Source organism: Lemur catta, chromosome 10, assembly GCF_020740605.2.
Source record: "Lemur catta isolate mLemCat1 chromosome 10, mLemCat1.pri, whole genome shotgun sequence".
Classification (NCBI taxonomy): domain Eukaryota; kingdom Metazoa; phylum Chordata; class Mammalia; order Primates; family Lemuridae; genus Lemur; species Lemur catta.
In genome coordinates, this window is record NC_059137.1 from 80,026,256 (window position 1) to 80,314,613 (window position 288,358).

The 288,358-nt window shown below is 43.1% G+C and overlaps 3 protein-coding genes and 2 pseudogenes across 5 annotated transcripts; 4 read left to right on the forward strand and 1 right to left on the reverse strand.

The window, feature by feature from the left end:
• The first annotated feature begins 14,390 nt into the window (after positions 1-14,390).
• On the forward strand, positions 14,391-31,207 carry ZNF367 (zinc finger protein 367). Its single transcript, XM_045562727.1, has 5 exons — positions 14,391-15,201; positions 23,645-23,795; positions 26,213-26,332; positions 27,464-27,602; positions 28,668-31,207. Exons 1-5 carry the CDS (start codon positions 14,791-14,793, stop codon positions 28,888-28,890), a joined length of 1,044 nt encoding a protein of 347 aa, XP_045418683.1. The 5' UTR covers positions 14,391-14,790; the 3' UTR covers positions 28,891-31,207.
• A 1,637-nt stretch (positions 31,208-32,844) lies between these two features.
• SLC35D2 (solute carrier family 35 member D2) lies at positions 32,845-78,084 on the forward strand. Of its 2 annotated transcripts, XM_045562728.1 has the most exons (12): positions 32,845-33,042; positions 42,782-42,815; positions 44,997-45,083; positions 48,837-48,904; positions 54,519-54,590; positions 55,489-55,557; positions 60,870-60,972; positions 62,262-62,354; positions 66,965-67,032; positions 75,582-75,660; positions 76,653-76,735; positions 77,433-78,084. In XM_045562728.1, exons 1-12 carry the CDS (start codon positions 32,897-32,899, stop codon positions 77,533-77,535), a joined length of 1,005 nt encoding a protein of 334 aa, XP_045418684.1. In that variant the 5' UTR covers positions 32,845-32,896; the 3' UTR covers positions 77,536-78,084. The 2 variants fall into 2 exon arrangements, with proteins under 2 accessions (XP_045418684.1, XP_045418685.1); XM_045562729.1 differs by lacking the exon at positions 66,965-67,032 and having other exon boundaries at positions 32,850-33,042.
• A 10,516-nt stretch (positions 78,085-88,600) lies between these two features.
• HSD17B3 (hydroxysteroid 17-beta dehydrogenase 3) lies at positions 88,601-138,348 on the forward strand. Of its 2 annotated transcripts, XM_045562730.1 has the most exons (11): positions 88,601-88,796; positions 91,610-91,656; positions 123,571-123,646; positions 125,427-125,534; positions 126,676-126,743; positions 128,060-128,095; positions 131,007-131,041; positions 132,129-132,210; positions 133,148-133,213; positions 136,350-136,499; positions 138,238-138,348. In XM_045562730.1, exons 1-11 carry the CDS (start codon positions 88,643-88,645, stop codon positions 138,346-138,348), a joined length of 933 nt encoding a protein of 310 aa, XP_045418686.1. In that variant the 5' UTR covers positions 88,601-88,642. The 2 variants fall into 2 exon arrangements, with proteins under 2 accessions (XP_045418686.1, XP_045418687.1); XM_045562731.1 differs by lacking the exon at positions 136,350-136,499 and having other exon boundaries at positions 88,643-88,796.
• Positions 138,349-139,665: 1,317 nt separating this feature from the next.
• LOC123646082 lies at positions 139,666-141,202 on the forward strand (annotated as a pseudogene).
• A 4,316-nt stretch (positions 141,203-145,518) lies between these two features.
• LOC123645709 lies at positions 145,519-148,840 on the reverse strand (annotated as a pseudogene).
• Between the last annotated feature and the right edge of the window lie 139,518 nt (positions 148,841-288,358).

The window sequence follows — 288,358 nt, forward strand, 5'->3', positions numbered from 1 at the left end:
TTAAATGGCAATAATCATGATGAAATGCCACAGCAGAAAGTTTCCAGGACTACATCTGGCACAAGCTTACAACTAGGGCACTCAAGATACCCACAGATTCTAAGTGTGATAAAAAGAGAAGCTGTCCCAAGAGTCAGTTTAATGACCTCTTACAAGATTTAAGTGCTTCTTGAAAGTATTATGAATCAGCTGCCCTAATTAAACTGCTTCATTTAAATCTATTTTGGATTTCATTCTAACAAGTCAAATTAGTGTAATTAGAGTGTAGTCCCATATATCATTTTAAACTTGATTCCAAATCCAGCTGATAATTATCATTGTGGGTCTAAAATAATGAAACTGATGTTTTTGTGGAACATAAGAGAATCAATATTAGTACTGCACAGTCACTCAAGTCACTTTCAAGACTCAGCGGAAGGGAAGGGTCAAACTGCCAAATCTCCGGATGCTTGATGACAGTGGGATATTGAGGAATGTTTGGGAGATGGGTTTTCTCCCCAGATCGCCACCTATGTCACCAAAAGCAATTCTGGAGATAATAACAGTAAAATTCATTTATAGGAATAATTGAAACTTTCTCATTTTGCGCAAATTATACAAAAGTGTTTGCTATTTTGTATTGATATGTAACATAAACTCTAAGTAAAAACATTGTGCTTGCTATAGAAAGACAGTTTCAAGGAAAGTCCCTTGGCACAGGACTGCTACTCCTAAGCTCTCTCATTCCGGAGCCCACTTGTCCCTATATTACTCTGAATGTGGCAATCTCAAGTTGAAGGAGGTTTGGCAGATTATCCCTAATGTTATTAGGCTGCTAACAATGATTTGTATATGGTTATTCAAGTTACACTGTTAGCCAAGAAGGATTTTGCTATGCTCCCATGTTTTCTTTCTTTCTTTTTTTTCTTTTTTTTTCCTCAGACAGTGTCTCACTCTGTTGCCCTGGGCTAGAGTGCAGTGGCATCATCATAGCTCACTGCATCCTCAAACTCCTGGGCTCAAGTGATCCTCCTGCCTCAGCCTCCCAAGTAGTTGGGACTGCAGGCATACACCACCATGCTTGACTAATTTTATTTATTTTTTGTAGAGATGGGGTCTCCCTCTTGCTCAGGCTGATCTTGTTCTTGGTCTTAGGGAGAAACTTTTCAGTCTTTTGCCATTAAGTATGGTGTTACCTGTGACGTTTTCATAGATGCCCTTTATCTGAGTGAAAAAGAAATCCTTCTTCTCAAAGAAACCCTATTCCTAGTTTGTTGAGGTTTTTAATGCGAATGGGAGTTGGATTTGTCAAATGCCTTTTCTGTATTGATTATCAGAAATCTGATCACGTGATTTAATTTTCTTTCCTTTATTCTGTCAACATGGTGTGTTACATTGATTGATTTTTGTATTCTGGACCAATCTTGTACTCCTGGATTAAATTCCCCTTGGTATAGGTGTATAATTCTTTTTATATGTTGCAATATTCAATCTGCTTTATAGTAAAGATTTCTTCATCTATATTCACAAGGGATATTGGTTTAGAATTTTCTATTTTTTGATATCTTTGTCTGGTTTTGGTATCAGGATAATACTGGCATCATAGATAAGTTGGTGTTTCCTGCTTTTCTACTTTTTGGAATAATTTGTGAGGTATTGGTGTTCTTTAAACATTTGGCACAGTTCACCAAGAAGTCATCTCGTCCTGGGTTTTCTTTGTAGGAATTCTGTTGATTACTAAATTAATCTCCCTATATTATAGGTCTATTCAGATTTTTTTTATTTCTAATATAGTGTTAGTAGTCTGTGTCTTTCTAGAATTTTTCCATTATTTTTTAAAGTCCTAAATAAGCATTAACTGAAATATCTTGGGAAAATAATATAATCACAATCTGTTACATTTCTATTTCTAAATACTTTTTAGAGAAGCTTTTAAAAAAATCATCTTTACTGAATGAACTATTAATGAACACAAATTATTCTCTACCTCCCACCATTTCATTTGGATGCTTCAAAAACAATTCTTATGTCTTTAGACATGATTTACTTACTTGCAAACTGCCTAAAATGATTTTGGTTTTTTCTCAGTGTATTTCTCCATTTATTCTCTTTAAAAACTCTTTATAAATTTTCAGTTTTTGAAAATGTTAATAAGTAATATCTTGTATTAATAGTTATCAGTGTCCAGGTTTTGCACAACTTTTGTCAAATTTAATCCTAAGTATTCAGTATGTTTGATGATATTTCTAAATGGTACGTTTTGTTAATAGACTTTCCTTTTTAGAACAGTTTTATATTTACAGAGAAATTGAGCAGATAATATAGAGTCTTCAAATACCCCCTGCACAGTCTCCTCTGTTAACACTTTACATTCTATGGTACATTTATTACAGTAAATGAAACAATATTTTAACATTAGTAACTAAAGTCCACAGTTTATTCAGATATCCTTATTTTTTACCAACTCTCCTTTTCTCTTTCAGGATTCCATGCAGGACACCACATTACATTTAATTCTCACGTCTCCTTGGATCTTCTTGGCTGTGGCAGTTTCAGACTTCCCTTGTTTTTAATGATGGTGACATTTTTGAGGCATTCTGGAAGGACATAGGATGCTCTTCGATTAGAATTTGTCTGACCTTTCCCCATGGTTAGAGGAGGGATATGGATTGGTGGGATGAAGATCACAGAGGTAAAGTGCCATTTTCATCACATGGTATCAGACAGAGTACATACTATCAACATGATTTATGACTGTTGACATTGCCCTTGCTCATCTGGCTGAAGTGGTGTTTGTCAGAGTTTTATCCAAGGTCAAGTTACTCTTTGTTCCCTCTTCCATAAGGTACTCTTTGGAAGGAAGTCACTATGTGCAGCCAGCACTTATGGAGTAGGGAGTTATGCTCCTCATCTACTAGGGTACAGAATCTACATTATGCAACTGGAATTCTTCTGAATGGGAGATTTGTCTCTTCTCTCCCAGTTATTAATTTATTTGATCGTTTATTTTTATAGTATGACTCATGTATAGACTCATGTATATTTATTTTATACTACAAGTCATAATCCTATACTATATTTTGTTCAAATCATTACAGCTTTGGCCACTGAGAGCTTGTTCCATTGGCTTTTGTGTCCTTTTGATACATCCGTATCAATGTATGGTGTTGTGGGTTTTTGGGTTTTGCTTTGCTTTGTTTTTTTTTGTTTTTTTGAGACAGAGTGTCACTTTGTTGCCCGGGCTAGAGTGAGTGCTGTGGCGTCAGCCTAGCTCACAGCAACCTCAAACTCCTGAGTTTAAGCGATCCTACTGCCTCAGCCTCCCGAGTAGCTGGGACTACAGGCATGCGCCACCATGCCCGGCTAATTTTTTCTGTATATATATTTTTAGTTCGCCAGATAATTTCAATCTTTCTATTTTTAGTAGAGATGGGGTCTCGCTCTTGCTCAGGCTGGTCTCGAACTCCTGACCTCGAGCGATCCACCCGCCTCGGCCTCCCAGAGTGCTAGGATTACAGGCATGAGCCACCGCGCCCGGCCTTAATAGTAAAAATTTTGACATAAAGTTTTTCAGTCCAGATACAGAATAGAGACAAGAATGTAAGGTCTAGTACGCATCAAACTCCCACCGAGTGACAGCCACGCAGGGATTGGCAACACGGGCAAAGGGATGTTAGTTTTAGGAAATCATTTTTCTTTCTTTGGCATATGCACATTTGATAATATGAATGGTTGAACTAACTTATCTGTAACGTTCATCCACTTTAGGCCTTCTAATTAGAGGATTTTGATTTTTAATGCCTAAGGGACTGTTGTGAGGGATGAAACATTTCCATAGAGGCTGTTCTGAATGTCAGAGGCATTTGGATACAGGTTAGCAAGGGAGCCACAAACCGACAGAGGGTCAATGATTGTTTTATGCATGTTGGACTTAAAAAATTAAATGTGGTCAGGTATGGTGGCTCAGCCTGTAATTGCAGCACTTTGGGAGGTGGAAGTGCGAGGATAGCTGGAGGCTAGGAGTTTCAGATCAGCCTGAGAAACATAGTCAGACTCTGTCTCTACAAAATATAAAAAAATTAGCTGGCCATGATGGTGCGTGCCTGTAATTCCAGCTACTCAGGAGGCTGAGGGAGGAAGATGGCTTGAGCCCAGGAGTTGGAGGCTGCAGTGAGCTATGATGATGCCACTGCACTCTAGCCTGGGTGACAGAGTGAGTCTCTGTCTCCCCGTCTCTTAAAAAAAAAAATTAAGTGTAATTTTATAGAATAGGCAACTCCATAGAGACAGAAAGCAGATTAGTGGTTGCCAGGGCCTATGGAGAGAAAGGGGAAGGGGACTGCTTAATGGGTACAGGGTTTTCTTTTGGAGTATAAAAATGTTCTGGAACTAGACAGTGGCGATGGTTGCACAATGTTGTGAATGTACTAAATGCCACCGAATTGTACACTTTCAAATGGTTAAAATGAAAAACAGTATGTGTATTTTACCACAATAAAAAATGTAATCTTATTAAAAAATAGTTTTTAATTATAGAAAATTTATGTGAGCACAAGAAGAAAATAAATATCACCAGCAATCCCACTCCCCAGATAGAACCAGTGTTGCCACTGGCTGTCTGTTCTCCCAGTTATGTTTCTACGTATGTAATTATATTTCTGTTTTAGTGAAGATTTTTGGGTGGCAAGTAACAGAAAACAGAAAACCTGGTGTCTCATGGAAACCACGGGCGGAAATGCAGCAGGTTTCAGAAAAGGCCTGACGCCCCGGAGCTGAAGGGTCACTGGGAGGTCGGGAAGTACTCCCTGCCCCGGTCTCCCCTTTGCCCGGCCCTGTTCCACCTTCTGTCCCTAGGTTGTCTTTCTCCACTTTTCCATCCATAAGGCAGACCATGGCTGCCCTGAGGCTCCTCACATGCTGCTAACGTTCCAGCTACCCAGCGGGAAACCAGCTTTCTTAGACCCAATTCCAGATGCTGCTCATGTTCAGTCAACTATAGGCAGGGGAGCAGGGGCTGGCAATATGAACAAGTGCCGATTCAGGTCACTTGCTTTGAAAAATTTTGGCACAGCCTCAAAGATACCACCATCTTTAGCTCTTTTCTCAAGGCATCAGAAAATCATAAGGGTAATCACAGCTTATTCCAGAGCAGCTTTAACAACATGTTGTACATATATAGTCAAGGACCATTTTCTGTCTGGGAGCGGTGGCTCACGCCTGTAATCCTAGCACTCTGGGAGGCCGAAGAGGGTGGATCGTTTGAGCTCAGGAGTTTGAGACCAGCCCAAGCAAAGCGAGACCCCGTCTCTAGTAAACACAGGAAGAAATTATACGGACAGCTAAAAATATATACAGACAAAATTAGCTGGGCATGGTGGTGCATGCCTGTAGTCCCAGCTACTCAGGAGGCTGAGGCAGGAGGATCGCTTAAGCCCAGGAGTTTGAGATTGCTGTGAGCTAGGCTGACACCACGGCACTCACTCTAGCCCGGGCAACAGAGTGAGACTCTGTCTCAGAAAAAAAAAAAAAAAAAAGGACCATTTTCTATATAAGTAGATATTTCACAACCAATTGCAAAAGTGGGTGTGATTTTATTTCTCTATTTACTTATTTTTTTTCAAAGTTGATGTATGATATTCTCAGTTATGTTATCCATTTGGCAGTAGGAAATGCTCTGCAATTATTTTTTTTCTCAGTGTCTTCTCTGAGTGAAACTCAGGCAGTACTTTGGATGCATGTCCATATGAGAGTTTCTTCAATAATGTACATTTAAAATAAGTCTTTTTACTATAAAGGGCAATTTGGAGTTTTGTGAAAAACTGCTTTACTAAGGTATGACTTATATGCCACAAAATTCTTCTGTTTTAAGTGCACAATTCAGTTTAATAAACTTACCAGGTTGTATATCCATTCAGTTTAATAAACTTACCAGGTTGTATATCCATCACTACAATCCAGTTTTTGAGCTTTTCCTTCATGCCCAGAAGACACCTCTGCCCAATCACCCTTTCCACCCCTAACCCAAGGCAACCGCTAATTTGTTCCCTGTCTCTGTAGATTTGCAAAGGGCAATTTTACACATTTTTGTAGACTTTGTGGAGCCCTTGTGTCCAATTTCATGTGAGAGAGAACAACTTTTTATTTGATCTTTAGCAAAAAAATGTAATTCATTCACCAACCTGCTTTTTCAGCTATACATGCAAAGTTGTACATGCAAATAATTAAAGTACATAAGTCTATGTTTACAGGTGGGCATCTTATGTTTAAGTGCTCCTGAGTTGGCCCTCATCAGGAGTTTCTCTCTAGCCCTGTCAGCTCTGCCCTTTTTCGTGCCAGTCGCCATCTGGAACTCCTAGGCTTCTGAACCGGATGCTGCTCTCTCTACACAGGCCCCAGGGAGGTGCGAATGAGGGGCCAGCCAGACTTCCCTTTCTACCTTGTCCCTTCTTGTCCATAGGACTGCCACATGTGCCTCTATGCATGCAGTAGACTTTACCCAATGGTTGGAATTATTGCACAGGAGAGGAAAAACTCAGATGTATACACTGAATTTTGCTTTTCCTAAAGTCCTAGGTAAAAGTTCTCAAGTTCAGCCTTCCGCAGGGACTCCTCATTCCTGCCCTAATCCGTTGCTTCCCTGTCATCAAGGACTTGCTTTCCTATGAAAGTGCCTCCTTCTAAACCCTGTCATGGAGATGTCCCCCACCCCTCCACTTTTCAAGAAATCCCAGGATCCACACTTCTCCCTTAGCAGTTTAAGTCTTCAAGTCTGAGTTATTGGTCTAGATTAGAATAACACCCCAGGGATTGGGGTCAGGGTGGTGGCTCTCCAAGTCCCATTGAACACTACAGGGTGGGAGTGAGGGCAGACTGGTGCTCCAAGTTTCAAGAGCAGTTTTTAGAGTCACTGAGCGTACTCCAAATCTGGTCTCTTGATATCACTCCAACAGTGAGAGTTGAACATATATTTTACTCTCTGGATTGTCCAGGTTTGCTACTGAATAAAATACAAAAATACACAATCATGTCCATCATACCATCTCCTAAGGACAAATGTTAATTCTTGAAAGCAATGCAATAAGTCCCTCAGGAAGAAGAGAAGAATTTTCCTGCTGACTCATAATTCACAAGTCACTTCTAGATCAATGGAATCTGTCCTGAACATTATTTACTGGATGTTATAACATGAGCAGTATTGGTTTTTACTTCACTCCCCCTACCTTCTTCACTCTATGCTTTCAAATTATGACCTCTCAGGTCTTCTAGGAAATGAAAGCAATCATATTGTTAGCCCATAAACTGTATCTTTTACTGGCTGCTCCTTTAGCTATATTAGATCAAGCTGAGGCTGTAAAATCAGTGTTAGCAAATTCTTGATTAAATTCTTGGCCAAGGTCATATTCTTGTCTAGGGAGGATGGGAGGTGGTGATTTCATTCTTCTAGTTAGAAGCATATACATTACTATGTGACCTCAATATACATGATTTCTATTTTCCCTATTTACTAATCAACTCACAGAGAGTGGTATTTCATTAGCTCTGTTGAATGATGGCTCTCAAATATCACCAATAGAAAGTGTTACTATGACACAGCAAGTTTATTGCTTACATTGGTAAGGGAGAACCACACCTCCTCAGAGCTTTGGTAATGTCTCAGAAGTGGAGAAGGCAAGGTCAGAATTCATAGTTTAACTTAAGGTAGGTCTTTCAAAGCAGAAACTTTATTAGAATTGGACAAGGATCAGATACAACAGTTTAGAACGGATAGGAAATAACAAGGGGAGGGTTTTGAGGATTGGAGTTGAAAGAATCTTAGGGCACAAACTATCTGTTGATGTCTTCCTTTAAAGAGTTAATAGTTCTTTTGAGAAGTTCCTGTAATGGACTGTCAAAGGTTTACTTGGGAAAAAAAATTCCCAGAAAAGTAATGAAAATAGTGGAATAGAAAAATCATGTTTATGTAGAGACTAAGGTAAGTAGGAGTGGGGTGAGTAAAGTAGATTCAGTTCTCCATGTGCAGGGTAAGTGTGGGTGCAGATGGTTTTGGTTCTTAGACTCTTTTCATTCTTTCCAGGTGAATTAGTTAAAGTAACCCTAGCTATTGTACAGTTAAATTCTCAAATGTATGGTGGCTCAAACATTAAAGAAGTTTATTTTTTCACTCAAAGTCTAAAAGAAGTGTTCCTGATTGATGGTTTTCCTGCTTGGGAGGGAAGGACCCAGGCTCCGTAGAGACTGAGCTCCATTATCTCTTAAGGCAATGGTCTTCAAACTGGACCAAGCAGCAGAAGCAGCTGCAGGGGCTTGCTCAACACAGATTGCTGGGGCCCGTCTGCAGTTTCTGATTCTGCAGGTCTGGGGCAGAGTCCAAGAATGTGCATTTCTATCAACCAGGTGACGTTCCTGATGCTGATCCCTGATATACTTTGAGAACCAAGCCCCTCATGCCTAAGTTTCAGCTCTTGAATCTGAGTGAGAGACAGGGAAGTGAGGGAGGAGATAGGTCAACTGCTTTTTAATCTCTTCAGCCTGAAAGTGAAACACATCACTTCTGATCACATTTCATTGACAATAATTTGTTACATGGCCCCATCTAGATACACAGAGGACTAGGAGATGTATCACTTGAACAGAAAAGGAAACTTTGCAAAAAATGAACCTTTAGTGGACAGCTAGCCACCTTTCCCAAGTCTGTGCCTCTAACCACTGAATCTCCAAGAGCACCTTCTTCCCACACAGAAAACACACTCAATTCCTCCAAGGACCTATGCAATTGACCACATCCAGGTGGTACACAGTCCTCTTTACAAGCCCAAAAGTGGCTCCTTATAATTTATCACCTGTAAACTAAAAAGTTATCTGCTCCAATATATAACGGTGGAGCAAGGACAGGAGAAAATACCTATTTTGACAAGAAAAAAATGGAGACACAGTAGTCACTGTTCTGTAGCAATGAAATTCCACAGCAGGACAAGCTTGGAAATGGGGGTGGGGATTTATTGAGTGAATTCTGATTATGCTGTCTGGGGGAACTCGCTTTGCCCATGTTCCCTGTGACCCTGGTAGTTATGAATTCTTTTTAACACTTAGTAGACTTCTGATCTATTTGCATCCAGGCAGTTCAATGTGTCTATAACACACCCTAGAGAGAATTCTGAAGCTGAATCTATTTCTTTGCTTCTTTGCCCCCTTATTGCTCTCTTAATGGGGAATATAATATACTAAGAATATTTGAAACAATAGGTGAGAATGCTACATTCTTGATCCTTTTTCAGTCTTGTCTTTTACTATTTGAGGCCTACAAACAGGAGGGTTTTACAACCCTCAGAGGCCCCAGATGTTTGAATTTTCTCTATTGCCTTTTATTTCTGCTTGTAAAGGGGCTAGTTCTTTCCTCAAGTCCATCATTCTTGTAAGAACTTGCTAAAAGCAGGAAGTAAAAGTCAACATACACTATCACACCACTCTTACCAACCACTTCCCCCAAAGCTATAGATTTGGTAGCTCTCTGCTCTTCCTTCCAACTTATCAGAGTTTTACCAAATATCTTGTGGTTGCATGAGATGGATCTTTATGACAGCCTTGATATCACATTCTTTACTGATCCCACCTGATCATTAACGTAGCTTTACATATTTTAGATCTTGTTACATTAACACCCCCCCCCCTTTTGGTAACAACTTCTACATTAGTTAGGGTAATTTTAGCTGTTGTAACAAATGAACCAAGATTATTCGTCACATATAAAATCTCATGGTGTTCTTAATGGCTGGCAGCTTCCCTCCTTGTGGTGATGGAGAGACACTACCTCCTTCCAGGTTGTGACTCTGCTATCTCCCAAGCCCTCAATGTCCTTGATTCGATTATCTGCATCCAGCTAGCAGACAGGAAAAGAGGCTAACCTCCTCTTCATGTTGTTGGTCTGGAAATAAAACTCATTATTTCTGCTCACATTTCATCACTGAGAACCAGTCATGTGGCCACATCTAGATGTGAGAAAGATCAAAACAGCAGTCTCTACCTGGGCAGCCCCTTACAGCAAAACTCCACACATGGAAGGCAAGCACAGATCTTTAGTGGCTGTCTGAGTTGTGCGCCACACCAGATCATCCAATCATTAGAGCCATGCAATTTAAACCTCACTGGAAGTACTCTACCAGTTGGAAATGGCTTTTGGCTATTAGGAATATATTACAGAAATAAGAGTGGCTTACATAAGTTTATTTCTCTTTCACATAAAAGATATCCAGAACTGGGTAGTCTAGGCAAGTACTGCTGTTCCATCAAGGCCTCAAGAACTCAGATGCCTTCTGTCTTTCAAAATGGCTGCTAGATCTCTAGCCATCACATTCGCATTTCAGGCTGGAAGGGAGAAGGGTGAAAAGACTAAAGGGCCTTTTAAAGAGGTTTCCTGAAATTCCACTTAAAAACGTCGGCTGATATCTCACTGATCATGACCACATCTAGCTTCAAGTAAGGATGGTAGATGCAGAATTTTATCTAGGCATAATGATGCACCCACAATACAGTGATTCTATTATGAAAAAAAAGGGGAGAATAGATATTTGGGTAGTCAACAAGGGGCGTAGGGTCACTTTAGATGTAGAAAGGAGGAATATGAAGCTTCCTACTATATTTCAGGTTGATAGTGGTTTAATATGGCACACCAGATACTTTATTCCTTGATTAAATGAATGAATCGGGTAAATGCAAAAACTACAAATATTGTAGGGTCTGTCCTTTTTCTAAGAGTCAAATTCCATTTTATAATCAGTCTAAACAATCACCATTTTTCATCCTGTTTGTGTGTTCAACAAGTTTCATATGCTTCAGTCTGATGTTTTCCCAACTACATTACACATATTTACTTATCAAGTTAGTCAGTCAATTAAGAAATGTTAATTTATCCTCTACCCTGTGTTCTGCAATTTGAAAGCTGCTAGAGAAGATGAAAAAGAGACATAAGTGCATTGAGTTCAGGGGCCATTAAATTAAATAAGGTCAAATAATATTCTGATACATATCAAAAGACTTAAAAGTTTTGCACACTTTTTGACCTATCAATTCTACTCAGAAAAATAGAATCTGAGAAAATGATCATAGATTCATGCAAAGATTAACTATATGGATGGTCATTAAAGCAAACTAAAAAACTATAATTTCAATAATAGGAGCTAGGTCAAGAAGTTATGGTGCTCCCATGCAACTGCATACAATGATGTCACTGAAATCACTGAGAAAAAATACTTATGACGTGAAATACACATTCATGATTTATTAAGTGGCAAATACATAGCTTACTAAGAAAGATGTGCCTTTTGTATTTTCAGTGCCGTCTACAAGCCTGCTCTCCCTTCTCTGAGAACTGTCCTTCAAATCATAAAGACCTCAGTCTACTACTTCCTTTTCACTACTGGATGTGTCTGTTGACTGGAGCACCTGAACCCAAGCCAGGCCAATCAAATTCTGTCTCTTAGTAATTTGAAACTGAGCTTTGCAAATGCCAGTCTGTTTCTCCTGGTAACTTGAACACATCATAAATATCTCAGGAGCTTAGCCTATGGTCATGTATAGCTTAGTCATGCACATGAAGAAGCAAAACCGTGTGTCTATAGAGAGAAAAGAATGAAGTGCATTTATATAAATAGGGGAACTAACACCAGAAACCATTCATATTTTCCCAGAGGGTTCTGATGACCAGTTCCAGGTTCTAATCCTGACTTGGCAGTCCATGAGACACCCCTGTTTCCTTATAATTCTGTCTTTGTTGTTAAAGCTGGTCTGACAGATTTGTTTTTACTTGCAACCCAAGTTAGATCTCCTATTTGGCATCCCAAAAGTTTTGTAGCAATTAAGCACCTTCAAATGCTTATTGATATTGTTTAAAGGGCAAATAAAATCTTTGTTTTACCTAGATTTTAATAACTGCTTTCATTCACTCAGATTTTAATTTATCTTGAAACTTTAAGACATGCTTTAAAAGGAGAGTTTGAAATATATGTCTTTATGAGAAGGGCCTGTATTTTTAACAGTCAAAATAGCTACTGTAATAATATGATAAGTATCCTGAGATGGGTTTTAGTCTTCTTCAGAGTTAATATATACAATGGGCTGTTAATTATTATCTGGGGCAGAACAAAGACATCAGGAATATGATCCACGCACTTCAGACAGCTTCCTCATTGCATGAAAATGGAGCCAAACAAGCACTGATTTTGTACGACCTCAGCTCTGCTCCTGGAATCACCCTCTGCCCAGGTCACACATTCCAGGCATGTCTTTCATTCTTTTGTGGCAGAGATCTAAAGGAGTTGCCAGGTTACTGTTGATGAAGGGTAATTTTTAGAAGCAGAAAGTTGGCATCCTGTGGTCTAGATGATTCATCTTGCACTCTGGGGCATTTTATGAATGTTAAACAGTAACTATTGGTTGGTGCTTAATCTGTTGGATCTTGCTCAATCCCTAATTTGAGTGTCCATGATGGATAGATCACCTTTTTTCTTTTCACTACCTTTCAGCTATAAAATATGGATTATCTTTTCCTTACAACTGATTCAGAAGAATATGGTATTAAATTGTAAAAACAAAATGAACGTTTACTAAATTAGGTGAGAGTAGAGCTGAACTTTCAGCTTTCCAGATCAACTATTTGGTAAAATATCAAATTGGTTTTGTCCTTAAACCCTAAAAGTTTTGGAATATGAGAATGCGACTCAGAAATGTGTGAGTCCCATTTTCAGCCTTTTCTTCCTTTTGCTCCACAGACTCTAAGAGATACAAGCCACAGGCAGTTTTCAGACCACAAAGGATTTATTTATTGAGTTATGTGATCTTGGGCAAACCTCAAGTTTTCTCATTTGTAAAATGGGATAATAATATCTACCTCACAACCGTTCAGAGTAGAATGTAAGTAAAGCATCCATATGTATTACTGCATATGAGTAACAATATGCTATTATCGTAGTAGGCCTCCAGGAAATGGAGACTAGATACTGTTTTATTTCTTGAAAAGATAATGTTACTTGGTTCAAAGTCCAAAGATACAGCTATATGTTGTATCTCTTAAAATCTTTTCACTTCTGTTCCCCAGCCACATAATTTCCCTCCATGAAGTCAACTGTATCAGTTTCTTATGTATCTTGCCAGAGATATTTTGTGTATCTAAAAGTAAAAATGTACATTTATGTTTTCTCCACTTTTAAAATTTTATATAAATGAAATCACACGATTGCCTGTTTTGCCTTTTTTTTTTAACTTAAAAATATATCTTGGAAATCGTTCATTCAGCAAGTATTTATTGAGCCCCTACCATGAGCCAGGCTGGGCCCTCGGAATACGGCAAGAACAAAACACTGTCTCTTCTTCCACATTCTAGTTAGTAGGAGGCTACCCACTGCATTCCATTTTGCCCCATCCTCCGTGGCGTGCTGCTTCCGAGCCCCTTGGTCCTCGGTCAGTGACTGTCAGACTCCGCTCGGATCGTCCAAGATCCCTCCGGGGTGGTGTAGGGTCCCCGGGGCGAGGGCGGGCTGGTAGAGGGCGCCCGTTGCTCCGCGCGCGTCCTGACGCGGGGACTAAGGCGCGGCCCCGGCACAAGCGAGGCCTGGGTGGGACAGGAGCCGCTCGGCGGACCGGAATCGCCGAGGTGGGGTTGGAGGGTCTTCGAGGTAACTTTGGGGCATTGATCCAGGGTGTGCCTTCCGCGCCGCAAGCGGCCACTGGGATTTCGAAGACCACTTCCTTAATAACCCCACTTTGCACAGATGGGGAAACAGAGGCCCAGGTGGGCGATGGCCGGCATTGAGTCCCACAGTCAGCACGGGAGGAGTCAGGGCAGCGCTGAAAGGGTTAATTCACATCGAGCCCAACAGCTGAGCAGACGGAACTCGGTTAAGAAACTGGGCATCTCCGGTGCCTACTAGAAACCCGTGCAGTAAAAAACTGGGTGGCGGGAGCGGAGGGCGGGGCGGGCGGCCGGGCCCCAGCCCTTTAAACTCTGCGCGCGGGAACCGCAGCCCAACAGCCTCGGGCGGGCGGGGCCGAGAGGGACGCGCGGCACCGCCGGCCAACGACCACCCCTCGGCCCCTCCTCCCCGAAGACTTTCCAGTCCCCAGCTCTCCGCCAGCCCTCCCTGCACTCCCCCTGCAGCCCCCGCCCTCGCAAACCCCGCGCACAGTGAGGGCGGGGCCCGGGCGGGTGCGTCTCGGCTAGTGGCGATGTCGCGCGCTCCGCTGGAGTTTCGAACCCAGTTGGCCCTCGAGGCTGAAAAAAATATAACAGCGGTGGCCAATGGCGTGGCAGAAAGGACCCGCGCGCAGACCCGGCCCCGCCCCGCTGGGCTAGAAAGAAGTCCAGGTCTGGCCATTGGCTCGCGCAACCTGTCACTCGCCGCTGCGGCCAGCGGGCAGGGGCCTTGCGGTGATTGGTTCCGCCCAGGCGCGAAATGTAACGCGGGAAAAGCCGGAGCGGGGACCGCGGCAGCAGGTTGTTATTTTCGGGGTCTCGGTCCCGCGCGTCCTGGTTTCCTGTCACCGCCAGGGCCAGGCTGCCCGCTGCTTCCCGCGTTGGGGAATACAAAGAGCGGAGGGCGGCTTGACCAGGGCTGGGGTCCGGCCCTGTCTGCCAGGTGCCGGCCGTGCCGCTCAACTATTTGGTGGCCGCTGCGCAGGATTCCGGGAAACGTCCGCCTGCCATGAGCCGGCGGGACTGAGCTAGTGACTTTGAGCAGCGCGGGAGAGCGAGCGAGGGACCGGACCGGTGCTCAGGGAGTGCGGCCGAGGACCGCCAGAGGTGCGGATCGGGGCCGGGCGATGATCCGGGGCGTGGAGGTGCCTATGGGGGACAACCCCCCGCAGCCACCACCCGTCATCTTCTGCCACGACTCCCCGAAGCGGGTGCTGGTGTCGGTCATCAGGACAACCCCGATCAAGCCCACGTGCGGCGGCGGAGGGGAGCCGGAGCCGCCGCCGCCACTCATCCCCACCAGCCCCGGCTTCAGCGACTTCATGGTGTACCCGTGGCGTTGGGGCGAGAACGCACACAACGTGACGCTCAGCCCCGGGGCCGCGGGGGGTGCCGCCTCGGCCGCCCTGCCCGCAGCCGTCGCCGAGCACTCGGGGCTCCGGGTCCGGGGCGCGCCCCCGCCCGCCGCCTCTGCCGCCGCCGCTTCGGGAGGTGAGGACGAGGAGGAAGCGAGCAGCCCAGATAGCGGCCACCTCAAGGTGAGCGGCGCGGGCGGGCGGGGCCCGGGGCAGCCGAGGGCCCGTTAACGGCGCGGCCCACCAGCCGGCAGCGTCTGGGGACGCGGCGGGCGGGGCGGGGCCGAATTTAAAACGCGAGGTCTCTCCGGCTGCGGCGGGGGTGGTGGCGGCGGCTGACAGGATGCTGACGTCACTGCCGCGCGCCAAAAACCGGCTCCCGCGGGGGGGGGGCGCGGTGACTGGGCGGTGATCACGTGACCGGCCGGTGGGGGCGGGAGACCCAAGGCATCCCTCCTGCAGGTGCAGTCGGCGGGAGCGCGGCCTAGGGCCGCAGGGGAGGCGCGGTCAACCGCTATTGCAATCGGCTCTGCAGACTGCAGAGTCCTCTGGCCGAGAGGGAGGGAGGGGACTGGGGGATTTGAGTGGTTCCACCGAGTGCGGGAAGGGAGCGCAATTCCTGCTCCATCACTGCAGATCGCCCGAGCCCTGCCAAAGATGCCCTGCAGAGACAGCCGAGAAGAGAGAAGACTTAAGGGCGTTTTCCTCAGTTGAAGTTGGGCCCTCGCTGCCTTTCATTTTTCCAGCATATTACTTGCAAGGTGCTGAGAGCACACAGTGGAATGGGACGCTAAAATTGCTTGCAGTCTCAGACTACTTAGAGCTGGGAAGAATGTGACCACCTATTAAAATCTACATTGTAGAGATCAGGCAACTGAGGCTTAGAGCGATTGACAAGTGACTTCCTCGAGATCGCACAACTAGGTAGTGGCAGACCTAGAACTGTGGTGGAATTTTAGGGTCTTATACTCTGTAAGTGCTCAATAAAGGTGCTCAATAAATATTTGTGTAATGGATGGTGCTAATATAAGGTTAATATCCAGGTTCCATTTGTTAAGTGGCTGCATAAGATAAGCAATTTGCTAAAAATAAAACAAGTAAATCGCCTAGTGGCTAAGTGTATCTGTATTGGCAAATAGTGTATGTACAAATTGAAACAAGTTTGGTCATGATTTTACATGCAGTAAGTAGCAAGGATGTTAAAATTCCACATTAGGCTTTGAAGAAATTGATAAACTTTGTTACTTATGGCACTGTTATTAAAGAACTCTAAAGTTACAAAACTATATTCTTTTGATACACTTCAACTCTTGAAACTGCACCTCAGTAAAAGTGTTAGACAATGAACAGAAGTGTTTATAGTATTGCTGAGTATTAGTGAAGGGGACAATCGCTGTTGGCTGACTCTTGGTAGCTGCTAGTAAGATGAATGGGTATTCTAGATATTTTTCTGTTAACATATTTACAAGTTTTAGTCTTTTTTTTTAAAAAAATACATTACATCATACAGTTGAATATAAAGGCATAAAGCATACATGCACAAATACTTGTGTAAGATTTTGCATTTGTGATTTTATTCTTAATTATAACTTAATCTAATTTTGGATAACCCAAGAAGATTAATGTTGTCATAGACAAATGAAATCTATAGGTATGTTCTTTTTGGCATAAAACAGAATTATCTTCATACAAACCTTTCATAAAAGTTGCTAACACAATTTATGGGTTTGAGATTTATTTCCATGTTGTCTATCTCTTTTGAGAAATAAAATATATCAAAAGTTGTGAAGAACATGTAAAAGTGAAAATGTTTTACATTTCTCCTTTTTTCCCTTCTTTCTCATGCAGTCTTTCTTACTATAACTGTTTCCTAAACTATTTGATAAACTGATTTTAACTTGTCCTTTTATTGATGAAGCAATCCCAATACAACTCCAAATATTCATTCACTTAGCTTCCCCACCTTAAGGGAGAAAGATCTGGAATACACCTTTATTTGAGGAATACCTAGTTTGATTTGTGGTCAATACACTGGCCTAGAGATAGGGAGTCCCAGCCCCTTTTTCTTTGTTTTGCTTCTCTGAAGAACTCGTGGTTCTTAATCTCCATGTAGTCAAGAGTAAATTATTCTGAATAAGTCTGCTCATTTTGGGGGAAGATGGGAGACAAGTTTGTAATACAGCCAGTGCCAATAACATGCTCCCTGCCTCCCATATGCTACTTAGAGGCACCAACAGCTGTGGGTTTGAGAACATCATTTGTGTTCACTTACTATCTATTTGTTGCCCCTGCTCCCAGGGGAGTTGTTAACATCTGAGTCCTGCACACCCTGTGTCAGCTTTCTTTTGCTCTTTTGTTTCTTCTTGCCCAACATTGCTTCCCCTGCCTGTGGGGAGAACATCAGTCATCTGCCAATTTATTTTGGCCCCTCATCCCAAGATTGCTTAACCTTATTGGTGTATAATTATACATTATCTTCTTCTGGGTTGTAGAATTCTGGGAGGGAAGAGAGCAGGTCTAACTTACCTTTGCCATTGGATATTCCAAGCCTCCCCACCTTGTGCCCTCTAGTTTGACTGCATTCATGAGCTTACTTCTCCACTATGGGACCCATGGGGTCTGGCTTCTCAGATACTGTTCACCCTTCAGGACCTGCCAGCTGCCTAACCTGCACCTCCTTTCTATCTCCTGAGCACTTCAAACATTTAGGATGCGCAGTCTTACACATAGCTTAGTGCACAGTAATTTTTTATCACCACCATGTTAAACCTAACATCATGTTAGCATAGTACCCACCATTTACCGCCTGGCACAGAGTAAGCACTTCATAATGTTAGCAGCAAATTACCAGATTCTGTTGAGCATTTTTAAATTATTTAATTCATTTAATCCTGTTTACCGGATGAGAAAGGAGAAATTAGAGCCCCCAAGATAAAGTTTAGTTAAGATCATATGTTAAGTGGCAGAACTGATTGGAACATTCCAGAGCCCTTGTTCTTAAACCCTACGCCTGTGGTCCCCAAGTCTCGGTACCGTTTAGGGACCTGGCCGCAGAGCTCCACCTAACCCCCTCCCTCTCACCCCCGTCCGTGGAGAAATTGCCTTCCATGAAATTTGGGGCGGTTGGGGGATGGGCAAGCGAAGCTTTATCTGTATTTACAGCCGCAATGGCTCCCCCATCCCCCTCGTCCCCCCCCCCACGCCCCTGTCCGTGGAAAAAAGGCTGGGGACCGCTGCCCTACACCATGTTTGTGTGTCACGTGTAAATTGACTTTAAGAGCTTATTTTATTTTTTAAATATTAAGCTGATTAAGTTGGCGTATGAAATATATACTGTTTATAGCCTATCTATATCTCAATTGAGATGCTTTATGAGAGTGCACACAATTCAGGCTCATCCAAGCACCCTGGGAGGCTGAGGGGGCAGGATTGCTTCAGCCTAGGAGTTTGAGGTTGCAGTGAGCTATAATGACGCCACTGCACTCTACCGGGGCAACAGAGTGAGACTCTGTCTCAAAAAAAAAAAAAAAAAAAATGCACACAATTCAATAGCTAAACTGTAATAAAGACTTGGGATGTTATGAAGCTAGGTCAAGGTGGGAGGTAGACTTAAGAAGCAGATATTCAAGTAGAAAGTTTGGGTCTAAATCTCAAAGCAAAAAGGGATATAGGATCGTTTATATTTTCTCATCAAGGTACATACACCTCCCTCTAAGACCTATTTTTATTTTCCTTCTAGGTTGTGTTTATGACCTTTATTTGAATTTTACTTGTATAAAAATGTGTCAAGGACTTTTAGGGGTTTTTTTAGTCATCACTTGACTGCACACTTTCAAAATCACTAATATACCTTTGGGGGTATGGAGATTCTGTTTTAAAAATAACATTTACTAAAGTATGCAAAAGTTTTTGGCAATTTAACCATATTGCCTCTTTAAATTTCATGCTAGCATTGCTTTTTCTTCTGAATCGGCAGTCTTGACAAGATTGGTAAGGTGCACTTGGTTGCTAATAAGTTAACATTCTGTAATTGTTAAAGGGTGGCTAGAAACATAGTTTTCTTAGTATTGTTAAGGCCAAAATGAAAATGATGGTCCTCTTTAAGTAACATTGCTTACTTTAATATGTATTGTTAAAAGATGCTCTTTATTCACTTATTTAGGGCATTGGGTGATTATTTGCCTTGTCCTATTTTCTCATCTAAAAGAGGCATTTAGTGAACTCTTCCTACATATGATCCCCATATTGTATTATATTCTATCTTTCAGCCCTCCATTTCTCATTTGGAGCATACAAATGTATTGCTTGTGGTGGAAACAAAGTCTTTCTTAGAGTTGCTGAGAGGCAAGCTATATGGTTAATTTTTTATGCCTCCCCCACTATTAGACATGCTTATTAATAATAGTGGTTAATATTAAAATTTTGATATTAGTTAACTAATGAGTTATTTCAAATTGTAATAGACTCAAAAATGCATTTTTACATATTTAAAAATATTAGTGAAAGAATTCTTTCATGGCAGAGGACTTGTATTACTAAAGTTGTTAATTAACCTGATTTTCCTGTCCCATTTCTTTTTTTTTTTTTTTTTTTTTTTTGAGACAGAGTCTCACTCTGTTGCCCTGGCTAGAGTGCTGTGGTGTCAGCCTAGCTCACAGCAACCTCAAACTCCTGGGCTCGAGCAATCCTCCTGCCTCAGCCTCCCAAGTAGCTGGGACTACAGGCATGTGCCACCATCCCCAGATAATTTTATATATATATATATTTTTAGCTGTACATATACTTTTTTTCTATTTTTAGTAGAGATGGGGTCTCGCTCTTGCTCAGGCTGGTCTCGAACTCCTGAGCTCAAACAATCCGCCCGCCTCGGCCTCCCAGAGTGCTAGGATTACAGGCGTGAGCCACCAGCTGCAGTGGCATCCTAATAGCTCACTGTAACCTTAAACTCCTGGGCTCAAGTGGTCCTCCTTCCTCAGTCTCCCAAGTAGCTGGGACTATGGGTGCACACCACTACGCCTGCCTAATTTTTTCTATTTTTAGTAGAGACAGGGTCTCACACTTAGGCAGGTCTTGAATTCCTGACCTCAAGCAATCCTCCCGATTCAGCCTCCCAGAGTGCTAGGATTACAGGCATGAGCCACTGTGCCTGGCCAGTGCTAAGTTTTTAAGTTGGGAAGGATGAGTCCTCCTGCTTTGTTCTTTTTTCAAGATTTTTTGGCTCTTTGGAGCCTCTTGCAATTCCATATAAATTTGAGGATCACTTTTTTCATTTCTGCAAAACAGGCCACTGATATTTAATAGAGATTGCATTGAATCTGTAAGATTGCTTTGGGTAGTATGGCTATCTTATTGGTGTTAAGTCTTCCAATCTCAGAACTATATCCCATAAGTTTTGGTATGTCACATTTTCATTTTCATTTATGTCAAAGTATTTTCTCTTTCTCTTGTGATTTCTTCTTTGACTCATTGGCTATTTAAGAGTGTGTTTAATTTCTACATATTTGTTCTTGTTTTCCTTCTATTGTTGACTTAGAGTTTCATTCCACGTGGTGAAAGAAGATAATGAGACTTGTCTTGTGGCTTAATGTATGGTCTGTGCTGGAGAATATCTTTGTGATTCTTCTGACTAGGTGTCCTATCCATTATTGAATGTGGGGTATGAAGTCTCCAGCTATTTTTGAACTATTTCTCCCTTTAATTCTGCCAATTTTTGCTCATGTATTTTGGGGCTCTGTTATGTGTATGCTTTTATAATTGTCTTATCTTTTTCTGTACTTTCACTTTTAACTTATTTTTGGATTTAAAGGGAGTGTCTTATAGATAGCATGTAGTTGGACCAGGTTTTTTTTGTTTGTTTTAAAGTCCATTCCATTAATTTCTGCTTTTTAATTGGAGAGTTTAACTTATTTACATTTAAATTACTGTTAAAGAAGGACTTCTGCCATTTTATTATTTTCTGTGCCTTATGTTTATTTTGTTTCTCAATTTTTCCATTGACTTTTTATATGTTTAAGTGATTTTTTATAGTGTGTCATTTTCATTCCTTTCTTGTTTCCTTTTTTAAAAAACTTCTTAGTGGTTACCCTGAAAATTTCAATAAACCTTTTAAATTTATAATAATCTACTTTGAACTAATACTACCTTAGTTTCAATCATATACAAAAACTCTACTCCTATACACCTCTGTCCATCCCCCTTTATGTTGTTGTCTTAAATTACATCTTTATATATCATGTCCCATCAACGTGGATTTATAACTATTGTTTTATGCATTTGACATTTGTCTTTTATGTAGGAAAGAAGAGGATTTAAAACCCAAAATATCTGGTGTTTGTATTTACCTATGTAGTTACCTTTACCAGTGTTCTTTATTTCTTCATATGGCTTTGAATTATTGTCTAGTATCCTTTAATTTTTACAAGAACTCCCTTTAGCATTTTTTGCAGGGCAGATCTACCAGCAATGGACTTTTGTTTATCTGGGAATGTCTTAATTTCTTCATTTTTGAAAGATAGTTTTGCTGGATATATAATAGAATTATATATTTTTTTCTTTTTTATTATTATTATTATTTTTGGAAACCAGGTCTCACTCTGTTGCCTAGGCTGGAGTGCAGTGGCACTGTATAGCTCACTGCTGTCTTGTACTCCTGGGCTTAAGTGATCACCCCAGCTCAGCCTCCCAAGTAGTTGGGGCTACAGGTGTGCACTACCACACCCAGCCTATATTTCTTTTTTCAGAACCTTAAACATGTCATCCCACTGCTTTCTGTAATTCCTCCTGAGAAATCAGGTGTTAATCTTATTGAGGACCCCCTTATACATCATGAGGCACTTCTTTCTTGTAGTTTTCAAAATTCTTTTGTCTTTTGACAATTTGATTACAATGTGTGTTGGTGTGGATCTCTCTTTGTATTTATTCTTAAAGATTTGTGTCTTATCAAATTTGGGAAATTTTCAGCCATTATTTCTTCAAATATTCTTTCTCGCCTTTTCTCTCTTGCCTCTGGGACTCCAGTTATGTGTTTGGTGGTATGCTTTATGTTGTTTCACAGGTGTCTTAGGCTCTGTTCATTTCTCTTCATTTTTTTTCGTTTCTGTTCTTCAGAGTGGGTAATTTCAACCGACCTCTCATCAAGTTTGCCCATTCTTCTAGTTCATAGCTGCCTTTGAAACCCTTTAGAGAATTTTTTTCATTTCAGTTATTGTACTTATCAGCCCTAGAATATCTATTTGGTGCCTTTTTATAATTTTTGTCTCTTTATTGGTATTCTGTTTGTTGAGACATTGTTCCTCTGGTTTTATTTGTATTCTTTGTGCATGGTTTCAATTAGCTCATTGAGCATATTTAAGATAGTAAAGTCTTTGTCTACTAAGTCCACCGTCTATTCTTCTTGGTCTCTTTCTCTTAATTTCTCCTACATATGTACTATACTTTTTTTTTATTTCTTTGCATGCTTTGTAATATTTTGTTGAAAACTGAATGTTTTAACTATTATAACATGATAACTCTGGAAATTAGATTCTTCTTGCTCCTCAGAGTTTGTTTTTTGTCGTCTGCTGGGTTGTAGTTGTTTAGTGACTTTTCTAAACTATTTTTCTAAACTGTATTCTTTGTTGTATTTGTTCTCTAAAGTCTGTTTCTTTAGCTTGTGTTCAGCTAGTGTTTCGAGAGAGGTTGTTTTTGAATGCCTGGAGCTCCCCTGCTGCCCCGCCCCTGCACTAAAAAAAAAAAAAAAAAAAAGGAAAGAGAGGGAAAAACCTTCTCCCAGAATTGCAGAATGGCTCTGTGTTGGGGCACACTTTCAATGCTTAGCCATGCTGTTTGCAACTCTACCTTAGCCTTCATTTCCTACTTGTGCTGAGCTTAAAGATCATCCAGAAGGTCTTTTCAGATCTTTTCTGAACATGCTTCCTGCCCTTTCTAAATTCCTATGTTTAGTAAGTTAGGGTACTTTTTGGTGCCCTAATTTCCCAAGGAAACTTCCTCCCAGCTTTCCTCTCAGGCTTTTGGAGCGTCTGTTTGCCTTCACTGAACTCTTTTGCCCCAAGTAGCAGCAGGTTGTTATTTGCCTTACAAGGGTTTTCAGCAGTGCCCTCTGCTGCCACTTTTCTGCCCTGAGAGAGTTCCAAGTTATTCCAAACAAAGACAAATGGCTTGCTTTGTGTCAGCCCTTTGGTAACCCCCAGGCTCTAAACAGACGAATGTAATTATTTCAGATTAAGGTCTACTCTTCTCTCTCTGGAAGCAGGGACTAGGGACTAGGTTCGCATACTGAGAATGCAGGCTGCTGTCTTCTGGACATCACTGGGAAAGGGAAAAATAAAGGGCAAGCAAGAATGCTGTAAAGCTTTCCTACTGTTTTAAGTTCTCTTTTTCTTGATTCAGTGTTTGCTGAGTTGCTGTAAATCTATATTTTCTGGCATTATGACAAAGCTGATTCTGACAGTTTTTGCAAGATTTTTCAGTCATCTGTGGCAGGGTGGGCTGTTGGAGCTACCTGTGCTGCCATTTGTGCTGATGTCACTAAAGAAAGATTTTCAAAAATTATCTTTTATGATATGTTACTTTAATGAGTAGAGTCCAGTACATTATATATATTAACGTTTATAAAAATTGTTAACAGGATGGAATCCGACGTGGTAGACCCAGAGCAGATACTGTCCGAGATTTAATAAATGAAGGGGAGCATTCATCCAGCAGAATCCGTTGTAACATCTGTAATAGAGTGTTTCCACGGGAGAAATCGCTCCAGGCTCACAAGAGGACTCATACAGGTAAGTTGAGCAAATCTTAGAGACTGCCAGAAGTAATACTTAACTGAAAGCTGATTTGATGTTTGGGGGCCTATAAATTAATTTTTCAGTTACCTTATATTTCCTATGTTACCACTATTTGTTGTGAAGTTTTCAAAAATAGGCACTGTGTTGTCATTTTCTCTTTGGTGGAGAGTGGTGGTTTTATGAACACTGGTTCTTTGTGACTTCTAAGGTTATCATGGTAATTAATACATATGTCATAGTCATGTTATTGCCAAATTTTGTTCTACCCTCTATCTACCTGAATTTTACTTGATATGCTCTTAAGTTATCTGTATAATTGTTAAATTATTCATTTGTAGGCCAAATACTAAAACAGCAATTGTCAAGTTTTTAGTAGAGTTTCTAGAGTCCTCAGGTGTCATCAGCATGTTTGACCCAACCATTAAACCCACAGTGAACCATGATCTTTCGGAATTAAATGTATTATAGATAGCTATCCCAAGATTATTATGCATTTTATGTATATGTAGACATTATATTTGCATTTTATATGCCATATAGAAAGCCAAAAAAATAACTTACAGAGGGCCCTTGTTCTCTCTATAAAGTTGGCATGTAATGATTTACAGATGAGGAAACTGAGATGGCAAAAAACCAATTACCACTGGCTCACAATCTCTCAGACTCCTAAGTCTAGAGCTGTGCTACCCACTGCAGTTCCACTAGCACGTGTGACTTTTGAGCACTAATTTCAGGTATTTCTTTTTGCTTTTTCTAATGTGGCTTCCATAAGTGGTTCACATTATATTTTTATGGGCAGTACTGGTTTAGAACTTGGGCTTTTAGCCCTCAATCCCCTGTTTTTTCCCCTGTGTTTAGGTGATCACCTGTTTTCCATTTTTTTCTTACTTTTGGTTTTTGAAAAGATACATTTTAATGATATGATATAGTTTTTTTAGTTAAATCCCTGAAAAGGGGTAATGTTTTAATTTTCAATTATTATAAACTAAGGTAGCTAGAGGTTTTGACTTTAGATACCATTAGTAAAATGATTATTTAATGAAATATTCTAATTTTGAGAATTTTTATGTTTTTTTCAATCTAAATATTCTGAAATCCACCCCCCCCCCAATAACTGGTTCACAGGCCACAGAGTGCTTGTTGCCAGTGTAGGCAAGAATCAAGACCATGTGGCATAATGAAGAGAGCCCCGAGTCCCTGTCCTGATCTCGACTGACCCACTGTGTGTCACCTGATACCCCACACCTCAGCCTATGACGCTGTATACAGGGAGCTGAACCCAAGATCCCTAAGGGGTGGTTAAACTCTAATAGTATATACCTTTTAAAAAGCTTTCCTCTTACTATTTTAAATAATCCCCCATATCCTTGTGTTCAACTATCAAAACCATTATTGTTCTTTGAGTCATATTGGAAAAACCAGTGTATAATTGTTGATTAAAGAATATTTTTCAAGAAATAATAAGTTGAATTATGATTGAACAACCTTTTTGAGTACTTTGAGCCTAGCACTGTATTGTCAATAGGAATTTAAATGAAATATAAGACATTATGAGTCTTTATAGAAGGAGACTATCATGATGCATAGAAAACACGGAGGCTAAGTTAATGAAGGTATACAAAGTCCAATTATTTGGAGGTAAGAAGAGTTTCGCTGAGAGCCTACAGGATTGGGAAGATATGAATGGGCAGAGAAGATAGGATTGTCAAGGATTAGAACAAGATGAGAAACTGCCTCCTGGCTGGAATGACTCTTGGGGAAGTAAGGATAAACCTGACCCTCCAACCCAGTAGCTAATAAAAGGTTGGTGAGATTTGCATATAGTGCAGATATTAGGGGACCATTTAAAAGTCAGCAGATAAGTTTTGCTGTCTAAGGAGTGTAATAGTGTTTGGGGTGGTTTAGGGGCTAGTTTTTTTGTTTTGTTTTTTTTTTGCAGGGGTGGGCTAGACAAAAGCAGAGTTCTCTGTCAGGTTCTCGGGAAGTGGTGTGTAGGGGGGAGACGAGAAGCCAGCTAGGAGGCTGCATTCTAGTGGGAGGGGCTGCCAGTCTGACCAGGAGGATCTGCGGTGGGAAAGCAGGAGTGGGAGACACTGTGAAGAAGCAGCAAGAGCTAGTGATTTGGAGTATGGGGGATAAAAAGTATGGGATAAGCTGAAGATGAGAACTTTAAGGACTGGAGCCTGAGTACCTGGAGGGTCAAGGCCTAAGAAAATATTGTGCTCCCCAGTGGATAGCTGCTGGACTTCATCCAAGTGCTGCTGTTAGCATTTCTACTTGCTGCTCTGAAGGGCCTGTGACATGTTTTACTGTTGTTTGGAGTCGTGACCTATATAGGGGTTGTTTCTCTCCCTACCCCCTTCCTCGTCTTGCCTTGTTTCAGACATAATATATAACATCTATCTACTTAGGTGAGAGACCCTATCTGTGTGACTATCCAGACTGTGGAAAAGCCTTTGTTCAAAGTGGGCAGCTCAAAACACATCAGCGTCTTCACACCGGAGAGAAACCATTTGTTTGTTCAGAAAATGGTACGGTGTTAGAAGTTAAATTTATGGGATAACTAGTTGTGAGTTAACAGTTAAAATATCTTTCACTTGAATTTTTGGGGGGGACAGACTTTTGTTATAAATTTTATAAAACATCATAAGCTTTCTTGCTTGTTAATTGTGATCCATGCTGAATTTCTTAGAAATAATTTAGTTTTAAATACAGTATTCTTTTTAGATGAAAACTTTTGAGGGTAATTAAAAACATTATATCCAGTTGTAGGCAGTAGAAAAATCTTTATAAAAGTAAATACAGCTTTTATAGTAAGTTTTTATGTAGGTTTTAAACTATTAAATTGAAATAAGCATATTGTCTTAAGTGATTTTCTTCCTCTCATCACAATTTCTAAAGATATTTTTGTTATGCACATTTTCACATACTTAATAGTATATTTGAAATCCATAAGCTGGGCATGGTGTCTTTAGCTACTCAAGAGGCTGAGGCGGAAGGTTTCTTGAGCCCAGGAATTTGAGGTTACGGTGAGCTGTGATGGGGCCAGTGCACTCCAGCCTGGGCAACACAGCAAGACCCTGTCTCTAAACAAAAAAGAAAACGAAAAAGAAAACAAAGAAACTCAATATAATTCTGTGCCATTGCTCTGTAGTTTTCTTGATTATTACAAATGTTACAAGTATCTACAGACTTCTTCATTTAGTGCATTTGCTTAAGCATGGTTACTTCAATGTTGGATATTGAATATTTAATTTGTTTTTAAAATTTTCTTGTTACCAACAAAGCTGAGGGGAACATTTTGCATTTATAGCTCTGTTCATCTTTTCTGATGTTTCCTTATGATAGATTCTAAGAATGGAATTCCCAGGTCAGAGGTTTTGAACAATTTTATGACTTGTGCTAATAAATCACGTCCCTGTGGGGTTGGACACACTTACATGGCCATGGCCAAGTTATGACAGAACCATCTCCTTGTTCCCCTCACTAGCATTGATAAGACTGTGCTTAGGCTCATTTGGTTGTTTCTCCTCCAAGTTATAGAAGGCTAAATCTCACCATCTTAATTTACTTTTCTTGGGTGCCAGTGAAACTGAACATTTTCCATATGCTCTTTGCTGGATGTCCAGATTCTGACAAGTGTTTCTCTTCATGTTTTGAAGGCTGCCTGAGCAGATTTACCCATGCAAACCGCCACTGTCCCAAGCACCCTTATGCCAGGCTGAAGAGGGAGGAGCCTACGGACACACTCAGCAAGCATCAGGCTGCGGACAACAAGGCTGCCGCCGAGTGGTTGGCAAAGTAAGGCACTCTGTCTTTAGTCCACTGTGAGGATACCTGTCGAGGGCTTGGGTTTGTGTTAGGGACTTTTGCAGTCCTCTCATCTTAAGTAGGTTGCATTTATACACATTTTATAAAATAATTCGAAGTGACCCCTTATTTCCTACAGAATTGTTATGAGTGGTATTAGCATCTGTGTGTGATAGAAAACTTCAATATGATAATTAGCCTGAGTGCTTGGACTGTTTATTTTAAAAAGAATTAAACATTTGCATTTTTTTCTTGTGAATTATCAGTTGGCTGCATAATAGAGTAAGGGTGGTATTCTTAAGTTTTTGAGTAAACTGTGTTACAGATGTTAGTGACTTTGACGTATTTTGTGAGTTTAATGTTTTACATAGTTAACTCTATCAGAAGTTACCATCTCTGGCCAGGTGCGGTGGCTCATGCCTGTAATCCTAGCACTTTGGGAGGCTGAGGCGGGAGGATTGTTTGAGGTCAGAGGTTTGAGACCAGCCTGAGCAAGAGTGAGACCCTGTCTCTACTAAAAATAGAAAAATTAGCGGGTCATGGTGGTATGGGCCTGTAGTCCCAGCTACTCAGGAGGCTGAGGCAGGAGGATCGCTTGAGCCCAGGAGTTTGAGGTTGCTGTGAGCTAGGCTGACACCACGGCAGTCTAGCCTGAGTATCAGAGTGAGACTCTGTCTCAAGAAAACAAAAAATTACCATCTCTCTGTGGATAGGATAAATAGGTTTCTAATGACTTTTTCCTTCTATTTTCATATTTTACTCTAGTCTATATGATCTTTAAGGTAGTGATAGTTTAATGGCAGAAACACATTTATTCAAAAGTTGAGTATGAGATCTGGAACTGCCAGGTTTTGATTATAGAAACCTTTTAACTTCTTTGAACTTGGGTTTTTTCCTATATAAGCAAGGAAAAAAAAATATATATGTGACATCACTTTATAACTTTATAAACTGAAACACATAAAAGTAATACTGTGGTACAGAACTTTTTAAAAGAAAAGTAAACGTTTGGGAATTTTATGTCTACTATATAACTAATGTGTATGCATTTCTTAGGTATTGGGAAATGAGAGAGCAGCGTACCCCCACCTTGAAAGGCAAGCTTGTACAGAAGGCTGACCAGGAGCAGCAAGACCCCCTGGAATACCTTCAGTCTGACGAAGAGGATGACGAGAAGAGCGGGGCCCAGCGCCGGCTGCAGGAGCAGCGGGAGCGCCTGCACGGAGCCCTCGCTCTCATAGAGCTCGCCAACCTGACAGGGGCGCCGCTCCGACAGTAGCCTGGACACTGACTCTTCCACTGTACAAAAGTACTGCCCAGCGTACTTAAAAAGTAGATCCTTGGGCATAAGCTAAGCACCTTATTTGCTTATCATAGGCTGCTATTCTGTAGAAACTAATGAAGAATGTTATTGCCCCAGAATATGGGGTGAGAAAGAAATGCACTTTTTTTATATAGGAATGGATTTAATGTTTGATGTAAAGTTTTAACTATTTGTAAATATGGACTGCAGAGTACAGGGTAGAAAACTACATATTGTGGGAAGCTAGATTTTGCAAGTTTAATGCATTCATTGGAAGTAGTTCTCACAGGAAGCACTTTCTGAATAAGACATTTGTGTGAAAAACAGAATGGTACAAATAGCCAAAGAAGGTTGAAATAGATTATTTATAAGATCATTTTTAACAATGTATATTAGTATGTTTAACAATACTGTAAACACTGAAGCAAGCAAGAAAGTATAAGATACGTGTGTAAGGTAGATATTTTTAAATTGCAAAATAGTGTGCCCACTAAGACTAGAGAAATGGGAAGCTGACTATTTTGGAAGATGTTCTAAGTTATGGATTTGGAAGAAAAAAGATATTTCAGGTTCTTGGTAAGATGCACAATAGTTCAGAATTTTCAAAATTGGAGTAAAATCAGTCTTATTCTATCTTTCTGGGGCTTAAAACTTACTATAATGTTTAAGTTTGAAAAGCACTTGTCACCCCTAGCATGTAAACTTGGGAACTTTTGCACATTTCATGTTTCTCATTTGCTGAAATTGAGTGATTAATCTTGCAAAGTCTAGGTAACATGGTAATTGGTGATTTTTTTTTAATATATTATGGGCCCTGTAATGAGATTTGGCACTTGGATTTTTGTTAATAAAAGGGACATCTACAGGGTTGTTTTGTAGGGAAATGTTTTAGATCTTTTGTTAGCAAACACTAAATTGTACTGCTTATTTAGAATTATTAGCAAATGGAAGCCTCCATATTTATATTTTCAGTGCATAAAGCCACCTTCTTGCTTTACTTCGAATAACATGCCAAGCTATTTTGTGTTCACTAAATTTAGCTATCAGTTAAACACTGCAGAAAATATTAGCTACTCAAATAAGTAGGTTTCTGAAATAGTTTTAACTGCAAGTGTGTTAACTTGTGTGGTGGTTTTAAGCCATTTTCCCAAATAGATGAAGTTATTAAACACCACTTTATGTAGTGAAGCAGGAACAGAAAAATCAAGAGCTGAGCAGACCACCTCCTTTATGTAGGCAAAAACTTCCATCATTTTGGCTTCTGTTTTAAGCAGCACTAAATGACATGCATAGTATGGTAATTTACAGATTGCTTAATTGGAGTAAAACTTGGACTACTAGAGGGAAATATGGACTCTTCATATTTTTGAGGAAGTGGGATCGTACAGATATAGTTTAAACATTATCTAGAATGTAGGCTTTATCCAAAAATCCTAATGTGTTGCAGTACACAGGTAGTATAAAATATGTAGCCATGGGGAACGGGAGATATGTAAATATCTTGAAGAGGAGCAAAAATATGAAAGAAGATATGATAGTTACAAATAATGTGTATGATGAGGACATACTTTAAAAATGTAATTCCTCTGTATAATAAATCACAAACCTTTAGGGGTTTTTTTAATAAGAGAATTTATATTTGTAATGGTCTAAGAATTTTGTTTGTAATCTGGTATATAGAATTTTAACTTGGAGCACTTATAAGCCTGTTAAGACAGAGTATAGCATCTGAATTTTCTTGGTTTAGGTTTCAACATTTCTTCTAGAATTTTTTCTCTCAAGTACGATTTAAATGATCTAAAAGGCAACACTCATCAGTCTTGGGAAATTTAAAATTTGATAAACTTATCTGAAGAAGGAAAGATAGTAAGAATTTTAAAAATGCAAATATTTACCAGTTTACAGATGATAAAATTTAAGGCCCTAAAGAGTAAGGGTTTGTTTTTGTTTGTTTCTCCAGTCAGCTTTTGTTAACTCTAATAGTTATATTCACAAACATTTTTTATTTGTTTAATTGGAATAGTTTAAGAAATTATTATAACTATTTACTATAAAAACATTTTAAATGTTCTTGTTTGATATAAGCTATATACTTCAACAAAATACATTGGTATCTAAAATTGGAGGTATGTTAGGACTGCTTTTTGTTTTAAAAAATGTGGTTTACATTCAGATTTTTGAAGTGTTTTATGCTTCATATGGCTAAGTTGTAGTTTGGCAAAGTTAACAGCATAAGAATAAACATGCTGTAATTTTTAAAGATGCTTTGAATAAAAATTTATTTTAATTTAAAGTACATGGTCATTCTTGAAGCCTTTATAATTTGGTTTCCCATCAGAAATATAATATACTAGCTATGTTATAATAACTTCTAAAAGAGACATCACTTATAGCCCTATATTCATCCATCAATATTATTTCAGTGCCGTTTCATCTCAGGCATCTCTTCTGCATAGTTGCAATCATAGTGTGGATTGTTTTTTCTTGCTTTAAAATATGGCCTTAGATTATAGATATTTTACTTTCTCATCTAGTTCCTTATTACAGTGCTAAAAATATACTGTTGTAGATAAGTGTTAGACTACTGCCAGCCCTATCACAGGCCTTAAATTAGGGTAATAAGGAACTAGGATTTCATTTCACTTATATTCAAGATGTGTTGAATCTTTCTAACTTTCTATAGTTTTGGAATAAATTTCACTTTCCCTTTATCTTGTTGGCTCGCTCCTGAATTCTTTCTTGCAGGAAGCCAAGGACCCACTTGGACTTCAAGTGGCTCCCAGCATTGGGAGTCACTTTCCTGTGTCATCCCCCATCTCCTCCATATCCCCCCCATCACCTCTTCAGTGAAGCTTCACTGATCACCCCATGTAAAACTGCAAACCCTCTTCCACTCCCACACTCCCCAATACCCTTTCCTGCCTTATTTTTTTTCTCCAGAACACTGGCCACATCTGACATAAATGTTACTAGTTTATGTATTGGTCCACTAGGTAAGCTCCATGAGGTTGGGGATTTTGATCTCTGGTTCATTTCCGTTTCCCAATTGAAAGAAACAAACAACATGGATGAGTCGCAAAAGTAACAAACGGAGCAAAAAATGCCTTAAAACAGGCGTGGTGGCTCACGCCTGTAATCCTAGCACTCTGGGAGGCCGAGGCGGGAGGATCGTTTTAGGTCAGGAGTTGGAGACCAGCCTGAGCAAGAGCCAGACTCGGTTTCTACCAAAAATAGAAGTCACGCGCCTGCAGTCCCAGCTACTCGGGAGGCTGAGGCGGGAGGAGGATCACTTGAGCCCCGGAGTTGGAGGTTGCAGTGAGCTATGATGACACCACTGCACCCCAGCCTGGGGCGACGGAGTGAGACTTTAAAGAAAAAAAAAATCCTTAAAAGTACATTAGAAATTCTAGAAAATACAAATCTAACCTAGAGTGATAGACATCAACGAGATGGGGGAGATTAACTTCAATGGGGCGCGAGGGGAACTTTTTGGGAGGGATGGAAATGTTCTATGTTGTGAGTGGCTACTCGGCTGAATGCATTTGTCGAACATCTCAAACTATGGACTCACAAAGTGTGTGTATTTTACTGTACGTAAGTGATACGTTAAACAAAAAACTATTGTAGGAGGGAAAAAAAAAGCAAAACAAACCCTAAGACGTACTGCAGTGTTTCTCCCCAAAAGAGCAGTCTGGGGGAAGGTGGGGCTTTTCAAGTGTCCCAAACGCGTTTCTGGTCCCCCCTTAGACTCAGCGGGACGGGGTACCTCCACGGTGAAGCCCAGGCGCGCAGGACCGTCCCGCGCCGGCTTTGGGGCGCCCGCAGGGGGGCGGGCCGGCATCTGAGGCTCGCGCCCCGGCCCTTCCTGTTCCTGCCGCGCCCTCTTCCCGGCCGGCTGGGGGCGGGGACGAGGCCGGGCTGGGGCCCGAGGGCCGGGCCGGTGCGCGGCCGGGGCGGGCGGGTGGCAGTGCGGCCGCGGGACATGACGGCCGGCGGCCAGGACGCGGGCGAGGAGCCCAGCGCGGCGCGGCTGCCCTCCCGGGTGGCCAAGCTGCTGTCGGCGCTCTTCTACGGGACCTGCTCCTTCCTCATCGTGCTGGTCAACAAGGCGCTGCTGACCACCTACGGGTGAGGCGGGGCCGCGGGGGCTGCCCGGGCCGGGGGAGGCGCCCGGGACGCGGGGAGCGCGGGGCTGCCTTTGCCCTCGGTGCGCTGCGGCCGCGCCCGGCCAGCCGGGCGGGTGGGGACAGTGGAAACAGGACTCTCAACTCTGCGCGTTGACCCAGGTTTCACAGGCACCCTCCCGGACCTTCGCAACTTTCTGCACTTGAAACCACAACCTGACAGAGTCAGTCTACTCTTGCTGCAGCCCGGCACGCTGCACTCCTGCTTCCTGCTGCGGGACGCCCTGCGGCAGCTGTGCTCCTAGAGCTACAGCCACATGCTTTCAAATACACCAATGAGCTGAAAAAAGTGATCCAAATGTGTATTACAAAGTGAACAATTCTTAAATCTAGATGTTCAACAATCAGATTAGTCCTGAGCTGTTAAGTCTGTTTGTATTGACTAACCATTCATTCTCAAATTACCAGCACGTTCAGGGAAAACAATTAGAAGTTCACATGAGGTACTTTTTGGGATTAGTGTGAAGTAAACCAGCAAATTTGTGCTTTCTTGAATTTATTTGTGAGAACTAGAAAATCCTGTTTCATTATGCTAGTGTTGTAGCAGTAGTGAAAGAATTGTGGATTTAGACCCAGCTCCACCAGTTCCATAGCTCTGTTTCTTGTGGCCAGTCCTATAGTCAGCCTTGTTTTTGAATGTAAATGGATAATTATAACCCAGTTAATTACATTCCAGGGCTTTGCAGGAGCTGTCATAAATGAGGTTTCTTTGTAAACTATACTTACTGTGCTACAAAAATGTAACATCAAAATTTTAGAACCCTAAGAGACCTAAGAGAGTATCTTCAGCTTTGTTATTTTCTGTTTGAGAAAACTGAGACTCACGTGAACTCAGTCGGTTACACCCTCAACAGACATTTACTAAGAGCCTACTATGTGCGGAGCCCACTGAGGCACCAGGGTAGCAGCTGTGAAAAGCACAAAACCCCTGCTCTGCTGTTTGAGTGTCAGTGGTAGAGACAGAAAATGAACAAATAGGTTTGTGAATAAACAAGGCAGTTTGAGATATGACCTGAGAGTGCCTGGGGTGGAGTAGTGTCACCAGAGCATTCCGGACAGAAGGGAGCAGCGAGTGTGACATGTGGAATGGACACGAGCTTGGTCTGCTGAAGGAACAGAGAGGTCACTGTTAGCCGGAGCTGAGTGAGCAAGTGCCACAGGGAAGTAGGCAGGGAAGGCAGGAATCAGATCCTTCTTTCATTCAATAATGTTTCCTAAGCACCTGTGATGTGCCAGGCACTGTTCTAGGCACTTGGGAAACAGAAATGAACAGAGCAGATGGAGCTTACATCTTAGTGGACCAATACATAAACTAGTAACATTTATGTCAGATGTGGGCAGCATTCTGCAGAAAAAAATAAGGCAGGAAAGGGTATTGGGGAGTGGGAGAGTGGGAGAGAGTTTGCGGTTTTAGGTGGCCGGGAGCCACTTGAAGTCCAAGTGGGTCCTTGGCTTTGTGCAAGAAAGAATTCAGGAGCGAGCCAACAAGATAAAGGGAAAGCGAGATTTATTCAGTAACTATAGAAAGTTAGAAAGTCTACTCCACAGACAGCAGAGGCAAGTTCTCCCTGTGGAAGAGAGCCAGCCCCCTGGTTCCTGTTGTCTGTCTATGTAAGCAAAGGGCTAAACCAAGGGAGGAATATTCATGGAAGGGGCAGTTTTCCTCTTGATTCTAACTGGTTGGAACTTGGCCTGCCTTTGTCTTGTTTTGATCAGGGCAATTAGAAACTTTGTTTGGAGACTTCCTGACTCAGTAATGCAATGCTGCAGCAATGCCATACCCAAAGCAGTACCTGCCAGTTCCCTGCTTCAGATAGACATTCCAGGCATGGAAGGGTGAAGAGTTTGGGTGGGAACAGTACTGAATGGGATCTGAGAGTAACTAGACTGTGTAGGGCCTTGGAGGCCACTGTCAGGGCTCTGGTGTCAGCACTGAGTGAGATGGGGGCCATGGGAGGTGTCAAGCAGGGAAGTAGTGACAGGATCTAAATCACTCTGGCTGCTGTGTTGAGAGCACATATTGGGGGACCAAGGTGGAAGCAGGGATACTGTGGATAAACAGTTTTAGTTTTAGTCTAAATGCAATTGGAAGTCCCTTGGAAGGTTTTAGTATGGGAGTGACCTGACAGAATTTGAGTGACTAAAAAGATTTCTTTGGTGAGTGGGTGGGGAACTGACAGTATTCGGAAGCCGTTGCAGTGCTGTAAGTTTAGGCTTGGGCTGGGTGGGGCATGGCAGAAGATGTGAAAGAAAGGGATGGATTTGGGATATTTTTTGGCGATCCTATGGCTGTTGATATTCTTTATAAGATCTCTACCAGTGTGTTGCAACATGTTGCTTGGTGTCTATGGGAAACACAACGCTTGCCTCAAAGAAAGGAACAAGTACATACTGTTCCTAAACCTGGATCATTTAACACATACAATGCAAGCTGATGAAAAAAGAAAAGCAAACAAACACCTACAATAAAAAACAAGAGACAGGTATTCATGAACTTGTCTGGGAGTGGCCAGTACCTATGTCACATGCAGGCTGAAGATAAGTCTCCACTTTGTGGTCTAGAGTGAGAGAGGTGCCAACTCTCAGTCAGTGCCTCTGAAAACACGTGTCCTCTTGTTGGAAGCAAATGCCAGTAAACACTGGCCGATGCTTTGGGGGGGAAGGGCAGTGTCCAACCAGAAAGAATTAATATATACTCTAACCTTTCCATCTTTAAAATTTTGGGTTCCATAATTGAAGGAGAAAATGGAGTTTTTGCCTTCCTAAGGCAAAACTTCGTTATAAACCTTGTAAGTAAACATTTCACATTTCTGCAACGTATTAATAATATATTACACAATTGGAGAACCCTGTTCAAATAATATGGTTCATTCTCTCCCTCAAAATGCTTTAGGCACAAATTTTTGACTGGAGGAGGGTTGGGGTGATGTGGTTACAACAATAAACCATAGAAATCTGATCTAAGCATTAGCTGTCCGAGGACAGAATGTTGTGTTGTAGGATAAAGAAAGGACCTTTGGTAATTACCTAAGTCACAGGGTCATGGGATTGTAGCTGGAGGATGTTTTTCTCTCTTCCATTTTGGGCAGATTGTTTCTGGCTGGAGTACAAACTGATGGGTGGTCTCAGTTATTTGTTAGTTTTAGTTCATTGTAATGCCAGATTCACCTCTAACAGAGAGGCCTTTGAAGAATGTGAACTGTGAGACCTGTTTGGTGTTAGAGGGGAAGGCAAGGTCATCTAGGAGTTTGTGGCCAGTTGGTCCCACTCTTGGTCTTTCAGGATCAGATTCATGAGGGCTGTGCAGGTGGTCAAGAGTTGGGTGATGTTTTTTTTTTTCCATTTTAATATTATACTCTATGACATGAAAGAATTTACTAATGATGTTTAATGACATCGACCTTAGCTGTACTCAGTTCAACAAATATTTGCTCAGTATTTGCTGTGTGCATTTGCTTCATTATGTATCCCTGGACTTTGAGATCTTTTAACCCACTGGTTTCCAAATGTGCCAGTAGCCTGGTAGTAATCACATGGAGAGTTTTTATAAAAGCTACTGAAATGGAGTCTTCATTGGTGGGAACTGAAAGTCTATATTCAAAAACAAAACCAACTCCTAATTTTCTCTTACCTTAATGAAACCCTGGCTCTCTCCTGGCTCTGCTCCCTCATTCCCCTGAGATGGGGCTGGGTCTTCTTCCCCCACCTCCTCCTCACCTTGGCCAGGAGGTGGGGTTGGGTCTCTTAGCTCCCTACTGCTCATGCTCTGTTGAGACTGGCTTTACCATCCTTTGTGTCCCCTCTGTAATGGCTCCTGGTGACTGATTTAGTGAAGTCAGTCTTCTCCACCTGGACCGGCTCAGCCTTCTAGTGACTTTAGGACCCGCACACTAAGCCATCACAGTCTGGTCTTGTCTCCAACCAACTCCTGCGCTCCACTCCCCACAGCTGCTCCTGGGACCCCATCCTCGTGAGTAAACACGCCTCTCTGTTAATGGAAAAAAAACCCAAACTCTGTAAAATAATTTAAAGAGGTTTATTCTGAGTGTGTGTGACCGCAGCCCAGAGCACATGGTTTCAAGAGGTTCTGAGAAAACGTGCCCACAGTAGCCAGGTTACAGTTTGGTTTTATACATTCATGGAAACAGGAATTACACGTAAGATCATAAGTTAATACATAGAAGGCATACATTGATTTGGCTCAGAAAGGCAAGATATCTCAAGGAGCAGTGAGACTTACACGTCATAGGTGGGTTTAAAGATTCTTTGATTTGTAATTGGATAAAGAAATGAAGCTTTGTCTAAGGCTTGGAATGTTTTAAGTCAAGGATGTCTATTAATCAGAGACAAGCCATGACACATAGACTCAAGTGATCTGTTAAGTGATGACCTTGCAGGTGTGGTTTAGGTTTTGTCTTGCATGGCCTTAGGCCCGTTAATGAATTAGTATCTTATTTTTAAAAGGAGTAACTCTACCAAAGGGAGGGGGCACAATGAGGGGTGTTTGACCTCTCTTCTCCTCATGGCCAGCAACTCAGCTTTAAGGTTTTTCTGGGCTCCCCTTGGCCAAGAGGGGGTCCATTTTTCAGTTAGCTGGGGGACTTAAGATTTTATTTTAGTTCACATCTCTAAGAATTCCACGGTAGGATATCCATTCCCTGACCTCTCAGGGCCTCCTCCTCATTTACTTCTTGCTGTATCTGTCCCTCCGGGCATCGCTTCTCTGCTCGGCCTGCTGAGAGCGCCTATTGGGGGACACGGGAGCCTCCTTTCCTTCTCTCGCTTGGGCTTGTGCTTGTCATCTGCTCGCTTCCTTCAGCAGTTGAGCAGCTCTGAGTGTCCTGGGTGGAAAAGCCACATCTGGGCTGGCTGGTGTGACTTCCAGTTGATGATGGGAACCTCTTGGGGCCCTCATTACTCCCTGCTGGTTGCTTTCTTTGTCTCATAAATGACTCTTTCACACTTTCTCCTTCATCGGAAGGCCCCATTCTCCCCCTTCCTCCTCTGATCCTTTATTGAGAAAATAGAAACCATCAAATGAGGGCCCCTCCACTCCTTCCGGCTCCAGTGGAGGGAGCGTTTTCTCCCAGTGGCAGGTCAAGCTTTCTGTGTGGCTCTGGAAGCCCACTCCTCTGCCGCCTTCCTTCCCTGCCTCTCTTCTGGCCTCAGTGGCCTCTCTTTCTGTCAGCACAAAAGCGTTCCCAAGCAAACAAAACCTCACTCTTGATCCCACATATATTCCATTTCTCTGCTTCTTTCAGAGGGTCTACCTAAAATAATGAAAAAGGTCGGAATCTAATTTAAAGAGAGTCTGTTCAAACACAAAGGTTGAGGACTACAGCCTGGGACACACTTCCAAGTTACCTTGGGGAGTGCTGTGGAGAACACAGGAGAGGCTCAAGTTTTTAAAGAAAAAAAGGACAAATCAGTGGGGGGAGTGATTACAAAAAATTGTCGTCAGGAATTCTCATTGGTTTACAGAGATAACATTGGCTAGTGATTGACTATACACTGCTGAACTATGAGGTGTGTGGCATTTTATGGCTACTTTGGCATTAGTTAGTCTAGAGCCCAAATAGCAAGTGGCTTCAAGAGGTAATTATTTAGCTCCGGGGGGGGGGGGGGGAGGGACCTGACTGCTGTTTCCTTCCACTGCCTCTCTGGGCCTGATAATTTGAAGGGGCTCACATTCCTCAGGTAGAAAATTCTTTTCTTCTTTTTTTTCCCCCATAATCTCAGTTGTCCCAAAGATGTTTTTATGGGTGTTTTTAACACTTGAATCAACCCCAGTCAAGGCTTATGCAGTGCATATTGTATGTCTTTTTAGTTTATTTTAATCTAGAAAAGTCCACCATCCCACCCACCCCACCATGATACTGACTTTTTGAAAAACCTGGGTCATTTGTTTTGTAAATGTCCCACATTGTGGATTGTCTGATTTATTTTCTGAAGTCTCAATTAACTTATTTTCCTCTGTCTTCTACCTGAAAGTTACACTGAAAGGCTTGATTTCATTCACTTTAAACCTTTCTGGCAAGGCTACTTAAGAGCTGACCCTGTGAACTTCGCTTTGCATCCTATGGGGGTCATTGCACCGCTAGTTACGCTGGCTGTATTGGATGGCTTAAGATGGGGATTGCAATAGCATCTATGTATGAAATTCAGTTTTAACTGAGGTGAATGGAGAAAAGAGAAATTGAAGTTCAACTCAAAGAATTGTTGACTTTCAAATACATATTTCTTCACTACAATGGTTACTTTTTCTTTCTTTCCTTCCTTCATTCCTTCTTTTCTTTTCTTTTCTTTTCTTTTTTTTTTGAGACAGAGTCTGGCTCTGTTGCCTGGGCGAGAGTGCCGTGGCATCAGCCTAGCTCACAGCAACCTCAAACTCCTGGGCTCAAGCAATCCTCCTGCCCCAGCCTCCCGAGTAGCTGGGACTACAGGCATGCGCCACCATGCCCGGCTAATTTTTTCTATATATATTTTTAGTTGTCCAAATAATTTCTTTCTATTTTTAGTAGAGACGGGATCTTGCTCTTGCTCAGGCTGGTCTCGAACTCCTGACCTTGAGTGATCCTCCCGCCTCGGCCTCCCAGAGTGCTAGGATTACAGGCGTGAGCCACCACGCCTGGCCTAAAATGGTTACTATTTCTTAAAAGATCCCTTTAAGATTAACAGGTGGTGAAAAATAAGAAGTTTAAGTCATTGTGTTTATTTTAAACCCATGTTTCAATTTTTGATAACAGGTATGACCTCCCTGTTATGGAAGATGAAACCGAGTGCAACTCCTTCTCGCTCTTCTGTCCTCCACATCTTGTTTTATAATGTAGCACACTAATTATAAATCCCATCCTTCTCTGAATCTGTTCTATATTTAAATGGATACAGTAGTCATCAATAGTTCTTTTACCACAATGTCTCAATTGCCAAGTTCATTATATTGATTTGACTTCCCGTTGGTGGCATTCCACTGTCAGGTTTTTTTTTTTTATGGAAAATTCCTTGCTGCTATTAATATATTAATTGTGTTGAGAATCCTTGAATAGAGTTTTCTATAGCACCTTGTGCTTTTAGATCTGAAGATTCAGTTTATTTTTTTCCCTCATGTCAAGGAAACTAATTTCTCCTTTATTTTTGAATCATCTTCTTTCTTTCTTTCTTTTTTAATTAAAATAAAAAATTTAAATTGTAGGGCGGTGGTTTGCTAAGTTGCCCAGGCTGGTTTTGAACTCTGAACTCATGGCCTCAAGCAATCCTCTGGCCTTGGCCTTCCAAAATGCTGGGATTACAGGTGTGAACCACTGCACTGGCCCGTCTTCTTTCTTAATCGAGCTGTTTAGTAACTCAGTACAGTTATGTAACTTTATTTATGGAATAAAGTTTGATTTAAAGTTATGGGATGTATTAATGATTTTCTGTATTCCAGGCACAGTGATTAGTCCTATATGGTGTTGTTTGTCTTCTATATCTATTTATCTTTTAGACTTTGTCTTTTTTCTGTGCCTGCACTGTGATTACCTCAGGTGTTGGTAATTCAGTTTTTAATAGTGTCCCTTGATTCCTTGATGTTTCTAAAGGTAATTTATTCGTGTGGCAGTCATGTTGTTTTGTCCTCAGTTGGTGTTTTCTTAGATTCGTATGCTCATCTCCATTGACTATTTTATCAACTCAATTTTGAATTCTTGTCTTATTGATGTCTTATTCTTCCTAAGGTGTTCTGTAGCCTCATAGAGTTCCTTCTCTTCCATGCATTATGTTTTCTTCTAGGCCAGGCTCTTTGTCTCATCTTCTGTAAGACTTTGTTGTTGTTGTTGTTGTTTTACTGTTTGTTTATATTGTTGTCTTGTTACTTTGCTTAGTGGTGTAGGTTTTATTCCCTGAGATGTGTGGGAAGTGCATTGGGGAGTTCTGTTCCCCAGTACACTTGGGGGAAGCAGGATTAGGCAGAGGGAGAAGTTGGGCTGTAATACAGTCACAATAAAGGCCTGGTCCCAGGGACTCGAACTGGCATGGCTCTGCAGAGTTCTGTCCTGCATTGGGGTGGGGCCCCTGGCCTTTATAGCCCTTCATGGACCAGCAGTTGGAATGCAGACTTCTGTGGGGAAGTGGATGTGCTACTGTCAGGCAGCTTTCTTCAGCACAGGACCCAGCTGGGGGATGAGTCCTTCCGTCTGGAAGTGGGTGTATAGGTGGCACAACCCAGAATCCACTAGAGTTAATTTTATTCTTATTATAGTACTGTCCACCCATTCATTCTATTTTCTCTGATGAGGTAGTTTTGCTCTTTATTCTCTTCTCTATACCCTGTCCGAGACAGGGGTGTTTCTGACGTACAGATTGAGGACTGAGTTTTTGATACTATTTAGCTTTTTTAGTAGCATGAGAGAATGGGAGCCAGCAAAGAGTTGAACCGTGGATGAGCAGGTGGAAGTGATGTGCTGCCTTGTTTAGTACGATGTGAGGCAGGGGTCAGAATTCCTTATCCAAATTACTCAGTGCCATTTTTTGAAAGACCATTTTCCCCACTGTTCTGCAGTGTCATCTTTGTCATAAATCAAGTGTCCATATATGCGTGTGTCTACCCTGATCTCTGTTCTGTTCCTGTTAGAACACTGTCCATTGCAGCTCATTGCACACTTTAGTCCTACTGGACTAGCACTGTGCAAATACCACACAGTCTCATTTATTGTGACTTTAAAATGAATCCTGACAGCCATTAGAGTCATTCGTCCAACTTTGTGCTTTTTCAAGATTGTCTTGGGTGATTTTTGCTCTTTACCTTTCTGTTCAGTTTTAGGACCAGCTTGTCAGTTTCCACAAATTACCTGCTGGTATTTCTGCTGAGATGGCATTTATTTTATAGATCACTTCGAGGATAATGGACCTCACTACACTATTGTATTTCCAACCCATGACCTTTATTTAGGTCTGCTTTAATGTTTTTAATATCAATTTATAATATTCTATATGGAGGTCTTTTTTATAAATCTTTGATTAGATTTGTTCCTGGGTATATTATTAAAAATAATAGTATAATGAATCACCATGTAGCAATTACCAATTTTGAACAACCTTTTTGCATTTATATTCCTCTCCTACTCACTGCCACCATCTCCCGCTTATTTTGAAGCAAGTTAAAAATATGTCATCATGTGCATTTCAATGTGGATTCCTAAAGGATAATGACTCTTTTATTTAAAAAGACAACCCAAAACTATTTCACAGCTAAAAAAGTAATAATGATTCCTTAGTATCATAAAATATCCATTTAGTGTTATTTGATGTATTTTTTTGGTGCTGTTGTAAATGATGTCTTTAAAATTTTCATTTTCTTTGTTTCTTGCTGGTATATAGATATGTAACTGATTTAAAAATATATATTTATCTTGTATTCAGTGACCTTTCTAAAGTTATTTATTAATTCTAATAATTTATCGAGAGATTATTTAGTTTTTTCTGCATATACAATCATGTTGTCTATTAATATAATGACAGTCTATCTCAAGGGACAATAGAAAATTACCAAGTTTAGCAAAAAACGAAAAAGAAATGAACAAATGAAAAGTGAACAAATCTGATAAGTTTTCATTGTCTAAAACTTTAATAACTCTGTCATATATTATATACTATCTTCAAATTTTTATATATTTCTAAAGCGATGTGTTATTCTATGTTCTTTATAGTTTCCCCTCACCAATTGTCCTTGGAATTGGACAGGTAAGTGAAAAAATTAAATTAACCTCTTTAATTAGTCATCAGTGGACATGAGACATTTTAAGTGCTTTTGTTTAAGACTGTGGTTTACAAATTTATTCAGCTGGCAGAGGACCAGCAGATCGTAGTACTGTTGGCGACACAACATAAAATATTGACACACATTTTATTTCATTCTATAATTTAGGAACAGTTGTATTTGAAAGTTTATTAATTGAATTAATTACTCTAAAGCCAGGGGCCACAAGACGCAAACCCTCCAAGGCCTGATGGGTAACAAATGAGTGGATCGAGGTCCAGGTTAGAAGAGGGAGAATACTTGTCCCACTGAAAGTGTGCACCAGATGCTTAGCTTAAGCCATTGTGCCTGTAGGAAAAGGTTTGGGGAGATGAGATGGGACCCTCCATGCCCTTATTATCAGAGTTTGGGAGGTTTTTCAAGGGAAAGAAGGAATTTGAATTTTTATGTCAAATTTTGAAATTCATGAATGCTGGCAGCTGATTCAGATTTTTACAAAACTCAGTATGGGCCAAACAAAGCATGTTTGCAGTTTGCTGCCTGCATGTTGTGATTTTTTGCTCTCAAGTACAAGGATGAACTTGGATAAGTTTCAAACTCAGTTCATTTGGCTGTTTCTGAAATCCCCCTTTAATATTAATTTGTGGTGCATTTATTTTTGTGGTGGTATGCTGCTGATTTCCAGATAGACAAACAGTAACAGGCATCAAGGAATTTTTTTTGTTTTGATTTTGCTTTAATTTATAGGGAGGAAGCTTAAAATTATCTGTTTTATTTGCTTTAATTTATAGGGAGGAAAGCTTAAAATTAACAGAAAATTGCATCTGTTAACTAGATTTTTAATTGTGAATCTGGAAAAGCCTGTCATTTATATGAATTAACATTATTCTGGCTAAATGATTTGCTAATAAGTAACTCTTTGGAACATCATTTTAGGAAGAAAAAATTACAACAAGAAACCAATATGTTTCCTTATAATAAAAAAAATTATGGTTCAATGTAAAAATATGCAGAAAAAAAGCACTTCTGAAAAAGATCAGTGAATATATGATAATGGACTCTTTGTAATCCCCAAGTCAAATAAATCCACTGTTCTTTAACTCATGGGCTTATACTCAATTAAGGTAAAAGCCTTTCTGATTTGCAATTCATTGAGGGAAGAGGCCAGTCAGATTTCATTTTAAAAGTCTGAATTACATTTATTTTAAATGTGTTAGTGTATTTCTTTAAGAATTATAAAGAGGCATAAATACAAAGTACAATTGTAATTCAGGATGGACTTGAGTTACATAAATCTACCATAAGGATTAAGTTTGTAAACTCATTTGGAGCAAGGTTTAAGGATTATAATCATGTTGAAGGAACTCTTAAGTTTTTGCATCCTAATATGGAGAAAATTGAGTAAGATCTAAAACTTGTCTAGGAAGATGGTATTCATTTTTTTTATTTTGGCCAAGGGTAGTACTGTAATCCCAGTACTTTGGGAGGGAGAGTTGGGAGGATCACTTGAGGCCAGGAGTTCAAGGCTGGCCTGGACAATACAGTGAGACACTATCTCTACAAAAAAATTAAAAAATTAGCCAGGTGTGGTCATAGCTACTCAGGAAGCTGAGTTGGGAGGATGGCTTGATGCCAGGAGTTTGAGGTTACGGTGAGGGTGAGCTGTGATCGTGCCACTGCACTCCAGCCTAGGTGACAGAGCAAGAGCCCATCTCTAAAAACAAACAAAAAGTGTTTGTGTGGAGTTTCTTCTTTTAAAATTGTTCTCCCACCTTTAGGGGGGGAGGTAACCATATGCTTAGGACGTGGAAAGTAAGGTCCAGGATCAATGTTTGGCCTCACTAACTGTCTTCACTCTAGTCATTGTCAGGGACACCATTCCCTTTCTCCCTCTGTCACTGTTCCTAGAGCCCCTTAAAAGAATGTGTATGTGTGTGACTCTATTTGATGTTATACTTTTTACCTGTAGTTCTGATGGAATCCATACAATGGCAAGAAAAACAATTTTAATATTCTAAGAGATAGTTATTTTTTTCTGGAAACTAGAAAATAGATTTTTTTTTGTATTTCTTTTTGATGAATCTATTTTCTTCTGATGATATCATTGAACCTGAAGCAATCTTTCCAGACATTTTCCTGAAGTTTCTCTCTCCCCTTTTCTCTAGATGGCAGCCACCGTAATGATACTGTATGTGTCCAAGCTAAGTAAAATAATTCACTTCCCTGATTTTGACAAGAAAATCCCTGTAAAGGTATGTGATGAAAAGTATATATAGCTGTGATAGAATGACAAATTGATTTTAGAGGTCCATTTCTATACACACTTTACTTCCTGTTTGCCCTAGGTAGAAACTTATTAATAAAGATTGTATATCATTCAGTTGTCCATTTATGTAATGCAGTAGTAGTAAAAGTACATGCTTAACAATTGATATTAAATAAATACCATTCAGAAGTGAAATGACAAAACCGTGAATTAGGGACTGGCAAATGATTTTGGTAAAGGGCCAGACCATCTCTGTGGCAGCTATTTAGCTCTGCCACCGTACCATGAAAGCTACCCTACATGATATATAAGTGAATTGCCATGGTTGTGTTCCAGTGAAACTTTGTTTACATAAACAAGAGCTAGGCTGGATTTGGCCCTTGGATCCTAGTTTGCTGGTCCTTGTTTTCAGTTTTCATTTTTAGTTTAGATTGATAAATGCTATAAGTGGAATGAAGAATGCAATTTTATGTACATGGAAAGTCAGTGTTTTCCATCATAGAACTAGAAACATAAACTCTGCCGTGCTTTCCTGGGAGTGTAGAATGGAATCAACTTTTATTGAAGAGTTGCTAGGTGCCAGATGTTAGGGTGGACACTTAATTCTTAAACCGATCCCATACAACAGGTAGTGTTAAGTGGATTATGATGGCATTTGGGTTTAAATCAGACTGTCAGTTCCTTGAGGGTGAGAACCCCACATGGTTTGTTCACTGCTGTTTCTTTAATGCCTGGAAAAATGCTGGTATCTAGCACTGGACTATTTATCAGACAGACCAAATAAGCACATGTTTACAGCATTAATAATAAGGGATATCCACAAAGAAAGAAAAATAAAATATTGACGTATATGAAAGATACCAACCTAATCATTATGGGAGACAATCTGAATATTGCTGGGCTTTATTACATTTATTTTATAATATAGTATAATTTTTAACCATTTTAATAAAAATTGTGAAATCTGATCTATACATAGAGAAAAAGGCATCATACCTGAATGTGTAGTTGAATGAATAATTACCCGTGTAAACCATTACTTAGGTCATGAAATGGGGTCACAAAGTCTTCCTTACCCACTCTCCTAACTTTTAAAACAATAGTTCTCTTTTTTTTCTTTGTAATTTTTCTAAATTTGGATGCACCCCTAAATTCTATAGTTTAATTTTACCTGACTTTGAACTTTATATAAAGGGAATCAAACTCTATATATTCTTTTGTATCATGCTTCTTTCACTTAATATTATTATGGTAAGATTCATCCACATTGTTGTGTGTAGTTGTATTCTTTTATTTTCTTTGTGTGTATATATTGCAGTTTACTTACTTGTTTTACTGTTCATGGTAATTTGGGTTGTTTCCAGTTTAGAGGCCAGAAAAATAAAAAGCACTATTCCTGTAGTTAACTTATAGCTTGGTCCTGGTGCACATGTGTTAGTTAGCCAGGGTGCCATAACCAAATACCACAGGCTAGGTGGCTTAAACAGCAGAAATGTATTTTCTCACAGTTCTGGAGGCTGGAAGTCTCAGATCAAGGTGCCAGCAAGATCGATTTCTGGTGAGGCTGCCTTCCTGCTATGTCCTCATATGGCTGTTCCTCTATGCGTGTACACTCCTGGTGTCTCTTTCTCTTCTTATGAAGACACCAGTCCTATTGGATGAGGGTTCCACCCCTATGACCCATTTAACCTCAGTTACCTCCTTTAAGGCCCTCTCTCCAAATGCAATCACATTGGGGGTTAGGGCTTCAGAATATGAATTTGGGGAAGGGACAAGATGCAGTCCATAACCGCACATATGCATGGGTCAAGGAGTCCATTGAGGAGTGGAACTGCTGGCTCCTAGGGTATGCATAGCTTCAACTTTGGTAAGTAATGCCAGACTGTTCTTCAAAGTGGTTGTACCACATCATTTTTCACAGATATAGAAAAAATAATTTTACGCTTTGTATGGAACCAAAGAAGACCTCATTTAGCAAAAGCAATTTTAGGCAATAAGAACAAAATGGGAGGTATGAATTTACCAGACTTCACACTATACTACAAGGCTGTGGTTATTAAAACAGCTTGGTATTGGCACAAGAATAGGGACACAGACCAGTGGAACAGAACTGAGAATCCAGATATAAAACCATCCTCATACAGCCATCTAATCTTTGACAAAGCAGACAAAAACATACTCTGGGGAAAAGAATCCTTATTCAATAAATGATGCTGGGAAAACTGGATAGCCACATGTAGAAGACTTGAAACAGGACCCACAACTTTCACCTCTCACAGAAATCAAATCACGGTGGAAAACAGACTTAAACTTTAGGTGTGAAACTATTAGAATTCTAGAAGGAAATGTGGGGAAAACTCTTACAGACATTGGCCTAGGCAAAGAATTTATGAAGAAGACCCCAAAGGCAATCACAGCAACAATAAAAATAAATAAATGGGACCTGATTAAATTAAAAAGCTTCTGCACAGACAAAGAAACTGTCACGAGAGCAAACAGACAACCTACAGAATGGGAAAAAATTTTCGCATGCTACCCAGCCGATAAAGGACTGATAACTAGAATCTGTTTAGAACTCAGGAAAATCAGCAAGAAAAAATCAAACAACCCTATCAAAAAGTAGGCAAAGGACATGAATAGAAATTTCTCAAAAGAAGACAAAAGAATGGCCAACAAACATATGAAAAAATGCTCAACATCTCTAATCATCAGGAAAATGCAAATCAAAACCACGATGAGATATAACTTAACTCCAGTGAGAATGGCCTTTATCACAAACTCCCAAAACAATAAATGTTGGCATGGATGCGGAGAGACAGGAGAGACATACACTGCTGGTGGGACTGCAAACTAGTGCAACCTCTGTGGAAAGCAATATGGAGATACCTTAAACAGATACAAGTAGACCTACAATTTGATCCAGCAATCCCATTATTGGGCATCTACCCAAAAGAACAAAAGACATTCTATAACAAAGACATCTGCACTCGAATGTTTGTAGCAGCACAATTCACAATTGCAAAGATGTGGAAACAACCCAAGTACCCATCAATACATGAGTGGATTAATAAAATGTGGTATATGTATACCATGGAGTACTACTCAGCTATAAGAAATAATGGTGATATAGCATTTCTTGTATTTTCCTGGATAGAGCTGGAACCCATTCTACTAAGTGAAGTATCCCAAGAATGGAAAAATAAGCACCACATGTACTCACTGTTAAATTGGTTTCACTGATCATCACCTAAGAGCACATTTAGGAATAACATTAATTGGGTGTCGAGCAGATGTGGGGGGATGGGATGGGTGTGTACATACATAATGAGTGCGATGCGCACCATCTAGGGATGGACACACTTGAAGCTCTGATTTGCGGGGGGGCAAGGGCAATATATGTAACCTAAATTTTTGTACCCCCATAATATGCTGAAATAAAAAAAAAGTGGTTGTCCCTAGTCACTCCTGACAAAAGTGCGTGAAAGTCCCTGTTGCTTCACATTCTTGCCAATCCTCGATGTGCCAGTCATTTTAAATGTTCCTAATCTGGTGGATGTGTAGTAACACCTTATAGGCTTTAATTTGCATTTCCCTGATTACTGATGAGGTTGAGCATCTTTTCATTTTTTAGTGCCTATTTGGATATCCTCTTTTGTGAAATACCTGTCACCATTTTTATATGTGAAGGAAAAAGCTTATTGGAGTTCTAACCAAATATTTTTTCTTTTTTTAATTGAAGCTGTTTCCTCTGCCTCTCCTCTACGTTGGAAACCACATAAGTGGATTATCAAGCACAAGTAAATTAAGGTAGAGTGCAGGATATTGGCTGATGGGAGGTTCCTTACCCATGTGCTGCTAATGGTACAAAGACCAAGTTTGATTTTTCAAATCAAAGTACATATAGATGGCTATAATAGTTAGTAATTTAACACATTGACTGCCACACTAGAAAAAAAAGATTTTCTTTGGGGCCACAGTGTTTTATTATGAAAATAGAATAAAATTTCAAAAACTAAGAGATCCTTTCTAATTTAATGAAAAATTTGTTATTTTTTATTGTTTTTTCTGTGCATGAGTTATATGCAACTTGAAAAATAGTTCTCACGGCTCCCAAGGTAAAGAGATGTGTGAGTTACATACTCAAAACTAGCGTGAGTTAAGTACAACTCACATAGCAGTTAATGTGTTAAGAAACTTAAGTTTAATTTGCCAGTGTTTTTAGGAATGTTATAAAGCATATGTGTTCCCTTATATTAAAGTCTGAATATAGAATATGAGATCTGTAGTCATCATGGTAGAGAAGGTATGATTTATCTAGAGGTAGATTCGTTTTTATGAATATGTTTCTGTGTAACTTGGCTTCATACCAGTTTTATAAAAGCAAGGACATTCTGTCAGATTTGGTGTAGGTCAAGTGTGGTGCTGGGAAAAATAAATGACAGAGATTTTCAAGTGTGTGCTGTCTACTTCTGAAACTTGCATCTGCATTTATTTCAGGGTCCTTTGATTATAGGGCATATAATGTCTTATCCATCTTTGAATGATATTAAATTGATCACTTCTACTTTTAATGATTTTAATGGTCAATCTGGTCCTTTCGTTACAAAGTTCTCCATCAATCTTTTCCCTAATGCTTTTAGCGGCCATTAGTGATCATTGTGAGAGCCACTATTTAATTACAAGTTGCAAAATGGTGACCTTCCACATTTATTCTCTAAACTTTCTCAATAAAGACAAATTTTCACCGTTTCATAGAGGAAAGGCAGGATAAAAGTTTTATTTATAAATGTTCAGACTAATAAATGAGTGTCCTGTCACCTCCAGTGGTGATCAGTGAGGGTTGTTTTTTATTTGTTTGTATTTTTTCCTATCATTATGAACTCATAGATTTTCATTTACTTGATACAAGTTCCTTTATCAAATATGCGTTTTGCAAATATTTTCTCTCACTCTGTGGCTCATTTTTTCATTGACTTAACCCAGTGTCTCACAGAGCAAAAGTTTTCCATTTTGGTGAAGTTCCACAATCAGTGTTGTTCTTACAGGGATCGTGCTTTTGGTGTCATATTTGAAACTCATCACCAAACCTTATTATCATTATTATTGTTTTTTTTAGAGAAGGGGTCTTGCTCTGTCACCCAGGCTGGAGTGCAGTGGCCTGATCATACATGGTTCACTGCAGCCTCCATCTCCCACCTCAGCCTCGTGAGTAGCTGGGGCTGCAGGCGCATGCCACCACACCTGGCCTTATAGTTTGTGTTGTACATTTAGGTCTGTGATCCAATTTGAGTTAATTTTTGTGAAAGGTATAAGGTCTGTGTCTAGATTCAGTCTTTTTACACATGGATGTCCAGTTTTGAGCACCATTTATTAAAAACACTATCCTTTTTTCACTGAATTGCCTTTGCTTTTTTGTCAAAGATCAGTCACCTGTATTTGTGTGGGTCTATTTCTGGGCTGTCTGTTCTGTTTCATTCTTCTGTCTATCTCATTTACTGGATAAGTTTCAATTCATTAAGGAAATAGCTCTTTTGATGCTCAAATCATCCCAGCTCAGGCCAGTTTTATACTGAAGGCTGTGTCTGCCTGCTAAAAAAGAAAAAGAAAACAAACTTTTTTAAAAAGACAGACAACAACAAATATGGCAAGGATATAAAGAATTTATAATCCTTATACATTGCTGGTAGGAATGTAAAGCGTGCAGCTTCGTTGGAAAACAGTTCAGCATTTGGAAAACAGTTCAGCAATTCCTCTTTATATACTGGATACGGTTCCCTCACTATATATCTGGATTGTAAACTTTTGTCCTATTCTGTGGGATGTCTTTTCACTCTCTTAATGGTGTGTTCTTTGAGGCACCGAAGTTTTAAACTTTAAAAATTTAAATAAGAATTAAGGTAAAGTATACATAACATAAAATTTACCATTTTAACCATTTTTAAGTATACAATTCAGTAGCATTACATATATTCACAACATTGTGCAGCCATCACCACGAAGCATTTCCAGAACTTTTTCTTCATCCCAGATGGAAACTCTAACCCATTAAACAATAACTCCTCATTCTCCTTAGCCTCTGGTGGAATCGCTATTCCACTTTCTGTCTCTATGAATTTGCCTGCTCTAGATATCTCATACAGGTAGAATCATACAATATTTGTCCTTTTTGTCTGGCTTATTCATTTACTGTGTGTGTTCAGAGTTTGTCCATGTTGTAACATGCATCAGAATTTCATTGATTTTTAAGGCTGAATAATGTTCCTTGTATGTATATATATCACATTTTGTTATCCATTTATAAAAGTTTTTAATTTTGATGAAGTCTAATTTATCTGTTTTTTCTTTTGTTGCTTGTGCTTCTGGGTGTTTTATCTAAGGCTTTGCCTAGCCTAAGGTCACAAAGATTTGCTCCTATGCTTTCTTCTAAGAGTTTTTATAGTTTTAGAACCTACATTTAGATCATTGATATATTTGTGTTAATCTTAAAAAATTTCTTTTTTAGAGATGAGGTCTTACCCCTGCTGGAGTACAGTGTCTATTCATAGGTGTAGTCATTGTACACTACATTATTGAACTCCTGGCCTCAAGTGATCCTCCTGCCTCAGCCTTTTGAGTAGCTGGGACTATAGGCATGCATCACTGTGCCTGACTCCTGGTTAATTTTTTATATATGGTGTGAGGCAGGAGTGAAAATTCATTCTTTTGCACATGGATGTTCAGTTGTCCCAGCACCATTTGTTGAAAAGGGTATTTTTTTCCCATTGTATTGTTTTGGCACCCTTGTTGAAAATCATTTCACCATAATTGTTAGGATTTATCTCTTGACTCTGTATTTTAGTCCATTGATTATAGATCTGTCCTTAAACCAATAATAGATAGTCTTGATTACCATAGCTTTGGAGTAAGTTTTGATAATGGGAAGTGTGAGTATACCACCTTTGTTCTTTTTCCAGATTGTTTTCTCTTTCTAGTTCCCTTACATTTCCTTATTTATTTTAAAATCAGCTTGTCAAGTTCTACACACACACACACACACACACACACACACACACACACACACACACACACACCCTCCAGCTGAGATTTTGATGGGGATCATGTTGAATCTGTGTCTTAGTCCTTTTGTGTTGTTATAAAGGAATATCTGATGCTGGGTAATTTATAAAGAAAAAAGGAAAAGAGGTTTATTTGGCTCACGGTTCTGCAGGCTGTCCAAGAAGCATGGCACGAGGATCTGCTTCTGGTGAGGGCTTTAGGCTGCTTCCACTCATGGCAGAAGGGGAATGGGAGCCTGTGTATACAGAAATCACATCACATGGTGAGAAGAGGTGAGAGAGAGAGAGAGAGAGAGAGAGAGAGAGAGAGAGGAGGTGTCAGGGTGCCAGGCTCTTTTTAACAACTAGCTCTTGTGGGAACTAACAGAGTGAGAACTCACTGCCCCAACACCCCCACCAAAGGAGGGCATTAATCTATTCATGAGGGATCTGCCCCCACGACCCAAACACCTCTCACTAGGCCCACCCTTAACACTGGGGATCAAATTTCAACATGAGGTTTGGAGGCTCAAATATCCAAACTATAGCAACCTGTGTGTCTATTTGGAGAATCTTTCCATTTTCACATGAAGTCTTCTGATCCATGAACAAACATGGATGTGTTTTTCCATTTATTTAGGATGAACAAACATGGATGTGTTTTTCCATTTATTTAGGTCCTCTTTAATTTCTTTTAACAATGTTTTGTCATTTTCAGCACACAAGTCTTACACTTCTTTTGTTAAATTTATTCCTAAGAACTTTATTCTTTTTGATGCTGTTGTAAGTGGAATTGCTTTGTCAATTTCATTTTTGGATTGCTCATTGCTAGGGTATAGAAGTACAGCTGATTTTTATGTATTCATTTTGTTTCCTGTACACTTGCTTGACTCATTTATCAGTTCTAATACTTTTTTAGTGTCTCCCTTAGGACTTTCTATATCTATCTATCTATCTATCTATCTATCTGTCTATCTATAGGATGTTGTCTGCAAGTAGAGATAGCTTTATTTATTCATTTCCAAATTGGATGTTTATTCATTGTTTTTTTTGCCTAATTGCCCTGTCTAGAGCCTCAGGTACAGTGTTGAATAGATGTAGTGATGAGAGTGAATATCCTGATGTTGTTCCTGATCTTTGGGAGAAAACATTCAGCTTTTAATGAATACCATTAAGTATACTTTGTTTTCAAAAGACATCATCTAAAAATCAGCTTTTTGAACTTAGTTGAAAATATAAGACTTTTTTGTTGTTGTTGCCTGCCTTGAGAAAGATAATTTAAGCCAGACTCATAAAACATCTTTAAGTGTGGATATAAAGTTTTTGAAAATTCTTTCTGCACCTGCTCTCTATACACAGTGTCCTTGATGCTATGAAGCCTATCCTCCGGTCTCGCAGGGTGGGCTTGCCCGCTCTCCCTCCTGGGCGGTCCCTCTGGCTCTGACCTCCTCCCCCAGCTCACTGTCTTCTCAGGGTCACATCAGGAGGCAGGTGCAGGTGGGCTGCTGCAGCCTTGGCAGTCTGTTGGCTGGGTATTGAGCTGTAGCCTGGAATCTCTGGGTGTTAAGAGTGGGTGAAAGGTTCTTAAGTATGTCTTTTTTAAGGCGATGTAGCCTCATTACATAAAGTTTGGAGGAAAAAAATCACCTATAATTTCATCTTTTAATATGCGATTTTACACTTGATTTTAGCCAAAAGGCTGAGAAGTGATTAACATGCAAGTTTAAATACTCATTTAAAGTCTTTTTCCATACACAGAATGTATCTTGTTAGAGTCCTAGGCTACATTGTTTTGTATCCTTTTTGTTTTATTTAATATTTATTTTCCAGTAGTCTTTGTATTGTAGAGTTATGTGTATCATGCTCCCTTAAGTAAATGTGTCATAATTTATTTGACAAGGCTTTGTTGTCTGACGTTTAGTTTGTTTCTGATGTTTTTCCCAAAGATGCTACAGTGAAAACATTTATGCACCTGTTTTTTTTCTTTCTTTTGGATTACTACCTTAGGAAAAGTTTCCCAACAAGAAATAATTAGGTTGAAATAATTAAGACCACTTAATGACTATTGATACATAGTCCCAACTTGATTTGTGAAAAGGTGTATTGGTTCACATTGTGAACTAGTTTTTTTAGCACAATCTTTGTAGCAGTTGGATGGTATGGTGTTTTAAACAGCTGATAAATGAAAGTGGTAAAATCATTTAATTTTCATTTGTTTTTATTATTTAATGTGTTTTGCTAATGGCAGCTGTGAGAATTGAGGTTCATTCCTTATATGTATTTAATTTTTAAAATTAATATGCTTAATTAAAAATGTAAAATGTGTTTTAAAAAAAACCCTACTCACACTTGGTATCTGACGTTATACTTGAACTTTTTCCTGACAGCTTGCCGATGTTCACCGTCCTCAGGAAATTTACCATTCCACTTACTTTGCTCCTGGAAACCATCATCCTCGGGTGATTTTTGTTTTTCCTCCAGTCCACGTGTCCCCAGCCTGTACATTATTTTTCTCCAGCAAATTCTCACCATCTAGTCATCTTTCCAAATAGTTAATTTGAATTGCTAGTTGCAATAACTTAAGGACAAATTCACTTAAAAGCCGCTGCCTGTTTCTGTGATTCCCTAAGAACTTAACGAGGGATTTTTTTAAATTGTAATTTTACCTTTGACAAGTAATGCATGTTCGTGGTAGAAAATTATAAAAAAGAAAAAAAAAACCCACTCCAAAACAGATGTAAATCTGTTTCCTGAGCCAGATGGAATATATGGTAATTTTGGAATACACAAGAAAAATTTCCCATGTGTGCGTATAGGAGTGCAGGATATCAGGGATGTCAATTCTGAGGCAGTGATTATGATAGAACATCAGGATAAATTAATCTTTATAGTGTTGGTATAAAAATTTCCCATAAGAATAGTGTGACATCCAGAACAGTGATTCTTGATTTTGCTATGAAGATCATTTAGCAATGAATTTTGGTTGATGGTCCAATGTTTTAAGCCCTAGTATTGAATTTTATCTTAAATCTTTGAATGCTCATTATAAGTCCATATAACCTAGACCTTCAAGCAAGAGCTCTTCTGTATTTTGTCCCAGCATCTCTCTAGTGAGAACACAGAAATCAGTTTATTATTAGATTAAGAAAACTGCTTAAGAAATAGTGTAAATTTAATCTGACTTAGACACACTTTCAGTGCTTTCTGTACATAAAGCATTGTCAATTAGGTTTTAGCTATAAAACTGTTAATGTCTATTTTACGTTTTAAATGTCTTTTATATGTTTTAAAAATATTACCTATATTTAAAATTTTTCCCTTACCCCTCCTTTCCCCTTTCTTATTTATTTATCACAGGAAGCAGTATTCAGTGAACATCATTGTCAGTGTCTTTGCCATCATTCTTGGGGCTTTCATAGCAGCTGGGTAAGACTTTGGACTGTTTCTGCTCAATAACTTCTTTGTGTCTTTGACAATAGGCCCAGCCCCGTCCTCAGTTTTTCATTTTCCATCTGGCTGCAGTTGAATTGGGCAGCCAAGAGACAAATCTGTTGAAGTTAGTGGAATCCCCATGTGTTCCTGTGAAAGTCAGACTGGGTCTCCTCTTGGCCAGAACATTTCTGAGAATGTCTAAAGAGAGCATTGCAAGATATTAATAGAACTTTGCTCTACAAAAATTAGCAATTACTGAATGTTTATCCTCAGTATAAAAATTTTACTTGAGAAGTTCTTAGGCATTTGATTAATAATAACAGATTTCTAAAGCCCTTGTATGCTGATTTGTTGTATTATCCCATGAGACCTTAGCAGTCGCTATTTCCAGCAGTAGAATGCTGTCACTAAATGCATTTGTATGTTTGGAATACGAGCAGCACTGGTGCCTGACTACTACCTTAATCATTAATACACAAGAGCAGGAATGAGAGGCTCCAGGTCTGCATTTGCAAGTGGGTCCCCAGATTGCTGTCTGTTAGAATGCGGTGGATGACGCAGATGTGCAGTTACGTTCCCTGGGTTCAGAACCAGCTCTGCCTTTCGTCAGCCGTTTCTCAGCCTCTCTGTGCCCCAGTTTCCTCATCTGTAAAGGCCATAATAGAAAATACACTTACTTGAATGAAGGAAAGAAAGAAAAGCTTGGAAGAATTTCGGTTAAACTTGTTTTGTTAACTCCTTTAGACCTGAGGATTCTGAATCATGAATTGCGTGTTAAGTAAGAGTGTCCTCTGCAGAGCTGGGATGCCTGGGACCTTATTCTAGGCTCTGCACTTACTAGATGTATAATCAGGGACAAGTTATTTAACCTCTCTGTGCCTCAGTTATTTCAACTTTAAAATGGAGATTAAAATAGCATCCACCTCACAGGGTCATTTGGGGTATGGCAGGATTCGTGCTAGGTGCGGGGGATCCAGCAATTATCGAAACAGACAAGAATCCTTCCCTTCATGGACCTTCCATTCTAGATGGTGGAGACAGACAGTAAGCAAAAGAAATAGGTGAAAAAAATATACACTAGATGGTGACAGGTATTATTAGCAAGAATAATGATGTTTATTATTATAAATGTATTCAGTCCCTTGTGTAGACCAAGCGTTATTATTATTAATAATGTTTCTGTTTCATCCGTATCTCCCTCTTCCTTGTGGGCTGAGTTTGTCCCCTTGACAGCTCCTGTCTCTGGTTTCAGCGCTGTTTCACACCTCTGGTATAGTGCCACCACGGCCATTGAACAGCAGCGCTCAGAGCCTGTTTCAGCCATGAAGACTTTTGTCGGAATGAGATCATATGAGTAAAGTGTCTAACAAGGGAGGGGCTCTGTGCAAGATGCCATAGGGGATAAGGGGGGAAGCTTCCTCTCTGCCCTCTGAAGTTTCATTAAAAGAGGAACTGAAAGGCCCATTGGGCCTTTTCATCTATCAGAGCGAGCAAACCAGAGCTTTTCAATGTTCATTTGGCCTCAGCAGAGATGACCAGCTGAAGATCCTGATCTTGAATGAGATTATCAATGGCTTTATTATTCTACCTTATCAGTGTCATGGCAAAGCCCATACCCTAAAGTCTGGCTACAGGAAAGATTTATATCAAGTCAAATGCAGCCGGGCATGGTGGCTTACACCTGTAATCCTAGCACTCTGGGAGGCCGAGGCGGGAGGTTTGAGGTTGCAGTGAGCTATGATGATGCCACTGCATTCTATTCCAGGTGACCAAGTGAGACTCTGTCTCAAAAAAAAAAAAAAAAAAAAAAGGAACTGAAAAGGCAAATTAATTGGAGAAAAAGACACACAAATTTATCTTAACATGCATTGTAACATAGTGACACCCTGTCTCTACAAAAAATAGAAAAATTAGCTGGGCATGATGGCGAATGCCTGTAGTTCCAGCTACTGTGGAGACTGAGGCAGGGGGTTCACTTGAGTCTGGGAGTTGGAGGTTGCAGTGAGCTATGATGACGCCACTGCACTTGAGCCTGGGCAACAGAGTGAGACCCTGTCTCAGAAAAAGAAAAGAGAGAGAACATCAGATAAGAGCCTCTTCCTGCATCTGCTTACCTTCAAGGACCTTTAATTTAAAGCAATCAACATACCAAGGTGTCATATTTTGGGGTGAAATACCCTCAGCTCCTTCAGTGCCCTCCACAGCACTCTGGAGTCTCCCCTGTGCAGCGACTCTCTCCCAGGTTCCTTAGGGCTCAGTTTGAAAACTACTGACTTAGAGCCAGTTGAAGAGTTTTACAAAAAATGGTTTATAAATCTGTTTGTCAGTCTCCGGTGAGAAATGGCACTTCAGATGCCGTGTGTATGTGGGCACGTTTCCAGAACCAGGGAGTGGAAATGCAGCTCATGTTCAGCATATGTCATGGCACTCTAATGATCTGAAAGTAAACCATGTTTCTGAAAGCATCTAACTTTTACCCAAGAGCCAGCCTTGAGTAGCAGTGCTCAGCTTTGCCCTTCCTCCAGCACTCACAGAATGGGTCACCTCAGGTGGGGGACATTCACAATGCTTAGCTGTGGGCCAGCTGGGACCCCTCTTTCTCTCATTCAAGCTAGCGCATCCAAATGCAAGGAATTCTAGATCACACTCTGTCAGGTGAGCCAGTTTATATTGCTGTAACTAACAACCGCCACAACACAATCTCAGTGGTTTAACACAGCAGATGTGTCCTGCCCGTGCCACACATGTAACACAGCATCAGTCAGTGCTTGTGGGAGGGCTCGGCCCGGCGTGGTTCCTCGGGGACCCAGCCTGATGGAATCCCTGCCACAAAGGGCGCTTTCTCGGGGGCCATACAGAGCGGTAAATACCATGGGCTCTGGAGACTCAGAAGGGGGGAGCGAGGGAGGGGAGTGAGGCAAGAAAAACCATCTACTGGGTGCAGTGTACACTATTCAGGTGGCGGGTACACTAAAAACCCAGACATCACCACTATACAATTCATGTAACCAAAACCACTTGTACCCCTAAATCTTTCAAGAAAAAAAAAAGGATGCCTTCTCAGTCAAACAGGCAGGGAAAGGGAATGTGGACAGTTGTGCACTGGCTCTTAAACTTTTGCCCGGAAATGACATGTGTCACTTTCTCTTACATTTTATTCACCAAAGCAAGTCACATGGCCAGAGAAAGTTGTAATAGAATGTCTGTGAATGGCCCTAAATGGTTGGGGCCATGGTTAACCACAAAGGTTAACCATGAATCTGCTCTAATTGATTAAATAAATAAATTCTTTGCAAACTTCAGTGCTTTACTGCTGGCCTAAAGGAGTGATGGGTGAGCCTCCTGACTGCAGCCAAGGCTTCTGGGAGTGGGGGCAGCACTGTTCCGAATGCTGGGTCTCCGGAATGGAGAAGAGCTCTGGGCATTTCCCTCGGACTCTGTATGGAAGTGGGCAGTACCTTCTCCCAAGCCTCAGGAAACCTGGCTTTTTCTACTCATTCAACTCTGACGTCTCTTCTTAACAGTGAATCAAACATGGGCAGACAAGAGATTTGGAAGACTGTTTTTTTTTTTGTTTTTTTTGTTTTTTTTTTGAGACAGAGTCCCACTGTGTGGCCATAGCTCACTGCAATCTCTAACTCCTGGGCTCAAGCAATCTTCCTGCCTCAGCCTCCTGAGCAGCTGGGACTACAGGCACACACACCTTGAAGCCTGGCTTCTTTTTCTTTTTTTTTTTTTTAATGAGGCTGGGGATGTCACTCTTGTACAGGCGGTTCTCCAACTCCTGAGCTCAAGCGATCCTCCCGCCTCGGCCTCCCAGAGTGCTAGGATTACAGGCGTGAGCCACCACACCTGGCTGGAAGACTCTTATTTTGAGAAAATAATTTTTTTTTTTTTGTAATTGAGCCAGAAAGTTCTGATGAATGAATTTACATTCTCACAAATATATTTGTAGGTAATAATACTGGTAGAAGCCTCAAGGAAAAATCTGATTTGATTTGCATTCAGATTTCTATGCAATTTTGTTTCTCTATTTCATTCTCTTTGGTTAGAGATAATCTTATCTTGATATTGAAGGTGATTCAGGATATGCCACCCACAATACACCACTTTGGGATGAGGGTTGTTTTGAGCTGAAGACAATTGAGAGTTAACAGATGCAGGAAGAGTTTGCCGCCTTCTCCTTTACTGCATAAAAGCAGGGCATAAATTTCCCCTGGTGAAGGTGGCCCCTTCTCCTGTACCAGGAAGAGGAGATCAACTCTTATTACTGGAGCGAGCCAAGAGTCAGCCAGTGATGAGTCTGCATAAACAAACTCTAAAATAACCCTTCTCTTCCATTATTTTCCCTCATGTGTTACTTTCCCACAATTTATTTGTCCCTCACAACGCAAACCCCCTTTCCTGTTAAAATGTTATGTAAGTCCCCCAGCCTAACTGCTTCTTTGAGTTTTACTTTTCTGTGATCTCCCGTGCACATAAAATATTAATTCGATTTGTATTCCTTTTCTCCTGTTAATCTGTCTTTTGTCAGTTAAATTCGCAGGCCCCCAGGTACTGAACCTAAGAGGATAGATTTTCCTCTCTGGCAATTTGTATTTATGAATTATGACATGGGTCTGGTGCTGTCTGCAAGGATCAAGTGCAGGTGGGCGAACCACATCATGGCTCAGCTGTTGTTCTCCTTCTTGTCCCCTATGTCATAGCCACCCAAACACTTTTATTCTGGTGTTTTTTAAAATGGAAATTGGAGAGAATAGATTTCAAAAAAAATGGGAAAAACACAGTTTTGGAGGAGTTGCATACCAGGATGGAGACCTGCCTTGCCTTTTGGATGGACAGGGCACTGTTAGGGCACCAGATGGAGGTGTCACTTCTCCCTTGACCCCTCTGGCCCCAGTCACAGCCCAGCTGTCCTGCTCTAGCTGCACCCTGGGGATGGCCCTGTTTACCACAATAGGCAAAGCCAGTGGGTGGGTTGGGCAAGTCACTCGCCTTACAGAAGTCAGGGCTCACCAATTATTATGCAATTTATCAGTTAGTAAAAGAAAGGGCTTTGCAGTTAAAGGAATATGGTTAATGTCTCTCTGGTTTGGAGCCATTCAAGATTGAGTTGAAACCACCTGATGGGCTGGTTTTGTTTTTGTGTGTAGGCAAAGCAGAGGAATTAAGCATTCCCTACCACAAAGGAGGGAAAATGTGCCACAGAAAAGTGGATTTGGTTAGGGAAAGGTGAAACAGGCGGGCTTGGAGACCATGCTGTGAGTTTCTGAATAATCATTCTCCTTTTGTGTTCTCTTCACTAGTTCTGACCTTGCATTTAACTTGGAAGGCTATATTTTTGTGTTCCTGAATGATGTCTTCACAGCAGCAAACGGAGTTTATACCAAACAGAAGATGGATCCTAAGGTACCAAATCTTCCTTCCTATGGCTTTTAGGCTTCACCCTCTGAGCCCTGAAATTACCTGGAAAACAAAAATGAGTTTGTATGGTTTGCATGTAACTTAATTTATGTAATAAGGTCTATGAATTACTACTTTCTTTTCATTTCTCTCTGTCTGTATAAATTCTTGTTATTCCTCGTCTTGCAAAATTTTGGACGAAAATTAGATAAGGGAAGAGATGCCATTATTTTAGATGCACACTCAGAATATATAAAAAGGGGATGATTTTGAAAGACGAATTAATTTTTTTTTTTTTTTTAACCAGCGTCATCAGTGATCAAGGCAAAATCAGAGGTCATGATGTTTGTTCTAAGAGCACTCATTTCGGAGTCTGGAGACATGGGTTACAGACTCAAGTTTTGCTAGTTACTAGTCATTGTGACTTTGAACCTTAACTTCTCCAAACCTCAGATTCCCCATCTGTGGAATGAGATGATTGGAATAGGTAATTTGTAAGGTCCTGTCAAGCAGTAACCGCCTCTTGTAGTCATAAGGGGCTGGGGGCAGATGAGCTTTTCTTCCATGTGGCTGCCTGTCAAACCAAGGCCCCCACTGGCACCCAGCCCCAGCTGTTACAGGAAGCTCGGGAGGATGAGCCAGGCATATGTTTCTTTGTTCCAAGTTCTTTGTGTTGAGTGAGGAAGTTCACTCTGATGACAGGCTTATTTCCATGAGCTATTTTTTTTTTTTATCTGTGCTCATTTTTTTCTGCATGGCCATTTTTTTTTTAACAGTGGCTGTTTTACAAAACCAGGTTTGTTGCCTTTTGAGAATCACAATATGTCATCCTTTTTTAAAAACGGTGGAGAAGTGGTGTAGCCACTTTAATGAAAGTAAATATATAATGCTGCTGTTCTTTAATGGGAAGAGCAGATGTTTTTAAGGAGTTCTGTTTACATTAACATTTTTATGTTCTTTATTTTCTTGCGGATTTCCCATTTTGAATAACATGCTTTTTAAAAAAAAGAAACCCACACAATTAGAATGTTAGAGATGGATAGAGCCTTGGAGGCTTTCCATCTTCATCTGTTTAATCTGTAATTTTGGTGTAAAACAGTGTTTATTCTGAAATCATAGATACTTGAAATGAAGCATTTTATATCAGAAATTTGTTGAATATATTCCAATACAGAGTTGATCAGAATGCATATTCTAACTCTGCATAAATATGCAGTTGTATAAATGGCTCCAGGAAATCTGACACTTCATGTTTCTAAAATTGCATGGGTTTTTTTTTTTTTTTTTTTTTGCAGGAGCTAGGGAAATATGGAGTGCTTTTCTACAATGCCTGCTTCATGATTATCCCAACTTTTATTATTAGCGTCTCCACTGGAGACCTGCAACAGGTGAGCTGATGACAATCATTAGTCTTACTCAGCCATCTTTTTAAATTTTAATATTGAACATTGGGTACTCACTGAGATTAAAAAGTGTAAATGTAGCGAGAATTACCAGGAGGCTACATGAAAGCAAGATGTTTGATTGCCCTGATAACACTTCTGGCACTGCCCTTGCATTGGCATTGATCGTTGGCTATGTGGGAGGCATCCAGGAGTCTGAGTTTGAGTCCCATTACCCCCCATTGCTGATGTGGGGACCCTGGGAAAGCTACTTACCCTAGAAGGGGATTTTCATAGTTAAAAAAAATGGGTTTATTTATTTATTTGTCACTTTCTATTATGGATGTTTTGAAACATTACACGAAGTGGAGAGAATAATTCGATGAATTGGCACATACCCACCACCCAGCTTCAATACTTAGGCATTTTGCCATTCTTGTTTTGTCTGTTCCCTCCTGGAATATTTTAAAACAAATCCTAGACATCATGCCATTTTACCTCTAAATATTCCAGGATCCACGTTTGAATTTTGGGAAGGTATTGTTCTTTTAGTATTTGCCCTGGTAACCATATCTAGAGACAAATAAATGGTAAGTTAGTAGTAGGATGCTAGGCCCAAGCTCTTGCATTAACATCCATGACAGGCACCGTGGAGGGTGCAAGCCCTGACTTCTGCAGAAAGTCACCACCCATACACCTTCTAAGAATTTTGCCTATAGTTTAAGGGAGATGTTTAAGTTCATGTGAGAAAAATTCCTGGTCCAGCAAGGCCTCCACCCACAGAGCCAATCCTGGACTGGCCAGGTGTTAACCCTCTCATTGCTAGATTGGGGCTGGGGGTTCGGAGGGGCCCTGTGTAGCGGCCATTTACCCACGGACATGATAGTATTTCTATATTTAGCAGTCAGCATAGGTGTGTAGTGCATGGCAGTTGAAAGTCAATCCCACTTGTAGCCCTTTTAGGGTCTGAACGACTTAGGAATGCTACAGGTGCCTGTGTACTCCTGGGGTGGATGTTCTTTCTCCAGCTATACTTTCTCATGTGTTCAATTCCTTTCCTAGAAGGAGGGAACAGCAGAAGGCTTAGCAGCCAAGTCCCCAGGGTAAACAGCCATTTTCACGTGTTTATATTGAAAACCACCAGAAAGCACCAATCGTGATAAATAGCTCTTTGTTTTGTGTTAATCAGAACCCTGTGTAAACCTGGGCTTCCCTCTTAATTCAGTGTTAGAAGGTAGAGCCGGCAACCTGCATCTCTCTAATAAGAATGAGCGGGGAAGAATATCTGGTCTGCACAATATTTATTTTTCAGCTACCATTGATTGATTTTAAATCGAGTCAGTGTCACCAACATTACACAAAACAAAATTATAAAATCTTCTTAATGAAGTGGTCCTAGTGGCTGTTCTCATTTCATTATTATAGAAATTAATTTTTCTTTTGAATCACTGGAGTTTATGTGTCCTGAAATTCTGGTGTTTTATAGCTTTTTCAGATACATATTTAATTCCAGAAATAGAAATCTAGAAACTGTTAGAATACCTGATTGGAACTAAAAACATACTTTCCCATAGGAGCAATGTTATGAATAGCATAGTGACCAGAAACTGAATTTTGGGTAACTTTTGAGTAAAATAGAATAGGTGTATTCTGTTAATAATTTATAACATTGTTTAAATAAAAATACGTGTTCCCACATCCAAGTCATTGACTTATAAATTTGCAGCATGGTGTTTTCAGAAGTTACTACCTGCCTGTAATGATTATCATGCAAAAATTATTAAATTGTGAACCAAATACAATAAAGAAGTAAATTTATGTAATTAGGTGTGTTAGCCTATAATATAAAATTGCATTTTATCTGCCAAGTTTGGTTTGACTGTACCAAAAGCTGATGATGAATTACAGCAAAGTGTTAACTCCTCTTGTTAATGGAAAGAGAAATTTGATGAGTCATTTTTCCTGGTTAACTGGGGCTAGAGACATGGAGAGGATCAGAGAGATGGTAAAACTTGTGTGTGTGACTCACTGCTCTGGGAATTTAATACCGAGACTTTGGACTTAGGCAGTCTATAGATCTATTAACAGTACCTTGATTCTATCTCTGGTTAACAACTTGAGACATGACAGCTGCTCTTGTTAACAAATTAGGCCCTTGGAAAATACTCAGTGGGTGAACTTTCTTTTAGTATGTGAATCACTGCAATAGGTTCAAAGTACATCTGGTGTGTTACAGTGTTACAGTTGGTGAATGGGGATAAATAGCAGGACTTTTTTTTTTTTTTTTGAAACAGAGTGTCGCTTTGTTGCCCTGGCTAGAGTGAGTGCCATGGTGTCAGCTTAGCTCACAGCAACCTCAAACTCCTGAGCTTAAGTGATCCTACTGCCTCAGCCTCCCGAGTAGCTGGGACTACAGGCATGAGCCACCATGCCCGGCTAATTTTTTCTATATATATTTTAGTTGGCCAGATAATTTCTTTCTATTTTTTTTTTTTTAGTAGAGACGGGGGTCTCGCTCTTGCTCAGGCTGGTCTCGAACTCCAGACCTCGAGCGATCCACCCGCCTCAGCCTCCCAGAGTGCTAGGATTACAGGCGTGAGCCACCGCGCCCGGCCATAGCAGGACTTTTCTGATTTAAAAAACCCAAAGTGCAAAATGAAGAAGATTCTCCTCCAACATACTTTTACTGCAACAGTAAGTCTAAAGGAGGAAGTGCCTTATTGTTATTCATCTTTAATTATTTCCTGTTTTAAAATAAATGTCATGCTGCATTATTTTTTAAAATGCCACCAGTGTAGCCTTATTATTAAAGAAACAAATAAAACTAAAATCCATAAAAATTTAGGTTGGCAAAGAATCTACATATTTTTGTGGAAATTACTAAATAGCCCTCAGTGGTTTATGTGGTATCAGGAGTACAGTATATAGTTTTGGGTGTTTTTTTTTTTTTACTGTTTGCATAAATACTGCAAGCGTTTTGAGAAAATAAACGTTTTTCTACTCTTGGTTTAAAATTTGGGACTTATGTATTTCTCTTATTCCCAATTTTATTTTAATTTCAGACACTAAATGTTTTCCATACTTTTAGTTATTTTACTTTGTTTTGATCTTTGACTACCTTAGCATTAACTTTTTGGCTTTAAGTCTCTTGGATGTTTTCTGCCCCCTTGATTAGCTTGGGACTTGCCAGTAAGACAGATTTATATATATTATGTTTTTTCTTTCACAAGTAAGCATTTAAAAAACAGCTTTGTGATGCATGGAAACTTTCAAACATACAAAAGCAGAGGGAATAGTATGACAGACCCCATGTACTCATCAACCAGTTTCAACAATTACCAATATTTAATGCATATCTTTTTGTTAAGAGAAGTGGGCAAGGCATTACTAACGAAACAAGACAGTACAAAGTGACAAGTTTGTTCTCATTGGAGAAGAGAATTGCATTTTAATTATTTAAAAAATTTGAATTAAAAAAGATTTAAATAGTTTTAAATATGTAGAGTTACTAACATTTGGCTAACAAAGTATTGCTTAATAGAAAGTGAGTAGAACTTATATTTCATCATGTTATTGAGCATATACTTATGTATAGTCTTGAGTCACCTTAAAATCATTTTTGGGCCTGGGTGCAGTGGCTCACGCCTGTGATCTCAGCACTTTGTGAGGCCGATACGGGAGGATCCCTTGAGCCCAGAAGTTCAAGACCAGCCTGAGCAACATAGCGAGACCCCATCTCTATAAAAAATTAAAAAATCAGCCAGGTGTGGTAGCATGCCCATAGTCCCAGCTATTCCGTAGGCTGAAGCAGGAGGATCCCTTCAGTCCAGGAGTTCAAGGCTATGATCCTGCTACTGCACTCCAGCCTGTGTAACAGAGCGACACCTTGTCTCAGAAAAAAAAATCCTTTTTGGATACAGGCAAGGGATAAATCATCTATAAAATACTCCCTTTTTATTGGTACCTATCATTTCAAGAGGGTTAATTTTATTTTCTCAAGTAGGGATTAAGTTCCTGGAGAATAGAAACTGAGTCTTAAACTTCTCTGTCTGCCATCTCCTCCACCCCAATTACTTGATTGCTTTGTAAGTAGAAAATAATAGTTTATTTGTTCATGATACTTCCTAAGCATGTGCAAGTGCTTAAAAACAGCTTATGAACTTAAATTTTCTTGCCAATATTATTAAGAATAAACTTTCTTCTAAGATTATTTATAAAAAGTAAACCCAACCTTGAATTTGGGTATAAATTAGTAAATATTTGTAAAATAAATGATAGCCTCAACAATAGCTGTCATTTTGTACTTGCCACCAGCAAGGTTCTAAACAATTTCATTGAATTCTCACAAACAACTTTTTGTTTATTTGTTTTTTTAATAATCCCCATTTTGTAAAATAAACCTGAGGTTCAGGGAGGAAAAGTAAGTTGCCCAATGTCACACAACTAGTATTACCTAGGATTTAAAAAATTATATATCCTATTTGGGAAGGATTTTTAAAATTATATTTTCTGTCTGGAAATTGGTTCCTGTATGAAAACACACAGTTTGGTAAAATCAATAGAGTTAAACTGCAGTATCATGAATCTAATCACTAGTTTTTTCTTTTTGATAATAGGCTACTGAATTCAGCCAGTGGAATAATGTTGTATTTATCATACAGTTTCTTCTTTCCTGTTTTTTGGGGTAAGAAACCATAGTAAGTAGAAGCATTGGTTGGTGGTATCGCTTGACAAGTCAAATCAAAATATACCTTCTGTCCCTTCTGCAAACTCTCTTTGTCTGCATTTCTCTGACTTTCTCTAGAAGCCCAACCTGAAAGACCAGGAGCAAGCACAAAACTGTTTTGTTTTTGACAGTCATGCTAATGTCCCCTTCTACTCCAAAATCTAATGTTGTCTATTGATTTCTGAAATTTTGTCTGAAATGAAGTCAGCTGACATCTCAAATGCAGTACTGAGGTTTTTTGCTTTTTTTTTTTAAAGAGACAAGGTTTCACTATGTTGTCCAGGCTGGACTGAAACTCTTGGGCTCAAGTGATCCTCCTGCCTCAGCCTCCCAAGTCACTGGGACTACAGGCTATGTCACCGTGCCAGGCAGTACTATGTTTTTGTCTTTGTCACTGTGTCCTGCGTTCTCCAAGATCCCTTCCTCACATTATTATGTAGCAATGACAACCTTTTCTTATAGCGCTGTACCTGCTATATTCAAGGATATTTCTGATGAGAAATGTCAGGGCTGCTGAGTTGTCCAACAATTAGGCTCTTGTCCTTGAAATTTTCTTTAGGTGTGTCTTCCTGTTGAAAGGCCATGTAGTTTGCATCTATTTTAATCTTGTAAAAACTTGAAAATTTCTTTGCATGAATAGATGATACATGTAACTAGTAAATAATTCAAAAGAATAATTCAAAAGAATAACGCAAAAGAATAAGCTGGGATTACTGGCTACCCTCCTTTCTTCCCTGCTTCCAGTGCCGTAGTTTCCCTGGTTAGAGGCAACCACTGTTGGAAGACTGGGGGTCTCTTTCCTGAGCTGGGCCGCACCCCCACGCAGGCACCACTCTCTTCTCCCATGCTGAGAGGGTCTCTGAGTTACTGTCTCAGGGAATTACTCATCCAATGATTTTTTCCTGTGAAGAAAGATAAATTCCCCCTGCTCCCTTTTTACCACAATTTTTATTATGTGTAAATAAACTAAGACAACTCAGGATCTCTTTAATCAACACTCTTCAATTCTCAAACTTGATTTTAATTGCAGTGATGTAACCACATGCAGTAAGAATATTGATGTATACCTCCCATTCGTTACTTCTCTCTTTAGCTTTGTCTGATTTAGTGTTTAACCTATTGATGGAGTTTTGGATTTTAACAATTTTATATTTTATTTGTGAAAGTTCCACAGCTTTTTTTTTTTTTCCAAACTTAATCTGTTCATTCCTAACACTCTTTCATTGGTGATCTTTGTGACCATACCTTTTATAATATTTCTTTAAGAGTCACATACATAGCTATTCTGTATTCTGCATCTGACAATCCCAATATCTGCAGTCCTTGAGAATCTAAGTATTAATATATAGCTTGTTGTTTCGAGTGACTGTCATTGTGGTCTGCTTTCTTCTATGTCTGGTGACCTGTGATTGTAAGCATATTACTTAATCTTGATTGGTCCTGTGGGCTGGAAAGGGGAATTTGAGAATCTTGTTTGTGCTTCCGCTAGTAACCAGGGGTTGCCTCAGACCTAGACCTTTTCAGGCTTTTTTGAGAATTTGAACTCAGTGTCCTCCTTCCCTCCCCCCACCTGGAGCTTGGCCCAAGGCTCAGTTTCTAGACGCTGCTGTTCTGCCACCCAAGGAGACCCCATGCTGTTCTCACTGTCTGCTGCTCTGCCTGCTGCCTGGCCCTAATGCCTTGTCACTCTGGACTCATGTACCCCCTTTTCCAAAGGAGGGATTTGGGGAGACTTCCTTTGCATCTTTCAAGACCAACAGTGTCTCAAATAATGTGTCCTTTCCAGGCACTGCTTGTTCTGCAATCCTTTAGGGTACTTTTGCCATGGTTGGAAGCATAAATTTAGTAAAATATCTGTAGTTTTCCCAGTTGTTGACTAAGAGCATTTAACCTTGAAAAAAAAATCTACTAAGCCATGTTTGTGAGTCACCCTTTGTCACACCATCTTTTATTTTTCTCTGTGATTGGAAAATAAAAAAATCAACTGTACCACACAAAGTCAGGCTAGCACCTTTCCTTGGCTAAGCCCATATTCACCTGTGAACTGTAGAGCAAGTTTCAAAGCCTTCTCATTTTGTTGTAAACTTGATGAGATACTGTTTTTTTTTTTTTTTAACTTGCACTTTACCTTTTAACCATTCAATGAAAGAATCAAGAAGTAAACACTCTAAGGTCAGCTGAACTCTGTGGGTGAAGGGGTGGGCAGCTCCTGCTGTGAGCTGTGAGCTGTCGTTCTCTGGGCCTGCCCATCCGAAGTATGGCTCCATCTGTATACAGTTCCATACATTTTTTTCCATTTAATAATGTGCTTCTTAGAAAACAAATACTCTTGATAAGAATTATCAATACATTATCAGTAGTCATTTTTCAATTGAAGATGTCATGAAAGTAATTATAAATAAATTGGTAAAAATGATGAAATCATTAACATTTCAGCTTTCTCCCAACTTTAAGGGTGAAAACTAGGTAGATGTCAGTTTTTAAGTGGGCCTTCTGAGAACACTAAAATCATGGCATCATTCCAGTGGTTAAGTGCCTGAATTCTGTAATCAGCTAGTCTGGGTTTGAATCCTAGCTTTGGCATTTATTAGCTCTGGGTATTTGGACAAGTTACTTAACCTCTCTGAGCCCCAATTTCCTTATCTTTAAAATGGAAACCTGATTCACAGGCTGGGGTTATGTAGATTGAATGAGTTAATAGTACAGAGGATATAGAACAGTGCTAAACACAGAGAAAATGCTCCATAAAAAATGCCAGTATTGTTAATATTTCTGTTTCTTGAGGACAGCCTGTTCAGTTTGACTGTCCTCTTTTCACCCCAGACAGATTTGACTGTATTTATTGCCTGTAGCTTCCACAGTTTTTCTTCTGTTACATATATTTTACCTTCAATGGTCAAGTTTTAATTCTGAAACTGTTCTGCAAGGAAGCTTCAATTTTGGCATGCTGAAGTTTTCAGAATCCTGCTTTCTTGCAGTTTTTCAGTCAAAGGACACTACAGTCAGATCCTTTGCATCTCCACAGTAAGCTTCTGAGCACGTCCTTGTTTTTCTGGATCACTGGCCCTGGGCTCGGGCTGTCCCCTGTCACCTGACCTGTGCTAAGGGGCATCCCAGGGTTAACGTGCACGTCTGAGCCAGGGACACCAGAGGAGCCTGACTCAGCCTCCTATTGATTTTCACTGCTTTCAAATTTGCATTTCCAACTTGCTTTTTTCCAACTACCAAGCCTCTATTCCAAGTTGAAAATAATAATTTAAAAAATTATTACACTTTAGAAAAGTATTTTAAGAAGCCAGTAGAATGGTAAATGGGTTGGTGCCGATCATAATCCCAAAAGACACTGTCCAGAACACCATAACCCCAAATGTTGAAATCTCAAAAGATCAAAACCCCTAAAGGCTAAAATCCCCAGAATCCCAATCCTGAAAGATTAAAAATCTCAGATGTTAAAATCCTGCAAGCTGAATTCTGGGAAAGGGATTAGTGCCTTTTTGGTTGTACGCAGGATAGTTGCATAATATTGGTTGCATCACGTTAGGCCAAACTATTACCTTGTTATTGTTTTTATTTGGAAATTAAGTATGGTTTAAAGAGATGCAGATGGGTGCCAAGTTGACAAGGGGTGGGTAGATGTGTGGATTTCATTTTAGGTGTCAACTTGACTGGATTAAGGAATACCTAGAAACTCGTAAAGCATTATGCTGGCTGTGTCTGTGAGGGCATTTCCAGAGGAGGTTGCCGTGTGAGTTTGAGTACATTAGGTGGGAAGATCTGCCCTGTATGTCAGTGGACATCAGTCAATTGGCTGTAGGCCCGGAGGGAACAAATACAGAAGGTGAACTGATCTCTCTCTGAGAGCTGGGACAGACTTTTCTTCTGTTGCCTCGGACCTCAGAACTCCAGTCTCGCCAGCTTTGGACTCCAGGACTTACATCAGCAGCCCCGTGGGTCCTGAGGCCTTTGGACGTGGAGGGAGCCACGCTACCAGCATCCCAGTGCCTCCAGCCTTCAGATGGCCTATCTGGGGACTTCTCAGTCTCCACAACTGCATGAGCCAATTCTCCTGATAAATCCTCTCTCATATATCTATCTATGTACGTATCCTATTGTTTCTGTCTCTCTGGAGAACCCTGACTAATGCAGGTTTGGTATTGAGGAAGTTGAATATCACTCCTTACGACACAGTGGAAGAGATCTGTGAAATTGTTCTCTCACAGAAGGGCTGTGATAAGTTAAGTGTACAAGGCTCCTTCATGGTGAAAGTGAAAAGTTTAAAAGCTAATTATTATTAGTGCTGTGAAAGCAGATTGCTTAACTGCAATGACTGAGCAATAACCAGGCTTTCAGTGGACAGCATATACTTATAAAATTGGTGGACCACAACTTCTGTCCAAATACAAGTGCAGGGAGTGTTTCGGAGATCATAGAAGTGTGAAAACATGGTCAAAAAACATAAGAAATCTCCCCTGCCAAATTATTCAATCCTTATGACTTCTGCCCCTTAAAAGATAGAAATAAATGTCTTTTAAAAAGTTTTTTAAAATTATTTTTTCCAGAAATAAATTTTTGGGATTTTGATCTTTTGGGATTATGATTTTTAGAATAAGACTTTAGGGATTTTGATCTTTCAGTATTTCAACATTATGGCCCAAACTTGACAGAGCAGACTTTTAATTTTCTGTTGAGCTATGGTGTTAGGAAACGGTACTATGCGTAATCAGGAGTTTGTAAATAGAACATATGATGGAGTGAAGTTGCTTCAGGAAGATAGAGAGCTAAAATAAATTAGTGCAGTCAAAGTAAATTATAGACTGGAATTTAAGTTGAAAACTAGATTTTTTAAAAGCTAGTGCTGCAGGTCTTTTTAATCTTGCTGAGAAATTACAGGTTCCAGTTCATTTGTATCAGAGGCTGGCACCAATCCCCCAGGTCCCGAGAGGATTATTCTGATCTGTGCCTGCCCCAGTAGCAGGCTCTTCGATCCCCCTGAAGCAGTAATATATTCCTTAAGTAAAACACGGAAGAATCAATTTTTTCCTACTTACAGCATAAAAGGTATTCTAATTTGGGGGTCTTCAACTCATACTGCTGAAGATGCAGCATACAAGAGAAAGAAAGCAGGGTTCTGCTCACTGTGTGGGCACAGGGGTGACAGAGCCTATAAAGATATGGGCGTATTCCCATCCTCTCCCAACAAGGCAGGCTTAGTGGAAAGTTGATGCACCATAGTTGCCCCATGACCTGGTGCATCTCGGGTACACCACTGAGTCCTCAGGTAAGTTTTCCCCAGAGATGGGCAAGATGAGGTTACTTGAAATTCTTTGAAATGTGGAATTATAAGAGAATAATGTGCTTGGGTAGCACTGTGGTTGCTAGAAGGAGTAGAAAAGTGGCCTTTCATTATTTGAGGCTTTGTGTTCAATTTCTCTACATGCCTGTGCAAGAAACTGTGATTAGTAACAAGTTGAAAATTTGGTCATTTGAGTTGTTTGTGACTGCCATGAGTGTACCATACAGCCTTGGGTAAATCAGTTGGTTTTGTTGTGCCATTTTTAGAAACATGAAGAAACCTTTGAGCAGAGGTTCTGGTCCAGGGGTTTCCGCCTGGGCACCCACACCCCAGGTGCACTGTGAGCCAGAACACGCAGCTGGCTTCTGCCGCTAAATAAATGCGCACCACATATATGTGCTATTATTCTTCAAATGTACGTAGATGATATAATGATTTAAAAATACAGAATGGAAAAAAAATTACTAAGATTTAAGCAATGCTTTTAAATATCTTTGCGTTTTATTAATCCGCAGATGCTAAAACCAAAACCAGTCATGTGGAGGCTGACATACTTGGTGTTAACAGTGGTGTGGTTTCCCTTGCACTGAGTTAACAGAGTTTCTTTTAGTTCAGAGTCTTTGTCTTAGCACCGTATGGTACTTATTTGCATACAGGAATAGATTCTTCCTTTTTTAAAAAATTAATATTCTACTACTTTGGGCCTACTGGTTTTATATGCGCTCTCTCTGGGGACATCTAGTGGGTGTGTTGGGAAGTGCAGCCTTTCTGCCTCGCTGCCGTCTGTTGCTTAGGAGGGAGGGAGTCTCCTCCCCTGGCTCCGCCCAGCTGCTGAGTGAATGTCCTAGTCGCCCACACTCGCGGTAGATGGATGCTGGGATCTTAGATCTATGGTATCGACCAGTTTTGAATGCAGGCCGAGGTGGTTTCATTAAGATGTAGGTGGAGCTGGAGGCGGTGGCGCGCGCCTGTGGTTCCAGCTACTCGGGAGACTGAGGCGGGAGGATCCCTTGAGCCAAGGAGTCCAGCCTGGGCAACACAGGGAGACACCCCCATCCCCGCCACCACCCCCCCTTTCTTAAAAAACAGTAATAAAGATGTAAGATGGAGAGAATGTTGCACGATTGGAACAACCCTGGAGTTGCAATTTTTAAGCAAAATAAAAGTAAATAACATCGTTGTCCTTGGTTTAAGGCTGCTCTCAAGTTTAGGAAGGCTACAGAAGCTTCTCTGTGCCCCCTGAGTTGGGCTGGGACCCCTGTGCCACGTATGTCTTTCATTTTATTAGACTCTGAGCTCCCCCAGGGCAGGTGCTGTGGATGATCTGCTCTGACTGCCAGGGCCTGGCGACTCAGTGACAACAGGTTAAGCGTTTACGTTTTTTTCATTTTATGCATGAATAGGAGCTCCCAAGGCTCTAAATTAACATTGAATTTATTAAAATTGTAACTGTTTTAAAAACTATTTAAAAAGCCTTAGAGTTCAACTTATGAATACTATTGCTTTATTTATAAAGTTAGTAATTTTTCTATGAAAGTAAGAACATTTACTTTTTTATTTGATTAATGGCTTATTAACTCAAGTTTAACTGATTAAAATCTCCTAAACAATTTACTGTTAATTAGTTCCACTTACAACTTAGTGAATTAAAACATTTTAAGCTGCATATACAAATGTAATATGCCTGATTTTTCTTCAGCAGTTCCAACCCCTGAGGGTTGGACTAGCAAAGCTAGTAGATTGTTTTATGTACTTAAGCAACTCTTTGAAATGGAATAAACCAAGCTTGGAAATGTGGTAAATCAGCCTTTTAAAAAGCATTCAATTACTGTGTACAGACTTCCTCAGACTCTCTTACTCCTTTCAAATTAAAATTGCAAGTCTAATGTCAATTACACATTTCAAATTAAAACCACAGTTTCTTTAACTTGTCAAATTGTTTTAATTACCTTAATAAGAAATGCACATATTATTCTGAAGATTACAAAATTTGAGTTTGTAGTTAAGTTCATTCCTTAACCTGATGTAAACCTTGATGTACTTTATCTCTATTTTTCCCCCCTCTACCATCCCTGGTCATAAGCCTGCTCATCCCAGCAGAGGTGGTGTTGAAGGTTTGTGACCCCGGTTCTGTTAGTAACAATCAGAGATTTGAGCCTAGATAGAACCTGAGACTGGGTGTTAAATTCTAGCAGGATGAGTTTACCTGAGCCCCAGGGGCACTGAACCCCTTCTTAGAGTTGAGTTTGCTTTGCAGTGTGAGGGATCCAAGCTCCTGCCCTCTCCCTGGGATTTAGCTTTAAAATCCCACACATCTTGTGCTCTCCATGTACCTTTCAAGTTTCATTGTCAGCCAGTTTCCACGGTAATCCCTTTCAAGACAATCATCTGATTTGGATGGATGGAATTTTGCACTCCACTGAGGCTGTAGCTAATTTCCTCTGCTACTTGATTGGAATGACTCACTTCTTTCCCTCTGACTGGATTCTACATTCTTTTCCTGTGTGTATGTTTTCTTGTCTGGTGTGTGTTCACAATTCTGTAGTCATTGTATTGACAAGTAAGTGTCAATGCTTAATGTTAAATGCCTGAATTAACTTTGGAAATACGGTACAGGAGTGTTATTGACACGTGGAATCCATTAATTTCCATCTCCTTTGTGCAACGCTAGCGATGGTCCAGCTGATTTTGCCCTGCTAACACCAGCCAGCAGCCCTCAGCGCTGGTGGCGCATTACAACCACGTTACAACCCGTGGAGCTTTTCTATCTCGTATGGCCAGGGCCACAGCTCCAACCAACTGAATGAGAACCTCTGCCGGGCAACATTGTGTGTTAAACGTGCAGCAGGTGATTCCAGTGCACAGAGAGGATTAAAAACCACTGTTGTAACATGGATGTAAAAGGAAAGATTTCAGGTCAATAAAGAAATCTCATTCTCCTCTCCCCCATTTTGTGGAAACACTAATGGGAAATGGACAGAGAAGCCGAGAAGGATACCTTGGGTAGGTTTAGCTAATGCACAGTCGGCCCACTGTTTGGTAATAAGACTGAGTAACAAGGTGTCTTGAGGTGGGGGTTATAGAAGCCTGATGATACGTGTTTCTTTTTATTTGCTTGAAGGGCTTTCTGTGGGTCACTTGCTGATATTCTTAACCTGTTACTCTCACCCAGCGCAGTCAGGCGCACACTCAGGCGTTTGCTCCCTCGCCTTAGGTTTCTCCTGATGTACTCCACGGTCCTGTGCAGCTATTACAACTCGGCCCTGACCACCGCGGTGGTCGGAGCTATCAAGGTAAGTGGACGGAGCCTTGGAAGGAACCACTGAGTCGGGAATTGACTGTGAAGCCAAACTTTCCGATAGACACTGAGTTTGATTTTGTTGTTGTCAGTTGTGTAATAAGTAAGAAGGAAGGCGGTGACATTTTCAGATGGGTCTGGGTGAACCCTCTCCTAGTCTCCTATTGCGCAGAACAGAGGGACAACTTGCTAATTTAAAGAGAAGAGACAAATGGTAACTTTTAAATTAGGGGTGGCTGGGAGGGGATGGTCTGAGAAAATGAAGTAAAAAGCTGAAAAAAAAAATCCAGATATCACCGATCACCAAGATGCCTTTTCATCTATGATTTGGTTTTCTGGGAGAACCTGCCCACTAAGAAATGGAAACCTTGTGAAGAACTGTTTTCCATCTAGGTATATGCTCAATTGTAACGAACATGTATGTTTGAACACACACACGCACACATATGGTTGAATAGGGGGTGGAGGTGTTCTGAATTCTGTTCTACACTTACTTTGTTTTTCTGTTCACATGGAGTCTTTGAGTGAGCAAAACTGCCTGCTCCAACAGTTCACCATCCTTTGGCTGCCCAGAGTGCTCCTAGAATGCGCTGGGCAGAGCACTGTGTGGAATTTATTAGATGTCACTGCTCTGTTCAAGTTTAGAGTCACTATGATTAAACTTCCCCACCCAATGATGGTTGAAGAGCTAGGATCTGGCGAGCTGATTACAACCCAACTCTTCCATCTTCTGCCTGTGTACTAATAGGAATGGTTTGTCAGGGGAGGGGATGAATAATGCAGTTTTCTGTTATTGACATACCATAACTTCACTTCTTTATAAAGCCATATGTAATTTTTTAATTCATTTATTCAACACTCTGAACATCTACTATGTACAGGTCTCTATGCAAAGTAACAAAAACGTCTAGTATCAGGTTTCCTTATGTATATGTATTTTCCCCAAATGCTTTACTTTTAAATTGACTAATCTCTCTTTTTCTGCAGAATGTATCCGTTGCCTACATCGGGATGTTAGTTGGTGGAGACTACGTTTTCTCCGTGTTAAACTTTGTAGGGTTAAATATTTGGTGAGTGGGATTTTTAAGTGAACTCATTTTAGCAAAATAAGGAGTTTAAATAGTCTGATTAATATGTAATAAGCAAAAGAGCAAAGAGAAATTTAACATTTTAAGCCAAGAGGTGTTTTGACATTGTGGCTTCTAAAGAATTTTACTTCAGTCACTTAGTTCATCTGTTTTTTGTGACATCTTTCCTCACATGGAGCCATGGGGACACAGGTAATGAAAACTCATGGGGCTGAGATCTGAATTTAATTCATCTGTCTTCCTCACAGAAAGGTCCCCTAAGTTATCTGTCTTCCTCTGGCCACGTGGGTCTCATTAAACTCGTGCTCTGTCAAAATGCCACATGCTAAGGATGCTGTGAGGATTGACTGAGACACTTTGGAGAGGCATTTTGGGGTCCCAGATACGGGATGCTATTTAAGAATAATGGTACATAGTTTATTCAGTAAAAACCAAGTGATTATTATTTCTCTCCAGGGTTCTGTATTGGATTTGATTACTTTTTTTGTGCCCCTCAAAGGTTTTGTAAATAAGAGGGGAAATTCTCACCAAGTAATCCACAAATCTGAGAAAAAGAACAGATCTGAATGATGCATTCCAGATGAAGCTGACTGTATTGATAAAAATGTCAGCAACTGCTGGTGGGAGCGCCTATAAAATTCCCAGTTATTTATTTTCACTTTTTTTTTTCTCCTTTCAGCATGGCTGGGGGATTGAGATATTCCTTTTTAACACTAAGCAGCCAGTTCAAACCTCAGCAACCTGTGGATAAAGAAGACATCCCTTCAGATTTGAAGAGCTAGAGTCTGGTGCAGAATTACAGACCGATTTGAGACTGGGGACACGTGGTGGGGGGATCCCCAGTAGGGATGTGAAGCCAGAGATTTCAAACTTGGTACTTGCACCCTTTGGGTGAAGCACAAATGGGAATGTCTGCAAAATGTCTACCTCACACGCACCGCACAGTGAGCCATCATTGGCCCTGAGAAATGTATTTGTGCAAAACCTTACCGGCAGAAAGTGAATCTTCTCAAAATAAGCCACTGGGACTTGGTAGGTAGCATGCTGAGCGCTCACCTACAGACCCATGTGGCCCCTTGTCGCAGTGCCACACGCTGAAGAGAAGGTCAATGTTTTAATGGTAACTATTTCCTTATCAGCACCTTGGCCTGTTCAAAGGCCCCAGCCAAAGCACAGCACCAGTGAGAACAGTTTGTTTCAGTTTAAACAGACATGTCTTTATTTTAATAAAGTTAGCCAGTTAACTGCCAGTAAAGTTATTTTTTAGCTTTAATGTAAGCTATGTTGATATCTTTTCCTAATCATCAAAGTAAAATAAAACATCATTTCTATGTGTGCCTCACACTGTGATGTTATTGTAAGCAGGCAGAAGACAGGAAGTCAGTTATTCACAATGGAGAGGAATAGTCCATCTTGAAGGGATAGTTGGACACTGCTTTTATGACTCATGCTGGGAAAAATTACAAAGGAACTCAACGGAAGAGAAATATTCAAGGTTTACCCTGTTAACATTTCAGTGGCTCATCTCTGTATTGCTCCTCATTTCCCTCCAGGTTCCTTCAGGGGGCTTTGACCAAAGGTGCATGATGTCCTCAAAGGCCAGCCCCCTTCACGGAGGGTGGTATATGGGAAGGTGCCCTGACTGGATAGGGGATCCTTTACCCTCCCCACCAGGAATTAGGCTGACCCCATAGGGGTTGGAGTGCAGGGCAGAGCCAGAGTCTGGGAGTCGGGAGCCAGACTGACTAGTCTATTGTACTGTTAATCTCTGGGAACCTTCACAAGTCACTTTGCCCATTGTGTGGCCTCCCGGTTGGCTCCTGTGAATAATGCTGTTATGAGTATGGGTGTGCAAATACCTCTTCAAGATCTTGCTTTTCATTTTTGTTGGATATATACCTAGAAATGGAATTGCTGGATCATATGGTAATTCTTTTTTAATTTTTTGAGGAACTGCTATACTGTTTTCCATAGTGGCTGTACCATTTTAAATATCCATCATCAAAGGTTCCAATTTCTCCATATCCTCAGTAAAACTTGTTTTTTTTTTTGTAGTGGCCATCATATTTATTTTTATTAAAAAAAAATTTTTTTTTTCCAGAGACAGGGTCTCTCCATGTTTTCCAGGCTGTATGTACTCTTAACTCTGAGCTCAAGTGATCCTCCCACCTCAGCCTCTCTAGTAGCTGGGAAGACACGTGCAAACCACCATGCTTGGCTGTGTTTTGGTTTTGATTTGCATTTTCTTAACTAATCAATTAGTGATATTGAGCATTTTTTCATGTATTTGTTGACCATTTGTTTACCATCTTTAGAGAAATATCTATTCAAGTCCTCTGCCCATTTCTTAATCAAATTTTTGTTTGTTGTTGAGTTGTAAGAATTCTTTACTGTTTCAGTATACTTTTAAAAGGATTCTGGAGTGTGACCTTGGCTATCCCAAAATATAATTATATAACTACCTCCTGTTGCATCATCCACATTCTTTCTGAAACCCAGAGACCAAAAACGCTAAGGAAAACAAACAAAAACTTTTTTTTTCCTTCCAGTTTTTTTTAACCTCTAATTTTGATTCTTGGAATTCTTAAAAAAAAAGATGTTTGTGTTTTAGGACTTTTCGTCCTCCTCCCATGTGTGGTCGGCAGAGGGCACCCTAAGAACAGCCCAGCAGCCCCTGTAGCTGGATTGAAAGTTGTGATTTTTGCTACACCAATGAAGAACGCAGTCGGGAAGGTGTGGTGTTGAAGGGAGCTCCAGGTGGGCTTTTGAATCGAAGTCAGTTGCGGGTGCTGGATATAGAAATGTACGGAAGGGATCTGTAAGCCTCAGAGAGGCTGAGGAAGAAATGTAGCCCAAAGACCCAGGTCTCCAGATTTTTTTCCCCCTACTAAAAACATTGTAAAAACCACTACTGGATGGGGCAAAGAAAATCAGTTTAATTTTATTTTGATATTATATTTTGCATACTTCTGGCTATCATACTGCAAATAACAGTCACACCACTTATTAACTGGAGCTTTTTTCTATTGTTTTAATATTTTTCCATATAATATATCTCAAGTTCAGGGGCACTGAAATTTTTTGACAACTTGAGTTTGCTTAAAGAATAGGACCTAGTTTAGAGAAGAGCTGTTTTAAATATGCTTTTTATGCCCAGAGGAAAGTAGTGAAGGTACATTTGTCAATAATTTCAAAGTCTTTATTTTTTCCTTTTGCACTATCACTTCCACTTTTAAGGCTTGGTTACTTGGACTTGTGAGTCATTGTTATTTTCTGTGAATGGACATGTGTACTTATGCATACATTTTGTGTGCTGGGACTTGCCAAAAGTGGTCAACTTACCTGACCAGTAGCTGCTGCTCCATGGTAGGTTTCAGGAAACAGGGTGCCCAGCAGCTGTGAATCTCCATCCAAGTTTCCTTTCTGTCATTGGATACTGAAGCTTATGGAAGAGGAAAGCGTGCCCCTTTAGGATGAAGCCAGAAAACTCCAAGCCATTCCTGGAGACTTTAGAGTCAGGAAATACCATCTGTGTGCCTTCCGACTCTTACCTCATTCCGTGTTAAAGTTGTCACCATGATAAGCCCCAGAACCTTCTGTCTGCAATGTGTGGTCTCTGTACCCCCAGCAGCATCACTAACTGAGGGCTTGTTAGAAATGCAGAATCTCAGGGTACATGCACTGAATCAGCATCTGAATTTTAACCCAGGTGATTTGAGAAGCACCACATAGCCCAAGCTACTGGTCCAGACCATATGTTGAGTAGCAGGGGTTCTTAACTTGAGGTTCACAGATAGAATCTAGTAGTCTGAACTTCGATGGGGAAAGAATACATTTGGGTTTTCTCTAATCTTTAACCAAAATTTAGCATTTCTTCATTTGAATGTAGGTGAACCCAGAGTAGTAGTAGCTGTACTTCTGACTTTGCTACCAATGAATTAAAGATATTTTCATAGCACATCATAATTTTTAAGTAAAAATTATTTATCTCCTGTTCATTATTCTGATTAGACTCTCCATTAATTGTTGTTATTTTAATATGTTTATAAAGAAGCATAGTTTCAGTACATTGCATTAGAAAATATTGGATAACTTTTTTGTAATTGGTTTCCTTTACAGTTCTATGTATTTTATTTTATGCATTTAAAAACTATTCAAAGAAGGAGGCCATCACTAGCCTTCAAGTGTGGTCTATGATACTGCCTTAGAGGGATAGAAACAATTCAAGATTAATATGTTCTCTCAGGAAATTGTTGCCTTTTTGGCCTTTGTGTCAGTGGAGGTTTGCTCCTTGAATAGGTGCAGATGAGCCCAGGGAGATTTTAGCATCTGCCCCCTGATGGGGGTCATCCTCCAACCCGTAGTGGCCGGTGTCTGCAGCTGGAGGGCCAGAGAGAGAGGAGAGAGAGAGAGAGAGAGAGTAGGATAGGGCAACTAGGCGTCACTGCCATCTCCTCCTTGTTCAAACGTCAGAAGGGAGATGTGGATCCCCAGTTCTGTCACAGCACAGAGCCCTGTTCTTCAGACACTGTGACTGCTTACCTGGAGTGTAATGTTAAAAGCCTATGAAAAGGTGGAACAGCAGCATGAGGAGCTCTGTGGATTTGTTCTCCAGTGAAACAAGCAAAGCTGATGAAAACTATAAAAAGACAACCATTTAAAGTCTCTGGAAATTGTAAGGGCATATAGCAAATGAAGAAATACTGATTCAAGTAAACCTGCTAAAACTTGCTAAGAACAGTAAGAGTCTGTGTCCTTTGAGATTTGACCCACTCTCTCTCTGTCCCCTCCCCCAGCTCAGCATGATGGAGGCTTCACCTCAGGAGGTGAGGCCAAGAAGGTGGGGCTAATTCTCTTCCCAGTTCCCAGTCAAGGGTTACCAATATTGACTGGGAAGGGCAGGCTACCAGAACTCATTCTTCTAAGTTGAAGATGTTCCATTCTTGGTGAATGTAGCTGAGGGGACAGGGGCTTCCTCTACCAAGCCCCTTTCCATAAAATGGGGGCTCTACCTCAGGTACAGTAGGCCAAGAATACTGGACTCCCAATCACCCTTGCTCCAGCTTGCTTGTATGGCAGAGGGCCCATGCCAGAAAGAGGCAAGATGACAAGACTAGAGGCTATCACCCTGCCCAGCACCCAGAGTGGTGGCTCAGAGGGTTTGCAGAGGGTTCTCAGAGGGTCTGCTGGCTCAGGGTGGTGGCTCAGAGGGAAAGAGGCAGTCTGTAGAATAAAGAATTTAATCTTGCCCCAAAAGATGTCTGGCCTTTGCCTTCAGTTTTTTGGAATATGTCTGATAGGAGTGTTTTTGTTTGCTTAGGGCCCTTGTTAGAATATTGTGATATAGTCTAACAGTGATTTTGGATGGGGGCTGGCCACATCAGAAAGACTAACAGTGTGGTTTAGGGTGGGGTCTTTGGGTGATGCCTGGGGGTTCTAGAGACGAGAGACTGAGATCATCTGGAGCTCCAATAAAAACTCTACACTGAGGCATGGGTAAGTGTCCTGGTGGGCAATACTCCATGCATATTGTCACACATTGTTGCTGGGAAGGTAATGTGTCCTGACTCCATGGAGAAAGGACAATGGAAGCTCCACATTTGGTACTTCCCCAGACCCTGTCCTATGCTTTCCTTTAGTTGGCTGATTTTAATCTGTATCCTTTCCTTGTGATAAACTATAACCACAAGTGTAACAGCTTTCTGTGAGGTCTGTGAGTCCTCCTACCAAATTATTGAAACTGAAGTTGGTTTTGTGAACTCCTCAAACTTGCAGCTGGCATCAGAAGTGAGGGTGGTCTCATATGGGCTGTGTGCCCTCAAATATTCCAGTTATACAAAGTCCAAACTCATACAAAGTCCATTAAAAAAAAAAAAAAGAACTCCAAACCACTGCCCAAGGGAACTGACGTTATTTGAAACACAACGTGGGGAAAATTCATGCATAAGAGCTCTCTTGAAAACAATGCTTCCCTTAATTAAGAGCAAAAAGCTAAATCATAGTTCAGCTGGTTCACCGGTGAGAACTAGGGAAACACACGGCTAAGAAGAGCTCTTAAGGGATCAGAACAAACCTCAAAGACTAGCCTCCATAACTACCCCAGCTAGAATGTAATTGGGTCAGACTGCTGAGCAATTTATGCCCCAGGCCACTATCAAAAACAATAGAGCAATCAACTGGTAATTGGGGCCTAATGGGCCGGGTGCAACACCAAATGAAGCAGATAGCTTAAAACAGAAATGGGGAAAGAGGCAAAGAGAGCCCTGTTAAAGCCCATATCATTGCCTGGTGACAGTGGCAACTCAAAGCCTCATCCTCCAACGAGTGACACCGAAGGGGGAAATAGACTTCATTAAAATATTCTAATGTCCAGATAAGTCACAAAATAAATAAGCAAACAACAAAAACAAGCCCCATGGTAGGGGGAAGGGAATCAGTATCCAGAGTTGCTACAATATATTACCTAAAATGTCCAGTTTTCAGCAAAAAATTACAAGACATTCAAAGAAACAGGAAAAGGCTGATCCATAAAAGCCAGTAACAGTCTGTGAGAAGGACCAGATGGCATATTCACAAAGACTTCGAAGTAGTCATTATAAATATGTTCGAAGAAGCAAAGGATACGTGATTAAAGAAGTAAAGTAAGGTATGAAGACAATGTTTCATCAAATAGAGAAATCAATAATGAGATAGTACTAACTTTTTTTTTTTTTTTTTGAGACAGAGTCTCGCTCTGTTGCCTGGGCTAGAGTGAGTGCCATGGCATCAGCCTAGCTCACAGCAACCTCAAACTCCTGGGCTTAAGTGATCCTCCTGCCTCAGCCTCCCGAGTAGCTGGGATTACAGGCATGGGCCACCATGCCTGGCTAATTTTTTCTATATATATTTTTAGTTGGCCAGATAATTTCTTTCTACTTTTAGTGGAGACAGGGTGTCACTCTTGCTCAGGCTGGTCTTGAACTCCTGAGCTCAAACGATCCACCCGCCTTGGCCTCCGAGAGTGCTAGGATTACAGGCATGAGCCACCACGCCAGGCCTGAGATAGTATTAATATTTTTAAAAAGAACCAAATGGATATTCTGGAATTGAAAAGTACAAAACCAAACCAAACATTTATTAGGTGGGCTTAATAGTAAATTCGAATTTTCAGAAGAAAGAATCAGTGAACTTAAGGAGAGATCAATAAAGATTATTCAATCCAAAGAACAGAAAGTAGAATGAAGAGAAAAATGAATAGAGAAAGTGCACCAATGTTTGCATAATGGGAATAGCAGAAGGAGAGAATAATGAGAAAGGAAAAAAAATCAAAGAAACAATGGGTTAAATTTCCTAAATCTAATTAAAAAAACATTAATCTGCACACCCACAAAACTCAACAAACTCCGTAGACAAACACAAAGAGATCCACATCCAGACACTGATATAAAACAGTAAGATTAAAAACTGACTCCTCATCTGAAACAATGAAGGTCAGAGCAGTGGAATAACAAAGTGCTGAAAAGGAAAGTCTATGAAAAGGAATAGTGTTTTGTAGGCATGATATTAACTGTAACTTACCTTATTATCCATACTTAGGAGTACTTCTATATCTCAATTATGAACTCATCTAGGAGAGTGGGCAAAAGAGTTACATAAGAAATGCAGTCATATTTTTCATCTCCTCCCTCCACTCCAGTATCTGAGAAAACCCTGTTCATTAACTCAGTGTATCAGTAAAGTCCTAGATGCCATGTTCTAAATATGAATATTCCTTTAGGATATTGTACTTTCAGTAATGAGGGACTCTTGGTCCATAAATTCTGATAATGTAAGCTCTTGAGGACAAAATGGCTTGCAGTGCTCTCAGCAGCACTGTTCAGTAGAACTTTCTGCACTGAGGGAAGTGTTTAAATCTGTGCCGTTCAATACATGTGACTATTGAGCACCTGGGATGGCTAATCCAAACGAGGAGCTGAATTTTAAATTAATTTAAATTAAATTTAAATTTAAATAACCCACATATGGCCAGTGGCTCCTGAATGGGATACCACAGCTCTGCTGTCTCCAAAACCACTTTAAGTCTTTTTCCTCTGGTTACTTTTTTGGATTCAAGTACACAGTTTATTCTTTGTGGTGAACCTTAGCTTAATAAACATTTTTCAACATAGATAAGAATGAATTGCCCTGAAAGAGGAGAGAGAAACATTAGCAGAACTTGCTACAAAAAACCTTGTTAACATTTGGCTTCTAAGTGGTTCTGGCACAGAAAGACACTGTGATTCCTAAAGTAGAATTTAGGCCATAAATCTGGCTCTAAAAAAATCTAAATTGAACAGAAGTGGGCCTGGTACATAGTGGGTACTCAAAAAACACTCACTGAATAAATAAATAATCCATATAATTAATCAGCAAGCTATGATATTATCATTTGTTTTTCTTCAATCTATTCCCATAATGTACTTACATAAAATGCAAATGAAAGTGAGATTCTCTCTTTTTAAGGAACCTAAACTTAGAACATTCACAAGTTTGTTTGGCAAGGTGTAGTTCTCTGTTCTCTTCTTCCTTATCCCTCCGCATTCTCACCACTGGCACAAGACACCATGGATATTAGCAAGATAGATAATGATTACCGCAATTTTCTGTTTGGCTTCTTCTGCTCAAGAAAAATGTGAGATTTACTCATGTTTTTGTGGGTAGAGGAGATATTCTTAAAAGTCTTATTAGAAGCATCAAAATCTATCAAGATAGCCAAAAATTCCAGAGTAAGAGAAAGTAGCAATGCAGAGAGGAGAATTGGGCACTGAAACCGTATCAGCTCTGCCTTGCTGGACGGGCTGAGTGTGAGTTTCAATGTTGGTGGTAGGGGGATAGAAACTGAAGGTCAGGAAGAGTCTAACAGAAGAATATCACTCCATAAAGCTGGGGTCTTTCCAAAGGCTTTTACATTCTCAGGGTAAGGGTGGTCCAGAAGAAACGTGCTCCCGGAAAGTAAGGAAATTAGCCTTGGCACTGAGTGGAAGAGTTGGTGGTGGGTGGAGATGGTGAGAGAACCATCCTGTGACTCCATTAGGACAGGCCAGCGTGCTGTGTCTTGGCAGACCAACTCACTTCCCCCGAGGGGTTTAAAAAAATCAAGCCATGAATTTAGTTTAATTTAGTTAGAATTGAAAGTTCCTCTGGGCACCTGGTAGAAGCAAATTCAAATCCTCTGTGGAGGAACATAGCTTCATCATAACACCCCACAGAGAAATTTCCAAGAACAATGAAATGTGTATAGGTGAGAACTACCAAGCACAGGGCACAGGGCACCATGAGTAAGAACTACCAGAAAGACTTGACAGCAACAAAAAGGCTGATTGGAATTGTTAAAGTCAGATTATAAAACAATTATGCTAAGATAAGGAAAGCCAAAATTAAAAATATCTGCATGGAACAGAAAACCATAAGAATAAAAAGCCTCAGTTTTGAAAAAGAAGAGAAAAAAAATGTAAGAAATGAAATTAAGATTACTAAAATAAAAATCACAGTGGACTGATTTAACAATGATTAGACACATCTGGAGAGACAATGAACAGGGACATGATGGATAGAGAGAGAAGGTCTAATGTCTGTCTAATCAGAGTTCCAAAAGAATCTCTAAATACCGAGAAGGGAAAGACCAAAACTACACAGAAAAATGGGCATGAGATAGAAAGAAGAAATTCACAGGAAAAGATGCAAATAGCCTTTAGACTTACAAAAATATCTTCAACCTCACTAATAAGATAATTTAAAATTAAAACAACATTGGATGCTATTTCTCTCCTATTGGATGGCAAAAATCCCAATGCTTGACAGCATATTCTATTGCTAGGGCAGGGGGAAAACAAACACCCGCACACATTGTTAGTAAGAATGCTACATGAAGGAAAATTTGACAATATCTAGCATAATGATATATGAATTTACTCTCTGACCCAGCAATTCTACTTCCAGGGTAAGCACACATGGCTATTCATTGCAGCATTATTTGTAATAGCAAAAGACTGGAAATAATCCAAATATTATGCACAGGAGTTTCAATGAAAATGGTACACCCATACAATAGAGTATCTTGTAGATGTAGACAAAACATTAATAAAAAGAGAAGAATAGCTCTATATGATACTATGGTATGAATACAGAATTTTTGTTAAGTAAAAAATAGCAAGGTGTAGGAAAGCATGTAATACTATTGTTCATCGAAAAAAACAGGCGGAGAGGTGGTAAAAATGTGTTGTATGTGTGGGTGTATGTATACATCTATTTGGATTATGTATAATGACACATGTATATATGTGTGTGCATGTATGTGAATATATTCATATGAATGTGTATATGAAAATATGGACGAATAACCAAATCTAAATAAAAGTATAAGGCTGCCTACACAGAGAGGAAGTGAATAGAGTGCAGATCACAAAGATAGGCACAAGACTTCTCTGAATGTACTTTTGTAAATTTGACTTTGGAGCCATCTAAATGTTTTACACATTTATAAAACAAAATTAACTCACAAAGAATAAAAAAGATGCAATCTCTAAACAAAAAAAAAAACTGAAAGCAAAAGAAACAAATATATACACATCCCAGAGGTAAAAACAAATAGATGTTAGGAATCAAGATTTTCAGTTTCAGAGAAAAACAATCCAAATATAAAACGAAAGCTATTAAGTAAAACTCATAGAATCCCACATTTGAATGACTTATGAAGTATACTCACTTAAAAAAAAATGTTTCCTAGTTTTGTCCTAGAAAGGCTTAGAAATAATGAGAAATTTATAGCAGCAATGAGGCATTCCGATGGAGGTACCAAGTAGACAGGTATACAAGTCTCGATAACCAGCCAGGGGGACCAGCCCAAGTTCTAAATTTGGGAGTCGTCAGCATACAGGGAGTCCTGCAAGTCAAAAGATTGGATAGTGTCACCAGAGGAGTAAGCACAGACTGAAAAGAGAGAGGGCTAAGGACTCCTGGGATTCCTTCTGGGTGACTTCAGAGTCTCCTCGTGCTCCTTGCTTTGGTTGGTGCACCCACCCTCCATCCCCACCCCCAAAAGGTCTCTCAGCATCCAGTGACCTCTTCAAAGTATAATTCAGATTATCCAACTCTATTTCCTAAGCCTCCTGAATGGTTTCCTGTTGCTCTTAGACAAAAGTTCAAACTCCTCACCAAGAGCATCTGGCTCCACCCTCCTCCTCTGGCCTTTTCTTCTCTTCAAATACATCGATCTTTCTCATTTCAGGGCCTTGGAAAAGCTGTTCCATCAGCCCAGAACCTCATCTTTGCAGGGTTGGCTCCTTCTTTTCATTCTGATTTCAACTCAAAATGCCACCTCTTCACAGAATTTGTTCCTGAACACCCTCTCTGAAGTATTCCCTGAGTAGTCACCCAAACACATTGCTCAATGGCGCTTTTTTTATAGCACTTATATCTGACATTATCTTATGTATCTGCTCATTGTCTGTCTCTCGAACCAGAATCTAAATTCCAAGACGGAGACACCCCATCTTAGTCACTATTATTTTCCCAATGCCCTGAATGGCAGATCCCACTTGGTAGGCAGGCAATAAATATTTGTTAAATACAAGAGTGACTGACTTGGATTTTGCATCCTTTTTTATTTCCAAATTCAGGGAGAGAAATTTGGGCTGCCATTTTTTATTTGTCTAGGTTTGTTTTTCCTTCTTCATATCCACCTTTTACTTCACCAGCTCCTCCATGGTAACAAAGCCTTATTCAAAAGGCTGTGAATCACAGGCTTGTGTAAAGAAGTTACTTTAATCTAAATGCCCCCAACCTAATGGAATGCACCCAGTGACTCCTGGGAGGAGATTGGGTGGAGTGGGCCAGGGACGAGTCTGAAACAGCATCTGCCGCAGTGCAGCCATGGAGGAAGTTCTAGGGCCGTTCTTCATTTTTGTAGGGTTGCTGGTGTGCCTGGTCTGCCTGGTGAAGTGCATGAGATTCTTCAGATGTGTTTTACTGAACTTCTGGAAAGTTTGGCCAACACCTTTCTTGCGGTCAATGGGCCAGTGGGCAGGTAAGGGGAGCATTCCATATCTTGTTCTGTTGTTATTCCTGCTTATTATTATTTACATCTCAAAAGAGATATTGCATCTTTTCTCTTTGAGAGCAAAGATGTAATTCTTTCAGGGGATTTTAATTTGGGGGATTAGAAAGCATGAGTGAAATTAGAATTTTCTGAAACACAAGATGTGGGGCTTCAGGAGAATAACTAGTGAAGGTTGCTGCTTAACTCTCATCTGTGTGATTGTCTTTGGCCCCACTAGCTGGGTTGTCTTCCTTTTGGGGTTTTCTGATAATACAAATAATAAATAATGCAAAAATTTTTGCGTCCTCATATCCAGATTTGCAAAAGCCCAGAGCACTTCCATTTTGTTAAGGAGTGTTTCAAAATTTTAAAATTCAAATACTTTTAATTCACTTTATCAAAAAATAATGGTCCAATCACTTTTATGAAGTAAGAGTGTTACAGAATCAAGGCAACAAAGATCTCTATATGAAATCTGGGTCTGGTTTGCGTCAATTAAATGCTGCCTCCCAAAGGGATTTATCTACTGGAACCACCATGCAGAATTTCAGCCCCATGATTAAGGTTAAGGTGAAGGGCATAAGGTCATGGTTTTGGCATCTCTTTGAATGAAATGCTAAGGTCTTTACAGGGGCTTATATTTTAAAGTTGGGCACACACACACACAAAAATCCACTGACTTAAAAAAATTTTCAGTGACTTTAAAAATACCACCCAGGCTAAACAGTAAAGATTATAACCCTTCGTATGTAAGCCTTATAGGGCTGCCAGATAAAATACAGGATACCAGCTAAATTTGAATTTCAAATAAACAAGGAATAATTCTTTAGTATGTTTAGCCCCAAAATTGTATGGGACATACTTACACTGAAAAATTCATAATTTACCTGAAATTTGAATTTAACTGGGCATTTTATATCCTTATTTGCTAAACCTAGCAAACTTACAAACTTAGCAATGGAAATTTAAAAAACATTACCCTATGAAAAATTGTTTGGAATAACAAATGGATTTTTAACTGTTGCTTCCTACATTTGCAGTGTGCGTGCGTGTGTGTGTGTGTGTGTGTGTGTGTGTGTGTGTGTGTGTATTTCTTGCCTCTTAGGGCAGTACGCTGTCTGCAGTGAACTTGCTCAGCAACATAAGCTTGAGTGTCCTGGATCCCAACTCCCCACTCCACACAGTTTCAAATGCCTATGTGCTGAGTGGACGCGGAGCTCTGAACAGCCGCTGGGCATCTGTGTGGGGCAAAGCCCATGTAAGAACACACATTACAAAAGAAGTTCAAATGGGGCCAGAGACTTGGAGCATTTGTTGACTCAAAGTAAAAAACCATAGTTTTAACCTCTTTTTATGAGTCAAGAATAATCATTAGCCAGAATAGAATGTCTTTGGGTATAGGCAGACATCAGGGAGATAATGTATTTCAAGCGTGGGGGCGAAAAGAAAGTCCAATTACTAGTGACTAAATCTTTAAACTCCTCAGATAGAGTACCTTGAGCTCTGTGCTTGATTTCTTAATAATTTCATTAGTATATTTTTGTAGACTTGGGGCCCCAAAGTCAGACAGCTTGGGTTCAAATCCCTCTGTCAGCAATTTTAGCAGTGTGACCTTGATCAAGTTAAGAACTTTCCCTCCCTTGGCTTCCTTATCTATAAACTTAGGATAATAATGGTTCCTGCAGTATAAGTTTGTTTTGAACATTAAATGAGATGATACATCTAAAACACTTGAAACAGTACGTGGTAGAAAGTAAGCACTTGACAGTTACCAGTAGTCATTATTGATGTTATTGTCTTAACCATAGTATAGTTCCTCTAGTGGGTGATCTTGAAGATTCCCCTAATGGAGAGGAAGGTGATGCGTGAGATAACCCTGAGTATAGTCCTTCTACCAACACGAACAGAGAGTATGCACGATCCCCTTAAAAGTTCCTAAATGAACAGATAAAATCCTTGGTAATTATTAAAATGAGGGTGCTTCTGTCAGTGTGCTGCTTGAAGCTTGTACAGCTTGGCTTGTACTCACTTTCAAGTAAGCTAAATGTATCTTTTGTTCACATTTTTTAAAACAATGTCCTTTAATTGTTGGTGTAAAAGTAAATTGCGGGTATGAACATATATACTGAATTGTGAATTTTGAAATTGTGATACACCTATGAGGTTTATCTTAGAGCTCAACCATTAAATATGTGTGTAATGTTGGATATAAAAGGACTAGAAGACCTGTTTGATTGTTGTATATTAAGAGATGGTACAAATTCTTCGGGTTCCTGGATTTCACAGCATTCCCTTTTTGCATTTCTCTATTTTCCTCATTGCTATGTTCCCTAACTTCCACAGGCTTTGACTGCTGCTGTCTGTCCTGTGGGGTGAGGGTGGGAAGAGGCAGAACTTGACTTTTAGAAAGAACCTTGAAATGTCCTTACAATGACAGATGAGCGGGTGGGTAGAGAGATAATAGGGAACAACACTTGCCCTTGTAGAGTTAAGGCTTAACTATATCTAAATCCTTATGGGGCCTGGATAAAATGTTTCCTGGCTGAGGCTCTTTGTTTCATTTTGGAATGTGCTTTCCACGGCCTCACCAATCCCTCCAAAAAAAAAAAAAAAAAGGCATCATTTTGAGAGTTTAGCGAAGGTTGTCATGAGCTGGTGAAGTGGGTTGGAGGGCAGGGCAGAGAATGCTCCTTTGGAATATTAAATGTGCTGGAGACTAGGCTTGCAAGAACACACAGCCAGTGGGAAAGAAAAATGTAAAGATGAATTCTGTCATTTAAACCCACTCCTGCTTTTCGCAGTGATCACCGGAGCAGGAGATGGGATTGGGAAAGCATACTCATTTGAGGTGAGTCGTCTTCTTGGAGACTTTCTCCACCCTTCGTATTGAATGCATTACAGTCATGTGACATCCACCCTAAACACTACTTTTCTGAGTATAAAAGCAATAGACATCCATTTAAGATGGTGGTATATCCCCTTAAAAATTGTTTTGGAAATTTATGGGACATTGGTATTTTCTAGTATAATTGTGCCATAAGTCTTTACACACTTAAATCTAATTTTAAAAACATTATTTACTACTTTCCTATTATATATCCTTTACATTAAGCTAGGGCATATATTGAATTTTTAAAATAACATTTGTGTAGGCAGGACATTATCAATGACTTTTACCTCAAGAAGACTATAGAATATTACAAAATATTCTATAAAAAGAGATCTGATAGAGCTGAGAGTCACTGTAACAGGATTAGCATTTTTGGGTATTTCCTTCCAGGCTTGTTTCTCTGCAGATAGATAAATAAATAGATAGTTATACTTTTCAAAAATGCTTTTGTAGCATATATAGTTTTATATGCTATTATTATTACAAATTTCACATTTTCATTAATGAAATATTGTTTCTTGGAGTTTCTATATATTTCATTTCTTCCTCATGCCTATTACACTGACCTCTAGAACCATATCAAATGTAACAGAAGAATACAAAGAATCCTAGAAATTCTAACAGGATGGCTGCTAAAAAATCAATAACACCTTGATCAGGTGCAGTGGCTCACACTTGTAATCTCAGCACTTTGGGAGGCTGAGTCAGGAGAGTCTCTTGAGCCCAGGAGTTCGAGACCAGCCTGGGTAATAGCAAGACCCTGTCACTACAAAAAATTAAAAAATTAGCCGGGTGTGGTGGTGTGTGCCTATAGTCCCAGCTACTCGGGAGGCTGAGGCAGGAGGATGGCTAGAGGTAAGGAGTTGGAGGCTGTAATGAGCTAAGATGACATCAGTGCACTCTAGCTGGGACAACAAAGCTGTCACGAAGAAAAAAATCAATAACACCTTTAATATAATGAAAGCATTTCTATTCACAACAGAAAAATAATCCCAGAAACACACGTAATATAAAATTTTCCAGTCTTTTTAAAGAAAACTATAAAACTCCATTGAGAAATATAAGAGACATTCTGAATAAGGGAGAAAAATACCATATTTCTGAAGAGAAAGATATTTGAAACCTAGCAATTTCTCCCAAATTTATCTCAAATCCCATATTAGTATACCATTATTTTTTAAATGTTACATTTGGTTGTGAGCATTTTCTTATGTCAAAAACATGATTTTTAAATGGCAACATAATATTCTATCAAATGGATGGCCCATAATTTAGCCATTTTCTGGTTGGAAATTTTAACTTTTTCTAATTTTTCCTCATTTTACATAAAATTGGCAATAAATATATGTACTTTTCTGCTTCTCTCCCGATTAGCAGAGCTATTTTCCTTGGACTTGCTGGGTCAGAGGTTGTGAACATATTTAAGGATTTTGTGCTTTCCATTAAAGTTACAGTAATTTACACCGCCTTCTGAGAGAGATGTTGTCTTAGTTTAGGTTGCTGTAACAAATTACCATAAGCTGGTGGCTTAAATAAACATGTAAGTCTCACAGTTCTGGATGCCAGGAAGTCCAAGATCAAGGTGCCGACAGATCTGGTGTCTGGTGAGGACTCCCTTCCTGGTTTACAGACAGCCGTCTTCTCCATGTACCCTCACATGGCAGAGGGCAGAGAGAGGGAAGCAAGCTCTCTGGTGTTTCTCCTTCTAAGGGCACAGATCCCAACCTGGGGGCCTGGCCCTCGTGATCTAATCACCTCCCAAAGGCCCCAGCTCCAAATATCATCAAATTGGGGGTTCGGATTTCACCATATAAAATTTGGTGAGGGGGGAAAAACATTCAGTTCATATGGAAACTGCATTCAACCACAGTATAGTGCTGAAGTGTTTCTTGTCCCTGAAGGCCTGCATCATAATAAAACCACTTCTGGGAAATGGCAGGGCAAGGCATCTTGGAGGCACTTGATAGAAACTTTGGGGATATTAACAAACCGAAACCATGACAGTTAAAAAAGCTCCTTGCACTAGTCCTTTGGGTCTGCCCCCCTCGTCCTTCATCCCTGATGATGACTTTTTGCTAACTGACCTTCTGCTTCAACCGTGTTTTTATTTTAAGGTAAAGAGTTCTTCTCTGTGGACATCCTAATCGCATACAGGAACTTACTGGTGGTCAGTGGGGGCCAGCATTTGAAAGATGAGTGGTCATATTTGAGGGTTGAGGTTGGAGACACCACCCAGCAACCACTTTTTACAGCAAGGTGTCTTCCATCCCAAAAAATCAGAAGGAAAACTTTCTAGCTGTTTGCATTAAAACTATATAACTTTTAATATAACAATTTCCCAGCTTAGACTAGGTTTCTGGAAAGCCCTAATATCGACCAAAATATTAATCACCTTACCTCTAAGTTCTCTGAATTGTTGAACAATTCATGTTCCTTCTTTCTGGTTTTCCAGATTCTTTCTTCAAATTCATGCTAACCTGACCTGCGTGTGGTCCCCTTGATAGCTCAAGATTCAGACACTCTTCTTTCTCCTTAGAGGGGACCCCATGTGGAAGCTCTTCTTAGCCACTCATTTCTCTACCGTGTCACAAAGCAATGGCCTGGAGGTCGGCAGCTGTGGGTTCCAGTCTTTGCTCTGACATTCACTGTCTGACGATTTTGGACAAGTTACATATCCTTTCTGGGCTTCTGTGTCTTTACTGGCACAAAAGATACCTCCCCAAAGTCCTCAAGTCCTAACTTTCTGTTCTGTCCTGGACTGATTCTTGCTGTGCTCTTCTCCTTGTGGGATCTTTTTCTTCTTTGCCCTTTGATCTTTTCTGAGGCTGTGTAAAACCATTTCTGGGCTTCCAACCTCTCCTTCATGCAGGCTTTTCTCCCTTCCAGAAAGCCCATTCTTTCCTCTCTAATAATTGCTGCTTCCAGGAAAGCAGTTCGGAGTCTGGGATGCTGTGGACTGTAATGGTTAAGAGACCAAGGTGGGAATGGATCAGACACGTGTGTGCAAACCCTGCCTCTGATGCTCGCTGGCTGAATTTCCACATCCGTGAGCTGGAGGTGACATCAGTCTCACCTGGGCTTTTGTCAGGGTAAAACAGGATGAGGTGGGCAAAATGCTTTACACAGAGTAAGCTTTCTAAGGTTACTCACTGTTTTTATTGAATAAATAGTGCTTCCTTTCATATATAGTGCCTTTTCTTTTTTGAGAATGTATTAGTCAGGGTTCTTCAGAGAAACCTGAAGGGTATGTATATGAGTGTGTGTCTCTCTCTATATATACATATATGTATACATAGAGAGAGTGCACACGTGTGAGAGATAGAGATATTTATTTTAAGGACTTGGCTCACATGATGGTGGAGGCTGGCATGTCCAAAATCTGCAGGGTGGGCTAGCAGGCTGGAGACCCAGGGAAGAGCCAATGCTAAGTTCAAATTCAAAGGCTGTCTGTTGGCAGAATTTCCTCTTCGTCCAGGAAGGTCAATCTTGTTTCATTAAGGCTTTCAGCTGATTAGGTGAGGCTTACCTACATTATAGAGGAAAATATGCTTTACGCAAAGTCTACTAATTTCAGTGTTTAATCTCATCTAAAAAAATACCTCCATGGAAACACATAGAACAATGTTTGACCAAATATCTGGGTACTAGGGGCTAGCCCAGTTGACACATAAAATGAACCATCACAGAGAATGAAAATGTAGTATATTTACCTGTATTTTTTCTCTTTCTGTTGTTCTTTCTTCCTTCCCAATGTTCCAAGATTCCTTCTTTTGTCACTTGATTTCTGTTTGGAGAACTTCCTTTAGCTATTCTTTTAGGGTAGGTTTGCTGGCTATAATTTCTCTTAGTTTTTCTTTATTCAAGAATGATTTCCCCTTCATTCCTGAAGGACAGTTTTGCTGGATATAGGATTTGCAGGTGAAAGTCCTTTTCTTTTAGCAATTGAAAAATGTTGTGCCACTTCCTTCTGGCCTCTATGGTTTCTGATGAGAAATCCAATGTTATTTGGATTGCTTTTCCCCAATAAATAAAGTATTATTTCTCTCGCTGCTTTCAAGATATTTTTCTTTGTCTTTAGTTTTCAAAAGTTTGGTTAAATGTTTCTTGGCATGGATTTCTTTGGCTTTATCCTGTTTGAGGTTCACTCAGCCTCTTGAATCTATAAGTTTATATCTTTTCACAAGTTTGGAAAACTTTGAATACTGTTTCAGCCCTGCACTTTCTCTCCTGACACCCCAATGACATGCATGTTAGGTTTTTTTTTTTCATAATCCAATGGATCCCTGAGATTCTGTTCCCTTTTTTGGTGTATTTTTTTCTCTGTTGCTCAGATTGGGTAACTTGTCTTCAAGTTCACAGATTCTTTTCTTCATCCCCTTCATTCTGCTATTAATCCCACCCATTGCACTTTTTACTTTGGTTATTATATTTTTCAGTTCTAAAATGTTCATTTGATTCTTCTTTCCATCTTCTGTTTATTTTATTTATTTATTTTTTGAGACAGAGTCTCACTTTGTTGCCTGGGCTAGAGTGAGTGCCGTGGCGTCAGCCTAGCTCACAGCAACCTCAAACTCCTGGGCTCAAGCGATCCTACTGCCTCAGCCTCCTGAGTAGCTGGGACTACAGGCATGTGCCACCGTGCCTGGCTAATTTTTTCTATATATACTTTTAGTTGTCCAGATAATTTATTTCCACCTTTAGTAGAGACAAGGTCTCACTCAGGCTGGTCTCAAACTCCTGACCTCGAGCGATCCACCCGCCTCGGCCTCCCAGAGGGCTAGGATTACAGGTGTGAGCCACCACGCCCGGCCCATCTTCTGCTTCTTTGCTGAAACTTTCTATATTTTCCATTTGTTTTTCATGTGTTCATAATGGCTTGTTGAAGCATTTTTATGCTTTAAAATCTTGTCAGATAATGCTGACATCTGTGTCATCTCAATGTTAGCATCTGTTGATTATCTTTTCTCATTCAGATCAACATCTTCCTGACTCTGTATGATGAGTGATTTTTGTGTGAATCCTAGACATTTTTGGTTTTATGTTATGAGACTTTGGATCTTATTGCAGTCTTCTGTTTCTTCTGGTCCATACTGACATTGCTTTGAGGAGTGGGGGCTAACTTGGGCCTCCAGGTGGGGTGGAGGCCCAGGTTCTCCACTGGGGGGGTACTGCTACCTCACTACTGCTGGGTGAGGGTGGGAATTCTGGCTCTCTCTGAGGCCTCTGCTGGCACCACTGTGGCAGGGAGGGGGCAGGAGTACCTCTTTACTGCTCTCTACGGGCCTCCAGTGACACTTAGGGAGGGAGGCCTCATGACCACTGGGTAGCGGTGAAAGTCCTAGCTCTCCACAAGGCCCCCTCTGTTATCGTCCCAGCGGGAGGGAGGAGAGAAGTTGGGGGGTGGTGGCAGCTGGGGTGAAAGACTCAGCTCCCTACTGGATCTTCTCTGATGTCAGCCTGGCAGGGGTGTGGGGGCTCCTTGCTACAGAGCCTCACTAGGGTGGAGATCTCAGCTGCCCCTCAGGCTTTGGTAACAGGAGTGGGGGTGGGGCCATAGTTTTTTTCTGGGTGTTTGCTTGGAGTAGAGCAGTTATTATCTAGAAGTTTTCTGTCTTGCTAGGCTTCCCCTTTTCTGGTCCCTTGGTTAGAGAGAGCAGGCTTTTGTTGGGACTTTTTATGTCTGCACCTGTTGGCATTTCTGAATGGCCAGCTTCTCCAGCGAGAAGTCTGGGGCACAGAAAGCAAAAAAGAAAGCCTGGGAAAGCTTGGCTGTGAGGCCCTGGCTGATCTTCTCTCCATGTTTTGGAGTCTTCTTATGTTTGTTCTATGTATTATGTTCAGGTTTTTAAATTGCGCCTAATTGTGGGAATAGGGAAGAGTAGTACTTCTCCGAGACCTTCCCCAAAGCCTATTCTATACTGCATTTTAATCTAATCAGTATTTGTATTTAGAGTGGCAGGAGAGGCTTTGCCTCGGGTTAAAGGAATCTCCAGCATTACTTGAAGCAGGTGGGAAAAAACTGCGGCGAGGGCTGGGCCAGGGGTGGGGGGAGGCCGGGCGAGCCTGCTCTTCCCACCTCGGAGGCCACCGCTCAGCCTCTTTTGCACACCACTTGCACTCCTCTAGCACCTGAATTCAAGCCCTGTCTTTTATTCTCCGCCACACAGAGGAGGCCCTGTCCTTCCCCGCGTTCCCACCACCCATTGTAGATTAGCAGCTACAAGCACCTTCCTTGACCCAGGCCCCAACATACAGTAGGAGGAAAACAAGGCCCATTCATCCCTGCCGCGGCCATTCTTCTTGGACGGGGCGGCCGGGAATTCGGGGAGAGCGGGAGCTCCTGCGGCTTAACTTTCTGAAAAGGGGGCGGCAGAGCCCGTGTATGGAGCCTGTCAGCCCGGACATTCTGGAATAAGATTGAGTCCTGCTCCAGCGGACAAAGGGAACAATGCCGGCCCAGACGACCCAGTGTTCTCCCGTGCCCCCCTCCTGGCCCAGACCACTTCACACGGAACCTTTAAAAGGTCTACGGCTCTTGAGAGAAATGGCACAATTAAGGAGAGCCTGGAAGCCCACCAGGCAGAGAGCATCCTTTGTGCTGCAAATGCAAATTGTTTTCCACTTAATGGACAATCTCCCCTTGAGAAGGCTGATGAAGCGAACGCTGAGACAAAGGTGCTTAATTCTTCAGCCACCCTTTTAATGGATTCCGAGACCCAAAAATGGGGGCTGGAGGTGGGGGCGGGAGATTTTCCATGGAGAGAAAGAGGGAGGAGACTTGGGGATGTCATTGGCAGGGGTCAGTCTTGAAATAGGACAGTCCTTGGTGGATGGTTTTAAAAAATTAAAAAAAAAATTTTTTTTGATAGCCTTTATTTCGTAGAGCAGTTTTAGGTTCACAGCCAAACTGAGCAGAAGGTCCAGAGATTTCCCAGGTCCCTCCTACCCCGGTATGCGCTTTCCCCACCAGAGTGGTGGGTTTGTCCTAATTGATGAACCTGCAGTGAGACATTGTTAGCACCCGGAGTCCATAGTTTACATTCAGTTTCACTCTTGGCCCAGTTTTTTGTCATGGTTGTTTTGCAGAGGAAAGCGTGACAAGCACAGCCGAAGGTGTTTCTTTCAGGGAAACTGCTGCCTCCTTCCCCTTTGCTCAGTCTGGCCAGAGCAGAGCATCACGTAGCATCAATAAATATTGACGGGAAAGTCTTTGAGAGGTTTTCTGCGGCTTAGTTTCCTTTAAATCATAGCTATGTTCCAGCCAAACTGTCATCAATAAACATTTTTGTATGTCATGTTTGAATATTTTAAGAAATCAACTATTAATATTTAAAAGGAACAACAGATGCATGGTTGCTTCTCTTTTATAAAGTGACACCTCACTGTGCAGATTCCAGATCAGGGGTGGAACTTGTGACAATACCTTGGTGGTGTCAGTACCTTCAGCTGTCCAAAGTCATGGTTGAAGATCACCTGTTTGAGTGAATATAATTTACTTTTAAAAACTTCAGCATAGATGGTGTTAAAACCATCTATATTAAAATAACACAGAGCCATAAGGTGTAAATAGTAATCAAAATCTGATCTTTATAAAAGTATAGATATAGCCAGAAGCTAACCAGGAATTTTTCCCTAACTTCCTTACTGCTGTAACTGGTGACTGCTTCATGGCGCTATCCTCCCTGATAGGCGCAAGATTTGTGACTCCCCCACTACTTCTGTAGATGCCATTGCCCTTGTAAAGCCCAACACTTGTGCTTCTCTAGATGACCTTACTATTGTAAAGCCTAAGACTGGTCTTTGAAGTATTTTTTGGAGTCTGCACTCCGAGGGGACACACTGATGCCAACTGGACTGGTGAACAGGCAAGAGAACGAATCCACAGCCTTGAGACCCCCTACCCAGGAAATCTCCCAACTGAGAAGATAACCTCTGCTTCCCAACTCTACGAGTTCATCCCCAGCCAATCAGCAGACCCTAGCCCTTTGCCTGCCAAACTATCTTTAAAAACCCTTTCTCCCAAATTCTCGAGAAGATGGATTTGAGAAATTCCTCCGTCTCCTTGGATGGTACCTGTGATATTAAACTCTTCCTCTGCTCTAACCCCTGCTGTCTCAGTGCATTGGCTTCCTCTTGAGTAGCGGGCAATGAACCTGGTTGGGCTGTAACCGTGTGATATGCACGTGGGTCAATTAGTTTTTTAATTTTAAACAGCTCTTTGAGATATAATTTATATACCATAAAATTCACCTGTTTTAAATTGTTTACCATCACCACCACCCAGTTTTAGAACATTTCCATCACCCTAATAAGATCCCTCACACCTGGTTATGATTAATCCCCTACCCCCATCCGTAGTCCTAGGCTGCCACTAATCTTTTCAGGACATTTCATATAAATGCCACCATGCAACATGTGGTCCTTTGTGACTGGCTTCTTCCACTTAGCAGGTGTTTTAGGCTTATTCATGTTACAGCATATGTCAGTAGTTCTTTAATTTTTCTTTCAGAATAATATTGTATTATATGGATATACTACATTTAGTTTATTCATTTACCAGTTGATGAATGTCTGGGTTGTTTCCATTTTTGGCTACTATGAATAATGCTGTTACGACTGTTGATACATGAGTTTTTGTGTGGACATGTGTTTCCATTTCCTTGAGTGGGTTACCTAGGAGTGGAGTCACTGGTAAATTTGTTTAAGGTTGGCTAGTTGTAGTCCACATTTATGCACATTTGTTTAAGGTTGGCTAGTTGTAGTCCATATTTATGCAGCAGTTGGACAACACCCTCATCCGGTACTGCTCAGTGGTGGTATATATTGGTTTCTCCTACTTGCCCCTCTGGATCCACTCCCTGTGACCCAGGAAGCTGACGTGCATGGGATGAGCCTTCATGCAAGGCATTTAGAGGACTGCCTAAGGGACAGAGAGCTGAGTATTCCACTGAGCTTATAAGAACAGATTCCTGACTATTTTGACGTGGCTTACTAATAAATGTTTTATGTATGGTAGAGTTCAGTCTGAGGCTTGCTTGCATTGTAACATATCATCTGCTGGCTAGGTTGTGAGAGAGGAGACCTACAGCCCTCATCTACCTCTAATTATTGGAGGCCACAAGAAAGGGCAATAATTATGAGCGAACAAATAGGCTAAGGTCAGATAAAGAGTTCAAATTTATGGCCTGCCTTGCCATCAGTTCTGCCCAGTCACAGACAGAGCTTGCTAAGGAAGCGTGTACAGTCACTCTGGCATGCAGAAAATCACTCAGCCCAACCAGCCACAAGCAGGAGGCCTCACTCAAGCCCCATGCAGCACCCACCCACTGCATACACATCCCCTGTGCCCTTTTCAAGAGCACTTCTATCTAATTTTTGTGTATTTCTTTTGTTCTCCTTTAACTTTTTAAAAAATTGAATCTCCCCATCCATCTTTATTGAGGTATAACTGACAAATACAAATTGTATATATTTAAGGTGTATGACAATATATTGACATATGTATATATTGTAAAATAATCACCACAATCAAATTAATGAACATATCTATTACCTTATATTGTTAACATTTTCTTTTGTTTTGTTTCGTTTTTGTGGTGAGAACACTTAAGAATCTATCCTCTTAGCAAATTTTAAGTATACAATACAGTATTGTTAGCTACATTCACATTGCTATCTGTTAGGTCTCCAGAAATTACTCATCTTGCATAATTCAAACTTTGTGTTTATAAGCTCCATTTGTCCCTCCCCCAGCCCCTGGCAACCACTATTCTACTCTACTTCTATGAGTTTGGTTATTGTAGATTCCACGTATAAGGGAGGTTGTGAAATACCTGTCTTTCTGTGTCTGGCTTATTTCACTTAGCATCATGTCCTCTAGGTTCATCATGTTGTCACAAATGTCAGGATTTCCTTCAATTTAAAGGCTGAATAATATTCCACAATGGGATGTTTGTGTGTGTGTGTGTGTGTGTGTGTGTGTGTATACTATGTTTTCTTTGCCCATTCATCTGTTAATGGAAGGTTCATGCCTTGGCCATTGTGAATAATGCTGCAATGAACATGGAAGTGAGAATATCTTGAGGAGAACCTGAGTTCCCTTGGATATATACCCAGAAGTAGAATTGCTGGATCATGAGGTAGTTCTATTTTTTATTTTTTGAGGAACTTCCATACCATTTTCCATAATGGCAATACCACTTTACATTCTAAACAACAGTGGACAAGTGTTCCCTTTTCTCCATATCTTGCCAATACTTGTTATAGTTTGTCTTTTTATAACAGCCATTCAAACAGGTGTGAGGTGATAGCTCATTGTGGTTTTGATTTGCATTTTTCCTGATGATTAATGATAGTGATGTTGAGCACCTTTTCAAATACCTGTTAGCCATTTGTATGTTTTCTTTTGAAAAATGTCTATTCAGATCCTTTGTCCATTTTTTAAGTCAGTTTATTATAATTACTTTTAGTATTCAGTTATATGAGTTCCTTATATATTTTGGATATTAATCCTTCATCAGATATATGGTTTGTACATATTTTCTCCCATTCCATAGGTTGCTTTTTAGCTCTGTTGGTTGCTTCCTTTGCTGTATAGGAGCTTTTTAGTTTGATGCAATTCCACTTGTCTATTTTTGCTTTTGTTGCCTGTGCTTTTGGTGTCATATCCAAAAAATCGTTGCCTAGACCAATGTCAAAAAGTTTCTTCCCCATGTTTTCTTCTAATAGTTTTATGGTTTCAGGTTTTACATTTAAGTCTTTAATCCATTTTGGGTTGATTTGTATATATGGTGTGAGATAGGTCCAATTTCATTCTTCTTTGTGTGGATATCTAATTTTCTCAGCACTACTTATTAAAGAGACTATCTTTTCCCCATTGTGGGTTCCTCCACCTTTGTTAAAAATCAGTTGATTGTAGATGCCTGGATTTATTTCAGGGTTGTCTATTCTGTTCCATTGGTTTATATATTTTTTTAATGTTAGTACAGCATTCTGTTTTGATTACTATAGGTTTGTAATATATTTTAAAGTCAGGAAGTGTGTGCTCTTATTCAAGATTTTTTTGGCTATTTGTTGTCTTTTGTAGTTCCATATGATTTTCAAGATTGCTTTTCTATTTCTAAGAAATGTTATTGAGATTTTGATAGGGATTACATTAAATCTGTAGATCACTTTGAATAGTATTATCATTTAAAGAATATTAGTTTTTACAACCCATGAGCATGGATGCCTTTCTATTTATCTGAAGGAGTTTAATTTCCTTCATCAATGTTTTATAATTTTCAGTGTACAAGTTTCTCACCAGTTTTGGTTAAGTTTATTTCTAAGTGTTTTTTCTTTTTGTTGCTATTGTGAATGAGATTGTTTTCTTATTTTCCTTTTTGGATAATTCATTGTTTGTGAATAGAAAAACCACTGGTTTTTGTATGTTTGTTTTTTATTCTGCAACTTTACTGAATTTGTTTTTAGCTCTTCTTTTTTTTTTCCAGAGTCTTTAGGGTTTTCTATAATACATATATGATCATGTAACCTGCAGACAGAAACAATTTTATTTCTTCCTTTTGAATTTTTATAGTTTTGTTTCTTTTTCTTGTCTAATTGCTCTGGCTAGGACTTCCAGGAAAAGAAGTAGAGAGATCAAACATCCTTGTCTTGTTTTTGATCTTAGAGGAAAAGCATTCAGCTTTTCACCACTGAGTATAATGTTAGCTGCGAGCTTTTCATATTAATATATGGCCTTTATTCTGTTAAGTTTCTTCTACACCTATTTTGTTGAAAATTTTAATCATGAACGGGTATCGAACTTCGTCAAATGCTTTTTCCTGTATCTAGGGTTTTTTTTTTCCTGATCATAGGGTTTTTTTCTTTCATTTTGTTAAGCTGATGTATCAGTATCAATTTGCATATATTGAACTATCCTTGCATCCCAGATATAAATCCTACTTAGTCATGGTATATGATACTTTTAATGTGTGGTTGAATTCAGTTTGCTAGTATTTTATTGTATCTATGTTCATCAAGGATATTGGCCTGTAGTTTTCTTTTTTTGTGGTATCTTTGTCTGGTTTTGATATGAGGGTGATGTTGGCCTGTTTTGAAGTATTCCCCCTTCTATTTTTTGGAAAAGTTTAAGAAAGATTGTATTAATTTGTTTTGAATGCTTGACATAATTCATCCATGAAGTCATCTGGTCCTGGGTTTTTGTTGGGAGATTTTTGATTACTAATTGAATCTCTTTGTTTATCAGTGGTCTGTCCGTTTAGGCTTTATATTTCTTGTTGGCTTGATTTTTGTAAGTTGTATATTTCTAGGAATTTTTCCATTTCTTTTAGGTTACACAATTGTTGGCATATAATTGTTCATAGTAATCCCTATGATCCTCTGTATTTATGTGGTATCAATTGTAATGTTGCCTCTTTTACTTCTGATTTTAGTTATTTAAGTTTTCTCTGTCTTTTTTTTCTGGTTAGAGTAGCTAAGGGTTTGTTGCTTTTGTTTATCTGTTTAAAAAAACAACTCTTAGTTTTGCTGATTTTTTTTCCTATTGTTTTTGTAGTCTCTGTTTGATTTGTTTCTGCTCTAATCTTTATTATTTCCTTCTGCTAGCTTTGGACTTAGTTTGTTCATCTTCATCTAATTACTTAAGGTGTAAAGTTAGGTTGATTATTTGAGATCTTTCTTCCTTTTTACTGTAGGTGTTTATTGCTATAAACTTCCCTCTGGGTACTGCTTTTGCTACATCCCATAAGTTTTGATATGTTGTGTTTTTGTTCTTTGTCTTGAGATACTTTTAAAATTACCTTTTGGTTTCCTCTTTGACTCAAAGGTTGTTCAAGATTGTGTTGTTTAGTTTCAATGTATTTGTGAAGTTTCACTTTTTCTTGCTGTTATTGATTTCTAGTTTCATTCATTGTGATCAGAAAAGATACTTGGAATAATTTCAATTTTAAGTTTTATAACCTAATATGTGATCTATCCTGGAAAATGTTCTATGTGCTCTTGAGAAAAATGTGTATTATTCTGCTGTTGGGTAGAAAATTCTATATATGTCTGTTAGGCCCATTTGGTTTATGGTGGTGTTTAAGTCAGCAATTTCTTTACTGATTTTCTGTCTGGATGTTCTAGCCATTGTTGTATGTGGGATATTGAAGTTCCCTACTATTATTATATTGCTGCCAATTTCCCTATTCAGATCTGTCAACATTTGCTTTATATATTCAGGTACTTTGATGTTGAGTGCATATATATTTATAATTATTGTATCTTCCTATAATTATTGTATCTTCCTATTACTCTTTTATCACTATATAATAACCTTCTTTGTCTCTAGAGACAATTTTGAGTTAAAGTCTATTTTTTCTCATGTAAATATAACCACTCCTGCCTTCTTTTGGCTACCATTTACATGGAATATCTTTTGCCATTCCTTCACTTTAAGCCTATGTGTGTCTTGAAAGTGAGTCTCTTATAGACAGCATATCACTGGATCTTGTTTTTTGTGTTTTTGTTTTTTAATCCATTCAGCCACCCCATGCCTTTTGACTGGGGAGTTTTATTCACTTACATTCAATGTAATTATTGTTAGGTGAGAACTTACTATTGCCATTTTGTTAATTGTTTTCTGTATGTTTTGTTTGTAGTTGTTTTGTCCCTCTTCCTCTTTTGCTGTCATCCTTTATTATTTGATGATTTTATTCTTTTTTCTTTACCTTTTATGTATCTATAACAGCTTGTATTTTTCATTGTGGTCTGCTCAAGGCTTGCATAAAATATCTTGTAGTTATAACTATATTTTAAGTTGATAACAACTTGACTTCGATCATATATAAAAACTCCACAATTTTATTCCTTTCTCTTTGTGTTTTTATAGTCAGATTTTGCTTTTTATATTGCATATCTATTTAAAAAATTTTTTGAGATAGACTCTTGCTCTGTTGCCTAGGCTGGAGTGCATTGGTGTCATCATAACACACTGCAACCTCCAACACCTGGGCTCAAATGATACTCCTTAGCCTCCTGAATAGCTGGAACTACAGGTACATGCCATCATACTTGGCTAGTTTTTTTCTTTTCTTTTCTTTTCTTTTTTTTTTTCAGAGACAGAGTCTGACTCCTGGCCTCAACTGATCCTCCCACCTCGGTCTCCCAAAGTGCTAGGATTACAGGTGTGAGCCACCACACCCAGTCTCTATTAACAAATTTTTATCTTTTAACTTTTATATTAAGATTAAAAATAACTTACATACCACCATTACAACATTACATTATTCTGTATGTCCATATATTTTCCCTTACCAGTGAGATTAATGTTTTCATATGCTTTTGCACTGCTGTTTAGTGTGTTTTCATTTCAATTTGAGGAACTGCCTTTAGTATTTCTTCTAAGTCTGTGATAATGAGCTTCCTCAGTTTTTGTTTGTCTGGAAAAGACTGTCTTCCCTTCCTTTTTAAAGGATAAGTTTGCTGAGTATAGTATTCTTGGTTGGCAGGGTTTTTTTTTTTTTTTTTTTTCTTTCTTTCAGCATTTTAAATATATCACTCCATTCTTTCCTCACCTGCAAGGTTTCTGCTGAGAAATCTGGTGGTAGCCTTAGGGGTCCTGTTTTCTCTTGCTGCTTTCTAAATTTTCTCTTTCTTCTTGACTTTTGACAATTTGATCATGTGTCTCAGAGTACTCTTCTTTTGGCTGATCCTATTTGAGGTCCTTTAAGAGTCATGAATCTAAATGTTCATTTCCCTCCCAACATTAAAGGAATTTTAAGGATTTATTTCTTTACTTTCATGCTGCCTTTTTTTTCTCTCTCTCTCATCTCCTTCAAATACTATACTGTGTATATTGGTTTGCTTGTTGGTGCCCCACAAATCTTTTGGCTTTCTTCATTCTTTTTTATTGTTTTTTTCTTTTTGTCCTCTGAATAACTTCAAATGACTTGTCTTTGACTTCACAGATTCTTTCTTCTGTTAGATTGAGTCTGCTGTTGAGGCTGTCTGTTGAATTTTGCATTTTATTTATGGTATAGCCTTCCCATGAAGGGCAGTCCCAGCCAAGGGCATCCCTTTTGGAGCCAAAGTGTGCCAGGCTGGGAGATGGGGGTGACACAGGTAAAATGCTTCTAATGCTTTTCTATGTGTCCGTCTTCAGTTTTTGTGCTCCCATGAGTTGCTGCAGCTTCTTCATTGTAATCAGGAGCTCTCTCAGTGCTGATTTTTTTGGTGGGTAGTCCAAATCCCCTCAAAATTTGAATCTTAACTTGTGGGGAGCAGGGGATGTGGCTGAGACCTCCTAGTTCACCATGTTGCTGGTGTTACTCCCCAAGTCAGACTTTTAATTTTGAGATAACTGTTGATTCATACAGTTATAAGAGATAATACAGAAAGATAACATGTATTCTTTGCCCTATTTCTCCCAATGGTAACATCCTGCAAAGTTATAGTACAGTATCACAATCAGGTTATAGGCATTGATACAGGTAGGATACAGAACAATTCCATCACCACAAGGCTACCTTGTACTGCCCTTTTATAGCCACACCCACTTCCCTCTTACTCTCATCTGCTCTTTAACCTCTGGCAACCACTAATCTCTTAGTGGAAATCTGTTCCTTTTCTATAATTTTGCTATTTCAAGAATGTTACACAAACGAAATCATATACTGTGTAACCTTTTTGGATTGGCTTTTTTCACTCAGCATAATTCTCTGGAGATTCCTCAAGGTCATTGTATCAATAGTTTTTTCCTTTTTAGTTGTGACTAGTATTCCATGATATGGCTGTACCACAGTTTGTCTAACCATTCATCCATTGAAGGACATCTAGGTTGTTTCCTGTTCTTGGTTACACAAATAAAGCTGCTGTAAACATTAATATATAGGGTATTTTTTGTGTGTGCATGTGAACATAGTCTTTATTTTGCTGGGTCAAATGCTCAAGAAAGCAATTGCTGGGTTGTATGGTAGTTGCATGGTGAGTTTTTTAGGAAACTGCTGAACTGTTTTCCAGAGTGGCTGTACCATTCATTCTCACCAGCAGCGTACAAGTGATTCATTTTCTCCACATCCTCACCAGCATTTGGTGTTGTCACTAGTTTTTACTTTAGCCATTCTGATAGTTGTGTATCACATCTTATTGTGATTTTAATTTGTATTTCCCTGATGGCTAATGATGTTTATGTATATATTTTTAATTCAAAGAGGTGTAAGAAGACAACAACAACAAGGCCACAGTCCCTTTTCCAAGACAAACCCTGTTAAAGATAAAAGTAATGCAGGCATAAAATTAGAACATTCAAGAAGTATTTAAATGTACAAAAAGAGAAGTAAAGGCCTCTTCCCAACCCTACTTTTACTTTACCCCTCTCTGTAAATGCAACCAGTGTTCAGAATGTCTCAAGATTCCTTTCACAAAAGATAAAAGACAACTATTCTTCTCAGGAAAAGTAAAGAAAATCCATGTTTATATGTTGATACAGATGTTGACAGTATGGTGAAGACTGGCTGTTGTAATAAAGAGATCCAGTAATATTCAGAAACTGCATTGAAAATGGGGGCTTTCCTGATCAGCAGGTGGCTCTGTGCAGGTTCCTTCTCTTATTTCTTGTCTATTCATACAAGCTTTTGCTCTCTTCAAGCTGAGTCCTAAGCATGTCTGTTCTGACTTGTGAGAAGGGAAGAAGGGGAAAGAAATCATGGCACACCCAGGGTTTTCCAACTCGGGTCCACCAACCTTTCCTTGGACAGAACTCAGTCCTATGGCCAAACCAAGTGCATAGAAGGCTGGGAAGTGTCGCCTAGTTACATACCCAGGAAGAGGAAGAGCATAGTTTTTAGTCCCACTAGCAGTCTCTTCAGAATTTATCTTGGATGTTTAGTTTTTGTCTTATAAGCACAAATGGGGTTCTACTTTATACAACCATAAATGCTTTTCTAAACTTTCCTTTGTTTATTTAATAATATAGCATGGAGATCTGGCCATAGCAAAGGCATGCAGATGGCTTTCATTCTACAATATTTAATGGTTTCAAGATATCTCATTCCATGGATGTATCATGTCTCTTTTGTCAGCCTTTAGGTATGGATACTAAGGTTGATTTTCATTTTCGCTTTTACAAATAATTTTGTAAGGCACCCCCTTGGACATATATTTGAACACATATCCAAGGATACATCCCTATCAATAAGATTGCTGGCTCAATGGGTATGTGAATTTAATTATTTGATACCATTGCCAAATTGTTCTCTATATGACTGAACCAATCTTAACCCCTCCAAAGAGGATTTGAGATATCTTATTTATTAAACACTTGTTACTATGAAATATTATAAATTTTACTTTTTGTCTCTCTGACATGTGTAAACATGTATTCTTGGCTGTTAATGCCCAGAGAAGGCTAGAACCAAAATACACGATGAAAGATGGTCTGGTTTTATTCCTGCACATCTGGGGAGTTCTAGTGCCATCCTCCAACATCTGGGAGGGCAACATCTGGCAGGCTCCCCACCTCTGGTGTGGCAGACAGGGCAGTCAGAGTTCTTCTGAAGATAGCACTCCTGACAGCTACAGGTAGTGGCATAGTGTTGGCCCTTGGATAGAATACCTTGGCCAACTCTATCTCAGACCAACCCAAGGAAAATAATTGCTTTGCCCTATTCTTCTATATCATAATATGCTTACTTTGCAATATAGAGCAGCATCTTATGCCAACAAGGAAATTCTTCTTCCTAATGTTTAGTCTAAATTACTCATGTGCATTCTCAGCGTATTCTCTTTCATCTGGTCTTAAATGAAAACAGCAGCTTTTAATTATTTTTATGTTCTTCTAGATTTATTGCTTTGTTAATGTGCTCCTTAACTTCAACCCTGTAATTTCTGATCCAGGCTTTGAATATCCTAGGTACATTGTAATATGCCATGGATGTGTGTGTGTGTGTGTGTGTGAGAGAGAGAGAGAGAGAAAGAGAGAGAGAGAGAGATCAACCAGGAGTGCATTATAATGCATAGATATGGTTATGAAAAATAATAAAATGAGAAAATGAATACTGTGTCCCTTATTACCCAGCTTGAGAAACAGAACATCACTAGTGTCCTTGGAGCTGCCTATATGCCATGCTTATGTTTTCCCTCCTTACCCCCACAAATATAAACACTATCATGAATATTGTGTTAATAATTTCCTTGCTTATTAACAAAATAGTTCTATTACATATGCATGTGTGCCTAAAGAATATGTTGGTTGTATTACTTGTTATGAATTTAAGGTAATTTGAGTCACACATATTCTGTAGTCTGCTTCTTTTATGTAGATCAGCATTACACTTTCAAAATTCATCCATGCTGATGTGTGTGGAACATAGTTCATTCATTTTCCGTACTGTATAATATTCCATCATACTCTAGTATTGCAATATATCCCAAGTCAGTTTTCCTTTTCTCTGTTGACAGACATTTTTGTTACCACTTTGCTGCTATGAATACTTTTGTCCTTGTCTCCTAGAAGACATGTCATGAATAGAGAACATACCCAGGAGCAGAATTGCTGGATCATAGCTTATGCACATAGTCAACATTACTAAGTACAGTCATGTGCTGCATAAGATTTTGGTCAACAATGGACTGCATATACCACAGTGGCAGTGGTCCCATAAAATTATAATACCATATTTTTACTGTACCTTTTCTGTTTAGATATGTTCAGATACACAAATACTTACTATTGTGTTACAATTGCCTACTGTATTCAGTGCAGTAGCATCCTGCACAGGTCTGTAGCCTGAGAGCAATAACTATACTATAACCTAGGTGTGTAGTGTAGTAGGCTATGCCATCTAGGATTGGTTAAGCACACCATGATGGTTGCACAATGACAAGATCACCTAACAAGGCATTTCTCAGGACATATGCCTGGTTAAGTGACACATGACTGGAAAGCCAACTTTTTTGAACTTTTTGTGTCAAATTTTTACCAGCCTCATAAATCGAATAGGGACATTTTTACCTCTTTTTATTCTTTGAAGATGACTGTGTAATTTTGGAATGATTGGTTTTTTTGAATGTTTGATGGAATTTATCTGTAAGACTATCTGTGGCTAGAGTTTTCTTTGTGGGGCAATTTATTATCATTATCAGCTTATTATTGTTATTTTTTAGTGGTTATAGAAATATTCAGGTTAATTTTTTTTCTTGAATCTGTTTTGGTAATTTATATTTTTCTAGAAATATATCCCTTTCACATTAGTTTTCAAACTGATTGGCATGAATTTTTTTGGTAACATTCTCTTACCATGTTTAAAAAAACTTAAGCAGGAAATGAGTTTATATAAGGCTATTATCTAATTCACAAAATCACTGGGAAGGCATGATAGCTATTTTAGAAAATGAGCAGAGATATTGAGAGGCTGGGCAGTGAGGGCACAGCCGGGTCATCCCACAGAGCAGGTTGGGCCAAGGTGTTTACATTCTTCCTCTCTACTTTGGCTCTGCTTTCTGGAATTCCTGTTACTCAGATGTTGGAAAATATTATCTCTGAAACTCCTATTATGCAGATCCTGAAATTATCCTCTATTTCTCTTTCTTCCCCCCATTTCTATTTCTTTGTTCTTTTGCTTTCTTTTCTGCAAAAGGATTTCATCAATTCTACCTTGCAACCCTTCAACTGCATTTTTTCATTTTTGCTATTTTCTTTTTTAATTTAAAAAAAATAAAAAAATTAAGTTTTTAAGAGAATTTAAAAGTTGTTTATATTTCGGAAATTTCTTTTGTGTTATCTCTATGTATCTTTTTTAGAGCAATCTGTTCTTTTCATGGATGTAGTAGCCTCTCTAATTCCTCTGAAGATATTTATTAATATTTTTTTCTTCTTTTAAAAAATTGTCACCTCCTACCTAGGCTGTGTTCTACCAAGTTGCTGATTCTTGTGTTTGTTTGGTACTCCGTCTTTCATGTTAGCTGCTTCTCATAGACAATTCTTACCTGTTCAGGTTTCAAAGCCTGATTAGGTGGGATTAAGAACCTGCCTGGACTTTCTTTGTGTAGGTGGATGTTGTAGGTACGAGTGTGATTGGCAGGTGCTATTTGATGGGGAGGGTCCCCTGCCAGTGTCTTTAGGTCTTTTCCTTGGGCTGGGTCAGATTCCCCAGAGAAGAGTCTTCTCACCTCCTGCCTGCAGAGAGAAGGTTGGCTGCCCTCCTTTGGGAGTCAGAACTCAGCGTGTGCTCGTAGGCTCATCTCCTTGTTCTCAGAGAGTGCCCTGTCCTCACCACATGGAATGGAGAAGGGCATCAGGGCTAATGGCTTCTCAAACAGCTCTCACCCAAGCCTCCTTAGTCTAGCTTCCCTCTCACCCACGTCCAGTGCCGGCAGTACCTGAGATTTTTGAGGATTGTAGTGGTATAAATTTTGTCAGTTCTCAGCTTACCTTATTGTTGGTTTAGGATTTGAGATCTCACCCATCTATTTTCTAGCAACAAAAAATTTGAGATTCCTTATCTGTTGTTGTCATCTTCCCTGTGGATTTATGTTTTCCTGGGGAAAGAAAAATCACTTCCCTATGGTTTGCAAGGGATTTCAAGAGGTAGCAAAATTAACTGTGTGCTCATTCTCCTCTCCTAACCCTTTCTCTTTCTTTTTTCATTTTTTGAAGACAGGGTCTCGCTCTGACACCCAGGCTGGAGTGCAGTGGCGTGATAATAGCTGACTACAATCTTGAACTCCTGTCTCTCAACCTTTTTTCTACATTTTAAATCTTGGCTATATCTCTGATTATTCCCATCTTTTCATTCCTAATGTTGTTTATTGCTTGTTTGTGCTCTCTTTTTTCTTGATCAGTTTTGCTGGAGATTCGTCAGTTTTATCAGTTTTTTCAAAGAGCCAATTTTCAAAGCAGCACAATGTGCAATTGTTCAGTGTTTATACATGTCCATTAGATCAAGTGTATTATTTATGTGGTTTAAATAATCTGTATCCTTACCAAATGTTTGTGTGTTTCATCCAACAATTACTGAAAAGGTAAGTTAAAATCTCCCATTGTAATGGGTGTATTTTTCAACTCTCTTTGTAGTTTTATGTAAAGCAACTTTATTAGGTAATCCAGGATTAGAATTGCTATAACTTCCTGAGGAATTTGACCTTTTACTAGTTTTTATTTCTAGTAATACTTATTTGCTTTAATGCCCATTTTGGTTGATGTTAATAAAGCTGTGCCTTTTTCTTTTGGTATATATATATATATATATATATATATATATATATATATATATATATATTAGTCTCCTTTTATCTTCAACTGTCTGTTTTGGGCATGTCTCTTGAAAATACCATAAAGCCAGATTTTAAAACTCCTTTCTGTTACTCTTTGCCTTTAATAAGCATGGTAGTATGTTTATTTCTGAAATCTTGTAGACATTAGGATTATAGTAGAACTGACCAATCAGTATTTTATCTGCAGTATTATAAAAGCACAATTCTCAAACACAGATATATGTTGGCGCTTGTTAAAGTTTTATGTCAACTTAGTAATGAAGGATCCAGCAAGAAGACAAAAAGCTGATGGAAGAGTATTTGAGCAACAGGGATTTATGTAGCTAGTCTGGAAAGGAACGCAAAATGATATCTCAGAGTTAAATACTCAACAGGCTGACTTTCTAAGATCAGCTTCTCGGTCAGGGTATGATGTCCCAACAATTCTTCAATTTCCAACCTTGCTGGCTGTGAGCTGTCTGAACCTTGATTAGCTGAGGATTGTTAAAAATTCAGTAACAGCAAAGCTACCTGCCCAAGGGTGTCAGATGAAGTCAAGCAGGTTTATTAGAAAATAGTCCAGGTTTGATATTAATGTTTTAAAAATCAAGTAATCATCAGCTTGCCTGTTTCTAAGGTTAGGATAAAATTTTCTTTAACAATTTAACATAAAAATATAAAAAATTCTTTGTCAGAATGTGTGTGATTCTGGCCATATTAATTGGTAAGGTTAAAGGTACCTTTAGCTTAAAAAACTAGAGTGGCTAAAGGCAGCTGTAAAAGAAGCCTTTATAGACAAGAAAGTTTGTAGTATGGCTACTATAAAATTTGGAATTGGTGTAAGTTAGGTAGTAAGTAGCAAATGACATATACGCTATACTCACTTCCATCAAAACACAGGTCTACTCAGGCAGGCATACTCTATTTTTTCCTATTTTCTTCCTTTTCCCTACTCTCTTTTTCTTCCTCTTTCTTCTACTTATTTGTCAATCAGTGACACAGAGGGTTGAGTTATCATCATTGGTGCAGAGAAGATCCTGCTCTCATTTTATTTTCTTTCATTCCCATTCCCCATTTCCATTCCCCTTCTTCCCATCTGTGACTTTTCTAACATGTTTGATGTGTATCTTTTTATTTGTATTTATTCTTACAAAATGTTTATAGCTTTGTGTGCATTTTTTATGTAAATGAGTTGCTAATCCAGGTATAGAACTAGTCTTTCTATAGTTTGTGGAAAAAATGGCTATTCTTTTATTTATTGAAATAAATTAGTGTTTTAATTGACAAATAAAAATTATATGTATGTTTCATGTACAACATGATGCTTTGAAATATATGTACATTACGGAAATGGCTCAGTCAAGCTAATTAACATATGCTTTAGCTCACATACTTACTGTTTTTGTGTTTGCATGCTAAGAACAACTAAAATCTACTTTCAGTGATTTTCAAGAATATAATACATTGTTATTAACTGTAGTTACCATGTTGTACATAGATTTCTTGAATTTTTCCTTGTATCTTATTGAAATTTTATATCCTTTGACCAATGTCTCTTCAACACTCTACCTCCCAGAAAAATGACTATTCTTGTTCTTGTTAATTTGTTTTTTAATAAAAGCTGTGAATCTGACTTTCCTACATTGTAATCACATTCACTGCTCTATTACCCAATACGAGGCAAAGCAGTGTTGAAGGGTGGAGCCACTAGATGGAAAAAAGTAGGGCCAGGACTAAGGGGAGGCATGCAGGGTAACCGTGAACCTGAGAATGAGTACCTCCTTAAATTCTGCACCCTGAATTCTTCACTTGTCTCATCCTAGTTCCAGCCCTGGGGAAAAAAATCTAGATCCCTGAGTCACTGCATGGAGGAGGCTGCCCTGGATGGTTGCATTACCTCCAGAAGACATTGCGTGAGGAAGAGTAAATCTTTCTCGTAGTAAGCCACTGAGATTTGGAGCTAGTTTGTTACTACAGTATTGCCTATCCTATCCTCCTTACTAGTCATAAAAGGGGAAAAAAATAACAAAGAAAACACAGTGATCGGAAAAACTAAAATAAGATAGCAGAAGTTGGTGTAACAAATCTGCAATCTCTAAGTGTGAGTTTGTTAAATTTTTTCTTTTTTTTGAGACAGAGTCTCACTCTGTTGCCTGGGCTAGAGTGCCGTGGCATCAGCCTAGCTCACAGCAACCTCCAACTCCTGGGCTCAAGCAATCCTTCTGCCTCAACCTCCTGAGTAGGTGGGACTACAGGCATGCGCCACCATGCCTGGCTAATTTTTTCTACATATATATTTTTAGCTCTCCATATAGTTTCTTTCTATTTTTTTTAGTAGAGATGGGGTCTTGCTCTTGCCTAGGCTGGTCTCAAACTCCTGAGCTCCAACAATCCACCCACCTCGGCCTCCCAAAGTGCTAGGATTACAGGCGTGAACCACCTCACCTGGCCTGTCAGTTTGTTAAATTTACTGATAAATATCAAATGCTCAGATAGAGCTAAAGAAAATCCAGTGTTGATCAAAGGTTGAAAATAAAGGAATGAAAAAACATATATCAGGAAAATGCAAACAAAAGGAAAGGAGTAGAAGCAATGTTAGTATCAGACACTAATATAATTCAAAATATGAAATAATAAAAGGGAAATAACTCATATTGATACATTTCAGAGTATTAATATTGAGCTTATTCTATTGCTGACAATATAACTTCAAAATATTGAAAGCAGAAACTGATTAAAATAGAAGTGATTGACAAATTTACAGCCACTGTGGGAGATTAGCATGTGTTTTCAGAGATAGAAATACAAAGTTTAACGACTGTTTCCAACAAGCAGGACTCACAGCACCCACGGGGCATAATCATGATCATTCTGTTTCCCACCAGGGGCCGGTCTCTTTAAACCTGCTCACGGTGGGTTCTTTCCCTGCCTCTGCCCCTGTTACTTCACCGATCCGTTTCCGGGGAAACAAAGTCCTTTGGTCACTTTCAGAGGCAAACACAGTTTCAATTCTATAGTTACATTGTCCAATCACCTGCAATAAACAAAATGCTGAACATGATGAAACTTACATTTTCTCCTCTCTCCCAGCTGGGACCTACTTTGGAGGCCACTGACACTGGGGATGGTCCCATGGTCTGTTCTCTCTCTCTCTGTCTCTTAGCATCTGTCATTTCTCTTTTCGTCGCTGCTAACTGACATGTCTGAACCAGCAAGTCTGGGGAGCAGGAGGATGGAGGAAGGCGTGAGAAGGCAGCAAGAATGGGGATCACACGGGTCTGTGTGTCTGGGACTATCCTAAGAGGATGTCTCACTCTTTGGCCTGGTGACTGTCTGACACTGACTCTTTCCCTGGGGACCCTTCCGTGGGTCTGGGACTATCCTAAGAGGATGTCTCACTCTTTGGCCTGGTGACTGTCTGACACTGACTCTTTCCCTGGGGACCCTTCTGTGGGTTCGGCAGCGTGGCGGGTGACCCTTGCTGCCCTGCAGGACCGGGGGCGCAGTGTTCACGCTCATCCCGCCTCGTGCCCTCCTCCCCCTCCAATCTCGTGCTCTGCCTCCAGCTTCGCCTCTGCTGAGGTCTCTTGCTAGAATCTAAAATGACCCCACCCCACTTCTCTGCTGCACCTGGTGCAGGAGAAACGCTCGCTCGCATTCCCACTGCCTGGACCGAGGCTGGGTGGCGGCCCCAGCCCCTGGCACAAGCAGGCTCCGATGGCAGAGCAGTTGAGAAGCCATCTCTTCCTCATTAGATTTCTGGGGCCCTGGGTCAAAGATTAGTCTGCAGTTTGAGCAATAATGAGTAAAAGATAAACTTTTGTTGTGTTAAGCCGCTGAGATTTCAGCGTAAACTTGTTACCGCAGCTAGAGTTAACTACTGAGGCAAGAAAGGGGAGCCCGGGTGAAGCGCGAGGCGGCGGACGCGCACAGAAGTGAGATGGCGGCTCGGCGGCAACGGCTTCCGCCCCGCTGAGAGGCGCCGCCGTGGGGTGGAACCGCAGGAGTCCTCTTCACAGATTCCTTCTAATTTGTATTGTCTTTGTCTTGTTATATTTTTCATATGAGTGAGCCGTCCCCTGGGGAAGGGCTCGAGAGCCACGTTATCAGTTCGTAGAGATTATTTGGAATGTTGAGCTATCGTTACTCCCACTTCTGACACCAAATATGTGGGGCCGTTTCCTCACACCAGCCCATTCTCCAACTCTTTCCACATCAGCTGGTGTCCTCTAGTGCCATTCAGTTCCGACGCTAAGTACCGGGAGTTGGTGCAGACCCCGCCTCAGGTTCCAGTTGGAGGTCCCAGACCGCCTGTACTCGGGACTGACTGACTGTAAATCAGGGGTTCCCAGATCTCCACCCCAGCGCCGATGCTGTATTAGAATGGCTCGGGGGTCTCAGGAGGGCGCTCTGCTTGCAGTTGCTGGCTCATTAGAAAGGCTACAGCTCAGGAGGTAGGGGGTGGGGCTGAAAGTTCCAACCCTCTAACCACACGTTGGTTCCTCTGGCACCCAGGCCCCTTCCTGAAGCCATCTAGGGGCCCCGGCTTCCAGTCATCTCATTATCATACAAAAAGACACTTTGATCACTGTCACTTGGAAGATTCCAAGGATCTTAGGAGCTCTTGTATCAGGAGCTGGGAACCAAGGCCAAATATTATAACAAAGGAAGCTCTCATCATTCCTATCACTCGGAAAATTACAGGGCTTTTAGCAGCTCTATGCCAAAAACCAGGTCCAGAGATCAAATATTAATATATATTTATCATTATATTACAATATCACAGTCTTTTTCGGGGTCTTCTTAAATCATTTTGTAATCTAATACCTATTCTGTCTTAGCATTTCTGTTGACAATTCTAATTTAACATCTTATTACATAAATAAGAAATAATCAAGACTATTAAGGGATTTGAATATCCCCTTCTGGAAGATATTCAAAGGAAGAAGCTGAGGTAAAATTAATATAGAGATTTTATTTGGGCCAATGTTGAGGATTGCAGCCTGGGACACACTTCCAAGTTGCCTTGGAGAGTGCTCCAGAGAACAAGAGAGGCCCAGGTTTCTAAGAAAAAAAAAAAAGACAAATCAGGAGAGGGGGCAATTGCAAAAGTTGTTCCTCAGGAATGCTCATTGGTTTACAGGAGTAACATTGGCTAGTGACTGAGTTTATGTACACTGTTGAACTACAGTGTGCATGGCATTTTATGGCTACTTTGGCATCAGTGAGTCCATTAGTTAGAGAGCTGGAATAGTAAGTGGCTTCAAGAGGTAATTATTAATATGTAGCTCAAGGGGGAGTAAGACATGACTGCTGTGACATTTTAAATGCCTCTTTGGGGCTGATAATTTAAAGGGGCTTGTATTCCTCAGATAAAAAGTTTCTCTTCTATCTCTCTCTTTTTTTCTCCATTTTCATACTGGTTTAATCAATATTTGGTAAGCCTCAAGTTTAGTTTAATAGACAACTATTTATAAAACTGGGGAACCAACAAAGATCAAATAGAATATGCATTCCTTAAGGATACATATGGAATGTTCAGAAAAGCTGCCTGCTTATTAGACTGCAAAGGAAGGTGTAATAGATTCCAAATAGCAAAAGACATACCATTATATTCATTGACCACTACACAATAAAATTAAAAAGAATGTTAGAAAGCTGTATCTACCTCCCTATCTACATTGAAAATTATTCTTCAGCATAGTCCTAAGATTAAAGAAAAAATGAAAATGGATACTCCTGTGAACTGTGGCCAAGGTGCTATGCAGATGACAGTTTTTGGCTTCAAATACATCTACTAGAAAATAAGAAAGACTGTAAATAGTCTTAGCTTCCAAGAAATTCTAGAAAAGGGAAGAAAATCCAGAAGTGATATAAGAGGAAATTAATTAATAGAGCAGAACAAAAATTGAAGATATAGAAAACACAGGAATAAACTGAATCGATCAGTTGAAACTAAACTGATCACCCAAAATTGATTCTTTAAAAAGTCCAAAAAAGTAGACAAATCTTTGAAAAATCTTAAATTAAGGGAAGGAACAACTTTAGGAACCTAGCTATAGATAAAGAAATTTTTTTAAAAAAGAAGAATAAAAAAAAAGAGAAAGAAAATACTGCTTAAATCTTTGTACCAAGAAATTGAAAATCTAGACAAAGTAAAGAATTTTCTGTGGAAATCAAATGATCAAAGTGGCCCAAGAAGTAGAAAAGCCTCAAGAGATTAGTCACAGAAGAAATAGAAAAGGCAGTTAGGAAGAGCTACCCCTAAATAAAATGCCCAGGTATTTTTATAAGTAAATATTACCAAATCTTCAAGGAATAAGAAAAAAACCCACATTTTTAGGATGATCAACCATCTTGATTTTCCTGGGCTTGGAGGGTTCCTGGGATGTGGGACTTTCAGTTTTAAAATTGGGATAATCCTGAGACAAGTTGATCACCCTACATATTTCATAAACTGTTTAGACAGATTAGCTTGGCTCTGATAGCAAAATAGGACAAAGTTAGCATCAGAGAATTATGATCCAAGTTAAATATTTGCAAACTGAATCCAGCAGTTTATTAAAAAAAAAAAAAAAGTAGGCCGGGTGTGGTGACTCACACATGTAATCCCACACTCTGGGAGGCTGAGGTGGGAGGATCACTTGAGGCCAGGAGTTCAAGACCAGCCTGGGCAGTATAGTGAGACCCCATCTCTACAAAAAAATTTAAAAATTAGCTGGGCAGGGTGGTGTGTACCTGTAGTCCCAGCTACTCTGGAGGTTGAGGCAGGAGGATCCCTTGAGCCCAGGAGTTTGAGGTTGAAATGAGCTGTGATCATGCCACTGCACTCCCACCTGAGCAACATGGCAAGACCCTGTCACAAAAGTAAATAAATAAATTAATTTTAAAAAAGTAAATTGGAAAAAAGGAATAGATGAAAATGTTCTTAAATTGACAAAAGATATCCATCAGAAATGACAGGAAACGTCATGCTTCATGATGGTAAGGAACAAGACAAATATGTTTGCTATTACCACAACTGCTTAACATTGTGTAGGAGGTATTAGCCAAGGTAATGAGGCCAAAAATACGCAAATATTGGAAAAATAGGAGCAAAGTGGTACTCTTTGTAGAAAATACTATTATCTATAGTGAAAAACCAAACATTGATGAACAAACTGTTAGAATAAATGGAAAGAACTCAGCTAGGTGGCTGGATCAAGAGCTCCTAAGCACAAATAATAACAAATTAGAATATACAGAAAAAAATAGTTGACACTATTGAGTGCTTCCTTTGTGACAGATTCTGTGCCATACACTTTTCAATGTATTTTTAAAATTTGATCATGAGAACAATTAACTTGTGCAGACAGGTAGAAGTGGTGGAAACAGGAACTAAGCCTAGTATTTAATTCTCGAGCTGCTTCTATCCAAATAAATCAGGTCATGATGGCAATGAAGAAATGTACTGTTAGTGGGAATGACTAAGTGCCCACCCAAATGCCTACCTTTCTTCCATGGTGTAGAGTTGAGGCTGGTAAGTGGCTGCCCAGCCAGGGCACCTCCCACATTCCCTGACATCTACGTGGGGCCTTGTGACTCATTTTGCAGATGCAATCAAGCAGAAAGGATGTGTGTCATTTTTTGGTTGAGGTGATTAAGGGAGGGGATGTATCTTTTCCACCTGCTCTTAATCCAAGCCCAGGGCAATCTTAGAAACCTAGTGTTAAAGATGACAAAGTCTCTGTCCGCCTTGGGGCCTGAATAGCTATGTAGAATAGAGTCTGTCATATAAGACAAAAACAAACTTCCTTTGTTTTAAGCCACTGAAATTATAGAGTTATTTGTTACAGCAGCTAAATGTTATCCTCATACAAACCTAACAAGAAATGCCTAAGATTTGCATGAAGAAACTTCTGAACGTTTTTACATGGACATCTGAGATCTGAAGAAATGGATACCATATTTATGGATGAGACAACTGATTACTGCAAAGATATAAGCTTTTCCTTAAATATCTCTAACTTCAATATAATACTTGACTAGGCAACTTCATTTATTTAGAAGATTAAGCAAAGAAAATAAAGACATTTTGTAATGGAATAATAAATGGTGAGGACTTTCTCTATCAGACATCAGATACCAAAGGCTACCATAGATTATGATTGAACCAGAAGTGGCACTGGCACAAAGATGGACAAATAGGTCAGTGGAACAGAACACATAAATCAGCAACAGCCCCATGTATACATGAGAATTTAGCAAATGACTAAGTTCACATTTCAAATTAAGAAAAAATGGACAGATTGAAAAATGTTGTTGAGACAATTAGACACTCATTTTGAAAAAAAGCACTAGATGATTTCAACCTCATACTATTCCCAAAAATGAACAAAAAATAAATTATAAAAGGTTATATAAAAATGTATTTATGTCCTTGGAGTTAGGGAAAATCATAAAGGAAATATAAGACCACAAGGAAAATATTCACAAATTTGATGACATTAAAATTAACATATAGGGTATGGCAGGACATCATAAACAAAGGACAAGATACTTGCTACATATATAGTTGGCAATAATGAATACCCAGAATATATAAACAACTCCTACTATTTTATAAGAAAATGATATTAATAAATAACCCAGTAGAAGAATGGGCAAAGAGTATGTACTGGTAATTCACACATAAACACTGGAAAAAATGCTCAGCTCCACTGATAATTGAAGAAATGCAAATTAAAACAGAAAAGGGATACTGTCAGGCTAGAAAAATCATCAGGTGGAAAATGGTTGCTAATATCAAATACTGGCAAGAGTGTGGAGAAATGGCAATAATTGTATAATATTTTTAGTTTTAAAGGCGGGCTATTTGGCAATACTATTAAAATGTAAAAAGCATGCACCCTTTGACACAGCAATTCCACTTCTTGTCTATCTATTCTAGGAATTAATTTACTCACATGTACAAAGAACTATATAGAAGGGTTTTCACTGTAGCAATATTGGCAGTAGGGAAACTTGGAAACAACCTAAATGCTCACCCAAAGGTGAACTGTAGAACACTATGAAGTAATAAAAGAGAATCAAGTGGTTCTTCATGGACTGATGTGGAAATAGGTATGATTCTTAGAGATAAGATACTTCAAATTTAGAAGAATATTGCAGGACACTGCTTAGAATGTCATTTATGTAGGATAAAAAGAAATAAGCCCCACAAAAACAAACATTTATTTCTCTCTATACCCATCTATGCCTGTAAGTGCAGGAGAAAGCTAGGGAAGGAGCCAGAACAAAGCAGAGGCAGAGGGAGCCCCGGTGGGTGGGGAAATGGGCCTTGGTGGGGGCATGGGGACATTTTTTCCCTTGGTATTCGTTGACTCTTTTACAATGTGAATGTGTTTGTGCATTTTCTAATATAATTTAATAAATTAAAACAGAAAAAGATGTAAGTGCTGAGGCTTCAATCTCAAGAGATTTTTACTTGGATGATTTTCCTGGGAATTCGTGTTTTTTGACATCTCCTTGGGTGATTCTGAGCCCAGGGGCCTGAAGAGTGAATTATTGGCTATTGGAGACTATATATTATAGCCCACAATGCAGCATGTTCTGTGTTTCCCACCATATATAATTCCTTCTTAAAATAACAGCATTCTGCTTGCTTCTGCAGCACATATACTAAGCTTGGAAAAATACAGAGGTTAGCATGGGCTCCCAAGATGACACACGATTTGTAAAGCATTCCATATTTTGGTTGAGATGGTAAATTTTATGTTATGTGTATTTTACCACAATTAAAAAAATAGCAGTATAAATCATTTAACACCACAGAGAAAGATTTCAATAAACTGGGGCCTGTGTCACTAACTCAAACGTCATCAGTCTCTATTTAAATTAATGTGGGTTTTTTCCTTTTTGTCTTTCAGAAAAAGCTCTAACTTTTCTCCTCAATGGCATTTTTAGGTGTAGAAAAGTCTCTGGCTGCCTGTGGACACTACCCCACCCGCCCCCAGCACACCAAGTTTATGTGTCCCCCATGGAATCTCTCCCATGTCGCCACTCATCCCTTGCGAGTCTATGCTTTGTCCGCTCTGCAGAGAGCCACCCTGTTGGTCTCAGGGCGCATCCAACTCTTTCCCCTGTGCTCCCGATTCCATTTCCTTTGCTGCTGAGAGTCAGAACACAAGGAGAACGGTGTCAGGTCAGGTGAACCACAAGAATGTCCTTATGAATAGCAAGTGACTCAAAAGCTGCTGCAGAAATGCTGTTTTTATTACGGGGTGCTGCCCTGGACCCTGTTACATAATGTATAGTATAAAATCTCCAACGTTTTGAATTCTGACACACAGCTGACCCCACGAATCTCAGACAAGCAGCTTTCAGACCGTGGGCCTGTACGAGCAAAGCATGTAGGCTGGTTCCTGGCACATAACAAACACGAGTGTAAACTACTGTTACGATGGCACATTTCGCTCGGCCCATTGTGGCTGTTTTGTTCATAGCCAGAAACCTTTGTTGCATTTAAACATTCTGCACATTTAAACCCAGGTGAAGCAAGCACATCACCCTGCACCTAAGCGCATCAACCTTGAGACCAAGTCACCTCCCCTGTCTGCTCATTATCTTTGTCATTTTTGGTTTTCCTACTCCCATCCCCAGCTAGCTAAACACGGTTTCAACATTGTGCTTATCAGCCGGACACTGGAAAAACTACAGGACATTGCCACAGAGATTGGTGAGTGACACCCCAAATAACGGAGGTGTTTGTAGAGCCCACCAGCCGAGCCTGCCCTGGCCCTGCCTGTTGGCGGCATTCTTGCATCTGCTCTCAGAGCCTGGGGTGCCCCCCTTCCTGTGGGGAGCCCAGTTCACAAAGTGAAGGGGGAATTTAAAGTGTTGGCTTTAGCTCCCCTCTGGTCCCGTGGGGTGGGTGGAGCAGGGACACACTCAGGCACAAATAGGTTCACTTTCTCCTTTGGTCTGGTGCCTTCGTCCCTAGAATCAGCCCTGCTCATGCGGAGGCTCCAGCTGTCTGGTTGCTTCTGCCACTCCCTTCAAAAGCAGGATCTGTGTCTGGGACTTCACGTCCTCTGCTCTGCTCCTTGCAGGAGGATGAAAGACGATGCTTACTGGTGGTTGTCAGATTTTAAAAAACGATTTCATCCAGGGTTGCCATGTGTGGTTGTGAAGGTTGTATACTGTACAACCGTAAGAGGCAGGTTTTATATCATAATGTTTTATTATTATGATTTGTTCTGAAATGTTCTTAGTTAATAATGATTATAATATTTCTTTTGGGGCATTTGAATTTTAATAGTTATTAATTTAATAATTAGTAAACTCCTTAACTCAAAGGGATGAGTCTCCAATTATGAAGACTCATGAAGACCATGGTGGGCTGTCTGGGGTCTGCCTTGTTTCCCTGGGAGAGATTTGGGACAGGAGACAGATGTGGGAGGTGTGGGGCCATGCAGAGACACCGTAGAGGTCACCGCCCTCGCACCAGTGAATTCTGCTTTTGTTCTGTCTGGATAGTAGAAGTAACTTTGAGTAGGACCCAGACATTCTTTAGTGTTTTCCTTACAGTACTAAAATGTGCTTATCCTTCTGAAAGCAAGTAGTGTCTTTGGACTGAGAGCATCCCCCAGCCTCAAACTATGCTTTAAGATTGCTTGACCCAGAACTGTTGGGTCTAACTCCAAAGCTAAAGCAGTTCACTGAGCAGTTTGTGAACTGCTTGTGGCTTTCATATCTACCTGAAAACTCCTGCACAAGGCAAGTTAACACAGAATAGTGGAAAGAACGTTGAACTTGGAGTAAACAGAGTGTGGATGCCCTTGAGCAAGTTACTTAGCTTTTCTGAACCTCAGTTTTCTTGTCTGGAATATGGGAATAATAATATCTACTTCACAAGGTTGCAGGGAGGATTAACACAAGATATTATGTATGTAAATGCTTTATGAATGCTACAATGTTGGACAAATACAAAGGGTTGCTGTGTCTTTTTACAGGGGACCTGACAGTGAGCAGAGGCAGCATCAGACTTTGCTTTCACAGCCATTAGTCCAGGGGTCTTAAACTTGAGCATATACCAGAGTCACCAGGAAGCATGTTAAAACAGATCACTAGCTGGGCCCTACCTCCAGCATTTCTATTAATAATTCAGTAGGTCTGGGTGGGGGGAGGCTGAGAATGTGTATTTCTAACAAGTGTCCCAGTGACGCTGATGCTGTGGCTGTGGAGCCCACTTTGAGAACCACTGCACTGAATCTATTTTAATGCATATACTTGTCACTGCGGTAACTCTTAGAAACACATAGAAACCATCATTCACAAATCTCTTAGCACCTCCCAGCATTTGCTCAGGGCTGTTTCTTATTAATATTTCTAACTGAGGTAATGTGCTGTCCTCTTAAGTGTCTGTTTGGGTAGTACAAGAGCACTGGGAAAACTTCATGGATAGGGCGGGATTTGGACCCCTGTTCATTAAAAAAAACCTGTTGTTTCCACTGCAGAGTGGACTACAGGGAATAGCGTGAAGATCATACAAGCAGATTTTACCAAAGATGACATCTATGAACATATTAAAGAAAAACTTAAAGGCTTAGAAATTGGAATTTTAGGTAAGTAAATTGCAAAATGCAAAGCTTATTGTAATACATCACTGAAATAATTGTCTTAGTGGCACTTGGTAATGTCATGGCAGCTTAAACTTAACCCGTGACTGTATTTTAAGCTGCAGCATTAAACTAAGTATTAAAGTTCAATTCTTCAAGAGTTATTACTAGATTAAAAAGTTTATATATGGTTTTGAAATGTATCAAACTTACATATTCCAACCTTCCCAACTATATTTTCTGATATTAAAATGAATTTTCCTTCATGGAACTGATGTTGACATTTGGCAGAAGAGGAATCCCAAAAACATTGGCCTAAAGGAATTAGTTTAGTAAACAAACATTGCTGTGATTGATCCATGACATAATGAGTCAGTGTAGTTATTTGAGAACTGACTTTCTTTCTTATTCATAAAACATGATATTATTTATTATTTTTTTTATAGAGATGAGGGTCTCAATATGTTGCCCAAGCTGGACTGGAATCCCTGGGTTCAAGCGATCCTCCCACTACAGCCTCCCTAGAGCCGGGCTATGCCACAGTGCCTGGCCTAAAATAATATTTTTCCTGTAATGATTTATAGTCAAGGCATTTTATAGTCACATACACAGTGTAGTGTTTGTATTGTATATAGAAGAAAGTAAGATTTGATTTCTAAACTTTCTGCTGAATTTTAAAAGTAATTACATTTTTACAAATAAAAATGTAAAGCATATCGTTGCAGAAAAATTGGAAAGAATAGAGAGACTTACAAAAGAAAAATGAATTTCTTAAAATCCCAATAGTCTGAGATAGTATTTTGGTGCACATCTTTCCAAGTACAAACACACATAATTTAAAAACTGGGATTATATGTATGTGCTGTTTTGTAATATATGTTTTTAAAAAACTTATATCACAAAGTTTTCCCATGTCTTTAAAATTCTAAGCAGCCATGGTTTTTAATGATTGCATTCCATTCCAACATATGACTACACTATGATTCTTTTAAGTGTCTCCTATAAGCAGACAACATTTTCCCTCTCCAGTTTCCTTACTGTTATCAAATCATGCTGCGATGAACAATCTTATATATAAATCTTTTTGCACCCCCTTTTGGGAAAATTTGTTCCTCTGACACATTTTTGTTTTGCCTCTTTCTGCCAGTCAACAATGTCGGAATGCTTCCAAACCTTTTCCCAAGCTATTTCCTTAATGCACCGGATGAAATCCAGGTAAACCTGTGCCCTTCTGTGTACGGATTCCTCTCTCTGGGTACTGGGCCCTCTGGCTGCATGATCACCAGGGCCTGGGAAGGAGTGGTGGGAAGCCTGTCTGGCCAAAACTCTGTATTGCACGGTGTGTGTCTTGAGCTTCCTCTGTCTTTTCACCTTAGTACATAGTCAAGTGTACCACCACTTTGCATGACCATCTCCAGGATACAAACATCTTCCCCCTGCTCTGCACATCAAAACTTACCTGCCCACTGCCCCATCCATTAGGGGCTCTATGCTTTTCTTTACAAAGGGGTAATTTTACATAACCAATTTATAGCTGTGGTTGCACTTGAGAGAAGGCCAGTTTGGCTATCTCTGTCGTCCCAGGTAATCAGATCTGTCCAGCTTTCAATGTGAGGGCAGTACATGACACAATCTCTATGGTTGGGGGTGTTGCAAATTCAACGAGTTGGGCACAGACCCATGGCTGCCATTGTGGGTCGTGAGTAAATTTTTTATGCATTTTACAGTCCTTGCAGACACTATTGGTTGATCCTTCCCCAGGCCCCGACCCATGAAGTCAGGGGTTATACCAATCTGACCAGGCCATCGTGCTTCCATTCCCCAGCTCTGCAGGTGTTCCTGTGGGCCTGTCCAAGCCCTGAGTCTACTGCATTGGCATAAAATGCCATGTTGCTGGGAGGCTGCTGCACATCCTCTCCAAACTCCTCTCTGGGACAACATATCTAACCCTGCAGTCTCTGTCTTCCACACTCCCTGTTTCTGGCACAAGTCTGTATCTCTCCATTAAGCAAGTTCCACGGTCGCTCCTCCTTCTCTGTTTATGTTTGCATTTGTGCTTTTGTGTGTGTCTGTCCCTCTTTCCTCGCATGCTGGGTGATTCTAGTAGTTTATTTACCTGGCCTCCATAGCCCAGAGCCTCTATCTTGTGTTATGCAACCATTCATCTTTCTATTCTCTACGCTACTTTGTCCTAGACCCACATGGGCTAACCTCTCTTCCTCCAGCTAGAAATTGAATATCTTCCTTTGAAATACTGTATCTATATTTCCCCCTTAATTTTCAAGGAAACTCTTAACTGACTTCTATTCAAGATCACATACACATAGAATCATAGAATGGATGTCAGATGTTTCCCAATTCTAGTACGTACTTGCTGAACATCAGTTAGGAGCCTAATTTGCAGGCTGACTGAGTGATGGAACCCTTCGATGTGTACTTTTGCCCACTTCATGGTTATTTAGCACTGATTAATTCTCAGGATAATTTCTCCAATGATCGGGCTGACTTGTGGTTGTGATTACTTATTACAGAGCCTCATCCACTGTAACATCACCTCAGTAGTCAAGGTATGTGATCCATATATGTGCTGAAAGCATTAAGATGTAGTAGTGGTTGGAATTTGGGAACTCAGGAGAATTGCCCCCTCTCACTATAGAAGCAGGATTCTTTGAAATTGAACCTCACTTGAGAAGCCATGTAGTGGTCTTTTAGTTGTCTTATTCTGTTTTCATCAAGAAAATACAGTGATGGATTCACTCTCTCTCATATCTGAATCCTATTTCTGCATTCAGTTTTGTCACGTGTCAGGACATATTAGGCTTGATGATGCTGAAACTTATTCAGGATTCCAAGGCAACTTTTTTAAAAAAATTAATATCTTCCTTTAGTTTTAGTTTTTGTAAACAGAAGAAAGCTCACTCTGGAAAAATGACAGAGGGCATGGCTTGGATTTTCTGGACTTTTGCTGTTCAGTAAGTGTTTGTTGAATTGAAGCTCAAGTTCTTCTGTATTCTGATCCCAGCTCAACTACTAATGGTTGGCACTGGGAAAGTTATCTGACTCCCTTGAGCTTCAGATTCTGTGTCTGTTATCAAAAGAGTTTTGGACCATGATGTCTTAGGTGCCATTCAGAATTCAGGATCAGCTGCACAAGCATTTGTATCATGACTCCCTCAAAGCTATCCTACACTGTGCCTTTGTGTGAATAAGAAAAAGGCCACCTCCTCCGGCAGACAATTTAGAAAAAGGTGTCATTTAAGAATGAACACAACCTGAGACTGCGTGATTTGGTGAGTAGATGACACTTTCATGGGAACAAAATGTTTTCCCTTCCTCGGAGGGGATAGAGCCCCCTACCTCTGCTTGGTACATGGCTTGTGAGTGAGCCCTGAGCTTTCAGCCTGTACTCACCCCAGACCTGGGCACCTTGCGCAGTACACAAAATGTACAATTGTACATGGCAGCCCCAGTGACCACTCTGGGAGGTCAGTGGAACTGCAGCCATGAGTAAGGCCTGATCCTGATTTCAAGGAGCTGGGACGCTGGTTGGAGAGTAGGGGGAGGCTCAGTCTCACTCATCCAAACAACGTGGACTGGCAGTGGAGGAGGACTGATTTCCCAAAGGAAATCAGGTTACTACCAACATAAGGCAGGGAAATAGATGCTGCATAGACCCCCCAAAACCCGATTTTTTTTTCAAGTGTATAAGTTGGGCTGACAACAATTATTTTCACAATGGGTTGTTTTTCTGTAAGCATGCTGGTATTTTATAGTTTCCTGCTCAGTTATTATTGGGCACACAAACACACATTCTTTTTATGCTGAGCAATCCATGGCTTTTTAAAGGCCCCAGCTGATGTAATTTTAAGTTTTATATGTCCAACTGTTGTCTGCAGCCTTACCACTAAAATCTTTCAGTTATTTTACATGTTGATCTTTCAGTCTTGGGCTGTTTGATCATGGGAGTTTCCCAAATGTATTTGACAACCCTCTGACTCCTTTAGCGGAGAAATGCTTTGATTTGTTAAAAAAAAAAAAATTATATATCAGTAGACACTAAGTTCCCTAAGTAACAAAGAAAATAAACTGAAGGTTAGCTTCTAAGTATGCCAAGCCCCAATTAGCCACGCTGGTTGGAAGCATGATTAACGTCACTTAATTATTACAAAGGAGCCATCTGGAAGCAGTAGAGCCCTCTATCAAGGGCAGAGATGGGAGAGTATGAGTTTGAGGGCCAAGAGAAGGTGGGATAAGAAACTAAATATTGGGAGCTTTGAGACAGGGACCCACAAAATTCAGTGTTGTCTCTCTAATTGGGATCGTTCACTCAACAAGGCAAGTGAATTCAGTCGGGAGACTCTGAGGACAGGGCTCAAATACTACCCTGAGTGAAGTTAGGTCAGGAAAGGGCACTGACACAATGTAGTCCCTCGTGCTTCCCTCACCTCCTCAAAATCCAGTGTTTCAGAGGCAGTCCAGTGGGTTCTAGAGAATTCCATGCCCCAGGGCCCCCGGACGCCCCCATCAGTAAAAACATTACCTGGAGGCTCTCTGAGATGGGCCCAGGGCCCGGCTTGTGAGACGGAGCAGGGGCAGGGATACCGCCTGCTGGGAAGCCACTGCAGAGCCCCTAGACCACACGGAGAAATGGGCAACATTTGTCTTCTCGTCCTGAGTCTCCTCTGTCCCTCTGCTCCTCTCCTTCCATTTGGGTCCCCTGTCTCAAACCTGCGCCTAGGACAGGGCCTGGTCCCAGTCAGCCATGCTTCAGAGAACAGTGCAGTCCATGGGATTGCCTGGCAACCCCAGAGTGATTCATTCCAGTAATTCTGGAATGAAAAGCTCTTTTAGAGGGATATTTAGGCCCAGAAGTGTTAGGGAAGACCTTCTGAAGGTGTGGTAGGCTGGGAGGGAAGGGGCTTCTCAACCCTCTTGTAATTCCAACGGACAGGCTTGGCCATGTGCTCTGGCTATGAGCTGTTTCGCAGCCCTCCTGCTGGCTGCATGTGCCGCTGCAGTTGAACTGGAGAGATGTCCTTCGCCTCATACCTTGTCCACGAGATGCTCGTAGATTCTTGTTAGGCTTCCAGAGAGTCCCTCAGTTCCGACTCATGGCCAGACTCCTTTTGCCTGTCACACAGAATAAAGACTATCTTGGGAACCTCAGTGTGGATCCCATGGCCAAAAGCCAATTCCCACAAATTTTCACTGCCCCCATTTTCCAAGATGACTTTAGCTTCAAGGGGAAGACTCCAGAGGCCTCTGAACAGTTTGCCATCTGTCTAGGCTGCCTCCTATGGGTTCCAGCCAGACTCTGGGGTTGCCAGAACGACCTCCAATGAATATTGGTTATTTTTGAGGCCATCTGAGAAGATTAAGGTCTCTCCCCCCAGCTCCCTCCAGCATTTCCTTCTGTAAGTCCCCGCCCATTGCCACTTAGTTCCTTTATCAGGGCTTAACTTTGGCCTTCTCTTGTAGATGACACAGCTAATTCTGAAACACATGGAATCAAGGTAAGGTCTTTCTTCGGAAAAGCGTGGAGCAGCACGGCCTCCCTGCCTGGCAGTCAGCTAACGCAGGGACTGGGGAGAGGGGGTTCTTTTGGCTGCTGCTTTGACAAAGGATACAAACTATGATGAAAGGACATGGAGATTATGGGGAAAAAAGTAACATTCTGGGCCAGGCCAGCTCAGCAAACAGACTAGCATATTTGAAGGTCAAATGTAACAGATATTGGAAGGAGGAAGAGAACAGCAGTTTCAGCACACACTGGATTAAAAAAAAATTAACTCGTGTTGAGCATAAAAGAAAACTTCAGAAGCTGGCCTGAGACCAAGACCATCTCATTGTTATTATGAATTTCAGCTTTTGTCAGAATGAATAGTCCAATTTAGTGGTAAAAATCTCCACCCTATCAGTTTCTCCATTTAGTCCATGTTTATATCACCCTATTATAAGGGCCATTTGGGAGCTCAGGTGGTATTCATTAAAAGCAAACGGTTGATAGTTTTATCTTCCCTAGAGGAAGAAGGGGCTTGGCCTTGTATTCTAATTTGCAGACCCCATCCCTCCACATTGAAACCATCTAATTGGGAAGGATTAAGGCTATTGAATTTCAAAAGGAAAAGTAAGGCCCCTGGAAACGGGTGTAGGGGGGTGTCTGTGTGAGCAGATGCTGGACTGTCAAATTCCACCCACGACAGGATTCCACCATATGACATCTGTCCTGCTGTGGGTCATCTTTGTGAGTGTGAAGGGACCTGCAGCTCATGTGGTCACATTTAAGGGCGGAGGATCTCTTCCCCCTTAAATCCCGTCTGAGCTGAGCTGGTTATCCGGTATTCTGCCTGGGAGACCTCTGTTGTAGCAAAGCCTCTGTTTCCAGGAACATGCCCTTGATGTCACATGACTGCCAAGAGACAGCCCTGTGTGGTGTCCTGGAGAACCCATCAGAAGTTCGTTCCACTCAGTTCTTGGAAGCAGAGCACTAGCACGCGTGGAGGCCTAGAGGGTGGAGTTTGACAGCATTCACATGTTTTCTTTCTACTCAAAGTGGGATTGGCGGCAAAGCAATGGAAACTTTGCTTCTTTGCCTTTTAGGCAGAAAGGTCTCATCCTGAACATTTCTTCTGGGGTAGCCCTCTTTCCTTGGCCACTGTACACCATGTACTCGGCTTCCAAGGTGAGTGATACCATGTGGCCCAAGTCTCTTCCTTCTTCCTCTTATTATTTCCAGTTGGCATTTTTCTTTGGATCACCTGGCAAGTGGATGGGGAGGTTTGTCTGCAGCACCCTTCTATGTGCAGGGAGTCTGGGTGCGGATTAGGGACAGGTGCCACCTCTGGGCGCATTAAGTCCGGCAGCCTCACAGCCTGACAGGGCGGGATTCCGGCCCCACTCACCTGCTGGGCTGGGGGCCCATCCCTCTTCCTGCTGACAAGTAACATTGAAGCTTCCTCCCTGACCTGGAGGCCTTGAGGGCTGTCCTTTGCCCTAGTTATAAAAACAACCCGAGGAGGAGGGAGTGCTAGACAAGGGAGTCCTTCTCCAGCAGGCTACACTGTATGCAGTGGCCCTAGGGATATACTTATCCCAAAATGTGTCTTCCCATTGAGGGAAGGCGCTCTTCCCAGATAGAGAAATGAAGTGCGGATTCCCACCAAGACAAGCTGTCCCCCCTACTTTCTTTCCTCCCCCTACCCTGCTTTATTAGGGCATCTTTGACAAATAAAAATCGTATAGATTGACAGTGTACAATGTGATATTTTTACATATTGTGTACATTGTGAATTGATTGAATCAAGCTAATTAACATAGCCATGACTTCACATACTTATTTTTTAGTGTGCAGTGAAAACATTTAAGATCTGCTCTCTCAGTCATTTTCAAGTATATGATACATTATTGTTAACTATGTCGCATGCTGCGCAGTAGTGCTCCAGAACTTATTCATCCTACAAAGGGTAACTTTGTACCCTTCGATTCACAGCTCCCCACTGTATTTTAAGGTAAAGCAGGAAGCAGGTAGTGCCTGCAAGGTACCCCCTGAAATCTGAAAGCGTTTGTTCTGACAAGGAAGCAAACTCTGGGGCCTTAGGTGTTTCTTCTTCTTGCTCCAGGCTTTTGTGTGCACGTTTTCCAAGGCACTGCAAGTGGAATATAAAGCAAAAGGGATCATCATCCAGGTGAGGTGGACAGTTGTGTGTCCTCGGGAACGGGCACTCTGGACCCCCTGGAGCTGGGGCCACTGCCTCCCGCAGGACTGGCTGTGCATGTGTGGCCAGCAGGGAGATGGGCTGGGTGACCGTATGTGGGTTCCTGTGACAGTTGCCAGGGCAGCCACAGCCACCTTGGTGCTGCCTGCTGCTGTGGCTTCTGCTGCCCTCCCCCCGTGCCCAGGGCTCAGAAAATACCGTGGACCCTCTTGCTACCTGATGCTGCATCAAAATGGAAACTGGGGTCTTGCCTTTTCCTCTCTGCCCTAGGTACAGCACACAGGCTTATGTGAGTGGAATTGTGGAGAAGAAACAAAATAAAACAAAACTGAGCATGTGGTCCATGCTGGAAAGAGGGGAAGGGCTCGTAGCTGGGGAGGGGATTTTCCCCTGGGGGATGTTGATCCGTGATGGGCCACAGAGATCCCCACACCCTGGTTCCTGGGCAGTCGGGGAAGGGATGCCGTTTCCCCTTCCAGCTACAATGGCAGAGCCACCATGGAGATCACCTGTCCTCACCTAAATAGAGCTGGCTTGTCTATAGGCTGAGCAACATGATGTTCTGAAGTGTCAGTGATTTACTTGTGCTTGGTTCAGCCACAGAGTTAGAGTTAAGCAGAGTCTGGAACCTAGAATAAACAGAGGTTTTTTGGTTTTGTTATTGTTGTTTGGGGAAAAGTGTTATGATATACTATTAGAAATGAAAAAGGCACAAAGTTATATCTTTGAAATTACTGCTACACACATTGCGATTAAAATGTCCAGGTGGAAAAGTATTTTACGCGGCTTTTACTATAAACTAACCAACTATAGGATGAAGCTTATTAAATAGGTAGAGATGAGTTAATGGTAGGAATTTGGCCAATAACAGCATTTTCCCAGCCTAGTGGGTGACTGTAAACAGCCATGTCATCGTGCCACAGTCCCTTTCTCTGCCCTGCTGAAACAGTCTCACCCATCAGAAATTTCTTCCCCCTTCCACGTTGTGTTTTCCATTCTGCAACTTCAGCTGAAGTTGGAACTTCCCTTTTGCAACAGTGCTACTGTGCACAGGTTAAGTTTGCTGCAGTAAAAAGTAACCCCTAAAATTTCAGTAGCTTAAAACAACAAAGTCTTATTTTGCATTCATGCTACATGTTCACTGTGAACTGGCAGGAGATATTAGCTTGTTGCAGTGATGCACGGACCCAGGGTGATGGAGCACCCAGGGTGATCCTGCTTATTATCAGTTGACACCAAAAAGGAGGAGTTCTAAAGGATGTTGCTTTGACAGTTGAGTACTCTGGCCCTGAAATGACATGTCACTTCTGCTCATAACTCATTGGCCAGATATGGTTACATGGTCCCACCCAGCCATAGGGATCAAGGAAGTACAATTCTATCATGTGCCTGGAAGAAAAAAAACAGAAATCCGTGGTGGTTTCTGAACATGAATGATTACCACAGCCACCTGCTTCCTAGCCATGGGGCACCCTTAGCATTATCTTGCTCTTGATCATCGTGGGCCACCCAGCAAGTAAGAGAAAGTGAAAAAGACTGTGACCTTTCAAAAACCTGGTGGCCTCTCCAAATGCACACACAATGGGTGCACAATAAATATTTATTAAATGAATGAGGAAGTATGTACTATAGACTTGGGTTTGAATTTTATCTGAGTGGTCCCAGACAGCCTGCTTAAACTCTGTGTGCCTCAGTTTTCCCTTCTGTAAAAGAAATTTATGATACTTGCATCCCTCTCTGGGTTGTAGTAAAGATCTAGTGAATAAGTATACAAGTTTAAACAATATTTATTGAGCCTCTGTTTTGTACTTAAAAGTGTTTTGTCAACCATGACTTACGTAGGAATGAAAATACTTGTTATTTCCCTATCCTGAAACCATAGTTGAGAATGCATACTCCTTATGTTTCTCAAAGAGTAACTCTCTGACAGCACGAAAGAAAAGTGTTATGCAAATGAACCACAGCATTAATTTCCATAACAATCAATTCAACTGGATTAATTGGCTCATAATTGAATTCAATTATGAAACAATGTAACTTCAAATGTGATGTGAAGAAAAATAAAACCAAGAAAACTATTAATAGCATGAATATTTTTTCTTTCTAAAGATGCCCAGGTCTCTGTATCTGGGAATGAGGTAATAAATCTCTGTTATGAATCCTCATGCAGGCCACAATGTGGTTAGACCAAAGGTAGAAACACGGTGTTGGATTTTTAGGGCACAATGTGTGGTTACTTATTTTTATTACCACACAGAAAAAGGTTATGAGGTATGTACCACTCTTGGTTCCTAACTGAAGTGTGAAAGTGAGAATCCAACATACTTTAAGTTGCTCCAACTTTAGTTACATGTATTAGAAATAAACTGAGATAGAGTTGCCAGATTAAATACAGGACATCAGTTAAGTTGGAATTTCAGATGAGTACGAGTAGTTTTTAGTAAAAGTCGAAAGATTTGTTTGTTCTGAAGAGAAACCAGAGCATACGAATAGTTTTTAGTATAAGTCCGCCCCATGCAATACTTAGTACATAATGATACTTTCTCATTCATTTAATAAATATTTATTGTGCACCCATTGTGTGTGCATTTGGAGAGGCCACTAGGTTTTTGAAAGGTCACAGTCTTTTTCACTTTCTCTTACTTGCTGGGTGGCCCACGATGATCAAGAGCAAGATAATGCTAAGGGTGCCCCATGGCTAGGAAGCAGGTGGCTGTGGCAATCATTCATGTTTAGAAATCACCACGGATTTCTGTTTTTTCTCTTTTTTTCATTGTTTAAACTACAAATTTATCTGGGTGTTCTTTTTCCTGCATTTTTATTTGCTAAGTCTTGAAACCCTGTTCTGAGAGACAACTCATGTTCTGTCAGTTGCCCTGTGGGCTGGGGAGGGCATTTGGGCCATCCGGTGTTGGGTGGTTGAAGTCTCGTCTTGAAAAACCAAACTTTTGGACTTCCAGCTCTGAGCCAGTTCTGTGTCTTTTACCATTTAGGATCTCAAAAACTTTTTACAGAAAGGGAAGAGTCAGGAAATGGTGAGACAGTAAAATGAGTGTTGATCTCTCAGGTTTGTTTCCTGTGCTGTGGTCTTTATTTCCTATTGTAGGTGCTGACTCCATATGCAATTTCGACCGCAATGACGAAGCATCTAAACACCAATGTGATAACCAAGACTGCTGAGGAGTTTGTTAAAGAATCACTGAACTACGTCACGATTGGAGATGAGACCTGTGGCTGCCTTGCCCATGAAATCTTGGTAATTGAGAACAACTTCTGTTCTTGAAGCAATGGAGGGAGGGAGTGCAGGCAGCCCTAGCAGGGCTTGGCTAGTTCTTCCTTGCTCTTGGGGTGCTCAGCGATTCTCTCATGCAGGATGGGTTGACACCAAGCAGTAACATAGCATTGGCAAGGAGTATGTGGCGAGGGGGGAGAAGCTGGAGACCTGGGTGTCAGCCCACGAGTAATGCGAAGCTGTCAAGTCTCATCCTTGGTTGCCTCACTCCTCCACTCAGAAAGGAAGGTGGGTCTCAGGAGCTTTTGGGCAGGGAAGACAGACACTTGAAGCTTCCTTTTGGGAGCTGCTGTCTTCCTTGGCCCTCTGTTCTAGTAAATGTTTAATGACCAGCCCTCCAGGGAAAAAAACCAAACCAAACCAAACCTCTTTAATTTACAAACTAGCATTTCCTGATTTCCATGGTGTAAATCCTCCCACAGTGGCTGATTTTAAGCTACCAACATGTCAGTGCACGTGAATCGAGGAGGTAGGAGTGTGCACGACGGGCTCTGTGAGCATGTTCCAGCCAGCTTTGTTACCATGGACTCCACCAAAGGTGGAAATAAGGTTCAGTGGCATATGGCACAAGACATTTTCACCTTTCCTAGGCTGCTTTTAAAGCAAACACCAACATGAAACAAAGGTAGACTTGAGGATTTCCACGCTCATACTGAAACAAACACAATGTCAACGTAGTCCTGTTCTCAGCTCCCACAAAAAATTTTAGATGGATTTTCCTTACTTACCCATCGTCTGTCAGCTTTCTCCTCTACCTTATAGGCTTTTCTACTGTGGGAATTAGATCTCTTACATCCCGCCCCCTCTCCTTCCTCTCTCCTTTCTCTTCTCTCTCCTGTCTCTCTCTCCTCCTCTCGCTTTCTCTCTCATCTCTCTTCCTCTCTCCACTTTCCTCTCTCCTTCTCTCTCTTTCACGGATGCTAGAAGGATTCGTGATCAATGCACTACAGTCTCCCAAAGCATTCCTTTACCTCCTGGGTCTCACAAAGACTCTACCAGGAGATATTAGACTTTCTTGCATTATTACTTGCTATTTTTACCGTAGAACCTCAACAACATGGAGAATTGCCTTAGCAATGTGCAGAATCACCAACTTAACTCACACCACAAGGTGGACATGCACAAAGAATATAAGATCTTTATTTTCTTGGCCAGGCACAGTGACTCATGCCTGTAATCCTAGCACTCTGGGAGGCTGAGGTGGGAGGATCACTTGAGCTTGAGTTTGAGACCAGCCTGAGCAAGAGTGAGAACCGGTCTCTACTAAAAAACCAGAAAAAAGTTAGCCGGGCATGGTGGTGCCTGCCCAGCTACTCCAGAGGCTGAGGCAGGAGGATCGCATGAGCCCAGAAATTGGAGGTTGCAGTGAGGTATGAGGACGCCACTGCACTCTACCTGGGGCAACAGAGCAAGACTCTGTCTCAAAAAAAAAAAAAAAAAAAGAATTTCCTTAGGGCTGATGCTACTGAGGGTGTCAAAGGAGTTTAAAGGGACTGCTTTGGTGTCTGAGAAAAACCTCGTGTGTTGAGAAAGTATCATAAGACCCTTAAACTTCAGCAGGTACTTAAAAGATTTTGGGACTTCATTTCAGTAGTCAGAAAAACTATTTTCAAAGACCATGAATATGAACTGACGTGCTTGAGTTGCAGGCCTTCCATGCTCTTCTTTCCTCCCAGACACTCTCATTTTTTGTCTGTTGAAGGCGGGCTTTCTCAGCCTGATCCCCGCCTGGGTCTTCTACAGCGGCGCCTTCCAGAGGTTGCTGCTGACGCGGTACGCGGATTACCTGAAGCGGAACGCCCGGGCCAGGTAGCCGCGGCCACAGGTGGAATCCAGCGTGGTTCTTCCTCCCCAGGTCCGCGTGGCTGGAGAGGACCGGAGGAGCAGACCAGCACCCTTCACCCCCTGCCCTGCGCCGGAGGGGGATGGTGCCACAAAGACTTAGAATATACATTTTTTTGCCGCTTTACTTGAACCTGTAGATCTTTGGGAAAGCTGTTTTGTAAAAGCATGTGTTGTGCCATGGGGTTTTAGGGTTTGGTGTGTGAGGAGATGAAGGTGTCTACGGGGAAAATTGGAGGAATTTCTATAGTGAGCTTATTATATAAATGTGATGAGATGAAACTTCCGATGCTTGGAATATTGAGAACAATTATACCTACTAAGCTAGTTTTGTTGTTGTGGTGGTGGTGGTGTTTTGAAACAGGGTCTCGCTCTGTCGCCCAGGCTGGAATGCAGTGGCATCATCATGGCTCACTGCAACCCCAACTACTGGGCTCAAACTATCTTCGGCCTCCGCCTTCGCCTCCCAGTAGCTGGGATTATAGGCGCACCACCACGCTTGGCTAATTTTTTAATTTTTTGTAGAGATGGAGGTTTTACTTATTGCCCAGGCTGGTCTCAAACTCCTGGCCTGAAGCAGTCCTCCCACCTTGGCCTCCCAAAGTGCTGGGATTACAAGCTTGAGCCACCCCCCCCAGCCTAGTAAGCTACTTTTATAACTAAGTTTGTAAAAGTCGAAACTTGAAAGAATATCTGAAGTTGCTAGATTTTTTTCAAGATTTCTGTAGTCCCGGAGAGTTCACTGGTTCTCAAACTGGGTTCCTCAGAGGCCCAGGAAGCTGGGCAAGGGAAGCATCGGGCAGTAGCTATAGCAGGCTGGTTCCTGGTCTCCCTCCTCCCCCATTTTCAATGAATGCAGCACTAGCTTTATCTATGTCATTTATGTTCGGGGTTCTGTTAAGGCTGTAAAAACAACAACATGCAACGATATGTTATTAAAAATAGTTTAAAAACCGAGTAGCTCTCTGCACCACTGAACGTTTCCCCTGAGCGCCAGCCCCGAACCCCTCGCCACTAGGGCGGCGTTCAGCCCCGGAGATCCAAGGGCGTGGTGGGGGGACGGGGAGGCGGCGGCGGGTGGGGGCGGCCGCGGGGCGGAGTCTGGGCGGGGGCGGAGTCTGGGCGCGGAGGCTGGGCTGTGGCCTAGGGCCGGTGGCGCCACACCGCGTTCTATGGAGACTTGGCGGCACGGCCCGGGCTGAGCAGCCGCGGACTTTCAGGAACTGCCGAGAGGGCGGTGGCTGACTGCGCCCAGCTGTCGGGGGCCAGCTGTAGCCGCCGCCCTTGTCCTCGCCCTCCCGGCTCCGGGGACCCGCCCGCTATGGCCACCAAGGTTCGGTTTATGTATGATTTTGCTGCCGAACCTGGAAATAATGAATTGACGGTCAGTGAAGAAGTCATCACGATTACAAATGCGGATGCTGGTGGAGGGTGGCTGGAAGGAAGGGACAGCAAAGGAGGAGGGCTTGTTCCCACAGACTACGTGGAAATTTACCCAGTGATGGAAAAGATCCGTTTTCTTGAGGAAACTCACTCAGTGGCTGATCAAGCCTTCCTTAATTTCCTGTCACTAAATGCAGCTCAAGCCAATTGTCAGCTGCCAAGAGCAATAACCAGGTCGGCGGTGGCGATGACCCCTGCTCAGCCTGGAGTGACTCTAAATCCGGGAACTGGGAGAGCTCGGATGGTTGGGGGGCCACGGCCAGAGGGGGCTGGCACCCAAAGAAACACTCCTAACAACTGAGACACTGCCTTTGGCCACCCACAGACCTACCAAGGTCCAGCAACTGGTGGCGATGATGACTGGGATGACCCTGAGCCGTCCTCTCCTTACTTCAAGGATTCAGAATCAGCTGAAGCAGGAGACAGTCAGCAGGGAACAGTCACGTTGGTGCATCTTCCGTGAAGCTACCACTTAACAAATTTCCTGGATTTGCAAAACCAGGAACATTCCAATCCCTTCTCTTCCGGACAAACAAGTCACAGGCTACTTTAAAGGGGAATTTATCAAAATGCACGTGGAGAGACTTCAGGCCTGGGTGACCAGAAAGTGTCAGCATCCCGTCATCTCATAAAGGGAGGTTTTTCAGCAGTTCCTGAATTTCTGAGATGAGAAGGAATGGAAAAGTGGAAAGAGAAAGGCCGAGACAGATGAGCTGGCAGGACTTCTGATATTTTCCACCATGGAACCGGAGGCACCTGACTTGGACTTAATAGAAATAGAGCAGAAGTGCGATGGTGTTGGGAAGTTCCCCAAGGCCATGGATGCTGGCCTGAAGGTGCTGCTGACTGTCACGCAGGAGCACTGGAAGTGGTGCCCAGGGCCATTTCCCAACGAATATCAGAAGATAGGAAAGGCCTTGCAGAGTTTAGCAAAAGTGTTTAGTTCTAGTGGCAATCAAGGTGAAACCAATCTCAGTGATGCAGTAACAGAAGCAGGAAAGACTTAGGAAGAAATTGCCAGCCTCTTGGCAGAATAGCCAAAGAAAGATCTCCATTTCCTGATGGAATGTAATCGTGAGTATAAAGGTTTTCTTGGTTGCTTCCCTGATATCATTGGCACCCACAAGGGAGCAATAGGAAAAGTGAAAGAAAGTGATAAACTAGTTGCAACTAGCAAAATCACCCCACAAGACAAACAGAACTTGGTGAAACTAGTCTACACCATGTCTTATACATTGCAAGGTGAGCTGAATCACTTTCACAGTAATCGGATCTATGATTACAACAGCATCATTTGCCTGTACCTGGAGCAGCAAGTGCACTTTTACCAAACAATTGCAGAAAAGTTGAGGCAGCCCCTCAGCCAATTTCTGGTTATGTAGAACAGAATAAAACAGAATATGAAGAAAATTCCAAAGTGCTTCTTTCTGACTTGGGGCAATGCAATTCAAAATGGATTTTTTTTCTCTATTATCACAAAGAAAAAAAAAAAGGAAAGAAAGAAAACCAAAAAGAAATAGAATTGCAAAAAACTGCATTTATTTTATTAACCAGCCTAAAGGCATCAGTTATTAGAGATGGTCTTATTTTGTTTTTTTCCATAACTATGATTTAAACCATGATTTCCATTATTTAAATAGAAATTGTCTCTATTTTTGGAAAGTACTTAAAGTTAGCAGAATTTTGAATGGAAAATTAGGGGTTTCCTCCTATTGAGACATAGAACCATAATTTACAAGTCACCTACAATCTTCAAGTTCTTCCCCAATGTCAGATAATTAATTACTGATTGCTTTCTCAAAAATATGACATATGCCAGAATAAAAAGAATATATATGTTTGTATATTTTTATAACTCTTTTCAGTCCTCTGGGGTTCCTGTCCATTTAGGGAGATCTGCATCCCTTCCATTAACACAGTTATAACTCAAGTGCTTACATTTCAGGAGGCAGGAAGCAGGGGGCTCTTGGGGCTGCTGGTGCCATCGTGGTGTGTGGCAGGTAGGCTGTCACATGTCCCGTCAGGGAGCGTAGCTTGGCAGACATGCAGGTCAACCTGCCCACCTACTGCCCTTGGGGTTGTTTCCGATGTGTTGCTCTTACGTGAGGACCAGTGCTCTCTCTTCACACTTCCTTCCTAATCGTGGTTAAAGCATGCTTTATGCCAGAAGGAATAAGTAAGAAAAATGTGGGGGCTTTAAAAAGAATTCCATGGCCTTGCTTCCAGGGATGAGTAGCTGTGCCGATATCTGTGTGCAGGAGTACTCTAGGGCTGCGGTCCCCAACCCCTGGGTATGTGGCCTGTTAGGGACTGGGCAGCAGAGCTCTGCCCTCCCCCGCTTCCATGGAAAAATTGTCTTCCATGAAACTTAGGAACTGGGGCTGCACAGCAGAAGGTGAGCAGGGGGTGATCCAGGGAAGCTTCATCTGTATTTACAGTGGCTCCCTGTTGCTCCCATCACCACCTGAGCTCTGCCCCCCTGCCCATGGAAAAATGGTCTTTCATGAAACCGGTCCCTGATGGCGAAAAGGTTGGGGATCGCTGCCATAGGGGAAGGTGCAAAGGCGGCACCCCCTGTGGCTCAGGATGCCTCCCCTCTGCATTCCTCAGCTGTTCATCAGACTTAAGGAGAAGGGTGGTGCTAGTATGGCACCTGCGTGACTGGGATTGTGGGCGAGCGGGCCAGTGGTGGTGTCAGAGAAGATAAAAAGCACAGTTTGGCACCTCTGCTCCCATCCCCCAGTGGAAAGTTCCAGAACTGAGAAGGGTGACAGCCTGAACAGTGTGCAGAATCCCTGGGCTCTTAGGTTGAAGAGAAAGTACAGACTGAGGGTCTTCCTATGTCCTAAACTTCAGACAGAATTTTTCTAAGCACAGTACTTCAGTTAATGTCATAAAGCACAACAGGATCTTGACACACTGTCAGCTCTAAATCTGGACACTCAGACACACCGTCTCACTCCTGTGGACGAGGATTTCCGTCTTCCACAGTTGCCTAAGCACATTACCGCCTGCGCTTTCATTTTCTGACCTAATAATTATATTACAGAAAATGGAAAGTCTGGGCAGCATAAATAAAATGAAATCAAAAAATGAGTAGATGAGGAAATCAAATGAACATGAACATGGGAACGTCTTATTCTTCAATATCACGGGTTTTTGTTAACGTTTTTTTAAGTTGTTTTCCCTACTTGATTTTTATTTTATAAAATCCCATAGAACAGTGTTTATGATACAGCCATTTAACATATGTGCACATTGTAAAGAATATGTATAAATGTTTTACACAAATGTAAGAGCATGTAGAAGTCAACATGTAAATAGTTTAAAAAAACTGTACGGGAAATTATCAAAGCACTTTTTCAAAACAAAACAAAAACCCATTGCTTTAATGCAGGAGTTGATAACTGTAGAAATGAGGTTTTTGTAGGTCTTCAACTCTTGGGGTGCTGCGGACACACGGGGTGGTGTGTGTGCTAGAATCATTTGAAGAATTGCTTACTTACATGTCTGGAGATTGAGGGGGTTCTTGGCTCAGACTCCAGCTGGGGCTGCCACATGGAACACCTATTCATGGCTTCTCTAAGTGGCTGCTTGATCTTCCTCGAAGCAGAGTGGCTGGGTTCCAAGAATGAGCATCCCAAAGAGAACTAAGTAGAAGCTGTACTGTCTTGTATGACTTAACCCTGGAAGTCACAGAGCATCATGCCATTCAGTAGGAGGGGTGCCAAACCTACTACCTCTTGTATGAAATGAAATGGTCGATATTGTCATGCTTGTCTTTGGAAAATACAATGTGCCCCACTCATTAATCTTAGTATGAGTGTTTGTCCTAGCATCTATCAATTGTGAATTACTTGGCCTTTCAGCTAGTGCTGGAGCAACTTATAAAAGTATAGGTATTTTGTTTCTAGAAACCTGTACATCAAACCCTGGTAAGTTTGCCTTTGAGGAAGAACTTCCACAATCAGCAGCTTAGGGGAAAAAGGAATGCACTTCAGTTTATGCAGCCTGGGATGGATTTTTAGAGATAATTTTTAGTTGACAATGATACTGGGGTTTTTCTAATATATTAATGCTCAGTTGATTTGAATGGTTATCCAATAAGCTTCTTGAAGTTCTTTAAAGTAAGTGAGAATTTCTTCACAGTAAAGGCTCCCAGATGTTGGTTGGACTGGCTTATGCAATGAGGGCAGAAAATCTCTGTATTTGAAGATCTTTGTCCCCATCCCCACTAGTATTAGATAATAGCTAGCATTTGTTGAACAGTAATCATAGGGACTATGTAAAGCCTCATAATGACTTGCGAAGTAGGTACTATTATTATTGCCTTCGTTTTGCAGATGAGGAAACTGAGGCACAGAGGAGTTAACTAACGTGTGCAGGTTCACCTGACCAGTGAGTGGCAGTGCTGGGGTTTGAATCTGGGTCATCTCTTGCCCACATCCCTAGGCTAAAACACAACAGTAGAGCCCTACAGTCTGGGCTAAGTTTGTTTAGTGGAAATTAATGTCCAAGGGTGAGCACTATAGCACCAACTCTGTATTTTTCACTTTCACATACCATAGAGACAAGGGGAAGAATCAGGCTTCTGCGGCCAGGCCCACATGTCTGGATTTCAACGCTGACCACTTTCCAATGCACCATCCTCTGGGAGTCATTCAGGAACAGGGAGGCCTGCCAACTCTCACTGACCTTTTGTTTCTGCTGAGGCGCACTGGGCTCTTGTTTCTCGCCTGATTCTCTTATCTTTGGAGGGCTTGGGAGCCCCGGGGCGGAGCAGCATCAGAAGCCAGCAGTTTGGATAGATGCATTCCCTGTGCGTTCTTCCAGCCTCCCATCTGTGCTGCTTTGCAGGATGCCAAAGGCCAAAGAGGCCCTTGGACAACACTGGGAGCAGGGAAATGAGGTGATTATGGGCTGCTGCTCAGAGAAGCATCGGCAGCTGTTGCTGGGGAGGTTCCCTGGGGTTTCATCCTTGCCTTGCTCTTGTGGATGGGAACCAGAGTGTCCCACTTCAAAGGCTCCTTAAGCCAGTCCTTGCCAGAGCAAGCTGAGGATGCTCCTCTCAGGGCCAGCATGATTTCAATCAGATTCGTCCCCTTCTGATGCCAAAAAAAGATGATTGTCGTCACTGTGGCTTATCCACTGTGCTCAGGCCTCAGCTGGGCCTGACTCATCTGAGAGAGGTGTTGAGTCTTTCCTACCTAATCCCATAGAAGTTTTAGAACAGAAGCCAATTTAGGAAAGAAATGCCTCAAATTTTTTGAGCTGCCTGTGTGTGTGTGTGTGTGTGTGTGTGTGTGTGTGTGTGTGTGTGTGTAAGGGTAAGGTTGTTAAGAAAGAAAAGAAGGCCACAGAAGGAGAGGTGCTGTTTCAGGCCAAGCCACTTGGCCTCTTTGGGCTCTGGTTACCTCATCAGTCAAATTAGGTCTTACTACATGATCTATCCTTTTTTATGCAGCTCTTATAGTCTGTAAGTCTCAAGTAAGTTGTGGAAATAAACTGTCTTTTTTTAATCTTTAAAAAATAATTTTCCTGATTAGATACACAGTGTAGGAAATATAAAAACTATAGAAAAAAGAGAAGATAAATCACCAGTTATCCTATCACCTGGAATTAACCATTCTTCATTGACTGTGAATTTCCTTTGATGATTTTTTCCCTCAGTTATTTAATTATGTTCTTTGTAAGAAATTTAGAATAACAATTTGTGAGGATAATCTCCACTCATCGGGGTAAACACAGACTGCAGGTAGCCCTGGAGCTGAGAAGTGGTTTTGATTTTTGGCAAAATTTGAGAGTCCACAGCTCTCTGATCAAACTTGCACTGCTCTGTCATCTCGTATTTCTCTTTTTCTGTGTCGACGATCTCACCTTCCTGGTGTCTGGGCTTCCACAGCTGCTTCTTGAAGTAAGCATTGGTACAATGTTTTAGAAAGCTTCACATTGCTGATAGCAATTTTTGTGGAGTTAGAAATGACAAATTTCTGGTGTGTTCTTCACAGAGGAACTCGATTGAGGACCAGATGTTCAGTCTCCAGTAACAAGCCACTGTTCAGCTGCTTCACAAGCCATCCTCTTGCCTTTGTGGTGCCCAGAGAGGATGGTCAGGATGGGCCCAGGAAGGATGCCAGGTCGCAGTTATCTCGCGTGCTGACAGAAGGGTTTCTTGCCGTGGCTCAACAGCTCTTGAGGCACACCTTCAGTAGGGTAATAGCTAGGCATTTTGCAAAGTTTAACCACCTGAATATCATCATTCTTGTCACTACCAACTGGTTTTGTAACAGTGGCAAGAACCTTTTCCTGGTTTTCTTTTCAATCTTGGATTTAGCGGCTGACTGGTTCCTCTTGTACATGGCCTTTTTGGATACGTAGCAGATCGGGAATATTTGCTGATTCCTCTGAGGAGGACAGGATTTCATTCTGGGGCTTTTTAGCCTTGAGTTTACCCTTCTTAACCTTGCCACTGAAGGCACTGCCTTCTTGGTTTCAGGTTTCTTGTCTGTGGCATCTGGCTTCTTAACTTTTCCACCCACCGTCTTGCAAGATGGGCAAGAGACTCCTTTTGTAATTTTTTTATGTGTGTGTGTGTTTGCATGTGAGTCTAAGTACAGGTTTTATATTCTACCTTTTCTCTTAAGATTTTAATAACTATTCAAAAGGTGATTTCTAATCGCTGCTTAATACTTGTCCATATGACTGAACATAATTTATGTACCATCCCTTTTTGCTTTGCATTTAGGTGTTTTCTGATTTTTAAAATCTTATAAATGACTTATAACAATATACATTTCTGTATGTGTATGTTTTTGTCATTGATGTTTCAACTGTTTTTTATAATGGCTTTATTAATTCACATACTGTACAATTCATCCATTTGAAGTATACAATCCAATTGTTTTTAGTATATTCAGAGTTGTGTAACCATCATCACAATCAACTTTAGAGCACTTTTAGAACATTTTCACCACCCCATATAGAAACAACATACCCATTAGCAATCATTCCCCATGCCACACCCTCCCTCACCCCCAGACCTAAGTAACCACCAATGTGCTCTGTCTCTCTAGTGACTTGCTTATTCTGCACTTTTTTTTTTTTTTTTTTTGAGACAGAGTCTCACTTTGTTGCCCGGGCTAGAGTGAGTGCTGTGGTGTCAGCCTAGCTCACAGCAACGTCAAACTCCTGGGCTTAAGCGATCCTCCTGCCTCAGCCTCCCGAGTAGCTGGGACTACAGGCATGCACCACCATGCCCGGCTAATTTTTTCTATATATATTTTTAGTTGTCCAGATAATTTCTTTCTATTTTTAGTAGAGATGGGGTCTCGCTCAGGCTGGTCTCGAACTCCTGACCTCGAGCGATCCACCCGCCTCGGCCTCCCAGAGTGCTAGGATTACAGGCGTGAGCCACCACGCCTGGCCCTGTTCTGCACTTTTAACATAGCTGGAATAATATACCATGTGGCTTCCTGTTATTGACTTCTTAACATTATGCTTTCAAATTTCATTATTATTACTATTTATTTTTAAATAATAGTCTATTGTATGAATATTTCAAATTTATTTATTAGTTCAACAGTTGATGGGCATTTAGGTTGTTTCCACTTTTGGGCTATTATGAGTAATGCTGCTCTGAACTCTTGTGTACAAGTTTTTGTTAGATATATGTTTTTTTTTCTCTTGAGTGTATACCTAGCAGTGGAATTGCTGGGTGATATGGTTAACTCTATGTTTAACCTTTTGAGGAACTGTCAGACTGTTTTCCAAAGTGGCTGAACCATTTTATGTTACCATCAGCAGAATATGAGGGTTCCAATTTCTCTACATCCTTACTGGTACTTGTTATTTGTGTCTTTTTGTTTATAGCTATACTTGTGGGTGTGAAGTGGTATCTGATTGTGGTTTTGATTTTCATTTCTCTGATGGCTAATGATTTTGAGCATCTTTCATAGGTCTATTGGCTTTTTGTATATATTCTTTGGAGAAATGTATACTTAGATGCTTCATCCATTTTTTTTTTGTTTTGCTTTGAGATGTGGTCTCACTCTGTTCCCTAGACTGATCTTGAACTCCTGGGCTCAAGAATCCTCCCACCTCAGCCTCCTGAGTAGTTGGGACTGCAGGCTTCTTCACCTATTTTTAAAATGAGGTTGTCTTTTAATTTTTGATGTGTGTGCATCTTTACATTACTGATTATTTTCTTGGAGTAGAATTTCTGGATGAAAATGTCTGAACATTTTTAAAGCTCCTTATTTTTATTACCAACTTGTTTCTAAAAGAATTGTATAAATTTATACCTCTGTCTTTTGCAGTGGTCCTCAACTGAGGAGCAATTGTGTCCCCCAGGAGACATTTTGCAATGTCTGGAGACATTTTTTTGGTTGTCACAACTCAAGGAAGGCAAATACTACTGGCATCTCTCATTGGTAGAGGCCAGAGTTGCTTCCAAACATCCTACAATGCACAGCACAGCCCCTTCCCCCAACCAACACAGAATTATCTGGCTCAAAATGTCAACAGTGCTAATGTTGAGAAACTTTGATCTATAGTTTATGAGGGTGTCCATTTCAAGATTCCTTTATTTCTATTCCTCCATTCTTGGTTTTAGAATTATTGTTAGATCCTGTCTGGTCAAATGATTAACGTTTTTGGATTATTCCCCTTTGAACCAGTATGTCTTCCATCATTAAAAACTGCAGTGTGATATATGCAATTCACTCCCACAAGCATTTTTTTTTAAAAATATGTATATAAACAGTTTATTTACTCTAAACAGCAACACAGACAAAATGCCACATAAACACAAAGGAAGTGAGGCGGAATGAGCTGGCTGGCTTTGGAGCTGAGGCTCAAAAGCAACACAACCACATTCTGAAGAGAACAAAGGCGGGAGGGGGGATTTTCTTTCCCATACCGCCCACCAGAGGCCAAGTGAGCTCTACCAGGTGTGAAGCATGCCTGCATCAGAGCAAAGGATACTAGCTCTAGGAACTTACCCAAGTATAAAAGTTTACCATTTTACAGCAGTTGAAATACTGACATCAATATTAAAATAAAAGCAAGTTTTACATAACAATCAAAAATACAAAAGACTGACGGAAGAGACCCTGCATGAAAAACTGGGCAATTCAGGGACTCGACAACCGCGATCTGGTGGCAGCAACGGAAAATGGCGCCGACCCAACCCTCCCCTAGATGGCTAGTAAGTGTACGAGCAACTTTAGATTTGCAAAAATGTTAACAAGTTCTTGCCAAACCAATCCCTTCCTTTTTGCGATGCCACAGGTAGCTGCTTATGGGGGTGCAAACTTCTTAGCTTGTGCTTGAACCCTTTTCTCATAGTCCACTCTTTTTGGCACTAAATCGTGTAGGCCTCTGCTTGTGCTGGGTCTTGGGTATTTGGTTCATTTAGAAGTTCCTGTATTCCAGGTAAGATCTGTTTGATCCTGATGGCTGGCCGCCAGTCCACGTCCTCCTCCAGGATGGACAGGCACACAGTGCCCGAAGGGTACACGTTGGGGTGAAACAACGGCGGTTCAAATGTACACTTTGGAGGTGAGGATGGGTAATCATCCTTGAAGAGCATCCGCAGCTTGAACAAACCTCCTTCCCACGGAATCGCCTTCTTTCCTGGAATGGCGCCCTCCCAGTTCATGAGGTTCATTGTGCCTTTGGGACTTTTTGTCGGGACAGCCGCAAAACCAAAAGAGTGGTCTTTGCTCTGAGCTTTTCTGTCCGGGCAGTCTGCTGAGGGCCATCCCTGACGTATTCCAAGTTGCTCTGGCGCCCCCCAGCGAGCGTAGGGGACAGGTGGAGGTCCGAGCCAGGCGGTGGGCACTTCCCTTTGTCTCTCCCACAAGTATTTGTAAAAGCCTACTACATGTTACTTGTAAGTAGACCCAGAGCAGGATACAGAAAATCAACAGGACAATAACTCTAGGGGTGTAATGAGAACAATTACTTACCTTCTTTAGGTACCTTCTGTACTTAAAATGGGTTACAGACATGTACATTTTCACACACCGCTGCACACAATGAAGTAGGTGTTGCATTGTCAGGTTTAAGTTCAGTTGCAAACTTATAATTGTGTAATACAGACTCCCAGAGTGGCTTAGAACAGGAAGACATTAACTTCTTTTTTATATAAAAGTCCATAGGTAGGCAGTCCAGGGCAGGAATGCCAGCTCTGTTCCAGGAAGTATTTACATACCCAGGTCCCTCCTGCTTACCACTACCCTATTCCTACAGTGTCCAAGATGGTGGCTCATCTCCAGCCATCACATCCATATTTAGGCAGCAAGATGGAAAAAGGAGGTGATAAAAGAGGAGCAAATAGTGTATGCCTGCTTTGTTTTAAGAAAGATTCCTGGGCCGGGCGTGGTGGCTCACGCCTGTAATCCTAGCACTCTGGAGGCCGAGGCGGGCAGATCGCTGGAGCTCAGGAGTTCGAGACCAGCCTGAGCAAGAGCGAGACCCTGTCTCTACTAATAATAGAAAGAAATTATCTGGCAAACTAAAAATATATATAGAAAAAAAAAAATTAGCCGGGCATGGTGGCGCATGCCTGTAGTCCCAGCTACTCGGGAGGCTGAGGCAGTAGCATCGCTTAAGCCCAGGAGTTTGAGGTTGCTGTGAACTAGGCTGACGCCACGGCACTCACTCTAGCCCGGGCAACAGAGCGAGACTCTGTCTCAAAAAAAAAAAAAAAAAGAAAGAAAGATTTCTAGAAGCTGTCACCTGATGCATTCTTTTTTTTATTTCTCATAGGTAGTGCTTAGTTATACACCCACACCTAGCTCCAAGGGAGGCTGGCATTTTGTGACACCATACACACATCTCAAGACTTCTGTGACTGGGGAAAGGGGTAACATATACGGGGAGATAATTTTTGCCCACCTTACATTGATAAGGACATGGAAGTTCAGGGACATTAAATTGTCTTGTTACAGAGATTCAAGATGCCAGACGTGAGAGTTGACCCAGCTCTCTCTGATAACAAAATTCATGTTTGTTTGTTTTTCTGCTGTCATCTCATCTTTCCCCTAATGTTTTAATGAACTACCAAGACATAAATCACTTATGAAACAGGGCAGGTGTTTCTTAAGTGTTAGAATATGTGGCACAGAGGAGTAGTCCCCTGTCATAGCTGTGGTTTTAAAAGATTGCCTGCACTGACCCCACACCAGAGCTCAGGAGACAGCACGTGGGAATCTGTGCCGCAGATTGGGGCAGGGAGTTGGTCCATTCATCAAAGAGGCTGGCTAAAGCTGGGAATCATAGGCAATAACACATTCCTTAAACATTTTAACTTTAAAAATTGTTGTGGAAAATTCCAAACATACACAAAGTCATCAGTAATCAGAATAGTATAATGTATACCATGTACTCAACACTCAATTTCAACAATTATTGACAGTCTGCCATTCTTGTTTTATCTATAACTCCATCTTCTCCCCATCCCCCACTGGAGCTTGTAAATTCTGTTTTCTTCAGGTAAGATTTACATACATTAAAATACAGAATCTTAACTGTACAGTTTTGACAAATGGACACAGAAGTGTGATCCACAACCTTGTCAAGATAGCCAACATTTCCATTACCCCAGAAAGTTTCCGGAGTTCTCCCACTGTAGATTAGTTTTGCGTATCCTAGAATTTCTTATAAATGAAACCATACAGTTTGGGCTCTTTTGCATCTGGCTTCTTTTACTCAGCCTCGTGTCTGTGAGATTCATCCATGTTGTTGGATTTGTTCCTTTTTATTGTAGAGTGTTATTTTGTGTAGGAATATATCACAATTTGTTTATCCATTCTCCTCCACATTTGGTGTTCCAGTTTGGGTTTTCCTGAATAGTGTTGCTATGAACATTTTTTCCTAAGTATTTTTGTGGACATATGTTTTCATTTCTCTTAGGTTTATGCCCGGGAGTAGATTTACTGGGTCAAAGGGTTGGTGTATTAAACACTTTATTTTAACTTAAAACATATAAAAGTATATTCCTTTGCCAATCTTTTGATGTAGGGCCAAGTCCTTTCCTTTAAATATGGGTCCACTGATTGGAATTGCAGCTCATCTTTCTTACATAAATCATACTCATCTAAGGCATCAACTGTAATATGTAGTTTTGATTTCTTTAAAGTGGAATGAGAACTTAACAACATTTGAAAGCAATTTGAATGTAGAATCCTTTTGGATTTTCAAAATCCTTCAACAATCTTTTATAGATATCTTGTTCACACCTACTTCTACAATAGTAACGTTTTTTTGACTTTTTATAAATGTTTTTAATATGATCTTATCACCATACTATTTGAACCTTCAGTGAGGCAAGGTAACTTTTTATGGTGTGCATATATTTTAAAAAATTCAAGAAGTCAGCAGTCAGCATAGCAAAATGTAATTCTTATCTTTTTTTTTTTACGATAGTAACTTTTATTGATTTGTCCTTGTTGAGTCTTTCTAAAGCACTCACCCTAGTTTTCATAATAATAATAACTTTCTTTTCATGCCAAGACTTCATTGGTTTATATATTTTTAATTCAATTATGTAATTATAATAATAAATAAAATGACATTGCAAGGTTTGGGAATAACACAATGCCTCTTCATAAGCACAGAACTCAACTGGCAGGAAGAAATGAAAGGGTACATAACAGAGTATCTTTATGCATGGTAAATGTTAGTAAGCATCTCACTGATTTCCAGTCAATATATTTTGCAGAGGGAACAAAGAGTGCCAGTTTGTTTGGTTACTATTACTGGGTAGTAAATTACTCCCAAATTTAGCAGTTTAAAGCAAATATTTGTTTAATATTATGCTCATGGATTCTCCAGGTTATGAATTTGGGCAGGGTATGGTGGAAAAGACTTGTATCTGCTTCAAAATGTGTGGAGCATCTGCTGGGATGGCTGGGTGACTGGGAGTGACAGTGGCTGGGGACTGGAATCATCATCTGGAGGTCTATTTCTTCACACATCTGGCAATTGATGCAAGCCATTGGCTGGGGCCTCAGCTGGGGCTGTCAGCTGAAGCCTCTCCATGTGGCTTGGGCTTTCTCACAGCACAGATATCTTCTTACATGGCAACTCAGGGCTTCCACAGTGAGTGACCTGCTGAATTTGTAGAAATCTCATTGTCTTTTTTGACCTAGTATAGAGCTACTTCTGTTGCTTACGAATAGATGATACTGAATATCTTCTCATGAGTTTTTTCCATCCATATATCTTCTTTGATGAAATGTCTGTTCAAGCATTTGTCCATTTTTAAACTGGATTTTTTGTTTTCTTAGTGTAGAGTTTAGAGAGATCTCTGTGTCTTCTGGATACAAAGCCTTTGTCAGACACAATTTTGAAAAATATTTTCCAACCTGTGCCTTGTCTTTTTATCTTCGTAACAGAGTTGTTCTTTTCCTTTTACTCCTCCTCCTCCTCCTCTTCTTCTTTTTTGCAGAGCAGACATTTTAATTTTGATGAAGTCTAATTGATCAATATTTTCTTTTATGGATTATGTCTTTGGTATCATATCTATAAATTCCCTGCCTAACCCTAGGTCACAAACATGTTCTTCTATGTTTTCCTCTAAAAGTTTTATAGTTTTACATTTTATATTTAGGTCAATGATCCATTTTTAGTTGCTTTTTGTATAATGTGTGAAGTTTAGGATGAAGTTCATGTCCAGTTGTTCAAACACTGTTGAAAAGACTATGTATTTTCCATTGAGTTGCTATTGCATCTTTGTTAAAAAATCAGTTGGCCATCCTTGTGAGGGTTTGTTTCAGAAACTTCTATTTGTTTCATTGATTTTTGTGTCTACGATTCTGTCAACACCACATTATTTTTATTATTGTAGCTACAGTAAGTCTTAAAATAAGGCAATACAATTCCTCCAACTTTATTCTTTTTTCAACATTGTTTTAGTGATTTAGTTACTTTGCCTTTCCATCTAAATTTTAGATTTAACTTGTCTATATCTACAAAGAATCTTGCTAGGATTTTGATAGGAATTATGTTAAACCTGTGGATCAAATTGAGAATTAAATCTTTACTATGTTGAATTTTAACAATCCAAGAACGTGGTATGCCTCTCCTTTTATACTGATCTTTGATTTCTTTTTTGAGTTTTGTAGTTTTTAGCATACAGATCCTATACATGTTTTCTTAGATATAAACCTAAGTACCTTTCTTTCCTTCCTCCCTCCCTTCCTTCCTTCTCCTTCTTTCCTTCCTTCTTCTTCCTAGCAATTATAAACAATATTGTGTTTTTAATTTCAGTTTCCATTTTCATTGGTAGTTTATAGAAATACAATCGATTTCTGCATGCTGACCTTGTATCCTGTGACTTTGCTAAATCCACTTAGTAGTTCTAACAGGTTTTTTTTGTAGATTCCTTGGAATTTTTTACATAGACAATCATGTCATTTGGAAATAAGGACAGTTTAGTTTCTCCTTTTCCAATCTACATGCCTTTTATTTCTTTTTCTTGCATTATTTCACTGGCTAGGAATTCCAGTACTATGTTGAATAGGAGTGGTGAGAGCAGAAATCCTTGCCTTGTTCCCAATCTTAGGGAAAAACCATTCAGTCTTTACCATTAAGTATAATGGTAGCTGTAGGTATATAATATCACTTTTAATGGCTGCATAATATTCTGGAATGTTTAGCCAAATGCCCCATTAGGCATTTAATTTGTTCCTTATTTTTGCTATTATAAACCATGTTTCAATAAATGTCCTTACAGAAAAACATTTATGCATGTCATAATTGCACACCCTTCCAAATGTCCACACTCTCTGCTTTCTTCTTTTTACCATGGATGAAGTGTCTCTGTTCTTATCCAAGGCCCATGGTCCTCTGGTTTCTATCCTATCTCACCTGTAATTATCTCTTTGCCTTTCTTCACCATCAGTTTCTCTCTCACCTTGGATCATTCTTGTCAGCATCCAAACAAGCTCTAGTATGTACCATTAACAAAAATCCCTTCCTCGTCTCCACATCATCTTGAAGCTCTGCTTCCTCTTTTTTCCCCCTTCATGAAACTTGAGTTTTTCTTTGTTACTGTTTCTACTTCCTTACCTCACATTCTTTCCTCAACTCACTCCAGTTAGCTTTTGCTCTCATCTCTCCACAGAGACTATGCTTGTCCAGGTCAGCAATGATCCTTATGTTGCCAGTCCAGTGGTCACTTTTTTGCTTTTATTTTAGTGGTCACTCATTGAGTTTTCTTGGAATACTTTCCTCATGTGGCTTCATGACACCACACCCTAGTTTCCTTGTACCGCACTGGTTGCTCCAGAACACATCTGCTAATTTATCCTCCCACCAGCCATGACATCAGGATTGTGTTAGCTTAGTAATATTAACTTGGAAGTTTTTCATTTGTTTTTATCCTACAGAACAGTTTAAATAGCAGAGATATTTTTGATTCCTTGAGGGTTTGAAAGAACTTTCCTCTAAAACTGCTTGAGCCAGCCTATTTTTTATAGATGATTCTTAGTTAATGCGATCAGCTTATTCCACAGCTATTGACTTTTGACATTTTTCTTTTACCCAATTTCTCCTTGATTTTTAGATAGTGACTTAAAACGTGGACTACTGGCTTAGAAGGTTTTTTTGGTTTTGTTTTGTTTTGTTTTTTACATTTAATGGGGCCTATTCTTTTCATTCCAATGTATTGTATTTTAGTTAGGCCTGGAGAGTGATGTTATATGAGGACAATGAGGATGTTTGCAATGTTCAGCAGTGACTCTGCCCCACACAGACTGTGGGGTTAAAGAAAATAGAAGAAAGTTTGAAGCAACTTAGTCTTTTAGTGACAAAACCTTTCCCAGTCACCAGGCATTGTCAGTCCTCAGTCTAAGGCCTAGTTTTAAAAATATTGAAGCTGCAAACCTGTTTGGACAAGTAATGCAAAACTGAACATCTCTTCTTCTTTTAAAAATATACAAATGTACAGACACAAACACTCATTTGAGCCTAAATCATGATTCATACCACGGATGTTGAACTTGTAAAGTTCTGGGAAAAATGGAATAATTGTGTGTGATCTATTCAAGAGGAAGAATTTGCCAGGACAGCTTTGAAGAGTCATTGTTGGGAGTGTTTCCTAGTGTGGTCCATTGAGGGGAACCTCCATAGACTGCTGACACTCGCCCTCCTGGAGGAGCTAGGGAAGAACTGGCCACTTATACTCATGACCAGTGCACTGGCTGCTGTCTGCCACGGACTTCCTCACCTACTCTCACTCCCATTTGTCCACATTTGCTGCAGGCTACTGCCTGCCAGGGAAGCCATACTCTGTCCGTGAGCTAACCCAGGGTGCTTCCAGGGCTTCCAGGGAGCCCAAGCATCACTGGCCTGTGAGCAGAGGCAGGAGGACATGGACCACCTTTGTCTCCAAGGTTCTATGTGAGTTAATGCACCTAAAGAGCTTAGGGAAATATCTGGAATTTAGTTAGTAGTTGATAACAGTTGGCAGTTATTATTACTATTTAAATACTGACACCCAATTTCATGAAATCTTCAATGGAAAACAACACAAAGTAAAGTTCCACAGGTCTCTGGCCCTCCCTTTTAACCACAGGGGTTCTGCTCAGGCTTAGAGACAGGCCATTATGAACCCCATGGCCTTCCACACTCCTTTTTTCACCTGGTACACGTTACAGACTTGTTCAAAAGGACCTGGGGACTCTGCTCTGCTTTGCCCTGACAATGAGTTCTCTGGAATCCTGCCTCTCCCAGCAGGAGGTGCTGCAGGGAGCTCAAGCTCAGTTTCCCAGGGGATTGTTGGCCTCTTCCCTCCACTGGCTGAAAGAGCTATGACTTCCCAAGGTCTCCAGGTGTTGGGCAGTTGGCTTTCCCAGATAACTCCTATGAACTGCTGGTACCCAATCCAGACTGGTGCCCAAGTGGTTTGTACATCCCTTCCCTGACCTGGTTACTCTTGAGCTTTCCCTATAACAGAGGGCAGTAGGGGTTGGAGACCTTCCCCTGAAATGCAAGTCTACACTAAGTCTCCCGTAGAGAGCCTGGGCCCCGGAGCCCCCCTCTTGGGGAAAATGTGCACTTTCTTCTCTTGCTGATCTTTCCTATTGAGTTTCCTCAGTGGTATGGGCTGAATTGTGTCACCCCCAAATTTCATATGTTGAAGTCCTAACCTCCAGGACTTCAGAATGTGACTATATTTGGTGATAAGGTCTTTAAAGAGGTGATTATGTTAAAATGAGGCTGTTAGGGTGGGCCCTAATCTGATCTGGCTGGTGTTCTCATAAGAAGAGGAAATTTGGGTACATAGAGGAAGACCAGGGACACAGACATACACAGATAAAAGACCATGTGAGGACACAGCGAGAAGGTGGCCATCTGCAAGCGAAAGAGAGAGGCCTCAAAGGAAACCAAACCTGCCTATACCTTGATCTTGGACTTCCAGGCTCTAGAGCTGTGAGAGAATAAATCTCTGCTGTTTAAGTCACCTAGTCTGGTATTTTGTATGGCAGCCTGAGCTGGCAGACACACCCAGTCACGTCTATCCCTTGGCCTATGATATGGGACGTGGAATTCGTCCCAAGCCTAGTGTCTAACTGGTAGGTGGCGTCCGGAATAGGCCTGATTTGCATGACCTGGACCCAAACTCTTGCCTCCTCCCACAGTAATAAAACAAAACCACTAAGGCATATCAAGCGACATTAATGGGTGATGTCAATAGGGTGAAGGAAGGAGGAGGAGCTGAGGGAGAGGGAGCTGCCACACCAAGGGCGTCGGTGCTTTAGGGCAGACAGCCACAAAGGTCTCATCATGTTAAATTTATAGATGAGAAAGCTGAAGCTCAGAGAAGTTAAGCAGACTGCTTGGGTTCTACCCTAAGAGTTAGAACAAAGTCCAGAACCATCACAACACGGGGCTTGGATATAAAGATGTTTCACTGACCACCCCCAAAAGAGAATATCTGCATACTGGGTAGTTTTCAGTAGCTGGGGACATCTGTAGGATCCAGCCACTACTCCCCCTGGTGGCCAACGGGTGTATTTTCAGCAAGACTAAATATGGCCGGTTTCCAACATAAGGGAGGTGAGGAAGGATGTTTTATTTCCTCGAAGACTTATGGTCACTAGCCAATGTGTAGTGCGTGGTGGGAGGTGTGTTGGTCACTGGCTAAGGCATGAGTTGATTCCTAAAGAGGGAAAATGACTTTATAGATTAGAATTTCTATTTAAGAGTGTGTTAGGAACAGTCATCTGGGTGGGAGTAGAGGCTGGATGTGCCATTTTACTTGGAGTTGGGGGAGATGGCATTTCCAAACTGCCTCATGGTGTCTCGATTGCTTCGTGTTTGTTGTTGGGGTGCAGAGCAGTCAATTGTCCCTACACATCTTTGAGAATGGCTGGATGTGGAGGATGGTGCTGGGTGTGGAGTTGGGGCTGCTACACTCTCCTCTTTGGTCCACCCAAGCCATTGATTTCCAAACCCAACTGTGCCCTAGGATCATTAGGACAAGTTGAAAAGCATAGATTTGGAGGCTCTGCTCCTGACCACCTGCACCTCTCTCTCCAAGGGGTACAGCTCATGGATCTGAGTTTTATTTTTTTGTTTTGTTTCGCTTTGAGACAGAGTTTCACTCTGTCGCCCTGGCTAGAGTGCAGTGGTGTCATCATAGCTCACTGCAATCTCAGATGTGCCACCATGCCCAGCTAATTTTTCTGTTTTTTGTAGAGACAGGATCTTGCTCTTGCTCAGGCCAGTCTCAAACTCCTGACCTCAAGTGACCCTCCTGCTTCGGCCTCCCAGAGTGCTAGGATTATAGGCATGAGCCACCACACCTGGCCTGTTGGGATTTTTTTTAAAAGAGCTTTATTAAGCTAACATTGACATACTGACACACAATAAGCTTGTACATATTAAAACTGTATACTTTGATAAGTTTTGAAACTATCAGCACAGTCAATCATGTGCTGATATTGATCACCCCGTTGCCCTCCCAAATTTCCTTGTGCACTTTGTAATCTGTCCCTCCTGCCCCATCCCAAACTCAGGTAACCACTGATTTGCTTCTGTCACTATAGATTTATTTATATTTCCTAGAAATTTGTATTACAGACTCACACGGTAGGTACTCTTCTTGGTCTAGTTTCTTTTACTCAACATAATCATTTTGAGATTCACCCATGTTGTTGTGTGCACCAACAGTTCATTTCTTTTTACTCCTGAGTAGTAGTCCACGGAATGGCTGTATCACAATTTATTTATCCATCCACCTATTGGTGGACATTTGGGTTGTTTCCAGTTTGGGGCTATCACAAGTGAAGCTGCTATCAGCATTCATGTTCAAGTCTTTGTAGGGACAGATGTTTTCATTTCTCTTCAGTTAAATACCTAGGAGAATAGCTGGGACACATGATAGGTGTATGTTTAACTTTTTAGGAAACTGCCAAACTGTTTTCCAAAGCGGTCATACCATTTATATTCCTACCAACAGTGTATGAGGACCTGCCTCCTGAGCCCCACCCAGTCTGACAATGCTGACCCTACTCCAGAGGCTTTATAATCTTGCTGATTTCTTCCTGTGCGAAAAAAAGTTATGGAAAGAATGGGATCTGGGAAAAGTAATTCTAGAGGAATTGGAATCTTTTATCCAGGATGAGGGATAAAGCGGCCCAGCCTGGGTCCCGGGAGGCTGTTCTAGAAGCTCCAGCCTGTCTTCTCCGCCCCCTGCTGCGAGCGAGCTGCTGCTTCGCTAGGGGGCGCTGGGGGGCGGGGCCGCCCCGTGCACCACCGGCGGCGTTTACCCGGCTGCCTGCCCACTGTCGCCCTCTGCCACCAAAAGTCTCTTTCCCACAGGCTCACACAACTTGGCTGAGGTGCGGCTGAGCCGCGTCTTTCAGTCACAAAGCTTTGCTTTCTGCTTCAGGCTGTCTTTGTGGCTCCTGAAGTTCCAGAAAAATCCAGCAGCAGCTGCCTCGAAGGAAACAGTTCCCAGAGCCAGCGTCCCAGCGGGCGCGGGGCTCCCCTCCCGCCCCGCAGCTGGGTCTTCGCCCCGGACCCCTCGCGGTGCGCCCGTGGCAGGCCCTGCGGCAGGCAGGCGCACCTCATGCAGAGTGGCACTATTTCCTCGGTCACAGGTGCCGCCCGTCCAGAGGCTGGGCGGCGACCCCAGGGCTGAGCAGATTGCTCTTTCAGGACGTGGAGACGGCAGTGGAGAGCTGGCCAGTGGCAGTGTTTTGGGGGGGTGTGGATGTGAGTGAATACTGGGATTTCAGGCACAGCCTCTACAAGCCGGAAGCCACACACACGACAGAGCCTCGGGGAGCAGAGCAGAGAGGACTGTGCCTCAGATGAGGAAGGCCACTTGAGGGGGGCGATGACGCAGCCCAGGCTCGGAGAGGAGAGGGGCCCCTCAGGGCTAGGCCTGCACTCAGCTGAAGGTCGGGTTCTGTCCTTGGGTTTTTGCCAGTCCCCACTGCAGTGCTGGGGAGCTTCGTGGAGGTGGGATGGGGAGGTCTCTGCTTATTACAACCAGAACATCCCGGGGAGGTCCCAGAGCTAGACTGGGATGTACTGGAGAACATTAGACGGGACAGTGTTTTGCTTACAATCCCTTTGAAACTGGACGATCATTATCTGGCTTTTTGTGCATCTCTCTGGGTGTTTGTGCGTGTTTTTGTGTAGGGAGTGTGCAAAGATCACACACAGCACCTCATGTGATCCTTACAACACAGATTTTAATTATTTCCGCCTCCCCACCCCGCATACAGCTGAGAACAGAGAATTGCAGCAACTTGCCCAGAGTTCCAGAGCCAGCCCTTAAATCCACGGCTTCTAACTCCACGTTTGGGATGTTCTCCTTCCTGGTCTCCGAGAGACCAGATGCCCATAGACTAACCTTTAGCTGTAATTCAGGAAAGCGGTAATTATAGTTTAACTTCCACATCCGTGAGGAGGTGGAGGCGGTGGAGTGCGGGGCCCTGGTGGGAAGGCAGGCCCTTGGCGGGCTGGACGGGCGGGCCACCTCTCAGAGCCACCGCGTGAGGGCAGTGTGCCTCCGTGCCAGCGCTCCGGCGGCTCCCGGAGGCCCAGCAAAGCCCTGTCCAGCAGTGACGCCGTCTGCAGCCTGAGTCCTCTTTCGCACTGTGATTGTGATGCATGGGACAGATTCGATTCACTGGTACATCTTCCAGTAGTTTTAAAAAAACAGGGCGCTAGGCACCCCCTACAATTAAAGCAGGAGAGAGAGTAGTTTCTCGCAGCTATTGAGACGATGGCTCCTGTTGGCTCTTACTGGGCCAGCTCCTGTCCGTCTGTCCAGGGCCTCGTGGAGATGCCCAACCCCAGTCCCTGCTTAAAGGGGGACCAGGCACAAACCTTGACTGGACAGTGTTTAAAAGTAATACTTCCCTGGAACAACTAGTCAGTGTGGTCAACCTGGCCAGGAAAGACTCTCGTGGCTGTTCTTGCGGAGAATTTGGTCCCCAGGGAATTGGTCCTTTGCCCTCCCAGAAGCTCATGTCACAGGCTCTCTCGGCCCAGAGGGCATTACCCAGTGGTTGATAAAGGACACATTTTCCCAGGTCCACTCTGCACTGGACTCGGTGAGAGACTCAGGTGTAGGCCACTAGTTGTTTTAGTAGCTTATCTTTTTACTAAGAGTGATTGCGGTTTCCTGAGCTGATCCAAACTGAGTGCTAAAGTTCAATTTCCATCCCTGTAAATCTGAAGGAGACTTTGGCCGTGACCTCCTGGCCTCTCTGGGAAGGGGCGCCTGCAGGGCCTCACTCTGGTGGGCACCCCGCCAAGGGGCGGCTCCCACCCAGGGTGGGTGCACCAGCTGCAGCTTTGGCTTAAAAGAAACACGCTCTGCTCTGGCTTATGTCTGGCTGAGCTCTGGAAGGGCTGGCCCTGTCTCAGCTAGCTGGGGGGCCTCGGCTGACGAAGATGACCTGCAGGCCTTATCAGCACTTATCTTTCAGTAAAGCCCCTGAGAGGCCAGCTTTGTGTCGGGGACTCTGACAGCTCAGGAGGGCAGGGCAGCACTCCACTTTTGTTCCTTGTTCTTTCTCTGGCTGTTGGGAAATTTGCTGACAGCAGAAAGTTATCCCATGAATTCATAGCACAGGCTATGGCTACAGACACAGTTTCTTTCTAAAAAATTTTTTCTGATTATGGAGTTAATACCCATTTTCTCTTTTAACTTTTTTTTTTTTTTTTTTTGAGACAGAGTCTTACTCTGTCGCCAAGGCTAGAGTGCAGTGGTGTCATCATGGCCCACTACAACCTCAAACTCCTGGGTTCAGGCGATCCTCCTGCTTCAGCCTCTCAAGTAGCTGAGACTACAGGTGCCCACCACCACATCCAGCTAATTTTTTCTATTTTTTGGTAGAAGTGGGGTCTCACTCTTGCTCAGGCTGGTCTTGAACTCCTGACCTCAAGCAATCCTCCCATCTCAGCCTCCCAGAGTGCTAGAATTACAGGTGTGAGCCACTGCGCCTGGCCAAACATTTTATTTTGAAATAATTTTGAGCTTATAAAAACAGTGCAAAAATTATGCAGAGTTTCTATATGCCCTTCCCCCAGATTGATGACCTTTTACTTCCAAATGCTTCAGTGTTACCACCAACATAAGCACAGTCTAATGATCAAATCAAGAAATTAACATTGATACAATTCTATTATCTACAGACCTTCATCATGTTTCTCCTATTGTCCCACTAATGTGCTTTTTCCTGATCACATCTAGGGCTAGTTTTTGCTTATCTTTAGTCTCCTCGAATCTGAAGCCTTTCCTCAGTCTTTCATGACTTCGATGTTTCTGGAGAGTATAGACCACTTGTTTTGCAGGAAGTCCCTGGGTTTGGGCTTGCCTCATGTTCCCTCACGATCAGACTGGGCAGAGTCCCACGGAGGTGGTGCTGCGTTCTCCCCGGTGCACCCTGCCAGGAGGCAGATGAAGTCCGTGTGCACGATTACTAGAAAGTTGCCTTTATCACTTGGTTAAGTGATGTCTGCTGCTTTCTCCACTGTAAAGTGTTAGTACCTGTGGGGAGATACTTAGAATCTTTGTGATTACCCTGTTTCTCATACACATTGTACATTTTCGATAATTTGAAAAGTAGAGTCAAGAAAAGGGGGAAAATCCCTCATAGCCCCCCACCTGGGAATAACCACTATTTCCACTTGGAGTGTTTGCTGTCTTCCTTTCCCTGGAGTCTCTGTTCTCTTTTGAAGGCTGCTGCTAATCTTGTAACCCAGCTAGAAGCGGCACTGTTCTTGTGGCTGATGAACTCAATGTGGCCTCCCTTGTCCCATTTCTCTAGGGGTGTTGCTGTGGACACATTGTCTAAAAGAGAGGTGTGATTCTAATTGAATTTTTAGGCTTAGCATAGGAAGGAGGGAGAAGTTTAAAGCAGGTGAAGCCTTTAAGCTCCTCCATAACTCAGCATTCCGGTGCCTCCTTCCAGGTGGAGAAGGGGAGAACTGAGGCAGCAGCTAAGAAGGTCTGGGCCCTTTTCACTTGAGGACTAAAGAAGGGCCCTTGGGTTGACCTTGTGCCCATGAATGCCACCAGGGGGCTTGGTACTTGCTGCCTATCCTCCTGGAGGAACCTGAGAGGAAGGAGAGGAAGGTGGCCAATAAAGGGTGGACACTAAGGAGCCCAATCCCATGGGGAACTCAGGGAAACACAGCCCAGAATTGTCAAACCCAAGTGGCAAGGGCGCTGGGGTATGTATGCACCAAATCTTGAGAGTAGTTGATTCAGGGCTGCTAGTGGGAGTGGCAGGTATATGTTATTCTTCAGGCCTTCCTGCCACCTGCCAGGGACACATCTGTGGAGTGACCTCTGAGGTTCTAGGGGAAAGCCCTCAGGCCAGAGATGCAGATGTGGCAGTGAGAAGCCACAGTTGGGGGATATGGTGGGAGACTGAAGGCTACATAGTCCATCAGCAAGTTCAGTGAGCTCTACATCCAACATACATCCTGTCCACCCATTTCTCTTTAGTCCAACTGCTGCCATGGCCACTACTCTAGTGTGAGCCACTGCTCTCTCCCATCTTATTACTGTGTTATCCCCCAAGGGGTCTCACTCCCCAAAAATCCATTGTGCACACAGTAGCCAAAATGATTTTTTACAAGCATGGTTCAGACTAGCCATTCCCCTGCTTGCAACCCTCCACCAACTTTCTATGGTGTTGGAGTGAAGTCCAGTGCCTTGCCCTGGTCTTCCTGCACGGTCTGGCCTCTGCCCACCGGTATGACCCCAGGTATGACCACACTTTCAGTGCAGGAAGCCTGGGAGTATTTGAACACCATTCACCAGAGAAGGGAAGGAAATACTATTTTACTGAGTGTATGCTGCATGCCAATCTCTGAACAATGTTTTGTACACATGTAAATCTATTTAATTTTGCATTTTGTTCTCCTGCCACTTTTCACAATTCACTGGCCCTCGGCAAGGGCACTGGCCTCCTGTGTGTTTCTCAGACCCACTGAGCTTGTCACCACCTCAGGGCCTTTGTTCCTTCTTGCCTCTCTACCGAGGACACTCCTGCCTCAGGCTTTGCATGGCTGCTGCTTGTCATTCGGGTCTTAGCGCAAAGGTTGGCGAACTGGCAAAGAGCGCTTCTCTGACCTCCCTGTGGATGTTGGATTCTTTTTCGTGTTATAGTTTTCTTTCTTTCATAGCACCACTTCCTGAAAATCTTTTGTTTCCTCTGGCTAGTTTGTTTGTTCCTGATTCCCCCATTCCCTGACTGGAAGGCAACCCCATGAGAACAGAAATCTTAACTCTTGTTCACCTGATTCCCCAGGATTGAGCACAAAGCTTGGCCCTTGATGAATGATCAATAAAAAGTTTGCATGAGAAGATCATGGCACTTGTGAACTGATTACAGATAAACAAGAGGGTAGTGGGGCAAACTGCCGCTGATGGTAGCCTGAAGCTGCAGTGGGCTTATACGGGTCCTATAGACAGCTTTTCCAGGTAACCTCGTGCCTGGAGGCAGGACTAACAGGACAGGTGATCCAGGGATGGCAACTGTGACATTAGGGAGGGTGAGATGGATGAAGGAGTTGAGCCAATATTGTTGAGTTTATCAGTCAGGTTGCAAGTGACAAAAATCCAACTCAGCCTGGCCTAAAGAGAAAGAGTGAGGACTGTACTTGCATTTTTGATAGGGATGAGCAAGGGTAGTGTCTAGCCAAGGCTGGATCCAGGAGATCAAATGGTATCATCAGGAATTCTGTCTCTCTTTCTCCAACTCTTGACTCTGTCTTTTTCAAGACATTTTTTGCAAGTAGTATCAAAATTGCTCCTGACTTAGATCTTGATTGCTGCCATTAAGGTTTCTCAGCTGATAAGGGATGGAAAGAGAGCCTATCCCCCTCCTAGTGATTGTGTAGCAAGAGAGCTTGTGCTAAACTGCTTGGCTCTGGTTGGCCTGGGTTGGATCACATTCCACTCCTGGACCAATCACTGTGGCCAGGAGATGCTGTCCCCTTATTGGTAAAGCCTGGTCACAGGCCCACCTCATGCATTGACAGTGAGAGAGGGGTGATTGCCCAAAGTAAAAACTAGGGGCCAGTGCCAGGATAGAGGGGAGAGGAGTGGGGCAGTGTTACAGTGACCCATCAGGAACTCAGGCTGGGTAGAGAAATCTGTGCAAAGCTCAAGTCTACATGGTACACAGCCAGTTCAATGGCAGTGGGAAGGTGGAAGGGCGCTGAGCTGTGGGGGGTTGGCTGGAGGAGGGAGTCCAGGGGAGCCCTGCTTGGCTCCAGGAGGCGGTAGTGCTGTGGGTGGTTGGCTCAAGTGCGGGTGAAAGGTGTAGGAGCGAAGAAAATGGAGGGACCCTGAGCTGGGTCTCCTGGGGCTGTGGACACTGCTACTGAAATGGAAAATGATTATTCATGAAAGAGCATACAGATCTTGAAGCAGATGAAAACAGTTTTTAATCACCATTAGCCAAACTGGTCAGATTAGCAGAAAATGCATTAGTGTTGAGGAATGAACTTCAGGCAGATGAATTCTGCAGGATGATGAATTATAGGAGCCCGGCAGACCCAGGGGCTCCATATTGTGGGGGGCGGGCTGCTTATTCTGAGACTGGCAGAAGGGCTCTGCCAGTTGGAAGTGTAAGGAGGTGGTCACTTCTCTCGTGATGTAGGTGAGTGTAAGGGAAGTGGATGAGCAACCCAAAGGGCATTCTCTCATTCTGCAGGAACTTTAACTTTCAGGGAACTAAGCTATTGGTCAGACGCCAGTGTGACCCTGCTCCTTGGGGACAATGCGCTATTCTCATGGGCTGTTCTCCTTTTGGCTAAAATGTTCCCAGGTCTTGGTGTGGTCAGGTGTGGTCAACGGTGGCTCTTCTGTGATAGGGTCCGTAAGCTTTAAATGAAAGCCTGGCACCTCGACTTGGTTTCCACTGGTTCTCACTCAGGATATTTCTTATGTGCTTAGACAGTTATTTGTGGGAACTCTCTGAGGCTTAGAGTGAGGGAGTGTTCTTCAGAGAGCATTTGTGCTTACCTCTGTCACCTGACGCCACCATCCATCTGGAATGCTTTTAACTAGATTCACAGCTTGAGGTTTCGTGGATTTGGCTGCAGACACAGAGGGCTGGCTGCCTTGCGGATACTACTGTTCCCTCCCCCTGCTCTGCTCAGCACTGAGGCAGCTTTTCTTTGCAGTCCCTGGGGGAGGGGCGGGGCAGCAGCCTTGTGGGTCGCACTTTTCTATTAGATGTTTTACCTTGGGTGGTCCTGAGGTATCATCTTCTTCCCCAGGGCTCCAGGAGGCTGTAAAAATTGGAGCTCAAATGTGCTGGAGTTCACAGCAAACACCTCCAGGGCAGAGCTTCACATCTCAGCTATCTCTTCAGGATTCTGGCTTCATTTAGGTTTGGCCTGATAATTATCAGTTTTTTGATGTTTTTAACAGGTGAAAAATATTTTTTTTGAAATTGGTATTTTTGGTTGTCTCCATTGGGAAGGTTGGTTTAAATACTAGCCAGCCACAGTAGCGGAAGTCCCAGCAACTCTGTGCCTGTCCCCTTGTATCCCAGGCTCAGGCACCCTGTCGGTCACATGGGCTCTGGCCATGAGGCAAAACTGTGTTGCCATAAGTGGGTTTTGCCTTCTACCCTCCACCTCCTGCTGCCTGTCACAGTGACCCGTGGGTGGGAGATTCCTGAGTGCCCAGCAGTTTGGGTGGGGGAGGAGCCGTTGGCATTTTAAGTGGTGGTCCTTGTGGGAAAACAGAGCTTTCTTTTGCTTCTACCCTGTACCCCAAGATGTTTCAAGTGGCTTGTTTGAGAGCAGAGGAACTTCTACTCTAGGGATTTTAGCCAAAGCTCAAGAAAGAAAGTGTTCTTTTCCTGCGGCATGAAACAGACACTAAACAAAGGATTTTGTACGCCAAGGTTTTAAACAAAGATCCTGTGAAGCATCTTTTTTTTTTTTAATTTCTTTTTTAATCTTTTTCTATCTGTTTTTTTTTTCGTTTGTTTGTTTGTTTGTTTGTTTTTGTTTTTTTTTTGAGACAGAGTCTCACTTTGTTGCCCGGGCTAGAGTGAGTGCTGTGGCGTCAGCCTAGCTCACAGCAACCTCAAACTCCTGGGCTTACGTGATCCTTCTGCCTCAGCCTCCTGAGTAGCTGGGACTACAGGCATGCGCCACCATGCCCGGCTAATTTTTTCTATATATATTTTTAGTTGTCCAGATAATTTATTTCTATTTTTAGTAGAGACGGGGTCTCGCTCAGGCTGGTCTCGAACTCCTGACCTCGAGCGATCCACCTGCCTCGGCCTCCCAGAGGGCTAGGATTACAGGCGTGAGCCACCGCGCCTGGCCCTGTGAAGCATCTTTCTCTCAATCTAGCTTTAAACCAAATTTAAAGAACTTGTCCAGCCCATGCCCCAAAAGAAGGTTTCATTTTTATTACTGTTATGTTCCTGTCACCATTATTCCTAGAACCACTGGACTGTGAGGGGTCCTTTATTGTGTGTGTGTGTGTGTGTGTGTGTGTGTGTGTATGTGTGTGTCTATTACAGACGGTGGAGGACTCTGTCCATTCAACTCTCACCATAGTCCCTACATGGACAAATTCTTTAGACTGTGGTGGACACTGAACAAGATTTAGGACTCAGAAGTGCCCTACTACTTACTAACCGATTTTTAAACAATTCATTTCACTTCCCTGTAAGTCAAGAGTACTAAAACGTACCTCACTGGTGTTGTAGGCATCTAGTGCGATAGTGAATCAGGAAGGGCACTGAGCTGTACAACCCGGCACAGTTGCCATCTTCACTGACCTCATTTCCACATGCATTAAGCATCTGCTGTGTTAGGGTCTCTGTTCTAAGCTCACGGAATTCAAAGCTGGGAGGTGGCTTATATTTCAGGACACAGTTCAGCCTGATCTGTTGTAAGGCCTTGTAGTGTGCCATAGGTGTGTTTTCTTAGCGTCTTCAAACCATGTGAGGTTTGACATAGAGCTTCTCAAAAGGGTAATTTAGACTTCAGGAAAAATCAGGGACAATTAGAAGATAATAATATATTGCCTTTGTATAGTATTTTAAAATTTGCACAGTATTTGGATATTGACTCAGTTGATTCTCATATTAGTCCCGAGTAGCGGGCAGAGTAAGTATATCTGCTTTTCACAAGGAAGAAAACTGAATTTCAGAGAAAACTAGGGATTCGTGTGAAAGTGACAAGCTGGGCCTATAACTCAGGTCTGTCCATGAGACTCTGCTGGTGTCCCAGGGAAAATGCCTCCTGGCAGAGGTCCAGTGTCTTGTTGCTGACAAGGACATCAAGCATTCTCTGATGAAAGAGTGTGGCAGTTTTCTTCTACCATATTAGCAAGGAAAGCTCAATGACCCTTTCACAATAGTCACATGGAGTCCACCTTCCGGTGTTGTGAGATGGTACAGTGAGGTGCCGTTTAGTGCACAGATCCCCTTCATGAAAACACTTAATAGATCCGTGTTATTCTCCTGAGCAGTAGGCAGAGACTGGATTATTGAACTTCCCTGAGGTGGATTTCGTCATGTTAGACATTCATTTTTTAATAAACAATCAAATTTCCCTGTTCATACTGACTGCTAGAAAACTTGAAGCTGATTTTTAGGTGCACCCATTGAACACGTATGTCTCAATAGGTGAGAGTATGCGCTGTTACGTTAGTTCTTTCTTGGTTCCATTTTCCATCTCTACTCTAGCTTTGCCCTTTTCTTTCCTACATGATTCTCATGTGGGTTATAGACTGTATTTTATGTACCCTAATAAATCACCTAAAAGACTCTGGAAACAAGTTCCCAACTAACAAGTAAAGGAATGAATACGTGAACAAACAAATAAATAGGGTTAGAATATACGCACAAGCCATAGGTGCTAAAAAAAATATGAGAATAAAAATTTTATTATGGGCTGAACACGTCATTGAATGCTTCAAGGAGACAGTGGGATTTGAGGTTAAATTAATTAAAAATAAATATGGGAGGGATACCAAGCAAAGGAGGCAATGAGCTTTCAAAAGAAGGAAGTTGGAAATGAGAGCAGCTCTGGCTGCAGCTAAAGGTCTGTGTGAATACACAGGAGGAAGACGGGCAGGTAGGTGGGGTGAGGGGATGGAGCAAAGCCATGGCGAGAGCTCGAACTGGACTCAAGACAAAGAAGGCTTCTTATCAGACACGTGGTAGATGAACCACATGTGTTTATCTCCTATTCCTCCGAAAAACTCACTGGGATGACAATAAAGGAAATACAAAGGTAAAATCCACAAGGGCCAACATATCAGTAGAAGAGAGATTTCAGGAAGTCTTTGAAAGGCGGAGAACTGCTAGAGGAGGAATATGGACAGAACAGGCCCAAAATGTCCATCCTGAATGTCACCAGAGGGAAACAGGTGAGAAGGAGCTTCCTTTCCCCCAGAACATGTCAGGTCTCAACGGCACCAGGTACCATGGAAAGTGGAGCCAAAAACCCAGGGGTTGACAAAGGTCTGGATGAAGATGCCCATTTGCCCAGGCAACTACCACCCTCTTTCCTGAAGAAGCTGAAGTCTTATCTTTTAAAGAAATTGAGCAGATCTGCTCTGGACTATGGCACACCAGGCAGCACAGTGCAGAAGAGGGTCAGAGGCAGAGTTAAAAATAGGAGGATAAAGTGAATGTCTTCGTATTGACCAGTGGGGCCACCAGCTTTGTTAACCTTCTCTGCTCTTAGAAACATCAGAAGGCAGACACACACCATGGCCCTGCCCTGCTCTCCTGCAGGCACAAGACTGGAAGACTCTTCTCTTAAGAAACTAAATGGCCCCAGAGAAAAGACCTCCCAACACTGACATTTGAGGGACCTCCATCAGGAGAGTTGGCTTGTTACCTGATGACTCTGAAGGGAATCCCATCAGCTGAGAAGCTCTGCCCCCCCCACCAAAATTCAATAAGAATTTTAGCATTTAAGTCTTAAATGTGAGCAAATAGCCCCAGATTATCAGACATTTAAGGAGCACCACTAACATGACAGAGACAGAGAAAACAGGACTTAGAGGAAAGAGAAAATATATAGAACACATGAAAACTTCAAGAAAATCTCTAAAAGATAAAGTAAAATAATACATTCATATGTCAAGTATAGGATCCCTTAAAAATAAACAACTAGATGACAAGAAAAACTTTTGAAACTTAAAGAAAAAAGCAAAATAAAAACATCTGTAGAAAAGTTGAAATAGAAAATAAAGGAAATGTTCCAAGGGAAGAACAAAAAAGCAGAGGTGGAAAAAAGAACATACAGTGTAAGAAACTTAAGAGGACCAATCAAGGGTTTATGAAAATGATGAATCTGAAAATGAAACCAGAGAAGGGAAAAGAAATAAAAAATAAGAAGACATTTTATCAGAACTTACATATGAATGTCTAAATCTGCACTGTCCAATATGGTAGACACTACAGTAACCATGGTTAACTAAATTAAAACTAAAATTAATTGAAATTAAAATTTTAGTTCCTCAGGTGCACTAGCCACATTTCAAATGCTCAGTAGCCACATGTGGCTTGTGGCTACCATATTGAATAATGCAAATGATGAATGTTTCCACCATCACAGAAAGTTCTGCTGCTGTGGACTGAAAGCACCCTCTAAGCACCCTGCATAATTGAAGAAAAAACACTCACTGTGACATTTCATAACTTTGGGGATAAAAATATTATCTCAGAAGCTTCTAGAAGGAGAAGAAAAAGCACTAACATACAATGAAATGAGAGCCATTATGACATTGAATTTCCCCATAGCATTGCTGGAAGCTGGACAGCAATCAAATAATGTCCTCACACTTTTGAGGAAAACTCATTTTCATCCTAGGTTTCTATATCCAGCCAAGCTATGAATCAAGTGTGAGGATAAAATGAAGACATTTTCAAACTTGCAAGAACTAACAAATTTTACTACTTTTATACTCTTTTTAGGAAGTTAATGTAGGGTGTGCTCCAGCAAAATGTAAAGGTTACCAATAACAAGCATGAGATGAGTTTAAGAGAGCGTAAGAGCTTCTTAACTAGAATATTTGTGATCTGCTGCTGCAGCACAGATTACCCCAAAACTTGGCAGCTAAAAGCAACGAAGATTTATTATCGCATCACACTTACTTTCTGAGTGTCAGGAATCTGGAAGTGGCTTAGCTGGGTGGTTCTGGCTCAGGGTCTCTCATGAGGTTTCAGTCGAGCTGATGACTGAGGCTGGAGAAACTGCTCCAAGCTCACCCACATGGTTGTTGTATGGCCTCGGCTCCTCCTCCACAGGGCTGCTCCCAGCATGGGAGACGGATTCTCCACTGTGAGTGATGAAGAGACGGAGAGAGAAAACCCGAGATGGAAGTTGCAGTCTTTATCAACTGATCTTGGAGGTGACATGCCATCATTCCACTCACTAGAAGAAAGTCACCAAGTCCAACCTACACTCAAGGGAGAGGGAATTAAGCTCCATCTCTTGAAGAGAAGAGCATCAAAGGATTTGTGGACATATTTTTAAAAATCACCACAAATGTCAATAAGTAGTCTCAATATTTAGGGAAGAAATAAAATCAATATTACAGAAACTATTCAGAGAATAGAAAAAGAAAGAACATTTCTCAATTCATTTTATGAGGCTGGCATAACATTGATACCAAAACTTGATAAGGACATTAGAAAGAAAGGAATATCCAGGCCTGTATCCCTCATGAACAGGCATGCAGCAAATAGAAAACAAACATATAAAAAAGATAATACATAACGAACAAGTGAGCTCTTCTTTCTAGGAACGTAAGGCTGGTTTCACATTCAACATAATCATCACATTAATAAAGAAAGGAGAAAAAACCCATGTAATCTAATCATCGTAATATATTCTGAAAAAGCATTAAGTAAAATCCGATATCTGTTTATGACTAAAAACCCAACTCTCTGATTAGGAATAGAAAGGAACTTCCATAATCTGTTAAAGCAGAAGTCCCCAACCTTTTTGGCACCAGGGACCCGTTTCATGGAAGACAATTTTTCCGTGGACCGGCTGGGGATGGTGGGCAGGGGAAGAATGGTTTCAGGATGATTCAAGCACATTACATTTTTTTGTGCACTTTATTTCTATTATTATTACATTGCAATATATAATGAAATAATTATACAACCCACCATAATGCTGACTCGAGTGTCGCTGCTGATCTGATGGGAGGCGAAGTTTACACAGTGACGCGAGCCACGCGGAGAGGCTGTAAATACAGATGAAGCTTCACTTGCTTGCCCGATGCTCACCTCCTGCTGTGCAGCCTGGTTCTTAACAGGCCATAGACTGGTACTGGTCCTCAGGCGGGGGGCTGGGGACCACAGTGTTAAAGGATAGCTATGAAAGATCTGTGAGTCACATCTTAACATGAAGATGAAATATTGGACTCTTTCCTCCTGAGGTTGCAAACGAGTTGGGGATTATCCGTGGTCACCAGTGCAGTCAATGCTGTCCTGGAGGTCCCTGCCAGAGCAGGAATGCCTATGCCACTCGGCAGCCCCAGTCCCTCACGTCCCGGCTGCCCCGTCCTCAGCCCCCTCTCCTCACATTAACTAATTCCTGCCAGCCCTTGGTCCAGGTTAAGGCAATCAATATCTGATGAAGAACCAAATTTTACACCCATCACCCCCCAAATTCTAGGCTATTGGGCAAGGTGTCCGAATCCCTTTGCATAAGGACCCCAATCTCCTGAGAAATGGTGACTGTAAGGTTGAGATGGAGCGTGCCAGTGCTAGGTTGCCAGGGATAACTCTCCCGAAGGGAAAAAGGACAGGCAAGCCTTGCTCTGAAGGTAGGAGGCTCCAGGAGACCCCAGTGAAGAGAGGCAAAGATCATGGGTCTTGGCTGACGGGGAGGGCTTGTGGAGCCCCAGGGTTGTGGACTTCCAATACGGACTGGCTCAGTCCCTGAGGAGTTCATCGTATGACAAAAATACTAATTTCTGTAACAGTAGTGGAGCATTTATAATGTTCCAGGCCTGCTTTCTACACACTGTCTCGTTTAATTCTCACTTTGACCCTGCTGAGGGCTAGCAAGAGAACAGAGACCCGGAACCACAACCCCTGCCAAGGCTCTGTCTGCCCTCTGCCCTGTGCCTGGCGTCTAGCGACCCTGGGCAGCTGGCCCTTCCTTTCCTCCCTGCCTGGCCCCATCTGACCACACCGGCCACAGGAGAAGCGAGCGTGGGAGCTTTTGCCCCTGGCTTATTTACAGCCTCTCACTAAGGTTCTGTCTCCTAAGAATGAAAAGAGCTCATTGAAACCTTTCTAGGGGCCGGGTGCTGGGGATAAGCATGAGACATACCTTGTATTGTTTTTCTGTCATGCCAAGTCCAAGGAGTGGGTTGTCCTGTGCCCAGTTTACGGAAAAGAGAAAGGAAAAGCTAAGTAACTTGCCTGTGTCACACAGCTAGGACTCTGTTTCCAGGATCTTGGCCCTAACCATTGGGCCCTACTGCCCCACTTAGGCTGCGTTTGGCCTTTGACCCATAGCAGGTTTTCCTATTCCTGGGGCTAAGTGCATAATAGAAACCAGAAGCTACCCCAAAATGGCCCTTCCCCATGATGCAATGTCAGGCTAGCAGGTCTGGATGATTTTAAGGGAAAGTGTCCCTTGCATTGCCTCAAGACACAACCCATGGGTGGTACTTCATCCAAGCGACTCCCCAAATCAGGTCCCATCATGGGAGTGGCTTCTGTGGGCTCCCAGCTATGGTTCTGTCCCTCAGAGCACCCGAGGGCCCGAGGTGGGGAGTCAAGAGGGATAGAAACAATGATGTCTCCTCTTTAACCTCACGAAGCCTCACTGCTTTAACCACCAAGGATGCAGAGGGAAGAATTAAGGACCAAGACCCTTTTTGATGAAAACTACAAGAGAGGCCCCACTGCAGCTCTGCATGTGGGATACAGCAAGCCTTGTGGGAGGCTTTAACCTTCAAAACACCAAGGTGTTTCAGAGGTGACTTCCTCATCTGTCCCCTCGTTTATGTAAGCTTCAGTCTAAGGTGTTTTAAAGTACAGTGATAATGAACACTTTCTATAATATGCTCTCTTTTGTATTGCTATTAACTAATTTCAAAGACAGTGTTAGACTTTGATACCAGTACTTTTTTTTCCCTGTTGCTATGAAATTGAAGCTTATTCATGGGAAAAAAGGCAAGACCATGGGGCAGTTCTGAGTGCAGGGGGCACAGGGTGTGTGTGCATGCATCTCTAGGGAGGTGGGGGGGGTGGGAACAAATGGCCTCAGATGCTGATACTGGGAAGGAAGAAAAAGAAAAAACGAAAGAAAAAATTAAAAAGTTGTGTTGTTCTTATGGCAAACATTTTTTTTTTTTTTTTATTCAGGAACCACTTAGCACTCATCTGGGCTGTCCTAACCTCTGCCACAGAATGTCATCGGGAGGTGGTGAGACATCCCCCCACCCTGGGCCAGCGTCTGAAATGCCCTGGGGCAGCCCCTCCTCGTGGCAGGAGGAACATTTGCCATTTGCCACACGCAGCCATGTGCATTCATGTAAACAGCATTTGTGCTCCACTTCGTATGACTTCAACCTGTTAGGAGTGCTGAGTTGTAAGCTGAATGCTAAATCAGATGCAGGTTTCTCGGAGCCACTTTTAGAAGGGGGTAAGCCCACACTCTGGGTAGCTGACAACACGATGGAAAATGTGAGATTGGGTTCTGCACGCCAACTCTGGCATCTCAGGGGAATCGCTCACCAGAAAGAGGCTCGGCTTTTGGCAGCCAAGTTGGAAATGTTCTGGTTACCAAATGGGACCCCTCTCCCCCGCCCCCAACCCCAGCCCCAGCCATAGGCAAATCTCAATGTTCTCAGCGAGGGCTCCGAGGGTCGGCTTGCAGGCAGTGCTCATACTTGAAGGACTTCACGATAGCTTGGAATTGATTCAAAGGAGCAGAAGTCATTTTTCTTCATTAACCAAAATTGGCACTAAGGTTAAAATATGATTTTTACCAATCTATGATTAGATCAAACACCAAGACGGAAGCGTTAAATACAGTCCGATACTGAAAAAGAGCTGATGTGCTCAAAGCAGAGCGCTGTTTAAATAACTCACAGGCTTTGCCCGACAGGCTTTGCCCGACCCCCTCACCTTGCCCTGAATCTCCAACTCTCATACCCTTTCACTGGTCGGGGGGGCTTTTGTCTGGGTCTCCAGCTTTTATTTATTTCTGTCACAAACACAATGACTCTTAAGCAACCTTCACTGTGATCCCAGGCCTGCTGTTCTTTGTTGTGAAAACCTAATGTGGCAGTAAATACATTTTCTCCTCCAGTTTTCCTTCCAAACATTGTTGCTGCAGAGGTATTTTTCCAACTGTCAGTTGGAACTTCTGAGACCACATAAGGTGGGTACAGATGGCGCTGTGTGGTGGCAATGTGAGTTGGACGAGCATATCAGTCAGGATAAGCTGGGTGTTGCTGCATAAACGATCAGACCCAAATCTCAGTGGTTTAAAAAGGAGGGTTCGTTTCTTACTCACATCATAGCTTCCTTATGGCTCTGCCGCTCTGCTCTGTGTTAGCTCTGCCCTGGGATCCAGGCTTAAGGTGTGGCAGAGGCAAAGAGACAAGGCTAACTACGTGCTGGCTTTGTGGCCTTCCGCCCAGAGGTGGCATACCTCACCTCTGCCCACATTCCATTGCCCAAATGGAATCACTTGGCCATGCCTGAGTTCAGTGCAGAGGGGACACGTAATCCTTCCTGGAGGAGGGTGGCTGCAGGGAGGGAAACCTGGCTATTTGGCAAAGTCAGCAGGGCTAGCACTGAAAAGGAACCCTCTGTCCATTCTTGGGTCTGGCCTGAAATTAATGAGCAACGTTTATCTATATATAAAAGTTTTCAGGAAAAAAGGCTAAAGTTGTTTATTCCGTGGCAGGAGGCACCCTGCAAGCCTGGCATACTGTTCCCCGAAGGATCTATAGAGCAGGGATGATGTGTGAAGAACATTTTCTTTCAGGCCCGCCCTTGTCTTTGAAACTGAGCCACACATAAAAGTCCCAGCTCAGGCCCAGGCCTGCCCGGCCCTGGCCAAGCCACACTCCCCTCCCGGGGCCCGGAGAGCCCCCCACCCCCAGTACCCTGGGTGGCCTAGCCCTCCGGAGGCATCTCCCTCAGGAGAGCAGAGGCCCCTCCGTCCCATCTGGATCCCAGAGCCCAACCGTCTTGGCAGGGGCTGCCCAGGGTGTCAGTCAAACTAAAGAATATTCTTTTAATACTGAATAACCATGTAGGGCTGGCAGGGCTCCCTGCGCCTGACAGATGGTGAACACATGCCTGGGGCAGCCCAGCTCCCCACATCAATCTCTCTCTGCTGCTTTCAGCACATCCTCCCAGCCGGGCCCCTTCTCTCGGGCTCGTGATTGTAATACAGAGTCTCCTTCTGGGGCAGGGGCAGGGGGTGTGGAGAGATCTTTTGGAGGAGGGGCAGGAAGTTCGGGTGCTGATATCAGATGCTGTTAGATAGATGATCCGCTTTCCCCCCGGCTGGAACTGGCTGGTCCATCAGCAGATGGCTCCTGTGTGGGCGGAGGGGCCTGGAAATCGCTCCAGCAACTGGGAACCATTTTGGTTTTGTAAGACTGGGCCCTTCCCATTTTCACTAGGCTTTTCTCGTACTTTGGATTTCAAAACCAGTCATTTTTCACATCCCCTTATGAAGCTCAGAGCATGTTGGAAAAGATAGCTAGCAAAATCTCTGAATGATTGGTAGGAGAGAGGGGTTTTTTGTGAGCCTACTTGGTACGTGGAGACGTGGCCACGTGGGGCAATTTAGTGGCAAGCTCAGCTGTCGGCAGGGCGACTGGCAAAGGCCACCCTCCCTCCCCACTGCCGTGGCGTGGAAGACCATCCACACGTGGGCACCGACTTCCAGGTTTCCGTTTCCAGCCCAGATCTTTCTCCAGAGCTCCGGGTCCACTTCCGTATAGTCAACTGCCTTGGGTGTCTCCAACTTTTCACATCCAAAACCAAGCTCAAGATTTTTAACTCTCATACTTGCTTCTCCAACCGTGTTCACAGTCTCAAAGTTGCTGCCCTCCCTGTCTTAGTCAGTTTTCTGGTGCTTATAACAGAATACCTGAAACTGGGTAATTTATGAAGAAAAGGAGTGTATTGCTTACAGTTATGGAGGCCAAGAAGTCCAGCGTGGAAGGGCCGCATCTGCTGAGGGCCTTCTTGCTGGTGGGGACTCTGCAGACTCCTGAGGTGGCTCAGGACATCTCATGGCAAAGGGGCTGAGTGTGCTCATGTGCTAGCTCAGGTCTCTCTTCCTCTTCATATAAAGCCACCACTTCCACTCCCATGGTAACTCATTAACCCATCAATCCGTGAATGGACTAATTAGGGTAGACCCCTAATGACACGATCACTGGTTAAAGGCCCCACCTCTCAATAATGCCACTTTGGGGATTAAGTTTTAACACGTGTTTGGAGGGGACAAGCATTCAAACCACAGCACTCTCCCAGTTGTCCCAGGCAGGGACCCAGGAGTTAATCTTGGTTTTCTCCTTCTCTTTCTCCTCAGTCCAGCTGACCTTCGCCCATCTGATCCACCAGCAAAGTTTTTCTAATCTGCCTTCGACATATGCCTTGAGTCTGTTGCCTTCTGTTTGCCTTCGTGGTGGCCAGTCCTCCGCAAGCCTCCACCATTTCCCCCCGACTGTTACAATAGCCCTCACTTCCACTGTTGTCCCCCCCCCCCAATCCAGTCTCCATGCAGCAGCCACTGGGATCTTCCAACAGAAACTAGGTGATGTCAGTGTCAGGCATGAAGCCCTTCCATGACTAGAGAGCCACACTCTTCTCTCTGGCAGCCTGAGCTGGCCCTGACTCTCATTCCTGCCCCATATTAAGCCACCACGACCCCTTCTTTTAGAGCCTTCCAGCAACACTGCCCTCTGCATGTTCTTTGATCTCGTCAGCTCTTTCGAGCCTCAGGGACTTTGCACATGCCTTCCCTGCTGCCTGGAACGCACTTGCTCAGCTCTCCAGTGGATGGACTCTTTTTGGTCATTTAGGTTTCAGCTGTAACGTCTGTAGCTTGAGGGAGAAGTAGTGATGACTCTACAAGGGGTGACTGGAGGCTGAATGCAGCAAGGGTTTTGGCAGTAGGGATTGATGGAAAGGGAGCTGCCTGCTACGGTGCTAGCTGGCGTATTGGAATGCAGAAATACTTAAGGCAAGTGGGCCAGTTATAACAGGGATGCAATTATGCAGGTGAGAGTTTTTAAAGGGCCTTAACTAGGGAGGTGGCCTAAATACAGCAGACTAACAGGGGACCAATATAAGGAAGGTGGCGGAAATAGGCTCGTCTTTAATTGTTTACACCATCATCTGAGAACCTGTGTCTGAGGCTGGAGGAAAACTGTTGTAACAATTGCTTCTCTTCTCTGAACTCATCACTGGCTTGGAAGGGCTGTTCCCCAGGGGCCGGCATTTCCAGTTTAGACGATTCCATGGGGCTGTTTTGTGTCTGTGGCTCCCGCTGGCTGCAAAGCCATCTTTGCTTGGGGTTTAGGGGAAATTGCATTGAGTGAAGCAATTGCTTGAGTGAAGCAACTCTGGTGTCTTGTACATGTGCTTGAAGGAAAAGAATCTTCAAGGGCAAAAAGTAGCCAAGTTCCTCCAGAGAAAGAGCTGCAAGATTCCCACAAACAGAATGTTGTTTGGGGCACCCCACTGAGGGAGTGCAGGCCGACTCAGGGAGCTGAGCTCCCAGGAGCAGCTCAGGGAACATCCCGGGGCCATCTGTCCCACTCCCCAGCCAAGTAAAAAACCTTCCAGAAAATGGTGTGAATTACTGCTTACCAAAAATAGGAATGTTGGGGGAGAAGCCCAAAGCAAAGACCAGCCCCCGACAGGCTTTCTCACACAATGTGAGAAACTTCGAATACAAAGTCTGTTTCCCGCATGTAGTGATTTTCCTTGTAACGGCTTGTGTTCTCAACTCCATACATGCCTGCCCTGTGTTCTCAACTCCATACGTCCCTGCCCTTTGTGTTCTTGGCTCATTTATTGTCAGGGTGGGTAACGTGGTACTTCAGGTTGGTGTGGAGGCAAAGGTCTTATTTATTTTCTCCCTTAGCTGGAATCAATCTGCTGAGGACAGCTTTCACTACTTTGGAATTCTTCGTTCACTGTCCAACACGTAAAGCCATGTTTCATGGGGAGTGAAAAGAAAATGCTGACATTGAGAAACAGACCTGAGGCTTCCAGCAAGAAACAGAGGTGTCAGGGTGGGTGAAGAGGAACAAGGAGGCACTCACCACCATCTGGGTCACAATCCACTTCAACGGTTGTAGAAATGCAGGGTTTAGGACGTTTTAACTTTTATGATCTTGAGACATGAAGAAACCACAATTAGCTACTTTGAAAAAAAATAGGCACAGTGGTACCAAGTTCTTTACTTTTGTAGACATTTAGCGATTTATTATTCCATATGACACACACGCACAAACCCTGAGAGCATTCACATTTGAGCAAATCATTTTATTATATATAACTTCAAGTCCAGATTTGCCCCCAAGAGGATCAAAGGGAAGGAAGCTGGAATTGATTCATTTGTGGCATCGTACTTTCTCATCTCGTGGCTCATTCCGTTGAGATTTGGAGGTAATATGGGGGGTGTAGGGTTTTGAATGAGATTAACGTGTAGATCACTTCCTTCACCTTGATGTTTATTCTTATATACAGCTTAGGAAATACCTTTGGTTTTTTTCGGGGGCTTAACAATATTTTATCTATTTTCCTTTCTCTATCTCTACTTTTAATAGCAATATAAACAACATTCAAAAGACATATACAACATTTAAAAGGGATACAATGAAGTGTAAGTTACCCTGTGACCCCGTCCTCAAGCAACCTCTGCTATCAATTGCATCTCTTTTTTTTTGGGGGGGGGGATAGGGTCTTGCTATGTTGTCCAAGCTGGCGTACAGTGGTGCGATCATAGCTCACTGTAGCCTTGAACTCCTGGGCTCCAGCCATCCTCCCACCTCAGCTTCCCAAAGTGCTGGGGTTACAGGCATGAGCCACTGTGCCCAGCCTGTTATCGGTTGCTTTGCTTTCCTAGCAGATATGACCAACATTCACACAAACGTGTGTGTGTGTGTGTGTGTGTGTGTGTGTGTGTGTGTGTGTATTAATGTGCTTGTCTATGAACACAAATGGTAGCACTCTGTATCTACTCTTTTGCACTTTTTGTTGTTTACCTAAACATATTTCTTTGGGGTTGAAATTGCACGATTGAATAGATGACCCCGTCTAGGAAGTTCTCTTCTGTAAACTGCACGCGTGTAGCAGCTAGTCTGAGCCGGGTTTGTTCTGCCGGTCACATATTCCAGTTGCCGAAGGAAAAGAACTGCTATGCGTTTGTTTCCCAGTTTTCTTCCAGCTTTTCTCTTCGGCTCCTTCTGTTGTCAGCTTCCATTTTCTCATGTTGATTCAGTGTCACTTCCTCATCTTCCTTTCTTTTCTCGCCCATGACTGTGACTGCTTTGCTTCTCCTTCTCTCTTGCACACTCGCTGTCTATTTCAACTTGGCCTCCTAAGAGCTGTTCTTGCTCCCTCTGACATGTTCTCATTTCTTTCTGGTGATTTTCTTTCTCCCTGAAGAATTAGCCCAGCTTTGCACGAGGCAGCCCCTTCACATCAGGGATTGACACTAGATGCTTTTGTTGGCAATTGGAGGTCTTTCTTCTTGGTAAATGATCTTAGTCCAGGAGGGTTCTGCTTGGAGTCGACGTTATTTCTGGACTGTACGGAAGTGTTGCTCGTCTTCCAGCTGCCCAGCTGGGTGGAACAGAAGGAGGCCAACGGGACGTGTCCAGCATGTCAGAGAGGGAGTCCGTGGCGGGGTGAAATCAGGATTCCTCATCATCTCGTCCACTTACACTGGCGGTGAGCAGTTGTTGATGAGAGACAGAGAGACAGGGAGAAGCAAAACGGTCATGAGAGCAGGAAGACAGGAGGGTGGGAAACACTGAGTAAACCCGAGCAAATGGATGTAACAGAAGGAAGCTTCCGCAGGGGGGCGTCCAGCCACCCGGAGGAACTCAGTGCAGGTGGACACGACTCAGGCACCTTCAGTCTTAAGGAGGAAGGCTTTGCTCTCTCTTTCTTTGTCCTTGCATAGATCCCCGGATTCAGACACCAGTTGCAAGTGCCACCTTCATGGACCCAGGGCCCAAGAGCATGTGTACAAGAGATGCAGGGGTGCCTGTTAGAATGAGGGGCTGGTGTAAGGAGCAGGACCCCTGAGCAGGGCGGGCGGTCTGAGGCAGTGGCTCCTTCCAAGAGAGAACAGGGCGGCTGCACTTGCTGCTCCAGCCAGGTCCTGTCTGGAAGGCCAGAGGGGCTGGGGTGCATGGAAACTTCTTCCTCTGCTCAGGCTGCAGCCAGGAGGGGACCAAGGGCTTCCACAGGAGTGTTCTGGTCATGACGGGGCGTGTTCTTCCGGTCTTTGCCTTCTCAGCTGTAACGGAGGTAAAGGTCTGAAGAAGGCAAAATGTTTTACGGTTTGTCTCTCTGAGACCCCCACCCTTTTGGGAAATAAAACCTGCACTGCTGCTGGAGACCAGTAATCAAAGGGGCAGGAAAATGTTCTTTGCTGTTTGTTTTCTAGCATCTTAAACCACAGGAGATGGCTCAACGGAACTGTCCAGACAAAGGTCATGAGATCACCCTCACCGGAGATAAGGTTGACTGAAACCACCAACTGTAGTTGAACAATAGCCCAAAGCCATGATAGGTGCCGCTGGTCATGTAGAACTGAGCCCAACTACCAAAATCCCCCCTTAAAAGGCCCCGTATTTCTGTGTAAAGACAGGATGGTGGTCTTTTGAGATGCTAGTCTGCTGCTCTCCTCATTGGCTGGCAAATTAATAAACTTCTCTTTCCTTTTCCTCAAATCACTTCTCCTCATTCTTTGTTCTCACTGATTCAGCCTTGGGGCCAAGCACTTGGAGACAAGAACTTTCGGTAACACAACCACAGGCTCCCACCCGGAGCTCACCTGGCTCTTTCTCCTGAGCAATTGTCACCTACCTGCTAACATGCTATTTTTCTTGTTACTTTGTTTTATAATTTTTAAAAAGTACTTTCTATCTTCCCCCATTAGAATATAAACTCCACTGGGGCAGAGATTTTTAGTTTGTTTTTGTTTTTTCCCCCATTTTGTTCACTGTATATCCACAGTGCTTAGGACAAGGCTTGGCACATAGTAGGTGCTCATTAAGTATTTGTTGAATGAATGAATGAAGACAGTTCATATAAGGAAACTTTGTGATATAACCCAGGACAGAGAGGGCATGGTGTTTCCTTAGCAAAATCATGCCAGGCTTATTATTTCATAGGAAACATGGCCAACGTCACAGTAATAGAAGGGACACGATTTCTCATATAGATAAGAAAGAAGCATCTTAGGAATGAAATCAGTCCTCGCTGTGGCATGATATGTTTGCTTCCAGAGGTTTTCAGGGCAAAACAGCCACAGCTGGATGGAAGCTGTTCACATTCCACTTGGCTCCCTCCAAAGCCGCAGACAAGCCTGAGCCCACCACTCTCCTCAGCAGAGTCTTTCAAGGGGATGAAGAAGTCGCTGACACTCTGCAGACACCACCAAGGAGCCCAAAAGTCTGAGGTCCTCATGTGAAGGGAGGGACAGCCCTTCTGGGGAAGAAAAGAGAAATGGAGTAGGGGGTGCCTCGGGAGCTCTCCCTTCATCCCCACTGCGCCCATCTCGCGTGGCCGTGGGAGAAGGCAGACTTCCTCAGACATTCAGCTCCAAGTGTGACTTTCTCACCTTGCCCCCAGCTGCTGTCAGGGAAGATCCTCCTGTGCCTCGCCAGCATCAGTCTCCGAGGTCAGCCTTTGGCCTCCTGACCTCCTGCGGCTGCCCGGCCTTGTCTCCCCAGCCCGGCTCTGGAATGAGCTGACGTCCCCATGCCCTCAGCTACCCCATTGCATCTTCATCCCACCTGGCTTTGTGGGGGCCTGGCCTGCCCCCCAGCACTGAGCTCCCGCTTGCTGGAGTGAAAGTGCCTTTTGGGTGGGGGCTCAGTGGCCTCCCCACCCCCAATTTCGGCTTCTAGATAGACTCTGTCCTCTCCTGGCCAGAGATCACGCCACCTAGCCACGCTCTCTCTGCTTTTCCCCACAGTGACTCCCGGGGCTGGCCTCCTGCTCACTCCTGGTTACAGACTTCAGCTCCCAACTTCCCCCCACCCCGTGCAGGCCCTCACTCTCAGGGACTTCAGTGTCCAAACAGAGGACGCCTTGGCTATTTGCCCTTGACACTGCACCAGCAAGAACCCTTTCCTCCCCTCCAGATTCAACCATCCACTCCCATGGCCACACACTGGATCCTGTCATTCGCAGAAGTCATTTTATCCAGATCTCATTTTTAAGTGTCCCATTCTCTGACAGGCACTCCCTGTTGCTCTAGCCTCCTGGCATCTCCTCGAGACCTCCAACCCACTCAACCCTACACTTTGCCTATCGGTAAGCTGGCTCATCAGCTTCCCTTAACCTACTACCCACTTGGAGGTCATGATTGTAGGTATCATCTTTCCCTGCAAATAGCTCCTTCCTGGCTCTCCTCTGTCATTCTCTGAGTAGCAGATTGTACTTAACAGAGATGGTCCTTCCACCTGCTCTTCTTCTACAGTGTGACCTTGAGTCTGGACTGGCCGTATGACTAGATTGTATCTAAAAGAGTGCAGTGGAAATAACACTGCTGGCTCAGAAATGACCATGCAGTTGTCCCCTGGCTCCTTTGGGATCCCCACTCTGGGGAAACCAGCCCACCAAGTAAGGTGTCCACTTGTCCTAGAACTTCCACACTGGAAAGACTCCATGTAGGCTCTTGAGTCAGTGGTCCCAGAGGACCCAGCCTTCCTGCCATCCCACCCAGGTGCAGGCAAGCGAGCGAAGCTGCCTTGAGTGCTCCAGACCAGCCTGTTTGCCAGCTGAGAACCACTGCGTGACCTCTGTCAATGCCACAAGGGGCAGAAAAATCATCCAGCCGAGACCTGCCTGAATTCCTGCCCTGTAAGGTATGATAAAGTTGGCATTGGGGAAGTTTGTCATGTAGTACTCACAACAGGATTACTCCACCTGAAGACCCCAAGTAAACACCTGCCTTCTCTGGTCCTATCTCCAAGCAGCAGGAGAAAATTGCAAAATCAGCATGGCTGGTGTCACTTCAAACATCAGGTGGGTACCACACCCAATAATCCTACTATGCATCTCTGATGAGATTGTCCCTTGCAGCCTTCTGACTATTTCATATCTTTCCTCTTGCCTCAAATCTCTGTTCCCTTCTTCCCCAGTCATCTGAGGAGAGATGTCAAATAGGCAACTGGGTGAATAAGTCTTGAGTTTAGGGGAGAGGTGGGCATAGGGATAAAAATTTAAGAGTCACAGGGGAATAAATGGCATTTAAAATCATGAAACTCCACTGGGCGCAGTGGCTCACGCCTGTAATCCTAGCACTCTGGGAGGCCAAGATGGGAGGATCACTTGAGCTCAGGAGTTTGAGACCAGCCTGAGCAAGAGTGAGACCCTTGTCTCTACTAAAAATAGAAAAATTAGCTGGGTGTGGTGGTGTGAGCCTGTAGTCCCAGCTACTTGGGAGGCTGAGGCAGGAGGATCACTTGAGCCCAGGAGCGTGAGGTTGCTGTGAGCCACTGCACTCTAGCCTGGGTGACAGAGCATGACTCTGTCTCAAAAAAATTAAAAAAAAATCATGAAACTGCATGATATCCTTGGCTGGAGCATGAATGAAGAAGAAAAGAGAGCCAAAGATGAGTCCTCAAGCTCTCCAAGGCTCGGAGATGCGGGAGTGGAGGAGAAGCCAACAAAATGGATTTAGAAATATGACCCAGGGGTGAGAGTCAAACCAGGAAAGTGTGATATTCCAAAAACTGAGAGAGGAGAATGTTTTTAAAAGACACGCCCTTGAGTAGGTGCAAAGAGATAAAGTGGAGAATGGAAATGGAGGGATTGGTCTTTGGTACCTGGAACTTCCTCCATGGCAGTAGGAAGGGACAGGGAGAAGGTGCACATAGATGCTTTTGTGTTCTAGATTAGATGGTGAGAGATGAGGGAGCTCCCAACTGATGGTATTATTTTCTATGTGAAGCATGGAAGTCTAATAGGCACCTCAGACTTAGTATGTCTAAAGCACAATTGTTTCCTCACCTCCAAACCCACTCCTACCTTGGCCTTTCCCAGCTCAGTTAATGTTTCACCATCCACCCACTTGCTCTGACTAGAAACACTTTCCTCGCTTTCTTTCACACCCCACACCCAAGCCAACAGCGAGTGCTTCTGGCTCTACCATAAAAATGTGTCTCAAATCTGATCTCGTTTCACTATTCCTACGACTGTCGCCCTTGTCTACTACCCATTTGCTGCTCTTGGGGGGCTCCTTGCCCTTATTCTTGCCCCTTTTCCCAAATCCATTATCCTCACTTCTCCAAAAGGAGAGAAATTCAAAACACATAAATCAAATTTAACAATCCTACTTAAAACCCTCCAGTGATTTTCCAGCAGACTTAAAATAAAATCTCAACTCCATGGGCATCAATGGACATTGATTTTGGGTTTGGTGAAATAGATAACTCAGCTGGAGACACAGAAAAGTGAGACCCTGACAACTGCCTCCCCAAAGTGGACAGGTCCTAAAATTCAGGTTACAATTGGCATTCTGTTTGCAGTTGTGGCTACAGTTTAGGGCTGTTTTAGCCACGTGAATGAGGTCTTACAAGATGGTGGGAGACGCTCACATTGAGAAAATGGTCCTGCAGGACTAGTTGGGATATAACGTGCCCCTTTCATCACCAGGCCGTGTGCTCACCAGTGAGTCTCTTACAGTTTACACCAGATTTAAATTTCAAAAGTTTAGGCTTTGTTGATACCACCCTGGCTAGAACAAGTAGGGTTGCCTGTTCCTGCTCCCACGTGGTCTCCCGAGACAAGGCAGGGATATGGCCCTTTTACTGTTGAATGGAGGTGAAAATCTCAACTCTCTACTAGGACTCCTCTGACACAACTCCAGTGGTGAGGGGAGAGGTGTCTCGTTACTGGAGGGTGGGTGGGGGACTCTAGCCTCCCTACCTGGTCTCACTGACACTTCAGCGAGTGTGTGGGGGAGAGGCTGGTCACTGCCCAGTGGGTTGAAAGTCCTGGTTCCCTACTCTGCCTTCTCTGACACCACCCTGGCGATAGGGTTGGGCACCTCATTGCAGTCTGGCAAAGATAGAAGTCTAGGCTATTTGGCCTTTCCAGGTGGAGATGTGGTGAGAGTCTTAGTTTTTTCCATGGTGTGTGGCTGTAGTAGAGCACTTTTTGTTTAAAAGTTTTCTGTCCTGATAGGCTTCCCTATCCTGATCTTTTGACAAGAGAGAGAAGGCTTTTCTTGAACACTTTTTTGTCAGCACCCATTGGCATTTTTTGGATTGGCAAAAAGAGTAGAGGTCCACTACAGGAATTAGAAGCTTGCTGATGATGAGGGCAGGGGCATAGATGTTGAAACTTACTTTGAAAATGGTTCTAATCCATACTTAAGAGTATTGGAGAAGAAGTGAATTAGAGGCCCCAGGTAATATGTAAATATAAGAGCAGAAGACTGTCCTAATTTACCATGGGTAAATTTAGTCTGCAGAGTATCTATACAACAGGGTTCCCAGCTTGTGAGCTTTAGTCATGGCCCAGAAAGTAGGCTTCTGACCACAGATGAATTTTGAGAAGAGTAGGACTATAAAAGGAAACCTCTGAGGACCTCCCAGGAGGGCCTTAGGAGTAAGATGCTGTGATACTGGGCACTATGGTTTGATTCGTCCCTACCAAAACTCATGCTAAAATTTGATCCCCAGTGTGGGAGTGTCGGGAGCTGGGGCCGAGTGGGAGGTGTTTGGGTAATGGGGCAAATCTCTGATGAATAGATTTTAATACTCTCCCTTGGGGATTAGTGACTTCTTGCTCTTAAGAATGGATTCATTGTTAAAAAATAGTCCGGCCTCTTTGGTTTTTCTCTCTAGCTTCCTCTCTTGCCATGTGATCTCTTTGCATATACTCATTCCCCTTCCACTTTCTGCCATGAGTGGAAATAGCCTAAGGCCCTCACCAGACGCAGCTGCCCAATTTTGGACTTTCCAGTCACAAGAATCATGAACCAAATAAACCTCTTTCCTTCATAAATTACTCAGAATATTACAGTGTTCTGTAATAGTGACACACAAAAAAACTAAGACACTAGGCAAGTGACTGCTCAAAGGAAGACAGTGCTGTGTTCAGGGCAGTTCTAAATTTTTAAAAACATTTTTGGAAAAACAAAACCAGTTATATGCTAAGGCAGTTGCCCCAGTTCTACCGGCCGCCTTTTGCTTCAGAACATTCAAACAACATTCCTGTCATCTATTAAACCCTTAAACTCTTTCGTTCTCTCAGCAAGGCAGCTGGTGACACTTCTTGCCTGAGTTGTCAGCTGGAAGTCCAGATGTTGAATCCTCTGCTTGGGGCTTGTCATTATTTCTCTATAGAGCTAAGTTGAGTGACATGGGCACTGCTTCACACAATCATATGAGTCGTTTTAGCTTTAATTTTTAAAATCAGTTAAGTACAAGTCCTAGAGTTAAGACATTGTGAATATGATCCATTCTTTCCTTCTCTATTCTGAGGATGAATGCTGGGAGGCTAGCTGTTTAAAGAAGGACTGTGAGGGGTTTTGGAGCTTTCAATGGGAGAGCTACTATTTAAAATACTCTCCTTTGATTGGACTTGAGAGTTTTAATAGACCTTAAATTTCACTAAGGCCATTTGTCCAGTTGTGTCTAAAACATACTGGGAAAACACCATGTGGCAATCATGCAATTCAAGGATGATGTTTCAAGTGCCCAGTCTGTAGGAAGCCAGGAGTGGGCAGTCAAGGAGACAGTCTAGCCAAGGATATAGGACCTCTACATATGAACAATTAACTTACAAATAAAAAAAGGATTTGAATGATTTGAAACCATAAATGCCACAGGATTAATTGATCAATGAATTATTCATATCATGCTATGTAGAGGGCTTTGGAGGAAGAAGAGAACTTTTTATAGCTTAGAGGAGTTGGGATTTGAGCTGATTTGGGAGGAGGGGTGGGATTGGATATGTAGAGTGGGCAGAGGAGTCAGACTAGCTATGCAGGAGGCATGTTCCCAGCATGGGCAAATGCATGGATGTTGGAACTCACATGGTGGGTTCCCAGAGAGTGAGAAGACCAGTTTGTTTTGGGCAGAAGTTCAGGTAAACTGAGTAAAGGAGAGAAGGTTTTATCAGGATAGGTGGAGGCTGGGTTATAGAACACTTTGAAAATCAGGCTAATAATCAGTTGACTCTTACTGATCACTTACTAGGTGCTATGCAATGTTCTAAGTCCTTTACATGTATTTCAATTCTCATAACAACCTTATGAGCCAGATACAGCTGTTGTTGTTGCCAACACAATTTTGTAGCTAAGGAAACAGAGAAACGGGAAGGGTAGGTAAATGTCCCAGTTGGAGTAAGTATGATATGCAGGGTATGAACACTGGCCATTCTGGCTCTGTGGTCTCTTGTTAAGGTTAAGCAGTTTTAGGCTGGGCATGGTGGCTTACTCCCGTAATCCCAGCACTTTGGGAGGCCGAGGAAGGAGGATCAAGTGAGGCCAGGAATTTGAGACCAGCCTGAGCAATATGGTAAGAGCCCATCTCTACAAAAAATAAAAAATTAGCCAGGCATGGTGGCCTGTACCTGTGGTCCCAGCTGCTCAGGAAGCTGAGGCAGGAAGATCACTTGAGCCCAGGTGGTTACAGTGAGGTGTGATGATGCTACTGCACTCAAGCCTGACAACAGAGTGAGAACCTATCTCAAAAAAAAAAAAAAAAAAACAAAGAAAGAAAGAAAGAAAGAAAGAAAGAAAAAAAAAGTTAAGCAGTTTTAACTGACCCTTTTGGCAAATGAGGATCCATTGACAAATTTGGTGCATGGGTTCTCAGTGAGGGCCAGGTTTACTACTGATTTAAGGTGCACATTTACCTTGGGGTGCTATCGGACACACAGATCTTCCTTGACCCACATTTGCATCTTGTTCCTGGGGGACAGATGGAAAGGTGTTACTCAGTCTCCCACACATCTGAGTCCAGGTGACACAGGAAAATGACTCCCAATGCTGGGAGCCTCTTGAGGTCCAAGTGGGTCCTTGGCTTCTCACAAGAAAGAATTCAAAAGTGAGCCAACAGTATAAAGTGACAGTGACATTTATTCAGAAACTATAGAAAGCCTACTCCACAGACAGAACACAGGCAACTCTCCCTGCAGAAGAGAACCAGACCCATGGTTCCTGTTGCCCCTCTATTAAGCAATGGCTTCATTATAGACAAAATAAGGGAGGAATATTCATGAAAGGGGCAGTGTTTTCCTGGAATTAGGGTGACACCCTCCTTTTGACTAAAAAGGTCAAACAGGCAGCGACAGGTGCATGGTGGGAGTGGGAGGTGTCCTTAGAAACTTTTATGATAAGGAAGTGTGTAATGAAGCTGTAAGGTCAAGAAATGGTCAATTTCTCCACCATCAGGGGTTCTAACTGGTTGGAACTTGCCCTGCTTCCATCCTGTTTTGATCAGGGTAGTTTGAAACTTTGTTTTGAGACTTCCTGACTCAGTTAGGCAATGTCTGCACAATTAAGTGATGCCTGCAGCAATACCCAAAGCAGTGCCCGAAGCAGTGCCCGAAGCAGTGAAGCGGTACCTGCTGGTCCCGTCTCACGAGCACAGCTGAAGCCTGAGATGGGTCAACTATAATTTCTTGCAAGTGATTTTGGGGGGTGGAGGGCTCTGATCCAGTCTGTCGTGGCTCACTGGAGCCAAAAGGACCTTGTGTCCTGCCAGAGGGGTTGAGAAGGCAGCTAGGGGGATACATTCATTTATTCTTTCATTCATTCACCCAACAACTATTAGTTGAGTGCCTTCCTTGTGTCGGGAACTGAGCTGGGTGCAAGGAATTCAGACAAACTACTTTCATGTAGATTAACATAATTAATGAGATAATTTTAGAGTCTGTGTGAAGTCAGTAGACTAGAGTGATGTAACAAGGAGTAAAATGGGTGGTGGGGAGAAGCCTGAGTTATGACATTTGGGATGGAACTGAAGGATTAAAAGGAGATGGCCAGGTGAAGAAGAGGGGACAGACATTCTTGGCAGAAGCAACAGGACGTGCAAAGGCCTTGAGGTGAGAATGTCGGGGTTGGTTTTATGAGAGCGCTGTCCTGGTTCTTTGGCTCTTTGCTTGGAAGAATTACAAGCAGGGCCAGTGTGATGGAGGGAACACAGACACAAGCAACTCACAGAAGCACCTTTATTACAGGAAGCAGAAAGTTTTACAAAGCGAAACTAAAGTAAGAATATGTTCCGGAAAGAGGAGCGGGTCTGCTCTGTGAATGGAGGAGACTCTGACTTTAATAAGATTTCCCCTTTTTATGTTGGCTTCCTAATTTTATGTTAAGCTAGGGAGGGAATATTCATGATTTCTCTGAGAAAGGGGTGGAGAATTCCTAGAATTGGTATGCTCCCACTTTTGTCCTTGTAGGGCTGGCTCCCAAACTGCCATGACACTAGGGGTTGTGATTTTTACTATGTTAATGTACGTTACTTGAGGAAAGTTTACCTTTGGTCATAGGCTCCTAACTTCTGTGCACGCTCCTGGTTGGGGAAAAGTCCCTAAATTCAAGTTCCTGCTGTTGTGGCTTCTTTCTTCTATTTCTGTTGGACCCTTGGCCCTTGGCCACTTACCTGCCACCTGCATACCCTAAACCCTACCTAACAAGAATGAGCTTGGTGAATTGGAGAGAAGAAAGGCCAGTGTGGCGGGAGAGGACAGGTAGGGAAGAGAAACAAGAAATGAAGGTTCAAAGAGGCAGGCATGGTCAGGCCAGCTGGGGCTGTTAGAGTTTGCAGTAAAAAGTTTGGATTTTATTCTATATGCAGTGGGAAGTCATTGAGGCTTTCAATCCAGGGAGTAAAGACGACTCATTTCATTAACATGTGTCTTGAGAGGGTTGAACAAGTTTTGTCAAGTCACCCTTCTGAAGAAGAGCCCGGTGTAAGTGGCTGGTACATACCTGCTGGTACAGGTATGGTTGGGTAGGAGGTGGGGGCACTTCCATGAAGAGCCCTCCAATGTGGGAAAGAGGGTAGGTGGCCCTGGACTCTTCAGCCACTGAGGAGATAAGAAACCGGGGTTCTGAGGGAGCAGCTCTCCGGAATAGCAGATAAGGCTTCCTGTAGTTTTTTGATGTGCTTTATGTGGGCTGGTGGGATCCACGTCCCCATTCCCTGACTCTGGGAAGGTTTGTTACTATTTGGGCCAGCAGAGGATGGTGGAGCGACAGTGCATGGCTTCTGAGGCTGTACCAGGAAGAGTAATGCAGCTGGAACAGGTACCCTTGCAGCCGAGTGCCAGGTGCCCTGGGAGCCCTGTTCAGCTTTCTTCAGTCAGTCCTGCTGAGGAGGCCACGTGGGCACTCTGGTCAACGGGCCCAGCTGAGCCCAGCCCTCCACCCACCTGCCAAGGCGCCGGCTGTGTGAGTGAAGCCACCTGCCCACTGAATACCACGGAGTGACCTTCATGGCTGCTGCATGAAACAAGGGCCACTCTGCTGAGCCCTGGCCACATTGCTAGCAATAAAATCAGACACGTAATATCATGAGATACAATAAACGGTGGTTGTTTCAACCCACTAAGTTTTGAGGGTAGTTTGTTAAGGAGCAATAGGCATCTGGAACAAAGTCCTGTTGCTACAGGTCCCTGCCTCTCTTCTCCAATATGTCCTGGAGGGAGAAGACCTATTTGTGGGGGTCTGGAGAATGTCATCCTTTGTTAGACTCAACACCAAGGAAAGACAATCTCCCACCAGTTACGTGGAAACACAAAGTGTGGTGGAGGCAGGGATTTGGTGAGCCAATGAGAACTAAAGCGGTAGTTTCACCTGAGGATCTCAATTTGTAGGTACATCCAAGGGGGGAGGTGGTGCATTCTGGATAAGCCCAGGTGGGATCTACCTTTGAGTCTCGTAAGTGTCCTAAATAGACACTTGGGAGTAGGCAAGCAGTGGCAAATTAGGAGGTGAGGAGCCTTCTGTGGCCTGTATTTCACCTGTGAGGTGAAGTTCAAGGATGCCGTGAGCAACAGGAAGTCTGGCCACATAGGAACAGAATGGCCTGGAGGACCCTCAGCTCTCCTATTGACCCCCAGACCCTGGAGTTTGGGGTTCCAGGAATTCTCTCTGCAGAAGACTGGTTTCTTGAGCCAAGGCTGATGTGGGGTTATGAACCCGTGACCCAGAGGAGGGAAGCATCAGCCCCTGTGGCCAGTGGCTAGTCAGGGGGACCCTCACACAAATGTTCCTTAAGGATCATTTCCTTGGGGACTTCCCATGAAAACACTGTGCAATGTGTTTAATGGACCCTCAGCTACTTTGGGAGGTGAATGCCGTAGGTCACAAATCAAAAACAGCAGCACACTAGGTCCAGAGCTGCTGCAAGACCCCAGCTGGTTCTTGGTTTTGAGACCTAATTCCATTCTGAGACAAAAATATGGGCAGCATTTCCAAATAAAAGAGATTAAAATTCAGTCTTTCTTCAGAACGAAAGTTCATGAGAGAAGAAGTTGTGTTGGAGCAGGCCTCTGGCTTGGCCGGGAGACCTCTGGTTTGGCTCCTTTTTGTGTGTGACAAAATGAGTTTATAAATGAGTTTAGGAAAGCCCCAAAACAAAAGAGAAAAACCTCTTTGGTAAAATGATAGTGGGAATGGAGCTATCTTTCTTCAGAACAACTTCTCATGAGGATTTTGTGTGGTTCCTAGTGGTAACGTGAACTGGGTCCCTTTGATTCCACTGTTGCTTTATAAGTGGTTCTTAAGTTGGCCATGGGGCCTTACCCTCGTTTCCGAAGGCAAAGAGCCCGAGGACAAAAGTAGGGTGGCCGACCGTAAAGCAGAGGTGAACAGGGTGCCCACGTGGTTTTCCCCCTGGGAATTGGTTAAGAACCACGGGAGAGACTCAGCCCTTCTGAGACCCCCGAGTTCCAGCATCCATGAGCCACGAGGGCCGGGCTTCATTTTGATGAGGATATATGGGTATTTTAATGTAAAAACAGAGGGGAACAAGTTCTTAAATAAAAATACGCTGGTAGCCTAGAATTTAACATTGATTTTGCTTAGAACAATTGTACTGTGAATTAACCCAAATAATTTACTTTTATTTTCACCTGCTTTAATATTTTAGTGTGCTGGGTCACCAGGTTGAGAATCCACCCTAACATCCACCCTATCCTAACCCTAACTCTCACTGTGAACCTGACCTTCACACCAGCCCCAAACCCTGCCCCTACCCTAACCCCAGCCCGGCCCCAATCTCAACACCACCTGCAACCCTAACCCCAACCCGACGCTAACCCTTCTGTTTGCCCTGTCATTTATGAATATACATTTGTACACATATACACACACACATACACATATATAAAATGATGCCACCGACTTGTGCACAGTCTCACCACAAACGCAGCCTTTGACGTATCTTTTTATGAAGCCACCTAGAATCTGTGTTCACGGGAACGTTAGCTCTCCCTTCCCTGGAAAGAGGAAACTGCAGCACGGAAAGGTTAAGCGCCTTGTGCAGACTGGGCCGGGCTGCTGCCTCCTGAGCTCCGCATGCTGTTTCATTTATTATTTCTTTTTATTGCCTCTGTGTTGGCAATAAAGTCCAGGTCATAAAATTAGAGTGCGGTCGCCCGTACGGTTTCCCAGATTTCCATGTCATGTTGGGAAGCTCAAAAGTTGCTGATCACTGCCACTGGGTATTTTCAACCGTCTTAGTTAAGAGTTGTGTAGATTGACACAGAACATATAAAAAAAAAAGAAGAAGAAGAAGATAAAGGGGAGAGGAATGCGAAACAAAGTTTGACATTCTGGAACAAACATATGCTTTCCATGAAGAAGGGTTAGTTATTTAAGGCAAATTTGCAATCGTGAATACCCCTCTCTTGCATGAGAAACATGCAGCCCGGCCCTGGGACCCCTGCAGCCTGGGACCACACAGGGAGAGGCAGCCCGAGTGTGTTTATCACAGGCAGCCTGGGAGCGGGGCCTGCCGTGGCAGCTGCCCAGCCAGTGTGCGCGTCTGAGCCTGAGCCGGCGGGCTCCAGGCGGGCTCCGGGCGGCCACCCGGCTCTGTCGCCCCGCAGCCTCACCAGCCAACCAGAAGGTTGTTTGACTTTTGTTTCTACTTGCTCTCCTTTCTAAAGGACAAGGAGTGGCTCTCTTTGAAGAGGGTAAACTCAAGGAGGTCTAACCACAAAAAACAGCAGCAGAGTTTTCTTTGTTGAGCTTCCAAAGCAGGGCTCCCATTTAAAAAGAAAGAGAACAAACAAACAAACACTCCCCCTTACCCCTGCCAATAACATTCTCCAAAAACACACAATCTAAAAAATATATCCATTTTTATTGCAGTGCCAGGACGTAGCTGGTGGTATTGATACCTACACTGTAACGACGGCTGTGTGTGAAGTCTTTTGGTGATGGATGTATTTTCTGAGAAGTCGTGTTGTTAGACGATGTCGTGCGAACTTACACAAACCTAGATGGTGTAGCCTATAGCACACTTAGGCGATGTGGTGTGGCCTATTGCTCCTAGGCTACAAACCTGAACAGCATGCGCCTGTACTGAATATTGTTGGCAATTGTATGTAACACAATGCTAAGTATTTGTGTATCTAAACATAGAAAAGGCACACTAAAAATACTGTATTATTAATATAATCTTATGGGACCACCATCATATATGTGGTCTGTTGACCAACACCTCGTTATGTACTGCATGACTATACGTGGTCTTCTATGATTGTTACAGCCTGGTATTGTAGACACTGCGGTATCTCCATGTTGCAGATGAGAAGAGGTGAACCTCCTAGCCCAAGATCACACAGCTGCTAATTTCAGCCCAGGTGTGGCTGGCCCTCAGGTTCGTGCCCCTGACCTCCAGGTGGTATTTTTTCCCTGAGCTTAATGCCCCTGCCTGAGTGGCAATGGCTGCCTTCCTAAAGGAGCAGTACTTACCTGGGAGTGATTTTGCCCCCCAGGGGACATTTGCCAAAGACTGGGGACATTTTTGATTGTCACTGCTTGCTACTGGCTTCTAGTGGGTAGAGGCCAGGGATGCTACTCAACGTCTTACGCTGCACAGGACAGCGCCTCGTGACGAAGAATTATCCAGCTGAAGATGTCCATAGTGTCAAAGACTAGAAACCCTGCCATAGATGTTTCCATTTTATGACATTCAGGTTTAATGTGGTTCACTATGTTGTGAATAATTAGAGGGGAAACAGGTGGATGAAAGCAAAACCGCTCCTGAAAATTGTCACTCACGGCATTATTAGCCAGTGTCTTTATGCACAAATGCCTCAGAAACCAAACCAAACTCCACGATACTTTCTCCTTAATACCCGGGCAAGAGGTGCAAACCTAGAGGCGGTGTGTAGTGAACAAGTGATGGTTGTCTTCCCAGTATCCTTTCATCCATCCTTCCTCCCTATTTGCAGGGAGGTGGCCGGATCTCCAGGGGATTCTGAGAGCTCACACTGACCCCAGATCTGTGGGCAGAGGATGTGGTCAACCAGGGCACGAGGTCATCCTGGCCTGGGAGATTGACAGAGGGGAGGACGTGAGACCTACGCAAAGGGAGCCTCCGGATATTTTCTGGGAATGCTGGGACAAGAGCTCTCCTCCAAAGGGTGCGAGGAAGTGAGGGTCAAAGGTCAGGCACAGCTTTGGCCATTTCTCTTTGGGGCGGGGGCTGACGCTTAGGAGAGAACAGAGGCGAGAGGAAGGCAGAAAAGGGAGCTAGAGCTGCAAGGACATCGAGAAGTCCTTCTCAAGCCATTTCTGAAGCCAGTTTGGCAATTAATCTGCCCTCTGCTTTTGCTGAAACCACTTGGATTTTGCTTTCTGATTTTTTTTTTAATGTAAACAGTCATATGACTTGGGGAACAAATATCTTCCATTCAACAAACTAGAACTGCAAGTATTGAGGGTTGGTGGCCTGGGGTTCACATGGGGAACTGACTCAGTCTCTGCCCTAAATCTGCTTTTCCGGGCTTCCCTCTTGCAAAGCTGTCTTTTTTGCGTGGGCATCCCCCGTCAGATCCTTGATGGATATTGGTGAGCAGAGATCACACTGTATTTTGTCCATCTGCCAAAAGCCTGGAGGGTGGAACGATGAACCAGAGTCTGCCAGGCAGGATCTATACTGAGGCACAGCCCACACTGCTGCCCGGGGCCCTCGGTACCCAGTGCTCACGTCGAACGGCCTCTTGATGTGAGGCTCCTGTCTGCTGGAGCCCAGCTTGCTCTTTTCCACCCTCAAGCCTTAGCTTAAACAGCTCCGTCTCCATGGGCTTATTTCCTGCCCTCCTTTAAAGCTCAGCTTTAATCCTCTCACCTCCACGGAGCCTTCCTGGATTATCCCGAGTTCTTAGTCTGTTTATTGACTGTAAGGACTGAGTTATAGGGCGTATTTTCATTATCTACCCAGAGACTATAAGCCTCTGGAAGGCAGGCTTGTGGACTCCATTCTTTTGCATTGTTGCAGTGCACATGGATATGTTATCTGGAAGGGCCAAGGGACCTGGGCACAGAGCCACATGGGGCCTGTGTGATTGGGTTTGCTGCTTTGCATGGCTTCGTTTGGGAGAAGAGGGCAGACAGCTGGTTGGGGAGGCAGACTCTGTGACCCTGCACTTCCAAGTCCCTCTCTGCCAATCCGTGTGTAATGTTCATGTTCTCAGATGGCTCTAGCGCTTGCCCGGTGCCTCTGTCTGCTTTTCTGATGCTCGCTTTGGGACCTTTTCCTGGCACTTCGTCCCAGCTTCACCGCTTTTCAGCTAGGGAACCCTGGCAAGTTCTAAACTTCCTACACCTCCTTTCCTCACCTGTACCTGGCTGGTAGGGTAGTTACACGGCTTCAGTGAGCTGCTATCCCACGTCCTGGGGGTGCTCACTGAACGGTGGCTGTTAGGAAGAATACCAGTCTGGGTGAATGCAGAGGAAGAAGGGCAAACATGCAGCCACCTTACTGGCTACTTGTAGAGCAGTTTTTCAGAGCTGGGCTGTCTTACAAAGCCTTTCCTGTAGACCTCGTCTGTCCAGTTCAGTGGCTGCTGGCCGCAGGCCGCAGGTGACAGCTGAACACTTGAAATGTGGCTGGTGCCGATTGACATGTGCTGCAAATGTAAAACACACATTGGGTTCAAAGACTTTGTACGGGAAAAGGAATGAAGGAATGTACTCTAACTTAATGTTTCTTTTTATATTGATTATTTGTTGAACTAATATTTTGGATATGTTGGTTTTAACAAAATATTAAAATTAATTTCATTTATTTCTTACTACTTTTTTGATGTTGCCACTAGAAAACTTAAAATAGCAACTGTGGCTCTCATTATATTTCTACTGGACAGAACTGATGTAGACAGAGCCTTACGTAGTGTGGCCCTGGGTGTGTTGAATAGAGCTTCCTGCCCATTCATCCTCTCTTGAGTTGGACTCTGATGGCTGAAATCCCACCGGAGCAGCCTCATTACTTAAAGGCCTTGAGCGCTGAGAAATTATGAGGCTCTTTGGGGGAGTTTAAGCTGCTGAGTCATTTGCACCCTCATATGAATGCACACCAGGGTCTTTTTTTTTTTTTTTTTTTTTTGTAGCAAGAAGGTTTTGCTATGAGGAGTGGGGTTCGAGGGAGGCAGAAGTAACAAGGACGGTGACAGCGATGAGCAGGGAAGAGTGGGAAAAGGCCCCCCTCCAAGTGGGTCCAGGGGATGCAGTGGGCAGATGGTGAGAATTACCCACAATGATGCCTTCACAGCTTTGTGTCTTTATTCCCTTTGTCCTTCTCACAGTCCTGTCACGGTGGTCTGTATGGCGTGGGGAGCACACAATAACCGTTAGAACTTGATGACCATAAATAAGATTTGAAAGAAGGATTCAGCTGTGTGCGGGACAATTTCTCACTTGGCCTGGAGCCTGCAAACTGTGGACGGATGGCTAAGCATCATTTCTGTATTGGGCAAGGAGTTTTACTGAGTTTCTCCCTCATTATCTATTTGCATAGCATATTGAGATGGGGTCAGAACCATGACTTCATTTAGAGGGAAGATCCTGATGCTCAGAGGGGTGTGAGGGGCCTGCTTTTGGTCACAGAGAAATCACGGATTCAATATCCCAAATTTGCTTTATCTCATTGAACCACCCAATAGACAGCCATTTATTCTTACAGATTCTCAAGAGAGAGGAGTTCTAATGGATTTCCTCTGATTCAGAATTGTGGGGAAGCACCCAGTTGGAGGGAAGGGTGGTTTCCCAGTGGCTTGAAATGGCAATGTCGCATTGTGGTGCTGTTAAAGAGACTTCAATTTCCTGATTTAAGGGATTGAATTCCTGTAATTCTGAGGACATTACTGGCTTTTCAAATCATTTCCCAAAAAGAATGAGAAAACGAGGAAAAATAATTAGTTCCCACAACAAGAGACGTGGAAAAGCTGAGAGGCCTGCCACACACTCTCATGCACTTAGCATTGTCTGCACTTCTGGGGCCTTAATTTTGGGCAGACCAACCTCAGAGAAGACACCTGGCCTCAGGTGCAATCTCTCTCTCCCTCTTTTTAGAAATTGTCCTTTCTATTTAAAATTGTCCTTAAATAAACAAATCCAACTATTTTTTTTCTTTTTTTTAAAAGAGTATGAAAGATGACAAGAAAGCATCTTCGAAGAGACCTTCATCTAGGGGAGAAACAGTGAACTTGGTTTGCCCACTTCATAAAGAAACCCTGAAGAAAACTTCCCTTGTTAAGATTCCTCCTGTTAAAAATCTGTGAAGTCATAAAATGTTATTGAACAATAGCTCTTCACACAAAGGCCTTGCAGTCAATGGCTCCCCTCTAAGCAGTTGCAAACCGTCTGGGGAAGAGGAACCGCAGGGAGGAGCCAGCTCTCTTGTGGGTCTCCTCCATCAGTCTGGCTGAACTCTCCAACTTGGTTCCAGTGGCTCTCAACGCTGTTCTCCCCTTTGCACTTTCCTTTCTCTGTCTGGTAGGAAGGCTATGGAAAAAGTGATTTTCAAAACTCTTAGTTAAGACGTCTTTTTAGAGCCAACTGTTTGTCAGTGCGGGGATGATTGAGTTTTGTCTAAATTTTATCTATAGTCGGACACTTTATTTGGGAATATGGTCTGAGACCTACCTACATCAGAAATAGATCTGTACGAATGATTTGCAAACCAGTCAAACCATTTGGCTTTCTTCCATTTCATTTATTTATTTTCAGAACACTGCTATGAATTCCTGAAATGAAATGAAAGGTTTGCAGTGATTAGAACTTGAAAGGAGTAGGTCCCTGTTGGTAGGAAGTTTCTGGTGGCCTTGGTTTGTGTCATCCTTCCTTCCTTCCTCCCCACAGAGCCCCACTTGGCAACCCCAGGTACTGTGGTCCAGCTCAGCTGGGGGGTCAAAGGTGAGAAATATTCAGTCCCTGCCCTTGAGCAGAGTTGAACAGTTATTTTTGCAGGCTGAGTGCCAGTCATGTGGATTTGCTAATATCCTGTACTAAATGCTCCCCCTGTTGTGCCCATTTTTCTGGAAACATTTAGCGCCTTTTTTCCGACCTCCAACTACCAGTGTCTGGACCTGTGTCTGAGGGCTCATTCCCCACTCAACCCTGTCCCTCCATTATAGAAAAACTTGAAGCCTGCCTGGGGCTCACAAGCATATGCCCTGGGAGCAGCCCTCAACCAATGGCTCAGACAAGTAGGTGTATGAACACCCCAACGCCCTTGCCCCTGGTGAGATGTGTGATGCTGTTCCTTAGGGCTGCCCCACAGGCTTCAGTGTCAGTCACGCACTGCGGTATCTGGCTTGAAGGAACCCCCTTCAGTGGCTGCCTTTGTTCCTTGTATCCCTTCTGCACACCCCTTCCAGTGTCCCTGCACCTCCTAAATAAACTCCTCCACTAGAGTCTTTGCCCCTGGGTTTGGATCTGGGGGAACCAAGAAGCTACCTGGATATGGCTGGTCACAAAGTGATAGTTGGGATCAAAAAAAGGGGGCTGCATATGTGTGTATTGAATGCAAATCTTGCTGTTTATGTGTTTCCACTTACAGAAATAAATTTCCCCCCAAATTCTTGGGGCATGCTTTATACTGCTGGGATTTCCCGTGTGCACCGGGGAGATCGCAGGCTCTCAGGATGCCTGGCGGCATGTGGGTGGGCCAAAAAATTTTATGGCAGAATTTACTGGAGAGCACCAGCCCCCAGCGGGGTATTTAATAAAGACATAATTATCTACAGAAGTATCTTCAAGATTAAAAATGTAGGGCTTGCCTAGTCTTGTTTTAATGCTCTCCTTTCCCTCTCTTAACTCCCCTTCTTCCAGCAAACATGAGTCTTAAATTTGGGGGCACAATCCCAGTATTGTGTGTTTTATCCTCTTCCCCCCAAAAACCATGGAGAAGTTCAGAAGTCTTAAAATATTAGTGCTCAAGCCTCATCTCCCACCCTGCCTTTTGTACTTGGAAGCAGCCCCACAGGTCTGTGCTGGAGCTCGTGCCCCTGTTTGGGATTGGAAGCTGTGGTTATCGTCCCTGCTGGGCCCTGCACTAGCTGGCCAGTGACTGCCAGAAGCAGCGAGGAGAGGTGACCCGGCCAGCTGGCGTGAGGACAGGCCTGAAGCTGGGCTGCCCCAGTCCCTAAGCCTCTCCAGCACCAGGGCAGTGAATGGTGTGGCTTCCACTCTCCTTTTCACTCCTCGCAATGCTCCTCAGTCTCGTTTCCCCAGGAAGCCTTTTTATACCTGACTGTACCTGTACGCATCGATGTGAGCATGTGCGTATCTGTGTGTGCACGCGTGTGCGGGCGCGCACACAGTGGGCTCATTCATGGCTTTGAAACCGTGATGGCGCCTTCGTGGAGGCCAGCGCTTAGGGGCAGGGTGGAGACTTCTGGACAGAGATTCAAGTCACTTGTGTCCCATCTAGTTCCTCCTTTGCCACCAACCTGCTTTGGCTCCGGTTTCTTCTTCAGTAAAATTCAGAAGCCGGTCAACATGATTTCAGTGGGTCTTTCCAGCTTAAAAACTTGAAAGGGACTATTTACAAAGATGTGGGCACATTGTGGGGAAACCACAGGGGTGGTGCATACCTGAGACCTGCATGGATGAGAGGAGGGAGCAGTTCCCAGAAACCAGAGAGAGTGCTAAAGACAGGGACTTCCTGACAGGAAGCTGCGCTGGAGAGGTGCAGACAGCCTGGAGGGACCACAGTGGGAGGGGAGGAGGGGTGAACAAATATTTAATACAAACCTCACTTTCCTCTCTCCCTGTAGTTCCTGCTGAAGCTCCCCATTACCCAAACTGAATGGGACTCTAAGTGCCAGAAAATCTGATGGTGTTGCCATCCAGTAGCCTCTGGGGCACACAGCAGGTCGGAGGAGGGTGGAGGGCAGACCTAGACAAGCAAACGGAAGAGACCCCTCCGGTGACTGTTCCTGTAAGTCTGCAGAGAGCGCAAGATGGCACAAGCTTCTTGACCAGGCTCGACTCTCACTTTCTCCTATTGATCTGATTTCAGCTGAAACACAATTAAAGAACCCCTCAGTCCCTGCGCTTTTGGGGGCTCTGTGTGTGCTCCTGTCTAGCAACTGCTGTCTTTGACGTCTTGCGCAGCACCCACAGCACCCACTGGGCCTCACAATGTGCTGATTTCGCCCCAGCGATGTCTCTTGCATCTCGTTCTTTGTTTTCATGCCACACCCAGTCTCCTGACTCCGACTCCCATGGCCTCTGCCTTTCACGGTGGCAAGAGGCCCCTAAATGACTTTCCTGGTTCTGCTTCCAGAATCAAATTCTAAAGGCAGGGCTCTAGGCTTTCTCCTGCTCAGAACCCTTCAGTGTGCCCTCTAGTCTGAGGCCGTCATCTGATCTCCTGAGCACGGGCTCCTTCCCATCCCGTGATCTGGATGAAACCCACCTTTTCTGTCTCATCCTCTGTGCCCCCTGCATGGCCCTGTGTTCCTGGAAACAGACCACGCTGTACCCTGCCCTGTTCCTGGGAGGACAGTCCCCATTTACAGAGCTCCTGCTGTATGCCGGAGCTGCACTGTCCGTTTTCCCTGCACTGTCCCATTCATTCCTCCCAGGCATCCCGTGGACAGGCCCTCCTACTACCCAAATGTAACAATTTTAACTCAAAAACTTGTAGTGCACGCGAAAGTCAGAAAGGGAAATCTCCAAAGCCAGCCTGGTGAGCAGGAGTGGGCTGGGCTCAGAGTCAGCGAGGGGATTGGAACCAGGAGTACACCGAGGGCGAGCGGCTCAGGGCAGGCAGGCGGGGAGCTGGAAGGGTGCCCTGCACAGAGCCAGGGGCTCCGAGCATCATCTGCTCCTGGCTCAGCCCGCGGCAAGGAGGCGTTGCCCATTCAGGGTTGCCGAGGAAGAAGAGCATCCTGAAAAAGTTTAAACCGGATGCTGCCCCGCACAGTTGGGGATCCACATTACTCATGCACCGTGTAGATCCCGAGCCGATAAGTTAACACAAAATGTAGGCTAGACCTGTGCAGCTGCGTTGTACGGCAGCAGATACGGCAGTTCTTCAGAAAAACTCCTCGCCAGGATGGTGCAGGGGCAATGCCTAGAGATCTCACACCCTGAGAAGACAGGCAACAAGGTATCTCGAGTCCCTGGTTTTAGCATTTAAAGGGATGAGAGAAGTAACAACCTCATATAAGATAAAAACAAGATATTACTTAGAAATAACAGAAAAATTTGGAAAAAGAACTAAATACAAATTCCAAAAATTAAAAACAAAATGCAGCAGTGACATAAAAAGAGAAACCTCAGGGCAAGGATGAAACAGGCGGCTGGCCACACTGTGAACTGAGGAACTGGAAATCATTTCAACCTCACAGTCGCACCAGGAGACGGGTGGTTATCTCCCCGTGTTACCACAGAAGACACTGGTGTTTGGGGAGTTAAGAAACTTCCCGGGAAGTGCATTTGCGCTCAGGTGCGTGCAGCCGGAGCAGCAGCACGCTGGGGTGGTTTTCACCAGCCTTAGAGAGCCAATCGTGTGCGTCTCTGCTCAACTCCAGTCTCAGTGACATAATGTTGGTAGCTTCAGATTGGTCATGGTGAGAGTATTTAGACCATAGAAATGGCAAATGTTATGGTCGGTTCTTCTTCTTCTTCTTTTCTTTTTCTTTTTTGAGACAGTCTCGCTCTGTCAACCTGGCTGGAGCGCAGTGGCGTCATCATAGATCATTGCAGCCTCAAACTCCTGGGCTCAAGTGATCCTCCTGCCTTGGCCTCCCAGGTAGCTGGGACTACAGGCGCGCCACCATGCCCGGCTAATTTTTCTATTTTTAGTAGAGACGGGGGTCTCATTCTTGCTCAGGCTGATCTTGTACTCCTGAACTCAACCAATCCTCCCATCTCGCTCCGCCTCCCAGAGTGCTAGGATTACAAGCGAGAGCCACCGCACCCTCCCTACAATCAGGTCAAAATAAAATAAAATAAAATAAAATAAAATAAAATAAAATAAAATAATAAAATAAAATAAAATAAAATAAAATAAAATAAATAACCCATGTATATATATAAAATAAAGGGTCTGTTGTTAAACATTTGCCAGCACCCCACTGGTCTGGCCCACACTGGTATTCTAAATCAGGACTCACAGGCCATCTTGCACAGGAGGCTCAGAGGACACACGAAGCCGAGGGGCACAGTGGGACTCGTGGTGCCCTGGGGAGCTGTGCCCTTTCTGAAGCGGCAGCTGCTGCAGAGCTCCAGCTGCCTGTTGTTGTCATGTGGGGACATGGACCCAGTGTTAACATCTTCTGACTTTTTTCATGCAAAGCCGCAAGATCCAGAATTTTATGTGAAATCTCATTTTTAAAATGTTGGCGACTGATTCAAATTTTTTAAAAACATTGCTCTGGCCAAACAAAACACATCTGTTGGCTGGATTTGGCCATGGGCTGCCAGTTTGTGATTTCCAGCTTGCAGCAATAAACTCCATTGCTTTGTGTCATTGCTCCTTTCGCTAAATGCCCTCCTATGTGTCAAGATCCCGCTTAAATAACAGCTTCTCTACATGTCATCCCTGAACCTCCCATCAATAAGCCACCTTCTGAACACCATCTGTACCTCCCATAAAGAACATATTTACATGTTTGATATTATCTATGCAAACGTTTTTTTCTTCTCTGGTAGCTTGTAAATTCCCTGAAGAGCAAGATCTATGGCTTGCTCATCTTCCTATCCCCAGAAATGTTTAGCGCAGTCCTCTATGTATAGTAAATTCATAAGTATATTCATAAATATTCAATAAATGTTAGTTCAGTCTTAAAACTGGAAACTTAGATGTTGATTTGAAGCACACTTTATACTTGTCTTGAGAATTATGACTCATCTATTCAACCAGGATGACCAAGAGTTCACATGGACACGTGAAGCCATGTTGACCACATTGGAGGTATTTTTCATCATTCCTTAATTTGTGAGACATGCCCGGGGGAAACCTTCATTTTCCTGGGTGTGTTGAAGTATGTGCATGGGGGTCCCGAGTCAAGCTTTGTGGACCAAAGAGGAGGCTTTGACTGAGGCAAGTAGAATATAGAGCATTTTCCTATTTAGTTCAGTTTCCTTTGTCTTCAAATAAAACTTACCAAAACCCAAAGCATAATGTTTCCTAATATTGGCTTTTAAAAGAATGCTTAAATGCCTTTTAATTTTGACCTATAATGTATGTCAGAGAAAGATTTAAAGGAATACTAGCACTTTGTATTTGAGGTGTATTTTAATTTTAATGAAAATTAAAATTTGACAGTCACACTTTTCCGCCTCATTTTCCTATGCTGTTTTAAATAAATAAGTAAAGGATCTTTAGTTCTTTCTCTCACTTGCAGTACTGCAGATCTGTAAATCTTGAAACTCTTCAGCCCTTACAGTTCCCTGTGATCCTCAAATGTCCTTGGACAATCTTTCTCTGATTACTTTCTGCTAATTCCGGGATTTGCTATCTCTGAATCCCAAGAATTACAAGGGTTCCTTTTCTTTCTTGTTCAGAGTTAGCTACATACCTTCCGTTTCCTTAGATAGTCTTGTTTTCTAAGAAGGAGAAATTGTCACTCCATCCAACAACTTATCTTGTCTTTAGCCTTCCTTTTTGACATCTAGGGATGGGATTGTCTCTGTTTTGCCTCCCAATCTTCACCAGGGCGAGACAAGGATAAGTGTTTTGCTCTCAGCTGGTTTCTGGTTTCTGTTAAAGAGCTTAGAATTAGAAAAATCCCAATCTTATCAGTATTTTATGTTAAAAACAGATTTAAAACCAAATAATGAAAGAATATTGAATACCTATACAAAAGGTTTCCTTCTCACATTAATCCCTAACTTCATTACTTGCATATTTTGGGTCAAAGTGGTAAAAAATGGAAGTGTGGATGGGTGATTCTTTTCAAACCTACTTATAAGTGTATTTCAAACATAGAAATCTACTTTGAGCCATTGGATGAATTTTTAAATTGTAGAAATTTAGTCTGAAGATGGGATAGAAACAATCTATAAACATCATGTATGTAAATTGACTTTTTTTTTCTCATGGTCCAGAAAGATTTCAATTCTACAAAGCACTCAAGTTATCTCAGTTCTAAAGCATTGGGGATTCACTTGCATTGTGTACAATCTTTTAAAATAGGGAATTCATCGATTCATTCAGCAAATACATGTTGAAAGCCCCCACTGTGCAGGCACTAGCCACAGTGGGAAACAGAGCAGACACAATCTTCCCTGTGTGGCATGCAGGGACTGAACCTACAACTCTGACATTGTTTCCATCACATTCTAACCTCAATTGCTGAACAGTTTTGAGGTGTAATCCATTTGCTTTCAACCTCCAGTGAGAACTGATCTCCTCCATGTCTAAGACTGAAGTTATTAATGTTTGAAAGGAAAACTGTTCAAAATGTATAAGTTGGTCATTATGTTGGTTCACTCAATCAGTTGAAGTCAGCAGTTTCTGCTCCTTTATTCAATGTCTTCTGCTTCATCAAGTTGGACTGATCATCCTTAAAAAACAAACTATGTGTGTGTTTGGTGGAGGCAAACTTGTCACCATAACTGGGACTCTTGTCTTTGCGCCTCTTGGACAAGCCTAGCATCTGAACTAGAAGTTTAGGAGGTTTCCTTTGTAGTGGTTGGAATTAATTCATTTGAAATATTGAGTTCATTTGGTCATGGACGACATTGTCCACCCCCTCACACACCCTCTCATTATTTAATAGTGACCTAAAGGATAGTCATGGTATAGCTCTGGAAAATGAATGAATTATTAATTTCATAAGATTATGCACAGTGTACGTGAATGGTGGGAAGGGACACCTTTAGGATGACCTGAATTCAGTCCCCTCCTTTGTCTGACAACGTGTCTGAGGCTCAGAGAGGTGAAGTGAATTCCCAAAGGCCCAAGGCTGGTCATGGAATAGGATCTGAATTCTCACTCTACATAAGAAGAATAGTGGTTTAAATATTCCAATCCCACGTAGAATCTGAGCTTAACTGATGCTATGCGTTTATTTACCAGATATGAAAGTGCTAACTCTTTTTTTTCTCTGACTCTCTCCTGCCCTCCTGTCTCTCAGTCCCACTCTCCCCTGGGGCTATCCACAGAAACCAGAATCCCTCTTCCCCAAGGCAGGTCGTGGAAACCAGAATTCCTTTTCTTGAAAGCCAGCCACAAGACCTAAAAATATTCTGTGTGAAAACTGGCCATAAAGAAATGATCTGACCTACATTGTTTGACTATAGTTCATGAGACTCCCATTCCAGAAAGGGTCCTGCCCCATACCCAGAAGGGAGGAGTGCTGCACGGAGAGGCCAAGAAGAGTCTAGACAGGCCTTGCTGGGTTTCCTCACTTGGTCTGTTAGCATTAGATCAGACCCTTTTTATCCAGTCATTTTCTACACAGCTGTTCATATTTTATTAAACCTAAACATAAAAATGGACAATTTCCCCTCTATCTTTGGGTCTTCATTCTGAAGGCTCCCATGCATACACATTAAATACGTTTGTGTGCCTTTTCTCCAATGAATCAGCCTTCTGCAAGTTGAGTTTTCAGTGCAACTTCAGAGGGCCAAGGGGAACTTAGGCCTTGGCCCCTGCGAAAGTTTTAGGTTTCCTTCCATGCAGGGCCCTTCTCCCCGCTTAGCACTGTGATTGGTTCTGAGTCAGCTTATCTTCACAGAGAAGTCTAACCATTTGTTCCTTGAGCTTAACCAAAAGGCAGATTCTGCTTACAGCAGTTGATCTTCCAGAAGCCAAAGGAAAGGGAAACCCAAGGTGCGCAGTGTTAGTGCAGGCTGCTTCTCATGCATGCTCTAAGTGAGTGAGTTGATTCAGGGTCTTTGCACCTCCTGTTTTGATTCCACTGAGGAAGGAGTGGTCACATGGCGGTAAGGAAGTGGTTAGAAGTAAAATGGCCCAGACTTGGGAGGTTGCACATGCTCGTGGGTAATAAGTGAATGCTTCCCTCGTCTCTGAGCTTGAGCCATATGAATTTGTCAATATTGAACTATTTTTGACCAATAAAAATGGTAATCTTTTATAGCTTAATCTCATATGATTTTCCTTTTCTCCTTCCTCTCCTCTTGTCCTCCTAAGCCCTGGCAAATATTTCTGCATGGCCTGGTGGTGGGATTCATTCTTTGGCTTACCATCAAACCCTCACTTACATGTCTTTCCTTATCATTAAGGCTTTCAGGCTCCTTTTAGAATTTCAAAGATTTGCTCCTTGAAGGGCACGACTTGATTCAACTTAGGTTCAAAGAGGACGCTCAAACATAGCTGTCAACCAAGAAAATGCTGTTATTCAGCCTCTGGCTGGTATCACTTGCTGCTTGCAAGGGCTTGGAAAACCAATGGTTCAGGGCTGTCATATCCTCATAGGAAGTGGCCTGGCCCGGTGACTGGGGTCAGTATGCTTGGTATGAGCATGTCTTGAGAGAAGCTATAGCTCTGTCCTTGCCTGAGCAGGTTGAGATATGGTACCTCTATCTTAATGCCCAGAAGATTCTGGTGATGGGGTGTCTACTGCCCCTAGACCTGAACGAGGCACCCTGTGCTTCACCAGGACAGCACACTGCCTCGCTGTACGTACCAGGTGACCAAGCCTGTGTGTAATGGACGGACAGCAGGCCCACTGATGGCAGGGCCATTGGCCGTGGAGATGGGGATAATCCCCCTGCAGGCTGTGAGCCACCAGTTCTCAGGACAGCTTTGGGTAAGTCTCAGAATCTCAGTTGGCTGCCACAGTTTCTTCATCCTTGGAAGAGAGCAGCTCAGGAGACTTTCCTAATAGCGGAAATGAGTGCAAGGTTGGCCATGAAGATCCCCAAGATCTTGTTATGGCAATAGATCTTCTTTGTAGGAATAGTACAATAGGAAGGACAATTCTGGATCAGTACTTAGGGTCAACCAGCAGGGAGAAAGTTGTTGGATGCAGTTGCTCTTCTTTTAGGCATTGAGTAGGTTTGATTAATAAAACCTGGCCTTAAGGAAAACTCTACTCTACCTTAGGCTGTGGCTGAAGCACTGCCTTTTAAGGCTCTTCCTGAGTTCCAGAAACCCTGCAATAGAATCCAAAGCACACAGCCTTCTCCATCCTTTACTGGCAGAAACACAACCCAAGACACGCCTTTTCATTTAACCAACATATTTATTGAGGACCTGGTAGACACCAAGTCTTGTTCTAGGCCAGTGGTCTCCAGACCATCAGAGTCAGCATCACCGAGAAACTTGCGGGAAACAAACTCTCAGGCCCACCCCAGATCTGCTGAACCAGAAGACCTAGGGGTGGGCCCAACATCTAACAAGCCCTCCAGGATACTCTGACACAACCTAAAGATGTAGAGCCACTGTTCTAGGAATGGAACATGAACCAATGAGCAACACTTCTGGACATGGCTTCGGTGGCTCTGTTCCTATGTGGTAAGGACCATAAAGTGTGCCTAACCCAGTGTTACTTAAAAAAGAAAAAACAACTTTAACTTTGCCAACCCATGAAAAGGAGGCCATATTAGGGAAATAATGAATTTATGTTTTGATGGAATGTCACCATGTCCTCTGAAACTAGGCCACATATTAGGAAATTCTGGAATTGTTCAGCCCTGATGTAATGTTATAATTTTGCTGTGAACAATCTTAAAAGCCTTGATGAAGATGTTCCCCTTTTCCCTTAGTTTATAGGTACAGCCAGTAATGGAGTTTTGCTGCTAGAAAATAATGCTGCATGGTATTGCCTCCACCTGAAAACCAAGCATAGCTGAAAAATTCTTCTGTCAGTGCTACTGAAAATGTGTGACCAGTTTTGTGTTGGGTTTTGTTCCCTTCCTTCTTTCCTTCCTTCTTTCCTTCTTATTTTACATCAAAATATTTAAATCTGATGAGATGTCTCTATCTTTAGGCATTCCTCTAAATTTATCTCACACATCTGGTTTCTTTTATAGTAAAGAAATAATAAAGAAATAGGCTTGCTTTATAAACATTCATTAAAAGAAAACACATATCACGATGAAGGAAACTTTATAGACACTGGCTTTCTAAATGCCCACAATAAGCTATGTCTTATGTTTACTCCCCTTTGCAGGCAGGACGCCAAGGCCTGGAGAGGTAGAGGGGTTTGCCCAAGACTCAGTTGGTAAATGGCAGTGGAATTGGAGCCAATACATGAACCCAGAATTTCTGTCTCCCAACTCCATGATCTACCACTGGCACATCTTTGCTTGGCCCATTTCACCCATGTCCAGGGAAAACTGGGTCTGGAAAATTCTCCAAGGTAAGATGGGTTTATCTCTGGCCCCCATCCCTTTTCCCTGTCGAGTGCTGCCTCCCGCTCCAATCTATTCAGGGTCATAGTCAAAATATGCTGCCACTGGGGGCTCCGAAAGTGGGTCCCGAGATGCCCATGGCATGGAAGGAAGCGCCAATGGTGCATTTCAAGTGTCTGTCATCAGGCAGGGCACTGAGGACCCCAGGCCGTCCTTCCTAGAATCAGGTGTATCTGGCAGACCAACAGGAGCTAGTGACTGAGCTGCCACTGAGGACTGGGACCTAGATTTCCACCCCAAGTGATGTTGGCAGCTTGTGTTTCTGACTTCCCTGTTGGGAAATTTCAACAGCACATATTCTAGCAACTGGGGCATCTGTCACTCTTCTTCATACCTTTCAAAGTTAAAAATTTGACAAGAAAGAAATTTCTCTTCCAGTAGGTGAGTGACACATGAATGTCAAAATGGAGATACTTCGTACACCGAACTTGACTTCTTTTGAAAAATAGAACATATCTAGGAGGAACACACAGGATTTTTAGGGCAGTGAAACCACTCTGTGTGATATTATAATGGTGGATATGTGTCATTATACATTCGTCCAAACCCATGGAATGTGCAACTCCAAGAGTGAACCCCAACGTCAGCTGTGGACTCCGGGTGATAATGGTGATAATGGCAGTGTAGGTCCATCAGGTGTAAGAATGTACCACCCTAGTGAGGGATGTTGATAGTGGGGGTGGTGTTGCATGTGGGGCAGGGGGATCGGGCACTCTGTACCTTCTGCCCAATTTTGCAGTGAACTTAAAACTGCTCAAAAACAAAGCCTACTAAAAAAGATAGGATGTATCCTTAGAGAATACAAAAATGTTTTTTTAAGGCAAATGTTTTCCCCTCCAAACTGTGTACCACATGTCACCCTGCTGTTGTGAAATTGTTAGAGGGATTTGGAAATCAGTCAGATATCATTTTAAAAAACATAGTTGGTTTAATGGATAAAAGACAAATTAAATAGATAAGGAGAAAAGGCCAGTCAAACTGACCCATCTAACTCTGCACATGGCCATTTAGCTAAGTCTGGGAAAGCTTTAGAAAAATGAAAAACAAAAACAAACACCCAACCCTCCCTCAACTTTACAATAATAATAAAAAAAAATCTGGTCAGCAATTCCTTATTCAAGACATTGGTCATCTGTCAGAAAAAAAGTAATTATATAGGACATGCTAAAAAAAATTCGAAAGTAATGAGGGGGCTTGTTTTATTTTATTTCATTTCAGGGAGGTTTGAGGTTTCCAGAATGGCCCGAGTGTCCACGGGCTGACCTCCAGGGTTTGGAGTCGGATCTGAGTTACCGACTGGCCAGCCCCACACGGACACCCCAGCCCCCCCAGCCCTGCGGCTGCCATCGGAAAGGCCATTTGGAACTCCATCTGGTTCTTTCAGAAACGGCCTTGTCTGTTTGCCTTTTCAGTGACATTCTGTTTATTCAAACCTTTTTTTTTTCTTTCTGAGGGAGAAAGCTTAAAATTTTCTTTCTTTCTTTCTTTTTTTATTATCTGCTTTTGTTTATCACCATTGCAGCTGAGAAGAATAAAAACTCAGAAGGCAAAATAAAGGGAGACTTAAAGCCGGAGAGAAAGGCCCGCGGAGGCTGCGCCTGGGGCCCTGGTGGCGAGGCTGGCACCACACACATTCCTGGGCAGCCCGGCTCCCAGCACACAGCCTGTCATTTCCTCGCAGGCAGGCTGGCCCTAAACCCTCCCGGCGACGTGGGTGGGCTCTGTGAAGACACAGTGTCTCTTCCCATTCAGGAACTGCCCTCGGCCTCGGCCCCATTGCAGGCGGGATGTTTGTTGTTTAAGTAAATAAACCGGTCCGAGGCTCGGGCTGGCTGTGAAGGCCCCGCTCCCTCCCACAAGCCGGGTCCCCAGCCCGGGAAGAGGCCCACCAACAGCAGCGAGCCACCCGCTGCCACCCACCGCGACGTGCCTCCTCCTTGTCACCCACCTAGTGGGGCCAGGCGGGCGGGCAGCAGTCGGCGCCTGTTTTTTCCAGGCAGCTGACTGTGTCCCTGCCGAGGCTGTGACCAGGGCCTTCCTGAGAAATTCCAGGAAACAGCAGAGAAAAGAGGAGCTCTATCTGGACCCCATTATGTCCCTCTCCTCCCCAGGCTTCTCTGTCACCCTTCAGACGGAGAAACGTGGGCCCTTCATCTTGTTTTTTCAGATGCTTCCTCGGATTCTCTTTCTGGCCCACCTACGGACCAAAACACTCCACAGTGGCTAATTTGTGTCTTTTGCTTGTGAGCTGGAGCCCAGGGCGTCTCAAAGGGTGGTCCGTGGACCAGCAGCAGCAGCCTCACCTGGAATCTTGTTAGAAATGCAGCCCAGCTAGCCTAGTGAAGAGCCCTGGGTTTGCTGCTGGGTCTCGCTGTCCTCTTGCCTTTTCTGGGGGGGAATTAAACTCGGAGAAACATCAGGGATGGAGGGAGAGGAGGGCTGTGGGATATGGCAAATACCACTTCTGAGAATGCCTCCAAAATGGCCCCTCCCCACAAATTGCCTTCCGCTTGCTGAGTGTCCTCATGCGCACATGCCCCCTCTCTCTTTCTCTCTCTCACCCACACTCTGCCTATAAACATATATATATGTGTATATACATATAATTTTTTTTACAAAAATTAAAAGCACTTTAAAAGCCCCTGACGAGGTACAGTCAAGCATCCAGGTTGCCCCAGCCAACCTGGTCACCCATTAACATCTGCAGCTGCCTGGACAGGAGCTCCTTCAACGCTCTCCTTCTCCTTTTGGGTCTGGCCCAGTACAAGGTTGTCCCCTGACACATACTGACCACCACTGTGCTAGGTTCTGGGGGGGCTCCCAGGGATCAACAAAAAAGAGTCAGTGTCTATGCTCATGGCACTTGCATGTTAAATTAAGGAAGACAAAAAGTGAAATAAATTTCAATAAAATAAAATGTAACAAGTGTTAGGAAAGCGTTAGTTAATATCCATACCACTTGGTGACATCCCTTGCTATCTCCACCTGCTGTTAGTGAAATACTTTACTGTGCGATTTAGCGTGTTTATTTCTTACTCTTCTAGCTGGATGTTGAGTTTCTGGAGGATAAAGAAGATGGCTCACACTCTTTTATCTTTCACAGTTCTTAGCCAAGTGTACTTTGGGGGCACCAGTGGTATTAGCTGGGGGAGAATTTGTCCCAGGGGACACATGGCATGTCTGGGGACATTTTTGGTTGTTACAACTGGGGAGGCATCTGGTGGACAGAAGCCAGGGATGTTGCTAGATATCCCACAACACACAGGACAGCCCCACCACAAAGGATTATCTGGCCTCAAATGTGACCAGTGCCACTGTTGAGCACCCTGGGCTGGAGCAGAGAAGTACAGACGTTTCTTGAGAAAGACTTAAAGACAGGGCTTCACCCCCTGTGAAGGAGGTCTGTGCGAGATTCCATTCCGCTAAGGGGAGCTTTGCAGACACAAGCCACGCCGAGTCTACTTGGGATGTGCTGGCCTGCATCTGACTCCATGAATTGAACATTAGGGGAGTATTAAATCCTAGAATATTTTCATGCAAGTGTGATTTTGAGCCAGTCTCTCCCAGCCAGGTCCTCTGAAGGAGCAATTGGACTATTTTGGAAGTGAAAATATCCGCTTGTTTCTTGGGGGACCCGGAAGAACGTAAGTGAGCTGGCATGTTGTCATCCTCCTGCTGAGCATGGCTGGGTCTAGGATGAGGTCTGCAGACCTTGACCCTCAGGGCTTAATTTGCCAGAGCACCAGATTCAGATGACAGGATACCTCTGTCACTTCTCCCTGTGGGACACGCATGTCCCAGCCATAGCCAGTGAGAAAGCAGTTTGGCCTTCAAACAGGCTGTGCCACTGGCCCAGAGCAAGATGCACGAGGAGATAGAAGGCTGACAAGAGGATGGCTCATCCAGGGAGGGACGCCCAGGTAAGGGGCCACCACACTGGAAGTGGGAGGGCAGAGCAGGCGTCCTCCTAGTGAGTGTGCCCCTTTTCCGTCTAACCTGGGTCAGCATCTGTCTGAGGCCGTGTGGGCTGCTGTGACAGAATCCCATAGCCTGGGTGGCTTATAAACAACAGAAATTTATTTCTCACTGTTCTGGAGGCTGGGAAGTCCAAGATCAAGGCACTGATAGATTCCGTGTCTGATGAGGGCCCAGGTTTGGGGTTCATAGATGGCTATGCTCTCACTGTGTCCTGACATGGGAGAACGGCTGATGGAGCTCTCTCGGGCCTACTTTATAAGGCACTAAATCCCGTTCTTGAGGACTCCACCTTCATGACCTAATCACCTCTCTAAGGCCCCACCTCCAAACACCATCACAGTGGGGGGGGGAGGATTTGACATATGAATTTTGGGGAGGGGGGCACAAACATTCAGTCCATAGCAGCATCTTTGTACTGCCTTGTCCCCACTCTGTCTGGAGTCTTAGGAACTCTCCCTGGGTGCTCAGCGTCTCCTGAGATTCCCATTTAACAAAGGGGTTTTCCTGTGTAAGCTGGTCCATGGGGTGTCCATGACAGGCTGTCTGTAATCCCTTTAGTTGTGCTACGGGATCTGAGTACAAAGAAACACTGGTGGCACATGCTGGGGCAAGGCCATGGTGTAAACAGCTGCATGGGTCTCCACAGCAAGCATATATGTAACAGAGAAGTGAAAATTATGAACTTGATTTCTCTGTATTTGAAAAAGTAAAGGTTTTTTGAAATAAATGGGCTCAATTTGAATCTAGTTCAGTATGACTTTTGATGGTTACTTCATTTCTCTGAGCCTTGGTTTCCTCGTCTATAGAATTGCTAAAGGATTGGAAAGATCTATGTGATGCAGTTAGTACAATGTCTGGCCAGGTAAAATAGCTGATTTTATTGTTATTGTTATTATTTCATGCAAGGCTGGGGAAATGTGAACTGAGAAAATAGTTTGCAACTGGCACATAGGGTACATGGAATTACTGTTCCTTAACTACAGCTACCTTAGAGCTTCTTAAAACTTTGGGAGTATTTGTGATGTGGGGAGATGAATTGATCAACACATAAATCCAGCTAGTGCCTAAAAGAAACATAGGTAAGATAGTTTCTTCAATAAATATTTTAAATGAAGTCTCTTTGAAAATTCTCTTTTCCATAGACTAAAGCTCATACTCCTAAATATATTAACATCATCTTGGTCAAAACATCAATATTCATCATTTGGTAAAGGGCTTAGTGAATTATTTAAGATGTTATTGTCATAGATTGGTACCTGAAAAGGTAGTGTTATCTTTGTGCTTTTATGTTTTAAACATCAACTTTCCAAACCTTTTATTAAATTTGTATTAACTATGTTAGGAAAGAAGTATGAGTAGAAATGATGCAGTTTCCCAGATTCTGTATTTGAATAAGTTGGAGCCGTGTGTGTGTATGTGTGTGTGTGTGTTTTCTGAAAAGTCTCACCCGTTCAGATATTCTCTTAGGATAACTTTTCCAAAAGCCCAGCAGTTGGAAATTTCAAACTCAGCACTGATATAAGAAATTCAACATTGTTTCCAAAAATGTTCATGTATCTGTTTTCTTATTCAATAATTCCTACCTTATATTCATTCTTTAATATTTACTGATGACATTCAAGGTGTATAGAAAGATGCTGAGGTTCGACAGGCATTGAAGGGGACACCACATGTGGGAGATGGTCCTTTTCTTCCAGGAGTTTAAAAGAGAGAAGAGAGAAAGTGTCCCTCTCTCCTTTTCTCCTTGAAGTGGTTAAATGTGGAAGAGATTTTTCATTGTTCTCTAAACAACCATTCTAATCTTGCCAGTGATATATGATTAGAAGTAGAGGATGGTGCTCTTAAAAAGGAAAGGTTCTGTCCTCACCTTTGCTCTTCCCCTTCCAGCTGGTAGCACACTGATGCAGTGTGGGGGGCGGGGGATGAGCCATGGTCCACCATGAGGACAGACCAGTAGTGAGCACAGCAGAACAACAATGTGGAAGGATCCTGGGTCCCCACACTGTGGGGCTGCTGTAGCTGCACACACTTAGATAATTCTTGCAAAGAAAATGAACTTGCCTCTTGTTGAAGTCATTGTTATTTTAGCCTCGTTTTGGCAGCGGAACCTGTATGCTAATTACTACATGACATAGCAGGGCAAGAGTGAGTGCCGAGACACGGTCAAGACAAATAGGACTAGAGCAGTCAGAGGAGACTTTATGGGGAAGTGATGCTCAGCTTGGTATCTAAGGCAGTTAGGAAAAAGTAGTGGTCATTCCAAATGGGTCAAAGAATTCTGCCTACTTGAAGATGGCAAGGAGGTGAGGCCAGCTGGATGGGAAGAGAGTACAAGGAAAGCCTGGGAAGATGTGTTATGGACAGGATTTGGGAAACCTGGAATTCCAGGTGCAGAATTTCAGATTTATTCAAGAAGCAAGAGAAAACCCATGAGTTTTGAAAGCAAGTTGGAGACAAACTCTGGAGCTGGCAATTTTACTGGTGGAGGAAGAGTCTGGTCCAGGGTTTTTTTAACTGTGTTCCACGGAAGCTCTAAGCCTCTGCAGAACCTTCTGGGACACCAGGGAGGGGCTGAAGGAGGTGGGGAGGAGGCAGGGGTCCTTGCTCCTCTTCCTCCCTAATTCAGTCTCCCTTTTATCTGATTAATGTAGATTTTGGGTTTCTGTGCAAGGTTTCTCTTATAGAAAGGTGCCCAGAGGGTTAAACATTATAAAAGCCACTGGTCTGGGAAAGCAGAGAACCCAGCCTGAAATATGTGTCTGGTGATGCTTAGTGTTTAGGCCTTTCTGTGTTTACAGGGTTAGGAGCTCTGGAGTCACTGCCTGCAGGCACATCCCAGCTCCCCTGCTAACTAGCTGTGTGATGTTAAGCTTCAGTTTCCTCATCTGCAAAATGGTGCTAAGAGTAGTCCCTTCCTCGTGGAGATGTGGTGAGGCATAACGAGCTAATATGTGCAGTGCACATAAAACAGTGCCTAGCACACAGTAAATCCTCAGTAAATGGTGGCTAGTAGTACTGTTATTGCTGTTATTGTCTTATGAGAATGAAACCTGCAGTAGATTATTATGCCAATGTTAACAGGTGGGGAATGAAAGACAGACAACAGTTTGAGAGTGGTAGTTAGAAATTTGTAGCTTTCATTGAAAAATTTCCATTGGGAATTAATTCCAGTTCTGGGAAGTGAGGGTACAGTTGATGTCACTTCAGTGTACGGTTAGCTATCTCGTGAGACTGAACTGTGATGGAAACAGTACTGGAGCTCAGCTCTGTGTCATCCAGTGCATGCCCAGCACTTAGCAAAACCTATGGGGAAGTTTCTATACCTTAATGTCAGGGGGAAAGTGACATTCCTGAAGGCACATTCCCTTGGGACAGTTCTTCCTAGGCTCAATCCACATTTCCTCTTTTTATTTTTCTCCTAGAGGCCTTGGGGAGACGCTGTTCTTTCTGATCTGTCTTCCTCTGCTTTCTTCCAGGCCCCTCTTTCCTGGTTATGCAGAAGAGCAAAGGGGAAAGAATCTCTCTCTTGCCCTCCAAAAAAAAAAATGTCATAAACCTTTTGCCATTTTTGCTTTGTTTTAAGATTTGTTATTGCTTGTAACTACAGGGAATGGACAGGGATTAACAAAAATCATAAACAATGAGAACATTACAAGTTTCCGAGAAAACCATAAAAACTCTGCCCAGCATATCTGGTCTCCCTTCGTGTACAATGAAGACTACTTTTGGGGGGCGGCGGGGGAGTATATCATCTCTGGATTTCTTCTAATTCTTGTCTGGACAATGGACCTTCCTAATTCTGTGTGGGTGGAATTTGGATTAAATAGTGTAGACTTCAAGAACCATAAAGAAGGTGTATTTTTAAAACTCCATTAGACACAGCAAGATTAAAGAAGGGAGAAGTCATCTCTTGGGACACAGATTGTGTAAAGATAACATGAAAAAGAGAAAGTGGAATTGCTCCTCCCAAGTTTCATGTTTGTCTCTCCACGCAGAATGCGCTTAAGGTTGGAAGAGTGGATGCGGTCGTAAGGACAGGTGGCCACAGTTTAGGGTCTTGACAATTACCTGCAGATGAAGTTGATTTAATGGCCGCTTCTAATTGTGGGATCCTAGAAAACAGGTGACAGAAAGCTAGAAATGGGCAAATGTCGTACTGTGTGTGTGTGAGAAAGACGGAGACAGAGAGACAGAGAGACACATGTTGCTCGTGTCTGCAGCGTGACCAGTCTGTCCCGGCTGCCACGCACCCCCGACCCCGGCAGACTCTGCCCTGCTCCCTCCATGAGTGGGTGTGCACCTGTTCTCCGATGTGCGCATGCTCCTGGCTTACTTCCTGTTCCATGGCTGCCCTGGGCTGAGCATGTCTGAATTACAACAGAGCTTCCAAAGATGATTTGCCGTGATAGCTTCGAAACCATGTCTTGAGAGGATTTGTTAAAGGAGCTAGTGATGCTTAGCTTTGGGCACAGAGCACTCAGGGGGGAGGAAACTGCCCTCTTTTGTGCTCGTCTGTGCCAGTCACTGGCCGAGCACTTTATTTAAATGATCTCATGTACTTTTCATAGCAAGCCCGTAAAGTAGGGTGCGAGACATCAAGCACCCGGACACTGGCCTTGGGATCAGGAAGGGATGGTGCTGGGATCCAGTGTTTCTTGCCTTTGCCTGCATCCAGCTCAGGGAGAGGAACAGTACCATGTTCAATATTCGAAGGGCATTCATAAGGGAGAGGTGTTTCACTTATTCTTAAAGCTTCAGAGGACAAAATGAGGAACAAAGATAGGTTTGCAGGCAGGCAGATTTCTGTTCCTTTAAGGAAAAACAAAGCTTCTATGAGAGCTGCTTGAACTTAGAGTGGCTGAACGGGGGTGAGATTGAGGTCACTGCAGTGGACTGAATGTCCCCCCCCCAATTCCTATGTTGAAACCCTAATCCCAATGTGGTGGTATTAGGAGGTGGGGCCTTTGGGAAGTAATTAGGTCATGAGGGTGGGGACCTCATGAATGGGATTAGTGTGTTTAGAAGAAGAGGCCAGAAAGCTAGCTAGCTCTTTCTGCTGTGTGCAACCCAGAAGAGAGCCTCACCAGAACCCGACCATGCTGGCACTCTGGTCTCGGACTTCCAGCTTCGAGACTGTGAAAATAGAGGTCTTGTTTATAAGCCACCGTATCTGTGGTACCTTGCTACAGCAGCTTGGGCAAGAACATTCCCCAGCATTTGAGGTGGTGTTCTTCTAAATCGCTTCGGACCACAGCTTCAGGACCAGGGAAGGCTAAGAGTCCTGAGCCTTTTTGATTGCCAAAGACTTTGGCTCCAGGCTGCCCACGCTGAGCCTGCTGTGGTCTCCCGCGCCCCTGAGAGAGCCACACGGCAGCCCCTTGAAGCCTTCTCCTTAAGCCCTGGCTCTGCGGCTAGAGAAGGAACCTCTTCCTCTGGATCCAGGGATCTTTTTCCTAGCCACTAATCCCTAAGCCTGGAACTCTTTTCCAATAGATCTCCACCTAAATGCCACCCTGTTAGAGAGGCCACCCCTGGCCACCCCAGGCAAACAGCATCCCCGTCCATCCCTGCCTCTCCTTCGCCACCCTCCTTTGCCTCATAGCACTTACCACCACCAGAAATGATAAGATATTTCCATTTCTCTCTTTGCTACTTTCTGAATCTCCTCACTAGGATGTAAGCCCAAGGAGAGAGGGACCATGTGTGTTTTGTTCCCTGCCCTATCCCTGGCACCTGGAACAAGGTCCTGGCTCACAGGAGGCTCTCAAGAAGGAATTCATGGCTTCACCTCATCCTGCACTGACCTCCAACTGTCTCCTTGGCCACTCCTAGATGTCTCCTAGACATGAGGTCCCCCTCTACCCCTGGCCTGGATCCTTCCATCTCATTCTGTGTGCCTGAGGCATCTTCTCTAGCCACTTGTCTACGCTTAGGTGAACCAGACTTTTTTCTCTTTATTTCTCTTTCTTTCCCCCTCCCTTCCTCCCTCCCTCCTTCCCTCCTTCCTTCCTTCCTTCCTTCCTTCCTTCCTTCCTTCCTTCCTTCCTTCCTTCCTTCCTTCCTTCCTTCCTTCCTCTCTCTCTCTCCTTTCCTCTTTTCTTCCCCTCCCCCCATCCTATCTTTCTTTAGTAAGGTCTCACAAGTAGCCAGAGGTCCTCAATGATGGTCCTTCCCACCTGAGTAGTCTGACTGCTTCCATCGCCTTCCTGTTCCACCCCATTTTTGCTTCTTCCTGGACATCTCAGCAAGCTCCTATCTCTGCGCGGAGGCCTGAGCTCCATGGACAGGAGCCCCCATGGCCTCAGCCCTTCCCTAACAGCCTGTGAAGGAGAGTCTTGTGGCAGACATGTTTGTCCAGCCCTCGGCAGAGGTCTGCACGACACTGCTGTCAGCCCACTTGTGTTTTCCCAGGAGAGTTCTATACCAAATGACATATGGGAACCTTTTATTCCGAGCCCCTCAGGCGACTTATTGGCAAGAGCAACTTCACCTGCCAGTGGTAACAAAAGAACAAGGGCGAGGTTAGGGAGACATTTGACAATGTATCAAGAGATGATTACGGAATAACCACTTTTTCACAAAAAGTAAATCAACATGTTTAGCACATAAAGCCTTAAACATGCTGTGAAAAGAAGGTTTAGTTCCCAAGGGAGCATAAGAGCTGTTGCTTCTCTATGCGTGGTGATGTTAGGTGGCCCCAGCCTTGTGCAACCTCGTGGTGATGGGCTGGATTCCAGCATGGCTTAAACTCTAATGCTGCAATAAGCAGTGGGCTCAGAGGCCAATATGGCACATGTCCCAATATCTGTTCTTGCCCCCCCACAGTTGGTCTTGTCTGAAAAGCCACATTTATTGAAGTGATTTCTATCAACAATGTAATAATTAGAGAAGTTGCTCTAAGCTCCAGAGGAAATGGTTCACTGCAGCCAATAAATGTCTTTGCAATTTAGTCACTATGTTATCTGAGCTTACTTTTTCCCAGAGGAAACCACAAAAAACCTACAACAATTGTGTTGAAGGTTCTTGAGGCAGAAGCTACGAGTGGTGATGGAGGTAGGGGCCTCTGTGGAGTTGTTGTTGAATCACCTCCATTCCAGTGGGAGGTCACCAGGGCTTCTTGCTTAGAGACATGTATTTCTCTTCTAACTCGATCTTAAGGAGTCTGGCCAGGGTGAAATGAACTTGCATTGCCCCTGACCTGTTGCTGTCATTTTTCCCCCTCCCTGCTGCTTGGGAGTGTGGATGTCTGGGTGGTGCTAAGTATGAGAGTGAAGATCTCTTCTGCTGTAATTTGTAGATTTTCAGGAAAACCAGGATTCATCTCAGAAAACCATCCCTCACTCAGCCCTCTGAAGCAAAGGGGTCAACAGAGGCACGTTCTCCCAGAGTGGTGGGTTAACGAGATTATTCCACCAACTCCAAACATTTATCGGGCACCGTTTGTGTACCAGAACGCCGCTAAGTGTTAGACTGGTCACAAGCAATAGATAGAAGGCAAAGAGAGAGCCAGGAGTACTCTGATTCCGGAGCTGGCAAATGCTGAAGAACAACCCAGCTCTGGTGGTGACGAAAGACTAGTTTACCAGCTGCGGGAATTCTTTGAAATGCACCAGCGGGGCCATCCCCGGCTGGTAGCGTCCTGAACGGATGGAAAAGCCATATCTTGTCCCTTCCTTCGCTTCAACTTTAAGTCTGTCAGCGCTGCTGCATCCATGTATGCAATCTAAGCACAGCACAAAGAACCCCACCAAAGGGCGGGGGCGCTGGGATTCACCCTGCCCTCCTCTTGCGGGCTGTGTGCTCCGGCGAGGGGCTGCGCCTGCCCGCAGGGGGCGCCTCTTCTCATTCTCACAGAGGTCCTGCATAGGTTAGCGAGGGCTGTGAGCTGATGCACTGAGGGTCCCTGGACAAGGAGATAGATAAATGAGCCAATGGCATCCTCATGTTACGGGGGACAGAAGAAATTCCCAGGCTTTCTCAAAAGCATGTGAAGGATGTGTGCACGGGTGCGCATGCGCGCAGGCACACACAGGTTTTTCCCCGCTCTGACTTTTGGCTCTATTTTATTTGGAGAAGTAGCCACATTTTTATTTTGGGGGGGGGGGAACTTTGTTAAAGGCCAAATGTTTAATATCTTATAATAAAAGCTGTCGCTATCAACTACTGAGTGCTGCTGACTGCAGACGAGAGCCACGTTGCTCGACTCCTGACGTGGACACTTCCCCCAGGTCCTGTGGTTTGCAGTAGGTGACATCACCTTCCCACTCACGGCCACCTGCTCAACTCTCCATGCTTCTCCCTTAGACGAGAGCTGCATTTCTGAACAGATGTCTGAGAGAACAGGGCTGAGCTCCCCAGCCGCCAGTTACTGAGGGATGACACCCCGGGATCTTTCTCAGGAGTGGGCATGCCTGGACTCGAAGAAAAATCTTGGCTTGTGGAAAAGTTAAAGGAAGTAGCTCCTCTATCAGCGGGACTAATATTGCAAGCATCTGGGGGAAGAGGGGAATAATGTGATAATAGTGTTATTTAAACTTTCACCTATTTCTTGAGAAACTTAAATCCTGCACTAAACATTGCAAATGAAAAGAGAAACAGGACCTTCCTATGGGACATGACCTACATACCCAGGACAAAAGTGAGGCTGGCCATTCTATTTCAGCTCGATTAATTCAGCTACTTCAGGACTGATGCTTGGCTGCCCCCAGCTCTGGTGTTGGCCTTGGCCTCCCATCTTTGTTAGGAGAAGCAAGGAAGCAAAGACCCGGGGAGCCTGCCCTTTCCTTCTCCTCTGCTCCCCTGCACGCCCTCTGCTCCCACCCCCAGACACACACAGACAGAGCCCTCAGTATTCAGAGGCGCCGAAGAAGGCTAGAGCCATCAACACCTGTCCTTTCCAGGGCCAAAAATTTCATCAGGCGCTGCCTGGCTTGGCTGTCAACAATGTTATAATTAGGCCAATTCTGCAAAAGCAAATGAACTGTTCTTGAGCAGTGCTCTCAGCAATGAGTAAGCACACTACATAGGTGTACCACTACATGGGTGTGTACACATGTGTCCATGAGCCTCCACACACATGCACCTGCGTGCTCCAGCCAACACTCACTGTAGCCTCAAAACCTGTCAGTTGCACTTTCTCTAGTCACAGAAGTGATGACTCTGATGGGAAATGCAAAATTAAGCTCTAAAGTGATTTCCTTAGACATAAGAAGACAGGTTTCCTGGAACCTTTTTTTTTTTTTTTTAAGATGAAAAGTTTGTTTTCTTTTAAGGGTTTGCTCCAAAAAAAGCAGCTCTCACCATATGTTTTCCTGGAGGGAGAAAGGAGGGGACAGAATGTACAAGCTAAATGTTGACTAACTATTGCAGCCCTGGATCCCACTGGCGGCCAGTCATCAGGATCCTGGAAAGGCCTTGGCCAGACTGTCAAGTGGAAGGCTATTTAGGAATGTCCTGGGCAGACTCAGTGCCTCATGAATATTGGAGCAGTCAGTTGCTCAATCTATGATCAGTAAATGCAAGTTTCTTCCCAAGACAGATAAGGAGGGCTCAGTCTATAATAAGTGTTTAAGATTTTCTGAACCAGTTTTACATATTTTTAAGGGAAGATAAGCCTTTGATCCCTGATCTCAACATTGTGAGTGGCCTGTCCCAGTGGAACTGACACAGAGTAGACAGCCATAAAATCAGAGAAGTAGGACTTAAAGTAATGATTAGAGTTCCTTGGTTCCACCCTTGTCCTCCGGGTAGTATCATGAGTAAACCTGTTTTCACAGGGACCTATCTGCCCTTCCCTTAAAATTCTCCAGGGAATAGAATTTTACAGGCTACACTGGTACTGGGTGGGAAGGGTTGGGAGAATGTGGGGATAGGAAAAGAAACAAAATAAGTAAGTCAGATATATAGTATGTGGATGATGAAAAGTGCTATTATGAGTAAAACTAATATAACTTGCATTTGAATGAGGCTTCATTATTTTCATGGGCCAAGACACATCTTTTCTCTGTGATCCTCACAAGAGTAACTGGTTAGGAATGCTAAGGAAGTTTCCCAGGGTGACCTGATTAAAAGTGACTTTTCTGGAAATAGAATGCAAGTCATCAGCTGCAGAATGTTCTTTCTCCTCTATCTAACTTAAGAAACTAATCCAGCCACTTAAACTCCTTGTCTCTTTTTGGTATTCACTGGAGATTGGATGAGGGTTGCTCACTGTCACCCTGGAAGACTGGGGATTCTAGCGTAGAGTGGTGAGGCAGCCTGTTTTACAGTTTCAGTATCATGATTATTCAATTATAGTGGCTCTAGTTGCAAAAGCCCAGTGAGGACTACACAAAAATAACCACAGAAGAACTGGCATGAGAGGGACACTGACCCAGGAGACCAAGTCTGCCCTGCGGTCAGGGGGAGTCCTACCAAGGAAGAAACAAACTATTTCACAAATGGCTCCAAGTGGGAACATGAACATACAGCTTGGGGCAGGCTCTGACTATGTCATGTGGTTGTGACATGTCTCTCAGGAGCCACCACAGAGCTGAAAACCAAAATGGAGTTGGAGAACAAGAGACTTGAACATTTACTTTGGTAAAATGTGGTGATTCTTGGACTAGGAAATCTAATTCCCTTTTTATTCTCTTACCACCCACCTGTTCTTCTCTGCCATAAAACAGGGGGAGTGAGGGGGTGAACCAGTGTTCTATGACCGTCATCAAAATAATTAATTCTAGCAGCTTTCTTGGAACCCAGTTTGGAGAGAATCATGGGCTTTCATTCTGGTGGGGGTGGGGGGCTGCGGTGGAGAGAAGATCATGAGAAAACATGAGCATCTGAGGCTCAATATTGGTATGCCCTATGGTAGGGGAAATAAGAGAGTAGGAATTTTGGAATCAGGCAGAACTAGATATGAGCTCTAGTTCTGCCACCCACTAACCTCAGACCTCGGGCCAATTTTTTAAACCTCAAATCTCTTAGGTACGACACAGAGATGTTGCCTACCTGGCAATATTACTTCAAAGAATGAATGCGATAACATGATATCAGTGAGACTTAGCAACAGCCCAGCAAGTGTTACAGAGCAGTCACAACATAAGTATGTTCAAATTTTGCAGATTTGAATATCCATGCTTAGCAGGGAGAGAGGGAAGAGACAAAGTTTAAAATGTGGGTAATTCATAGACCAATGGAACAGAATAGAGAACTCAGAAATAAATCCACATATTTACAACCAACTAATCTTCAGCAAGGCCACCAAGAACACACATTGGGGAAAGGACACCCTCTTCAATAAATGGTGAGGGGAAAACTGGATATCCATATGCAAGAGAATGAAACTGAACCTCTATCTCTCAAAATATACAAAAGTCAACTCAAAATGGATTAAAGACTTAAGTGTAAGACCTGAAACTATAAAACTACTAGAAGAAAACATAGGGAAAACTCTTCAAGACATTGGTCTAGGCAAAGATTTTATGGTTAAGACCTCAAAAGCACAGATAACAAAAACAAAATTAGACAGATGAGACTATATTAAACTAAAAAGCTTTTGCATAGCAAAAGAAACAATCAACAGAGTGAAGAGACAACCTCTTGAATGGGAGAATATTTGCAAATTACTCATCCAACAGGAGATGGATATCCAGAGTATACAAGAAACTCAAATATATCAACAATAAAAACAACAACAAATAATCCCATTAAAATGGACAAAGGACATGAATAGACATTTCTCAAAAGAAGACACACAAAAGGCCAACAGGTATATGAAAAAATGCTCAACATCATAATCATCATGGAAATGCAAATCAAAACTACAATGAAATATCATCTCACCCCAGTTATAATAGAATGGCTATTATAAAAAAGATAAAAAATAATGGATGGTGGTGAGGATATGAAGAAAAGCAAACTCTTATATACTGTTGGTGGGAATGTAAATTAGTATAGCCACTATGGAAAACAGTATGGAGATTTCTCAAAAAACTAAAAATAGAACTACCACACAACCCAGTAATCCCACTACTGGGTATATATACATCCAAAGAAAAAGTAATTAGTGTATCAAAAGAATATCTGCACCTTCATGTTTATTACAGCACTATTCACATAGCAAAGATACGGAATCAACCTTAGTGCCCATCAATGGACAAATGGATAAAGAAAATGTGGAATATATACACACTGAGTACTATTCGGCCATAAAAAAGAATGAAATCATATCATTTGCAGCAACATGGTTGGAACTGGAGGTCATAATATTAACCCAAATAAGTCAGACACAGAAAGACAAATACCACATGTTCTCACTTGTATGTGGAAACTAAAAAACTTGATCTCATCTCATGGACATGGAGAATAGAATGGTAGTTACCAGAAGCTGGGAAGAGGGGTGGGGATAAAGAGAAGTTGGTTTTGGGTACAGATACACAGTTAGAAATATGTTCTGTTTGATAGCAGACTAGGTTGAATATACTTAGCAACAATATTATGAGTATTTCAAAGTAACTAGAAGAGAGGACTTGAAATTATACCAACATATAAAAATGATAAACACTCAAGGTGATGGATACCCCAAATACCTTGGCCTGATCGTTACACATTCTTTGCATGTAACAAACGCTAACATGTACCCCATAAATATGTAAATTATTGTACATCAGTAAAAGGGGGGAAATGTGGGCAGTTCCAGCTTAAACATCTCTTTCAAATAAGGCAACTTGAAAATCTCTTGAGTATATTCATTTTCCACTCATTGCACTTGTGTCTGGGGGCTGAGCATCTGCTGCTCCCTGACCAGTCTGAGCCCCTGCATCCCCTCATAGCGTGAGCATCTCCTCATGCTGTGTGTGACTCTCAGGTTTAAAGCTCCGTGCCCTTCATACTGCATGCTTCCTGCCTGCAGTCCAACTGCTTCATCAGGGGCTCAACTAAAGAAATAGTGATCAATGATCATTCTGACGCTATACAATTTCTGATGTTTATTCATAAACCAAAGAAATGAAAAATAATAAAAGAAAGATAGAGTGTTTCCCTGTCATATTAACAAAGATCTTTGAAAAAATGGTAATACCCAGGGTCTGGCAAGAGTGAAGGGGAAAAAAACCTCATTAATTGCTGATGATATGAATAGAGTTTTCCAGAAGACACAATAATAGGTATAAAAAGCATACAAATGTTCAGACTTTGGGGTGCCATAATTCCACTTCTAGAAGATTTTTTGAAGAGGATAATTAAATAGGACCTTATTGTTTTCTAATTAAGAAAGCTCATTGCAAAGTACTTTGTAAAACCAAAATCTTGCAAACAACTTAAATGCTCAACAATATAGTATTGGATAACTGAATCATTTGTTCAGCAAATACCACTGGACACCCTACCACGGTGCCTGCTATGCTCTGGTCCTGCTTTGGGAATATTCTCCTCAGACACATGCTCTAAATGAGCAGTTGGACCCAATGTTGAATGCACAAGTTTGTAAATTGATATTTGACCAAAGCCAAATATTGCCAACTTAAAAACTTCTGGGTTACATGGATACATCTGAAATTGTATTTAAAAATTGAATCAACATTTCAATTTTCATTTAAGAACTTTAATGGTTAAATTTGATTTTTTTAAAATTAATGCATAATAGAAGTACATATTTTCGGGATACATGTGATAAGTTAACATTTAATACATTCATGTAATTTGTACAGATCAAATCAATGTACTTGGGATATCCTCCACCTTAAATATTTGTCTTTTCTTTATCTTAGAAACATTCAAATTATTCTCTTCTAGCTATTTTGAAATATACAATAGATTATTGTAAGCTACAATCACTGATCTATGAAATGCTATGTTTTATTTTTCTATCAAATATTTATATCTAGTATTTAAATTTTAAAACTTATAGGGTGGTCACAATGGGATCTTGAGAGTGTCTATTGGCACAGTGCTCCTGTGGTCACTGTTTTCAGATTTGTGGTGGAAATAGAAGGCATTTTTAACTGAAACCAGTAGGGGAACACGGTATGTTTTGGCCTCTTTGTCAGAATCAGGTTCCGCAGAATAGGCTTGTGCCTGGAGGGAACCCATGGGAAAGTCACTATGGCAGGTTATCATGTAAGAAATGCCTGTACCATGTGAGTAAGCTTTCCTTCCCTTAGACCAGTGGTTCTTGGGGTGACCTTGCCCCGCCAGGGACAGTAGGCAATGTCCGGACAGTGGGGGAGGGTAGTTACTGACATCTATTGAGTGGGGGCCAGGATGCTGCAACACATCCAGCATGCACAGGACGTCAGCCCCTCCCAGCAAAGAATCATATAGTCCAAAATGTCAGTAGTGCTGACAAGAGCTGAGGAATCCTGCTCTAAACATAAGTACCATAGTCTTATCTGTGGTTCCTTCTGCGTTTCAGTTACCTGCAGTCAAACACAGTCCAAAAATACCTGAGTATAATACAATGAGATATTTTGAGAGAGAGACAGACCACATTCACGTAACGTTCATTACAGTATATTGCTATAATTGTTCTAGTCTGTTATTAGTTACTGTTGTTATCTCTTGCTATGCCTAGTTTATGAATTAAGCTTTACCGTAGCTGGGTGTGTATAAGGAAAAACGTAGTACAACTGTCCCTCAATATACACGGAGGGTTGCTTCCAGGATCCCCCAATTCCAGTCCCATGCTCAAGCCCAGCAGTCCGCCCTGGGGAACCTGCTGATACAAAAAGTCAGTCCTCCATACACGTGGGTTTCCCATCCTGGGAATACTGTAATTTAGGTTTTCATTTAGTTGAAAAGGAAACAAACAAACAAGCAAACAAAAACCGTGTGTAAGTTACAAGGGCCCAGTGAAGATTAGACAAAAACAACCAGAGAAGGATCAGCGTGAGAAGGACACTAACCCAAGAGGCCAAGTCTGTCCCAGACTCAGGAAGAGTCCTACTGGGGAAGAAACAAATGATTTCACTGTTTAAAATGTTTTCAACATTTTAAGCGCATAGAACACATATTAATAGACTCGCACAGTTAAACCCATGTTGTTCAAGGGCCAACTGTACACATAGGGTTCAGTACTATCTGCAGTTTCAGGAATCCACTTGGGGTCTTGGATAGTATTCCCCACCCATAAGGGGGAACTCACAGTAACTGGCTAAGACAAGTGTTCTGCTTTTTCCACCTCCTGAGCTTGAAGATATTTGGTCGATGGAAATGAAGCAGCTCCCAAAATGGAAGCTTTATGTTCTCTGCTTGAATAGGCTTCTGAATATTTTATAGTATTAATAGTAGCAGACCTCAGATTGTTGCCTTTCCCCAGTCATCTTTATTTCTGATATTTTTGCATACACTCAGGAAAAAAAATTGTCTTAAATATTTGGTTTAAAATTGTAGCAGTGGAGCACTAGAATTGGCTTTTGAGATAACGCTGTATCTCTGAAGGTCCATTGCACCTCAGCTCTCCTTGCAAGCAAGCCAATTCCAGCACCTTCCCTGCTGGGAAAATAGGAGGGTTTAAAGCAAGATGAAGAATGAAATAGGTACTTGCCCCCCAAAGCCCACTGAGCAGGTCAATTCTCATTCCAGCAAATGAGCTACTTTCTTTGCAAGCAGACTTTGGTTGTTAGCATGCTATGTTAAATTGGCATTGCTTCCTGCATGGTACAATTTTAAGGCTTCTTTGTTCTTCCAGCAGCCTTTGAACACACAGTAGCTACTGTTCCAGTTTCTTGGAACATTTTGTAAAATTACATGATAAGGCGGTTCCAAAATTTCTTCTATGTCATGTAGTTTATCTTTGGAAAAAAGAGAATGATGAAAGGAGCCCACTCGCTGGGGATGACAAACAGCAATTCTGTGCCATAATTGCTTTCTCAGCGCACAGTTGAAGAGTGTGGACAAACCGTGGGATGCTTGTGATTCCTAAATCACTTGCAGCCGTCACCATGTTTGTTCCATTGTTGGAGACAATCACCCAACACTTTTCTTGATGGACTTTTCATTTTATAAATATTTCTTCAATAAGATTCACTCTGCTGGGAAGGACCACAGCCTCTCAGCAACAAAATAAAGATAAAGCACACTTGGTGTCATCATTAATACACCATGCTGTCAAACTGATGGAAAAAATACAAAAGCAGCACATTTAATAACACTTTGTGCACATAGCAGAATATAATGCAGGAAGAAAGCTTTTCAATAACATCTTGTCTGGAAGAAACTTTGTACCTAATCACTTGAATAAGTCACAAAAGTCCTTTATCTTCATCTTCTGAAAACAGTTTTCAGTAGAGCAACATTTTGAGAAGGTTTTTATTAGAACTTTTAGTTTCCACAGGTCTAAAACCCTAAGTTCTTTTTTTAAAGAATTCATGTAAGTTCTGTTGTTTTGAAACCTGGTGAGTGAAAGTGTGTGCTTTGGGCGCCTCATTTTTCTTGAGCACTTCTCTTCTTCATTCATTTCATATTCTGCATTATATCTGGATCAATCGTGATTTTTCAGGCATATTGTTGTGCATCGTTTTGGATTTAGTTTCCTCCTTATGAAGTTTTAAGGTGACAAAGATGACATTCTGCTTGAAATTCATCCCATGGATAAGAATACCTAAATAGGATCTTTCCTTGAAAGCCTAACAGCCTATGTGGAATTAAGTAAAACAAAAATTAAAGATTGTCGCGCCCGCCTCGCCAGCAAGGAAGACGCGGCAACAGGAGTTCTTCTACAGTGCTTTATTGGGGATCCCTCTAAGCTTCAAGATGCGGAAGACCCTGAGCACAAGCTTTCACACAGTAATATACCCTCAGGGAAACAGGAAGTAACAGAGATAGGTCAAAGTCAATCACAAGCGGTCACCAATAGGCCGAGTCAGAAAACCTCATATGCATACTTATGTAACAGACCTACAGATGTACTACGCATGCGCCACACTTGTTTACCTCAGCCAAGCCACCGGAAATCGGCGCCATCTTGTAATGTCGTCCGCGCTCCCCACATCTCCCCCTACTTTATTATTTAAGAAGGCCTGCCAGACTGGAAACCACCTCGCCTCGTGCAATGAGCGAACTCGGAGACGTGCAGAGGCCGGTTATAAAGGCGGCCGTGGGTAAGGCCTCTGTCTTAGGCTACGCGGGCTGCCTCCCGGCCTGGCACCAACTGGTGTGCCTCCAGGCGCGGGACCCACGCATTCCCGTCATGGAGGTACCTTACAGCCGAGAGAGGGGGGAGAGCAGGCAAGTCGCGGAACGCCTATAACCTGGCCATCCACACGTGGGGGTCCTGGCCGAGTTGCAGTGCGGCAAAGGCTTGTTGCAGCAACATTTGGTTGCGCCGATTGCGACGCGCCATACGGGTAAGGGCCACAAATCCTATCAGGGCCACAGTCGCGAGCAAGGCTAACAAACAGCCCATTCCCGCCCACTCTTTCACATGGTTAGCCACTTGCCACACCCAATCCGACAGTCCTTGGGCAAAGTCCACGTCGACTCGCGTAGAGTTGACGTGAACTATACTAGCCTGCAGCTGTTCCATCAGAGTCTCAAACTCATTGGACCATGCACCCAACAACTGCTGTGACAGGGTTCGTGATAGGTTAGCTGCCCGGGAAGCGTTCTGAAAAGGGATAGAGGTGACACACATGCCAGGCAGGCGCCACTCGCATCCGAGCTGCATGACCTGCATCAACAAGTCCACTTGTTCTTGAACCAAGTCCACTCTTTGGTTGAGAATCATGATGCCTCCTTTCAGCTGAGCGTTGACGTTTGATTGGGTCGCCAGGGCGGTCGCCACCCCCGACGATAAGTTGTTCAAGGCGGTGGCCGTCTGCACCGAAGTGGTGAGCGCAACTGCAGCCGTCGCCGCGGCAGCCACCGCGGCCGCTACGGCGGCAACTATGGCTGCGGTGATGCCAAAGTCGCGTCGCTGCCGATACAGCATCGTGGCCGAGGGCGCCTCCACAGGGATATCAAACGGGAGGAAAGGTAGTTCTAGAGACTCGTTGGTGGTAAAAAAGCGGGGAAAAACTGTGGCGTCATGCCGGACGGGCATCGGCAGAGGGAAGACATCCATCAGGGCCCAGCGCGCTTCCGGTACCGCCGTCGCCGTCGTTAGGACTCCCGCCAGCATCAGCATCTGCAGTGACGCCATCCTGGCCCGCCGGACGCTCGTCCTCCTCAGCCGTGGTGTGCACCGAGCGGGTCAAGCGCGTCGGAACCCAAATAGGGTCCTCGTGATCCTGCGGGAAAACACAAACAGCTCCCCTGGACCTGGCTATAACCGGATCCGGGCCTCTCCACTGGCTCGTTAAGACGTCCTTCCATTTTACCGCCTTGCGGTGAGCCACCGGGGGGGGACGTGTGTCTCTCTGCCGCAGAGCGGCCGGACACATCCAAAGTCAAAAAATTTAAGGTAAAAAGGGCAAGGGAAATGGTACCTTTAGGGGACCTCTGTATGGCCTCCAGGGCATCTCCCCCTTTCTGTTTTTGTAGATAAGCCTTGAGCGTGCCATGGGCACGCTCCACAATGCCTTGTGCCTGAGGATTGTAGGGGAGGCCAGTGAGGTGTTTGACTCCGAGGCGAGCACAAAATTGTTGGAAAACCCTGGAGGTATAAGCGGGGCCATTGTCTGTTTTAATAGTACTTGGCTTGCCCCAGGCAGCCCAAGCCTCCAAGCAATGGATGATGACATGACTGGCTTTTTCCCCCGTTAGTGGCGTGGCGTGGAGGACACCAGAACAGGTATCTATGGAGACATGAACAAACTGAGTTTTTCCCAGAGAGGGAATATGAGTGACGTCCATTTGCCACAATTGTAATGGTCGCAGACCCCTGGGATTTACTCCCGTATGCGCGACATTGCGAAAAGGAGCACAAGCGTGGCACTGCAAGACAATCTCACGCGCCTCGGCACGCGAGATGTGAAATCGGAGACGCAAGGTCTCAGCTGGCACATGGTAAAGTGTATGAAAATCTTTGGCGGCAGCAAGGTTATCAGCCACCCAAAGAGTGCGGGTGGCCTGGTCTGCCATTGCATTTCCCGCCGCCATGGGTCCAGGCAGGAGGGAGTGTGCTCTGATATGCTGAATAGAGAATGGGTTGGTCCTACTCAGGATGATGCTTCTGAGGTCCGTGAATAAGGAGAAAACTGTACTTTTAGGAAGGATATAAGGGGAAGTTTCCAAAACCTTCACTGCGTTAACCACGTAGCAAGAGTCTGAGATGATATTAATGGGATCGGTGATGGTGCTGAGAACCAGGCCAACTATTGCACACTCCACCAGCTGAGGGGAGGCGTAAGGGAATTGCTTAGTAAACACCTGGTCCCGGACAACATAACTCCCAATGCCTGTTTTAGAGCCATCAGTATAGACATCCAGGGCATTAGGCAGTGGGTGTGCCGAAGTCACCTTCGGGAAAATGAGGTCATTTCTCATAGCAAATTGTAATAGGGGATGTTTGGGGTAATGATTGTCAATGCCTCCTGGGAAAGTGCACCGCAGCACTGCCCATGCATCAAGAGTGGCACATAAGGTGTCTATCTGGTTAGAAGTGTATGGACAGATGAGGCTCTCTGGGTAGCGCCCGAAGTGGGAGAGAGCCATGTGAAGGCCCTTTAATGCGAGGTCAGCTACACAGGTCGGGTAGTGACCAATCACCTTTCCCGGAGAGGCTTGAGGATGTACCCAGAGAAGGGGACCATCCTGCCAAAGCACTGCTGTAGGAAGTGTAGGAGAGGGGAGCAGGCAGAGAAGAAAAGGGTCCTGGTGACGAATGCGTACCAGATGCGCACTCTTAATGGCTTCCTCAACCCTATGCAAGACCTTTAGGGCTTCCGGAGTCAAGGTTCTAGGGGATGTGATATGAGGGTCTCCCTCAAGAATCTGAAATAAAGGCTTTAGTTCAGCGGTGGTAAGACCCAGAAAAGGCCGAAGCCAATTGATGTCTCCTAATAATCGCTGGAAATCATTTAAAGTTCTCAAAGCATCTCTTCGAATGGACAGCCTTTGAGGTACAATTTTATCGGGAAGGATGCTACTGCCAAGAAATGAGCCCACCGCCCCTTCCTGCACTTTATCGGGAGCTATGGACAGCCCCCTTTCCTTTAACTGAGCGTGAAGGAAGGCAAAGACCTGAAGCAACAACTGGGCATCCCGATGGCATAGTAGAATGTCATCCATGTAATGGATGATTCTTACCTTAGGGTACCTCTGTCGAACAGGCTGGAGAGCCGCGCTCACGTAAATCTGGCATAGAGTGGGACTGTTAGCCATGCCCTGAGGCAGGACCCGCCAGTGGTACCTTTCATCAGGCTGCTCATGGTTCATGGAAGGGAGTGTAAATGCAAATCTAATTTTGTCAGATGAGTGAAGGGGAATAGAGAAAAAACAGTCTTTAATATCCAAAATGATCAGATTCCAATGCTTGGGCAAGGCAGAAAGAAGGGGCAACCCTCGCTGGACAGGCCCCATTAGGCGCATCTGGGCGTTGACTGCCCTTAGGTCCTGCAGTAAGCGCCACTTTCCTGACCTTTTCTTAATCACAAAAATAGGGGTGTTCCAAGGCGAGTGAGAGGGTTCAAGGTGCCCAAGAGTGAGCTGTTCCTGTACCAACTCACGGGCTGCAAGCAATATTTGTCGGAGGGCAATGGCCACTGAGACACCCACACCGGGTCCTCCGAAACCCAGGGAATGGGCAAGGCAGTGTCAGCGGCCCCTAGGAAAAACCCAGCCCCTGTCTACCGGGATTGGGAGTAGGCATAAGTGGTGTTGACCTGCCTTGCAAATTCTTTCCTAAGCCCTTACCCGGGACCCATCCCATGGTACTCATCATGTCTTGGCTCTGAGCAGAATACTCATTTGTTAACTTAAGGTTTAACTGTCTCAGGACGTCTCTGCCCCAGAGATTCACTGGTAAGGGGAGAACAAAAGGCTTAAAACTACCCCTACCGCCTTCAAGATCACTCCAAGACAGAGTTCGGGCACTCACGGCTGGGGCCGAAGCGTAACCCAGGCCCTGTAAAGTTGCCTCTGAGCGGGTGAGCGGCCAGCCTTTAGGCCACCACCGCTCAGATATGATACTAGTGTCTGCTCCCGTATCCAGCAAACCCTCAAATTTTATTCCCTGAACAGTCAATACAAGGGTCGGACGGGTGTTTAAATCCAAAGACAGAAAGGTACAAGTGCCTCCGGACGACCCGAACGCCTTACTACCACGTGGCTCCTGCTTGCTGGGGAACCAAGCGTGAAGGCTAGGGAGGAGCAGAAGCTGAGCAAATCGGTCTCCAGGGTGGATGGAGATAATTCCCCGAGGTGATGAGCACATGACCTTTATTGGCCCCTGGAAGTCTGAGTCTATAACCCCCGGGTGGACAATCAGCCCTTTTAAGGTAGCCGATGACCTCCCAAGCACTAATCCCACAGTATGACTGGGCAGGGGTCCTGTAAAGTCCGAAGGGACAGGTTGACATCCTAATCCGGGTGTCAAAACTGTGAGGGTGGTGGCACGGAGGTCCAATCCTGCGGAACCGGGGGTGGCCCTCCTAGGTTCCCCCCCGGTAGCGCCGGGATCAAGGAGGGACGAGTTCCCGGGGTCAGCAGAGACGTGCCCGGGGGCCCCTGGGGGCTGTCCTGCGCCAGCATCGCCCCATATGTTTGCGGGCCCTGGGGTCGTGGGCCCCGCCTCCCGTTTTTTGGCAGTGCAACCATGCTGCCGCTAGGCCCTCGGGAGATGGGCCGGCCTTCCTTGTCTTTAACGGATCGGCACTCTGCGGCCCAGTGCCGACCTTTCTGGCACACGGGGCAAACCCCCGGCTGTGAAGATGATTGCTTCACCTTACTTGGCGCTCGGCACTGTCTTCTCAAGTGACCGGGCTTGCCGCAGTTGTAGCAACAGCGTTGTTGCTGGGCTTGTGCCGCTATGACCGCGGCCGCCAGGCCTTGGTTAGTCAGAGGACCCCCAATTTCCCTGCAAGCCTTCAGCCATGCATTTAATCCTTTACTTTTCCATGGCGTAATAGCATTCCGACATTCCGAAGTGGCCTGCTCAAAAACCAGTTGCTCAACCAACGGCAAGGCCGTGTCTACGTCCTCAAAAATCTTTCCTGCGGCATCCATCATGCGAGCCACAAAATCCGAAAACGGCTCTGCCGGAGCCTGGACAATTTTTGTCAGATTGCCACGCACCTCCCCCCGTTTGGGCAAACACTTCCAAGCCTTAATGGCTATCTGATTTACCTGGACATACACCTCCTCCGGGTAGGCCATTTGATTATTGGCCCACTGTCCCTGTCCGGTGAGCATGTCAAAAGTCCACGCTGCTCTGCCGCCTCCCTGGGCTGCATTCGCACGGGCCTGCGCGGCACACCCGTCATGATACATGGACTTCCAGTCTAGATATTGGCCCGTGGTTAGCGCCGCGCGCACCACCTGCTGCCAATCCGTGGGCGTTAGGGCACTAGCGGCAAGCCTCTCCAGCAGTACTAAAGTGTAGGCTGCGCTATGCCCCCAGTTGCGGACCGCCTCCGCAAATTCCTTTAATTGCTTATGGTCCACGGGCTGCCAATGTCTCTGATTATTGTTGTCCACATACACAGGGAAAGCAAATCCTAGCTCTCTCCGTGCTTCTGGGGGGAGGAGAGATGCTCCACCTCCCGGTGTGGGCCCATCGAGGGGCGCTGTAGGTGGGGGCAGGGAATACGGGGGAGGCCAGGTCTCTATATCGAGCCTGGGCGGGGCCTGCCTTCTCGGCTGGGCCACATCCTGTTTTTTGAGTCCCCGTATTTCCTTCCTCAACTTCTGAAAAGAGGGGGTAGCTTCTTCCCCCTCCGAGGCGGACGATTCACCTTCCGCCTCGGACAAATGCAAATCTGCAAATTCTGGCAACATCGGGTCGTCACCCGTTCGCTGGTTCTCTACCTGACATGACTGATCGTCCTTAACCGTTGCAACTCCTTCCCCTCTCCCTCCTTCTGAGAGCTGAGACTGCACTTCCGCAAGCTGTTCTGCTGCACTCTGCGAACCCTGCGGATCGCACTTTAGGCAATCCATAACTAACCTATGAAGTATCAAGACGCCAGGCCTTAAATCTAACGCCTCGCGTAGATCATGGCCCACCTTCCTCCAAGATGGTATGGTGAGCGAGCCGGAGGCTAGGAACCAAGGGGATACCCGGTCCACCTCCCTCAACAATCTCTTTAGGTCATGATCGTCAACATGGATTTTATTTTCAGCAAGCAGAGTTTTCAGAGGCCACAGGAACCTGCGTAGTGGTATGTTGCCCATGTCTCTCTTGGGGGCGGGGAAGTTGGCCGTCCCACACTGTAGTTCTGAACTCACCTCACAAGAGGTCATCTCCGCTGGTGCCCTGGTGGTACAGTTCCCGGGTTTCGGCACCACTTGTCGCGCCCGCCTCGCCAGCAAGGAAGACGCGGCAACAGGAGTTCTTCTACAGTGCTTTATTGGGGATCCCTCTAAGCTTCAAGATGCGGAAGACCCTGAGCACAAGCTTTCACACAGTAATATACCCTCAGGGAAACAGGAAGTAACAGAGATAGGTCAAAGTCAATCACAAGCGGTCACCAATAGGCCGAGTCAGAAAACCTCATATGCATACTTATGCAACAACCCTACAGATGTACTACGCATGCGCCACACTTGTTTACCTCAGCCAAGCCACCGGAAATCGGCGCCATCTTGTAATGGCGTCCGCGCTCCCCACAAAAGATAGTTCTCAAAGTTTGTTTAATTGAATATTAAAGTGCTCCTATTCCAAATAATTCTCCAAATGTTAGAATTATCTTATAATATAATGATTATTTCCCCTATATTATTGAAATTTTTTATAAATGGTTATTAGCATTAAAAGGAAACAATGTTCTTCCTAAAGTATCTTAGCTAACACCCTCTCTTAATATTTCTGTTAGCCATCTATTTCCCTATTTAATGATTGGAAAGTTGTTAATAATTGTTTTTACATGTGAAATTAATAGTTTTCACAAATTATATAATTTATTCCTGCATTTTACTCTTGAAATGGTAATAATTCATTCATATATCAAAAGGCTGATAGAATTTAAGATATAAAACACATAAGGAGATTTATTCATGTTATATTCAGAATGCTTACCTGAAGCTGAAAATGAATGAAGTATTGGCAATCAATTTAAATGACAGGTCTTATCTTGTTCATACTACTGTTGTTATACTGATTAGACATGATGAGAATCTTTGGGGGGGGGGGCTCACAATTATCAGTCATGCCCAAATTTGGGATGCTAGAAATGATCTTGAAAGCAGCATTCAGCTCTTTGACCTTCCAAAGCCTGAGGCCACAGCCGGATAGTAGATTTTGGCAAAAATCCAAAGTTGAGCCCAAATGTTGAAGCATTCTTACAATTTAGTAGAAATTATTATATTTTTATATGTTTACATGTGTACACAATATATGTATATTATAATTATGCAAAATATATATTAAAATTATTATTTTAAAGGTTATTTAAGGATGTAGAAATATGCCTACATTATGGTCATTACACAACAGTAGGCTGCAAAACAGTGTTAGAGTATCATCTCAAACTAAAAATCAACTAGTGTCTTTTTAAATTTTATTTAAACAGAAAGTATCTTTCTTCTTCCTCTTGAAAGGGGTTCCTCTATTGAAATGCGAGAATTAGAATTTAAAAATGTTCCAGGGACCATGTGGGTCTCTGTTTAGGAGGGTCAGTTCTGTGTTGAAAAAGCTGGAAGGAACCTTTGTGCTTCCAGAGTGGGAGAGGGGAGAGGGCCAGGGTGCCCAGCTGGGAGACAATGGGTCGACAGATACTCCAAGACTGGTAAGAGGACAGAAGCCTTGCTCTCAGGGTGTAGGGAGGCATGACCCAGGGGGCAGCTGCCTGGTCAGCAGAGAGGACCACTGTGAGGGACATCCTTGTGCCATCTGGGCAGGGTGTCTATAGATGGTGAGGGACTGCTGTCCAGTGGCTGCAGCTCCTTTAGTGATAGTACCAAATTAATAGCACCAACCACCCTGCAACACGACCATGTCTCCAGAAGCACAATGGCCCAGGGCTCTTAATTGATCCAATAGAGGCAGAGAATGCAGTCCCCAAATGGCTGACACTGGCCTTCTTACCAGGCTCAGCCAGGTTTAGATTTGATTTAGAAAAAGAAATGTGATCTCTCTTGTACTCATATATCATGGGATTGTTAACACCTGTTGTGTGTGTGTATATATATCTATATGTGCCTATGGAAAGAAAACCACACTACATAGACATCAACTATTAATAGTAGTAAGCACTAGTTTCTCCGGGTAGGGGGATCAGGGGAGATTTTCACTTTAATTTTCCTACTCTTATTCCTTTTCCAAAACCTCTAGAATGAATTTGTATTAAGTTTACAATCAGGAAAAGTAATTCTAATAAGCCAGCTGATGACTTAAAAACAAAGAAAATCTACAGTAATCAAGACATTCACAGTGACAAGAATTATGTTTTACTGTTTATGGTACCTCTTTGTCCTAGCATAAAGCAATGGCTGTTATTTTTTAAGAGCTTTATGAACCAGGCACTGTGCTAAGCACTTAATGGTAATTATCTTATTTCATCTTGGTAACAATAAGACAAGTACTATTATTATTTCCCTTTTAAAGATGAGGAAAAATTATGAAACATTATTAAAAGAAATAAAGTAGGATCTGAAAAAATGGAGAGACATTCAACAACCTTGGAGAAATTCACACCCTTGTGCATAGCAAAGGTTGGCAGACTCTTTCCGTAAAGAGCCGGATAAAAAATATTTTAGGCTATGTCAACCAGAGGGTCTCTATGGCAATGACTCAACTGCAAAAGCAGCCACTGACAACATGTATAATAAATAAATGAGTGTGCTGTGTTTTAGTAAAACTTTATTTATGAAAACTGGTGATGGGCTAATTTGCTGACCCTGCTATAGAGAAAGATAATGTTATAAACATATAAAGCTTCCTAAATTAAGATTTAATTTAAAGCAATTCTAATCAGGAATTTAGAATAATATTTTTTAACCTCTAGGAGGGGAGGCCTTTATAAGCCAGACAGGAAAGGCAAAAGTCTTAAGAGAAAAGTCTAACAAATCTGACTACATACAAAATTGGATATTTTTGCATGGCAGAAGACAATACAACTATATTGACAGAGATGATGGGACTAGAGAAAATATTTGAAACACAGGATAGAGGATTAATGTCTCTAATATTGAGAGCCTCTTACAAAGTATTAAGTAGAAATAAAAGTAGAGAATTCACTGAAGTTGAAATAAAAGTGAATGTCAAACATTTGAATGTATATGGTATATTACTAGAAGAGGGGAGAATGTTAATTATAACAATAATAAGACTCAGTTGTTTGCCAGTCAGTTTGGCAAAAAATAAAAATACTGATGACATTCAGTGCCAGTAAAGATGTGGGGAAACTGATGTCTCACCTGATGCTGGTGGGGGTCTGAGCTGGCATATACTTCAGGAAAGGAATTTGGAGGTACATGCTGAGTGTCCTTTATCCAGAATGCTTGGGAGCAGAAGCGTTTCCGATTTTGGAATATTTGCTTATACATAATGAGATATCTCGGGAATTGGATCTCAGTCTAAACACAAAATTCATTTATGTTTCATATACACCTTATACACATAGACTGAAGGCAAGTTTATACAATATATGTAATAATTTTGTGCAGGAAACAAAGTTTGTGTTAAGTACTTATGGGTGGAATTTTCCAGTTGGGTCATCATTTGGGTGTCCCAAAATTGTGGATTTTGAAGCATTTCTGATTGTGGATTTTCAGATTAGAGATGCTCAACCTGTACCTATTGAGATGAAAAAATGGCAAGTTTTAAATGATAAATTACCTAGAAATTAAGGAAAAGAAAAATACTTCTTATCAAAACCTATGAGTTATGGTCAAAATTGTACTCTGAGGAAAACTTATAGCCTTAAAATGATGTATTTCTAAAGAGAACTTCGTGCTTCATTTCTGTTTTAGATATGTCATAGTTAGGATTGCCTGACCCTTTGTGATATCAGGGAGGTGGCTACTTCCTATCTTTGATGAAAGTGGGGCCTCCCTCTCAGACCTGGGGGCACTTCTGTGTTTTCTGTTACATCCGGCTCAGACCCCTTCTGGGGCTGGCTTTGTGGCACATATTTCCATTCTTACATAGCTGTGTTTGTGGTGTTGGCTCATGTTATCTAGTCAGAGTTTGTGCTTCACCTAGGATGCACCCAAGGGCTAATAATCTCCAGTTGTGAACAATCCCTTCTGGTCTCATAAATCTCATTCATATGTATCAATAACGCTAGAAATATTGTGACACATTAAGGAGTCCCGTAAAAATCTAAGCTGAAAATTAGTAGTCAAAGGACCAGATGGGAGGGTGGAGTTGGAGGGTGGGGTAGGCAAAAATGACTTCTTAAGGTCCCTAAAGCCCTTTGCTTCAACGATCATGCAACTTCAAGGCATGATTTATTGTAATAGAGAAGTGTAGTTCATACACGTCTAAATCATCAGGATAGTGACAGCCTCTCTGTGAACTCAGGCTAGAAGCTGCAAAAAATAAATGTGGTGATTGCATGTTGTGTCTTCCTCTCTCTTCAAAGACGAACACACAACTCTTAGGCCCCGAGCCCACCCATATATCCACAGCCTAAAGGTGCCTATGAATCCTGCTAAGTGGTCACCTGCAACTGAACAGATGGTCACCGGCCCGAATCAAACAATCTCTTTATGAACTGGTACAACTGGGTGAGAAATAAGAACGGAATTTTTCCCACGTGGCTTTACCTCTGCAAACGTCACTAGGCAAAACATGAGAGATGGAGGGAAAGGGTGATGGACGAAAGGCTTAGAAGCCTGATTTGGACACACATGTCACATGGTGAGAACTGCTGATCAGAGCTTTTTTAGTGGGAAAGGTGTCCCCTTGCATCTTGCATCCCTGAATCATCACCTCGGTGCTGTGCTCCCCCTCCCAGAATTGGGGTAAGGAAGTGTCAGACCTTGTATAAAATAGTTTATTATATACTCTTCAACATGAACATGTAGGGGTCCAGTTCCGCCGCAGAGGGAGAGTCGGGCAAGGCTCTGTCCTGGCTGGCCCTTGGTGCCCCGTCCTCCTGCCATACCTTCCCTGCCTGTCAGGACGCTGGTTCAGCAGTGTCACAGGAGGACGTCAGAGCGGGGAGATGGCTAACTCACAAAATCCCTTTCTTATGTTTTTGCCCTGAGTTTTTGGGAAAAATACTTATCAATGAAACATCAAAAAGTAAACTCTGTGTCACATGTGGCCTAAGGCCCTGCTCTCCAATGTCCCTGTAGGAGCCCACGGGCCTCCCTTGCTCCTGGAGATGGTCTCAGTGGCCTGGTGGTTTAGCTCCCATCAGAAATCTAAAACCTGTAAACACACTGACAGCAGTGGGCGGAGGGAAGCGAGAGACTCGCAAATGAACAACAAATGCAGGGAGAGAAAGGCCAGACCAAATGGACTGATGTTTTTCACAACCACAGAGGGGTTTGATCCCCCGGTCTCAAACCATATGGCACGTTAAACACTAGCCAGAGAGGGGCAGGGCGCTCCTTGGCAGTGGACCATGGAAGCATAAACGTGAGGCATTCTGTTTCCTTGTGTGTGCTTTTTTCCCTTTAAATATTTACTTTTTGTGTTTTGCCAGGACCCAATTTCCATCTCATATGCAGAACAGGCTGTTTTTGTAAATGGTGGTGGGGGTAGGAAGGGGACAGCTCAGCTGGGGGACCTGTAATAGGATATTGAGTCTTTCACATCCAGGGGCTGGTTTTCCTCCTTCCCAGGGCAACAGTGTGCAAAAACCCGCTGCAATCTTAGTGTCTAGGTTGAGCGGCTCCTGGAAAAAGGGTGGGTGGTCTTGCTCCCTGTCTCTCTCTTCCTCAGGTGCTCCCTTTGCAGGAGCCCAGAGCACCCAAGGAGAAGGCTGTGGAAAATGTGAGCCTTGCTGGGCCATTGGCAGGTGGTCCCTCCCTGTTGGGTCTGAGGCCGTGGGGGGCAGTGGAATGTGAGCGTGAGCCACGTGGGCTGAGACGGAGCCTCTGGTTGGAGGTGGCTGATGGCACATCACTCGTACACTTCCCACCCACAGGAGAAGCAGGCCGGAGGAGAAGGGTGGCAAGGGGGTGGGTGGCCCAAGGGAGAGCAGCTGGAGGACAGAGCAGATTCCCAAGTGAAATAGAGATGTACCATATAAAAATAAATGAATTAGTCCTGGGCTGCGAGCCATGTTTGAACCAAAGTAATGTAAGCCATCCAACGCTCACGGTCTCTGGTTCACCAGGCTTCCACACACATTGCTTCACAGAAAATGGAAGGGTTTGTCATAAAGGAGTGTGGCGGTTGAACAATGCTGGGCATGTGGCTACAAGGAGGGCTTGGAGCTGGCAAATACAGATGTCGCGAACTAAAAATACGCAGCCCTGGCACTTCCTCATTGGATGTGAGGGACGAGGGCTGGAAGAAACATCCCGACAACCTAAGATGTCTCTGAAGGTCCCATTTGTTTCACATGTGACCAGAGGAGGAGTAGACTTTGAGAGGCACCGTGTTGCATCCTGAGCCCAGAAGGAAGGCCGGACAGAGTGGACACTACTCGACCTCCACAAACAGCAAGCCCGTGGAAGTCAGACTCATGCTAGGAAGAGGAGACCTGTGCACACTTGCAAAGTGCTTTTTAGTTTATAATGTCTTCTCACTCGTCACCACCCGGAGACACTGATATCATTGCCCTTATTTTCTAGTGCAGGCCTTCTCAGACTGTAGTGTGTGTGTGAGCATCGGGACAGACTCATGCATCTGAATCCCAGAGATTCCGATACAGTAGGTCTGGGTGGGTCCCCAAAATGTACATCTCTGACAAGCTCCTGGGCAATGCTGCTGTTATTGGTCTGTGAACCACACCTTGAATTGTATTGTTCTCAGTGAGTGACACTCATTACACTTGTCACATTATTCGACCTGGGCAGCAGGAGCCCAAGCCCAGGATTCCACTAATACCATGGTGCTTCTTACTCCTCATATAAGAGGAATAAAGCATGGTGCCCATGTCAGGTGAGTCTGAATTTGTCCTCAGAATCCTTTCTGACATGGCCCTCTTGGCAGCCACCACTACCAACCAGAGTTGACATGCAGATGAAACCTATTTATTGCCCTTGAATTGGTGGAATAGGAACTGGTCTAAAAGTCAGGGAACCTGGGCCATTAACTAGTTGTGGGAGACAGGAGGAGGTTTTTAATTCTGCTCTACTTTGCTTCCCTCACCTGTACTGAGAGAGCTGGCTTGGGTCCACAGTTTTCAACTGGGGTGATTCTAAGAAGTATATTGCATTGGTCTGCTCAGGCTGCCATAACAAAATACCATAGATGGATGATTTAAGCAACAGGAATTTATTTTCCACAGTTCTGGAGGCTGGGAAGTCCAAGATCAAGGTACTGGCCAATTTGGTTCCTGATGAGGGCCCATTTCTTGGCTTGTAGATGCTGCCTTCTCGCTGTGTCAGTTCTGGAGGCTGGAAGTCTGAGATCAAGGTGTCAGCAGGTTTGGTTTCTCTTGAGGCTCAGCTCCTGGGCTTGCAGCCATCTTCTCACTGTGTGTTCACCTGGTCATCTCTGTGTTGCATGTGTCTAGCGTCTTTACTGATAAGAGCCCTAATCCCATCATGAGGGCCCCATCCTATGGCCTCACCTAACCTAATCACTTTCCAAAGCCCCCACCTCCAAATACTATCATATTGGGGGTTAGGGCTTCAGTATATGAATTTGGGGCAGGGGGGACACAATTCAGTCTATAACATCTATGAATAGTTTGTTTTCAAACACAGGTTTCTGGGTCCTTCCTCCAGAGATTCTGATTCAGTTCCTCTGGGTGGGATCTAGGAATTTTAGTTTTTAGCAGGTACCCCACATGAATCTCAGCCTCAGTTAGGCCTGAGCAGGCCTGAGTGAGTTGATGACTGGGTCCCTCCGTTCCCAGGCAGTGAGCGGGTTGCAGGGGCCTCCCGAATTCCAACTAGGACTGATCACATAAGCACAGGCCACCTCTATAATGGTGACAGAGGGCTGGAGGAAGGGCTGTGGCTTATTAAAATGCAGATCTATGAACAAGCTCCCCTCCCTGAGCCAAGCACACAGTAGGCACGTAATTAGTGTTTACTGAGGACTTCACCTAGGACCCCTTCTAACTGCAAAAGTCTTTGACACATGTAAATCATCTTTGGAAGCACTCTCAGAGGGGTTATCTGACATTATTTAGGGAACAGGCAGTACAGCTGCCTATGTTTTTACTGTCCAGGAGGCTTAAACAACAGCGGGGACATTTACATTTCCCTCATCTCTCTGAGCAGCAGAAAGCAAAACAACTCGAGCTGTGACTAGAAAATGAATATAAACAAGCACAAAGAACAGACCCTGCTCCTTTTAGCCCTCTGGGCAGCTGCTGCTTTCTTTCATTCCCCGCTGACTGCAAGGCCCAGAGTAAAAGCAAGTGTAAAGCGATAACTGGGGCTTCCTTAGGACAATACAAACGAAGAGGGAAATGGGACATGTTTCCAAAGTCCTTTAATCCCATGAGGAATAATGAATGAGGAAAGGCAAGGGAATGTGGACAGAGTTTTCTCTATTAAAAGTAGGATGACGAAGAGGAAGATAGTAATGCAAAGTACTTGAACCAATAAATAGCAAATAAAAACCATTCCTGAAAACCACACTGAGATGTCACTACTCACCTATGAGAGCAGCTAAAATAAAAAATAGTGACAATATCAACCACTGGTGATGATGTAGAGAAACTGGATCTCCCTCATACATGTGCTGGTGGGAGTGTAAAATAGTATAACCGTTCTGGGAAATTGTTTAGCAGTTTCTTGTGAAATTAATCATGCCATATGGCCCAGCAATTGCAATCCTGGGCAGTTAACCCAGAGAAATCAAAATTTATATCCACACAAAACATATACAGGAATGTTTATATTAGCTGTATTTATAGTAACCAAAAATGGTGAACCACCCAGATGTCATCCAGTGAGAGGGTGGTTAAACACACTGTGGAATGTCCACCCTGTGGAATACCACTCAGCAATGAAAAAGCGCTGTTGACACACACAACGTCTGAGATGGATCGCAAAGGAGTCATGCTGAGTGAAAAAGACAACCTCAAAAGGTGTCATACTGGATGATTCTGTTTATATAACATTTTTGAAATGACAAAATCACAGAGATGGAGAACAGATGAGTAGATGCCAGGGGTTAGGGAGAGGAGATCAGAGAGGGATATGGGTGTGGCTATAAAGGAGTAGCGTGAAGGATCCTGCAGGGACGGAACTGGTCTGTGTTTTGATTATGCTGGTGGTTACTCGTGTCTACACATGTGATAAAAATGCACATAACTACACACACACACACACACACACACACACACACACAAATGAGTGCATGTAAAACTGATGAAATCTGAATAAGGTCTGTGCATTGTACTAACATCCATTTCTTGCTTTCAATATTATGCTATAGATTGATGTTATCCTTGGGGAAATTGGATGCAGGGTACGTGGGACTTCTGTATGATTTTTACAGCCTCCTGTGAAGCTATAATTATTTACAAAGATAAAGAAAAAAGAAAACCTCTGGAAGAGAAAAATAACTAAAGGAAATGCAGTTGCTCACAATGAGAACTCAATGAAGTTACTGAGAAAAGCAATTCCTCTCTCTTTTGGAGTTGAGTACACCATCTTGGTTTCATCAACACAAATAGTATTGGCTGCACCTGTAAAGCCTCGTAACTAGTGTCGGGAGCAAAGGCCCCTGCCCCACTAAAGGTTCACTGAAAAATCACTGACATGAGGCAGATTAATTAATAGCAGAAAAGGCATTCAAATTTATATAACAATACACGGGAGCCTTCAGTATGAAGACCCAGAGACAGGGGGAAATTGTCCATTTTTATGCTTAGGTTCAACAAAGTATGGGCAGCCATGTAGAAACATGACTGGACAAAAGGGTTGATCTCATGCTGGTATACTGAGTGGGGAAACCCAGCAAGGCCTGGCTGTCTAGATTCTTCTTGGCCTCTCTGTGCAGCATTCCTTCCTTCTGGGTGTAGGGCAGGACCCTCTCTAGAGTGGGGGTCTCATGGCCTACAGTTAAACAAGGTAGGTTGGATAATTACCTTATGGCTAGTTTTTACACAGAATAATTTTAAGTTTTATGGTTGGCCTGCAGGAAAAGGGGCTCTGACTTTTATGACCCACCTTGGGGAAAAGGGATTCTAGTTTCCACGGCTTAGCCTCAAGGAAGAATGGGATGAGAGGCAGGAGGACAGAAGAAGGTCAGAGAAGAACTTTTGCTTCTAAGGCCTGCATTTTGAGGTGCTATTTCCTGAGCTCTGTCACTAGTCACCTTAAAAGTTATACATTGTACAAAATAGACAGTCCAGTAATAAACCCTCACATACATGGTCACATGGTCACCGTAAGAATGCCAAGACCAGTCAATGGGGAAAGGACAGTCTTTTCAATAAATGGTGCTAGGAAAATTGGATATCCACATGCAGAAGAATAAAGTCGAACTCTTACCTTATGCCATACACAGAAATTGACTCAAGATGGATCAAAGATCTAAATGTAAGAACTAAAACCATAAAACTCTTAGAAAACAACACAAGGAAAAATTGTCATGACATTGAATTTGGCAATGATTTATTGGATATGACACCAAAAGCACAGGCAATAAAAGAAAAATAGACAAATTGGACTTCATCAAAATTAAAAACTTTTATGCATCAAAGGATACCATCCACAGGGTGAAAAGGCAACCCACAAAATGGGGAAAATATTTACAAATCATATATCTGATAACAATAAATATCCAGAACATATCAAGAACTCTTGCAACTCAATGACAATAAATGACCCAGTTGAAAAATAGGCAAAGAACTTAAGTAAGCATCTCCCCAAAGAAGATATATACAAATGGCCAACAAGCATGTAAAAAGATGCTCAACACCACTAATCATTAGGGAAATGCAAATCAAAACCATAACGAGATACCACTTCACATCCATTAAAATGGCTATTTAAAAAAAAGGCTGGGTGTGGTGATGTGCACCTGTAGTCCTAGCTATACTTGGGAGATTGGCCTGGGAGGATTGCTTGAGCCCAGGAGTTTGAGGTTGCAGTGAGCTATGATGGTGCCGCTGCACTCTACCCTGGGCAACACAGCAAGACCCTGTCTTAAAAACAAACAAACAAAAAAACAAAACAAAACCCAGAGGAAAATAGGTGTTTGATGAAGATGTGGAGAAACTGGAACACTTGTACATTGCTGGGGAGAATGTAAAATGGTTCAGCAGTTGTGAAAAACAGTGTGATGGCTCCTCAAAACTATTATAAAAATAAAATTACCACATGATCCAGCAATTCCACTTCTGGGTATGTACTCCCAAAAATCAAAAGCAGGAACTCAAACAGATATTTGTACACATGTTCATCGCAGCAGTATTCACAATAACCAAAAGGTGAAACAACCTAAATGTCTATCAGTGGATAAATGAGTAGACAAAATGAGTATATGCGTGCAATGACATATCATTCAACCTTAAAAAAGCAAGAAATTTTAACAAATGCTACAACATGGAGGAATCTTGAAGACATTTTGCTAAGGGAAATAAGCCAGACACAGAAGGACAAATATTGTATGATTCCTCTTACGTGGGGTACCTGGAATAGTCAGATTCAGAGAGGCAGAGAGTAATTGCAGTGGTTGCAAGCAGCTGGGTGGAAGGGGGGATGGGGAGTGGGTGTTTTATGGGTTCAGAATTTCGGTTTGGGATGATAGAATGTTCTGGAGATGGATGATGGTGACGGTGGCACAACAATGTGAATGCAGTTAATGCCACTAAACTGTACACTTAAAAGTGGTTAAAATGGTAGATTTTAAGTTATGAATATTTTACCACAAAAGTCTTCATACAAAGTCCCAAAAGTCTCCATACAAAGGAAAAATTTTGTAAGATCTTGGAATGAATATTTTATGTGGAACTCCTGACTTCAAGGGATCCTCCTGCCTCAGCCTTCCAGATTGTTAGGATTACAGGCGTGAGCCACCACGCCTGGCCTGTTTTGTAAATAAAGGTACATTTGGCTACAATTTCCTATTTTCCCTATGTATGGCGACCCACGTCAAATTCCACCCTCCTGGTGACAAGGCCACTCAGTGATGTCTCTCCCCCCTATACTCACCTGTTACACTTCTTGTCCAGCCCCATGTTTTGGTATTTGCATGTTGTAGTTAGATTTACAGGTGCAAATTTCATATTCTTCTAATTAACGTGTGAGATCCTCAAGGCACAAACCAAATCACTCATCTCTTTGTATCCACTAAATCATTTGATGCTATGATTTGTCACAGAGTGGGTACTCAGTGAATTTTTGGAGCTGATTAAAAAGAAGTTTTCACCCATTTCTCTGTCCCATGCGGAAACATTTGAAAAACACTACAAATGGGAGAACTTGGTGAATAAATACCTAGTCTATGAAAGATAGAGATACCTTAAAAATTCACGTTCATAAGAACTTTCTGAGTTCTAAGAATGGGCTGAAAGGCTGGGATGAGAGATTCATGCTGTATAAAATCGGATTGCTAGAACTACAGGGAAATCTACCACGTCTACTACAATTTCCATATCTCACGGAGCAGAAAACTAACACAAAGAAAGTCAGACATTGACATAAAAACACACAGACGGTGCAGAGTTGGGACTAGAGCTCATTACCTTCTTCTAAGTTCTGACTTTTTCTTTTTACTTGCCCCGGCTGCCCGAAGGAATTATTTTATTTATGTGTGGGATACATGGAATGTAGAAATGAGAAATGTCCATTATAATTTTCCACCTGCGGATGAAGCCCATTGAATTAATGGCAAAAATAACCTTGAGTGTTCAAATTAGCAGGTCTGTGGATGTAAACATTTTCATGCCGGATGAGCAGGGATGCAGATGACCGTTTGCTGTGTGGAAATAAACGAAGACCACCCACAGAGAACAAGCAAAGGCTATTTATCCAGAGCTTGCCATTGCCTGTATTTGGCAGAGACGCCAGGGCTGGCGGGGGGCTGGGAAAGCTGTCCAGTGGGAACAGGGGAGGCCTCAGGTGTGCCCGGGCTGGAGGCGGTTGGCCGGGGAAGCGGAGGCAGGCTACCTAGACACGGGCGTCCCGTGGGATTGTTTCAGGACACAATTGGACTTAATCTGTCTGGTCCCAAGTTGGACGTGGGGACAAAAATTGGGGAAATTATCAGTTACTAATCAAATCCTGGCCATTTGGGGCCATTTGTTACGCAGGTTGTTGTTTGGCTTCCTGGATGAGCTGCGGGAGGTAGCGGTCCGACTTGTGGGCGGGGGGGCTGGCCTCCCGGGCTGGGCACTGTGGCTCGTGGTTGGTCTCCTGGGCCGGCTGCTGCAGACTGTGGGTCTGAGTTCTATTTTATTTATGGTCTGACCATTGCCTGTTTGCATATTCAGTCTCTCGGTGGTTGTACCTAAGGATGCTGACCACTTGCTCTGTGAATAAGCATTTCTCTCTTCAACCTGCCTTTTGTAAGCGTCAAGGCCCAGACTGCAGAGAAACGATGTGTTCGTGCCTCTGCCTTCTCAGAATGCAGATCTTCTGCTGTATGCTACATCCCCACAAGCCTTTTTTAAAACCCGCTTTTCTCAGTTTAATTCCCTGCTTAAAAAAAAATGTGCACTATCTCTGGATTGGGTCTAAGCCTCCTGCCCACACTTCGGATCCTTTATGAACTGTATCTGCCACACTTATCCAAGTTTTCCTGCTGCCCACCTGCACCACTCATGAGGAATCCTTGCTTCCTCGGGCTTATCCTGACTCCCCTGGCCACCTCTCACCCCTCCCCGCCATGGTTTCCCACTTCCTGGGATGCCTTCGCTCTCCTCTCCAAATCCTGCCTGTGGTCCAAGCTTCAGTCTGGAGCCTGCCTCCTGTAGGAACCATTTCCTCACAGCTCTGGTACACGTGACTGTCTCCCTTTTCTGACCCTGAGAAGCTGAACCCGCGTTCCTCACTGGGGCTCCCAATGGCTGTGCATCAGAGCCTCACCTGGGAAGCTTGTAGAGAGTGCAGAGTCCTGCGTCTCACCCACAGGGATTCGGATTTGTTAGGTGTAGGTAGGTTGGGCAAGTCATATTTGGACTTGTAGGGAACAAGGGGAAAGAATGCTTTTGTTCAAAAGTAAACAACATGCACAAAGGCATAGAGTTGGAAAAGTACACTTGTGTGTGTGTGTGTGTGTGTGTGTACACATTGCATGGTAGAGAAAATTGTGAAAGAATTTGAAATGAACCAAAAAGATAACTGAGTATCTTCAATAGAATATGAGGCATTGCTTGGCACACTTTTCTGGAATATTTGATTCCGTGGTGTCTCTGCTCCTTTCGTTGTCTTTGAGCTTTTTACATCTCTGTAACTGGTGGATAATGGGCAACAATACAAACAAATTTTGCATTTGCATGGAATTTCCACTGATTTCCTCCCTAATTGTGGAAGGAGCCTCTTTTGCATGTGTCCATTCTTTGGATTCTCCTTTGAACCAGTTCTAACATTTTCCTTGTTCTCTCATTAATTAATAAGTTAAATAAAACCCTTGGCACAAGTTCGTTTTATATTTCCTTTCTTTCTTTTTTTTTTTTTTTGAGTCTCACTGTGTTGCCTGGGCTAGAGTGCAGTGGCATCAGCCTAGCTCACAGCAACGTCAAACTCCTGGGCTCAAGCGATCCTACTGCCTCAGCCTCCCGAGTAGCTGGGACTACAGGGGTGCACGACCACACCCGGCTAAATTTTTTCTATATATTTTTAGTTGTCCGGGTAATTTCTTTCTATTTTTTAGTAGAGACAGGGTCTTGCTCTTACTCAGGCTGGTCTTGAACTCCTGACCTCGAGGGATCCTCCCACCTCGGCCTCCCAGAGTGCTAGGATTATAGGCGTGAACCACCGCACCTGGCCCGTTTTATATTTCTGAGACAGTCAGAGTTTTATCTTTTAAAAAATTCTCTCTGTGTCTCTCACACATACACACATGCACGTGTACACACAGAGGCCCCCCTTGGCCGACTCAGTCATCCTACCTTGAGTAAATGGCTCACTTTGGTGAGGGCTATTGGGATCTGCTGAAGGGACAGACCATGCAACTGGAACTTTGTGAGGTAAATTGGCTTTAAAAGGGTCCTTCAAAGTGTCAGAATCACTATTTTATAATTTTTCATCCCTCCAGGGCACCTTTCAGCAAGAGTGTGTAAGTAGCATGACTCTTTTTTTTTTCTGTACATCTCTGGGAGCTTTTCTTGGGAATTCTCAAAGTGCTGAACAAGGTAGAGTAGCAGAGAAATACAAAATGAACTTGTGCCAAAGATTTTATTTAATTTATTAAGCTTTTCCATCTTCTGACTGCCAGTCCAGCAACAAATGCTGGCCGGCTGCTTTTAGGTTGGTCACAAACTGCCTTGAGTCTTTCATCTGGAGGGAGTCAGAGAGATTCTGCCTCGGGAGCCCATCGGCCTGTGGCTTCCCTCCTACTGGGACAGTCCCCACTGCATTCTAGTGGGCCGGGGCGCTGGAGCTGTGCACCCCACAGAACACCCACCCTTCCTGGTTCAGGGCTGCTTCATTCCGTTCCTGCCCTTTTTTTAAAACCATGAGGCAAACGGTCCAGGTGCTTCCTGTACCTTTTGCTTTGCAACTTTCCACTGACACGGGCTCACTCCTTGGCCAAACTTTGGTAAGGCCCCCAGATCCCTCTTCTTCAACTAGTCCTCGACCTTGGGTCCTGTCTTCAACCTGCTTTGTCCAGTTGTTGCAAGGATCCTGCTAAGTCAGTTTGGCAAGAATTCCACCATCCTGGACACTGGCTGACCCTTGAAATCTGATCAAATCCCTCATCTGCCACCCTTGGTATCTGATCACGCTGACCTGCCTTCAGCAAGAATCCTGTTGGGCCCCTACCCTTGATGTCTCCTCTTAAGCGCTTTTCCATCCACCGACCCCTCACTCAGTTCATCAGTGGTAAGTCCCCAGCTGTCTTTGTTGCACTGGGGTTGAGCCCCATCTCTCTGCCCTATTTTGATAGTCTTCACACCTATTGTAATCGTCCTGAATAAAGGTGTCCTCATGTTTTAACAAGAGGCAGAATAATTTTTTTTTTAATACCACCAGGGTCTGAGCTCAAAGGAATGACTTGCCCAGGCCATTCTGACCCCTAAGCAAAGTCGACTTAAGCTAACTTGGGTCATGTTCTGCTTTCTGAGATCCATCCAAACCAAATAACTATCTCTTTGTCTTCCAAGGTGTCCACTCGTGCATTGGCAAAAGGATACCTTTAGTCTGGACCCCTGGAAGAGAATCACCTCTTCCCCTTGTGCCTGGAACACCTCTCTATGTACAGTCCCTTGTTTCCATCACTGAGATGTAAGGGAGGGATGTTTTGACTTCCAGGCTCAAGAATCTCAGGCTTGACTGAGTGCTGAGCTGCCCGACCATACACGCCATCCTTCTACCCGCTTCTCCCTGTGTAGAAGGGGCCTGATGATTTTGTAACCCTTGTCACAGGGCTCCTTGAGGAGATGTCTGATTCTTTAGGAGAGAATTCTACATGCTTGGGACGTTTTTTCCTTTTAATTTGCTCAGCCTCATAGAACCCAAGCAGAAGTTAACCCCCAAAATGCGCAAGGACAAAAGGGGGCTAGGAAATGGGCCTAAATGGCTGAAACAACAAACCCTTTTCCTAAAGGGCAAAGAATGATTTCCTATGTTAGAAAGAATTTACAAAGAATTTACAACCTTGGCTGCTTTCCTTTCTTTCTTCTTTTTTTCCAGCCTCCGCCATCTCATGCCATAAAGGAGACCAGTTTGTCCAAAAGCCCCTTCTTTTTGATGAGAGTCTGTCTCTGGGAAACGGATTGGGCTTCAAGGAACACATAAAAGTAAGTAGTAAAAGCCAAAACACAACACACCACACAGTGCCACCCGCAGTCACCTCTGACTGGCAGGACCCTTCTCGGCTAGGTCCATCTGCATTGTGATAAGAGCATTTGGGAGTGATGTCAGCCTAATTAGCCCGGCTAATGTCTGGTTTCCTGAAGCGGGCTTTTGTGAGGTAATTGGCTGCCTTGGGGTCAAAATGCAGTAATTACAGGTCTTTTTTTTTTTTTTTTAAACTAAATGAGATAAACAGCTTTTGAATTCTACAAGCAAGTAAGCCAATCACACTGAGAAACTTCTCTTTGTGCCCCAGAACTGCAGTGGGTATTTTGACAGGTGATTTCAATACCATGTAGCTATTTATTTATTCTGGGTTTGGGACATAAACACAAACATCTTGGCCTCCAATTCTACGTGTTCAGCAAATGCAGGGATTGCATGGTAGAGGGTCTGTTTCAAGCGCTGAAACTGAAGGAGAAGGTCGGAAGGTGCTTGAGCTAAAGCAGAAATTCCACTACAATTTTAAAGCCAACAGAGCAGAATTATCCAAGTAAACCAGCTCCCTTTCTTCCAGTTGTTTGCTTATTTTCTTTGTAAAAATCAACAATGGAGGAGTCTTGAAGGCCATGGAAAGCTATAAGGTTTGGAAATGTCATTTCCACGTGGGGAGGCTCGCAGACCTGGTCGATCTGAGCTCGATGTGAGCATGCTTTTCCCAGTCCCGGGTGAGGTAAGAGTGGCTGGCTTCATGGGGAGTGAAGACCTGGGGATAGGAGATGGGAAAATGTTTCGTAAGTGAGATAAGCACTATTTCCAGGACTTCGTTGGCTTCTGGGGTCCTAGTGCCTCCCACTCCGTAGCAAGCTGGCTAACCCTTGCAGCCGAAGACTCAAGTGCTGCCACAGACCAGATGTGGACCACAGATGCAGGGCGCAGGCCCCACCGCGGACCACCTGGGACATAATTCCTATGTGTGTTCAAGTACACTACTCTGGCATAGGGTTTGCTCTAGATGGGCATGGCCCGTTTTGAGCAAAGACATTAAGAAGGCAGGAGTATGAGGGCGAGAAGGTAAGGAAGTACCAGGGTAACGACCTACTACATTTTGGTTTCTTTGGAAGAAAAGCGATTGGCAGATGAGCATAGCCCACGTTTCCTAATGTAGAAACTTTAGCTGGTTGTGTGTGGGAATTTGAGTGCATTTCCCTCTTCTTCTCTGCTCCACCTAGGACACCTGACATCCAAACGTGAAGGATACAGGTTGGCACCATCTCTGTCTCTATTGATGGAGTTTGACACCGTAGATCAATTACTATTTGGGTGCATGGCTGGGGCATGACTGTCATCACTCCTCCACAAACAGGATTATTATTATTTTTATTATTATTTTTTGAAATAGACATCTCTTAAGACCAACCACACCTATGGAAGGAAGTCTGGTAATTAATGACTTGGTCTGTCTCAGCACTGCCAAACCTTAATGATTAGGAGGAACTGCCTGTTGGGGTGGGGTCAAGAAAGAGGCTTTGGCCATTCAGACTATTTCTAAATCCCACAGTTGATTGCAGCCTCATCATCAAACACATCCAATGGCGGTTGGGAGCTTTGCAGAGCCTGCCTACAGGATACCCTCCACATTTTTTTTAGTACAAGGGTGAGGATCTTAAAGATTCCGCCTTAAGTCAGGAAGACAGGCAACACCGTAGGACACAGAGCATAGATATTTGTAACCATTTAAAGATGTTTATTGGACCTAAGTCACTATATTGTGCAGCTTGTATCTATACACGAAGAACAAGACTTTATCCAGCAGTCAGCCAACCCTAAGGGAAAGGGAAGGAATTAGATTACACGACAACATTTGTTATTTTAATGAGCATTTGAGAACTTAAAAGCCAGAATTGCTTCCAAAGCAGTGTGCAAACACAAATTACTCCAAAATTGTCCCCTTCCAAGAAAATCCTGCTTGATGACACATATTCTTCTGCTCCTGAAATCAGAATCTCTTCTCCAAATCATCCTTTAGAAACTCTGTCTATTCTTAATTCTGTACAAAATATACACAGGTTACCCACCCAAGACTCTGGCCCAGCTGTGGAATAGCAATGTTAACTGCTGGCTGTTGGGCACATGCAAGCCATGACACTAAGCAGGGTAGAGAATATCCTTCATCGAACCAGTATTTTTTGAGTACTTAATGTCTAGATATTGGTAGAGAAAATAAATATAATAACAGTTAACATTTAGTCAGGGTCTGCTAGGTATCAGGCAAGGTTCTATGTGGGTCTCCCTTAGTGTCTAACAACACCGCGTCTCTGAGAAGACAGACCCCACCCTGGTTGTCACGGGGCTTACTATTCCACAGGGAAGACAGGCATTAAACAAGTCATTGCAAGTCTGAGTTCTACAAAAGACTGCAATGAGAGCCTAGGAGAGGGGGTTGAAAGCTTCCCAAATAAGTCCTGTGTAAGTTGCAACTGAGAACTCCAGGGGTCAGCTTTCGAAGCTGGTGAAGCTGCAGCCAGATTAAGGTGAGCATAGATAGGACTTTAATATAGACTCCTGGACCTAATAAAATGTAATCAAGTCTTACCAGTCATGCAGTAGAGAGCCTTTTCTTCACGCTTTACCACCCACACTGTGGGTGAGGCACCCTGCAAAGTGATTTATGTGCCTTTTATCCTTAATCTTCCTAACAAGCCTGTGAGGCTGGCTAGTGTTGTCAGGATTCCCATTTTACAGGTGAGGAAGGTGAGGCTTAGGGAGATGGGGTGGAGGCCAAGGTCACAAGAGAAGAGGTGAAAGCTGTGCTGACACTCGAGTGTATGTGATGCCACAAACCGTGGTCCTCACGTCCCTATTTCCCAAACTGGTCTGATGACAAGACCCTGGTGGGACACTTACTTAGTAAAGGTGCACATGACTCAGCCAGTTAGGACCCAGGATCTGTATCTCGCAAGCCTCGTCACCAGGCCACTTTGGGGAGTGCTGACCTTCGCTACCCGGGAGTGGGCCACAGAAGGAGCTTGGGGCCGGCACTGCCACTTCCCAGCTGGTCCCCGGCAGGCAGGCTCTTTCTGCACCTCAATTTCCCTCCTTCACCTCCTCCATTCCCCCCCACTCAGGTTAGTCTTTATCCACAGAACTCATCACAACCTGAAATTTTATTGTATTATGTACTGGTTTATTGTCCTTGAGCCCCTCTAGAATGCATGCCCCGTGAGGGCACGGGGTTTGACCGGCCCCTGGAGCACACCAGGAGCCACAGGCTCCTCAGCCCCCTCCCCTCCCCCTGGGCTCTCGGCCTCTACTCTTGCTCCTCCTCCACCCAGCCTCCACCCTGAGGCCCGAGTGAAATGGAGATCGAATCCCCATCAACGCCTCACTCACAGTCCTGGAGCAAGGCCAGCAGACGTGCCCCCTGCCTGCCCCTCCTGCCTCCCTCCACCCTCTCAGCTCCAGGCAGCCACGCAGGCCTCCAGGGCGCCTTTCAGTCACTCCAGGTGAACTTCGGTTCCTCGGGACACTTTTCCTGCAGCTGCCAGCGCTGTTTGGCCGGTGGCAAGGTCAGAGACCACAGTCTCAGGGTGACCACCCCTCTCCCCACCTCTTTTCCTGGGCCTCCTCGAGCTCTTCAGGAGAGAGGTGCTCACTTGGAGAAAGGCTCAGGAAGGACATGCATGGTGGCCGTGGCGGTGGCCTGGGGTAGAAGGCATGGGAAGACGTCCTGAGGGGAGGTCAGGAGGGCTGCCCGGCCTCCTTGGTGGGAGAGTGGAGACTGCAGGGAGGTCCTCCCGCGTGAGAACTCTGCGGCTGCTCCCTGGGTGGGCCGGGCCAGCACAGCCTCGCTGTGTTCCGTGCAGTTGAAAGAAAGCTGCGGGGTGGAGGGGGCCTTGCTGCTCAGGGCCTGCACCGTGGGCTACACCACACATGGCTAAAGTACACAGACTATTAACAATCAAGGAAGGACCTCCCTGCGAGGGAAAATGACACAGGGGTTACTTCTCTGTAAACATCCCAAGAACAAGCACCGGTTCCTTTTAAGGGCTGTCTTTACTTCCTTTGAGAAGTTGCAAATGCACCCATGGAGTGCTTCAGCGCTAGGTCACACGTGGGGGAGGAGGGACACACACACACACACACACTCACTCCCTAGCGGAAGAAAAGCCCAAACACCATGAGGACTTGCCAGCAGCCTGCGCCCTGGGACGGATCATGCTGATGCACAGAACCAGCAGCGCTTGAACCGGAAAACAGGGCTGCCCGCAGAGCAGCGCAGGCCCTACAGCTGGCTGCAGGCATTCATTTTAGACCTCACCGTCCCAGCACCTTTGATTTACAGGTTACTTTTAGGAGATGAAAATGTAGGATTTGCTTCTTGCATGAGTGGGAACAAACTGAAATCACATGGGCGAACTGTCAGGGACTCCTGAGAACAGGAGGGACAGAGTTACAGGGTTTCGGGAGCCGCAAATCCTACCCATGTCTGCGAAGCCAGAGCCCTCCGGGGTCTTTTCAGTGGAGTGGTTACAAGTTGTCCCTCTATCTAGGAAGCCTGAAAACAGCATTCTTCGGGAACAAAGATTTGTAGGTTGTATTAACAGCTGTTAAACTCCTGTGTGACAGAATGCCCTACACTAGCCTAAGCAGCAAAGGAAATTTCTGGGCTTCTGTAGCCGGGAAGTCCCAGGATGGCTCAGGGACTCCAGTGACAACAGTGGAAGCTAATGTGTATTGAGCATGGGGCACGGATTGCAGAGGCCTGTGCAGCCGACCTGCAACCCCCCTCGTGGCACAGGTTCTGGCCTCATCCCATCGTGCAGATGGAGAGGCTGAGGAGCAAGAGCTGCAGCTGGAAAGCAGCAGAGCCCAGCTGCGTCCTGAAGCCTTGCCCTGTCCAATTGGGTCCCACCTCCAGTGCCTTTGGGACTTGCTCTTTGCATTTCCTGGATCTTTCTGCCCTCTGAATTTGTCCCGTTCTCCGCTCCTGGGCACAGGTTTCCTCCCTGCATGGAGACAGGTGGGGGCTGGAAGCCACCACTGGGTGGCCTCCTTGCCTAGGGACTCCAAGGCCAGGGCAGTCTTCCCCATCAGCTCTGAGAGCAGGTCACCGGGGTCGGCAGGAAATGCAGACGAGTGACAAATGGAGATTCCGTGGCCCAGCCACAGCCACTTCAGGGATGCAGCCCAGTGTGGTCAGATCCTCCAATTTTCAAGAAAAGCCAGAAATCTGGATTTTTTATATAAAAATTTCCAGGGCCTGGGCGCTCTGGCCCATCTGGTGCCTGGGTCTGCTCCCTGGTGGAGGAGGGTCCATGACGGATAGCTCCCCTGAGACCACCTTGTGTGGATGGAAACCCCCCAAAGAGGAAGTTATTGAGTAAACTCTAGGACTTCTGTAGAGCCACTTGTTTGAATCCACAGTCCCAAACACCAAACCAGCAGAGAAAAAAATGTGCCATTCAAAAGTTAAAGTTGCTTGTTTTTTGGAACAGCTTCAAGCAGAGATGAGCACCTGGGGCTGCCGTGAGCAGTGGTGACACCTCTCCAGCCTCCTCTGAGGAATGTGGCTTGGTCAGAAATCAGGGGACCCTCTGAGGGCGAGCTGGAAGCTTGGTTTTTATTTCCAATTCAAACTGCAGCCTGTCTGATGAAATAAATACAAAGGAACCAGATGTGGCCCCTTTGTGACATTTGCTAATTATACTAAAGACTGCCCGCAAAGCATCTTCACTTGGGCCAGGGGCTGGACTAGGATTAGCAACTTTTTGGACTTTTCTAATTTGGGTTCTACCTGCATAGCTCATCTAGAAGAAAATGTGGCATGTGTGCACATGATTCGTGGTAGACTTCAGACTGGTAACTGGATAGAGCTGTAGGCATAAATTCGGTGAATATTGTCTTACCCTTGCTAGAGACTATCATTTCCAAGGAGTACTTGGGGTCTCGGTGCTCCCCGTGTGATACAGTGCGTCAGGCGCAGCAGAAGTCCCTTCGGACCTCAGTCTTCATGCCCCATCACAGAGCCTAAGATCACACCAGTACCAGCTTAAGGCATTGTGGGTCTACGCTAGCTTAAACGGGTTACACTAAACCAGGAAGATGAAGTATTGTTACACATAACACAACCTGCTATAAGTTGCATGTCTGCCCTGCTTATCCCTTTGTTTCATAACAAAGCTAGTAATGGGCATTGTTAGCCTTCTTGAGCAGAGGAGGAAACTGAGTCTAAAGGGCTTGAAGTGAAGCTATGTGTGTAATGCATGTATCAGCTAGCGGATACGTGGGCAAGGCAAGATGCCAGTAGTATCAGGATGCTCTTGGCAGCAACGACTAGAAACCCTGAAAGTTTACTATCTAACATAGCCATAAGTCCAGAGGTTGGATGGCCCTAGGGCTGGTTAACTGCACAACTCAAGTGACACGCTCAGGAACCCAGGTTCGTTCTTTGTGTTTGCCGTCCTTGGCAGGTCAGCCTCCACCGCAGTCCCAAGCTGGCTGCATCCCACAGAGACAGCCTCACCTAGAGTGCATCAGGAGGTGCCCATTCCCTCATTTCACACTTGGTTTTGAACATCCTGTACCTCAGATGCTTTGATTTTTCCTGTAAAGTAACATTAGCAATACCCATTTTCTTTCAACTAACATAGAGGTTGAGAAGAGTTCTTGCTTCTGTTTTAGACAAGTCGTGTGGATCAGGCAGGGCCAGGGAACCAGTGAGAATTTCCTCCATTGCAGGTGATTCAAGTCCCATTTCCCCACTTCTGGCTTCTGCTCTGCATATAGATTGAGAGCCTGGATTTGGAGATCTAGTTCCACCACTTATCAGCCATGTGAGTATTACCAAAACGCACTGGGATGCACCCCCCAGTGCAGTAAAGCCAGATGCTGACACTGAGGTTTGCAGCAAGAGAACCAGGTATTTACTGCATGGAACCAAGAAAGGATAACAGGCAGCTAACACTTAAGACTGGAACTCCCTGATGGCTCATAAGCAAGAGTTTTTAAAGGCAGGGGTACGTTTCAGGAAAGCAGAAGTTGTAGGCAACATTGTAAATCAATACATGGCGATTATACATTGGTTTGGCCCAAAAAGGTGGGATATCTTAAAGTGGGGGCTTCCGGGTCACAGGTGGATTCAGATTCTTTGATTAGCTATTTGTTAAGGCAATAAGGCCTTGCCTAAAACTTGGGGTCAGCGGAAAGGAATGTTATGGTTTGACCTGTGGGTGTGACTCTCTCCAGGCCGCTCAGGAAAAAAATTTAGAACAAAGAATGGTGGTCAGAGTTTAGTCCTCAGGTCCCCCTATTTGAGGTCTATGTGATAGTGGTGGGCATTTTCCATCTGGTGGGGGTTTCCGAAAAACAACGTAAGAACATATGTTAAGATGTTATTACAGGAACTAAAACCCCTGTGACTCTGGCTTGCTTGGGAGACTACTGTTACTACTCAATACCTTCTTGCTTATCAGGTTGCTTATTTACTTTTCGAGACTAGCTAGGTGCCTGGAATTTCCCTTGAAGGGACTCAAGATATTTTCTTTGGGAGTCCATGCTTGAGGGGCCTGGCAGATCCCTAAAAGGGATCCCTGCTCCATCTCATGAGGTTGTGAGAATGACTTAATGTCTTTGTGCCTCAGTTTCCACATCTTTAAAATGGGAATTATATTAGAACCTGCCTCTGAAGGTTGCTGTAAGGATGAAATAAATTAATATAGGGGAAATCCTTGGCACAGGGCCTGGCCTGTTGTAAGAGTGTAATAAGCCATAGTTATTAATGTTTTTCTCCAAGCTGCCTGCTCCTGGGGGGGGGGGATGGCTGAGGAGCTCTGATGTCTGGCCGCTTGTACTCTCAAGGAAGAGAGGGATACCCCTCCACCTCTGATCCCAGGAGAGGCCTTCATGGTCCTGGCTTGGGTGCAGCACCCTTTTGTCCAGGCTGGGCATGTGGCAAGGCCTGTGACAGGGTGCTGTGGCCAGCGTCTCACCCAGACCTTCCTGGGGCTGCGAGGAAGGAGCAGTGTCCTAAAGGAAGCCAGGGAAGACCTGTGACCGCGGGAAGAATGGGAGGTGTGCTGAGCAGATAGTATTATAGATGACCCACCACTGTTCGGTTCCTCTTTGAATCCAGAGGAGTCATGATTTTGACTGAATGTGTTGAATATATTAGATACCATGTTAGCAGCTGTGGTCATAACAGATATTTGAATCATAATGTAATTCTTTATTCTCTGCTCCAGACTGTGATTGCATGTCTAACCATTCTCTCTGTATTTGATAGTATTTATATTGCTGAAAATGAAAATTTGGAGGGGCAAATGACACCTTCAGAGGGTAACCCAGCTTTAAGAGACATTTAAAAACTCTTTGTTGTGTTTTTTTAATTATATAAGCATTGCACATGGATAAAAATATGTGCAAATTAGAAATAATTCAGGCAGCAAAAGTCTGCCTCATTCGGATAACGTTAGTCATGTACACTGCGCACCTAAGTCAAAATGGCTGCCTCGAGGGGGGGGTCCTGCGTCCTCCCCCACAACGTCCTGGGCTTCTCTCCAGCACGGACAGTGAAGCAATATGAATCATTTTTCTGGGGCTTAAAACTTGCTGTCTATGAGCAAGTATTTAATAAGTACTTTAAAAAATGCTGACGGAATTTTTTTCTAAATGTCAAAAGCCACAGACCTTCAACAAATATATTAATTTTAATTTTTATCAATACATGACCATAGTTTTAAAAGTAAAAGATTTATTAATACAACAACAACAAAAACCAAAGTAGTCTTTGCCCACCTGACCTCATCCACCCACCTTCCCATTCCTCTGGCAAACATTTTAACTCTTCTGGTTCTTTCTTCCAACGCTTCTCTCCATACTGTAAAACAACAGGTTTACATTGCTGTCTCCTAATTTTACAGTTTTACCTCAATTAACTTCTCCCAATGGAATATAATAAAGTTTGGTTCCTTTTATATACAACCCCTGTGCACATTCTCCAGATATATTTATCTCTACAATTTAATTTTTGGTTACACCAAAATTCTGTTTTCACAATATCATGATTATATAAACAACTGAGCCATATTGTATGCACTGATTATTTTCTTTTATGATCACTATTTTGTTTCCCTGGGAGTTAATAATTGCCTAAATTTTCATTTCCCAGTTGTGTGATGGGCCTGTCATTTATTCATCCTCAAATTCTTAGCCAGAGTATACATTTCTCAAAATGTTCCAATATACCAGATAATCTATGTGATTCATATTTTTCATGGTAATTATCCTCCTAGAGATTTTAATTTGAATCTATCAGATATTTTACTCAGCCCTCCCGTTCCCATAGATTTCTTTTCCAGAGCTTTGCTCCTTCCTCTTCCAGTATGAACAGGTGCTGTCTTAGGCCAGCTGTGGAGTCATTGTCATCACCCTGGGGACCTCATGCGTCACTTCAGGAACTCTCACTGGTGCTGGATGTCCTGTTTCCTGGGTCCCACATCCTCCTCATTCTTGGTGTATTTTTTTGCTTTGATTAAGCACACTGGCCACTGGCTTCCTGAAAATAAAATGGATAAAAAGTAGTGGCTTTTTAATTAATTGATGTTTTTGAGACTGGCATGTGTGAAAATGTATTTATTTTACTTTCACACTCTGACTGACAGATGGTGGGTGCTAGAGTCCAGGCTGGAAATCATTTTGAAATGATGACCTGTGGTCTCGCTATTGCAAAGTCCAACACCATGCTGATCCCTAAGGCTTTTTGTATTCCTGACTTTCTCTCTAGAAGATATGAGTGTCTTCTCACTTTTTCTAGTGTTCTGAAATGTTCAGATGATCTGCTTTGGTGTGTTTCATTCCGTGTTTGTTTCATTTGTGACAGGTGTACTACAGTCGGTGGTGAAATGTTTCACCAGGAGATTTATGCGATTGAGTTCTGGGAAATTTTCCTGTTTTATTTCTTTGATCATTTTCTTCATTCAGAGTGAAAGAAGTTTAGCTATCAAATTTGGTGGATGAATCTTCTAATTTTCTCATATGTTTTTTCATATTCCAATCCCTTAATTATATGTCCTCCATGTAAAAAGCATATTTCTTCAACTTTATCTTCCATCTTTTATCAGGAAGTTTTAAAAATTCATGTTACCATTTTTATGTGTTCTTTTTTATATGGCACCTTATTCTTGTTTTATGGATGCTGTAGGGACCAAGACCCTTGGCCCCATAAAGGTTCACTGAAAAATCACTGACATGAGGCAGATTGATTAATAGGAGAAAAGGTATGCAACTTTATTTAACGTGTGTACATGAGCGCCTTTAGGATGAAGACTCAAAGATATGGGGGAAATTTTCCATTTTTATGCTTAGGTTCAACAAAGTATGGACAGCCGTGTAGAAACAAGATTGGACAAAAGGGTGTGAGCCAATGTTAATAGACTGAGCGGGGAAACCCAGCAAGGCCTGTCTGTCTAGACTCTTCTTGGTCTCTCTGAGCAGCATTCCTTCAGTCTGGTGTGGGGCAGGACCCTCTCTGGAATGGGGGTCTTATGACCCACAGCCAAACAAGGTAGCTCAGATCATTTCTTCATGGCCAGTTTTTACATGGAATAATTTTAGGTTTTATGGCTGGGTTTTGGAAAAAGGGGCTCTGACTTGTATGACCGACCTTGGGGAAGAGGGATTCTAGTTTCCATGGCTTAGCCTCAGGGTAGGGTGGGACTGAGAGACAGGGCAGAAGAAGGTCAGAGAAGAACTTTTGCTTCTTAGGGTGCTTCTGAGGCCTTCATTTTGGGATATTGCTTTCTGGGTCCCAACGATTCAATATCTCCCTTTTTTCTCACTAAAAAATGATTTACAAATTTTGAAAAAATATCGTGCTCTCTACTTTATCTCTTATTCCTTTTTTCTGTTAATTTTTCCTCTTTCTTCACAGAGACTTGCCTCAATTATCTGCTAACCCTCAGTTCATTCATATTTAAGAGTGACTAAAAGGGGATGGGGAACCCTGCGTGGAAGGGTTTTTCTTTTCGTGGGGCTTCCCCAGGGTAACTGGCTATTTTGTTGGGAAATCTCAAACATTATTGTCTGCAAGTCATGTCTCGGGGCTTGATGAGTCTCCTCAGAGAGGAATTCTCCGCTTTCCTGCTGTGGGTTGGGACGCGGGGCACGGCCGGTAGCCAGGTGAGCAGGGGGCTGGTTACCTGCGCCTGGACGCCCCCTGCTTCCTCCGCTCTAGGGGGTGACACCCCTCCCCACCTTCACCGCCCTGTGGGGCAGGTGAGGGGATTCCTGCCTTTTTCCGTAGAGTTTCAAGGAATCCTATTTTAAGCCCCCTGGGCCCCTCCCCGTGAGCGGTACCCTGCGCTTCCACTTCATGGCGCTTCCGCGTCCTGCGTTGCGACACCCCCAGCTGCCGCCCAGCCGCAGAGCCCTTTCCGCGCCTCTGAGCTGCCCCGTTAATCACGCCGATCTGATTTCCGCTTTCAATAGCTTAGGTGACCTCCCTGCTGTGACTCCTTTCGTGTTCGCTTTGCTTTTGTGGGTCAATGTCTCTTTATCTCTCCTGTCCCTTCAGTGGGGCACTGGGAGGGAGTAGACACAGACGCGTGTGTAACTCTTCCAGCTTTCGTGCATTCCCGCAACGCCGCCGCCCCTCCTGACGCCGCTCCCCACCCACCCGCGCTAGCGCACGCTTGGGATCGCCGACCTCTCCCCGCTGCCTGTGCCGTGTCCAGTGCTTGCCTTTCAGGTGGATTTGGGGGCAGAGTGTTGGGATCTGCATGACAAGAGCCCCCATTTTCAATGCAGAATCAGGAGAGGGGGATGAAGCCACCCCTGCTGGACTCCAGAGCACCAGACACCACTCCTAGGGCTGAGAAACTCTGATTATGCCAGACTTCTTTTTTTTTAAATCAAGGAGTAAAATAGAAACCTAAGCCTTTGTTAAAGCTCCCAAGACTGAAATTGTGTTGTACGAGGAAAAGGTCCCACAACAGACAGTTCTGGGTGCCCATCTGAAAGATCAGTTGTTGCTCTCAGCCCTTTGCCTCAAAAAACTGTCCTCTGGACATAAGGGAGGACAGGTGGGTTAGGGTGGAGGGACTTGAGGGCCCCACTCGGATGCTTGTGTAAAAGGAAGAGCTGCTGGGAGTGGGGAGGTGGGGCTGGGGGTGCGGGTGGGGTGGCTGCTAAGCTGGGCGTCCCTTCCAGCCTGAGCCCAGTTTTCAGCTGGACAGTCTGGACCTGCTGTGCCTGTCTCCTCCCGAGGGCGGCGGAGGTTTAATTCACAGGGGGTGTCCTGGGGCTCCTGTCAGTGCAGATCATGACCAAGGACTCAGGGACAATGCAAGGCAAAAGACAGCACCCCCTTGGTTGTTGGGCAGAGTTTGGATCTTGGAGCTGGGTCCTTGTTGGACCGTGAGCACAGTGTTCTGTGCTCTGGGGCAGCCGCTGGGCCGGTGGGACGTTGAGAATGGGCCCAGCTGGGGCCTGGGCTCCTGGGTACTGAACATATTATTCAGCAGGCAAAAGAAGTGCTGGGCATATGGGCAAAGCCTTCAGATTCTGCTTGGGGGGTTATTTAACTCTCCCCCTCTTCCTCACTCTGAACACAGCCAAAGGCATTTGGAATGTGGCCCACATGATCATATCACTGGTGACAATGGAATCCAGGCCACCCAAAACCAATGAATCCCTCACAAGGCACAACTGGCTGTTGGGACTTGTCTCCAGAATTGTGACATTGCCAGTTGGTTAAATATCCTTTGTCTAAATGCACTCACATGAATGTGAAAGCTATTTCCTTCCCACTGAAAAGGCTCTTTATGAGACTGCTCTTTGTGTTCATACCTGGAGACTGAAAAAGTTGTACTCTCTGGGTATTGAGGGTCTTGCTGTGGAGACAAGATGTAGTGTCTGGGCATCCTGCTGCAGCTGCCCTCTAGCCCCAGGGTCTGTGGTCAAGGCCTGGAGGGGACAGCAGGGTGAGCTCCAGGATATGGAGGTGGGAAGATGAAGTGGGGGAAGAGTATGTGGGTGTAGTGGGTCGAAAAGTGGCCTCAAAAAGATATGTCCAAGTCCTCACCTGGTACTTGTGGATGTGACCTTATTTGGAAGTAGAGTCTTTGCAAATGCAGTCTAGTTAAAGCTCTCAGGATGAGATCATCCTGGATTTAGGGTGGGCCCTAAATGCAATGACCGGTAGGGATCCTTGCAAGAGAAAGGAGAGGGAGATTAGAGACAGAGACAGAGACAGAGACAAGAGGGAAGACAGCCATGTGAGGGCGGAGGCAGAGATTGGAACGGTGCTGCCACAGCCAGGGAATGCCAGGAACCACCAAAAGCTGGAAGAGGCAAGGAAGAGAGTCTCCCCTAGAGCCTTCGGGGAGACTGTGGCCCACTAACACCTTGATTTTGGACTGTTGGTCTCCAAAACTAAGAGAGAACCAATTTTCTATTGTTTTGAGCCACTGAGTCTATGGTTATTTGTTATGGCAGCCCTAGGAAAAGAATGTATTGGGAGAGATCTGGGAAGAGAAGAGGCAAGAAGACAGAAAGATGAGGATGTGGGGCTGGGACAGCCATGAAGGCAGAGGCAGGGAGGGGCAGAACGGCCCCCTCCCGGCTCAGGCAGCTCGGGCTGCCATAACAAAACACCATAGACTGGTGGCTTAAGCAACAGGAATTAATCTTCTCCCAGTTTGGGAGGCTAGAAGTGAAAGATCAGGGTGCCAGCACTTCCAGTTTCTGGTGAGGGCTCTGTTTCCCGTGTGTGGACGGCTGCCTTCTGGCAGGGGAAGGCAAATGGAAGAGCAGGGGCAAGCTCTCTGGTGTCTCCTCTTACAAAGGCACTAATCCCCTCATGAGCTACTGATGGAAACCTAATCAGCTCCCAAAGGCCCCATCTCCAAACACCATCATTTTGAGGTTAGGGTGTCAACATGTGAATTTTGGGAGGACACAGTTCAGTTCATAGCACCGACCCCCCCCCCCCCCCCGCTACTACACAGATGTCTCAAGAGAGATCTAGAAGTTTAGTGGCAGGAACTGGACAGAAACTTGCTGTACAAAAAAGGCAAAACCACTATTGATTGAAGTGTAATTTAATCTGGAGCACAGAGTTTATATTGAGAATCCAAGAGAGACACACTTGCCTTGAGTTTAACTGGGCTCAAAATAAAGACTAAGCCAGCAGTCTGTGTGGAGGGCAGGGCGGGTTGAGGGGTCCCTCCTCAGACCTGTGGAGGGGAGGCTGGGAGTATCTCTCTTCTGGTATCTCCTGCCAGAAGGAAGTCTCTGAATGGTTACCCTCCTGTTTTGGGCTAAATTGTGCCACCTCCCCCCACCCCCCCGAATTCATATGTTAAAATCCTAACCCTCAGTACCTCTAAATAACACTAATTTGGAGACAGGGCCTCTAAAGAGGCAATTAAATTAATGAGGCCCCGGGGTGGGCCCTAATCCGAAACCGGTGAAACTAGGACACAGACGTGTGCAGGGACCGAGCGTGTGGAGACACAGGGAGAAGACGGCCATCCACAAGCCAAGGAGAGAAGCCTCAGGGAAAAAGCCAGTCCTGCCAACACCCTGCTCTGTGACTTCTAGACCCTAGGCCTATAAGAAAATGAATTTCTGTTGTTTAAGCCACCCAGTCTTGGTACTTGGTTATGCAGCCCTAGCTGATTAATACACCTCCTCCAAGGCCAGAGCTTCAAGCAGAGCCCTCCCTACAAATAGACACCTGATGGGCAGATCTCTCCCCTCCAGCCCCGCTCAGCCCCGGGCAGGGCAGACACTGGAGGCTGGCTGGAAAGAGCTGGAAAGAGCGTGGGCTTTGAGCTTCCAGGAACATGCTGGAATCACTCTGTTCATGTCCTTCCAACTGTGAGACCTCAAGTTACTCCATCTCTGAGTTTCAGTTAACCATAAAACTGGAGGTAAAAACTCCTCCCAGAGCTGTGCATGTGAAATGAATTAACATATGCAAAAAGATTTATATACCTGAGGCTTAACCACTCTAGCATCTTGTCTCGCATTTTATGTATTACAGGGGACATTTGTGGTGTTTTGCAGCCCACACGGGGCAGCCTGTCTCTTTGAAGGAAACGCTGAGACCTGTGGGAGGTCGGGCCCTGTCTCCCACTGTGTGCAGATGAGTCTTCTAACCACTTGTCTTCTGGAAGTGGGGACAGACAGTGTGACCAGTTCAGCCGGGTTCTCCCATTCAGGCCTTGGGCTTTTGAAGGAGTGACATCGAGAATGCATGAAGGAGACAGTAGAGACAAGACCCCAGAGGTGTGGCAACAAGGGCCAGTGACCTGGCGGTGAGTGTCCATTGCACAGTGCTATTTGGTGTATCCCGAGTAGCGAGTTCTGTGGTGACTTTCCCGTGTTCTTGACTGACATCTGCTCTTTATTTCTGCCCATTTGCAGAACCGCCAGGCTTCCCACTCACTCCCCGTATTGCCTTCCAATTATTTATACCTTTAAATTCTCCTGATAAATTCCTTTTCTGCTCAAGTCAGAATTGCTTGCCACTAAGTGCATCCATTGGTGCATCTGTGTGTGAGTCCCTGTTTGCAGTCAGTCTTGTCCTCTGCCTTGTCCTCTGGGAGCCTGTTCTGGGTGGGCAATCAGACTGGAAAGTTATCTAACAAATTATTTCATACTAAGGTGAGAAAGATTTGCATAAAGTAGTAATTTTCCCAAAGGCACTGACATTTTTAAAAAGGAAAAGAAACAAGTGAGGGTAAGCAGTTAGCATTTCATTTAACTGGCAATGGGAAAGTTAATCTTTAAGGCTAAATGCATACGCATAGAGCACCTGTCACACCTCTGGAATCATGGAATGTTTGAGGCGTTGTCTGGTTGGCTGTGCTGAGACCCATTCGTTTGAGTGGGCACCTCCCCTGAGACCTCCTCCTCTGGCACAGGTGGAGAGCTTAGCTGACTTTCAGGTTTGTGACTTGTTTAGATTTTCCTAGTTTAACCAGAAGGCTCTGAATTTCTTACTTGAACGTCCACTCAGGTGTCTGGTTGATCAACATTGGCAGGTGAGGGTGACATTTTGCCAAATGAGGAGGGGGGAGCCAGGAGAGGACAAAAGGGGTATTTTCCCAAATGTCTTAATCCTTTGTTCAATTTGATGACGTGGCATGACTATGAAGAGAATTAGGCAGGTCCAATGGTGCAGGGTGCGGGTGAGAACAAGTGCAAATTGGAGATTACAAAGAAAGCTTGTGCCTGAGTGCAAATCCCTGGTCAGTCCTTTCAGCCAGTCCACAGCTACTGCCCCTCCCCCAAAGTGTGTTCACTGGAACTTTAGTCAGCTCAGTGGCCTCGAGTCTAGAGAAAGGCAGAGGATGGGGAATGGGCAGGAGCACAGGGTGGTCAGGAAAATGGCATTCTCCATTAACTTGGGACTTCTAAGTAGGACCTGAGCATGCACATCGAGGAGGACAAACTGTGACGTGAAGCAAAGAGATGGGTTTGAAGTCTGCCAAATGGCACAATCCCATCATCAGGCTCTGTATTTATGACAAAACTGTGATGATCTACTTTGTCTGTGAAACAGCGGCTCTGCCTGCCAGCCAAGACATGGTCTGGAAGAACAGGTGGACACTGAAGGACTGACTTTAGACTGAACTGCTGGTGCTTGGCACATCTCACCAGGGCTTTGACACGGACTCTGAGCTCCTGGCACATGTCGTTGTGTCAGAAGGCAATTCTGGCTCTGAGGCTGGGAAGCTTTCTAAGGTGCTTTTCAAATGCCAGCTCATGCCACTTGCAGGAACATTTTCCAGTTCCCTGTCCTGCTGGCCAGGCTCTGGCTCCATGCCAGTGCTTTCTCCTCCTTCTCTGTGGCCCCCCAAGTCCATCAGCCACAGACCCGATGGACATCTCTGTGCAGAATCTCCATCACTTTCCACTTCCCTGGGCCCTACTTTGTTCACTCTTTTCCTGCTCCAGTTCAGACAACAGGCTCCTCGCAAATCCTTCTGCTTCTAGGTTCTTCTCTGTAGCTCAATCAGTCCTGTCCACCATTGCAAGATAATTTTTTTAAAAATCTAAGCTTCCATGTTATCTACAAAATATTAAACCTGAGCATCAAGATCTTACTCAGCTGGGCACAGTGGCTCATACCTGTAATCCCAGCACTTTGGGAGGCCAAAGTGGGAGGATCACTTGAAGCCAGGATTTCAAGACCAGCCTGGGCAACATAGTGAGACCCTGTCTCTACAAAATATTAAAAAATTAGCCAGGTTCAGTGGTGTGGGCCTGTAGTCCCAGCTACTCAGGAGGCTGAGGTGGGAGGAGCACTTGAGCTCAGGACCTGGAGGCTGCAGTGAACTATGATTGGGCCACTGCACTCCAGCCTGGATGACACAGCAAGACTCTGCCCACCCCTCCAAATCTTTTTTCTTTTTTTGAGACAGAGTCTCGCTGCGTTGCCCAGGCTACAGTGAGTGCCGTGGCATCAGCCTAGCTCACAGCAACCTCGAACTCCTGGGCTTAAGCAATACTACTGCCTCAGCCTCCTGAGTAGCTGGGACTACAGGCATGCGCCACCATGCCCGGCTAATTTTTTCTATATATATATTTTAGTTGACCAGATAATTTCTTTCTATTTTTAGTAGAGACGGGGTCTCGCTCTTGCTCAGGCTGGTCTTGAACTCCTGACCTCGAATGATCCACCCCCCTCGGCCTCCCAGAGTGCTAGGATTACAGGCATAAGCCACCGCACCCGCCCCCACCCCCCCAATCTTAATGTGGTACTCAGTCTGGGCCCGTCTTTGTCTTTGAGGAATGACAGGAGAATTTTAATCAATTGTGGTTTTTGGCCTCCAAGATTTTAACAGATGTTAAGAAAGAGTAGTATCCCAGAAGAATAATGGAATTGGACAAGTTGCCACTGGCTGGGTGTCCTGCTTCTAGATAAATGTCCAAGGAAACACAAAATGATAATTTTTACAATTCAAAAAAGTACAAGTCCCACGGAGACATATTTTAACATGTTTTCTTCCTTAGATTTGTAAGTCATGTGATCACAGTATGTGGCCAAATGGCCTCTGAGGGACAGTCCTATATGTTACTAACTGAGGGATGGAATGTTGTAGCTAAGAAGGTGGAAAAGGAAGGTGGGGAGAAGGCCAGACACACACACAGTCCCTTATACACACCGACTCATTAGTGCTCTTAGATTTCTAGAGCAATCATTTCACTATCGGCTTGCCTTGTTCTTTGAACTTCAGTTTTCCTTGCTTGGATATTGCCCGTTCCCCTAAGAAGTACAGCAGGCAAGGGAAGGAGAGTGAATGGTCCTCTCAGTAGTCACTTTGGGGCATCCTCCTCTGTTCTCCTCTCTTTTCCTTATGCTTTTTCTTGCACTCCAACATCCTTAGCAGTGTGAGATGAGCCAAAGCTTCTTCAAACCTTTGAGTGCCCAACATCACGTAATCATCACTTTTGAATACCGTCCAGAGAAGTCTTTATGCAAAGACGCAAAAGCTATCGTTAGTTATTTAAGATACTACATTTCTGGCTTAGATTGGAAACTTTCTCATCACCATTATGTGCATCTGTGTGGACACTCTTAAATTTCACTGTGTTTTGAGATTAGTCATATTGTGGGGAGACACAAAGATGTGAGAAATAAATTGAAAAAAGGTCTGTAGCAACAGATTTGCACCACAAAAGAGTAAATTATTAGGTGTTAGAAAAATATAAATGTTGCAAACAGTGTGTTTTATATACTGCTGCCAAGAATAAAAATATGCCAAATGTGGGGAAAAAAGGTGTTGGTTAATCGGATTTCTGGCTGGCCCCCGCCCTGTAGCTCTTACCACTGCTGGGCTGTTTTATGGGGCAGTAACCAAGTCACCAAAGCAGAGAGAATTCGAATAGAGGCCTTGGAGGATATGCCAACTTGGGGACTAATTATTGCCTTGTTAAACAGTGAGACGGGGTTATTGTAAATTTGGGGGTATGGCAGTTAAAACGTACTTTTAAAAACAAGGTTCTAGAAACCAAGAATTTCCCAAATTCAAGAAGTAGCTGAAAGAGAAATTTACAGAAATGCAGTTTCCCCACGGAACCAGATTGTGAAACAAAAAAGGAAATGGGATGAGATTAAATGGGAAACAGAATAGGGGTGACCCTTCCAGATGGTTTTCTGGAAATTCCTTTCAAACCAGCCACCCACCAGTCAATGCTACCAAATGGCCTGTGTATTGGATTTTTAGGGCAACCATAACTAAACGGCATATACTGGGTGGCTTAAAACAATAGAAATCTATTATTTTACAGTTCTGGAGGCAAGAAGTCTGAAATCAAGATGTCAGCGACACCTCGTTCTCGCTGAAGGCTCTAGGGGAGAATCTTCCTTTGTCTCTTGCAGCTTCTGGTGGTTGCCAGAGATCCTTGGCATTCTTTGGCTTGTAGCTGCATCATTCCAGTCTCAGTCATCATACGGCATTCTCACATCATACAGGGTGTCTGTGTTTACATTTCCCTCTTCTTATAGAGCATCAGTGATTGGACGAGGCACACCTTAACCAGTATATCATCTTAACTTGATCACACCTGCAAAGACTGCAAATAAGGCCAAGTTCACAGGTCCTGGGATTAGGACTTCAACATCTCATTCCTATGCCACTGTATCACCATGAAGAAAACCATGCAAGAAGTTCCTTGTTATTTATACAAAATGGTGTTAATAATAGCACAGACCCAAAATAAAACTACTGAGAGGAAGATCAACTTCTGGCATAGCAGTGTGAGGAGCCCCCTGACCAGGGAAACTACTGGAAAATAAATAAACACATAAATAAATAAATAAATAAATAAATAAATAAATAAATAAATAAATAAATAAATAAATAAATAAAGCTTCTGGAAATGGTCCCAAAGGAAAAACAGCATAGGAAGAAACCTCTCTTCAAGAAAATTTACAAATTTTGTAAGGCAGCTGAATCCAAGGTATTTGAACCAAGGCTGCTTCCTCTCTTCCCACTCCCGGCTCAGCAGGGTGGAGATTTGCTGTAGCCAAAAACGAAGGACTTCCTCTCTCCCCAGCACACAGACAGAGGGCTTCCTTCCTGGGAGGAGCAGGAGGGCAGTGTTTCTCATCCTGCCCCCAGCTACCTGTTGCTGAGGCTGTCTCAGACAAGTGCAGTTGAGAGGTGGGGGCTCCTTTCTGCCACCCAGCCCCCACTCATGAATGGAGGCTCTACCTTGGGTGTGGCATGCTGAGAAGACTGTGGCCCTGGTCACTCTTGGCTGGGTCCTCAAGGTGGTAGCTCCATGCCAAGAGATTCAAGCTGCGAGGATCTCTGGCTACTCCCAACTCCTGCACCAGGCACTCAGCTCCTGCGGTGGGGGCGTCACGCAGAGAGAAGCTTGCGGTTGTCTCCACCCCCAACTCCAGAGCCCTGGCTCAGATATTTTGCTGGGAGATAGGGGAGAAGAAGCAGTTCACAAAAGAAGATGATTCTTTGTCTGCTCCCAAATGAAACTGACTTCATTTTCTTTCTTTTTTTTTTTTTCTGAAACAGCTTTTTATTAAACAGCAAAGCAGAACTGCAACACAGTTTAAATGTATGTAAATTAGGTCACAAAAGGGATGCAAAATGTTTGCAGTGTGACTATTGTATATTCATACAGCTAAAGTCATTCATCAACTCTTACACCAATATATAAGATTATTCTATGATTAAAAGTAGCCCGAGTCTAATAACCATAAGCTATATTAGTGGATCTCTTTTCCTATTATAACATTTTAGCATTACTTCTGATAATGATTCCCTTACCAAATGGAATCTACAAACTAAACTTTTAAAAATTGTTACAGGATGACTAAAACTGCAAACCAAGTAGTGGAACTTATAGAAAATTCTGGGAGAACAACTGAGATTTCAACAGAGCTTGGAGAAAGTCAAGCCTATGAGTGTTCTCAAAAAATACCGGAGGTTGTGCTGAAGACTGGGAGAAGATTCACACACAAGCTAAACTGTAGCCTGATATTTTGTAGGAAAGAACCCAGAATAGGTCATCTGGGAGAAACCCTCCTAGGGGTCAGAACAAATATCAAACACTGACCTCAGAAACCATTCCTTCAAAGGAACAACAGTTTAATTGGATTAGTTAGTGGAGCAATTTATGCCTCAGGACATTGTTGAAAACAAAAGAGCAATCAGCCACCAATTAATGGAGCTTAATAGCTGAGTGTGGTCAGGGAGGAATTATAGAGCTTTAGCAAAACCACTGTCATCCCAGCACGACTGTGGGTATATCCAAAGCTGTACTTCTTTAAGAAGCAAATATGAGAAACTTAACACTGTAGGAGGGGAAATATACAGTCAACCCTTGAACAATTTGGATTCGAATTGTACAGGTCCACTTTCCTCCTCAGCTTACTCAATGTGAAGATGATGAAGCTGAAGACTTCTGATGATCCACTTTCATTTAATGAATAGTAAATATATTTTTTCTTCCTTATGATTTTCTTAATAACATTTTCTTTTATCTAACTTACATTATTATAAGAATACAAAATGTAATACATATAACATACAAAATGTGTGTTAATGAATTGTTTATAAGTCAACAGTAGGCTATTAGTAGTTAAGTTTTGGGGGAGTTAAAAGTTATAAACAGATATTGACTGCACGAGGGGTCAATGCCCCTAACCCCTGCATTGTTCAAGGGTCAGCTGTACTTCATGAAAATAATCTAGCCAGTCACTAAACAAATAAACAAGCAAATAACAATAACAAGCCCTTGAGAGGGGAAGACCAATACCCAGAACGACTAAAATATATTATCTAAAATGTCTAGTTTCTAACAAAAAATTACAAGGCATGCAAACAAACAGGAAAATATAACCCAAACACCTGGAAAAAAGCAGGAAAAGAAACTGCCTTTGAGAATGACAAAATGTCATATTTATCAGAAAAAGACCCAAAAGATCCATTTTAAGTATGTTCCCAGAGCTAAAGGAGAACATGACTAAAGAAGTAAAGTATAATGATCATGTTGCATCAGATAGAGAATATCAGGAAACAAGCAGCAGTTATAAAAGAATCAAATGGAAATTCTGTAATTGAAAAGCATAATAACTGAAATAAAAAGTTCACTAGATGGGCTCAAGAGTCTTTTTAACTGGCAGAAGAAAGAATACGTAAACCTGAAGATAGACCAATAGAGACTATGCAAGTTGAAGAACACAGAGAAAAAAGAATGAGGAAAAATGAAGAGCACTTCAGAAAAATGTAAGACAACATTAAGTGTACCAATATGCATGTAATGGGAGTACCATAAGGAAAGGGTAGAAAGGAACAGAAAAAAATATTTGAAGAAATAATGGCTGAAAACTTCCCAAATTTATTGAGAGACTTTTGTCTGTAGTTTTCTTTTCTTGTAATGTTTTTGTCTGGTTTTGGTACTAGGATAATGTGACCTCATAGAATGAGTTAGGAAGTATTCTCTCTGTGTCCATCTTTTGAAAGAGTTTATAGGGAGTTGGTATAATTTCTTCCTTAAATGCTTGGTGGAATTCATCAGTGAACCCATCTGGGCCTGGTGCTTTCTGTTTTGAAAGGTTGTTAATTGTTGATTGAATTTCTTTAATAGATATAGACCTATTCAAATTTATTTCTTCTTGTGTGAGTTTTGGCAGATTGTATTTTTCAAGTATTGGTCCAATTCATCTAGGTTATCAAATTTGTGGGCATAGAGTTGTTCATAGTATTCCCAAATTTATTGAAGAACAATAAGCTACACATCCAGGAAGCTCAAAAACTCCAAATAGGAAAAATGCAAAGAAATCCCCAAATAGATCTGTCACAGGAAAAATACTGAAAGTTAAAAATAAGAATATCTTAAAAGCAGCAAGAGAAAAATGACTCATTACTTCAAGAAAATCCCAATAAGAGTAATACTTAACTTCTCAGCAGAAACAATGAAGGCTAGAAAGCAGTGGAATAACATTTTCAAAATGCTCATTAAAAAAACCTGTAATCAAATGTTCTATATCCAGCAAAGCTATCTTTAAAAATTGAAGACAAAATAAAGACTTCCCCAAATAAACAAAATGTGAGAGAATTTGTTGCTAGGAGATCTACCTTACTAAATAGTAAAGAAGAAATACTAAAGGAAGTTCTTCAGGCCAAGAGCAAGTGACCCCAAAAGGTAATTTGAATTCACACACAACAAACAGCATAGGTAATTACATGATTATAAAGACAGTTTAAATGCATATTTTTCTCCTTTCCTCTCTTAGCTGATTTTCAAAATTGGTATAAAATAATATGTATATAACATATTGTGGAGTCTGTAATGTATAAATATGTGGGATATGTGTAATATATTTGCCAATAATAGCACAAGGGAGGTACATGGGATCAAAGCTCTATTGGACTATGGACATGAAAATATACAGTAAAATAATAATTACAATAATGTATTGTTGGGTTTGTAATATTAATAGATCTAATATGTATAATAGCAATAATTCAACAAAGGGGGAAGAGAATATAGCTATATAGGCATAATGTTTCTATATATCACTGGAATTAAGCTAATATAAATCAGAAATTGATTCTGGTAAGACAAGATGTATATGGTAAGCCCTAGTGCAATGATTTAAAAAACTAAAAGAATATAGTGAAAAATCAGTAAAAAAGTTAAAATACTACATTGGAAAATATTCACTTAATACAAAAGAATAGTAAAGGAGCAATAGAAAAACAAAAACAGACATGAGACATAATATACAAAAGCAAAATGGCAGACATAAATTGAATTATATCAATAACAACATCAAATGTGAATACAATTCAATCAAAAGACAGAGCTTGTCAGACTGGATAAGAAAAATACGATCCAACTATATGCCATCTACAGGAGACACACTTTAGATTCAAAGACACAAACAGATTGAAACTAAAAGGATGGAAAAAAATATATCATTCAGACAACCACCACATGAAAGCTAGAGTGGCTATACTGATATCAGACAAAATAGACTTTAAAACAAAACTATTGCTAGGGATAAAGAAGGAGATTTCATAATGATTAAAAAGGTCAATCCATCAGGAAGATATAATAATTATAAACGTAAATTCACTTTATAACAAGGTACAAAAATTCATAAGGGAAAAACTGACAGAAATGGTAGGGAGAAATAGACAATTCAACAATAGTAGTTTCAGACTTCAATACTCCACTTTTAATAATGGATAGAACAACTAGACAGAAGATCAACAAGGAAATAGAAGACTTGAACAACACTATAAACCAATTAGACCTAACAGACATCTATAGAACACTCCACCCAACAAACAGAACAGAATATACATTCTTCTCAAGCGCACATGGCACAGTCTCCAGGATAGACCATATGGTAGGCCATCAAATAAATTCAATAAATTCAAAATGCAGAAATAATACAAAGTGTGTTCTGAGACCACAATGGAATGAAGGCAGGAATGAACAGCAGGAAAGAACTTGGGAAACTCATAAATAAGTGAAATTTAAACACATTCATAAATAACCAGCGGATCAAAGAAGAAATCAGAAAAGAGTCTTTGATAAATGAATATAAAGACACGGCAACCATAACTTTGGGATGTGGCTGACACAGCGCTTACAGAACACTTCACAGCTGTAAGTGCCTGCATTAAGAAAGAAGAAAGATTTTAAATCAATAACCTAAACTTCTACGTGAAGACACTACAGAAAGACGAGAAAACTAAACTTGAAGCAAATAGAAAGAGAAAGATTAGAGCAGAAATTAATGAAATACAATAAAGAAAATCATTGAAACCGAAAGCTGCTTCTTTGAAAAGATCAATGAAATTGACAAACCTTTCGCTGGATTGAACAAGATAAAAAGAGAGAAAACAAATCATTAAAATCATAAACAAAAAAAGGAACATTACCACTGATTTTATGGAAATAAAAAGCATTATAAAGGCATACTGTAAACAATTATAGTCCAACAAATAAAATAACAGATGAAGTAGGCAAATTCTTAGACACTAACAAAACTGAAAAAAAAAAGGACAATCTGAACAGATCTATAACAAGTGAAGAAATTGAACTAGTACTCAGAAAACTGCCCACGAAGAAAAGCTCAAGCCCGATGGCCTCACCACTGTCTCCTACCAAACATTTAAAGAAGAATTAATACCAATTCTTCACAAGTCTTTCAAAAAATAGAAGAGGAGGAAACATTTACCAGCCATTTCATAAGACCAATATTATCCTGTGTTCTACAGTGGGCAGGTCTATCTATGCCAACCCACCCCCAAAGTCCGAGGAAGCCAAGAGGCCAAAGAAAGAGGCTGACATGTCCAGTTTCTCAGAAAGAACCATTTAATAGGGATTTAAGAACAGAAGCCCTGCCTTGGGCATTGGCCAGAGGAGAGGAGATGGTAGATCCCTGTGCCCTTACCCTTCCAACCTAGGTCTTACATCCCAAAGGGAAAGAAGTGTATAGGCCTGTGGGACAATGGAAGTCACCCTCAGAGAAAGCCAAGAATGCCATGTGAATCTGCCTAAGGGCAAGGTTGTTTTGACCTAAGGGCAGGATTTAAGGTTAACAGTAGATAGAGTAGAAATCTAGAGCATTCCCGGAACAGGGGTTAATCAGAAGTCAACATGGTTGATTAGCATTCAAGATGGAGTTGATTTAGCCTCGAAAATTTGATACCAAAACCAGAATAAGACATCAGAAGAAAAGAAAATTATAGACCAATATTTCTCATGAATGTGGGCACAAAAGTCCTCAACAAAATATTAGCAAACCAAATCCAGAGATACGTTATATACCATGACCAAGTGGAATTCATCCCAGCATCAAAGTTGGTTTAATATCTGATAATAAATGAATGTAAAACCTTATATCATCAGAATAAAAATGATCATCTAATAGATGCAGAATAAACATTTGGTAAAATTCAACACCATTTCATAATAAAAAGAGTCAACAAACTAGAAATAGAAGGGAACTTCCTCAAACTGATAAAAGGCATCTATGAAAACCTACAGCTGACACCACACTTAATGGTGAAAGGCTGTGTACTTTCTTACCAAGGGCAGCAATAGGAGAAGGATGTCTGCTCTTGCTATTTCTATTCAACATTGTACTTGAAATTCTAGCCAGGGCAAGAGAAAGTAATAAAAGGTACACAGATTAGAAAGAAAGCAATAAAACTCTCTTCTATTCAGAAATGACATGATCGTGTACCTAGAAAATCCTAAGGAATCTACTAAAAAAACTATTAAAACTAATAAACAAGTTTAGTAAGTTGCAGGATACAAGATCAATATACAGCAATGAATTATATTTCTATACACTTAACAATGAACAAAGAATGAAATTAAGAAAATAATTCCATTTGCAATATCATCAAAAAGAATAAAATACTCAGTAATAAATTTAACAAAAGTACAGAACTTATCTTCTGAAAACTACAAAGTATTGTTTAAAGCAGTTAAAGATGATCTAAATAATTGAAAAAATAATTTGTGGATGGGAAGATTTAACGTAGGGATGGCAATACTCTGCAAACTGATCTACAGAGTCACTGCAATCCCTGTAAGAATCCCAGCTGACTGCTTTGTAGATATTGAGAAGCTGATTCTGAAATTCATATAGAATTGCAAAAGACCCAGCATAGGCAAAACAATCTCAAAAAAGAACAACAAAGCAGAAGGGCTTGTATTTCCTGATTTCAAAACTTACTACAATGCAGTGGCAATCAAGACAGTGTGGTGCTGGCATAAGGATGTATATCAGTGGAATAGAATTGAGATCCCAGAAATAATCCCATACATTGCTGGTCACTGACTGTTGACAAGAGTGCTAAGACCATCTAATGGGGGAAAGAACAGTCTTTTCAACAAATGGTGCTAGGACATTTGGATAGCCACTTGCAAAAGCATGAAGTTACACCCTTACCTTACACATACAAAAAACCTCTAAATGGATCAAAGACCTAACTAGAAGGGTAAAACTATAAAACTGTTAGAGGAAAACATGGAAATATGACCTTAGATTTGGCAAAGGATTCTTAGATATGACATCAAAAGTACTAGCAACAAAAGAAAAAATAGATAAATTGGACTTCATCAAAATAAAAAACTTTTGTGCTACAAAGGACCACATTAGGAAAGTCAAAAGACAATTCATGGAATGGGAGAAAATATTTGCAAATCATATATCTGATAAGGAACTTGTATTGAGAATTTTTTACAATTCAGTAATAAATAGTCAAATAACCCAATGTAACAATTAGTAAAGGATCTGAATAAACATTTCACCAAGGAAGATATACAAATGACCAATAGCACATGAAAAGATGATTGACATCAGGGAAATGCAAACCAATACCACTTCAGGCTCACTAGGATGGCTGGAATCAGAAAGTCAGACAATGACAGACGTTGGCAAGAGGTAGAATAATTGGAACCCTCATAAACTTTTGGTAGGACTGTTAAATGGTAGCCACTTAGGAAAACACTTTGGAAAAAAGTCAAATGATTAAACATAAAGTTGTCATATGACCCAGTAATTCCACTTTTAGGTATGTACCCGAGAGAAATGAAAACATGTTAACACAAAAACTTGTACAATGAATGATCATAGCAGCATTATTTATAAAAGCAAAAGGGTGGAAACAACCCATATGTCCATCTGCTGATGGATGGATAAACAAAATGTGGTATACCCATACAGCAGCATATTATTCAGCCATGAACAGAAATGGCACATGCTACAACATAGATAAACATTGAAAATATGCTAAGTGAAAAAAGTCAGTCACAAAAGACCATACATTATATGATCCTGTTCACACGAAATGTCCAGAAGAGGGAAATCTTTGGAGACAGAAGGTAGATTAGTGGTTGCCAAGGATTGGGGAGGTGGGACTGGCAGGTGGGACTGGTGCGAGGTCATAGCTAAAGGGCTTTGGGTTTCTTTTTGAGGTGATGAAAATGTTCTAAAATTGACTATGGTGATAGTTCCATGAATCTGTAAGTATACTAAAACCCACTAAATTATACACTTGAAATAGGTGAATTGTATCATATATGAATTATATCCTAACTGTATCTCAATGAAGCTGTTAAAAAAGCCAAAAGCAAACTAAGTGGAGTGAAAATATAGCCGAGCACCAGAACTCCAGCCATTTAAGGCACCGTCTCCACCCCCTCACAACAGGGGCAGACCGACAGAGGGCAACCATCTGGGAAGCTGGTCTAAATAGGAGGACAGCTTGACACAGAAGAGGGAGGGGCTGTTTCAAGCGACTTCCTCTTACTGGGTGGTGCAAAGGGCTTTGGGGAGTCCCACCTGCCTTCTTCTCCTGTTTTCCTCCTGTTCCATTATTCTTCCTCAACGCAGCTCCATAAAACCTGAAACAGGGTATCAAACAGGATTAGAATAGTCATGGTGCTGAGGACTGGGGAAAGAGGAACCACTTCATCTCCATCTGTCTGCCTGAGCTGGGTTCTGAGCAAGCGCTGGTCGTCGTGGTGGCGGATCCAGCCAGGCGGGGCAGAGAACACAAGAGCCGTCTTGGACCCTTTCCCATTACCCTTAGCCTCTCCCATAATTTATAAGCTCCATGGTTTATTTGTTCTTTTAAACCCTTTCTTTTTTTCCCTTTTCTTTTTGCTTTATATAATGCACATTTATGACATAATAGAGCCAGATTTTCTACAATAGGCATTTTTGTGTGCTTTTGATTCAAACACAAAAAGCTCCACTTCAATGTAACAAATAAATACCCAACAATCATTGTACTAAATAATCCACAAACCTCAAACACACTTGGACTGGAAGGCACTTCCTGCCCTCCCTGCACCCTCCCTTGCACCCTCCCTCCTCCACCTCATTAAGGAGCTGATGGCAAATCACTGCCCTTTCCCCTTTGGGACGGTGGGTCTGTCTGCCATTACTTTGAGTATGAATAAGTTTGCCTGCCTCTGGCTCCTGGATGCTGGATTTGGATATGCCACTGACTTTTTGGTGGGCTGATTTGTTCAGAGCATTTTCTATGCAGTGGGCAAGATTTCCCAATTCACTGCCCACCTGCTGGGGGGACCAGGAGAGGACAGAGCCATGTGGGAGAGCCCGACTCACAGCTTCTCATTGTGGACGCTGAGCTCACTCTGGCTTCTGTCCTTTTGCATGTACTGTGCTCCTCATCTCCATTCCCTCACGCTTTTACCTAACTATGGAAACCCACCCCACCTGCAAGTCTGCAGTGATTTGTCCTCCGCCGTAGAGCCTGCCTTGGCCACTTCAGTTCAGGTAAATCCTGGCCTGAAAGTGCTGTGAGACCCCTGGTCTGGGGCAGCCACCTGCCTTTCCACTGCTGGTTAACTTTACTAGCAGATGAGTTTGTTCCGGTCCCGATCCACCTTCCCAGATGTTACTGGCGTTTCCCACCCTTCTCTGCTCCACCTCCCCCAGGCTGAAAATCGACTATAGATTCCTGGAAGGTAGGGTCCAAACAGTAAAAGTCTTTAGAGTCACATGGTAGTCCCTCTTTCAACCTCCAAGACCATCTCCTCCAACCTATTTACACAAGAAAACCTTCCTTTTGCAAAGTCCACCACCATGTTTCTGGGAGTGCCCAGGGGTACCCTGGCTGGAGCGCACATTGCTTCCATGCGTGTCCCATTGGCCAGAACTAGGCCCTGTGCCATGCTGAACTGCAGAGGAGGCAGGAAAAGAAAGTCTTTACTTTGGGCAGCCATGCACCCAGCTAAATTTCAGGGTTTCTATTACTAAAGGAAGAAGAGGAGAATGAATGATAAGAGACATGATACTTCCTATGAAACTGCCCCAAGTCCCATTGGCCAAATTAACAGGAAGTGCGTAAGCTCCCGGCTGCTTCCTTGACTGATTGGGTGCTCTAAGGGCTTTGGGTTGGGTCCTGGCTGGTTGCTCACTGGAGGAGGGGGCACTCAGCTGGGTCCACGCAGAGGGAGAGAACTTGCTCAGCAGAGGGGGTGTGGGTTTCTGCTGCAGCTGATGCCCCTGCTGTGCTGCTGCTGACAGCCCTCAGGATATGGACCAGTGGGCATCTGTCCCCAGCCACCAATGTCCTCAGTGAGGCACGTTGTTTCCCTCTGTACCACACACTGGCCCTTCCCCTTAACTCTGTATTCCAGTAGAGACCAGACGGTACCTTTCTATAAGAATTTACCAAAGTTTGAGAAGAGCAGGATGGAAATAGAACACAGCTGAGAACCTGCAGCAAATGCACAGCCCCTGCCCTTCTAGGCTCTTGGTCAGGCCACTCCCTCTTCCTGTCATCAGAAGTGCTCTGAGCACCTCCGTACTTCAAATCCTGGGCAAAAATGACCCTGAGAATCTGGGGAGGACGGGTGTCTAATCTCACCTCTAAGGTCCACTTCTGGAGCCCCTATTCCTAGTGCCAGAACACCCCTCTTCCCAGGGCAGTGACGACACCTGCGTTATTCCCTGTGGAACCACCCCCAGGGAGTGGTGCTAATCCATGGTCTCCACGGGAAGTGCCTAATCCTCACACAGAACATTCCCGAGGTCCGACTGTTGAACTGTAAGTACCATCACATGACAGACAGCCCTGCCCTGCCCAGGTGGGACAACAATTGCAGTCCAGCTTTTATTAGTCTCATCACATCAGTTAATCAATTCAGTTATCCAGCCCTTTTCTATTTTCAGCACAACCACAACCATGGCTGTCTTGGAAATAGAAAGAATGCCTTCCTTTCTTTCCGCAGGGTTCAGATTTAGTCCGCAGAGCTTGGCTGGCAAATCAATGTCATTCCCTCCATTTCTCCATCTCTTGATGCAGGATCTTTATCAATTAGGATGTGTTTGCAGGTCAAGCCTCTAGCAGTGATGGATGCCAAGTTTGGCCTGTTCCTGGGGAGAGAGAGAGGTTTGGAGGTAAGATGGAAGGTAAGTGGTGCAGGAGCCTGTTAGGAATTTATATTCTGGGATTGGCCTCCTGGCAGGCCAGTCGGCCTCATTTATGGGGCTAATTTCTCAGACTGACACAGGATTAGTGGGCAGCTGAGGTGGCACCTAGGGAGGGGTGGGTGTCCTACTGGACCCAGGAACTTGTATGATGCAGAGCACACTCTTACAACCGTTTCTGCCTTCTGGAAGAATAACTACCCAGCCCAATTCATTGGGAAACTTGTGAGATGACCCTTGAGAATTCCATAAAGAGAAAGACATGTTCTAGCTGCAAAAGGGTAGCTATGAGCTGAGCCTAATTTCTTGTGGGTGTTTATTCTTGTTTTCATGACACCAGTGCAATGAAAGGATCCATCAATTAGAAATGTAAAAATCCGGCGATATGAATATTTGCAACGAGGTTTTGTGCTAGACTGTGATGAAATCCTCAGTACATCTGAAACTCCCTGGTCTCCTGTCCTCGGAATCTTCAGTGTTTATTTTATGTGAAGGAAGAACCCACGTGGAACTTCTTGAAATTGGGCCTTCTCTGCTAGTAAGCAGAAAGTGTCTCTATCACGTTCTCCTTGCTCCTACACCAGAAAAGTTTGATGCATTCTATTATTCATGGCAGTACCTTGTTGTTTGAACTCAGAATTTCTTTATCTGGAATCTCAACTTTGACAAAACAGCAGGGCGATGTTCTAAGCATTGGTGGTGATGTTTCTGAGTGAAAGAAATGGAGAAAGGAGAGGTGGAAGGTTAGCTGGAGACTGTGGGTCACAGGAAGGAAGCCCTTTTCTATTTTCAGCAGACAATGTGGCTGTCCCATGTTATGAAAGAGGAAGCCTCAGAGAGCCCCGCCCGGGTGTGATACCTCGCAGGGAGCTGTGGTTCTTTCCTTCTCTCAAAACTCCCAACTCTTACAAAGTAGAGTCTGGGCTTTCAAGACAGTTGTCTTTGAGTTTCAAGAGCCTATTTATAACTGAGAATCCAAAAATTTGGTTCTTCGGTCTGTGCCTTTGACCGTGTTCATGCAGCCATGAGTGACCAAAAAGAGGGGAGGGTCACAGGACAACTTCAGTGTGAGGACATTATTTCGTATCTCAGGACGTCATACCAGCATCCTGCGCTGGTGAGTACTGGGGAGTCACAAGCATGAAAAAATTCTAATGGCAGTCATGTTTCCTGCCCCGGAATCTACATTGTTCTTTTTCTTCTACATGAACATATCGAAAAGGTCAGTTCATATGTTATTACAAGTCAACCTCTGAGGAAGAAGAGGAGGAACAAGAGGCAAATGATGAGATGTTTGTTTTGTTCCATATGGAGCTGTAACAAAAGTGTTCCCAGCAAAGGAGAAGGAGACTGAGAGGAGGAGGAGGAGAGAGATGAAGTCGTTAGCATGGGGGCAGGTGTTAAAGGTGAGCTTGTGAGGAATGGCGCCCAAGCCTTGCAGATGGCAGAGAAGGCTGCACTCTGGCCTTGAACACTTCCCTGGAGGAGCTGGGCTTACCGCCACGTGGGACATGGGGCTGGGCAGCTTCCATGCCTCCATCCCGGGGAGAACTGCCTCCGCCTGCATTTATAGGCTCACACTTCTCAGGCTTCTCAGAGAGGCCACCTCTGCTCCGCTGCACCCTCATGCCCCAAAGGGCCCAGCCAGACCTGCCCACTCGCCAGTGACCGCAGGGTTGGCAGCTTGGCCCAGGTGGCTTCAATGGGGAGCCGCCCCTGCTGCACCCTCCTCCGCCCCCACTGGCATCTGGAAATGTGAGGAGACACCTTCAGGTGCCACACTGTGGGCCACAGTTGAGGAGCACCCCGCGTCATCAGGGCTGAGGGCAAAGGGTGGTGGCGTGCACGCCAATGACCGTCCTCCCACACCGAGTGCCATTTGGAAACACTCCTCAGTGGAAACCAATCATGACAGCATGGATGGAGCCCCAGATGGCGTGAGAACGCAGAGGATGGAGTCACCAAAAATGCTCTCACGCTTTCAAAGTTGTCAGGTAAATACTTAGAGTCTCGAGTTGAACGGGCTTCCTGCACGTCATGAGCCAGGACAGGAGAGCTCCAGACCTGGCTGTGGAGCCCGCAACCTGGAGGAGCACGGCGAGGGCAAGTGACCTTATCCCTCTGTGCCTTGGCTTCCTCACTTTCGTGTTATTAAATTATTTCCCCTATGAGGCAAGACTTCCTGGAAGTTACTGTTCTCATATTGCAACTCCCAAAATGGGACTCACCACTTCGTCACTACCCCAGAGAGCCAGTGCGCCACAGAGACAAGGGTGTGGCTCTGGGGGTGGGGAGGGTCTGGGGCCTCTATTGTCTCATCTGAGCAAGGGGACGGCTGATAGCACTTACCTCACCGGTGAGGTGGGACTAAGTGAGCTGACCTATGGAAAATGACTTGGAGATACTACCTGGCACGCTGGGGCCTCAAGCAAACCCAAAGCCATAAGGCTGTAGCAAGCAGCCGAGATTTCATTTAAGAGTTTTTGGAGACAAAATATGGTTAAGTCGTATACCGCAAGGCAAAGTCCCCATTAGCCATTTCTGTCCCTCCCGAAGTTTCCCTTCGGCTGCTGTTGGCGGGAGCCTCCCGCCATCACGTTTGCCTGTCTTGAATATTAGTTATTACCACGAAAGTTTTACTTTGTGAGAATAATGGAAAGTCTTAGCAACATCCTTTTCAAAAGAGGAGGGGCTTGTTTAAAAGCAATCTGGCAGCACTTACTCAAAGTAAGTCCACCCAGGGCTCACACCCAGCGATTCTGCTCCTGCTTGCCCTCGGGTCTCGGGTCACGTCCACCCCAGCTGTGTGGTCATCTCGGTGCAGCCTTGCAAGAGGGAGACAGAATGTGGGAGGTGCCCGGGGCCGAGCACTCTGCGGTACTGAGAAGCAGCAGACGAGGGGCACTGCCAGCAAGCAGGAAAGCTCCTACCCAGTTCTGAATGGAAAGGCAGAAACAAAACGAGGCCTAGAGCCTGGCTGCTCCAAGCAAGGGTGGCGGCGGGCAGCATGGCGTGACCT

Coding starts and splice junctions, on each gene's coding strand:
- HSD17B3 (XM_045562730.1), top strand. CDS start 88,643: ATGGAGGAAGTTCTAGGGCCGTTCTTCATTTTTGTAGGGTTGCTGGTG. Junction 123,647..125,426: donor GGACATTGCCACAGAGATTG/GTGAGTGACACC, acceptor TTTCCACTGCAG/AGTGGACTACAGGGAATAGC. Junction 136,500..138,237: donor GCCTTGCCCATGAAATCTTG/GTAATTGAGAAC, acceptor TGTCTGTTGAAG/GCGGGCTTTCTCAGCCTGAT.
- ZNF367 (XM_045562727.1), top strand. CDS start 14,791: ATGATCCGGGGCGTGGAGGTGCCTATGGGGGACAACCCCCCGCAGCCA. Junction 15,202..23,644: donor CAGATAGCGGCCACCTCAAG/GTGAGCGGCGCG, acceptor AATTGTTAACAG/GATGGAATCCGACGTGGTAG. Junction 27,603..28,667: donor GCCGCCGAGTGGTTGGCAAA/GTAAGGCACTCT, acceptor TGCATTTCTTAG/GTATTGGGAAATGAGAGAGC.
- SLC35D2 (XM_045562728.1), top strand. CDS start 32,897: ATGACGGCCGGCGGCCAGGACGCGGGCGAGGAGCCCAGCGCGGCGCGG. Junction 33,043..42,781: donor GCGCTGCTGACCACCTACGG/GTGAGGCGGGGC, acceptor TGTTCTTTATAG/TTTCCCCTCACCAATTGTCC. Junction 48,905..54,518: donor TCAAGCACAAGTAAATTAAG/GTAGAGTGCAGG, acceptor TTTTCCTGACAG/CTTGCCGATGTTCACCGTCC.